Here is a 240,993-nt window from a genome sequence, read left to right on the forward strand (position 1 = left end):
AGGAAAATTGTCAATACAGGACTAAGATTGAATCGTACTACACCAGCTCCGACACTCGTCGGATGTGGCAGGGCCGACAAAATATTACAAACTACAAAGGGAAGCACAGCCGAGAGCTGCCCAGTGACACCAGACGAGCTAAATAACTTCTATGCTCGCTTCGAGGCAAGTAACACTGAAACATGCATGAGAGCATCAGCTGTTCCGGACGACAGTGTGAACACGCTCTCTGCAGCTGATGTGAGTAAGACCTTTAAACAGGTCAACATTCACAAGGCCACTGGGCCAGACAGACTACCAAGACGTGTACTCCAAGCATGCGCTGACCAACTGGCAAGTATCTTCACTGACATTTTAAACCTCTCCCTATCTGAGTCAGTAATACCAACATGTTTCAAGCAGACCGCCATAGTCCCTGTGCCCAAGAACACTAAATGCCTAAATGACTACAGACCCGTAGCACTCACATCTGCAGCCATGAAATGCTTTGAAATGCTGGTCATGTCTCACATCAACACCATTATCCAAGAAACCTTAGACCCACTCCAAATTGCAACAGATCCACAGATGATGCAATCTCTATTGCACTCCACACTTCCCTTTCCCACCTGAACAAAAGGAACACCTATGTGAGAATGCTATTCATTGATTATAGCTCAGCGTTCAACACCATAGTGCCCTCAAAACTCATCACTAAGCTAAGGACCCTAGGACTAAACACCTCCCTCTGCAACTGGATCCTGGACTTCCTGACGGGCCGCCCCCAGGTGGTGAGAGTAGGTAACAACACATCCGCCACGCTGTTCCTCAACACGGGGCCCCTCAGGGGTGCGTGCTCAGTCCCCTCCTGTACTCCCTGTTCACTCATGACTGCACGGCCAGGCATGTCTCCAACATCATCATTAAGTTTGCTGATGACACAATAGTGTCATCGAAAACGATGAGACAGCCTATAGCGAGGAGGTCAGAGACCTGACCGTGTGGTGCAAGGACAATAACCTCTCCCTCAACGTCCCTCAATGTGATCAAGACAAAGGAGATGATTGTGGTCTACAGGAAAAGGAGGACCGAGCACACCCCCATTCTCATCGACAGGGGCTGTAGTGGAGCAGGTTGAGAGCTTCGAGTTCCTTGGTGTCCAACAAACTAACATGGTCCAAGCCCACCAAGACCGACGTGAAGAGGGCACGACAAAACGTATCCCCCCTCAGGAGTGAAAATATTTGGCATGGGTCCTCAGATCCTCAAAAGGTTTTACAGCTACACGATTGAGAGCATCCTGATGGGTTGCATCACTGCCTGGTATGTCAACTGCTCGGCCTCCAACCACAAGGCACTACAGAGGGTAATGCGTACGGCCCAGTACATCGCCGGAGACAGGCTTCCTGCCATTCAGGACCTCTATACCAGGCGGTGTCAGAGGAAGGACCAAAACATGGCCAAAGACTCCAGCCACCCAAGTCATAGACTGTTCTCTCTGCCTCCGCACGGCAAGCGGTACCGGAGCACCAAGTCTAGGAAGCTGTTTGGAGACTTCTAAACAGCTTCTACCCCCAAGCCATAATACTCCTGAACAGTTAATCAAATGGCTACCCATACTATTTGCATTGCCCCCCCCACACACACACACACACACTGCTGCTACTCTCTGTTATTATCTATGCATAGCCACTTTAATAACTCTACCTACATGTACATAATTACCTCAATTACCTCGACACCGGTGTCCCCTCACGTTGACACATTGACTCTGTACCGGTATCCCCTGTTATTTACTGCTGCTCTTTAAATATTTGTTATTCTTATCTCTTACTTTTTGGGGGGGATTTTCTCAAAACTGCATTGTTGGTTAAGGTCTTGTAAGTAAGCATTTCACTGTAAGGTTATATTCGGCAAATGTGACAATTACAATACAATTAGATTTGATTTGATTTGGTTACGGGCTTGTAAGTAAGAGTTTCACGCTAAGGTCTACACTTGTACATGTGACAAATAATGTTTACTTTGATTTGGTTTCAAACAATAATCCCTTCCACTGTTTTGCTAAAAAGCTGAGGGATGAGGCTGGAGAAATGTAAATACTCTCAAATTCATAGACTATGGGTGCAAGGATTGACCATCCATGATCTCAAAATGATCGTATTAAGCATTTTTTGAGGCTAAACAGAGTTTGTTTACATTTGCTTTGTTCACAAACATTGGAATAAAACAGGTTTATATGTTGGGTTCTGATTGCATACAAAAGTTGAACTAAGCTCATGAGAGATTTATCAGGTGTTTTCCCCCCAAATCAATGGGTACTTATCATTCACGTATTAAGTCTAAAAATGGATGGACAGCGCATTCGGAAAGTATTCAGACATCTTGACTTTTTCTACATTTTGTTACGTTACAGCCTTATTCTAACATGTATTGAATCATTTTTTCCCCATCATCAATCTAAACACAATACCCCATAATGACAAAGCAAAAACATGTTTTTGACAATTTAGAAAATGTATTAAAAATAAAAAACTGAAATATGACATTTACATAACTATTCCAACCCTTTACTCAGTACTTTGTTGAAGCACCTTTGGCAGCGATTACAGCCTCAAGTCTTCTTGGGTATGACGCTACAAGCTTGGCACACCTGTATTTGGGGAGTTTCTGTGTGGAAGGTGTACTGTTGGAAGGTGAACCTTCACCTCAGTCTAAGGTCCTGGGCGCTCAGGAAAAGGTTTTCATCAACGATCTCTCTGTACTTTTCTGTTTATCTTTCCCTCAATCCTGACTAGTCTCCCAGTCCCTGCCACTGAAAAGCATCCCCACAGCATCCCCACAGCATGATGCTGCATGTCCTTCTGTAGCTCAGTTGGTAGAGCATGGCGCTTGTAACGCCAGGGTAGTGGGTTCGATCCCCGGGACCACCCATACGTAGAATGTATGCACACATGACTGTAAGTCGCTTTGGATAAAAGCGTCTGATAAATGGCATATATTATTATTATTATATGCTGGCACCACCATGCTTCACTGTAGGGATGGTGCCAGGTTTCCTCCAGACGTGACGCTTGGCATTCAGGCCAAAGAGTTCAATCTTGGTTTCATAAGACCAGAGAATCTTGTTTCTCATGGTATGAGAGTCCTTTAGGTGCCTTCTGGCAAACTCCAAGCGGGCTGTCATGTGCCTTTTACTGAGGACTGGCTTCTGTGTGGCCACTCTACCATAAAGGCCTGATTGGTGGAGTGCTGCAGGCATGGTTGTCCTTCTGGAAGGTTCTCCCATCTCCACAGAGGAACTCTGGAGCTCTGTCAGAATAACCATTGGTTTCTTGGTCACCTCCCTGACCAAGGCCCTTCTCTCCCGATTGTTCAGTATGGACGGGCAGCCAGCTCTAGGAAGAGTCTTGGTGGTTCCAAACTTCTTCCATTTAAGAATGATGGAGGCCACTGTGTTCTTGGGGACCTTCAATGCTGCAAAAAAAACGGGTACCCTTCCCCAGATCTGTGCCTCGACACAGTCCTGTCTTGGAGCTCAAACGACAATTCCTTCGATATCTTGGATTGTTTTTTTGCTCTGACATGCACTGTCAACTGTGGGACCTTATATAGACAGGTGTGTGCCTTTATTTATTTTTATTTGTAGACATTTCAAAAAAACTGTTTTCGCTTTGTCATAATGGGGTATTGTGTTTAGATTGATGAGGAAAATAATTAATTTAATACATTTTGGAATAAGGTTGTAACGTAACAAATGTGGGAAAAGGGAAGGGGTCTGAATACTTTCCGAATTCACTGTAGCAACTGCAGATTGCCATTTTAAGATGATATATGAACTGACTGTAACATAAGTCTTTTGTGTTCCTTTATTAACAATGTTGCTGTGCCACAGTTTTTTTTAAACAACGTTTCAAGATTGCTTATTTCACCGAAACAGGTATTCCCACCATGTCTTAAGTTTATGCATTTTACCAATGTTGGCAAGACCGGCTTCATGGAAGGAGTGGGTCCACTTTCCTTTCTCCCGGAGGGAACTCAGCGTGCCCGGGCGCTTTGCTGCACAGTCCCAATGGAGCCGGGTCAGAGAGCTTTTGCCTAACAGAAATAAACAGGCTGATGGTTGAACGGATGCGTTTGGCCGTTGCTACACAATACCTTCCTTACCTAACGACGGCAGCTATTGGCATCAGAGCCATTATGTGGTTAGGGTGCAAAATGGGTAGCTATTCAAACCCTGTTCAGAGGTGTGCAGGCAGTTCCCAATAGTCCCAACGCCCTCCCCTGTCTGTCACAACCAGTGGCTTATTTGAAGTGTATGCGCCTAGGACATTGGTGCATTACTGCATTACAATGATCGGAGGAATGGTTGAATGCCTGATCGTTGGAGAGTGCATGAGAAACTATAGGTATCTCTTTTAGTATACCATAACTTCATTTACATTACATTTGAGTCATTTCGCAGATGCTCTTATCCAGAGCGACTTACAGTTTGTGTATTCATCTTAAGATAGCTAGGTGGGCTAACCACATTACACAGTCATAGTAAGTACATTTTTCCACAATAAAGTAGATATCAGCAGAGCTAGTAAATCAGCTTAACCTATTTTAGGCTTAGCTACTAACACAATTTTAACCCCAAACCCTACATTCAACTTGCCAATGGCCTAGTTTTTCATAGAAAGGATGGGATCTTTTGCCATCAACATTCCCTTTATTTGAGATATGCATGGTTGAGAAATTGCTATTTAAATGGATATCATGTAGCCCTCTGTAGACCGTTATCCTCTCAGTTGCCCTATTTCAGTTGACTGTCTGTATGGTAATTAATCGTGATTTTTTTCCCTCAAGAAATCAATTGAATATCACGGAATCATAATCCCATTTTTGTTTCATAATGCCATTTTTCACACGGCATTCATTTGAAGAAACTTGAACATGCAGATATTTGTTATATTTTATATTTTGATTTAGATGCACTATTGTAAAGTGGCTGTTCCACTGGATGTCATAAGGTGAATGCACCAATTTGTAAGTCGCTCTGGATAAGAGCGTCTGCTAAATGACTTAAATGTAAATGTAAATATTTGGTTGATTATGAACAAAACATTTGTAGCTATTTAATTTCAATAAAATTGTTCGGTCCACACACAGAAGAAACAGATGTTATGTGATTCTCTATAAAGTTTGCTCATTTCAAATAAACCTCTCCATTTTCGGAGGATGCCGCTTTTAAAACACTCTGTTCTTTTGAGCTTTGATTCCGAGTCTTTACCTGACAAAGTAATGTTAGTATATACAGTGGGCTCCAAAATTATTGCCGACCCTGACAGGCAATGCACAAACATTACTTAAAAAAATATAAACAATATAATTATAGAGAGAAATACCAATATGTGAGAAATACTGTACCTTATTAATATTTCAATGGAACCCACCAAAATCATAAAATTATTTAATACAAAATACATTTCACCAAAATCAAGGTTTCATAATTATTGGCACTCCTCATTTAGTACTCCTCATTTAGTACTTAGTGCCACCACCTCTGGCAAGGATAACAGCATTGTCTTTTCCTGTAATGTTTGACAAGGTTAAGGAACACATTTGGAAGCATTTTGGACCATTTCTCCATGCAGATCCTTTCAAGATCCTTCACATTCTTGGGTTTGTGCTTATCAACAGCCCTCTTCCATTCAGCCCACAGGTTTTCCATTGGATTTAGGTCCAGTGACTGAGATGGCCATGGCAGAACATTGATTTTGTTGTCACGGAACCATTTCTGTGTGGATCTTGAGGTATGTTTTGGGTCATTGTCTTGTTGGAGAGTCCACATACGGCCAAGTCCCAGCCTTCTGACAGAGGCAACCAGATTGTCAGCCAAAATTGCCTGGTACTTGGTGGAATTCATTATGCCATCAATCTTAACCAGTGCCTATGGATCTCTGGAATTAAAACAGCCCCAAAACATCACTGACCCACCACCATATTTCACCGTGAGTATGAGGTGCCTCTTCTTGTATGCATCTCTGTTTCAACGCCAATCATGCCGGTGCTGTATCTGACCAAAATGTTCAATTTTGGTCTCATCTGACCAGAGCACCTTCTTCCAATCATAATTTAAATGACCTTTGGCAAACTCCAATCGCTTGCATCTGTGTCTTGGGGTCATTAAGGGCTTTCTTCTGGCAACCCTTCCAAAGAACCTGTGGATGTGGAGGTGGCGTCTGATGGTGCTTTTTGAAACCTGGTGACCCCAAGACGCCACCAAGGCCTGCAAATCTTTCACAGTGATTATTTGGGATTTTGTTGCTTCTCTAACGATCCTCCTCCCTATGCTGGGGGGCAAAATGAATTTGTGTTCTCCACCCGTGAGGTTTTCAACTGTTTTCAACATATCTTTTGAATTTTTAAAATAATTGCCCTGACAGTGCTCAGTGGTATCATTTGTGGATCTTCTTGTAGCCATTACCAGATTAATTTTGAACTGCCAGTTCTTCTCTTCATGGATATTGTTACCTAATTGTTATACCCTAGTGAAAAAGGAAGTGATGTAATGGCTCAATATAGTTCCTTAACACTTAAATAATAACATCTAATTTTGGTAGATGTTATTTACAATAATATTTAAGGGTGCCATTCATTGTGAAACCCTGATTTGGAGGACATTGATTGATTGATTTTTTTACCCCTTTTTACCCCTCTTTTTTTTACTCCCTTTGTTAGTGGTCTTGTCTCATCGCTACAACTCCCGTACGGGCTCGGGAGAGACGAAGGTCGAGAGCCATGAGTCCTCCGAAACTCAACCCAACCAAGCCGCACTGCTTCTTAACACAGCGCGCATCCAACCCGGTCAGCGTGCACTGTGCCCGGCCCACTATAGAAGTCACTGTGCACGATGAGACAAGGATATCCCTACCGGCCAAACCTGGACGACGCTAGGCCAATTATGCGTCGCCCCATGGAACCCAGAGTCTCTGGTGGCACAGCTAGCACTGCAATGCAGTGCCTTAGACCACTGCGCCACCCAAGAGGCCCCGGACATTGATTTTCAATTAAATCAATAAATGATTTTGTGGGGTTCCATTGAAACATTAATAAAGTACAGTATTTTTCACATGTTGGTATTTTGAGTTTATCTCTATAATTATATGGTTTATATTTTTTAAAGTATTGTTTGTGCATTGCCAGTCAGGGGCGCCTGTAATTTTGGAGCCCACTGTATGAGTTATGCTGTTATAGAGCTTTTGCGCCGAATACACTGCGGTGTTAAAGATGTCACGTTTATGGGCATGTTGCAGCAGTGTGTAGGAGGGAGAATCCAAAATGTGGGAAGTGTGCAGGAGGACATAGGACAGAGGAATGTGTAGTTTTGGTGGAAAAATGTGTGTGTGTGTCAACTGTAGTGGTGCCCATGTTGTTGGGGATCAGAGGTGTCCTGTGTGAGAGAGGTAGCTTGAGGTGGCCATGGTCAGAGTAGTGCAGAAGATGTCATATGCTGAGGCAGTGAAGAAAGTAGAGGAGGGTGGATCATGAGTGAGGGATTCTGAGAGGATCCCTGTGAATAGTAGATCTGTGCCAGAGCAGATGGATAGGCCAATAAGTGATATATGTTAAAGTAAGGTTAGCTTCTTAGCGCTCATGAATGGTTTTTTAACTGTTTCACGGAGATGGAACGTATGTCACAGAAAATAGATTTTGTGGTGGCAGCTGCAGAGAAGTACTTGGGGGTACGAGATTTGAATTCAGAAGAATTACATGGTGTATATTATATTGTGTGTTGAGTGGTAGTGCCCTGTGTTGGCAGGGGGTAAGATCTGATAGGGTGTGGAATAAGGTGTTGGGATTTATTGAGTGTAGGTTTAGTTGGTAGGGTAATATTCGTATTTTTATGACATTTTTCCCTATGCCCGTTTTGTAACACAAACTGTAATGGATGTATACTATAGTTCAGTTGGGGGCGATAATGCAACACATTGGATGCAAACCGCGATTAAACCTCACCGAAGAAGAAGAAGAAGAAGAAGAAGAAGAACAAGAACAAGAACAGAACAAGAACAAGCTGTAACTTTCAAAAACTTGGCCTTTATTGGTTGACCTGTCACGATCTATTGCCTATTTGTTTTTTTCTCATGAAATTATTAGGATTATTATAATAACGTAAATTGAGAATTAAATAGAAACGACATTATCCAACGTCCAGTGAGGAATGACGTGTCACATTTTCCCGCACATTGAGCACTTTTGCATTGTGATTGGTTAAGCGCTATGCCAAAAAATGAATTCGAGAGTTGATTGGCTGACTTCCTCCATGCAAAGTCCCGGATCAAGCTCCCCTTCATAAATGCATGGCAATCTGATGCGGAACTAGTTGTTCAAACTAGACAAGTGCTCGCCGAGGATCTGTGCAGCTGCAAATAGCCAGGACATCATATAAAATGGTATATATATTTTTTTAAACTCTTCGATGCTAAATCCATCACTTTATTCAACGGGTTTACCGTGAGAATTAGCACGTATTTGTGTTAGCTAGCAAAGGTAATATTATTTAGCTAACGTTGGCTAGCTAGCTGACATTAGCTATTTGAATCCCTTGGCATTGGCTGGTTATAATCAAAACGCCAACACGCGCTGTAGAATAAACAGGCTAATTACACACACTGCTGTCTTGCAGCAATTGTTTAATACATAAAATAACCCATACCTTAAAACTGTATATTTCAGGCTGGTGGGAAGGCAGGAAAAGACTCCGGAAAGACGAAGACAAAGGCCATTTCGCGCTCACAGAGGGCGGGTTTGCAGGTGAGTGCGTTCATTTATTGCTTGCTAGCGCCAATGATAAAACGTGTGGTAATGCAGGCGAAATGTGTTAATTTGTAAACGATTTAACCATCTAACTAATATCGTGGCGGTGAATCTATAACCATTCACAATTACACCATTTTCGAAAGATTACAGAATGTTCGTAACCTGTTAACAAACTGCCAAGTAGGGTGGGGAGTCGCGCACGCCTTCAGTGTAATTGGCTCGCAACTTACTGATGGCTAGGTGGGTAAATAAATGCTTAACGTTTCCCGTCCTGTTTTTCAGTTCCCAGTGGGTCGTATTCACAGACATCTGAAATCCAGAACAACGAGCCATGGTCGAGTTGGCGCGACTGCAGCTGTCTACAGCGCGGCTATTCTTGAATACCTAACTGCTGAGGTAACGCATGTTCAAAACACTCACTTTCATTCTGTTGCGGTTTATGTATGGCACACAACCATGCAGTACCATGTATGCAATCGCAGTTCACTCGAGTCAGTGATATTGACCTGCAAGCTCTTGAACTTCAGGTTCTGGAGCTGGCAGGAAACGCTTCAAAGGATCTGAAGGTCAAGCGTATCACTCCACGTCACTTGCAACTGGCCATTAGAGGCGATGAGGAGTTGGATTCTCTCATCAAAGCAACCATTGCTGGTGGTGGTAAGTGCAGCAGTTATTGTTTCCCACTGGTATTGCTATTGTACCATTTCCCTGTTTTATATTTCATGTTTGAATCCGCTGATTATTTCCCTCTTTCAGGTGTCATCCCTCATATCCATAAGTCACTGATTGGAAAGAAGGGACAGCAGAAGACTGTATAACCCAGCAAACAGTGGCATGGGGTCATCTCAGGACATTCTGCTTCAATGTTTTGCTTGGTAGAACTTTAAGACTTTTTAAATGTATTAACTTGCATCTACTCATCTGAGGAAAAGTGGCTTCAGAGAAGCTGGTTTTGATTTTTGGCTTTGTTGATGTGTGCTGTTTTTATTGTGTACATTTTGGCATACCAGTGGCATTTCCATGTTTGAAGTTGTATTTGAATAAAGCGCCACGGTATTGTGCATCTGTTCCTTGTTTGTCTTTTAGTGAGAATTTGTGCCCTATAAATCTGGTGTAGTCTACATGTCCCTAACTTGCAATGTGGGAAATACTATGATTGCATCACCAACCATGTTTATTTCATGTATGTTAACTTTTCCAGCTCCTTTGTAGGTGACTATGACCAGGATTGTGTGGACAGATGCATGTTTGTGTGCTGGCACAACCTTGAGTAACATCAAATGCCATGATTTTTTTGCTCAAGTGCACCCCCTGAGGTAAGTTTCATAGCCCATTGGTGGGCAATGGGCTACTTGTGGCTTGGATCTGAGCCCATGCCATTCTTCAATGTCTGAATCTTGATGGGACCATTTATAAATTAGATATACTTTGTCTAAACTTCTGTTTCTGGCCTGCAAATTGCTTTTGACAAACGGTGGTAAATCTGCAGCCCTTCAATGAATATTTAAACCTTGTGGCCCTCTAGCTGACATAATTCCCATCCTGATGTAGCCTCTGTCCAGGTGTTCCTAAGGGAGAAATTGTATGGGTGTGAGATTGGCATGCTTCAGACAGTTGGAGCCTGTCGCTGCATCAGAGACGATCAAAGGTACCTTGCGGGAAATACTTTCTTGGTGGGCCTTCACACAGTAGAAATATTGCTGCTGTGAATGGCAAATGCGTAAAAGGAGCTTTCACTTTGAATATAAAACTCGTCAGTGGGATTTTAGTCTTTAACATGACTCCCTAATAAAATGACAGCACATTTGTGCCCCTGTCTACATACTTTTGTTCTGCTTTTGATACATTGCATCAAACGATCTACATGTTTTCTCAGTGGGTGTGTATCTAATTGTAAATGTTTAACTGAAAAGGTTCAGGTAAATTATGCTCAATGTCTTCTATTTTGTCCACAAGGGGTCACTTGCACCATGGAATATGTGACAGCACTACCAACATTCAGCCGCCGGATGAATTTTTTTCTTAATCCTTTGAGGAGTAACACTTTATTAATGACTATAGATTTTCAGTAGGTTATGACAGGGCTGAGAGTGGTAACTAGACCGGTGTGCGTGCGGTATGACAAAGGCAGGCGTTTGGCTTGAGTGCCGACATTTCTCACCAAGTTACTCGCCTGAGATACTGTTTGGAGATATGTTGGCAGAAGGGAATACGGTTGTTAATAATTGTTAGATTGGTTATAAACATGCACAATTTTAAAGTTCCAATTAGACTACTTCATAATGGATTATACAATTTATATAGATATATGGTGGCACCTCTCCATACACTGTCAAGAACTATATAAACTAAATCATATTGACCACCGACCTCTTTCACCAACATGGATTGTAATTACTAGGAACCAAACAGAAGCAAATTTAATGAAACGGGGAGGGACCTACTCAATAGAAATCTGTTTTTCGTTGCTACGATATTGACTAATGAATAAACCCGGCTAATTTGAGAGTGGTTACAGCAATGTCCATTGGCATTCTTTCTGTTCTTGATTGATAAGAAACTTGGTTAACTTGAACATGCTCAAACAAGGAGATCATTTGTAGGGTCCATCTCATTGCACCTGTTGGCAGGGTTGGTAAGGTTACTTTATAAATGTAATTAGTTAGGTACTAGTCACCGTTCAAATGTAATGTAACTTTTGGTTTACACATACTCAGTAACATAATCGTATTCCTTTCCTTTACTCTTGGATTACTTTCCCTTTAAGAGGCAGTAAATGAAGACAAAACGGATCCATCACATTTGGGGTGTCATCATAGTGGTCTCTGACTTGTGGTCAGACTCGCTCAGCTGGAACAAACACTTTTTTTCGATGCTGATTTTGTCATTGAGAAAACAAAGGTGTCAATGTATTTTTTAACCTTTCCGAATTTAAAAGTAATCCTAGAAGTAATGATCTATTTTTTTCAAAATAATTAATCTAATTACAATATTATTACAGTTACTGTTTAAAAAAAATCTGATTACAAAAAAACTCCCCAGCCCTGCCTGCCGAGCCGTTGATGGTATGGCAGCTCCTCTCATAGACACATCAGTGTGCCCTCCAGCACCCTGCACTTCAGGAAGGATTGCCTACAATCCTCCAGGTCTCAGAGTTTCAACTGATTCATTAACAGCAATGAGTACAGACAGGCACCCTCATTTCTTTAAGGGCAAGCCAGGCAGCCTGGAAACAGCCGGGATCACTAGCGATATGATCATATATTTTCTTCTGTCAAGGCAGGAATAAGAAGAGTATGAGTTGGAGAGCTGTTTGTCAGCCTGTGGGCATGACAGCATGGCCTGTTGGCCCCATTATTCAGCCTGGTGAGATTGGTGAGGGTATAGATGAGGTGTTGATTGTCTAGTCTTACTAGTGGAGGCTGGTGGAGGCAGAAATAGGAAGGACAGGCTGATTAGCTTTACATATTTGCTGTTGAATAAAATGGCCAGATCAAAAGGTTAGTTCACAATCTCCCTGGGTCATCGAAGACCAAGTCCCATACTACACCTACACTGAGTAAGAAACATTTTACTGTGGTAAGTTAACGTTAGACCACTATAAGAACATTAAAGTATATTTACTCTTTTAAATAGATAATCCTCAATTGTCGTCTGATTGTCCTATTGATTGTTTATTTTGTATCCGTGATGAAAACTTGTTGGCTAATGAGTCTTTTCCCCGATCAAGACCATTCCAGTCCACACAGTTCACAAACCGAGAACCGGGCCAACAAAGCACCGTAGCACTGAACCATTAAGTCAATTCAGATGAGAAAGAAAGGGGTCTCTGCGTTCATTTGTTTTCAATTAGTGTCACTGTATTCCCTATATGGTGCACTACATTCCACCAGGGTCCATACAAAAAATTGTGCACCGAATATGGAATAGGGTGCCATTTGGGAGACACCTATTATGTTTCCCTACGCCCTGCTGGAAACTATCCCCCACATCTTGGGCCTTCAGAGAGGGACAGGGAGTATTTCAGGTTCATGACGCTTTCATGGAACATGCATATCAGCATGTCATCATGAGATTATGGGAATTTACTACTGACAATGGAGGAAAATGTTGCTGTGCAAGACAAAGTGTTTTCCTTTGAACTCTTATGAACCTTTGAATCCAGTATTACAGAACTGATATTAAATTATACTATATATTATATAGAATGTATTTATATAGTATATACAACATATTATACATTTTTAAACAGGAGTAATTGAATAGGTTAAGTAGACTTGCATTAGAGTTGAATAACCTTTTGTATTTTATTTTTTACATGTACTGTATGTTAGGCCGTTAATGTTTAAACTTCCTTACGCCATTACAGTTTTGTGACTACTTATCCTGGTGTTAAAGCTCATTGTTAATATTTTATAACTGACAAGATAATGCCACATAAACTGAATATATTTACTATCCACATGATTTTTTTTTTGCCTGCATAAATACCATATTATAAAATCTCCTTCCACATCACATCTTGAGGGAGCTATGTTTACCGGTTAGTAAAAAGCTATGTGTCGTTTGACAACAGTTGGGAAAGACAGTCAACAGGCATACTGAATTCACAATTTGTTTTTCTCTTCCTCTTTCATGTTCAACTCTTTGGTCTGTGTGGTGGCAGGTGGCTGGCTGGTAGCATTTGAATGCTGAGCAGGTCAGGTTCTACTGGTTTCAGTCTCCCTGGTACCACCAGCAGACTACACACTAAATCCAACTCACCAGAACAGACATACAGCAGTATTAGACAGCAGATCTGTAATCTGTTTTCAGAGGACAAGATTCCATTGAAAGTTGGAGTTCAATAGATTTGTCTAGTTTTTTCCCCTGTGTGTGTCTCTCCCTCCTTTCCTGTGGGGTTTTGTGGCAGGGCATTGTGTGTGTGTGTACATGTGTGTTTGTGAGGGAGAGTGTCTGCGGGCTCACACAGACTGGGGTGGGCTGCCAGGGGTCACGGCTCACTGGTCCTCCTAGAGAGAGAAAGAGAGACAGTGCCAAACCCCACCGAAATCAAAGACCAGGTCTAGGATTGGGACTCGTTCCAAAAATGCTGAACTCATTTGAAGGGATGGAGCAAGGTCTGGGGTTGGAAGAAGGTGGGAGGTGCCAGGAGGGGAGGGGGGAATAGAAACAATAATCAAACCCGGGGCGTCTGGGGACCCAGACGTTTGGGAACCCTTTATGCGTCCCTCGCCTGGTCCCCGTCTGTATGGAGACCTAGGGGGATCCCCCCTACCCCCTGCTGCGCTCCCCTGTTCTCCCCATCCTCTTTGATGTCTGCTTGCTTTTGTTCTTTACATAACTTGATCTGATTTTTGAAAAGCTAATTTGTATGCCGCTTTCGGGGCGACAGAGCAGCCACCCAGAATTCTACAGGAGAGCTGACAGCAAGGTCAACAAGATTGGCCACACAGAGAAAAAGAGCCGGGACACAACTAAGCTAAAGCATATGATAAATGCTTTTGAATTATTGTCACTGGGGGCAAATTTGATGACAATGGCAGATTAGTCTGGGTGGATGAAATCTCTTGGCAAATGGGAGGCGGGGATGCTTCGGTGGTCGCCATTCACTATCAATTTCCTCCCAGAAAATAGAAAGTGCATACTGGAATTACCTTTGACGTGGATTAGGTTCAACTATTTTTTAGTTTTTGCTTTGCATAAAAATGGATTTCATTCCCAAAGCACACAGTGCATAATTCCAAATAACCAATTGTAAGTCACTTTGTAAAACAGAAAACACAAATGAGCCTTCTCATTGGACACCTACAGGTAATCATCCTAAAAATGATTAGTCATTTCTTGTCACACCGAACGCAACTCTAGAGCCAGTGCAAACATGTGGATGCAAAGGAACACTTTTCTTTGTGATGTCAGCATTTAGGGGTCCTTTGTCGAGAACAGTCTGGAGCATGCCTTTGGGGAGAGAGGGAGGGAAGGGGGGGCTGAGACGGAGAGAAGGACGACAGGAGGGGGGAGACTTTTCATCAACCTTCAGCTTTAATGACTTCCTTTAGGTGCTTTTTGACTGCCTTCCAGAGGGGCAGCGGGAGGGAGGGAGCTTTCTCTCCAGACTTGGCCTCATGCCAAGATGACAATCAATGTCTCTGTGTGTCTACTGTGGGAGATTATTTCGGAGGTCTCTCCCCCACTGCCCCCCCCTCACCATTCCTCTCTTTTTTTATTGGAGGAAATGGTATTTGGAAGCTACAACAGGATGTCCCGTTGCTGGCTATGACTGAACTGTTTCAACCCCCCTCCGCATCCCTCGCTTCCTCATCCCTCCGTCCTCCCTCCATCCTCTCTCTTCTGTGGCTGGACATTGTGAAATGGCTTAAATTAATCCAGGATCCCTAAAGCAGAACCCCCCTCTTTCTCTCGCTCCTTTAGAATCCCAGTGAAATCAGACAAATGAGTAATGCTTCTCTTCATCCTCCTCTCGTCTCCACCGTCTCACTCCCTATCGCAGGATTATCATCTTGCCACCGGATGGTGTCGTTGCCGCGGACGACGCAATGGTGTTTCTGCCATAGAATTACAATACTAGACATGAACTTTCTGATGTGTTAAAGGTCAGGCATTTTGGTCATGGAGATGGTCAACCATGGCTTGCCAGTGCTGTGATAAAATAGTGTGAAATAATTAATTTGAAGAATTTATCTGCACGGTTTATTTTTTTGCTAGCCAGCTAGTTTTAGAAAAAAAGTATAGAATTATTCAAATTAACTGCCATTATACCAACATTCTATTCAAACAATGCAGTCAATCCACAGCCATACACTGGCTGAAACCAGTTGATAGGATTTTTACTGAAAAATATAAATGCAACATGCAACAATTTAAGATTTTACTGAGTTACAGTTCATGTAAAAGGAAATCAGTCAATTGAAGTAAATAAATGAAGCCCTAAATCTATGGATTACACATGAATGCGAACACATATGCAACTGTTGGTCACAGATACCTTAAAAAAAGGTGGGGGAGAGGATCAGAAAACCTGTCAGTATTTGGTGTGACCACCATTTGCCTCATGCAGCACAACACATCTCCTTCACATAGAGTTGATCAGGCTGAAGATTGTGGCCTGTGGAATGTTGTCCCACTCCTCTTCAAGGGCTGTGTAAAGTTGCTGGATAATTGGTGGGAACTAGAACATACTGTTGTACACGTTGATCCAGAGCATCCCAAATATGCAGTTGACATGTCTGGTGAGTATGCAAGCCATGGAAGAATTGGGACATTTTCAGCTTTCAGGAATTGTGTACAGATCCTTGCGACACGGGGCTGTGCATTTTCATGCTGAAACATGAGGTGATGGAGGCAGAGGAATGGCACGACAATGGGCCTCAGGCAATGTTCCCTAAAAAACATTCAGACGCTGAGCAAATTTCAGGTCTGCTGAGCGCAAACCTGAAAGTTGTGAAAATTCTGTGCAACTTCCAGCGCACGTTTACTGTGAACACTGAGGCTGTACCCGCTTTAAGTTTGTTTTAACAGGGGCCAATGTAGGTCTACCAGAGTCTACAATCAAAAACAAATGGAGAAAATGCATCCCATAACATTTGTAACATGGAAATAGCAGTTATATCATTCAGCCTACAGTAGCAGCCAATGTGTGGAGCTCAATGTAGGCCTACATTGAAGAAAAACATGGAGCTTGACGTTAACCTGTTAATCCACTTGTCCTTCAGATGAGGTGACTGAAAATGTGTTTGATGCAAGAAACTACTTTACAAAATAAAATGCATTATTTAGGGGGTCTGTGGTTGTGAGGCCGGTTAGACATACTGCTAAATTCTCTAAAATGACGGAGGTGGCTTATGGTAGAGAAATTGAAATTAAAATCTCCGGCAACAGCTCTGGACATTCCTGCAGTCAAGCATGCCAACTGCACGCTCCTGCAGAACTTGAGGCATCTGTGGCATTGTGTTGTGTGACAAAACTGTGCATTTTAGAGGGCCTTTCTATTGTCCCCAGCACAGGGTGCACCTGTGTAATGATCATGCTGTTTAATCAGCTTCTTGATATGCCACATGGATGGATTATCTTGGCAAAGGAGAAATGCCCACTAACAGGGATGTAAACAAATCTGTGCACAAAATTGGAGAGAAATAATATTTGTGTAAATTGAAAATTCAGGGCTCTTTTATTTAAACTCATGAAACCAACACTTTACATGTTGCGTTTACATTTTTGCTCAGTATAGATAAGTTGTAAATACAACAAGTACTGATATTGTATCATAATAGCACGCACAGCTTTACAAGAAAACAAAAGGGTTTACATTAAATATATTACATACATCCCCTGACTTTTATTTTCCTGCACAAGTAAAAACAGGATTATGCCTCTGCCATTCATTCCAAATAGACTGGTTTGGATTTCTCCCTGACCAATATGGCTGCCATTTTCACCCCATTCTGGAACGTTGAGGGATATGCCATTAGCCCTGCTACTTATTTCAAAACTAATTTTGTCACTTGCTTTGTAAAACAGTGAAATGCTTACTTCCCAAAAATGCAGAGAATTCTTTTGAAATAATAGATAAGGAATAAATGCACAATGAGTAACGATAACTTGGCTATATACACAGGGTATGGTGTCAGCTGCAGTGAATCACAATGAGTGTAGAGTTCAAGAGAAGAGCTTAAAAAACCATGGCTGAACCCCCAATCTAAAAACACACTGAGGAAAGGAGTGGGAAAACGATTGAAGGATCCAGCCATGCCCAAACCATAACGATCATCGTGCGACAAAAAGCAGCTGGACAAGCTCTGAGGATCAGGCCTGTTGCCTTGCAGCCTGCACCGTCATGGATATGTATACATACTGTATACTTAAACCAGACCATTGAAAAGCAGCTTAAGTGAAAGGCAGATATCTTTGAATTGTTGCAATTGGCAGCACTGCTCAGACCACAACCAAACAAGATCCTCTTCCTAAAATGGTGTGATACGATAGCAGTTTACTCCCTCTTAATAAATCACTGACAAACAGGTCTGCCAGCAAAACAAGTGTATCCATACACAACAGCTTGTGGAATTGTCTTTAAAAAGGGACTCCAGCAAAAACGAAATATTATAAATGATGATTATTTAAGCCATTTCAAATCTCTTTGTCATTAAGCAACTTCCTAAAGGCAAAAAAACTGCATATAAGAACTGATCATTTTTTTGCAACAATAGTGACTTTTGTAAATTACTTCTAGAACTAGAATGTCTCCTTAAGACTTCTGTTGGGATGACTCTTTCCCGCCGCTGCAAATAGTGTGAAAACAAACGGTCAATGGACAACTGGAGTAGCCTCTGGCTCTTACACAAGGTGGACTGGCAGAGTAAGGCGTATGATGGCGCCGTGTTAATGCGATTAGAATTGTAATCGCATTCTCAAAATACCTTGGCACCACCATCATCCAGCTGCTCCAATTCATTAAACAGCTGCTGAAAATGTGTTAAGTTGGCTGGCTTAGCATGTCCGTTCGTGGCCATGGCCAACACTATACCAGCGACCCCCTGGACGCATCGCAAATGGCACCCTATTCCCATTATAGTGCACTACATTGTTAATAGAAAGTAATTTGGGACACAGCAGAGTTGTCCTTACAGACAGGAAGGTCCTTACCGTGCAGGTTGTAGGGGGTACAGCTCAATAGTCTAAAGTGGCATCCTCCTCTCCCTACTCTCTCAACCACACAGATCAAAACGAACAGGAATATATTCAGTGTGTTGCAGATAGAAATGTAATGAAGAGCAGACAATTCCATATTCTACATGACAGAAAAATCATATCCGGTTGAGACACATTTATCTGCACACACTCCTGGACAGGGCCCAGGACAGCTAACCTTGGCAGCGAGCTCTGAACGAATCTGAGAGGATTTCAATTGGCGAGCAATACAGTGAACAAGAGCTATTTAAAAATGGTTATTTCCCTGATAAAAGGCTTGAGCATGATACTTCCCCATCCCTGCCACAAAATGGGGAGTCTGGATGCCTTCCAAGCATTTGTCCGACCACCTACATTGACAAACCTAAAAACCATGTGCTGCACAAATCGTGTCAGCTAATTAAAAGAGGGGATCAACATTCTGACCTGAGACCTGTGTTATGTATAAAAAGAAATGGTTCATGAACTTTTCCCCTTTCACAGTTGCTTTTGTGTCTCAGTGATAAACTAGGTTTCTGTTCAGGGAGTGTACTTCTCATGCTACAGAAACAGCACATACTGTGGGCTCCTCCCCCACGGCCTGGAAAAGGCTACCTATTTACTTTGTCTCGAAGATTCAGGATTCAAAACATCCTGAAACACTGGGCATTTGAAGATCCACTGAGAAATAAGTCAACACTTTGTTTAAAAGGAATAGTGGTGTTTATACAGTACTTAGTGGCTAGTTGAAGAAAACTAGGGTAATCAAATGATCACGTTGTCATTGGAATTCAGTGACATGAATGAAACCTTGAACGTGAAACCTTGAATCACACAAAACCAAATGTCCTCACAAAAATGAATTGCAACTCTTCATTTTATAGGAAATAGTCTGCAAGTTGAAAACACACAGTAAATGGGTCAGATCTGGTAGAACTGACAGCAGAGACAGACAATAAGTTCCACATTCAACCCAACACAGAACTGCACTACATTGCAACCTCATGTACCCCCCCATACATCTCAATAGGCAAGAGACGGGAGATTGAGATGACTGCTAGTGCTAGATATACAGATAATAACCGAGGGGGTGTATTCAATAGGGCGAAATGTTCCAAATGATGCAGATAGAAATGCAATGTATACTGTAGAGCAGAAATGACTGCCTATGCCTATTGTTCTGTAACGTTGCGCCATCCTGAACAGACACGTCCCTTTGAAAAAGGTTGGTATTGTATAACTATTCCCAGCACTCACTTCTCTCCAAATAGAAACATTCATATACATTAAGTCTACAAAAAATTAACACCTGCTCTTTCCATGAGACTGACCAGGTGAATCCTATGATCCCTAATTGATGTCACTTCAATTCGTGTAGAAAGGGGAGGAGACAAGTTAAAGGATTTTTAAGCCTTGAGAAATGGATTGTGTGTGTTATTCAGAGGGAGAATTGTCAAGACAAAATATTTGTGTTTGAACGAGGTATGGTAGTAGGTGCCAGGCGCACCGGTTTAGGTCAACACGGGCCAGCATCCCTGTGGAACGCTTGACACCTTGTAGAGTCCATGCCCTGACAAATTGAAGCTGTTCTGAGGGCAAAAGGGGGGTGCAACTCAATATTAGGAAGGTGTTCCTAATGTTTTGTGCACTCCGTGTATACAGGAAGTAATCGTGTTGCCCTCCCAAATTAGAAACATGGGGGGAGCAGTGTGGTCATTTAGTTATACAATTCAGATGGCAGACTAATTAGAAGATAGTCAAGAATAGTGATGAAATCAACCCCCCAAAAAATGTGCATGTTGTGGATCCACCAGAAGCCAGTTATAGCTTTGACTAAAACACATGATTGTAAGCTACCATTGTTTAAAATACCAAAATGTTATATTTTTCCAACCTTCCAAGAAATGAAAGATGACATTAATAATCACAACGTTTATATACAAATAAACAATATCCCAACCAAAACCAAAATCTTTGGGCTTCGACAAAAAAAAAAAAGGAAAAAAAAAGGAGAAATTACAAAATGTCATTGCAAAAAAGTCAAAACAAACAAAACATGTTACATTTACAGTGACTAACTATTTTTTACCACAGGCTGCACATGTTCTCATCTGTACAAAACACAGCATTTTTATTGTATGTCCTAAGAATACACAAACTCATAAGACTGACATTGGTCAAGAAAAAAATGCAACATATTCTGCCTTTGCGTGGCCCTGTGAGCAGCTACAACCACTGGTATTCCTGTTGAGGCATCGCTCTCAGCAGACAAAATGAACTTCAACTCCTCAGGTTAGCAAAAAGGACAAAGTTACAAAACAAAAAAAAATATCACTTCAGTTCTCAATTCTAATGCACAACTTTGATTTGGCAACGGAGGTCACCGTGAAATAAATAAGATTCAGTCTTACATACGTAAGAGTACAATTTTTCCTCCTAAAATTCCAGGATTCAAAATAGTTCCTTTTTAGCTCAGGCCTGCTTACAATACTGCCCAATCAAGCAAAAAAGGCAGTAACTGCTCATTTGGTTGAAAATTAGTTATTTTTGCAACATATACATGCTTAATCATGTGGACATGTATCCTGCATCTATTGTATTTTGTAGAAAATGGGGGTCATGTTAGCAGTAACTGCATGAAGTTACTTTGAAACCAAGGTAAATAAAAGCCATTTCTATCAGTTCCACACTGAGCAGTTAGTGCCTTTTTGCTTGGTATGGCAGAATAGATTGATCAAACACTAGGCTTGGTTTCAACTTGAGCAGCGGAATACAAGTGAGAGCTTGTAAAAACAACATGCAGCACACTTTGGAAATTTGCCTCGTCATTGTCCAATACATCAATTAAAGATTTGGTACCAAGAATGGAATATACAATTGTGTTCATTTCAACAATTTGAGTTCATGATTTGTCTTCAGCTCGTACCGGTGTGCACTGATAACAATTATTGTTTTGGAGGAGAGGGTAGAGTTGCAGTCTTTATATAGAGGGACGTTTGATTGCCATTCAAGTCATCCGTCACAAGATGATTTAAATCTTAACGTTGTGATGACAACGCGCTGCTCCACCGTCCTTCCAGAGCCAGAGAGATGCATGTTGTGAAGTGCTTGCACAAGACTAACTCAGTGTTGCTATTCTCACACACACACACACACACACACCACACACACACACGCACAACAAAACTCAATAAATAAAGGCCGACAAACGTGGTAAGGCAGTGTAGAACATGCACCATTCATCACAAAGAACGCCAGAAAATGCAATACATGGTAATATGCACATTAGTTTTAAAAGCAAGGTCACTGTTTCTTTACCACGTTTTTTTTGTCAACTGTGGAATTCTTCAAGGCTTTCTGGGTGATATTCCTGGTCGACAGGACTCATCTCCAGGGTGACACGACACGCCGATCCGGTCTGTGCTTACGGGCTACCCTGGTCACATGGAGAGACAGGAGCCAACAAGCATTGTGGAGCGACCAGAAGGCCAGGCACTAAGACCCGGGGCAGGGCCCGGCCGTGGCAGGTCATCTTTTTGCGTTGCAGTGAAAAGTACATTTTTGGGGTGTGGGGGGGGGAACAATAGAGGAAGATTCCTAAGTTCTTCCAACATTGTTCCTTGCAGCAGCCAGCAGCTCCAAGACCTCATGACGTTCCAGACGTTTCTAGGTAACTCTGGAGCTTCCGCACCGTAGTTTTGTCCAGGGAGCAGAGGTCAAAGTCAAAAGTGGTGTTTGTGATGTGGAAGTGTCCAGTCTCCTCGATGAGGTTCACTATCTGTGAGGGGAAAGAAGTCACAGATAGAAAGTCAACAAACCTTTAGACTACAGTCTGTAAACCCTAATCCTACCAAGTACGGAGGAATTGTACACATTTCCTTTGTTAAATCATCCACATTCAACATAATTAGGAAGTTGTCCTAATGTTTGGTATATTGACCAGCAGCAGTGTTTCCACCCTATACAGTCTCAGGGAGCAGCCTAGTCAGACAATGTTGGACCGCACACTATACAATAGACTAATTCAAAACAAATTTGTGGGAAGAGTCATGAAAGGTGGGTGGGCTAGTGTTGGTTTTTACTACAATGAATTTGGAATGGGGACCTCCCCTAATTCACTCCACTGTACTCCTTGCATGTGAACTCTATCAGAGAGCGAGAGGCCCGAATAGGAAATATGCTTTTTCCTTGGCTGGTGTCTTATTGGTTCCAGCTCTCCTCCGATAGGGAAGTGTGTGCGTGTGTATGCGTCTATCTTGCAGTGATTACTGGAACTCCGGTGTCTGAAGCCGTGGCAGTGTTGTAACGTAATGGGTGACCCTAGCCTGATCCGTTTCATACTACAAAGCCCCGGTTGGGCCTCCATGTGGAACGCATTTCTCCTCCCTCCCTCCCTGAGCGCCGGCCGGACCAGGAGTGCAGGGAGACTCGGCCAATTGTTATGACATGGAAGATAGAATTCAGATGCTTTCAAGCCGAGTCTCAACACACAGCCCTCCCCCCGTATCCGGGGAGAAGGAACCACACCAAGATTACCGGACCTGGTTTTGGTCAGGTAGGACAGCACTTTGGCAGATGCTACAGATTCATTTCTATTGAAAATAAACTGGCCACATTTTCTTGATTCTTCTTCTTCAAAAAAAATAAATGAAATGACTCCATTGCGGTTTTTCCAAAAAGAGGCAAAATAGCATTGGGAGGTTGGAAAGTTAATCATTCACATGTCTCATATTCAGAGGCTGTGAAACACTGCTATGACACGCTGAAGTCTCCAAGCGCTCTGAGGATTAGCTTGATTATGCCGCGAGTTAGCGCTCGGTTCGCTGATGTTGTGCGGGGAGGAGTTTTTCCACCGATGCTCAGAGCCAAACTTCTCATTAGGAGAGCGAGCCCGCTCCTTGGCAACGGCGGCTGGGAATCTCCATTAATGTGGTCATATGATAGGCCTTGTGAACAAGCAAGAGGACATGTACTTTTAGATGGAGTGGAGAAAAAAAGGTTAACCAAATCATTAATAATTGCCTGACACCTATACGAAGTCATCAATTATAATGTGCTGTGTAACAGATACAGCATGAAGCCCAAACAAAACGACCCTAGCAAGCGACATCTTCCATGCAAACATGAACCGGCAAACCAGGTTCATCCTCCGAGAACACATGTACAGCAAACCCACACAAACAAACACTATTGGACCTCACCTGTTGGAGTATGTGCCTCTCTCTCAGTGTCATCAGTCGTCTGTGTAGCTCCACCAGCTCATCCAGGTAAGCCTGAGAGAGAGATGGAAAGCACGGCCCATCAGCATGGGGGAGTTATACTAAACAATACTTTTAAAATATATTTTTTTAACTGGGTCAAATCCGAATGTCATGTACGTGAGCCGTGGTTTGATTTAAAATTTGCCTGGGACGACAACGGTGCCAACTGCGTTGTCGCAAAAGTGCAAACCAAAGCAAACCTCAAACTTTCCTGTGTGTATTTGAACCATGTCCGTTACCCATTTACACCTCTGGGACTATGACAGGGAGACTAACCGGGCCATGTTATGATTATCAGGAGGACTGTCTCCTGTCCATTTGCAAGCGCCTTGGTGACCGCAGACACTTCAGTTTAGGACTGCAAATGTCCTGGCGACAACAAATGTCCTGGCTACAATACCATTCAATTACACTGATATGACCTTATCTCTGTAAAACCCCAACCACAAGGAAGTTACTCACCTTGTCACAGTCAATGTTTTTATTCTTATCCTGCTTCGTTTGCTTAATGGGGCTCTTCACCTCCAGTATCTGCGAGACATCAGGGTTATATTCATCAGTACACAACGTAGCAATACGTTTGGTAATGAAAAACAAGCGTTTATTAGCCAAGTTCAGGTAGGCCCCTCCCAATTTTGACCCATTTCCTTTCATTTCGTTTTTAGTGAATACGACCCATATAAGGGATTATCATATGTACCCACTGGAAAACCACTGCTTTGTTTAAAATGTACACAACGGTCATTATTTACGAGTAGCATTGTGGCTGACACACGAGGGAAACGCATCCTGGGAATTATAGGATGCTAATAAGTCTGATTTTTCCATACAAGCAGTGTCTAAAACCAATAACAGCTGTGTTCAATTTCATAATGTTGATGATTTTATTGGTCTTACCTGGTTATTACTGGTGTTTATTAAAGGCGGGGGCTCGTGGCGAGAGTGGGGAGAGGGCGCTGAGCTGTTCTCACTCTCAGTGCCGTCACTCAAGCTGACCCTGCAGAAAAGGAGGATGACAACCATTGGAATACTATACAACTGTATTACTGATAATGGACCATTATTCAAATTGGAACATTTATTTTTGTGGTTGTTTTTCCATCCAATCGAACCACACACACAGAGCACAAGGTCAGAGCAGCATCCCTGAAGCTATTTTGAGCCTTGATTAAGGGCACAACGGTAGAGGTAGTACCGGAGATGGCATATAATACTAGTAACCTTTAAGTTGCCAGTTCATTAAAGCCCCATTGAAAACGACCCTGGGGGCCCCCCCCAAAGGGCCATGTTGCCATGACAATGGCCAGGCACTACCTACCGGCGGTGGCGGTGTGTCATGTGCGTGTGCATTGGTCGCTCCAGGTCAGAGTCCATGTCGTTGTCATCGTTGTCGTCCTCCTCCGAATCATCATCGTTGTCGTCGGAGTGCAGGTCGTGAATTATTGAACGAAGGGGACCCAACACTGTGTGTAGAGAGAGAGAGAGTGAACATTCGTAAAGAGGAAACAATTTGATAGTGACTAATCATGCCCAGTCTTGCAATTCCATCCATGGATTGTGTAGTCAGGTGTGAGGTTACCTGTGTGGGCTGTGGCAGGGACGGCCCCTACCTTCCTGCGGACGAATTCGGCCACTGTGTCCATGGAACAAAATCACAACATGGGAGTGAAGGGGAAGAAATGCAACATGTTATACCCCATTTGGGGTGGCCAAAAAATAAATAAAAATAGAATGATTGTCATTTCCAGGTGATCTGGAGAAAAGTGTGTATGCATAGGTTCTGGTGTTACCTTGGCGTTTGTGGCTGGCTGCAAATCCTGAACTGGAACTAGAGCTTGAACTGGCTGGACTGGGCTGCTCCGACTGGGAAGAGGAGAGGGGGAAAGAGCTCAGTGACCTAGACACGATCTACTACATGGCAAATGTCAGTGCTCACAGAGTGCAAAGCCCCTTGGGTAGGATGCAAACACTGGACACAAAACACTTGAGTCCGCAGCCCACGCTTCAAGTCTAGTTAGGGGGGCATAACATTTCCAGAGGGCCATGGTAGTGTGTGTGTCACGTAGAAATGCGTGTGTGTCACGTAGATTGGAGATCAGAAAAAAATGTAGTAGATAATTGGGACCATCTTCCATCCTAAAAAGGCATAACAGTGCTTGCTTCCACTGTAAATCTGGGCTTGTCAAACTCAAACACGGTAGACTTACAATGCTTCACAAGGTTGAAAGCAGTTTTCACCCCCCCCAACACACAAAACAGACAGTTGGGCAGGAAGGCAACCATTGAAAGGTAGACTGCAGCATGTCAATATAAAAAAGGGAATTTGGTTCAATTTTCACATACAAAAGACAACATTTCTGGAGCAAGCCAGAAAATCCCAGTTAAGTTCCCGCATACCGTTCACCAACTACTTCTCTGATAGAGTTCAGTGTGTCAAATCGGAGGGTCTGCTGTCCGGACCTCTGGCAGTCTCTATGGGGGTGCCACAGGGTTCAATTCTTGGACCGACTCTTCTCTGTATACATCAATGAGGTCGCTCTTGCTGCTGGTGAGTCCCTGATCCACCTCTACGCAGACGACACCATTCTGTATACTTCCGGCCCTTCTTTGGACACTGTGTTAACAACCCTCCAGGCAAGCTTCAATGCCATACAACTCTCCTTCCGTGGCCTCCAATTGCTCTTAAATACAAGTAAAACTAAATGCATCTTCTTCAACCGATCGCTACCTGCACCTACCCGCCTGTCCAACATCACTACTCTGGACGGCTCTGACTTAGAATACGTGGACAACTACAAATACTTAGGTGTCTGGTTAGACTGTAAACTCTCCTTCGAGACCCATATCAAACATCTCCAATCCAAAGTTAAATCTAGAATTGGCTTCCTATTTCGCAACAAAGCATCCTTCACTCATGCTGCCAAACATACCCTTGTAAAACTGACCATCCTACCAATCCTCGACTTTGGCGATGTCATTTACAAAATAGCCTCCAATACCCTACTCAACAAATTGGATGCAGTCTATCACAGTGCAATCCGTTTTGTCACCAAAGCCCCATATACTACCCACCATTGCGACCTGTACGCTCTCGTTGGCTGGCCCTCGCTTCATACTCGTCGCCAAACCCACTGGCTCCGTGTCATCTACAAGACCCTGCTAGGTAAAGTCCCCCCTTATCTCAGCTCGCTGGTCACCATAGCATCTCCCACCTGTAGCACACGCTCCAGCAGGTATATCTCTCTAGTCACCCCCAAAACCAATTCTTTCTTTGGCCGCCTCTCCTTCCAGTTCTCTGCTGCCAATGACTGGAACGAACTACAAAAATCTCTGAAACTGGAAACACTTATCTCCCTCACTAGCTTTAAGCACCAACTGTCAGAGCATCTTAGATTACTGCACCTGTACATAGCCCACCTATAATTTAGCCCAAACAACTACCTCTTTCCCAAATGTATTTAATTTATTTATTTATTTTGCTCCTTTGCACCCCATTATATTTATTTCTACTTTGCACATTCCTCCATTGCAAAACTACCATTCCAGTGTTTTACTTGCTATATTGTATTTACTTTGCCACCGTGGCCTTTTTTGACTTTACCTCCCTTCTCACCTAATTTGCTCACATTGTATATAGACTTGTTTATACTGTATTATTGACTGTATGTTTGTTTTACTCCATGTGTAACTCTGTGTCGTTGTATCTGTCAAACTGCTTTGCTTTATCTTGGCCAGGTCGCAATTGTAAATGAGAACTTGTTCTCAACTTGCCTACCTGGTTAAATAAAGGTGAAATAAAAAAAAATAAAAAAAATACCCATCCACATAATACATTCACACGGCTGCACACCCATATCAACTCAAGCAGTCTGGGGTGAATTTGGTCCTATTCAGAGCCATCATGCTGCCTAAGTTTCATACAAACAAATTCTAATGAGAAAAACGTATTGATCACTGGTCTCAACTGGGAAAGAAGTCTAACCTCAATGGAACTTCCTGGTTAAATAAAACCAGCAATTTATGAAGCCCTTCTTACATCAGCGGATGTCACAAAGTGCTGTACAGAAACCCAGCCTAACACCGCAAACAGCAAGCAATGGGGGTGTAGAAGCATCAAATACTTCCCAATTCTTGCAAGTCATGTGCATGTCCAGTATCAAATAATTTTAACAAATACATTTCAAATCAGAGATTGACAAAAAGTTAACACGACCCACCAAACCACGTTTCTTAACACCCGCCTGCACCAATGTGTTGGAGGAAAACTGTTCACCTGACGACTGAGGTCAGCCTGCAGGCACCCAGCCCTCCACATGGAGTCGCTAGAGTGTGATGAGCCACGTAAAGTCCCCCCCCGCCAAACCCTCCCCTAATGCGGACGACGCTGGGCTAATTGTGTGCCGCCCTGTGGGACTCCGGATCACGGCCGGTTGCGATGCGGCCCGGGATCAAACCCAGGTCTGTAGTGATGCCTCTAGCACTGCAGGAGGCATCTGCAACTCCTCTACTGGATATGTGGCTCTCCAACCATTTAATTTCTCCTTAGTACAGTTCCTACTGGGCTTATGGTTATAGGCTGCAATAATAGCTAATAAGAGTCCAGAAAGCCTATTAAGTGCATTAAATCCTTAGGAAGACAGGGCTCTGTAAGCAGGCGTGGCACCCCGGTGGCGTGAGTGGCAGTGATGAAATCCCTGGCATGGGCCAATAAGGAGAGAATGTGACAGGTTTACTGGCTGGGCTCCCAGGGGCTCCTGTATTTACAACGTACATGCACAACATTCTCTCCCGTCACTGTAGAAACACTAACATGTGTGGGTGAGCAATGGCTTGGTTCCAATACTTTGAAAATGCCTCCTTCCTTCATGTATGGGCTAATCACTAATTGATGGTAGTATGTTAACCAAGACAATTTGAGTGAACAAAAAGGAGAGGGGTATATGAATTAAGAGACTATATGAGGACATCATACATTATATCATGACACTCATAGTACCAGGGAGGAAGATGAGTGCCTAAATGTACCGATCTACTGTGCTCCAAATGACACCAGAAGTTCTGTTACCTATTACACCAACTTTCATATCCATGTCAGTCTAAAAAAAAGTTGTACATTTTTCCACTGTGTTTTAAGTTAGTGCAAAGGGGGTGATCGTTCCTTTCAGTAGAGAAAGAGATGAAAATCTGCAAGTTACCATTAAGTTAATCCTCCTTAGAAGGCTGCACAAAAGGAAATCTGAAGAAGCCATTAAAGTTAATCTGAATTAATTTGTTTACATTCCTCTCAGATGACCCCTTGGAAGAACCAGGCCTGGGTCTCCTGAACAATACCAAACTCACAGAAGTGTTCTAGCCCTCCAGCCAAGGCAGCACAAAGCAGTGATTTACAGACAGGGCTGTTACAAAATGTTTTCAGCTTATAAAATGCTTGATAGGGCAGTCTTATGAATACACCTGCTGCAACAAAGAAACGGTGGATTTAAAAATCGAATAGAGCCTGAATGGAGAGGACAAGCTATTTTCCTGAGGCAACAAAAATAATTAATTGAATTGGAATATTTCCAGGTGATGGATCTATGCCTGATATGGTGGGGCTTCGGTTTCCTGTCTGGCCTGTGAGGTGTGCTGCAAGGCTGTGTACAATTTCCATTCCAAATTGGGGAAGCGTCAACAAACTTCCATTTCCACACACACACAAAAAAAAACCTCCTCCTCCCCTCACTTCTACCAAGATCTGGGCTGAGTATTGATGCTGCCAAGTGTCTGGCTGGCAAGTGTAGGGGTAAGCCCATTAAAACCAAGCCCCCCTGTGGGGTCCCACAGAGTCATGAGGGAATCTTTGATGTTCTCACTCTCCCTTTCTTTTTGGAGCATTTTACAGCCTGTTTGTCTGTCTGGGTGTCTCACTGACATCAAATGCATGGTCAGAGGCCTCGTTGTAAATCAAGAGGCTTTTCTCAGTCTTTGGTTGTCCAGCCAAAAACAAGAAACTTGTAAAAAAAATAAAGGCATTTCAGAGCTTGTGGAGAGCACCACGTTAAAATCATCAGGTCTGGCATTTGTGCTGTGTCCCAGAGAGAGAGAAAGAGAGCGAGTGAAGGAGAGAGCTGGAGATTACCAAGGCCTATCCCTTACCCTTCACCCTGCCTTGATTAATAGCAAAGCTGTAACGGTATGGTACATTACTTTTTTAAAGCTAATGAAAAACTGACTTCAATCAGAACTGACAGACAGCAACTGCGGTGCAACAGAACTGAAAAGATGCAAGAACCAGCCACTAGCTAAACATAAAGACATAACAAAATAGCCACACTGCTTAAAATTCCCACTACCATTGTAAAAATAGTTAGGTGAAACAGCACAGAAATAAGAGTATTATTTGTCAGTGTTATATTTTAGCTGGCTCTTGAAGCACTGTGTGGGTTAAGCCAAACGTGACTAAGTCATCATTGGTTTCGTCCTCCATATCGCAAGAAATCAGCCACAACTCATCCCCTCAATATTTTTTTCAAATGTAAATAAGCAGGGAAGAACGACAGAAAAAGGAATTGAAGGGATAGTTCAGAAATTACACAAAGACAAATTGGTTTCCTTACCATATAAGTAGTCCATGGACACGGTATGACGGCAATCCGTGGCTTTGGTTTAGTTTGTCACTGTTTACACATGCTAATGTTTTAGAATGTGGAACAAATCCCATTCAAGTCATACACCGAGTCGATATTCCCCTCGACCACACACTCAGATTGAGTCAAACATTCTTTCCCATTCACCACTGTTGTAAGAGAGCCACCTTTGTCAATATTTTGTTATACAGAATTACCTAAACAGGTCGTGTTGTTCAATGTGCATGTAACCTGGTAAAAGTCCTAACCCACGGTTCGTAATGCTTCCACGTAGGGAAATAGAGCCTGTGAGAAGAGCCCTGTTACTTCGAGCTATTCGGTGGGGACCCAGTGTCAAAGTAGGCTACACGTAGTTATGTGTGGAAAACCTTTTATCACAGGTAAAACATGTAACTTGTTTAGTATATTGAATTTGTAACTCCACTCACTACTTGTAGCTTATAACGTTAGTCTGCGTCGTTAGTTTTGGCAAGTTTAACGTTCCGGTCGGTAGCTAGCATATTGCTGCTAGCACCGTTATAAGTAGTGAGAATGCTCTGGAGCAGGCAATTTTGAAAAGTAATTGTTTGACATGTACTTTTCTTAAATATAGTTTTGTAATTGACTAAAATGAGCAGACAAGAAAATTGCGTTTCAAAAGGATTCTGCTGTGAGCCAATGTGGTAACCAAATGTTGTTTTCCCCCACAGGCGGGCAGGGCCGCGTCATTCTAATACAGATGGGCGAAAAAAATGCTAATATCGGTCGGAAGTCGCGTGACTTCATTTTCGCATCTCCCAAGCTCAAGCCCTTGAGACAAGGTAGAAGTTGGTGAGAAAGTGGGAGGTAAACAAATAAATTGTATTTTGACATTTACATTTCACACCCAGCTAAAATATGTTTTTCACAGAACATACCAAAACTTATTTGTAGGGAGAAACAGCTGATGACTAAAAGCCAACACGGACTTCTTCCAATTCTCCAGCAGAGGTCTATGTACTGTAGTACTATGTCCTCTCCAGCCAATCATTAGCATTTGTTGATTAAGTATGAGCCAGGGAGAAATGGAAACTAGGAGTGCATCCCTGGGCTAAAGACTACAAAATACCACGAGAAAAACAATACAGTATCCAGCAGAAGAAATAGGTAATGACAGACAATGCATCAAAGTGTGTGTGACCACATGGTTGTGTAACAGAGCTTTAAACCTCATCCAAGTGGAAGACTAAGGGGAAAGGCACTTTGAAGCTAAATTACAGATCATTTTCTTGTCTGATCTGTGGCCCCGAGACACCACACAAAGTAAAGATACATCTACTCCTTCCCCGGCTATGGCATGCAACTTCCAGGATGTGTGTGTCTATGTCTGGTGACTGTAGAGGCTAAGGCCTAACCCTGGACAGCAACTCGAACCAAAGCGACTGACTTGCTTGCCTAGTATGGTTCAGCCCTGGGGAAAGCCTTCTGTAATTCGTTGTACTACACAGGAGAGCAAGGGGAATATGAGATGGAATTCCATTCAAATTCTAGAGGCGTGCGAGCAGCCACAAATCGCCTCCCTGGCTATGGGGATACAGCCTCTTAATCTACGAGCCCGGGCTGCCAAATAGAGCCCTCTCTAACCCTGGTCTCTGAAACCGTATACCCTTGTTACAGTTTATGAACTCCTCTCAGATCCAAAGACTTAGTCAATCAAGAGGGCCAAAGATTAGCCTTCATTCAGAATTATGAGGTCTTCTAAGTGTGCTGGAGTCAAAAACACAGACAGAAACCGAGTAAATGGACCTCACGTGGTCCGAGTAAGAAACCCACATCCCAGATGTACATTTTCATAGCACATAAGGCCATTAGCCTATTTTTAATACTGCAGACATTTGATTTGCACCTAAACCAGGAAACCCACACATGTCTTGGTTTAAATGTTACTTTTCAAAGTGATTGTGCAAAAGCTGCAGCAACGGAACATCGTTAATGTGACAAACTCTCGCATGGTGGCAGCAACTTTGTAGTCAACTAACAAATTAAATCAGGAAAATACATGTCTTAAATACAGTATGTCCCTAGTAGTGCAGTTATAGCCTCTTTGAAGCATATTTTCTTGACCTGTGATGCAGCGCAGGGAAACTTTCTATCAGCCCAACTGTAACAAGGATAAACTGGTTTTAACAACTTCTTCCCAATAGACAGTAGAAGGCCCCAAAGAAACATCCACCATTATTTTCGCGAGAGAGCACAGGCGCGAGAAGTGAGGACAAAAGGTAGGGAAACTTCAATAGCCGTCACCTCCGACAACAAACATGCAGCTGGTCTACTGGTTTATGGGCCAGGGCTTCTTCAGTACATCGTAAATCTCACAGCCATTCTGCTAAAGGGGCTTTTGTCTTGCCTTGCTCAAAGCCACCAAAGCAGACCTCTTATAGGACAATAAACGGGACTTTAGTATTAGGTTGCCCCCATCAATCTGCAGTCTCATCTCTTTCAGTCTACCGAAGCCACCAGTTATTTGCACCGGCTCTTGCACCGGTTCTATGCACACTCACTGGACTCTACCCACACATATTACACTAACGCGCCAACACACCACAAACAAGTTATTGACACTACAGACAGACACTTACACACGCTTCAAACATGCTGCTGCTAATCTGTTTATTATATATCCTGACTGCCAAGTCACTTTTACCCATACCTACATGTACATATTACCCTACCTCGTGCCCCTGCACATTGACTCGGTACCGCTACTCCTTGTATATAGTCTTGTTATTATATTGTGTTACCATTTCATTTTTGTGCAAATTTTTGGACATGTGACTAATACAATTTTATTTGAAGTGTGATACAAGTACAAGATGAACATTGCTGGACTGGGCCAAAACGTCAGTTAATTCACTCTCAATTCAGTGGAAGTTTGATCAAACAAGGTCGTATTGATGTGAATTAAGGTGCCGTGCGCTTTCAGTTTGGCCATGTAGTAGGTCAATCTAACAAAAATGACTGTTTAACTCATGGACATGTAGCACTTCACAAACATAAAACCAACCACAAACCACCCTATTGCGCTGAGAAAGAGTCAGGAAGGCATGCAACATGTGCAGTGTACACAGCCTACACATTTTGTATTGACGAGGGACCAACTTGTGTACTATTGCGCAATAGTAGGCCAATGCTTACAACGAAGGACAAATTCATGAAACAGCCTGCGTTTCCATTACATGACAGAAGTTAACCTAAAATACAATCTGTTCATTTGATCTACCCATGTGTAGTTGTGGGGCCTTCATTAGACTTTCTTCTTCTTGTTACTTTCTCCCTCCCCTTTGGTAGTTCCTTGGTTTCCCCCAGGCCTACACAGCGTGGCAGAAGCCCAGATCAAATGAAGGTTTGCGTTAGGCGTAAGCAGGGATAGCCAGGACTGGGCCACCAGAGTCGTCAAGGCAGCTTGTGGAGGACCGACCACCTGGTATTTGTCTCCACTCGCCCTGCACCCACCCCACTTCCCATTTATGACCATTCCTGTAGGGCAAATTCCTCCCCCCACCAACACCACACGCACACATTTGGCTTTGGGCTGCAATGGCTCTGCTGGTTCTGACGGGGAAATGGTTAAGGGAGATTAGCACCTGTGTGTGTAATGTATTTGTAGCGGGACTGGTGAACACACCATGGGCATGAAAGAAAATTTGAAAGCAAACGGAGAAAGATAACGAGATGCTTCTGACAAATGCAGAATGGTTGCCCGCCCCCTTTTTCCTCTTTTCTAAAAGGCAAAAGATTGAAGAAGAGCTCTTGGCTATTCCTGGCGTCCTTCTGCATTCTCCTTGGGTGCCGTAAAACCATAAATCTCCCAGCTTGCTTCTCTGCTAATAACAGTCCCCATTTTGTTAAGATCCTTCACTGAACGTGTGAGGAGCTGGCAACACTCTGAAAGGCCTACTGTTATCTCTCAAGGTCTAAATATGACTCCGTTATTCCCATCTTAACACTTAAAGGAACTAGACTGCGGTATGCAAAAATAATTTCCCAGATCTGTAATCATTTGCACAGAGTATCAGATTTAACTAAATTGTCAACTAAAAAAGTATTCAGAATGCAACAGTTGACCATGCAACCTGGATCTAGCAGAACATTCTAAACCTGCAAACATTGTTGCTTTGCATGGGTAGCTTTTTTGGCTATGTCAAAATGGGGCACTGGGAGGTAAATTCATGAAGGTGGGGTGGTGGTTTAGGAGGTATCCATTTCCTGTTTCCTTCTAAACAAAAGCAGCCCCTCTGCAGCTGCACACCAACCATGTTTATGAGCCACCCCCTTGGACTCGGTCATTAGATGTTTATTGCCTGGTCATGCGGAGGATGAGACTGACCAAAAGAACAGACCCACTTTTAAAACCAGAGGATTCAATAACCTTCTTCCTGCACCAGGCAGAAACTCCACTCTGCTACCTAATACTAAAAAGTCCAGTAGGCTCTATGGGCATACTCGTATGGTAATGTGTAAAAATGCTAAATGGAAAGATTGATTCCTATCGGTTGTTCCTGAATGTGAAGCCGTAATGGTGCAAACAAAATGGACACACCTTATTGCTGCAAAGGTACACCTGGTTTCACCACTCACTGATTTGAAGGGACAAAAACCAGCAGACACTGGTCACGAGTACCAGAATTGCTCATCCCTAAAGCAATTATTTAAAAAAAAAAAACTTAGGTTAACATTTGTTTTACAGCTAGAGTAGAGCCCAGAAGACATGAAAGTATAATTCAACTCTTCCAATGTGGTCAAGGCAGACGGCACAAACCTACCAAGCACAAAATACATATAGGCTCCACTCACATCTGATTTGGTGGACATATTGTCCTCCATGTCGGAGTCGTTGGCGTCCCTCAACTCCGAGAACGGAGGTAGCGTCGGCGCCTTCCTGCGCTCCCCCAGCGCCTCACCGCCGTCCACCCGCACTTTAGCGGGCCGCACCTGGGATTTGTCCTTCAGCAGTTTCTTTTCCGAGTAGTGGGATTGGGGGTACGGCAGCAACGAGCCCCCCGGCGGCTTTAATGTCAACTCCGAGAAACCCCTCTTGCGCTTTTTGGTCAGGTGGTCCTCGCTGTCAGTGATGGACAGTCGCTTGTTAGTCCCTGTCCCATTCCCAGCCCCGTGCGAGTAGCCCCCATCCTGCCGGTGCTCCTTGGACATGGCCTTGGGCTCCTTGAAGCCCATCTTGGGGATGGGGGGGTTGTCCCGAAGAGGCTGGTTCTCTTTGGGTTTCTTGGATGGATCTTTGGAGGCTTTGCTTGGTTCCCTGCTACAGTCTCTGAAGGCACTTTTGGGCTCTTTCAAAGGCTTGTCCTTGTAGTCCTTGGAGGGTTTGTGGAGCTTGGATGAGCTGGTGGTGGTGGTTGTGGTGAGGAGAGAGTCAGATCCTTTGAAGCCGTCCTGCAGCGAAAAGCACATAGATTAATTAGGTCTCAATTTATTTGGATAGTCTCCTATAGGATGGTCGATCAAGCTATCAACTTTAACTCTTCATGTGCAACAACAACCTCTAAGGTTAAGTTGGGTTTTGAGCTACCTTCAGGTTTAATGGATAGTTGAACAGTTTATTGATATGTTTCGCTAACTAAGTGATTATCTGAATAACAAGTTCTACGATTTGGATTAAGTACAGCCCGCACAAGCTACGTACATAATGAAAAAGGTTAGTTCAGCCCTAACTAACACTCAGAGGATTGCACACTGGCAAGAGGGAAGATGGAGAAATCCCGCCTCAGGGTCAGTGGACACGATGGGGCAAACACCTAATTAAGTTAGTTTGACCCACTTTGTTGCTAATCGTCAGCATGTCAATGAGCTCAGCTAATAACTCCCTTGATCCATGGGCCTAAAAGTACATTTTTGATCTCAAGGGCTTTTCAATATACACACACACACACCACTGAAATGAGTCTTGATCAACTGTTGACTAGATATCCAGGAAATGGTTAGGGATGATGCAATTTGAGGGTTGCCACTTCAGTGAGATTTGTTGGGGTCAAAACAATACTTAAAACACTACAGGGAATTATTTACTTGGCTTCCAGTGCTGAAGGCTTGATTACAATGCTCAAATCAATAAGCCCCAGACAAATAAATGAGCAAAGAAAAGGTTTGGTCTGGTCATGACATTTTAAAAGGAGTCTTAATACTGTGTGTTTATTTTGAGAAAGCCTTGCGCCACCCTGGGGTTCTGTACTGCTCGCTCAATAAAGAGCATGTCTATTCTAGAAAAAAAAGGGGTTACTTGAGAAAAGAGCTGGGAACTTGTTCTGTCCAGAATGTGGGGGAAGGGAGGGATGACTCAACAGCTGTAAGTGCGACCTTAAAGTGGCCCAACCAGTGCGCAAACCTGGAGATGGAAGGGACTAAAGCCAGTGCATTCTCTTTTCACTAACTGAACGACACAGGCTGTTTGTCCCGGGGTCACGCCTGCTGGCCCCCCGTCAATATTTCATCAATGCCATGAAGCCATTAAGCAAGTCTAGACGACAGGGGGCGGGGGTGTTACGACCTGCCCAAACTACCTCCAAAACCCTTTTATTTTGCTCCTGACCCTGGGACCTTCTGGACGTAAAGCTGCTAACCCACTCACACAAAACTACTCCCACCAACAAACACTCTGGCTGCCCAGGGCCAAAAACTTTAAAGGCCGTTTATAGCAAAGTTTTACTGGTCTGAAAGTGATGCGCTTCGCCAATAACAGCCTCAATACATTAACTGGCCACAAAAACAGCACCTGACCCCCCCGGTACTTGCCACTCCAGAGTATATGGATGTGTGCATCATCTACTTTACTGCAGTCTACTTGTTACAATCACCTGCTACTCAGTGCTATGTACAGAGAATATTGCTTTCAAAGCTGCTTATGCACCTTATAACTGTCAAGGCAACTGAGAAACTAACTGGTCCTTTACGCATTGTGCTGTTTTGTAGTTATGTGCAACAATTGAGTTTTGGTCGTTTAGCCTATAAAAATGCACTTATAGTCAAGTAAAACTTAGCAGACTGCCATTAGCAATCAGTAACACTTAGAAAAATGTAAAAAACTAGTCGGGTACAAGTGAACCGGAGGGAGAGGAGACCACAGTAGGTGGATTGCCATTGGACGTTAGTGGAAGATAATGGTAGAACTACTGTGCGCGTGTGACCCCTCTGCTCCATCAGTAATCCATCACACACGCACAGTCTGTTTAGATTGGAAACCGTTTCCATGTGCACTGGGCCTCTCGTAACCCAGTCCTGCCAGAGTGGGCTCTGCCCGGCCGCGGTAAATGATACCATTTAAAGGGCCTAAAAATAACAAGTAAATGGAAGCAACATGCCAGTTTATTGACATGTGTGATTTACAGCCATGACGGATAATACCACATATGCATCTAAAAGTTGGCTTTCTGAGACCGCTAGAGAACAATTGCATCACAATGAAACACTGATATGTACCAAGCTTTAAAACTAAAGTGACTTTTATATACTGCCTAATTAATGCAGTATGGCCGGTGCTATAACCGTCATTGGTAGCATAGGACCCCAGTGTGTCTGAAAGTTATTGGGAACAGGACCATGTGGTCTCACAGCAGCCAAGAAATGCCGAGTTGAACGTCCACAGAGTTTAAATACCCTCAACATCTTTGAACCTAGCCAAGTACACTGCGATTATTTATTTTTTTGATTATCTTTCTTTTATTTGGGGGGGGGACTTTGAAGTGGGAGTTCTTTGGGAAGAGTTTGAGAAGAGGGGGAGTCGGTCTAGCCCTGGTCTGTACCTGGAGACCGCTACTGACCTTCGACCCTGGGAAGGCCTTGCTTTTCTTAGCGTCTGAGAAGTTCAATGTCAGGGAGTTGCTGGGGAGGGTGGGCAGCTTGAGGTGCTGGCCAAACAGAGATGTGGAACCCTCCTGCATTACCATCACCTGGAAGTAAAACGGGGTCATTTAGCCAACGCCTTTATCCACAGTGACTTACAGATCAGTGACATATTTAACATATCATGTAGCCTGTGGGAATCAAATCTACAACAGAAGAAAAATTAAATAGTAATAATACAATGCAATAAAAAGGGCAGAGAAATTAACAATGATATTGTCCTGATGTGGAAAACAGTTTTCTATTGTATTGTATCTTGTGCCCAAATGGTCTGGGAATGAAGAGCTTAACCAATCTATTTGAATATCAAGGACCGCATGAATTGGACTGTTTCATTATTCCTGCTTATTATATATAGCTGCTTGTGTGTAAAACTAAAGACTGCTTGTTTGGATATTTTTGTAACATTTTATTTTTTAGGGAGGCTAACAGATTATCGTCGCGTTCTTGTCGATGCCAAGAGCAGCAAACCTCAAAAAAAGAATCTTGTCCACTTAACACTGCACGTTATTCCTGGAACTGCTCACAGACAGTCATTACATTGTATGGAATGACAGTGAGCACGCGCGAGCAAAGAAAAGACAACACAGCTGCTTCCTTGTGTGTCTAAATTTGAGGGTGCGTTTGTTTGTGGTGTCACTTCAACATAGCAGCCGAGGGAAGAATAAACACATTTCATGTCTTGCCCAGCAGCAAGATGTAAACAAAGGGTTAACACTTCACTGGGAACATGAGGTTTCTCGGAGGTTGAAATGATCTGCTGTGAGTCAGCACCAAAACTACTTGGTAAGCATTTCCTTTGATACAACTATCCTTTCCTTTGTCTTCCCATTACCCTCTCTCCAAATCAAACCAACAGATGTCAAACTCTTTTAGGAGGGGGATAACAGAGCTAAGCGGGGTGGGTTCCACCTTTACAATGGTAGGGGAAACACTTGGTCAACAACATGGGGAAAGTCTCAGAAATAATAGAAGCTTGCCCACAACTGTGCATATTGGATACAGTTCTTGGATATACAAGCCTATATTGTCAAAGCCAATCGTTGTCAATGTCAATGTGAGTGGACCGATAGCATTGAAGCTTCAGTACCAACACATTCTTGTGTGTAAACATCTCAATTGGAAGAATGTTGCAGTACACATGATAAGTCTTACTTGAGAGTCGTCCGAACTTCTTTTGTGAGGATCCCGTTGCTGTGGAGGACACACATAAAGCATGTTAGTGCACACTCACACACCAATCAGCTCTATTGGAGAAAGCCTCAAAACATCCGGAGTAAGCGGAATAAATGTTGCTATGGCACACCAGTCCTTTCTTAATTAAACCATGTCACAGTCAGCGTTGACTTTTTCCAATCTTATTTGTTTCCTCTGAAAAGGCCTGTAGACATTAAGGTGTATGATGTCATACACAAAGACAAAAAACATTGGTGTGTTACTGGAATGAGCATGGAGAGGGGCCTGCTAAAAATAAAAAAATAAAACACTCATGACCTTACAAATTACATATGTTCCTGAAGCGATTGTCCACAAAAATGTTTTGGGGACATTCCTGTGGGCACACACAAGGTTTTCAGGAGGGCGGTGGGAAGAAAAACAAAACAAAATAAAAAAGCATACGTCCATTTGCCTACCAATGGCTGGCCTGATAAGCCCATTTGCCTACCAATGGCTGGTCTGATATGCAACCGACATGGTTCATATCTCGTGGCCAGCAAAGTTCTTATGTCATCTGGATGTTTTTAAAGTGCTAGTCATTGCGTTAAATTCCCTTCAACTTCTGATTTGTCATTTAATAATTTACCTCTCCAGGGGTTGACCATACTGGATATGAAGGCCTATTCTCAAGCCCTGCTCTCACAGCTGAATCAGGTGTTCAAGCAAGGCTGGAGCAAAAGCCTACCTATCCAGTATGGCCACCCATGCTTATGGCTATTAAGATAAACACCAGCTATTGAGATGCACCCCTAGTCAAATTTCCATCTCCCACCCCCCAGGCCTATCATCTCGTACCCCGCCGGCTTTAAGCAGCTTCCTGCGGAACTCCTCCGTGGGATTGTTGAAGGTGAGCTTCTCGCAGCGTAGGTGATTGACAGGCGGGTGGCCGTCCAAGTGTAGAAACAGGTCGTAGTCGAAGCGCACTTTCTTAGGTTCTTCCTGAGAGGTGCAGTGGGACATCCGTAGGAACAAAAGAAAGGAGAGAAGTCAGTTGCGTACCAAAGTCCAAATGGTAAAATGTATATTGATAGTCCTCTTTCGTACAAAGGCAAAGAAAGTGTTAACTATCATATTCTGTATAAAGAACTATGCAAATGCATGTGGATATAAAAATATATACATGTTTTGCCATTACCCACAATTCAAATGCTACTTTTAGATTATTAAAAGGTCCTAATGTGGGATGATCATGGTCTCCTATATATCAGGCTAAGCCAAATGTTTACAGGTTGGAATCTTTAGTAAGCAACGCAGGTCAAAACCTTGTTAAATGTACCTTATTTCTGAAGTACACTTCAATGGGCAAGATGAAGCCTGCGTATCCAGACTCCTCCACTTTATAGGGTGGATCCTTGCACACTGAAATATAGAGAGGGAGGGGGGTGCTTTTCACTCAATGCTGTGTGTTCACTTGTAAATACGTTATCCTTAGTCCTCTGAAACAATGATACGAGTCCTGTGTGCTCCCCGTGTCTCACCGCTCAGTGTTTCTAATGTGTGTGTCACTAAAGCCTTAAATTTAAATAAATAATATATATATATACATACTAAAAACGTGGGTGAGGCGACAAGCTCCTTGAAAAATGTTTTTTAAAAGACGTAAACGTGATTTGTTTTCTAATCTAATTCCAAGCAACAGCAAAGTCTCAAGGTACCAAATATATTCCTCTTAACATTAAAAAAATAAAGTATTTAAACCTACATAATTGTCAAGGTTACCTTCAGATTACAGAAGGTCTTTAATGTGTGTATGAGACATTGGCACTAATGGGAATTGGAATGTCTCTTGCTGCCAGCCACACTTGCTCACAACTTCACACTGCCAAGGTACTACCTGAAAGCGCTCCCTCTACTGGGATCTCATTATAAACATGAAGACCATTTCCGCCACCAATCTGATGCAACACGGATACCAAAAACTCTGGGCTAATATTAGATATAAATACATCTCAAATCCTGGCAACCCACAACATGAACCGCTGGGTTCCCGTCAAGCTCTTCAGGACAAACAACCTGCGCTCCAGGTCAGATGACCCCCTCGGACACACCTGTTTGTCATTCTCTATGTCCCAGGGGGCTTTGTAGCAAGACTGCCAATTAGTCTGCATGTTCAAGGCAAATTTAAGAGAATCTACAAGCTCCCGTTCAACATCTTTTATCTTTTGTTCGTCTTTACGGAGTAGTATGTGCAGCATAACCATAATTGTACAGTTTGTACATTGATAAAGCGCTAAGTAATATACAAGGTGCTCCTTAGCTCATTTGGAGGAGTGGTATAGTATAAATGCAGTCATTCTAACTCTGTCAGACAGTCTTTTAAAAAGGCAGTAAAAGCAAGGAATGGCAGGGCACAGCATGACAGACAGCCAACAGGGATTAACAAAACATTCAGAGAAAAATAGGTTTTTAAATGACTGCGTTCTCCACCAGTGTATGCCAACCGTTCAAACTAGCCAAATCGGACAGAAATTGAGAAACGGTTCTCGAAACGTAAAAAAAAAAAAAAAAAAAAAAAGTGTCGGAATGGTCAAAAAGTACTCGTTCCCTACAGAGTCCTGGCTGGCAGTAACCTAGTACAAAGAGAGTAAAATCCAAGGAGCAAGACTGCAACAGACAGGAAGTCAGATGTTCACATTACACCAGCTCTAAGCGCCACCACCTTCAGGGTGACTGACGGCTCGGATGGCTAGACCAGAGTCAACCTCACTGCTGGTGTATGCTCTGCCCCAGAATCCAATAACGCTGAGCAAATATTGTGGGTCGTGATTAATTGCGTGATCGGGTCAGGTTCAATTACATATGGCTAAAAGGTTCCATTCACCGTAGCCTGCCGAACCTATTTATGTAGAACCTGGAAAATATGGGTTGAGAATGAGATGAGTTGCACCACCCAGAAACATAGGGTGGGATAGTCTGGGCTCTGTCTGAGCAGTTCTCTTTCACATATTTAAGCCTCCAGCATTTTTCACCCCATGTGGCGGTGACGCAGGTTTGTCGACCTAAGAGACTGTCTGGAAGGTGTTTTCCGAGGGTTAGCTAGCATCAACACCTGGTCTCCCAGGTATGCTGTTACCTCCCACTGTGTCTCCTACCTGTTGCCCAGGAAAGAGCACCCCCATCATTTAACACAGCAAAGCGCAACAACCCATTCACCACATGACCTTATATAGGCCTTTTCTCATTTAGATTTGCTCAACTCAAGAGGGGAGGGCAGTCTTCTGCTTGCCTACTAACAAAGACACTTATCAGTTTCCGGGTCACGGAGGAGAGGGGATGGACTTTTGACCAAAAAAACCCACCATGGTCTTGATAGCCCCCAAAGTCATTAGGGGCTGTAATGTACATTTTTGGGATTCGTCAACCAATGAAGAACACAGCCATTTCATTGTAGCAGTTGTGGTTTCTTACATATCGAATCAAATGGTTCACTCTGTAGACTTTGTTAAAATGCCACAATCTCAATGTCTTAACTCTTCAATCAAGTAATTTATAACATTCCCCACTCGAATTCAGACACTGCGACGTGTGGGCGGCCGCGCTTGGCCATCCCATCGCTTGCTGTACTTGGCCAGTCGATGTTATGGTGCATTTCCTCTCTTAGCCTAAACCACTATTTCAATGCAGGATCCCTGCTGCATTGTAAATCTCATGTGGCAACAAAACTGGATAAGCAACCAGTGAAGAGTAGATCACCATTAGAAGCACACTGCTTGTAATCTACACATCATTGTAACAAGTGACCCTAGAATGGAACTCATTAAATTGATGAGAAAAGATTTACCAAGCCAACACATTGGCTATGTTACCATCTCTGTGTGCGTCACAGGTAGGAAAGGGGAAGCAGGAAAGCAAATTAAATGACTGAGCTTTGAGCTGTGGGAGGAGTTTGGCTTGGCAGTACCATCTTGGCTATGGTTCCCTATTCGAAATTGAAAAGGTCACTGTACATGTGAAGGAGCAACTGGAAGGCAGGTTAGCGTTTTTCGTAATGAATCTTAATATAATAATAATAAATGCCATTTAGCTGACGCTTTTATCCAAAGCGACTTACAGTCATGTGTGCATACATTCTACGTATGGGTGGTCCCGGGAATCGAACCCACTACCCTGGCGTTACAAGCGCCATGCTCTACCAACTGAGCCACAGAAGCTCTGCAGAAGCTCTGCAGAGTAGTCACAAATTGGCACAGCCCAAAAGGTATAAAAATCTGATAAACCTAATGACTAACCTTGACCTTAAACAAAAATTTGAATTTGTCTTAATTTATAACAATTTTGACTTTGCAGCAGGCACATCTAGCGGAAATCACAGTTCTGCCTACAGGACAAGACTCGTCCCATAAATAACCTGCAACTGGAAAAGCGAGGTACGCAATACACTCATTGACCTGTCAACAGGAACTTTGCCAACGATTAGAGTAAAGTTTGGAAGGGAGACAGAGGGCCAGCCTATTTATTGAGCAAGCCCGAGGTACTCACTTTTTCTCCCCGTGGATCAAGCCGAGATGTCAATCATAGAACAATGCCAGTCAAAATGCATTTGCCCTTTCCCCAGAGACTGGTTTGTAATGAGCCAAAAGTTGGACATAGAACTGCACAGTGAAAAAAAAGAAGGTGAAGTAGCTGCAAGATGTCTTCAACTAACAGCTCCTTCCGCTCATGAAATCAGATGTTCCCTCTTTCCCCTTGCCCGCCCTCATCTCAAATGGCGAATGTTTAACTTAACCTTTACGGGATCGGTGCCTCCCCCCCACAGGACAGTTGAGCTAACGGTGCATTAATGTGATTAGCATGACGTTTTAAGTAACACATTTCCCAGGACAGACATCAGATATTGCCAACAAGCTTAAATTCTTGTTAATCTAATAGCACTGTCCGATTTACAGTTGCTATTACAGTGAAATAATATCATGCTATTGTTTGAGGAGAGTGCACAGTTATATACTTGAAAATGTATCAAACCAATTAGGGTACATTTGGGCAAACTTGATACAACATTTTGAACAGTAATGCAATGGTTCATTGGATCAGTCTAAAACATTGCACATACACTGCTGCCATCTAGTGGTCAAAATCTAAATTGCACCTAAAATGCAATATTACATTGTGGCATTTCAAAGATAATACAAAGAAAAAAAACATTTAAATCTTTGACCAGATCTAATGTGTTAGTCTCCTACATTAATTTCACATTTCCACAAACTTCAAAGTGTTTCCTTTCAAATGGTATCAAGAATATGCATATCCTTGCTTCAGGTTCTGAGTTACAGGCATTTTTAACATGCCTTTACTGCATTGTGCTTAGGATTAAGTGGCATCATCACATTGAGTTGCATAGCGGTTAAGAGTGTTGGGCCAAGTAGCCGAAAGGTCCCTGGTTTCAAATCCCAGAGCCAGCAAGGTGGAAAGATCTGCTGTTCTGCCCTTAAGCAAGGCAGTTAAATGGTTAACTGCTCACCGGGTGCCTGATGACGTGGGTTAAGGTGTCCCCTCGCAACTCTTGGATTCAGAGGGGTTGGATTAAATGTGGAAGACACATTTTGGTTGGGATGCAGTCAGTTGTGCAACGGACTGTGTATCCCCTTTCCCTATAGGTTTAATTACGGAACGCTTTCCCTTCCCTAACAGATGCACTTAACGTCTGTAAAGTAACTGTTAGAATACAGATTATCCACTTGCACTTCGAAACTTCTACCCCAAAGCACTTTCAAGAGAAAATAACTACGTCTGTCAAGTTGATCCGTCAAAGTGGCTGAATAAAAAGCTTTCGCAGAGGACATGCTGTCATACTCCATATTGTAACTCATATGGTAGAGAGCTTGCAGCTCAGAAAGAGCCTCCGTCTGCCTATGGAACAGAAACATTGATGGAACAGGTATATACTGGTAACTAGTCAAATATTGACACCATTACAAATGAGTTATATTTCAAGCTCTATTCAACAGCGCTCATACTTGCAGTTTTTAAAAAATCAAGTAATTTGAAAGCTAGTCTTTAGTCTGACTATTTCTATTGGTCGACATTTGGTCCATGACTCAGCTGAAACACCATTATTCATGAATCCGCAGCCTTACTGTTCCTGTTGTTCCGTAGGCAGACGGTGCACTAACTGTTGCATCATTTAATTGGAACATCTAGAGATTCTAGTGTTTAAGGGAATCAAGCCACAGTGAATCACTTCCCATTTTTAATCCAACGTCCCAGCTGTGAGATCTTGAATGGCAGGCCGTGCAGAAAGGTCAAGCGTCTTCCCAACAGGAAGGATAGCACAGAAAATATTAAGAGGTGCTTTCAAATCCATTTTAAGGTCCAACTTTAAAAGAAACAACAATTACAACTGTTGACAAAAGCAGTTTAATGTGGCTACAAATTATGCTTCACTTAAAGGATCTAAATGTTCATATGCCAAATCGTGATCTCCCAGACTCTACAGAATCAAATTAAGTTGTGATAAGGAACAATAATTATCCTGAAACAAACTTCTGCACAGCGAGTCTTCTTACATCGAGACTAGTTAAGTGGCGTGAGCTGCTCAATCTATGGAGAGTAATGATTAGATGCTCCGCAAAGGTGAGTCCTCAGTCCGCTGCGGAACATCTTCCCTCACCCTCCCCCAAACCATTGTGGTTACCATGCTCCACACACGGGCCAGTGTACAACCGAGGAGGTCACCTGCTCCCATTTGGACTAATCGAGTTAGCAAGGGACTTAAGATGCAGGGGGCCAGTTGCGAAGCTCTTAGGAAAAAGCCAATGCCGCAAAAAAAGGTGTCCCAGGATATCCCCTGGTCAAGCAAGTGCCAAACAACGGAATGTGGCAGGTTATGGCCTTAAAGGAGTTGACTGAAGAGTTCGAGACAGTATTGCACAATGCTCATGTAAAGGGGGGGGGGGTGGAGTGTAGACCATGCTGTGGCCTTCATCAAATCTGCTCATTCACTTGGCCAAGCAGCGGCCGACCTGAAATAACAAACCATTTGCAGAATTAAAATTGGTTTGCCGATAATTGGTCCCAGGCATGGGCTTAATTACCACAGGCTCGACGCTCTCCTCTCCCCATTTTACCTCCCCCTCAAGCTTTTTTCTTCTGCACTGTTGACCTATATGACTGGCTGCAGACTGATGTACAAGCCCATGAGCAGCCCTCAGCCCTAGACTGATTACAGAAAAATGCTAATCTAAGCATTTTCAGTAGGACCTCAATGCCACAACATAGGTGTCAGTCTGTCCAATCAAAAAGGGGAAGGAAGTAGAATGCCACAACTGTGATCTGAAGAGAACCGCCACTAACAATCTATGGCTATGGGGAGTTCATTTATCCTCATTTATCCTCATTCTCTATCATTGTATCAAATAAGGCTAATTCCTCAAGCCGGCTGCTACACAAATACCTGAAAGTCATCAGCAACAAAACGTTCCTTATAGTTGGAAGACTGTTTAGTGTAGTTTTGACCACTACTGTAGCAACAGGAACCAACCTGACCTGGCAACTCATGCGCTAATCAAAGACATACAGCCCGTTTCCTGCCAGGGCCCAGCTCTTGTTCATATAGGCAATTTGCTCCCTTTTGCCAATGCAGAGTGGAAGTTTGAATTAGTGGAGAGAGATGATCTAATGCTCAGACAAAAACAACCATGCATCGACGAAAGGAAAACGAGAAAAGAAAAAGACAGGGAGAACCAGGGATGAAAGCGCTTCCCCAAAGTACATCTTGCCATATGGGGGGGGGGGCGACAAAGGCGACTCAAAAAAAGGTGTGATTCTGCACCTACCATATTGGAAGACACCAAAGGCAGGGAGGGGGTTGTGTGTCACTGAAGCTACAGGGTGTCATGGTAGCAGCGCACAGACATACACAAAACACTCAGTGGGATTTCTCCTAGACTGACACGGGTCCTGAGAGAGAGAAGGGGGGAGACCTCCGGGGGAGTACATGAACAATACCAACCTCGTAACCAAATCATAAACATCTGTCACTCGGATACAGTGGACCACTTCCTCAAGCTTCCCTTACGATGTCACACAAGTCACTCTTACAATTCTATTCTGATTATAGTATGGGCACTACCAGTGTGGGAAAAACACTCTTAGGGGCATGATGGTTGGATCTCATGAGAATAGTATGGCCTACTCCATGACTACAGCATAACGTTTATTTTTTTTAAAGTTCCCTCTAGTGCCTTTCGGTTTCCCCATGGTTCCTACACATATACCCCACACCCTCTTCTTCAGAAATAGACAACCACAGATCTCGAGGGTGCAACTTCCTGTCCCATACACCCCTTTACACTACTGATCCAAAACAGCTGAATGTGAGCGTACTGAATGGTGAGTCAGCGGGCAGGCCGACGCCGATATAAAGGGGTGAACAGTGAACACGTGTTGGCAATATCCTCATTCACCAACCACAGCTGAGCACAGAGGGAAAAACACTAAACACCAAGCTTAACAGTCCATGGTGGACCTCAAAGTAAACCCCAAACGAGAGCATTCATTTTATAGTCTTAGAAAACACTACTCATAACAAGACTTTGTTTTTAATTACAATGATCATTAATTAAAGTCATTCAATGCAAGACCAAGCATTTATAGTGAGCACAAAAAAAAGACACCGGCACGCTCTCAACAGCATTAAGTCGTTATGCGAACAATGGCATGATACCGGCCAAACAGATTGGGTTAGGTCAGTCTGCATAAGACCTTGACTGAACTGGGTATAGTTTTCCCACCCAGTCCCCTCTTAGATTTGTAGTGTCTCCATGATGCCAGCTATCCCCTGTAATTGACCATTAGGGGCCAAGATGGTAAGGGGATACATTCCTTCAGCCCAAAACCCCACCCCAGCTCACCACACCCCCCCTATCCAATCAACGAACGAGGGCACGAGGTTTACTAGAAAACAGGGCGCTCACATGCCGTAATTGGCACCATAACAGGACGATCGGTTGCCGGGTAGAATTCCATTTTGGTTCTAATTAAAAGGCCATTAATGGTGGCTGCGGCGACCAATTTCACTCCCTCGCAATACGATTTCATTTCCTGTACAGTATAGTTTTCAGCGTACCTTGCTGAGCTCCCTGGCTTTTAAAAGGCTTAAGAACGCCAAATCCCCCCCGCCATATTTTACCCAGGGAGCCTTGCTGTCAGCACAACGGCTAGCCATCGGTCAACAAGGCCATTGGTGGTCCATCTATCACTCCCGATGTTCAAGCTACTCCCCCAGCCTTCAAAAGCACTCTCCCAGACCAGCACCGCACCAGGTTTTCATTTGATTCTTCGTCCTGTGTAATGCCACTGTAATAGTGGAGGCGTGATGGGAGACGACATAAATATACAGTACCAGTCAAAAGTTTTAGAACACCTACTCATTCAAGGCCCCCCATACTATTATTTCATAGTTTTGATGTCTTCACTATTATTCTACAATGTTGAAAATAGTAATAAAGAAAAACCATGGAATGAGTAGCTGTGTCCAAACTTGACTGGTACTGTATATCTTTTACATTAAACCATTTCTTATAAAATCTGTGCTTTTGAAACTAACAATTTCCTCTAATAGGATATAGTCATCTAGTACTTCTACACATTTCTCTACTGGCTTTTTTTAAAAGGGAAAAACTGGCATTGCAGTTAAAGCTGCATTACATGGAAGGACAACAAAGCTATCAGGAAACGCAGGCAGTTGCCATCACTGCCAACCAGCTCGCCCACCCAGGCACAGAGCGTGTGAAACGGAACAAAGCTGGTGTTGCATCACCCGTTTGTCATCACTGCCTCCATGCAGTCGGATTACCCCCAAGCTCCTCTGTACTAGGAAGTATTTCCCTCTGCTTCAACTCCTTGTGCTGCAGGTGGGGAAGACGAGTACTGCACAAGTCATACATATGGGGGATGGGACGGTTTTCGTTTAGACAAACTGCAAGGGTGTCATCCTCACGATAGACCTAGTCGAACAATGCCTAAAATATATGGTCAAATCTTTCCAATAAACCCTTTTGTAGACACCTTTGTAGAAAAGGTCTCCCTTGAGATTAAGGGTCCACTCATCATTTACAAATTGCTTTATAGATTAGGCACAATGTTGCTGTGTGAATGCACTTATGACCGAGGCAACTTGTCAATTTCTCATATTTTAAAAGAATTTCCAACCATTCTGAATCAAATACTTGGACAAAATATTACTTTTACTTAAACTAAAATAAATGTATTTCTTCCCTGATTCCTTACTGTGCTCACCACATCAGGTCCCTCACCCCTCTTATCCATCTATAGCATTTAGACACGTGAAATAATTTTTGGGAGTGACGTAAGAGGCATCTTCGTCTGCTTGAGGCCATTTGCCCGTATGTCTGAAACCGATGTGTTGATGCTGCCCATCTTAGTCAAGGTCTCTGTTGTAAAATTGATTCTCAACAAGACTAACCTGGTAAAAATATTTTAGACAATCTGACATGGCCTAAATGCAACATAAAGGAAAACAATTGGAATCTGATCGAAACCAGGAGTCGCGAAACGGAGCCAAAGTGGTTTCCATATCGTGAAGCCACATTTAACTTTCATGAACACGGAATCAGTTTAGTACATCAAGACAGTGCCCAAGAATAACTAATATGCATGACAGTATGGCAGGGGTGTGTAAACCTCAAGCAAAGCCAAACACCTTGCCATTTGGCTCATTAAATGAGGCCCTCACACAGTGCAGCAAGTCTTGACTAAAATGTTAGGTGCTGTAAAGTTTAAAAATATATATTTATACAAATAAAATAAATGTTATGGCGAGCGTGAGATCAGGAGAGAAAGACCTGTCAACAGACAGCCCTTATAGACAATGCATCAATAAAGCACTTCCTCCACCCTCCTTTCATTGACAAAACTAGGGGAGAGTGAGCATTTAAGGCTCAGTTCCTGTTTTTCAGCGGTTGCCCCCCCCCCCTTCCATCTCTACCTCTTTCCCACTCCTTTCATGCCAGCAGCAGTGGCGGCAGGCAGCCTGCCGTTTCACGGTCCAGGCCCTTTGTGCTCCACCTATACAAGTAGGTATGATTTCTGCCGAGTCGTAAAACAATTACTGGCAAATTCCTGCAGCTCTTTGATTTCTGGCCAGAAGCTGGGGGGAGGCACATCCAGTGGCTGATGGTACCTCTGCTCTCCAGTAAGGGGTGGGGGGGGGAAGTAGAGGCAGAGGGGGCTTTGTCCAGTGCTGGGGACATCAAGGAACACTGGAGATTTGTGACAGTGCACATCCTGTGGTCTTTAGGAAACAGTAGAATGAACTGAAGGACCCAAGGTGCGCACACACACATGGCATAACTAGTGACTAGCAACTGCTAATCTCTAAACGCCCTGTGCTATTGACAGACTCCCTGTCTCTCCATGATAAGAATAACACCTCAACTACGAAACTTTCCTGAGAATTGTAAAAATGTATACACCCTCTTTAAAAAGTAAAAAAAAGGGGTTGAATGCCAAAAAAAGGCATCAAAAGGCCTATATCCAGCTGGCTGGCAGGAGAGGAGAATAGATGTAATGCTGGCATGACTTGTCTTGGGGTGACAGAGGTAAAGCAGCAGTCAGAGGGCAGCAGGAGGAGAAGTGAGGGAAACTAAACCAAAATGAGCTTCTGGCAGAGGAGTGTTTCTGACAGACCTCCCAAATCATGAGGGGGAAATCAGGGGAGAGGAATGAGTCACACTCTGCACATCTCCGATGGGCAATAATCAGTTTGAAGGCAGGGATGACATGTCAAGCCCCAGGGCTGGAGACAATTATCTCAGCAGAGGTGTGCGCGGATCTGGTGTCCGCAAGCAGGAGTCTATTCTGGGCTCCACAAATCAAACTCTTTGTTGGAAATCGACTTTGCGCTTACAACATTTATCATACCCACCAATTAATAATTAACGATGACAATGAGGGGGATACAAATACTGTAAATAAATAATAGCGTTCAAGTGAAGCTTGTACAACTGTTAGTAAACACTGGCAGGGTCACGCACACATGCACTTTCACTCCCAATATCCAGACAAATGTCTCAACATTCACTTTTGACTACAAAACGGAACCAAGCACATCTAGGCTAGCACATCTCCAAACCCGCACTCCTCTAAATGCATCAAAACGTACTACATTGCAGACAAAAACAATATCGCCATCAATATCAGAGCAAGACGAGATCACATTAGCGAAACCACAGCAAAGGGAGGAGAGGAACGCCACACTACATCCAAGACATGTTTAAGCCTGAGGAGATCGTCTAAGGGTACTCCAGTGACTTGACGTGTGGTATGTGCACAGCCCCAAAAATAATGATTAGGAAAGGCAGTGAGTTTAAGTAAAAAAAAATATATATATTTTTTTAAAGGCTTCATGCGACAACTCCAGGAGCCCAGGCGAGATCCAGGGGCCAACATACTGAGCCAATCATTACGCTAACCCACCGCTATGGAGGGAATAGGGAAGGCAGGAGCGTGCACACACACACACACACCTTATTTAAACTGGTTATCGTAGAGCTTCTTACAGAAAAATAAAGAGTCCTTCACTATCTCAACATAAAGATCCAGTAATGCTTCTCAACTCCCCCATTCCACCCCCGTAATGACAAAATGCCCTTCCATTAAAGGGACACGCTTTTCATGAAATATTACCCACACATCCTAAGAGGTACCATCTCAAAAACAGATTAAAACACACCAAATGGGGTGCTTAACAACACAAAGCAGCATGTGCCATAGGAGCTGATTGCAAAAAAATAGCCCATTCTCGGTTCCAGTCCAGAGCTAACTTCTTCAGGGTTGGTGCGCTCCGCCGAGACGACAGCGATGCCATTCGGCAGTGGCCGTCGCCACGGCAACACCTGAACGCCAGGGCCTAACTGCTGCCTATAATGAGGCGGCACTGTGACTTTACAGACTGTTGCATCATTAATTTTAATGTGTCGAGGAGAAGCAGTTTCCCCCTCCTGGACTGAAGCTGGAAATCAGTGCAGCTGTGGGGGAACGCAAAAGCAGAGTTACCGCTAAGTCTCCAGTTCACTTCCTATGCCCCACAACATTTTCTCTATCGCTTTTGAAAAGAGATATACGGTGGCCAGGTAAGTTAAAGCAACATGGAGTAAGGGTAGTTGAAACCCCCCAAACAATTAGAAAATTAAAAGCACTGTTACACAAATAAATAGGAATAGAGGATTAGATTTAAGATTTGAAACAGCGCTTTGAGCCCGTTTTGCCCAATACCTTAGTTCACACTGGCAGAGACGTGAACATCAGTTTGCCGATCGTCAGCATCTTTTCACAGGGAAATATATTTTGCGAGTGACACAAATGTGATCTGCTCAGCTCCGTAAAAATCAATAGCTTCAAACTTCCCATAAAGCCAATGGTCATGATTTATTACTATCATGCCATAAAATGTTCGCTGAGGTTTTGAATTACGATTATGACTGTGGAGTCAAGGGAACAGGCCAGCTATTCCCACTGGCTTCGAGGCAGGTGTGAGAGCATCCTTACAGCACAGAGAATACACTGCATATGATGAGCAAGTGCTCATTTCAGAACCCGAAATGACCGAAAAAAAAAAAAAAAAAAAAAAAAAAAAATGTATTGAATAGGGAGTCATAACAGGCGACATTACTAACACATCTGTAAAATAGGGAAATCACGTTCAGAGAACAATACGATGACGGAAATCAAGTCAGTCCCCCTAAAAAATTAAAATAAGAGGGGTGTATTGGTTAAGCTTTGACAGGCCCAAAGTAAAAATGTCTGACTAAACCATGTTCCAGTCCATTTATTTTGGGATGGGGGTCGGTCTCACCACCTCCTTTTCCTCCAGTCCTCCTCACAGGACTAAATATCATGTTTCCAAGGCTACACAGCATGGCAGCCAATCATAACCATTTTCTGCAGGTCTGTTTAAATTTCTTGCTGGCCATAAAACTACAAAATCGGAAGCTTTAAAATCGAGACAGCGCAGAATAGTGCAGAATGGGGACGGCAACTGACCACTCCTGTTGTGACAAATGTTGTCGTCATTTTATGGTCTTCATAATTAATATATAGCCTGCTTTTTCTAGATTTGTACACATTTAGGATGGATTAAAAAAAAAAGTAAACCATCCACAAGACATTTTTCTAAGCAAAAATTCCCTGTCAAGTGAAGAGAGGGCATCGGTATGATCCACAACAGCTGCAGGATGGCTATATTAAAACAGTAAAGCCGGCATTTAGCCGCCTCACAAGAAAAGAGGGAAGTGAGAAAGGGAATAAGGGGGACCTTCAGAGCTACATATCCTTGGAAGGCGTGTGTGTGTGTACACACCCCTCTCCCTTTCTGCAGGGGGTAGCTGTGCCCTTTCAAGACCAGTATTAAAACAGTCAAACATGCTTGTCTATGCTAGGTTTGCCCTCAACTTTTGGGTTCGCCCATCAGAGGCCGAATGCTGATCAAAGGTACCAGAGAGGGGTAGGGTTAACCTCCCGTGATACAAAATAATAAGCCTGATTGTTTACCTGACAACGGCATCATACATTTCAGCCAAGCTGAAGACGACTGGTTGTGGAGGTATTTTGTACTCAACAGAAGAGCATTGATGCCACACTGCTCCTGAAGAGTCTTGGGGTTTGAGTCCGACAATTCCACAAATGTAAAATGTAGCCTACCATTTTAGGTGTACCATCAGAACACCAGTCATTTACCCGTTAGGGGAGACAACACCAAGTTTTAGAATAAAAACGTTTGAGGCAGTAGATTGCAAACCAGGATACAGCTTGAACTTGCTAAGATTTCAGGCTAAGAGGAGTGCCCAATTGGTCAAATTGAGCGATAAGCTGCAAATACATCATCCTTGCAAACAGGATCCAAGGCTGAAAGCATTTAAAGCCATTGCCTAGCCTGAAAACCATGACCTTGCCTAAAAACAGAACCCAATGTCACTGTTGGCAACACCACGTTTTGATGTCAGCGCACTCTCGAGGGTAACCTAGTAACGAACCACCATACCCAAAACAATTTCAACTACCTAAAAATATATGCATCCTAATTTATTGCGCCTACGGTTTTATACACAACCCTTCGAGCTCAGGAAGTACTTAGGCTGGCAATTTGTTACCATGTGAAAACACTGAAGTACCATACTACCGATGTTCCCTCTAAAGCTGTGTGTGTGCGTGGCGCGTCACGCAGAAGAAATATGAGCCTGTGCGCGATCGTAGAAAGTTGAGTGAAGTTCAGTTCCCCCATTTAGGTAACACTATCGACGTGTAGCTCTACTGTGGGAATTGTGATCGAATCAACACAATATTAGCCACTTTCAATGTAATATACCGAAACAAAATAAACTATGCAAGCTTTAGTATATAAAACTGAGAAAGATATTTTCTTATAGGCAGAGTGTATTGGGAGTAGGATTCTATTGCATTGACAGGCATGACTCAGGCCAGTACTCTACACAGACTGGTGGCCCATAACCAATCAGAGCTGCAGTAGGCCTGTATGCATTAGACCATTGCTATATACAGATCTGTGCCATTCACTTTGAACTGGACTGTGTTTTGGCTACAGCGGCCTCGAGTAGATGCACTTGCTTTGAGATCAAAGTGAGAGCTGCATGCAGCAACGTTTGCATATTTGTTCATATTCATTGCTAGTCAGTGAGTTTTTAGCCCAGGGAAGAGGTTGCGTCTTACAAGAGCACAAGATGTGTGCACTTCTAGCCATCTTTGAAAAGCGAGTCAGGTAGACCTTTTACGCCTTAAAGGGGCAGTGTTTTATTTTGAGACGGTCTTGAATAAACTAAGTAGCCAATAAAGCGTAGCATAATTTGTCTGACTCTCTCTAATATTGTTATGTTAATAATGAATTTGATTTTGTAAAGTGGTTTCTTGCAAACATCGTCAGCCACCTCGTCTGAAGGACCAGTGGATAAACAGGTTAAACCCAGGTTAAACCCTGCATGTTTGTTTTAAGTCTCATGGAACGTAGGTGTTGAACACCACACATTGGCTGATACTGTAAGGCTGAATGATAGAACAGCAATTACCATGTTAAAAATATTATGGGGATGCATTTCCTACGTCGTTTTTGATGTTAAAACTAAGCCAAATCAAGTAGACCCTCAGTGTTCACAGTAAACACACACCAGAATTAGAGGGAACATTGCATACTACCATCACCTCCTAGGGACTGGGGTAAGATCTCATGGCATGTGTCATATCAGGGGATTTAAACAAGGTTAAGTATCTTCCTGCTGGGGTTTTGGAACATTTTATTCTAGCCAAGCACACCATTTATCAAGAACGGGCACAGGGGGGGGTTGAACCCTAATTTTACTCACCGCTTGTCAAAAGGGCTTCTTCAGAACATACACTACATGGCCAGAAGTATGATGTCACCTGCTCATCAACATCTCATTCCAAAATCAGGGGGATTAATATGGAGTTGATCCCCCCCCCCCTTGCTGCTATAACAGCCTCCAATCTTCTGGGAAGGCTTTCCACTAGATGTTGGAATATTGCTTCAGGGACTAGCTTCCATTCAGCCACAAGAGCATTAGTGAGGTTGGGCAATTTGACTGCGAGCAATGCCTATGTTCCAATTCATCCCAAAAGTGTTAGATGAGTTTGAGGTCAGGGCTCTGAGCAGGACAGTCAAGTTCTTCCACACCGTTCGACAAACCATTTCTGTATGGACCTCGCTTTGTGCAAGGGGGCATCGTCATACTTGTCATAGGATACCACCTTTCCAACAACGGTTGCCACGTTGAAAGTCACTGAGCTCTTCAGTATGGGCCGTTCTACTTATTGCATGGCTGTATGCTCGATTTGATACACCTATCAGCAACGGACGTGGCCGAAATAGCCAAACCCATTAAATTTGATGGCGTCCACATACTTTTAGCGTACATCTCAAGCACACTAGTTTGATTTGTGTGTAATGTTATGGGGAAATAAAACATAGTGGGGGAGGATTTCACCACACTGTCACACAGACAGGCAGGCGCGCACACACCTCAGCTGTTCTCATGAGCACATCTTTAGATCTGTCATTTATGCCATGAATCAGAAATACTGGGTGATAAATGTAGTTTTGCTAACCACAAACTCTTGAGTCAGGTGTTCCCAAGAATAAAGAGATCCGTTCCAAATTCCCCAAGAATTCCCTGCACGCATTGACAACATGCGTGCAGCACTTTGGAACGTCAAGTACAAGCAACACTTTGTATAATGGCACTTGCCTTGACCACCTCTCCTCTATTTGCCTAACACAGTATAGATTTATGCTTGTTGAAATGGCTTGTTTACGCGCATGTAAACGGACAGATTTTCCAGTTTATTGAAAGAAGACTGAAATGCTCAATGACTCCGCAGTAAACCGATGGACAAGGTAGATTCATAACCAAATACATCATACTATGCAGTGCACTATACAGCCACTTCTATTTCACCCACTTGAATACTCACCACCATGTTCAAATGAAGCTCAAACTCAGATAGTGCTCAATTTAACAAATCAAACAGAACATAACATTGGTGTCATGAATAAAGAAATAAACTTTACATTTAACAGCAACTGTCTATTTTTTTAAATTTAAAACTCAAGTAGAAAGCAACGTACAATTCATTGTTTATGCATTTTTTTCTTGCAAGACCAAGAGGCTAGTTACTTTCTTATCAAAGCCACACTTGAGTCGTGATGATTTACAACATCCAATCCACTGAGTCAGGTTATAACATTTGCACCCGTAATCCAGCATTCAGAGACAGTATTCTCTCAGAAAGAGAGAACGCTTTTCTCTTGAACTGATCTCAACCTCAATCCCTGGCTCTAGTCTAGCAGGCGGTTTTGTCTCTTTGCAACAAAAGAGCAGACTCAAAAGCAGCCTTTGGTGGATTGCAGGGAGGGGGGTGTACAATCAACCATGTACGACAGACTGTAGCCTACCTGCACCAGTGAACAGGGACCAAGCATATGCAACACCAATGAAAACATCCTTATGGTGGCTGACTGGATCTATGGCCGTCTTGTGTTCAAGTCTGCCAGCATTTGAATGAATATCGTAATAGGCTGTTGTCATTCATTCAGTTCAAACTGAGAATACTAGTTGACATTTTGGAATAGGAGTCAAAATTAGAGCCCTGTAGGCTTCTACTATAGGTATTGGTAACATGAAAGCACACAATTACCTGCTGTCAATGGAAATATTTGAACACTTATAGGTGATGTTGGTAAATGGACAATGACCATGTTGTGAATTGTGCTAACACCCAGGACAAAGTAATAAGCATGTGAGGTGTATCAGAAGGCTGTCTAGTCCAACTGCCCATGCAACAAGTTTCCACTGTGTGTGAAACCAGAAGTCACTGGCAGGTCATATTTAACATACAAATGGCCACAGTCAAGTCAGTAATACCCAACAGACCAGAATATTTATATTATAAAGAGGTGAAAGCGCCAAAGTATAAGAACTTTAACAAAGAAAGTCCTACTCAAGACTTTATTTATATAGTAAAAGAGCCTACTGACCTACTGAGGTGCAACAGAACCCTAAACACATTTCTTCTATAAAAAGACCCATTCTGTACTTTGCCTAATGCATATTTTTCTTGATGAAATGACTATTCTTCATAAACATACTGTTGAGAGGAGTCCAGGGTATTAGTGTTAAAGGAGAGTAAATACTTTTTAATTAAAAAAAATAAAAAATGGGGGGGTTGAACTACTGCATGATTTTACAACTGTTCCCAATAAACGATGAATGTTCCCCGGCAATCTGAGTCGCGTGTAATTACAATATGACAGGGTCTCTCCAAGGCACCGACTTTGGCACGTTTCCCAGCACTTGTCATGCCGAAGAACACTCAAACACACCAGCAGGAAAGGGGGGGGGTAAAAATCCCAAACCAACAAATACTATAATTGATCCCTTCCAGCCGTGCCAGACACTTAACCACTATGCGCTCCACTGTTTGAACAAACCTTTTGTTTACCATCGCCAAATATAGTGGGTAGCGGTCACATTTTGCCTTTCTAGTTTAGGGTAACTTGGGGGAAACCGTCCGCCTTATGGGAAATGTATATTTTCTAAGAAAAAAGGCACATCTTTGGTAAGATTTAGATATGTACATGGCTATCCTTAGGCAAACACATTTTGAAGGGGTGGGGTTATTCAATAAATAAATACAATTGTGTAACTTACAGATGATTTGGATTGCCCTGGGGGCATTTTGGCCAAATCGAGCATTAAGTAATTGTACTACTTTATTATTAAAAACTGGTAAAAAATAATAATTAAAAAGTGCTAACCAAGTTGATTATTTATGTTTAGGCTCCCCTAATGGTATATTGTGCGTGTGAGATACAGACACTGAACAAAAGTTTAAAGCAGCATGTCAGGTGTTGGTCCCATGAGCTAAAATAAAAAAGGGTGTGGATCAGAAAACCAGTCAGTATCTGGCATGACCACCGTCGGTCTCATGCAGCACAACACATCTACTTCACATAGAGTTGATCAGGCTGTTGATTGTGGAATGTTGTCGCACTCTTCAATGGCTGTGCGAGGAAGCCGGATGTGGAGGTCCTGGGCTGGTGTGGTTACATGTGGTCTGCGGTTGTGAGGCTGGTTGACGTACTGCCAAATTCTCTAAAATGATGTTGGTGGCTTATGGTAGAGCAATGAACATTCAATTCACCGGCAATGGCTCTGGTGGACATTCCTGCAGTCAGCATGCCAATTGCACGCTCCCTCAACTTGAGACATGTGGCATTTTAGTGGCCATTTGCCCCTAGCACAAGGTACACTTGTATAGTGATCATGCTGTTGAATCATCTCTATGTCACACATGTCAGGTGGCTCTTGGCAAAGGCAAAATGCTAACTAACAGGGATGTTCAGAAATGTGTGCACAAAATTTGAGTGAAAAGCTCTTTTTCATATGGAAAATTTTGGACATCTTTTTTTTTTTTAAAAGGCATCTGTGAACCACAGGTGCATATCTGTATTCTCAGTCATGTGAAATCCATAGATTATGGCCCAATTTATTTATTTAAATTGACCAATTTCCGAATATGAACTTTAACTCCGTAAAATCTTTGACATTGTTGCCTTTATACACTGCTCAAAAAATAAAAGGAACACTTAAACAACACAATGTAACTCCAAGTCAATCACACTTCTGTGAAATCAAACTGTCCACTTAGGAAGAAACACTGATTGACAATAAATTTCACATGCTGTTGTGCAAATGGAATAGACAACAGGTGGAAATTATAGGCAAATAGCAAGACACCCCCAATAAAGGAGTGGTTCTGCAGGTGGTGACCACAGACCACTTCTCAGTTCCTATGCTTCCTGGCTGATGTTTTGGTCACTTTTGAATGCTGGCGGTGCTTTCCCTCTAGTGGTAGCATGAGACGGAGTCTACAACCCACACAAGTGGCTCAGGTAGTGCAGCTCATCCAGGATGGCACAACAATGCGAGCTGTGGCAAGAAGGTTTGCTGTCAGCGTAGTGTCCAGAGCATGGAGGCGCTACCAGGAGACAGGCCAGTACATCAGGAGACGTGGAGGAGGCCGTAGGAGGGCAACAACCCAGCACCAGGACCGCTACCTCCGCCTTTGTGCAAGGAGGAGCACTGCCAGAGCCCTGCAAAATGACCTCCAGCAGGCCACAAATGTGCATGTGTCTGCTCAAACGGTCAGAAACAGACTCCATGAGGGTGGTATGAGGGACAGATGTCCACAGGTGGGGGTTGTGCTTACAGCCCAACACCGTGCAGGACGTTTGGCATTTGCCAGAGAACACCAAGATTGGCAAATTCGCCACTGGCGCCCTGTGCTCTTCACAGATGAAAGCAGGTTCACACTGAGCACATGACTGTCACATCTGAGTCTGGAGACACCGTGGAGAACGTTCTACTGACTGCAACATCCTTCAGCATGACCGGTTTGGCAGTGGGTCAGTCTTGATGTGGGGTGGCATTTCTTTGGGGGGGCCGCACAACCATCCATGTGCTTGCCAGAGGTAGCCTGACTGCCAATAGGTACCGAGATGAGATCCTCAGACCCCTTGTGAGACCATATGCTGGTGCGTTTGGCCCTGGGTTCCTCCTAATGCAAGACAATGCTAGACCTCATGTGGCTGGAGTGTGTCAGCAGTTCCTGCAAGAGGAAGGCATTGATGCTATGGAATGGCCCGCCCGTTCCCCAGATTTGAATTCAATTGAGCACATCTGGGACATCATGTCTCGCTCCATCCACCAACGCCACGTTGCACCACAGACTGTCCAGGAGTTGGCGGATGCTTTAGTCCAGGTCTGGGAGGAGATCCCACAGGAGACCATCCGCTACCTCATCAGGAGCATGCCCAGGCATTGTAGGGAGGTCATACAGGCACGTGGAGGCCACACAGCCTCATTCTTACTTGTTTTAAGGACATTACATCAAAGTTGGATCAGCCTGTAGTGTGGTTTTCCGCTTTAAATTTTGAGTGTCACTCCAAATCCAGACCTCCATGGGTTGATACATTTGATTTCCATTGATAATTTGTGTGATTTTGTTGTCAGCACATTCAACTATGTAAAGAATAAAGTATTTAATAAGAATATTTCATTCAGATCTAGGATGTGTTATTTTAGTGTTCCCTTTATTTTACAGAGCAGTGTATTTTTGTTCATTATATAAGTACCAGTCAACTTGACAGACCTACTCATTCAAGGGTTTCTTTATTTGTACTATTTCTACATTTTCTGTAGAATAGTGAAGACATCAAAACAATAAATAACACATATGGAATCATGTAGTAAGTGTTAAAGTGTTAAACAATGCAAAATATATTTTAGATTCTTCAAAGTATCCACCCGTCGCCTTAATGACAGCTTTACACACCCGTGGCAGTCTCTCAACCAGCTTCATGAGGAATGCTTTTCCAGTAGTGTTGAAGGAGTTTCCACATATCCTGAGCATTCCATCACTCTCCTTGGTCAAACAGCCCTTACACAGCCTGGAAGTGTGAGGAGTCATTGTCCTGTTGAAAAACAAATGATAGTCCCACTAAGCACAAACCAGATGGGCTGGCGTGTCACTGCAGAATGCTGTAATAGCATGCTGGTTAAGAGCACCTTGAATTCGAAATCAATCACAGACAGTGTCATCAGCCCCCCCTTACACCATCACACCTCCTCCATGCTTCACGGTGGGAACCACAAATGCGGAGATCATCCGTTCACCTACTCTGTATCTCACAAAGACACAGCGGCTAGAAATATGAAAATCAAATTTGGACTCCACCGGTCTAATGTCCATTGCTAGTGTTTCTTGGCCCAAGCAAGTCTCTTAGTAGTGGTTTATTTGCAGCAATTCAACCATGAAGGCCCGATTCACAGTCTCCTCTGAACAGTTGATGTTGAGATGTGTATGTTACTTGAACTGTGAAGCAATCTGAGGTGCAGTTTACAAATGAATGTATCCTCTGCAGCAGAGGTAACTCTGGGTCTTCCTTTCCTGTGGCGGTCCTCACGAGAGCCAGTTTCATCATAGTGCTTGATGGTTTTTGCAACTGCACTTGAAGAAACTTTCAAAGTTCTTTACATTTTCTGGATTGACTGACCTTCACGTCTGAAAGTAACGGACTGTCATATCTCTTTGCATAGTGGAGTTGTTCTTGCCATAATATGGACTCTGCCTTTTACTAAATAGGGAAATCTTCTGTATACCACCTCTACCTTGTCACAACACAACTGATTGGCTCAAACGCATTGAGGAAAGAAATTCCACAAATTAACAAGGCACACCTGTTCATTGAAACGCATTTCAAGTGACTACCTCATGAAGCTGGTTGAGAGAATACCAAAAGTCTGCAAAGCGGTCATCAAGTCAAAGGGGGGGCTATTTTTAAGAATCTTTAATATAAAACATTTGGACTTGTTCAACATTTTTTGGTTACTACATGATTCCATATGTGTTATTTCATAGTTGTGAGGTCTTCACTCTTATTCTGTAATGTAGAAAATAGTAAAAATAAGGAAAAACCCTGGAGTGAGTAGGTGTGTCCAAACGTTGGCCTGGTACTGTATATTTTTGTAAATGACCTGAATATTTGACCAATGTACCTCAAAATCATTTTGTTGGAGTGATTTAAAAAAGTTACCAAAAGATACCATTTTTAGGGAAACTTTCCCAGGGAAAGTGTTGGGGGGGAATTGGCGACATAGTAGTTTCTGAGAATTACAGGAGGGGGGCATTTAAACCCAAGTTACCCTCCATGGATAAGCTATTAAAAACAAAGCCACCTTAGACACGTTATGGTTTGCAGAATACTCACATTCATTTGGGTTGCCCAATCATTCATAGCCTGCAGCAGGTGGGGCGGAATTTGCCTCTAATAAAAAAAAAATCATATTGCTTTCATCTAGCCTCAGGTTGTTTTAAACTCTAAAATGAAGCAATATGTTGGTGTTCAATTCTCCAATTGCGCATCCAATATATTACGTATGCGCTATAGGTGGGAATGTTCAAATGAATTAAGCAAGTTTTGGGGAGTAGAAATATCAATATTTTCAATTGACAAACTCTGCAAAATGATGGCTATAACAAAACAGCGTGGGGTTTTTCTACCAAGAAAGTTCGTGCACACAAATCAACCCATATAGGGTTTGCCCGGAGTTGTAGTGTTTGCTTTACAATCAAGCAGTCTATTCTTCTATGACAAAACTTTCCAAAACAATCTAATAAAAATTTGGATAAATTATAATCCTACCTCTTTTTGGTCTTGGGAAGCTTTCGTGCAGGTGAAAAACAACTTTTTCCACAAAGTGCTGAATGTTGCTGTGCTCTGGTCCTCGGACAAACACCATCCAGTCGTGCGTAAAGCCTTCCACCGTGGGTTTCTTTCTGACCTGGGCACGATGTCCAAGTTCTAGTTTCACCTGAACAGCACCCTGTAACATCCAAAATCATATCACATATTGTTGCCAAACGAAGGCTGGACTGGCACCATGGCAAAACGATGGTCTCAATAGGCACACACGCAATGCGTGGAATAAATCAATTAAAAAAACACTCACGTTGCAGAATAACACATTTCGATTTTATATAGGCCTACTCAAAATCCCATACACTCTATCCGGCATAGCATTTCAGCAAAGAAAGCATCGGGTCTATAGCCTGCCCTATATTGATGTTCATGAAGTAGCTTTGGCTACCGTGGTCTATACGCTACAAACTGCAAGTCATTTTGAACAACGCCGAAAGCCTATTAAAAGTCTAATTTGCCAGGTTGACTTTTTTCGTTATTTTACCATCCAAGCATCACTTTCGCACTAATGCTCCTATACACGATATATGCGGCATTCTATACGCGCTTCCCAGCTCAACTAGTTCTAACCGAGAGCAGCTATCTGTGTTTCTACTGTACTTCGATAGAAATATGGCTGGAAATCTTCTGCTCAGACGCGCCGGGCAATTCCGCCTTCTTCGAGCAAAGAAAACAATACCGTGCAACACACCCTTGCTAAGCATGGTCGCAAGCAGTGTACTCACCGATGTGGCCATTCTCGAGGCCGCGTTCTACCGCTATTTCATGGAGAATTTGTTTTAAATGAGAAGATAGAGAAGTGCATATGGCTGATGGCGGACATGGTCTCTCCTAATTGAACTCAACCCGGAGTTTCAAAGGCTGAGGAGCAAAATAAGACGCATGCGCTGTTTTGTGCACTGACAAGAGCCGCAGACGAGCAGGGGGAAAGCGAACCAATGAGACAGCGCACACGCGCAGACAACCAATGCATGGACTATAGTAAATCCACCTCACAATTTACCCACATAGGCAAGTGGCTTTCAAACCATTGATGAGTACACATAGTGACCCAGCATGAACAGTCAAAACATACATTTACTCTCTTACACCAGCTTGGACTGGAGCACTTGATACTGTAACATAACATTTTCCAATATATCAAACATAGCCTACACTCTGCTATTCGATATTTTTTAAATCCTCTATTAGCCTACAATTGGATGTCAATATACTCAAACAATATACTCAAAAATATACTTTCCGCAAATGGTCATTGAATCCACATAAAACATCCATATTGAAACAAAGAACATACTATGAGGCCCAAAATAGATAACTATTCATATGTTTTTTTATTCCAACATCTCATGTTCCTATAACATAGCCAGCCCATAATGACACCCAAGTATGCTTGATCTGGTAATGTGGTCCAGAGGCTCCATATGGCGGGTGTGACGCACTTGCGGAGCCTCGGTTGGCTTGCGGAGGCCAAATCAAACGCAGTACCACATCGCTGCGCCTCCCAACTTTTGTAACAATGTGGAGGGCTCCGTATAGCGGCATATAACTCCGTATTGACATGATTGGTTGACGGTTGGTTGGGGCGGTATGTCATGTATAAACACGAACACACTTTATTCACAACTTCCTTCACAACAGCTCTGGTCTCTGTTTCCCAAAAGCACGTTCATCATTACATCTTTCATAGGAGCAGTCGTTAAATCTCCCAACCATCGTTACTAAAGTTTCTCTTGAAAACGCTCGTGTTCAACTGATAAACATTTAAGTACGTCGTTAGAAGCTTTTTTGACCTTCCTCATTACTTTATACACAGGCGTTCTCTGCTAAACACAAAATCAATATTTTTACCCGTCTTTTTTGGACAGCCCGTAACGAATGGAACAGGTGACAACAAATACAAATGTGCCAATTTGAAAAGATTTTGCAAGGGAGAACACTGATCCAAGAGCAGTGCTTCCTTTCTTTCGATCCTATCAGTATGGACACATTTTTTTAAACAAACATTCTCTCTGTGTGGTGTTTTTGGAAACTTTTGTTACATCTTCAGCCATTGTAAGAAATATGCATGTTAAAACACACATAAACCTAAATGCCAATTTATGCTTGCTCTGTCAGTGCAATCCCGGGAGCTAAAACACTGAGGGTATGACGCAATTGCTGTGCCTCGGAAGGCTCCGCAAATGCATCACACCCTCAATACGAAGCATCCAACTACAACATCGTCCAACCACATAATTGGATCAAGCATAAATTGGCTTTAACAATGCAGGGGCTCTGCATAGTTCCGCATTTATGTGATTGGTTGGATGTAGGCTGCTCCACAAAGCATGAATGGACTGACTTCTGCAGAGGCGGCATAGCAGTAAATGCTGTACAGCCAATGCATATTCTGGAATGACCATAAATCAGCTTTAAACATCTTGATTTTGAACTATAGGCTAACTCCGAATACCAATTCTGATCATGTCTACATACATCCAGTGTGACGTGAATGAGCATTGAGATATCAATGCAAGGGCTCAGTTTCCACTTTCCATCAGTGGGCTAAGTCTTTGTTCTTACGTTGTGTCAGTATCACAAGAAAGAGAACCTAACAATATGCACTTAACAAGTGTTGGATTCGACAACTAACCAACTGTTCATCATTCCCCATTGAAAAATGTAATTGTTTTTACAGTCACATTTGGCACCTTGATGTCTACTTTAATCTCGGTTAGCCCAGAACTATAAAGTCTCACGTAATTGGTCAGCTGCTCGATTAATGTTGAGTTCATAACCAAGTGGGTACTTACGGCTTCACAACCGGTAAATTCCCAACATCAACTCGGTTAGGAAAGCAGCATAAATATTGTGTCCATAGGTGTTAAGCCCAGACACTACAACCACTAACTAGCTAAATCTGGTGCAATGGCATGTTGTACATGGTCCCTGACAAATAGAGCCCCACAGTGGAGGTGTCATAATACCCCTAAAACCTAGCAGTCAAACAAGGAACTGGTTCCAATTGTTTTTCCACCTTTCATTTTTCCCATAGGGGATTTTAGATATACTTAAAATAAAGCCTGTTTTTTTATGTAGGCCTGCCCTGGCGTGACATTTTGATAACCGTGTAAATCTTTTTAGGACAAAGTGACTTTCATCAATACATTCACCTGTATTTACCCCCTCCCGAAATGAAATGCTATTTAGCTGCTAATGTGGCTATCATAAAGAACTACAAATGCCATGATGATTTGGAAGAGACTGACGAATCGAGGCAAGAGTAAGAATCTCTGGATTAACTGTCTAATGTTCGCTACATTTAGTAACAAATAAATTGGCTACATTTCTTTAAACTGACCATTATTTTAATTGTCTTGTGCAAGTTTTAAATTGACACAATACTTGTTAGCAAAGGTGTTAGGGATTTGTAGGAGCTTGCAGGGATTTGTAATCAAAGGAGCTTGCAGGGATTTGTAGTCTTGCAATGATGTTTATTTTGATGCTCATTCGCGTTTTAGAGTCAGAGTAAATATAGCCAAATATATAGATAAATGTCACCTTGTCTGAGAGAGATTTACATGGTTATCAAAACATCACGCCAGGGTAAGCCTACAAGAAACATAACCCTTATTTTAAGTGTTTTTACTATGGGAAAAATGAATGTTGGAGAAACGATTGGAACCCTTTCCCTGTTTGACCGCTAGGTTTTATGGGTATTATGACACCTCCACTGTGGGGCTCTATAAATGAATTAATAAATAAACACCCTTGAGCGTTGCACACCTGGATTGTACAATATTTTACAATTATTATTTTTTAAATCCTTCAAGCTCTGCCAAGTTGATTGTTGATCATTGCTATACAGCCATTTTCAAACCTTGCCATAGATTTTCAAGCCGATTTAAGTCAAAACTGTAACTTGGCCACTCAGGAACATTCAATGTCTTCTTGGTAAGCAACACCAGTGTGATTTGGCCTTGTGATTTGTGGTCATTTCCTTAGTAGGTGATGTCAGAGGTCAGCATGTGGGAGCTCAGGATGATAGATGCGTTTCCACTAGTAATTACCAGTTGGAGGGGCGGTAAAGTGGATTGTTCCCAGTGGTATGTGGTAAATTACCCCTTCCCCCTTGGTTACGAATGTAGCTTATGGGTTGAATGTACCCTCCCCCTGCGAAATTTGAAAGATGCGCACCTGCGAAATCTTGATTTGTCCAAATAACCAGTGACAAAAAAGCAATGCACCGGAACTATTCCTGCTCATTAGCTATCGGTGCCAATAGTTTCAAGGAATATCTACTAATCTGACAGCTCATAATATCGGTAGAATGGAGGCAAGCACAAAAAGATGACCTATTGCAGAGGTGGTGATGCATGCAGTGCCAAACCAAAGCGCCATGACAGGATGGATTAGAATCGATTCCTCATCGGTCCGTTAAAACAGGAAGTCCAGAGAAATACCTAACCAAGCCAGTTTTGGCCATAGTCACTTACACAATAGACCAATCCAAATCACATCAAGTAAAATTAAATATTTGTATTGCACACAGACTGTTTCCTGAAGAAACACTATAGCCTTGATCACACCGATAGCATCATTGCGCAAAATAGTACACAGCATCATCTGGATATGTGTGCAACAAAAGTTCAACATTCACCTTCTGCTACCATTTCTGTCAAACCGTCAACGCATACAGTCAACGCATATGTTCAATAAATCCAACGTATGCACCACACAGAAAGTACTGCAACTGCCTCTGCAACACAATTCTGCAATGCAAACCCAGGGTTCCATTGGAAATTAATGTACTTCTGGTGTACCAAAATGCAATGACGCTGTCGGTGTGATCGAGCAAGCAAGCAAACCTGGGATGACAGTGGCTATGATTCAATTTAATTTTGGTATTATATCGTGTCCTTGACATTTAATGTAACACTAAGACCAATTATCACTGGTTCCACCTGTTGAGCCTACATACTCATCAACACCATCATGTCTGTGAGGACTGGTTTCGGCCATGCCACTCATCAAATCAAAGTTTATTGGTCGTGTACACAGTTTAGCAGATGGTATAGTGGGTGCAGAAAAATGTTCATGTTACTTGCTCCCAACAATGCAGTAAAATGTCAAACAAGTACACAAATAATAATAATAATAATAATTTCAAAAAAAGAACACAATAAATCCAGCACATTCACAGAGAAATTTCACTTGAGGTGTCAGAAACTCAAGGCAATCATCCTACGTTGTTCAAGGTCACAGCACAGTTAATTAAATAGAATAGAAACATTTCTTCACACTTTACCATTTCCTGGAAAACGATGTCCCAGTCTTATCAACGATGTTATTTGAAAAACGATTTCCTTTTATTAATGGTATACAGCAATTTACAGCTAAAAGACAATCTCAGTTATGATCTTGCATGCTGAAATGAAGGAAACAACCATAAAAAAACGTGCTAGTAAAATGTTGATCTAACATTACAGTAGGTTTCTTTTGGCAATTTGGTGTTTTATAGGATGCACAAGACCTATGTCCAGTGATTCCTCCTCCTCCTCATTATCAGTAGGCTATTACCAGATTAATGCAAGTTGAAATATATGTATGCTATAATAATCAATTCAAGAAAAATATGATTATTATTTATAAAAATATTACATCATTCTTTATTCAAATAAGTTTGAATGACATGTACGTTATGGAATTATTCAATTGCGTTTTCCATACTTGTTTGACGCTTACTGCACACCGTACTCCCATGTGTTTTTGCCAGTTCTGGACCAGAGGTACAGTTTGAAGTGTATTGCAATTACAGTTATTGGTTGATCATTTTTAGTTAGAGAGTTTAGGTCTGTATTACGGTCTGTAATGTAAAGGTGTAGACGTTGTTTAAAAAAGTGCATGTTTTATGTGGAATAAGATTTCGCGCCCTGCAATCTAACGTTATTGGCTATTCAGTGCAGTGGCCAGTTTAGGAGCCTACGTTAGCTCACCAAATTCATTAAACTTTGCAAGCTAGCCAGGTATAATTTCAACAGACGTTCTGTTAGTTTGTATCTAACTTACTGCCAACTGTAACTGTGTGTTTTATTTGCAAGTTATCAAGCCCTCAAAATGATTAAACTGAAAGTGACTTAGATGTACAGTAAAGTTAGCCGTAGCTTGATATCTAGCTTGCTACTGAACCAGTATATTTGCATTAGACACCTCTAACGCCCAGAAAGCTCAGACTCAGACTCCCATTCACTTGCTCTGCAAGCGTTATAATGTAAAAATACGTTAATTAATCACCAAATATGCAGTTTCGCTGATCAACTATCTTCATTTACTCTCGTTTCGGCCGGTATGTACTACCAAAAATGTCTACATTAAGAAAAGGCTATTTGGCACTTCCAAATGTGTGTTGAGCTGTTGTGGGCTTCCGACCTGTTCGTGATGAATTTGAGTTTGAATTGGAGCTTTCTGGGCGTTAGAGACGTCTCTAATGCACAGATGCTGTTTTAGCTTGCTACAGTGCATTTGTTTAACATTTGCAAGCGTCAGGGAACTTGGACTTGCAACTCAGTTCCAGGAAACTCATCATGATGGTATCGATATGTCTTCTGTCTCCAGGTACACCAGCAGCTAGACAGCCAGGCTGTTGGTAGAGTTTATGGTAGTCCTACCAAATGTATCCCATTGCATTAACAATGTAAACATAATGTGCTATCTATTTTGCCTGCCTGCCTTAACCAGTGCTCTACATCGTTTTGGAGGGCAAGCAACAAGCCATAGTCAATTCTGCTATCCACAAGCATTAGGACTGTCACTTTCAAAGGCACAGGAATGAGCATTTCAAACCATGTCACATTGTTACACTAACAATGCCGAGCCAGCAGTACAGGCCTGTTTACATTGTTAGTGAACAAGTTAAAGGCAGTCTAGAAAACCCTGAATAGTTTAATTTACATGTTTCACTGACTATTGTCCCTCTTTGAGGTTGGAAAATGTGCCATGCAGCACAGTGAAATAGCATCTATTTTTTTTAAAGACTATATCTGGGTGTCAAACCTCAGCATAGTCAGACTAGAGCGAGTTGAATATGTTTGAACATAGTCATGCAAATCCATAAACAATTTTATGCCATCTTGCTTATGCCTAATTCAACAACAGCAACTTTGTTTTTACACTCTCAAAGAATATAATTGTTAGTTTATTCCCTCAATTGTCTTTTATACACATTTAATAACGCTGCACAACAATTTTGGCCACATTTCAATCCCTTCACAACACAATGTCATTTTATGGAACCAAGCACCTTGTCCATAGCCAGCATTGACAGGTGGATTTGATCCTTTAATCCTAGTCAGTCACGTCACAAAGGCCTACGATAAGTTTCAACCATAAACACCAACTTGTAGAAGACAGTTGTCAGAAGTCTACTTTTAGCATTGAATGTGAGAGCCTTACCTCGCTATACGTTTGGGCTGCAGTAGTGTGGCTGTTTCTGTGGATGCTGTATTAAGGTCGTTGAGAGTGAATGTTATAGCTGCGTCAGGGGCTGTGAATGGGCTGTTGCACACTGTTGGCCTGTCACTTATCAGCTCTATAATAGAGGGGGAACGGGTGGGGCTGGAGTGTGGTGGGGGGGGGGCTACATTGTCTCCCATATTCCCCCTCTGTTCAGAGTCTCACACACAGCACATACAGATCTCCCTGGCTATTAGCCAGCCAGGCAGCCAGGGCCCTGACAATAACCATCTGGTAGTCAGTCCACTTCTCTCTTTCTCTGCCTCATTGTCATTCTTTAATGGAACAACAACCTGAGATGGTCCAAGTTTCAATGTATTCAATGTAGCGACTAGCAAACTGCTCGGTGGCCAGTCATCTGTCTGTATTCGGGAAGGTGTTCTCGTGAATAATGCAATCAATTCATGCAAAATTATGTCAGTGGCCAATGCCACCTGTCAGAGCTTTAGTTCACACTGCGGGGGTCGTCTTTCAAAGGGATGCAGGTACCTGCTTGGGGGCTGTTCTTCAATGTAGGTACACAGTGCATTAGGCTAGTTGTAGCCTATATAACACAGCAGATGGCTGGAGTTTGGGGAATCACTCTGTCTTAGGGCAGTTCAGCTCGTTTCTCGTAGGTTGTCATGTCAGTCCGCTGGGAGCTAGGACTAAAAATGTAACGTAAAATGTTTCTTTGAAACATGGCCAGAAAGTTTGATTTTCCAGGTATCCTCTTCAATAACCTTAGTTTTGTTGTGTGCTTTTGTTTTCAACAAGGAGAGCTCCGTTCTATTTAAGTAAATATTCCAGTTCTGTGCTCTCAATCCTAAGAATAGTCTTCTGGTTTTTCTCCCTCACTCACAGGCATGACCAGAGAAGATGAGTGAGAATTTGAAAAAGAGATTTGACTTTCCCAGCCCGCTCATACAGGCCCAGGTAAAGTGCTGACTGAGAGATTGTCTCTGGATTGGGGATGCAATGGGGGGTCATACTGTTCAGGTTATTGTGAGCCAGGATCCAACTCTGTAGTAAGCCTGTTGTCTATGTCTGCAGACGGTGAGGAGTCTGGTTGCGGCTGTGCTGAAAGAGAAGGGCCAGAATGAGAGGATCTGCCAGTCCTCCACCCAGGTAGGTGTCTGGCTTTCAAATTTGTGTCTGAGTATCATGTTTGAGTGTGAAGCTGTGCCTCAGGCTGTGACATTTGTTTTTGACTGACCCACTGTGTTTTTGATTGATGCAATTTGTTTATGACCACATCATGTGTCTCTGATGTGTCTGACGCCCGGCTGTGGAGGCCCTGTAGGAGCAGTCCTATAGTGGCTGTGCCTCTGCCTCTCCTGTGTCTTTGACTGTGTCTGACTGTGTTGCAGGGCCCAGCAATGGAGGCCCTGTGGGAGCAGTGCTGCAGTGACTGTGCTGCTGTGCGCTCAGCCTGCTGTGACGCCGTGGTGCTCCTGGTAGAGCAGGCCCACGCCGACCTGCACTACATACTCAACAGCGTCCTCAACCTCCTGCCCTCCGCCAGGTATTACACACACACGCTTGTCCACACACAAACCAGGGTTTCTGTTAAAATAAATTTAGCGCCGGACATTTGACCGGAAACAATTTTTTATTTTACTGGACATCTGAGAAATTTACCGGACCCATATGCATTGGGCACGTGATCTGATTAGGGCGTCCACCCACGGTGCTCAGAATAACAGAAATCACATTTAGAGGATGGTTAACAGAACATGCAAGTCGAGGATGTAATGACTTGTGGTCCTTCTTGAATTCTGATGCGCTCTTTGAAGATGTTAGAAGAACTGTCCACATTTACTTTTCCTCAGCCAGCAAGACGAGTAACGAACAGCAAAATCACTAGCCTGTCAGTCTACTATTCCCCATTGTAGAAAGTTGACCTATTTTATAGTCAGCTTGTCAGAAAAAAAATTAAAATAAAGCAATGAGTTTGATGCAACAGATCATAATGTGTAGCTTAAAATGTTGAGCAGCTATTATTTCATCACATTATAACCGCAGCAATGCGCACAAGGCAGTAGGCTGCGCTCAAATGTTTGTTCCATAATGCATTTTACGGGGGAAACACTGTTGTCAAAGAGCACTGCACATGCGAGCGGTTTCATGTGACAGAGATGGAAATATCCATTAGAAAGAGGGGAGATCTAATAGGATTGTGCCTTTTGGCTACTGGACAACGAAAGAAAGTTTACATAAAATAATTTGCCTCCACTGATATTTTGGCAAGGTAAGACATGCCTCATAATATGTAGTATAACGTTCAGGTTTCAAACAGTTAAGCATATGTTTTCAAAATGCATACGGCCTCTCGCCCATTGCAAAGTGGTGTGTGATGCGCTGATGAAGCCTGCCGTCCGTTGCCTGTGCATGCAGTTCGAGAGCCTGTGGCAGCAGCACATATCCCACGGAAAGTATCTGTATGCTGTACGCGTGTGATAAATAAGATGCATAACGAATATCCTGTAGAGTCAGACTCATAAAAATGGTCTTCTACCGCTGTTCTTCTTCTACGACAGCCTCCCCGCGCTCTGTTGAGGTCTTAACAGAGCTTAGCCATACTGTCAGACGTGAGCCCCTCCCCTATCTCTCTGTGGTTGAACACTTATCAGGGCATCCTGTTACACGGTATTGTCACACCAAACTGTAGAGCAGTTGATCGTGCTATATTAAAAGTCATGGAACTCATTTCGATAGTAGTTCTGTAGCATTGAAAATACACTGCACTCCATGTATAGGCCTAGAGATCATATCTGTGCAGAATGATAACCATGGCCACTATCATTCACTGTATGACATTGAGTCTGTTATTTTTTAAATTCCCTTTTTTGTTGTTGTTGTTGTTAACCAAATTCATTCAGGTCTGTTACAATGGTAAACACATTGAATGATGGTGGTGTATTGGAATCTGAACGCTCTGCCCTGTTGGCATTGACTTGTTCATAACACCTTGGGCCCTCTGCTCTCACTGTAATAAGATGGTAACAAAGTAATTTCACTGAGGAGGGGACACGCTGTCTTTGCCACTCGCCAGGCTGCTGCTACTGCTGACTTTGAGCTATTGATCGTGCTGAGCTAATGGCCAGCGCAGCAGGAAATGGAACGCCAAACAGCTTGTGACCTTTCCCATCTCTGATATTATCGCATGTGCCATCTAATATCATTGTACAAGTGTACAGTGTACTTCTCTTACTGCAGTGGTAACCAACCGGTTGATCCCGATCAACTAGTCAATCTTCAAGGCATTCATAGTCTATCGCCAAACATTTCTGTAGAAAAGCCAATGATAAAGCCTTTGAGCTCCAGTCTTTTTTTATTAGTCTTTCACTGTTAGGTACGTGCACTTGATTCAGAAGCCCTACGCTGGATAGGCAAAGTGTTCTCATTTTGAACTATTTTATTTGTCTGAAGAAACAAACTCTGCCTACCCGGTGGACCAGGAGAGCTAAATCAAGTGCTCCTACTGCGCTGGCCAATCGGATAGCTTAAATCTCTGACTACAGCTTTCACAACCCCACAGCAAAGTTTGTCTAGTATGAAGGAAGTTAGAGGAAGTTTTGTGAGCCAATGCTAACTAGTGTTGGCGCAATGGCTGGAAGTATCTACTTCCAGTCATTGCGCTACTTCCAGTCATTGCGCTAATGATAGTTAGCATTGGCTCACGAAACTACCTCTAACTTCCTTCATATTGGACACAGACATAAAAATGTTATCCACAAGTTCATCTGACTCTGGGGATGTATATACAGGGCGTCATTGTCAAAATCCCGAAGTATCCCTGTAAGGTCCTCTGCACAGTATAGTCCTAAGTTATCTGGGTTTTCTGTAAACTGCTAGTTATACTCCTGGCCTTATTGATTTTTTTTCTGCTTCTTATGAACAGGAATGTGCAGGGGTTGATAAAAGTGATAGGAAGGCTTCTCCAGGTGCAAGCGGACCAGCGAGACAAAGGAACGCCCTTCACTTGTCCCTACTCCATCAGGTTAGTCCACTTCACTTGTCCTCGCTCCATCAGGTTATTCCACTTCACTTGTCCTCGCTCCATCAGGTTATTCCACTTCACTTGTTCACTTCGCTCCATCAGGTTATTCCACTTCACTTGTTCTCGCTCCATCAGGTTATTCCACTTCACTTGTGCTCGCTCCATCAGGTTATTCCACTTCACTTGTCCCCGCTCCATCAGGTTATTCCACTTCACTTGTCCCCGCTCCATCAGGTTATTCCACTTCACTTGTTCTCGCTCCATCAGGTTATTCCACTTCACTTGTTCTCGCTCCATCAGGTTATTCCACTTCACTTGTCCCCGCTCCATCAGGTTATTCCACTTCACTTGTCCCCACTCCATCAGGTTAGTCCACCTCATTTGTCCCCACTCCATCAGGTTAATCCACTTTTTCTTTTTCTTTCCCGTGGTATGACTTTGCGGGCCAAATAGGACCATACACACCGCTCTATTTCTCAACTTTACTGTGACCACATGAGGAAAGATGTCTTGGCTACTTTTGATTCATAACATCAAGTTAGGTTCTGAGTGTGAGACTATTGATTGGAGTGGAGTGCGGGTCTTTGAGTCCACATCACTTGTCACTACTCCTTCAGGTAATTCCATGCTTGCCATGGCGTATAGTGGCAGCCTTGGTAGTTTACTCCTGCAAATGTATCCTTAGTTATTTGTAAGTGTTTTCTATGTGCATTGTTTTATCAACTTTTAGCTGATCAAGTATTGAACACAGAACTAAAAATGTTACCAACAACGTTAAATTAGTTAACATACTTTTGGTCATGTAGTGTATGTGGACGGACACCTGCTCATCGAACGGCTAATTTCAAAATCATGGGCACCCCTTGCTGCTATAATATCCTCCACTCTTCTGGAAAGGCTTTCCACTAGATGTTGGAACATTGTTGCGGGGACTTGCTTCCATTCAGCCACAAGAGTATTACTGATGTAGGGCGATTAGGCCTGGCTCGCAGTCGGTGTTCCAATTAATCTTAAAGGTGTTCGATGAGGTTCCACACCGATCTCGACAAACCATTTCTGTATGGACCTCGCTTTATCCTCAGGGACATTGTCATGCTGAAACAGGAAAGTGCCTTTTCCAAACTGTTGCCACAAAGTTGCAAGCACAGAATCGTCTAGAATGTCATTGTATGCTGTAGCATTGAGATTTCCCTTCACTGAAACTAAGGGGCCTAGCCCGAACCACGAAAAACAGCCCCAGACCATTATTCCTCCCCCACCAAACCTTACAGTTGGCACTATGAATTGGGGCAGGTAACGTTCTCCTGGGATCCACCTAACCCAGAAGCGTGATTCACCACTCCAGAGAACGCTTTTCCACTGCTCCAGAGTCCAACGGCAACAAGCTTTACACCACTCCAGCCGACACTTGGCATTGCGCATGGTGATCTTAGGCTTGTGTGAAGCTGGTCGGCCATGAAAGTCAATTTCATGAAGCTCCTGGCGAACAGTTCTGGTGCTGATGTTGTTTCCAGAGGCAGTTAGAACTCGGTAGTGAGTGTTACAACTGAGGACAGACTTTCTTTTCACGCTTCAGCACTTGGTGGTCCCGTTCTTTGAGCTTGTGTGGCCTACCACTTCGTGGCTGAGCCATTGTTGCACGTAGATGTTTGCACTTCACAAATAACAGCACTTCCAGTTGACCGGGGTGGCTCTAGCAGGGCAGAAATTTGATGAACTAACTTGCTGGAAAGGTGGCATCCTATGACGGTGCCACGTTGGAAGTCAGTGAGGCCATTCCATTCTTCAGTTAGGCTATTTTACTGCCAATGTTTGTCTATGAAGATGCATGGCTGTGTGCTCATTTTATACACTTGTCAGCAAAGGGTGTGGCTGAAATGGATGAATCCACACATACTTTTGTATATACAGTGGGGCAAAAAAGTATTTAGTCAGCACCAATTGTTCAAGTTCTCCCACTTAAAAAGATGAGAGGCCTGTAATTTTCATCATAGGTACACTTCAAATATGACAGACACAATTAGGGGGAAAAAGTCCAGAAAATCACATTGTAGGATTTTTTATGAATTTATTTGCAAATTATGGTGGAAAACAAGTATAGTTGAAGTGTACCTATGATGAAAATTACAGGCCTCTCATCTTTTTAAGTGGGAGAACTTTCACAATTGGTGGCTGCTCTAAATATTTTTTTTGCCCCACTGTGTGTGTATATATATATATATATGACTACTTCTCCAATCAACTTGCTCGTTGTTTGAATTCAGTAACCAGCTCAGATCATCCTTGATCCTCATCTCTTTTTTTATCTCATCTCCCATCTACTGGACCAAAGGCTGGGCCAAAAGATACAGAAATGGAAGCAACTATCACTCACTACACCCAAGATTTTCTCAGAAATGTTTAACATATTAAAACAACCCTGTGCAGGGAGCTGAGCAACAGCCTTAATTAAGCAAGACGGGATCTTGCGGAAACAATGCAGATGACGGGGCGGTAGGAGACTAACTAACAAACTTAAGTCTGTTGTACTGCTCGGATTACGAGTGCACACATCATGCACAACTGGGGCTTTTAAAGTCACGGTCCATAAACAACACAGGTTTACTACTGAATGGTATCATCACTGATAGAGGTCTAGACATTCTCTTTCTCACTGAGACTTGGCATCAGCCCAATGAGTACATATCCCTCCACCAATTCCCTCCATCTGGCAACACCTACCTGGACTGTCCTTGCACATCCAGACAGGGTGGTGGATTGGCTGTAATCTGCAGGACTGACAGCACTGTGATTTTACTGCAGTACCAGCTGTCCTGTTTTGAATGAATGCCTTTCAAGATCAATGGCTCTGTATCAGTACTGTCTGTGTTAATTGGTTGGCCTCCCTAACTTTCCTGCTGAACTATCTGAGCTACTAACATCCCTGAGCCCAAGCTATGCTAGAGCTTGGTGATTTCAACATGCATGTCGTCTCCCCTGACTGCTGTCTCTCTACCGGCCTGGCGGATGTCCAGGACAACTTTGGACACCAACAGCACGTGGACTTTGCCATCCACAAGAAAGGCTATAAACTGGACCTAGTCTCCACAGGCGTGGATCTCGCCAAATTGGAAGGAATTGTGTCAGGGCTGTCCGACCATAAACTTAATCACCTTCACCCTAGCTATTCCTCTACTCATTCGGCCCAAGAAACGCTGCATTCAGTTTAGAAGTCTGAAAACTGTAAACACTGGCCAGCTTACTAAATCGATCTCTACCTGCCAGTTACTGACTCTGGCTTAATACAACACTGCCTTGGCCTCCATACTAGATGAAGTTGCTCCTTTGAAAACATTTTATGGTGTCTTTCTCCAAATCGCCTCCCTGGTACACTGAAGAGCTACGCTCTTTCAAAGCAACTGGCCGTCGTCTAGAACAACCGTATAAGAAAACTAGGCTAACTATATATGCGCAGATGTAAACTCAGCAAAAAAAAAGAAATGTCTTCACTGTCAAATGCGTTTATTTTCAGCAAACTTAATATGTGTGTATGAACATAATAAGATTCAACAACTGAGACAACCTGAACAAGTTCCACAGACGTGACTAACAGAAATGGAATAATGTGTCCCTGAACAAAGCGGGGGTCAAAATCAAAAGAAACAGTCAGTATCTGGTGTGGCCACCAGCTGCATTAAGTACTACTGTGCATATCCTGGACTGCACCAGATTTGCCAGTTCTTGCTGTGAGATGTTACCCCACTCTTCCACCAAGGCACCTGCAAGTTCCCGGACATTTCTGGGGGGAATGGCCCTAGCCCTCACCCTCCGATCCAACAGGTCCCAGATGTGCTCAATGGGATTGAGATCCGGGCTCTTCGCTGGCCATGGCAGAACACTAACATTCCTGTCTTGCAGGAAATCACGCACAGAACGAGCAGTATGGCTGGTGGCATTGTCATGCTGGAGGGTCATGTCAGGATGAGCCTGCAGGAAGGGTACCACTTGAGGGAGGAGGATTTCTTCCCTGTAACACACAGCGTTGAGATTGCCTGCAATGACAACAAGCTCAGTCCGATGATATTGTGACACACCGCCCCAGTCCATGACGGACCCTCCACCTCCAAATCGATCCCGCTCCAGAGTACAGGCCTCGGTGTAACGCTCATTCCTTCGCCGATAAATGCAAATCTGACCATCACCCCTGGTGTGACAAAACCGCGACTTGTCAGTGAAGAGCAATTTTTGCCAGTCCTGCCTGGTTTGTGCCCATAGGTGACGTTGTTGCCGGTGATGTCTGGTGAGGACATGCCTTACAACAGGCCTACAAGCCCTCAGTCCAGCCTCTCTTAGCCTATTGCGTACAGTCTGAGCACTAATGGAGGGATTGTGCGTTCCTGGTGTAACTAGGTCAGTTGTTGTTGCCATCCTGTATAGAGGTCGACGGAATATGATTTTTCAACGACCGATACCGATTTATTGGAGGACCAAAAAAAGCCGTTTTTAAAAATGTATTTGTAATAATGACAATTACAATACTGAATGAACACTTTATTCTTTAAGTGAAATACGGAACCGTTCCGTATTTTGTGTAAGGGGTGGCATCCATTAGTCTAAATATTCCTGTTCCATTGCACAACCTTCAATGTTATGTCATAATTATGTAAATTCTGGCAAATTAGGCAGCCCAAACTGTTGCATATACACTGACTCTGCGTGCAATGAACGCAAGAGAAGTGACACAATTTCATCTGGTTAATATTGCCTGCTAACCTGGATTTCTTTTAGCTAAATATGCAGGTTTAAAAATATATACTTCTATGTATTGATTTTAAGAAAGGCATTGATGTTCATGGTTAGGTACACATTAGAGCAACGATACGCACCGCATCGATTATATGCAACGCAGGACACGCTAGATAAACTAGTAATATTTTTTTTAATACAAATCGGTATCCAAATATACAGATTTCCGATTGTTATGAAAACTTGAAATCGGCCCTAATTAATCGGTCGAACTCTAATCCTGTACCTGTCGTGCAGGTGTGATGTTCGGACGTAGCGATCCTGTGCAGGTGTTACACGTGGTCTGCCACTGCGAGGATGATCAGCTGTCCGTCCTGTCTCCCTGTTGCGTTGTCTTAGGAGTCTCACAGTACGGACATTGCAATTTATTATATGGCTTTCTTTTGGTGTTTTCAGAGTCAGTAGAAAGGCCTCTTTAGTGTCCTATGTTTTCATAACTGTGACCTTAATTGCCTACCGTCTGTAAGCTGTTAGTGTCTTAACGACCCTTCCACAGGTGCATGTTCATTCATTGTTTATGGTTCATTGAACAAGCATGGGAAACAGTGTTTATACCCTTTACAATGAAGATCTGTGAAGTTATTTGGATTTTTACAAATTATCTTTGAAAGGCAGGGTTCTGAAAACGGGACGTTTCTTTTTTTTTTTTGCTGAGTTTATGAGCAATATCAGCAAGAATACCAACACACCATAAATGCAGCTCGTACATCCTACTATTCTCAACTGATCAGCAACAGCAGTAGTAAGTCCCGGGTGCTGTTCTCTACTGTGAGCAAGCTCCTCCAACTAGGGCTGTGGCGGTCATGAAATGTTGTCAGCCGGTGATTGTCAAGCAAATAACTGCCGGTCTCTCGGTAATTGACCGTTAATTAACATAAACACAATTAGCATCCCCTGGCTTCCACTCATAGACTACAAGCCACTGATGCAGACCTTTGGAACATCTACATTTTAAAACATCTAATAAATCCATTTAATATAGCCTACACGATTATTCATTTTTAGACTACATTTGCTTCATATCATCTTTCTTTGGATCTAGTTCAGAAGAACAGAACAGCATACTATGTGTTGTCCTTATGTTAGGCCATTGTCTGGCTATGGCTGTGGGCTACACTTGTTCATTTAGCAGGCCAGATTTGCTTAGAATTCCATGGCATTATTTTATATTATTTCATAGTATGAAGAATACAACTTGAACATACCTGAATAAAATAGAAAGGATATTTTCTCAATGATTTGAGGGAGTGTGCACATGCATCTATTCTGTGTTGAGCAGTTAACAAAGAAACAGGTACTCCTATTTGCTTCATTTATAGTTATTTACGCACCTGTAGTTGTGATACAAATGTTAGGCTATATGTTTTGATTTTTAATACGTTCTAAGGCTAACAACTAAAAACTAATAACTTTTTCTTACACTGTAGGTATGAGGCCTTTTGACACTTTCCACCTCAAACACTATGCGACTGTAAAATTATGATTTGAAAAAAGTTGCATGAAAAGCACGAGCTCTGCTTTGTTGTTTTTTTGCGCAGGCTGCACACACTTCATCAGTCTCTCATCAATTTGACAAGCACTATGATAAAGCCTCGAATTTCCCAGCGGCATCTCCTTTGTGTAACCGTAATGCCCCCTAAACAAATCCATGCCTTTCCGGCCAGTGGCCGTTGTGTCCTTGGGCTGAATATAATCATTATTTCTCCCGGCTGCGTGCTCCGAAGCACCTCTCATTCACATGTCTCTCTCAGATATCTCAATTCTTATCAGAATTGACACATCGGGGACGCAACAGCGCGTGTCCTTATCGAATTCCGAGGCGCATATTGAAGATATTGGAAGAAATGTCCACATTTACTTTTTGTCATCCAAAAAGATGAGTAGGCCTAACGAACAGCAAAAGCACTAGCCTATGTCAATCTACTATCTGCCATAGTACAAAAGTTGACCTATTCTGTGTGAGAAATAAATATTCCAAACATAGTCTGCGATGGATCCCAAATTAATACAATCACTAGCTTAATTATTATTTTTTTAAACAGTGAAGCTGATGCAACAGATGAACATTTGGATTAAAATGGAGATGAACTATTTGGCTTTCTTCAATATTATAAGCGCAGCAATGCGCACACGGCAGTAGGCTGTGAGTACGAATGTTCCAAAATGCAATCAATTAGCGGGAAAACACAATTCTCAAAAGTGACCACGAATCTGATTATGCATGCATTTTTATGGTGAAAATCATCTTCCCCGAACTTGAAACTCCCACAATGTGTGTGTGCCAGTTAGGCTCTACACCCATTGTAAAGCAAATGAATGAGCTTCATTTTAAGAAGTAATTTGGCCACTATACACATCTGGGATAAGCTACATGTGCAACTATATTTTGAAAAAGTCTGGGGGGGGAAGGCATGCGCAGTTTCTTGCATTACTGCATTCAAGCTGGTGATAGGATATTCACAAGTGATAGGGTAATATTGTCACCAATCAGACTATTCTTGATTTGATGTTGTCTTTACATGTACTAAATAATATATGTGTGAATTTGTTTTTGATTTAGAATGGACCATTGTCACGCTACTGTCTCAAAACATGGTCAGGGAAAAACATACATGTCATCTATGCACTTAAATAGTGAATGGATGACGTCTCCTTGTTTTTTTTTACAAAATCATGTATAAAGGTTCCTTTTCGACATTGCCTGCTCCAGAGAGTTCATGCTACTTAGAAAAACACTATATTGTAGGGCTTCCCTCATTCCCCTTTTCATGAAGGTGCTAGCAGCCACATGAGTGAGTGCAAGCTAGCTAGCTACCAACTGGAACATTTAAGCTAGCCAAAACCAACGACACAAACTAACAAACTATACAGTTACAAGTAGTGAGTGGAGTTACACATGGGCTATACTAAACAAGTTAAATGTCTTACCTGTGATAAAATGTTTTCCACACACATAGCTAGGTGTAGCCTACTTGGACAAAGTCCCCACATTTCACTCTCCCACACCGAATAGCCTGAAGCCTCTTCTCACAGGATTTTTGACCTGGTTACATGTACATTGAACAACACAGCAGCTTTTTGGGGATGTTCTTTTCTCTCATTCTGTGTAACCCAAAAGATATTTTACCATTGGGGGTGAATGGGAAAGAATGGTTGTTTCCCCCAAGTTGTGGTTGAGGGGAATTTCTTATTACGTGAATATCAACTCTGAGTATGTCTTAGGCTTTTGTACAGCAGTAGAAATGCTGTGATGATATCATAGTAATACGGGAGTACTTTGCCTTCTACTGCAATTATGGGGCTGTAGATCATGACTCGGCGTTCCAAATGCCACCCTATTCCTTAGTGCACCACTTTTAACCAGGGCTGGTCAAAAGTAGTGCGCTATAGGGTTTAATTTGGGAAGCATAGAATTATTTCCCTGTGGAGAAATGCTAGGAAGTTAGTATACCGACCCCTTCCATAGGATTGTCCTCTGGATGAGCCATCCTGCTGATAATGATTAATATCTCATTTGGGTAACATCAACCCATGCCAATGGGCTGTTAAGGCCCAGCTCTGATTTAATTTCATAGTGGATTGATGAATCATGTATCATGACACCTCAGCAGTCACCTAAGGTGTCAGGAATGAGGTGCATGAGTTGGGGGGGGGATCGCGTCAAAGTACAAAAGGGCCAATATCTACTGCTACTAGATGCTTCAATAGTGATCTGAGCAGCCGTATAGTAGGCTGCACCTTGAGCCAGCTAGCCAGCACACAACTCTCCAAGATGGACATGGCTATTCCGGTTTTGATAATGAATGGGTGTCAACCGATAGGGTTGTGGGTTCGCTTCCCATGGGGGACCAGTATGAAGTAAAGTATAAATATGTATGCACTCACTACTCTTAAGTTTCTCTAAATAACACCGTCTGCTAGATGGCAAAAATGTCATTGTAAAATGTACACAACTCTTAGCTACTGTATATCCAGGGCAGAAATGGATGCTTTTCTCAAAGCCTATAGAGAGAATCCTCCCCCTCCCCTGTCCTCGTTTTCCATACCCCAGTCTTTGATGTGAACCTCTGCCAAGATCCTGGGGCCCCCCGAAATCAGTTAGAGTGGTGGGTAAAAAGACACAGATGCAAGCTAGGCCTATCTTTTCTCTCTTTCTTTCTCCATCCCTGTTGTTTTCTCTCACCATATGTGTATCTCTTTTTCTATACCTCCCCCCTTTCTCTATATTTCCCTCCATTTTATTGTTACCTTTTCCCCCTCCTTTACATCTCTTCTCCGTCTCACTCCCTGTCATTCCCTGGTGAGAAGATGAATGTGCCTGGGGCAGCAGGGTGGATCCGCCGGGCCGACAGCCTCGCTCCGCCATTGGTGGATGCGCCTGGCTCTGCTGGGCGATTGTAAATGCTGCGGGATTAATGAAGAATGCCCACGAGGTGCCCATTGTTGACCGTCTGCCCGCCGCTGCCCCGCTCAATCTTCCACAGAGACACTAAGCCACTTAACCACCCAGCGGGACCAGAAGGAGGGGGTGTTCAGGAGGTCCGGTGCGAAAACGAGCGCCATTCTCCCAGGATCACGTCCTGTATCTGTCTTGTCTGTCCCCATAACCGTGTCGGTCCCACCCAACCAGACAGGCTTCAGTTCAGCTGCATTTCCAGGGCGTCCGACGATTTCCGATTCCGACTTGGTGTGGCACTAAAGCTTGTATACATTTCTCCCGGTGAGGCCCTGTCGTGTCTCCCTCACCCCAACCACCACCCCCACCTCCTTTTGTGTGATCTGAGTTCATCTGGGAGTCAGCGTAACCTGCACACATTGCCAGACTGGTGGGTTCTTAAAAGGACACTTCAAAGTTAATTGGGCAGTTAAAGTTAGAGTCCTTAATTATAACAGTAACAAAGTGTTCTACCCATCCCTGTTTTGTAAAAAAAAAAACTAAGAGCTGGAGCTGGAGAAATGTAACTGCTCTCAAATTCATAGACAAAGCTATGGATGCAAGGACTGACCATCCATTATATCAACATTGTAGTTTGAACCATGTTTTGAGGCTATACAGTGTTTGTTTACAAACTTTGGAGTAAAACAAAAGTATATTTTGGGTTCTGATAGGATACAACAGTTGAACTAAACTCATAAGACAAGTGTATTTTACGCTACTGCTACTCTCTGTTCATCATATATGCAGAGTCACTTTAACCATATCTACATGTACATACTACCTCAATCAGCCCGACCAACCGGTGCCAGTATCTAGCCCCGCTACTGTATGTAGCCCTGCTACTGTTATTTTTCACTATTTCTTTACTTACTTATTGTTCACCTTTTTTGCACTGTTGGTTAGAGCCTGTAAGTAAGCAGACTTGTTGTATTTGGCGCACGTGACAAACTTCGATTTGATTTATTCTTCAAGAATAAATGGGTATTTATCATTCATTTCTATTTTTCTTTTATATAGAAAATGCTGTATTTAAGAATTCTAGCTGTAAAGGGACACTTAAAATTAGTCTGACAATTTCAGACCTCAACTCGGGTGTCAAACTGATTCCACGGAGGGCCGATTGTCTGTGGGTTTTTGGACATAGACAACCTGGTCAGGGGAGTTCCTTACTAATTAATGACTTTATTAATCTATCAAGTACAATGGTGGAGTGAAAACCCGCAGACACTGCCCTCTGTGGAAAAGTTTGACACGTGTCCTAACTGGTCTAATGGGGGAGGTGTGTTCATGTTGCACGCCATCTGTTATGTGGGCTAGATCCAGCTGTTTGCCTCAATCACAAATGAATGGAAAAGATAAACACTATCTAATTTCCAAATCTTTTCCATTCATTATAACTTCAGCCATATAGCCGGGTATAGTGTATCTACACAACCAATGGTGTGGGATGTGCATTTCAGACCACTTTTAAAATCTGAAGATGAGAAACTTTGATTTTAAAGCCCCGCTACCCTCCAACCCAGCGCCCTTTATTCTGCCACTGCCAATGAACTTGCAGTTCAACAATGGCAAGGTAGCAAGGTCAGTCTTGTCAGCTTCCTGCTCCCTCCATTGTCTGGCTGTGAAAGCAGGTAATGGTGGGTCTGTCTGGTCTGTCTGGAGAGAAAGAAGGCCTGATGGATAGGCCGCATTGAACTGGAGGTTGAGACGAACCACGGGGAACCTGAGGAGCGGGATAGAGAGATAGTCAGACAGATTACGCCATGGGATGTGGAGGGAAAGGGGATGCTTTGTTCCGCAAGAGACTATGGCAGGCAAGCTGGTCAGTCACACGAGAGAGAGAAAGAGGGAGGGAGAGCGAGAGACGTCCTTCCTCCGGTGTTGGAGGCACTCAGTGGCGCATGCAATGATTGACGTGGGGCAGTGGTCACAATCACGCCTGTCTGTCTGCAGGCAATGTCCCCCTGCCACAAGTGTGTTGTTTTAACCTGGGCCTTTGTCTTGTTCAAAGGCCATGTCAAATCTCTCTTAAAAGGTAGACTTCAGGTTGGTTTACACATTCAGATTCTGAAGAGTGGAATGCTATATCCTCGTTATTGTAATCCATGAATCACTTTTCATAAAAGAGCCTTTGCCCTCTTCAGCTCCACCGGTGTTCAGAGTTTACCCACTTTTCTTTAACCACTAAGACAGTCAACCATTTCCCACTTACAACTACACTGCCAGAATCTGGACTGGAGCTCCTTTTCTGACCTAATTGAACGTCATTGTGGATTGTTGGGACCAGGAGCACCACAGCCCCTCTGTTCGCCAGTCGGCCGGTGGCCAGTTCTTAGGCTGGGCACGGTCTGCCTGACGCCAGCTCTGCCCCAACCCCCAGGTGGCAGGGGGAAGACTGGGATGAGGGGCGAGGGCAGGCATTAGCTTCTTTGGCTTTGGTAGTCGTCCTCGTAATGTTTTTGTGCCCCCTCTCTTTTGTTGTCCAGTCTGACAGTAGGTAAGGTCAGATCCTGTTACAATGACTGCCAGGCCATTTCAAGGCATTGCCAGGGACTTTGCTGGGTTGAGAGGTTTCCTATGTGAGCTGCTTTCTTGTCGGCCTGAGCTCCATTAGCCTTTGCTTGAGGCATAGGACTTGCCTACATCAACCTTTTTTTAAGCTTGGTGGTCAGAAGTGTATCCATTGTCCTGGTCAGAAGTGTATCCATTGTCCTGGAGGAATCTATGTACACTTTGGGCAGATCAGAAGAAGAACTCGTTTGCCAAGTTACACAGAGCTTTGTAGACCGAAGAAATTTGAAAGCCTCTGGTTATGCACATTTTTAAGGCTCAGCATGACAAAATTATATATGTTTAAGATGGACTAAAAGGTAATAGACCTATATTAAGACTATTTGGCTTGTTTCCAACTAAGACAGATTCTTAGATAATTAGTACATCTAAATGTGACTTTATATTGTTTGAGGGGTAGGTCACATCTCGGTGAAACAATTTTGTGACAAAAGATTAAGCTGCTGACTGATATCTGACCTAATTCAGAGTTCTGTGGTCATTTTAGGATGTTAGTTGTGTTTATGCAGCAGTCCAATTCCGATCTTTTGGCAATTATTTGCATATCTCATACCTATCTAAACTGTGTAAAATGTGTAAACATTTACAACAACAAAAAACCACATGGAATCTAATCTTTTGACCTCCAATATATACCACTTCCATATGTGGATCTCAATTCTGATACAAACCCTATCCTCCATATGCGGCCTCTGTCAGGGCACTCATATCAGATTTTTTTTTGCTCTGATGTGTTTCTTATTGCGCACAACCTGCCTTTACCATGACAACCACCAACTTTTTAAGGAACTGGGATGGGAAATGAGCATTGCATCTGCATGCTACTTCAAATGCTACATCAGTGTGAATGTGCAAATCTGATATGGGTCACATGTAAAACTGTGTGTGGAGGGTCAGAAAGAGATATCGGATATAGAAAGAAAATCTGATTTAGGGTGGCTGTGTAAACAGCCTTTGACCTCAACATCAAGTTATTCAGAAGAACATTTGCCTGAGAAACTCTTAGTCGATGAGGCCCAGATGCATCAGTCAGTCACACCCCTCTTCAAGGCCAGGCTTCTGCTGGACTCACACTCATTCAGGGAAAGACTATGAGCATGACGAACTGGCCATAATATCTGCACTATTACCCACTGGCCTGTAATATAATGAAATATCTACATAAGGGAACAGAATACATTAAACCAAATATCCAAATGTCTTTTTTCCTGTTTTTTATATATTCATGCGTATGTGTTGCATTAGCTTTCAAACTAAACTAAACTCCAGTACTTTTCACATGGACTTGAAACCGGAAACCTTGATTGCTTTGCGTTGGCCTTGTCAGCTAAATGAGATGAAGGAAGACGGATAAACAAATGGGATAATTGATTATGAATTATTGTTTATTTAAGTGTCTTTGCTGCCCAGACATATGGGCTTATAAGACACTATGGTTGCATCCCATATGCCACCCTATTATCGACATAGTGAACTTCATTTGACCAGGGCCCATAGTGTTCTGGTCAAAAGTAGTGAACCACATAAGGAATAGGTTGCCGCTTTGGGATGCACACTAATTTTACTGATTTATTTACAGCGTGTGAGCAAACAACTCATCTCCACACATCCATAGAGATTGCATACCTACCAGTAGCCCAAAGCAAAACCAAACAAATAAATTAATATGTTACAGGAGCAGCCCCCATCCATACATCATCGTCTTGGAGAACCGTCCTGACTGCTGGCCCGTTCTGCTGCTGGAGATTGACGACTTCATCCAGCGGGCCGCTGACAGGTTAGCTAAAGGGTTTCCTTCCCTGGCCAGCCCCGGGAACGAACTAGAGGTGAGGCCGAACTGCTCGGCCTTCAAACATGTCCAAGTCATCTGGTCGTTCAGCTGGAGTGTCCTCCATAACTCATGACATGACTGTCAGCTAGTTCACCTGTTTGATTTGTGTTCTTCTTTGAGGCGTGATATTATCTACTTTTAAATATGCTTTACAGTTACATTTTACTACATGGACATGCAAGTGTGTGTTTAACACAGATTTCTCGTGTGTGTGTGTGTGTGTGTGTGTGTGTGCGTGCATAACACGCAAACAACTCATCTCCACACATCCATTGCCACCAGTGCAAAACCAAACAAATAAATTAATATTTACAGGAGCAGCCCCCATCCATACATCATCGTGCAGAACACGTGTAGGGGTGAGTCTGCGTACGTGACCATGTTGGCCCCCTTCCTCCGCTACCTGTACTGTGAGCCCCAGCGGCTGCCAGAGTACGCTCTGCTCAGACACAGCCTCCTCAGGGTCCTACTGCCCCCCCAGCCGGGGGATCACAACCAAGAAAAGAAGAAAGACCAGGAAACTGAAGAGGACCCGGGACAGAGCCCTGTGGTATGCCACAGCCTGGTTCGCTGTCTCTACGAGCTAGTTCCTCACATGCAGGTGAGATGAGATTGATGTTCCTTTTTGTTTCTTTGAGGAAACACACCATTTACAGTGTAGACATGAACCTGTGAACCCACTATAGCACAACACAGCACATGTGAAAGACACAACATAGCAGGTATGGTATGATCATTGACGCGGCCTGTGTTATGTCTCCATCTTCAGGTGGACAGTGTGGAGGCAGTGTTGGAGCTGCGGGGCCTCGTGGAGGCCATGATCCCGGCTCTGGAGTTGGCCGACTGGGGGAGTGAGAGGGCCCAGCTGGCCCTGCAGCTGCTGTGTGCCTGTCAGCTAAGTCTGAAGCTTAGCGGAGACTGCAGACCACTACTCCAACTACTGCACCAGCTCCTCCCCACCCGCACAGAGGTGAGCCAGCCGGACAAGCCAAAATAGTTTAAAATGGCTTCCTCACCTTGTCTTCATCTCCTTCATCTGCACAGATCAGTAAACAGTTTTTGTGGGTTCTAATGAGATCAGTCTCTTGCTTCACGCTCTTTCAGACGTTGCCGCTGTTTATGGTTATGTTATATTTCTGAGAAGGAAGAACCCCCAGCAAACCGTTTCCCCACAGACGGACACAAAGCACAGCAGCTCTTTAGCTTGTTTGTCTGCCTGTGGCTGTGGAGGTTTGTTAGGATTCTGTCGACAGCTCCCGCTCAATGTATCCAGATCCGCCTCGCGGTGCGATCCTAATCTCCTCAAAGCATTGGTTTGGGAGCATATACAGCTCCAAAGATTCCTCCGGGGGTCGAAGACTGAGAGGGAATCTTTGGAGCTCAGTGTGCTGCGCTTACGATCCCTGCGTTTTCAAGACCCCTCGGGGGTGGGATGTGTGTGTTTGTGTTGGGGGGGGTAGGAGGGGGTTGTCAGTTTGTATTCTCACTTCCTCGAAAGTGCGTGCGTGTGACTGTGCATGTGTGTGTTTTTCCAGGAGTTCCCTGTGGAGGACATGATGGTGGGCTTGGCTCTGCTCCTTCTCGAGGCCTCAGCGTCCCAGCAGACCGGGCTGCTTACATTGGGTATCAACTCTCTCTCAGCTTCCTCTCCTTACACAGACTGGTCCCTCTCTCTTCTCCTCTAAAATCACCTCTCTCGCTCTTTCCTTTTGCCTCTTTCTCTACTACTCTCACCTGTCTCACTCTTCCACACTCTTTCCCTCCCCCACACTTGCCTCTCTTTTCTCTACCTTCCCTACATGCACCTCTCTGTCTCTGTCCACTATACTTGCCTCTGGCTATCCACACACTCACCTCTCCCTCTCTCTCCATCCCTACACCCCAACTCTCTTAATGATGATATCTTTACCCCCTGCAGCCCTAAGTCTGGCCCCCCCAGAGTGTGAGCGACCCCCCTGGGGTACCCCGGTGCTGGTGCTGCCTCTCCTGCAGGTCCTCTCCTGCTCATCCCTCATGGAGCCCCTGACGGACTCCCGCACACACACACGCAACCAGAGCCTGGCCCAGAGTCTCCTACAGAATGCGCAGAGAGAGTCCTCCAAGCCTGCTGAGGTAAACAAATGCACTTCTTAGGGTTAATTTCTATAAAGGCCTACTCACAAAAAAACTTGAAGCGGGATTTACCTCCAGATTGTCCTTTATTTATGACGTGCATGAGAGGAGCAATGATTAATGCCAAGCAATGAAATATGCCAAGTTAACAGTACGTGTGTCATACTGTAAATATTATGCCCTGCATTCTTGTTAGCATATGGTCTTTATACCCATAGTTCTGCCAACCCCCCTCCAACCTTCATCTCCCCCTTATCCCCACTCTCTTTCCTACTCTTTACCAGAAGGTGTCCCAGTTAGCCTTACCCCTCAGCCCGTGGTCCAGTGAGTTGCTGGTGGCCACCCAGGTCCTACGCCAGGTGACAGGGGACCCGGTGGCGGCTAGCGAGTGGCTCTTGACGGTGACCTCGGCCCTGCCCCTGAGCCAGCGCGTCCCGTCTCCCCTCACCCTTACTGTGGCTCACCTGGTGGTCACCGGTCAGCAAGACGTCTGCAGACTGGCCCTGAAAACCGCAGCTGCCATCGCCCAGGCAGACCCCGCACAGGTAGCTACTGGAAACCGCATGCTGAAGCCACATATTTATTCAAGTTAATGTTGACCACATGCAGGACCACATTCATATATAACTGTAAGTTATATAAAGTTAAACTCTAGGAATTACAGAACTGTCATACTTTTTTGGGGTGAACAATAGTTTTTATTGAATCACTTAAAGATGCGTAAAAAGGTTTTGTATAATTTCAGCCAGTAGTTTTGAAAGTAGAGCTCACGAGCCAAAACGGGTCCCCAAAAATTGTGCACAACGTCATCCTGCAAAAAAAATACAAAAATGTTACGGATATATTTTTTGGCCTGCCCTGTTGTTCAGAACGGTAAACTGGGGCAAATCGCTTTGAAACTGAAAACAAAAATGTGCATTCTTATTCTCTGTTTCACTCTGCTTCCAAACAATTTCTCCCTACTGAACACAACCCTGTTTGTTGCTATCACTACAGTGCATATGGAAAGTATTCAGACCCTTTGCTATGAGATTTGAAATTGAGCTCAGGTGCATCCTGTTTCCATTGATCATCCTTGAGATGTTTCTACAACTTGATTGGAGTCAACCTGTGGTAAATTCAATTGATTGGACATTACTTGGGAAGGCACACACCTGTCTATTAAGCTCCCACAGTTGACAGTATGTCAGAGCAAAAACCAAGCCATGAGGTTGAAGAAATTGTCCGTAGAGCTCCGAGACAGGATTGGGTTGAGGAACAGATCTGGGGAATGATACCGAACCATTTCTGCAGCATTGAAGGTCCCCACGTTTGGAACCACCAACACTCTACCTACAACTGGCCACACATCCAAACTGAGCAACCGGGGGAGAAGGGCCTTGGTCAGTGAGGTGACCAAGAACCCGGCCATCTCTGCAGCCCTCCACCAATCAGGCCTTTATGGTAGAGTCGCCAGACGGAAGCTAGTCCTCACTAAAAGGCACATGGCAGCCCACTTGGGAGTTTGCCAAAAGGCACCTAAAGGACTCTCAGACCATGAGAAACAAGATTCTCTGGTATGATGAAACCAATATAGAACTCTATAGCCTGAATGCCAAGCGTAACGTTTAGAGCAGGGGTGTCAAAGTCAAATGGACGGAGGGCCAAATAAAAATTTAGCTACAAGCCGAGGGCCGGACTGTTCGAATGTTCATTGAAAAATTTTTAAATGACGCATATAGTCTAGTGAACCTAATTGAACCTACTGAAAACCTAACAAATATATTCCAATATGATCAGATAAATAAAGCAATATTTTCTTATGGCTCTGTCAGTAATCTTTAATTTTCAACAGACACAAAAGACAAATTTCCTTTATATAAAAATCCCCATAACATGAACATTAAATGAAAGAAACCGGTATTCAAGGCACCATCAGTAGCCTATATTTTCTATTTTAGCAAAAGTGGGCTAAATTTACTTCAAAGAAAAAAACAATAATAGCAATTTTCTATCATCCACTCAACTGAAATATTTTTAAAATATAATTGGATTGAAATACAATAAAATAAAGTGCAAAAATCTATTAATCAAAAACAACACTTTGTTTAAGGAGAAGTAACATGCAGTGAAAACAAATATTAAACTTTAACTTTTAAACTTGAACTGAGTAAAAACTCTAAATATGTGATTGCACAGTAATGTTCACTTGTTTGAGGTTGAGGGTGATACTTGGTGGTGTCCCATCTTTTCCACAAGTTCATCAATGTTCGGGGTAAGGCTCTGAGCTGAGGAAATCCTCAGAATTGAGTGGAGGTGTTCAGCAGTAAGTCGACTTCTGTGTGATGTTTTGTTCAAGTTCATCAAAGAAAACAGTTGTTCACACAGGTATGTGCTGCCAAACATAGACAACGTTTGAGCAGCCTGGATGCGCAGCTGGGGCATTGTGTCGGGAGGAAACGGGCGAACTCCGCAGCACCCACTGCCGCATATTTTGCCCTCAGTGCATCATTGCATTGGAGGTCAATCAACTCCATTTGGAGGTTTGGTGGTGAGCTTTCCACGTCAACAGCAAATGGGTTACCGAGCAGTTCCAACCTGCTTTTTGTGCTTCAAAGTCAGCAAATCGGCGTCGAAAGTCAGCGGCAAGCATACCTATTTTATCAGCCAACTGTGCGCTCGGGAACGCACTGGTAGAGAGCTTCTCTTTCATGGTCTGGCAGCTGGGAAAGTGGCTCAAATTTTCTTTCCGCATCTGCGTCTCCCACAGAGTCAGTTTGGTTTTAAATGCCTTCACTGTACTGTACATATCAGAGATGACACGATCCCGACCCTGCAGCTGCAAGTTCATTGCATTCAGATGACTCGTAATGTCACACAGAAAAGCCATTTCACACAGAAACATTTCGTCTCGGAGTTGTGTTGTGTCTTTCCCTTTGCTGTCCAAGAACAGACAAATCTCCTCACGAAGCTCGAAACATCTTTGAAGCACCTTTCCCTGGCTTAGCCATCACACCTCTGTGTGATAAGGCAAATCACCATGCTCCGTTTCTAACTCCGTCAGAAATGCCTTGAACTGGCGGTGATTCAAACCTTTGGCTCTGATAAAGTTAACTGTGCGCGTGATGATGCTCATTACATGCTCCATTTTCAAGGCTTTACCGCACAACGCTTCCTGGTGTATGATACAATGATAAGCTGTCAGCTCACCTGTCGCGTTTTCCTCTTGCATCTTTTCCCGTATCTTCGCCACCAGTCCGCTCCTGTGTCCACACATCGCAGGTGCTCCGTCGGTTGTCAAACCCACGAGTTTTTCCCAAGGCAGCTCCATCTCATTTACACATCTTGACACCTCTTCATACAAATCATGCCCCGTAGTTGTGCCATGCATAGGATGTAAAGCCAAAAACTCCTCTGTCACGCTTAGGCTGGAGTCCACTCCGCGGATGAAAATTGACAACTGGGCAATGTCAGAAATGTCGGTGCTCTCATCCACAGCCAAGGAATATGCAATGAAATCTTTTCCCTTTTTCACAAGCTGCTCTTTTAGATTGATGGACAACTGGTCTACTCTCTCGGCAATGGTGTTTCTGCTCAGACTCACATTTAAAAAGAGTTGCCTTTTTTCTGGGCAAACTTCGTCACAAACTTTAATCATGCAGTTTTTGATGAAATCCCCCTCCGTAAATGGCCGGGCTGATTTAGCGATCTCTTCTGCCAAAATAAAACTGGCCTTGACAGCAGCCTGGCCTTGTGATTTGGCTTTTTTGAACAGAGCCTGTCGAGATTTGAGGCCTCGTTTTAATTCCTCTGCCTTTTGTAGCCTTTGTTCCATGTCCATATTCTTGTTTTTGTCCGCGTGTTTCGTTTCATAATGTCGTCTCAGATTATACTCTTTCAGTACCGCCACACTTTCTCCACACAGAAGACACACAGGTTTTCCAGCTACCTCCGTGAACAAATACTCCGACTCCCACCTTGTTTGAAACCCCGGTTCTCAGTGTCCACCTTCCGTTTTGCCATTTTTGATGGGTATCTGAAAGTTAATTTTACTGTGATGCTGACAACTGCTGTGCCAATAAATATTGAAATGAAGCAGCCTACTGCTCGGTGCGTCACCGTTGCATTGTGGGAAATGTAGTATTGGTGCGTGTAAAAGATCTGCGGGCTGCCGGCTTGCTGCGGTCTGCGGGCCGGTTCTAATAATAAATCAAGATCATCCCAGGGGCCGTAAAAAACCTTCTCTCGGGCCGGATGTGGCCCGCGGGCCTTGACTCTGACATATGTGGTTTAGAGGAAGCCAGGCACTGCTCTTCACCTGGCAATACCATCCCTCCGGCTTAAGCATGGTGGTGGTAGCTTCATGTGGCAGGGACTGAGACTAATCAGGATCGAGGGAAAGATGAACGGAACAAAGTACAGAGATCCTTGATTGAAACCTGCTCTAGAGGTTCACCTTCCAACAGGACAACGACCCTAAACACACAGCCAAGACAACGTAGGAGTGGCTTCGGGACAAGTCTCTGAATGTCCTTGAGTGGTCCAGCCAGATCCCTGGACTTGAACCCAATCGAACATCTCTGGAGAGACCTGAAAATAGTTGTGCAGCGACACTCCCCATCCAACCAGACAGAGAGGATCCAGACCTGAGAGGATCTACAGAGAGGAATGGGAAAAACTCCCCAAATACAGATGTGCCAAGCTTGTAGCGTCATACCTAAGAAGACTCGAGGCTGCCAAAGGTGCTTCAACAAAGTACTGAGTAAAGGGTCTCAGTACTTATGTAAATGCGAAATTTCAGTTTTTATTTGCAATACTTTTACAGACCTTTCTAAAAACCTGTTTTTGCTTTGTCATTATGGGGTATTGTGTGTAGATTGATGAGGGGAAAATAAAACGATTGAATCCATTTTAGAATAAGGCGTAATGTAACAAAATGTGGAAAAAGTGAAGGGGTTGAAATACTTTCCGGATGCACTATATACCGCCGGTTGAAAGGCAAAGGATTAAAACCGTCAGACACTGTGACCCCGGAGGACTATCACCTGCTATAGACAATAAAGAAATGTCACATTGTATATCACCCTTATTTGCAGCGCTCATTAGATGGCTTAGTGCACACCTTTTGATTCTGTAATTGCTCCCTGAGCGCCTGTTGTTCTGCTAGTTAAGTGGGGAGCAGTAAGTTATTGGTGCCTTTTATACCCATGGTATTTCCGTGTGTGTGCGTGTGTGTGTGTGTACAGTATGAAGCATGTTTGTGTCGTTACAGTGTGTGTGTGTGTGTCGACACCCCATATACAGTTTTTATGGGCTGATTAATTTCTCCTTTACACCATTGGCTTGTGGGCTAATTCCCCCCGACCTCCATGTCTCTCAGTAACTAGGAGGCTAAATCACAACACCACCACTGCGGCTGCCGCAGCCTGCAGGCACTAGGGTGCTGCAAACACGAGATTTACAAGCCACAAATAGAAACACGCTAGGCTACTATCTACAGTATTATTCATGTTTTCTACTTACGGTCTTGTCACTACAATGCTAACTTGTAGAGTCTTCAGGCACTGCAGTGCAACAACGGAAGGAAGGACCTAGTCTTTAACCAAGAAGAACAGACAACGCAATTACCAACACAATAATCAACCATTCAATCACCATCTAAACTCTGTAGTTACACTCAATGCACTGTTGAGTGGCTGTTTCAAGCTTCTCAGAGTAGGAGTGCTGATCTAGGATCAGGTTCCCCCTGTTTAAGTAATCTTACTGACTGAAATGTGAAAGTCAAAACTAATCCTACTCTAGTAGTTTGACACCATATGGCCCCAGATTTTTACAACAGTGCATTTAATGTAATTGCAGAGGTGGTTGGTTATTGTATTGGGGAACACAGGTGGCCGTTCCCTCGAGAAGGCACACAAAAAAAAACGGGAAGGGAGAGAACCCCCCCCCGCCCCATGATAAGCCATGCAGATGTTGGGGTTGCTAGGCAACAGGGCAAGGTGTGGGCGAACGGGGAGCGATAAGCGCGTTATGCTAATTAAGGCATAGCAGTGGCAGAGGCATCGCCGACAGGGGACTGAGGGTCAGAGAAGGACACCTTTCTCTCAGTCTTTTACTCCCGGAAGGAAGGAAAGAAGGAAGCAAGGTATGGAGTAGTGGCTTTAACCTCTGCTCTGACACGACCGTTTGGGGCGCCCATTGGGGCATTTCAGAGGATTCCCTCAAAATGTAATTGGATTTTTAAGAACTGAAAATAGCTCTTTCACGGCGCACTTAGCTTCAAAGGCCAGGGACTTAAGTTAACGTTTTTGGATGAAACCAATTGCACACAATTTCAACCCAAACCAGGGGGCAACAGAGTTAGGTGGAGACATGGAAACGTATAGTAGTGATGAAAGTAGAGAATGGTAGGCACACTGACAGTGACGTGGAATTCTATCAATCCAAACGCATCCAATGTTTGCGCTAACTGGTAAGGGACATTCCTGATCTCACCTTGGTGTCCATAAGATCATGGATATTGGCCAAGTCATGAATGGTCCAAGAGAGGGAGGCCTGCTATCCATGTGGAGGGGCCAGAGGCTACGTCCCTGTTATTGGGGGGGGGGGGGCACAGGGAGTTAATCCCGCGCCGTCTCAGTTTACACTGTTTGGGGTAGGAGGGGCTATATGATTTTAGGAGGGAACCACTGAGCATTCCCATTCCGGAGGTTGTTATTAAGCCTTACAGTGCCTTCAGAAAGAATTCATACCTGTTGACTTATTCCACGTTTTGTAGTGTTACAACCTGAATTCAAAATGAAGAGAAAAAAAGGTAAAACCTCACCCATCTATCTACACATAATACCCCATAATAATAAAGTGAAAACATGTTTTTAGAAATTCTTGCTAATTTGTTGAAAATGAAATACTAAAATATCTTATTTACATAGGTATTCACAGTCAATACCTTGTTAGAAGCAGCTTTGTGGTTACAGTTGTCATTATTTCTGGCTAAGTCTTTAAGAGCTTTCCACTCCTGGATTGTGCAACATTTGCCCATTTTTTTATTTTCAAAATGATTTAAGCTCTGTGAAATTCATTCACTGTCTTCTTGGTAAACAACTCCAGTGTAGATTTAGCCTTGTGTTTTAGGTTATTGTCCTTCTGAAAGGGAACTTAATTCTGCAGACTGAACAAGGTTTTCCTCTAGGATTTTGCATGGGCTTAGCTTAATTTATGTTTTATCCATAAAAACTCCCCAGTCCTTAAAGATGACAAGCATAACCATAACATGATGCAGCCACCACTATGCTTGAAAATATGAGTGGTACTCAGTAATGTGTTGAAGGCACTGCATCTATACCTTATGTACTTAACGCAAGAACACAAGGCTGTTCCACTTTCTTGCGTAGCAAAAACAAGCAAACAAATGCAGCATATTTTTGCCTGTGTACCTATCTGGCCACAGTTTTCTATTTGGCCAATGGGTCTGCTGTTTGGCACCCCTTCACTATACTGTATGGAGGGCTGGCTGTATATTGGACGTGTGTGCATTACCTAATTTGTCCTTATTGCTTTCTATAATAACAGATTAATTTTCTCTCAGTTCCCTTTCCATATTCTCTCGTCTTGGCCTGGGATGATCATGATGCTACCTCCACTAGAACTGACACTAATTTGGCTGGGGTTGTCTGTTTGTTCTGCCCCCAAGGCTCTATATGTTTGTCAGGGTTTGTGGGAGAGAGAGGAAGCATACTTAGGTGTCTTGGAATGGCAAAAGCCTCTGGGACAAGACTGCTTTTGTACAACAGTGTGTCAGCTGTGGGGGGTTGGAAAGAAGGAAGGCGAGAGAGTGGGAGTGAAAAGCGAGAGACAGAAGTAAGTTATTAAGAAAGGAAGAAATTAAGGAATGAGGAGCTCCTTGAGAGTGGGGGAGGGAGTGGGGGGGAACACCAGCGCAGGAACGCGACTTTCAAAGTTCAAAGCCCGACGATTCCTTTGCCTCTTCCTTGCGCTGTGTGGCGGCGGGGGTGGCGGTGGCGGGTGAGATGGATCGGTTGTGACAGTGTGCAGCTTAGCGCGGCCTGTAATGATGTGGGTGAGAAGAACTCGGGCAAGAATGTAGAATATTACCCCCCTTACTCCCACTCTCCCCTATACAAGAAGAAAAGTGCTTCAAGTAAACATGCTTCAACTAGTGTTCCCCCCGTCTGTCCTGTCCGTCTGTCACTCACTCACTCACTCACTCACTCACTTTCTCCCCCCTCTCTCTCTCTCTCTCTCTCTCTCTCTCTCTCTCTCTCTCTCTCTCTCTCTCTCTCTCTCTCTCTCTCTCTCTCTCTCTCTCTCTCTCTCTCTCTCTCCTCTCTCTCTCTCTCTCTCTCTCTCTCTCACCCTCTCTCTCTCTCTCTCTCTCTCTCACCCCTCCCTGTCTTTCCCTCCCTCGCTCTCTCTCTCTGCAGGTCCCATCCCTTCTTCATGTTCTGTTGTTTAAGCTGGGGAAGGAGTGTGACCCAGACTTGTCCCACGCTGTGCTGTACTCGCTGCCAAACTTTGGGACCCATAAGGTACTTACTGCACTGCACACGGCTGGCCTGTTTGAAAGGCTGAGTCATATCCCCAAACAGTGGAAAAATGCTATACTTTTAGCTGCTATAACTAGTAGGAGTTTTAACGTCAAAGGAGAAGTTTTAGAGAAGACTTTGCATCTCATCGCCTCACATTGAATATGGTCAAGATAGACTTAACGCAAAGCCTTCCAAGAAAGCTTCCTGTGTACCAATTTATGCATGAGTGTCATTGAATAGTGTATTGGCTCAAACTTAACATCATACTTTATGTTGACGTGTGTCTGTGTGTGTGGCTTCCCCTCTCTGACATGTGTTGTGTGGTTGTCAGTTGTGTCTTCCCCAGGTGCTCCACACTCTCCAGATGCTGGGCAGCGCCCCCAAGCTGAGGGCCGTGGCACTGCGCCTCATGACCGCTCTGTGGGAGAAACAGGTTAGTGATGGGAGAGCAATAGTCTAAGTCATACTTTTTTCTATTTGAATATATACATACAGTGCATTTGGAAAGTATTCAGGCCCATTGACTTTTTCCACATTTTGTTACATTAAAGCCTTATTCTAAAAATGGATTGCCTTTAAAAAACATCCTCATCAATTTACACACAAGACCCGATAATGACAAAGCAAAAATACCTTATTTACGTAAGTATTCAGACCCTTTGCTATAAGATTTGAAATTGAGCTCAGGTGCATCTTTTCCATTGATCATCCTTGATGTTTCTACATGTCCACCTGTGGATTGGACATGATTTGGAAAGGCACACACCTGGGGCGTAGGTTCACCTTCCAACAGGACAACGACCCTAAGCACATAGTCAAGGCAAAGCAGGAGTGTCTTCTGGACAAGACTCTGAATGTTCTCGAGTGGGCCAGCCAGGGCCCAAACTTGAACCCGAGCAAAGATCTCTAGAGAGACCAGAAAATAGCTGTGTAGCGACACTCCCCATCCAACCTGACAGAGCTTGAGAGGATCTGCAGAGAAGAATGGGAGAAACTCCTCAAATACAGATGTGCCAAGCTTGTAGCGTCATACCCAAGAAGACTCGATGCTGTAATCACTGCCAAAGGTTTTCAAAAACCTGTTTTTGCTTTGTCATTATCGGATATTGTGTGTAGATTGATGAGGAATTATTTTTTTTAGTCGATTTTAGAATAAGGCTGCAACGTAACAAAATATGGTAAAAGTCAGGGGTCTGAATACTTTCTGAGTTGTGTGTGTGTGTGTGTGTGTGTGTGTGTGTGTGTGTGTGTGTGTGTGTGTGTGTGTGTGTGTGTGTGTGTGTGTGTGTGTGTGTGTGTGTGTGTGTGTGTGTGTGTGTGTGTGTGTGTGTGTGTGTGTGTGTGTGTGTGTGCGTGTGCGCACAGTTGAAGTCAGAGGTTTACATACACCTTAGCCAAGTACATTTATACTCAGTTTTTCACAATTCCTGAAATGTAATCCTAGTAAGAAATCCCTGTCTTAGGTCAGTTAGGATCACTACTTCATTTTACGAATGTGAAATGTCAGAATAATAGTAGAGAGAATGATTTATTTCAGTTTTTATTTATTTCATCACATTCCTAGTGGGTCAGAAGTTTACATACACTCAATTAGTATTTGGTAGCATTGCCTTTAAATTGTTTTGGGTAGCCTTCCACAAGCTTCCCACAATAAGTTGGGTGAATTTTGGCCTATTCCTCCTGACAGAGCTGGTATAATTGAGTCAGGCCTCCTTGCTCGCACACGCTTTTTCATTTCTGCCCACAAATGTTCTATAGGATTCAGTTCAGGGCTTTGTGATGGCCACTCCAATACCTTGACTTTGTTGTCCTTAAGCCATTTTGCCACAACTTTGGAAGTATGCTTGGGGTCATTGTCCATTTGGAAGACCCATTTGCGACCAAGCTTTAACCTCTCTGGGGTATGTGGAACGCTAGCGTCAGGGAAAATGGAGAGCGCCAAATTCAAATAAATTACTATAAAAATCAAACTTTCATTAAATCACACATGCAAGATAGCAAATTAAAGCTACACTTGTTGTGAATCCAGCCAACATGTCAGATTTCAAAAAGGCTTTTCGGCGAAAGCAAACGATGCTATTATCTGAGGATAGCACCTCCGTAAACAAAGAGACAGGCGCGACACAAAACGCAGAAAACGCAGAATTCATGCCTTACCTTTGACGAGCTTCTTTTGTTGGCACGCCAATATGTCCCATAAACATCACAAATGGTCCTTTTGTTCGATTAATTCTGTCGATATATATCCAAAATGTCAATTTATTTGGCACGTTTGATCCAGAAAAACACTGGTTCCAACTTGCGCAACGTAACTACAAAATATCTCAATAGTTACCTGTAAACTTTGCCAAAACATTTCAAACTACTTTTGTAATACAACTTTAGGTATTTTTTAACGTAAATAATCAATAAAATTGAAGACTGGATGATCTGTGTTCAATACAGGAGGAAAACAAACTGTAGCATGCTTTCTGGACACGCGCCTCTATCTAACAGTACACTTCAAGTGACCCTTGTTCAAGATGGCCGTACTTCTTCATTACACAAAGGAACAACCTCAACCAATTTCTAAAGATTGTTGACATCCAGTGGAAGCGATAGGAACTGCAATAAGGTCCCTTAGAAATCTGGATTCCCAATGAAAACTTATTGAAAAGAGTGTGACCTCAAAAAAAAAAAAAATCTTAATGGTTTGTCCTCGGGGTTTCGCCTGCTAAATAAGTTCTCTTATACTCACAGACATGATTCAAACCGTTTTAGAAACGTCAGGGTGTTTTCTATCCAAATCTACTAATAATATGCATATCTTATCTTCTGGGGATGAGTAGCAGGCAGTTGAATTTGGGCATGCATTTCATCCGGACGTGAAAATACTGCCCCCTGTCACCAAGAAGTTAACTTCCTGACTGATGTCTTGAGATGTTGCTTCAATATATCCACATAGTTTTCCATCCTCGGGATGCCATCTATATTGTGAAGTGCACCAGTCCCTCCTGCAGCAAAGCACCCCCAAAAATGATGCTGCCACCCCCGTTTTACTGTGGATATAGATACTTTTGTACGTGTTTCCTCCAGCGTCTTCACAAGGTCCTTTGCATTGATTTGCACTTTTTGCACCAAAGTACGTTCATCTCTAGGAGACAGAACGCATCTTCTTCCTGAGCGGTATGACGGCTACATGGTCCCATGGTGTTTATACTTGCATACTATTGTTTGTACAGATGAACGTGGTACCTTCAGACATTTGGAAATTGCTCCCAATTTCCAAACGGAGGTCTACAATTTTTTTTCTGAGGTCTTGGCTGATATCTTTTGACTTTCCAATGATGTCAAGCGAAGAGGCACTGAGTTTGAATGTAAGCCTTGAAATACATCCACAGGTACACCTCCAATTGACTCAAATTATGTCAATTAGCCTATCAGAAGAATCATTTTCTGGAATTTTCCAAGCTTTTTAAAGGCGCAGTCAACTTAGTGTATGTAAACTTTTGTCCCACTGGAATTGTGATACAGTGAATTATAAGTTAAATACTCTGTCAAAACAATTGTTGGAAAAATGACAAACTATATTTTGTTAACAAGTAATTTGTGAAGTGGTTGAAAAACAAGTTGTAATAACTCCAACCTAAGTGTATGTAAACTGTATATACTGAACAAAAATATAAACGCAACATGTAAAGTGTTGGTCCTGTGTTTTATGAGCTGAAATAAAAGATCCCAGAAAATGTCCATACGCACAAAAGCTTATTCCTCTCAAATTTGGTGCACACATTTCTTTACATCCCTGTAAGTGAGCATTTCACTTTTGCCAAGACAATCCATCCACCTGACGTGTGGCGTATCAAGAATATGATTACAGCCCGGTTTTATTGCTTCTTTAATCATAACAACAGTTTTCATTGCAAAAGGGTTTTCTAATGATCAACTAGCCTTTTAAAATTATAAACCTGGATTAGCTAACACTACGTGCCATTGGAACACAGGAGTGATGGTTGCTGATAATGGGCCTCTGTACACCTATGTAGATATTCCATTAAAAAAGCAGCCGTTTCCAGCTACAATAGTCATTTACAACATTAACAATGTCAACACTGTATTGCTGATCAATTTAATGTTATTTTAATGGACAAAAGATGTGCTTTTCTTTCAAAAACAAGGTCTAAGTGACCCTAAACTTTTGAACGGTAGTGTAGATATATAGATGTGAATATCTATTCAATATAAAGTTGTATTACGTTTTCTTGTTTTTCAGATCACAAAGACAACACAATACTTTTTTACATCCAAATAACAATACAATATATGATGCCAGCTGATTGTCCACACTGCACTTTCAGAAGGGTGTTTAATTTGCAATGCATTGTTTCCTAGGTGGCGGGAGTTGACACATTGGCAGTCTTGGTTTCAGATTAAGTGTCTCTTTCTCTCTTGGCTGTAGGACCGTGTGTACCCTGACCTCCAGAGGCTGATCTCCCAGTTCGAGAAGTCTGTGCTCCTAGGGAAGGAGGCCCAGTGGGAACAGATTCTAGCCAGGGCTGCCTGTGTCAGAGACATTTGCAGAGAGAGGTGGGCTCCAACACTCCCCTGAGACTTATACGGTCTGTCCTCTTAGGGTTCTTCCTAAGCCCCTTGCTTTCCCTATACCAAGTGTGTCCAACCCTCCTGGGGAGCTACTGGCTGTGTAGTCTTTTGCTCCGTCCCTGCTCTAACATACCTGATTCAACTGACCAGCTGCTCATCGGGACCTAGATTAGCTGAATAAGTTGTGTTGGAGCAGGGCTGGCGCAAAAGCCTGCTCACTCAGTAGCACTCCGGGAGGAGGGTTGGCCACCCCTACCCTTCCACAATTCTTCTGCACCTTACACCCTTCGATCCATATTAGATATGCGCTTGTTCAATCTTTTGAAAGTTTCAGAGCTACAAAAGTGCCTTGGAGATAAGGATTTTGAATTTGCTTCCAGAAAGAGGTTTTAATGACTCGTCTGTCACAGGCCCTACCAGCACGGAGGGGACATGCTGGCTGCCATCACACACACTCTGGCCCAGTGTTCCAGACCAGACCAGGCTGCCCCTGCTGCCTTGGCCCTGCAAGGTCTACACGAGCTCTGCCGCACCGAGGTGAGAGTACACGTGCGTGCCCGGGTTTCTGTTAGTCGGTAATTGCTGGCTTAATGACCGGATATTTTTTTGAAACGGCAATAAAATAAAATGTGGTCTGAAAAATTGACCAGGAGAAAAACCAACGCAGGCTATCAACGCGTCACCCACCACTTTACAATGTGAGCGTGAGGCCGTATGCATTTTGAAAACATACTTAATTGTTTGACACCTGAATGTTTTACTTCATGTTATGAGGCATGTCTTCACGTTCTTGAAAATCCGACCATAGAAAGATGGAGGCAATTATTTCATAACCTCATAGGGGGTGCGTGAAGTATACAATTTATCCTACCATTTCTACCAATCTGCCTGTCAGTTAGGGTTTTCATATAAGTGTTTTTTGGATTAGTTTCATTTCAATAATGTTTTTGTTTCTCAAAATTGTTGTCATGTGGAAATCATACAAATCTTTAGTTAAAATAATACAAAATATTAAAGTTTAAATTCAACTAATGCGAGAGCACCAGCCTCTGCCATATGGACACATTACCGTAATCATTGGCTGCGCAATATCATAAATGAGCGCATGGAACTCAGAGATGACCAATGCAGCCGTTGGCAATAACCTCCATTGTCAACCAATTCAAAATAGATAAAGCCGACAAATAAAAACAGTAGAAAATATAGCCTACTGATAAAAAATTATGGTTCTTTCAATCACATTTATCTCTCTACTTTGCCTGTCTGCCTCCCTTATCTGTCTTGACTTTTGCTAGTGAAGTGCAAAATTCTATCAAATCCTCACTGGATTCTGCCCAAAGCTGTAGCTAGCAAACCTGCAATATTGTATCAACTAGCCTATTCTGGGCTCTCAGAGTTTCCCCCAGTGAGCTCGGACAAACAGCTGTTTTTGCACAAGAGAAAGGTAGGCTATTTTATGAAGTTTCCACTGGATATATGGGATGATCCGATTATGATATTTTGCTCTTTCACATGGAGGCTTGGTGATTACCGAGGGGTAGATTGTTTGAGGAACTCTTAAGTTATCATTCGCAATGGATGTTTAAAAAAAACGACTTTGTTGACTTAAGGTGAGCTTCTCAGTAATGTATTAGTGGTGGTTGTGGTGACTAAGACAATCAGAAAGAAAACATCCCCAAATGGGCACTCCTACAAGGTAGGCCCGTTGTGTGCGTGCTGAGGCAGGCGTGCTCCCTTATCATTAACAGGACAGAGAGACCAAACAAAAGACAATGGGACAAAGAAAAAAAAGACAATGGAAAAAATAAATGATAGTTATAAAATAAAACTCAAACTTGTTTCTCACAAGTGTAGCAGGTTGTGAACTCTACAAATGACAGTTCCACTCCGAAAATGAGAATGCAAAATAACTGTAGGCCTAATAATATAAATGCGTTAACATAAATGAATGTACCCAAATGACAGGGATTAACAGTACATTTGCTATTGGTGACAGATGTAATGGGGAATTGCTAAAAAGAAACAGTCAAAGGGCCATAAATTCACATAGAACAATGAATGCGCAAGTATTGGTGGGAGACAGCGGAGTGGATTCTGGAGATTTGAGCACGTACATTTTGGAGAGCGAGACACACCTACAGGTTATCTTTGCCACACACCCCACTTCTTGTCTCATTGTTTAAAATTATACTCAAGGCGCATTCTCTTCACACACTTTAGATGCTTTTCACTGACCGCAACAGCTCAATAATCAGCTAGGCCTTTTGCCACACAGCTGCCTATGAAGGACTTCCTCATATGCCATTTCATACCTGTTCTATTGGTTTTCAGATCAACTTTCTTTCGCCCTCTTTCTAATTTTCTAATGGAGATCTGTCATATACCTCTCGCATCAGGTGTGCTGTTTACATTTTGTCATTTAGCCGACGCTCTTATCCAGAGCGACTTACAGTTAGTGCATTCATCTCTAAAATAGCTAGGTGGGACAACCACATATCACAGGCGTAGAAAGGACATTTTTCCTCAACGTAGCTCTCAGATTCAGAGCTAGAAAGGGGGTTCCGCTGGTGGTGTTACGGGGGTCAAGTGCAAGTGCTGATTTAAGTGTTTATTTTCCCCATTTTTCCTGTGAATTGCATTTTGGCAACTGTTTGAAAAGGATGTTTTATTGCCTGCTTCATTACAGGAGTTGCATGTTTTGTTAAGATTCTGAACACCGTGAGTGAACGCCCTAAAGCATATCTGTCCGGTAAATTTCTCAAATGGCTGGTAAAATTAAGATATTCCCGTCGCGTTGTCCGGTGCCACATTTGCCGAACGGAAACCCTGACGCACACACACACACACACGCATGCACACACACACACGCACTGCCACTAAATTCTGAATATGAATACTGCCTTACTTGGTATGTGCTTGTTACAATAAGCATAATTCAATAAACCCCCTAAGTTAACGTTGTCTTCAGGTGGTAAACATTGATGTTTTTCCAGGTGGTGGATGTGGGCTCCACATGGACAGCTTTGGGCCCTATGCTGAGCTGTGACTCTAGACCTCTGGTGGTCAAGGCCATAGCAGAGCTCCTGGCTCTGCTGCCACAGCTCACTGTCAAGACAGAGGAGTACGAGGTACAATACAATACCTGTCCTCCAAATCTGTGGACTATGTATAACACACCTGGGGCCCATATTTTAACAATGGCAATTTTAACAATTTCTTTTTTTTTTGTGCAGCATTTCATTTTGATGTGATTTGAGGCCTTTTCGCCCTTAACTATGGCTTGTTCTCCTTCAGAAACTCAAAGAGCAGGTTGTCAGCTTTCTCTGGGGCTACGCTCTCAACAAGGTTGGTGGAGAAATCAGCCTGCTTCCCAGACTAGCTTTTCCCAGATCTCTGTGCATGTTTTTGTTTTGATGGGTTTGTGTGTTCCAGGAACCTGAGGTGGCCAGTTGTGGATACAAGGCTCTGTCAGAGTTCTCAGAGGCAGCGCACACGCTCCTTCACCTCCCCGAGCAGGTGAGAGTACCACTGGATAGACGACGCTCTCCCAATGTTCCTACAACCACCTATCAACGTTATGTAGTAGTAATTAATCGCTGGAGCGGCAGGTAGCCTAGCGGTAAGAGAGGCAGGCCAGCAACGGGAGGGTTGCCTGTTTGAATCCTAGATGACATTGTCTGCCGTTGTGCCCTTGAGCAAGACACTTAACCCGCCACAGCAACCGCTCCCCGGGCACCCAGTGTGGTAGCCCCCCGCACCTCTCCAAAAACCTGTATATGTATCGGCAGGGTTGGGTTGAAAGTGGAAGTCAAAATTTGTATGGACCTTTGTGTGCAATCGATGAAAAGTTGAAGTCAAAATTTGTATGGACCTTTGTGTGCAATCGATGAAAAGTTATCTTAATCTGTTTTTAATCCATTATACTCATAATTAATCAAATTGTTGTTTATCATTGTTGTGTAATGCAATCAGTCAGCCAATCATGTCTTTGGTATGCTGGTTTGTCTTCCTGATAGGTCAGGCCAGTCGCAAAACTTCCTGAAAGTGTGGAGGAGGAACAGGTAAAGGAGAAAGATGAGGAGGAGGAGGAGGAAGATTTGTCCATTCCAGGTCCATCCTATGTGAAGCTCCTAGGTCTCACATCCATCTCAGTCCTGCCAGGTAGAAGCTGCTCATATCTAATATACCCCACTTCTCTAACTACCTTGGTTCTTTCCTTTTCTGTCCTTTTTATAACTACTGTACTGTTAGACACATATACTCACACACACACATGTGCTCTCTCTCTCTCTCTCACTACAACTCTTTAGATTCACAGCAGTACTGAGCACCATGCCAACTTTTGAGGATGGGACTAAATGTTTTCGGATCTTGATTTAATAGTGTATTCGATTTAATGCAGCGTTTAAATTGTTTTGTGCGAAACTATTCAGCAATACCCCCCGAGGACTGTCTCTACATGCTGAAACGCAGCACCACAGAGCAGTTGACTCAAATAAATCAGAAATTCTCCCCCAATCCCTCGACAGCCTCTTTCGACCAAACTCTACCCCACTCCAGTTTCCAGCTCCAATGTAATTTAATGAAGCGTGTCAGTTATATTAAACGATGAGGAATTCTGAAAAGTAAACCGACACTCAATGTCCTTTTGTCGACGTGCTTTGTTCCCAGATGCCCCGGGACACTCCTTTCCTTCTCTGCCTCGTAAAAATAAACTGTGTGTTTATACCATAGTCTCCCATTGTGTGTGAAACTGTGAATACTCTTCTCTGCTCTTACACGGGTTGGGGACATCCATCATGGCATCCATTATATACAGTATGTTTGCCCAAATTCAAATAGTATTTGTTTTTATTTCAAATAGTGTTTCATTTAGCCTTCCTGAGTGCCAGATGGGTGCGGTTTGCACTTTTGACACTTCTATTTTGTTCCATTGCAGACTTCAACAACAGAATTCAAATATGCCACTATCGCCTCTTTTCCAATTTCTTTCTCTTTCTCTCCCCACCCCCCTCTGTTCAGCATTTGAGCTCTTCCTGACCTCACTGGTGAGGCAGGAGATGAGCCAGATGCCCCGTGGGGTGTACCACTCTGCCCTGAAAAGGGGGAGCCTCCGGTCAGACCAGGGGAAAACGGTGGCAGGGATCCCAGGCTTCATGCTGAAAACCTATGAGAAGAGCAAACAGCCTGGTCTCAAACCTGGCCTGGCAGGTAGGTACCAACACACACCATCAATAAGAAAAATTCAATAACAGGGAGTCCGCTGGTCCTTAAAAAAAATCTTAAATTACTTTATTTAAGGCCTTAATAAGTCTGCTAAATTGTTGACATCCCCTGTATTGAAATATAAGGATAAATTAATAAAATCAGGAATTGGCTAGTCAGTTAAAGGTATGCAAAATGAATAATTCTTGACTGCATGAGTTACTATGCATTTAGTCGACTGTTCATGAAAATAAAGGTTACATTTCTCAAATTAATATTTATAATTTATTTGACTAGGACCAGGTTAGCCAGGTTTTCCAAATGTAAGTTTTATGTGATATAATGTTTGTGTTTTACAGCTGGCCTCCTTCTCTCCTTTGACTTGCCCGTCCAGACCGACCGAGATGGACGACCAATCAACCGCTTCCTCCTCAGCAGGGGGCGGAGCTACCAGCAGATGTTAGCCACTCTCATTCACGAGGTGACCTCCCCTATCTCTCTCTGGCTGAATCCCAAATCACCCCATTCCCCTCGGCCCTCCATTTGTGCATTCACATGCACCTCTGCTATTTGCACAAGTGTCCCAAAGCTGAGGGAGTGAAATTTATTGAGGGTGTAGGGGTTAATTAGACCCTCGGATAGCAACTTTGGACGAGCCAGCAAAGCTGCCGGCTTCAGATTTGCACTTATAGCTTACAGCGGTGTGTGCATTGCTGCGCTTATAATGTGAACAAATAACCTAATAGTTTATCAACATTTTAAGCTAAATGTTCTCATCTGTTGCGCCAAGCTCGTTGCTTAAAACATGTTTTTTGATGCTAGTGATTGTATTAATTTGGGATCCATCGCATCCTACATCTGTCTCAGACTATGTTTGGAATATTTATTTCTCACACAGAATAGAATAGGTCCTTTTGTACTATGTGGGATAGTAGATTGACATAGGCTAGTGCTTTTGCTGTTCGGTAGGCCTACTCATCTTGTTGGCTGATGGAAAAGTAAATGTGGACAGTTCTTCCAACATCTTCAATATGTGCCTCGGAATTGGAAAAGTATGTGCGCAATTTGCATCCCCAATGTGTCTGTCTTCTGCCTGTGAGAAAGACCCGATCATGTGACTGAGCACCATGTGAGTAAGAGGTGCTTCGGCACATAGCCGGGAGAAGGGAATTTTAATTATTATATTCAGCCCAAGGGCACAACGGCCACTGGCCGCAAAAAGGCATGTATTTTTTAGGGGGCATTACGGCCACACAAAGGGCATGCAGCCGGGAAATTCGAGGCGTTATCAAGTGCTTGTCAAATTGTGAATGAGAGACTGATGAAGTGTGTACAGCCTGCACAAATCATCATTAGAGTTGCATCATGCAGCCTTAGAATGTATTAAAAATCTAAACGTTATGGCCCAACATTTGTGTCACAACTAAAGTTGCATAAATAACTATAAATGAAGAAAGTAGGAGGACGTGTTTCTTTGTTAACCGCTCAACACAGAATAGACGCTTGGAGAAAATGTCCTTTCTGTTTTATTCAGCTAAGTTCGATTGCATTCTTCACAATATAAAGTAATGCCACAGAATTCTAAGCAAATCTTGTCTGCTAAACTAACTAGTGTAACCCACTGCCATATGGCTTAGCCATATCAGGGCCATGAGACCAGCAGTTGTTTGCTTGACAATCACCGGCTGACAGCCCTAGTTGTACGCTCCATTGACAGTTTAAGGCATCCTCATCATACTACACAAACGGTTTATTTTAGCAGTCCTCTCATCAACCTTCCCTCTCAAGTGTTTTGTTTATGAGTTGCTAGATATGTTTGTGTACACTCAGGCTTACTCCCACTAGACAGGAAAAATGCTTTCTATGAATACTCCACACCAAGGTGTGTGATGATCTTTGGAAACATGTACAGTTCTTTTTATATAAACGTGTTTAAAGATGGATGACCTACGTCACCATTTTCTGTTTATTTGTACACATACTGTTCTGAAACAGATACATTACCGTCCATGTCCTTGTATTTGAAAGAAAAACACGTTTTTTTGTCCATTACAATAACATTAAATTGGTCAGAAATACAGGGTAGACATTGTTAATGTTGTAAATGACTATTGAAATAACATCAAATCGATCAGAAACACAGTGTAGACATTGTTAATGTTATAAATGACTATCGTAGCTGGAAACGGCTGATTCTTTATGGAATATCTACATAGGCGTACAGAGGCTCATTATCAGCAACCATCACTCCTGTGTTCCAATGGCACGTTGTGTTAGCTAATCCAAGTTTATCATTTTGAAAAGGCTAATTGATCATTAGAAAACCCTTTTGCAATTATGTTAGCACAGCTGAAAACTGTTGTCTGATTAAAGAAGCAATACAACTGGGCTTCTTTACACTAGTTGAGTATCTGGAGCATAAGCATTTATGGGTTCGATTACAGGCTCAAAATGGCCAGAAACAAAGACCTTTCTGCTGAAACTCGTCAGTCTATTCTTGTTCTGAGAAATGAAGGCTATTCCATGCGAGAAATTGCCACTGTGTTTCTGATCGATTTGATGTTATTTTAATTGGCTTCTCTTTCAAGAACAAGGACATTTCTAAGTACCCTAAACTTTTGAACGGTAGTGTGCATGTATGAATGTGCATACATACTCAGTGTTTCTCTTCTCTGTGGTCAGGTGAACATTCAGCCATCAGAGTGGCATCGGGCCCTCCTCCTACCCCAGGCCTGGCGAGGGTTCATGAGCCGAGCGTACCATGCCGTCCTACAGGTGTGCGCGTGCCCTATGAATAGAGCATGTCTTTCTGTTTATCTCTATTGAGTTTCCTGGTCAATTTATGGTCATGGTTGCCATATGAATGCGGTTGATTTGCGACCATGGTTGCTGTACCGGTATCGTGTATGTGGTTGCTGTGTGGTCATGGTTGCTGTGGTCATTAGGGCCGTCGGGCAGAGCTGGAGATGCAGCAGAAGCAAGGCAAGGAGAGTCCAGAGGAGCTGCAGTACAAACAGCACTGTGCCTGGCTCTGGTGAGAACACACACACACCTGTCTTTAAAAATGCTGTTCTATTCCACCATAATCCAGCACATTCCATTGGTCCCTGTAGCCGACAGTATGACATTTTTTAAGACTATGGAACAACAGGACATGGTTGACCTTTGCGGAGATGGTCATTTTCTGAATTACTTCCTCTGTGGCATCCACCATAAAGCCCTGTCATTTTGACTCCTCTCCCTATAATCAAAAACATCTCAGCTCTTAACACAGATTACTCTGCCCTTTACCATTGGGTAAAAGATGCAGAATTAGGCAACATTCCTGAATAAATCTAGTTAGTTTCTGTCACTGACTTACACTGGAATTACATTACAAGATTGACAATAGTGTTAATAGTTTTTTTCTAATTTGGATGCCAGTCTAGTAATGTAATTCCAGTGTATCTCAGTGACAAACTACTAATTAGATGTATTAACTTCCTAAAACAGCTCTCTTCTCAAATGAGGGGATCATTTGAAGGCTAATCTGCCAGGAATATGGGCTACATATCAATAGTCTAAAATAGTTTCCTCTCCTCGTCACAATATTCTGGTATCTAATTATTTAAAAATATATATATATGCACTTTAGCAAACACTATCCAAAGGGACTAATAGTCATGCACACATACATATTTCGTATGGTTTGCCCCAGTGGGAATCGAAACCCACAATCCTGGCTTTTCAAGCGCCGTGCTCTACCAACACCGCCAAATAGGACCACTTTTCTACTATTAATGGCTGACAGTGATATGAGGGAAATGTGCACAGCAGATTCTTCCAAAAGGTTAACTGAAGATTCCAGGCATACTGGATTAAAACAACTGGTCCATCCATCACCTCAACAGAGATCACTATACCAGTCCTTCATGAGGTAGTCACCTGGAATACATTAAGGTGTGCCTTCTTAAATGTTAATTTGTAGAATTTCTTTCCTTAATGCATTTGAGCCAATCAGTTGTGTTGTGACAAGGTAGGGGTGGTACACAGAAGATGGCCCTATTTGGTAAAATACCAAGTCCATATTATGCCAAGAACAGCTCAAATAAGCAAAGAGAAACGACAGTCCATCATTACTTTAAGACATGAAGGTCAATCAATCTGGTACATTTCAACAGCTTTGAAAGTTAATTCAAGCACAGTCGCAAAAAAACATCATGCGCTATGATGAAACTGGGTCTCATGAGGACCGCCACAGGAATGGAAGACCCAGAGTTACCTATGCTGCAGAGGATAAGTTCATTCGTGTTACCAGCCTCAGAAATTGCAGGCCAAATACAGTTGAAGTCAGAGGTTTACATACACTGAGGTTGGAGTCATTTAAAAATGTTTTTTCAGCCATGCCACAAATGTCTTGTATGTTACTATAGTTTTGCCAAGTGGGTTAGGACATCAACTTTGTGCAAGTAATTTTTTCAACAATTATTTACAGACAGATTATTTCACTTATAATTCACTGTATCACAATTCCAGTGGGTCAGAAGTTTACATACACTAAGTTGACTGTGGAAAATTCCAGAAAATTATGTCATGGCTTCTGATAGGCTAATTGACATCATTTGAGTCATTCAAACTCAAACTTGACATCATGGGAAAATCAAAAGAAATCAGAGAAAAAAAATTGTAGACATCGTCTGGTTCATCGTTGGGAGCAATTTCCAAACGCCTGAAGGTACCACATTCATCTGTACAACATTTTTTTTTTGGGGGGGGGGGATTTTACCCCTTTTTCTCCCCAATTCCGTGGTATCCAATTGTTGTAGTCGCTACTATCTTGTCTCATCGCTACAACTCCCGTACGGGCTCGGGAGAGACGAAGGTCCTCCGATACACAACCCAACCAGCCGTACTGCTTCTTAACACAGCGCGCATCAGAGGGTACACCGTGCACCTGGCAACCTTGGTTAGCGCGCACTGCGCTCGGCCCACCACAGGAGTCGCTGGTGCGCGCTGAGACAAGGACATCCCTACCGACCAAGCCCTTCCTAACCCGGACGACGCTAGGCCAATTGTGCGTCGCCCCACGGACCTCCCTGCCGCGGCCGGTTACGACAGAGCCTGGGCGCGAACCTAGCACAGCTGGCGCTGCAGTACAGCGCCCTTAACCACTGCGCCACCCGGGAGGCCTATCTGTACAAACAATTGTACGCAAGTATAAACACCATTGGACCACGCAGCCGTCATACCGCTCAGGAAAGAGACGCATTCTGTCTCCTAGAGATGAACGTACTTTGTTGCGAAAAGTGCAAATCAATCTCAGAACAACAACAAAGGACCTTGTGAAGACGCTGAAGGAAACAGGTCCAAAAGTATCTATATCCACAGTAAAACGAGTCCTATATCGACCTAACCTGAAAGGCTGCTCAGGAGGATTGGGCCATAATTCACCCAAATTATTGTGGGAAGCTTGTGGAAGGCTACCTGAAATGTGTGACCCAAGTTAAACAATTTAAAGGCAATGTTACCAAATACTAATTGAGTGTATGTTGACTTCTGACCCACTGGGAATGTGCTGAAAGAAATAAAAGCTGAAATAAATCATTCTCTCTACTATTATTCTGACATTTCACATTCTTAAAATAAAGTGGTGATCCTAACTGACCTAAAACATGGAATTTTTACTTGGATTAAATGTCAGGAATTGTGAAAAACTGAAAAAATGTGGGTATGGTGTATGTAAACTTCCGACTGTAACTCCACACGTACACCAGCGGGAACATCGGTGTCAATGCATGTTCTCAATGGGACAGACATCCACCATGTGAGTGATGTGCTACGCTCAGATGAAAAGAGACTGTGTGCGTGCGTAATCGTAAATCAAGACATGAGAAGATGAAACATTCATCCCCTCGTCCAGCGATAGACTCTAAATCATCCTCCTTGTCTTCCTCTCCCCTTCTCTCCCTCTACACAGGGTCAGGGACCAGCTGACTGATGTTGTCAAATCTGCAGCAAAGTAAGTCTGTCTCTGCATTGACATTGAATTTCCCACCGTGTCAAGTGTATGCATTAACAATGTAACTTGTCGCAATTATATTGCATTTATAATTATGGTAAGGGCTTTTACCGATTTGTTTGTCTGTTGATAGCTTTGGTCTCAACAAAACAGTGGAACTATTCTAGACTAGGTCAGTGCCATCATTCAAACCCTTGAAGCAGGTGGGTTTGTACTGGACTGGAACAAAATCCCGTACGCACTTAAAGCCCCCCAACACCAGGATCGAGGAGCAGTGGCCTGTAGCCACACTGTTTGGTTGACGATGGCGGTGAGTCCTGCTACTGTTGTCATGGTAACCCTGTGTTACACCTGTGTCTCCGTGGCGATAGGGACAGTCCGGTGGTGCAGGGGAACTCCATCTTGGCTCTGAGCGGTCTGGCTTCGGTCCTGGCCAAATACGAGAGCAACATGCCCGCTGACACGGAGGGAGGACTTGGGGTAAGAGCAGACTCCACACGTTATGGGAGCATTGTATTTTATAGCACTGGTACTTACCTGGTATTAACTAGGAAATGATGTAGTGTCAAGGGATACTAGTACCCTGGTGCCTAGTAGTGTTTGTTATAATGAATCTGAAGAGAAAACAACAAATAATGCATGCTAAGGTTGTTACTGTATAATTACAATTTTACCATGTTATTTCTTATTATAAACTGGGTGGTTCAAGCCCTGAATGCTGATTGGCTGACAGCCGTGCTATATCAGCCACGGGTATGACAAAACATTTATTTTTACTGCTCTAATTACGTTTGTAACCAGTTTATAATAGTAATAAGGCACATCGGGAGTTGTGGTATATGGCCAATATACCACAGCAAAGGGCTGTATCCAGACACTTTGCGTTGCGTTATCCCTAAGACCAGCCCTTAGCTGTGGGTATATTGGCCATATTACCACACCCCCTCGTTGCCTCATTGCTTAAGTAAATAGCTGGTCATTTCTGGACCATAAAATAAGAAAGGAGTGTCTCTGAAAGTATCCCATTGTTTTACCAGATAAATGTCCTAATAAATATGAACTGAAGAAGGACCACAGTCATCTAAAGCTTTTACCATTTGGGTGGTGCTGTAACTCTCCCCTCCATGTTTGTTGTGGTATATGCTGTAGGTGGGCCCCGAGATCCTGTCCACATCCACCTGGCTGGCCATGGTCCTGGACACTCTCCTCAGCATCGTCAGCAGCAGCTACAAGCCCAGAGGACAAGTCTTCCCCTGGTTCCTACACGTCAGTACACCAACCAAGCACAACAACTAGAATTATCACTGAATTATGCTGGCATCTAAATCATGCTATATTGATGCTACATCATAAAAAGAAATGGAAACCTGTACACTGTTGTTGAATGTTTCTACAATACCATTCAACAGTATGGGTAGGCTTATATTTTTTGATTGTTTAATTAGTATTTTCTTCAACTTACTGATCCTACTTAGCGGTCCTACTCGGGAGAGAACACGGCCAGTGCCATCGCCCGCTCCTGTGCCGCCCTGGCCCTGTCCCTGGTGGTGCCCGTGCTAGTTGCCTGGCACAAGGACAGCGTGCCACAGGTCCTAGCCACCCTGAGGGCGGGGCTTCCCGGCTCGCCCACCGCAGACGACTCCCAGGCCGTCCAGTTCCACTCTGGCCTGGCCCTGGGCATGCTGCTGTCCTGCCTGCACCAGGAGAGGCTCAGGTAGGAGGCTTGCCATGGGGGTAGAGATGGGGTGGTGTGTGTGTGAGAATTGACTCTTGAGGTGTGTGTGCGTGCGTGTTTGTATTGTGACATTGGATGTCATCGGGTGTTATTGTGTTTCTGTGTTTTTCCAAAGCATTCCCTCTGTTCCTTCCTTCTATCTCTCTGGTTCAGTGATGTGTCAGGTCAGAAGATCACAGAGCTGTTGATGAGTTCTCTAGACACTCTGGAAGCCTGCTGCTTTGACAGCAACCTGGAGTACAAGTGAGTGTGTCTGAATTGCATCTAAAAAAGTGTTCAATAAATATAAGATATGAGAATGGCTGGATTGACACTGCCCTACTATCTTATACAGTGTATTCGGAAAGTATTCAGACCCCTTGACTTTTTCTACGTTTAGTTAACGTTACAGCCTTATTCTAAAATTGATTAAATTCATCAAAATAAAAACAATCAATCTACAAACAATTCCCCAAAATAACAAAATGAAAACAGGTTTTTAGAAATGTTGGCTAATTATTTTTTTTTTTTTAAACATTTTTTAAACATACCTTATTTACAAAAGTATTCAGACCCTGCTATGAGATTTGAAATTGAGCTTAGGTACATCCTGTTTCCATTGATAATCCTTGAGATGTTTCTATAACTTGATTGGAGTCCACCTGTGGTGTATTCTATTGATTAGACATGAGTTGGAAAGCTGTCTTATATTGACACAGCTGTCAATATAAGGTCCCACAGTTGACAGTGCATGTTAGAGCAAAAACCAATCCATGAGGTCGAAGGAATTGTCCATAGATCTCCGAGACAGAATTGTGTCGAGGCACAGGGGGGGGGGACCAAAACATTTCTGCAGCATTGAAGGTCCTCAAGAACACAGCGGCCTGAATCATTCTTAAATGGAAGAAGTTTGGAACCACCAAGACTCTTCTTAAAACTGTCCGTCCGGCCAAACAGAGCAATCGAGAGAGGGGAGAAGGGCCTTTGTCAGGGGGATGACCAAGTATATATTGTCACTCTGACAGAGCTTCAGTTCCTCTGTGGAGATGGGAGAACCTTCCAGAAGGACACTCCACCAATCAGGCTTTTATGGTGGGTGGCCAGACAGAAGCCACTCCTCAATAAAAAGCACATGACAGCCCACTTGGAGTTTTCCAAAAGGCACCTAAAGGACTCTGACCATAAGAAACAAGATTCTCTGGTCTAATGAAACCAAGATTGGCCTGAATGCCAAGCGTCATTTCTGGGGGAAATCTGCCACCATCCCTACGGTGAAGCATGGTGGTGGCAGAATCATGCTGTAGGGATGTCTTTCATCGTCAGAGACTGGGAGACTAGTCAGGATCAAGGGAAAGATGAACGGAGCAAATTACAGAGAGATCCTTGATGAAAACCTGCTCCAGAGCTCTCAGGACCTCAGACTGGGGCAAAGGTTAACCTTCCAACAGGACAACGACCCTAAGCACACAACCAACACAACACAGGAGTGGCTTTGGGACAGATCTAAATGTCCTTGAGTGGCCATGACAGAGCCTGGAATTGAACCCGATCGAGGATTTCTGGTGAGACCATAAAATAACTGTGCAGAGACGCTGCCCATCCAACCTGACAGACCTTGAAAGGATCTGCAGAGATGAATGGGAGAAACTGCCCAAATACAGGTGTCCCAAGCTTGTAGCATCATACCCAAAAAGACTCGAGCCTGTAATCGCTGCCAATGATTCTGAATATTTACTGTACCAGTCAAATGTTTCGACACACTTACTTATTCTTTTTACTATTTTCTACATTGTAGAATAATAGTGAAGACAACAACTATGAAATAATACACATGGAATCATGTAGTAACCAAACAAGTGTTGAACAAATCAAAATATATTTGAGATTCTTCAAATAGCCACCCTTTGCCATGATGACAGCTTTGCACACGCTTGGCATTCTCTCAACCAGCTTCATGAGGTAGTCACTTGGAATGCATTTCAATTAACAGGTGTGCTTTGTTAATTTGTGGAATTTATTTCCTTCAATGCGTCTTTCCTCAAGCCGATCAGTTATGTTTTGACATGGTAGGGGTGGTTTACAGAAGATAGCCCTATTTAGTAAAATACCAAGTCCATATTATGACAAGAACCGCTCAAATAAGCAAAGAGAAACCATCATTACTTTATGACATTAAAGTCAGTCAATCCAGAAAATGTCAAGAACATTGAAAGTTTCTTCAAGTGCAGTCTCAAAAGCCATCAAGTGCTATGATGAAACTGGCTCTCATGAGGACCTCCACAGGAATGGAAGGCCCTGAGTTACCTCTGCTGCAAAGGATAAGTTCATTAGAGTTACCAGCCTCAGAAATTGCAGTCCAAATAAATGCTTCAGAGTTCAAGTAACAGACACATCTCAACATCAACTGCTCAGAGGAGACTGTGTGAATCAGGCGTTCATGATTGAATTGCTGCAAAGAAACCACTACTAAAGGACACCAATAAGAAGAAGAGACTTGCTTGGGCCAAGAAACACAAGCATTTGTCATTTTGCTCTGATGAGTCCAAATTTGAGATTTTTGGTGAGACGCAGAAGACTGATGATCTCAGTGAACGGATGATCTCCACATGTGTGGGTCCCACCGTGAAGCATGGAGGAAGAGTTGTGGGGGTGCTTTGCTGGTGACACTGTCTTGATATATTTAGAATTCATGGCACACTTTAACCAGCATGGCTACCACAGCATTCTGTAGCGATACACCATCCCATCTGGTTTGTGCTTAGTGGGACTATCGTTTGTTTTTCAACAGGACAATGACCCAAAACAGACCTCCAGGCTGCGTACGGGCTATTTTACCAAGAAGGAGAGTGATGGAGTGCTACGTCAGATGACCTGGCTTCCACAATCACCCGACCTCAACCCAATTGATATGGTTTGGGATGAGTTGGACTGCAGAGCGAAGGAAAAGCAGCCAACAAGTACTCAGTATATGTGGGAACTCATTCAAGACTGTTGGAAAAGCATTCCAGTTGAAGCTGGTTGAGAGAATGCCAAGAGTGTGTAAAGCTGTCATCAAGGCAAAGGGTGGCTATTTGAAGAATCTCAAATATATATTTTTATATGTATGTATTTATTTATTTAATAGTTTTAATGTCTTCAATATTATTCTACAATGTAGAAAATATTAAAAATAAAGGAAAACCCTTGAAGGAGTGGGTGTGTCCAAACTTTTGACTGGTACTGTATGTAAATGTGATATTTCAGTTTAATTGTAATACATTTGCAAAAATGTAAGAAAATGTTAAGTTAAGGGGTCTGAATATTTTCCAAACGTGCTGTATGTGCGCATGCGTGCGAATGAGGTGGCAAGCTTTCAGTTTGTGCAACAATGTACTCCCCTACTATCGTCCGTTTTCCACTACCTCTCCTTTCTCCAGTGCGGGCTGTGTGCTGGGACTAGGCCTGGTGCTGGGGGCCCTTAGTGGCAGTGGACAGACAGAACACCGGGCCCGTGTGGGCCTCACCCTGGACAAGCTGCTGGAGGCCCTACAGGGGGACAGCAGCAGTCAGGGTCGCATGCTGCAGGAGGTATGGCCCAAATCTTCATTTTAGTTTATATCTCATTCACTGCTGTTTTACTCTGTAGGGTCAGATTTGACACCTGAAACAGGATTCATAACGATGTCTTCCCTTAAATAAATAATTTAGAAGGTTATTAACGGATAATAGTTATAGTGTGCTCGCTCAGCTTTTATGAATCATTATTTTAAAACATTTAAATGTCCATATGCTATCTCCTTCCCTCATTCCTTTCCTCCCTCCCTCCCAAGGTGTTGGCCTACTCTGTAGCAGGTGTGGGGGTGGCAGCCTTCAGTGGAGGGGTAGTTGATGCCCTTAAATCAGAGGAGATCATGAGCACTCTCCGTAGCATGACAGAGGAGAGCCAGCAGGTGAGATGGTACATTTTCATGAGTGTGCGAGGTTTGTGTGTGTAATGTTGTTAATCTACAACTATACGTCTTTCCTGTGTTGTTCAGACTCCAGGTTTCTCATTGGCTCTTGGCCTGGTTGTTCATGGTCTGTCATCCTGCGGCCACGGCAAGGCAGAGGACATCCAACCCCGCCTTCTGGATGCCTGGATCAAGATCCTACTGGCTGAGGTACTGGAGCGACAACCAGGGCAGAGCAAACGTTTACCTATGTTCCAAACAAGCTATCTTAAACAATGGGCCTGGCATCGCAAGTGATTCATGCCAATGAACAGTGTGAGTCCGGCTGTTATTCATTGAGTGGGCTCTCCTCCTCTGTGTTGCAGGGCTGTCCCACCATGCAGAGGCTGGCTGCTGTCAACGGCCTGGTGGCTCTGGTGGGATCAGAGACTGGCATCCTTCAGGTGAGTCTTCCTACATTTGGGATGGGGTTAGTGGAATCGAACTTAAAAGTGCAGTGCTGTACTGTACAAATACAAAAGGTAATCCTCCCAAATGAACAGTTCAAAAACTTCCCCCTAGATAGATGGAGCCAAACACCTATTTATGGCTTTACATGTGCAATGGTAGAGTGTGTTCTAAGTGAATATAAGCAAAGAGTATGGATATACTGACAAGATGTCTCCCCGGCCCTAACAATGGGAGTCGTCATCCACAAAGCAGCATGGCAGGCTGTCTAGCTCCCACCTATCCTTTCTTTGGATTGGCGGATACATCTCATTATTGTAATCCTTTTTTGAATATTCAATGAAAGTTGTTGAAGTCAACTGCCTGAATTCAATGGAGAGAGATGCTGTGCTACTAACCTCATGTCATGAATATGCATGGCCATCTCGAAACAACTCCGATTTAAAGTATTTTTTCTCAAAGTTGCCAGGATGTCACGTGTCCTACTTATATCAGTACACTCGTAACAACTTAAGCATTACAAATCTTCTATTAGATCCATTAAACCTCACTTAGCAAATAAGCCATATATTTTTGGGGGGACCAAATTCGACACACTCATTGACTTCCATACAAAACTCCTTGCTTGGCGAAACAACGTCACCTGCTGGTGGGAGACTGATTTTATGCCCAAGTGGGCCTCTCTCTTTCTCTTCCTCTCTGTAAAAAGTGACAATGTGTGTCTGTTCTCTCCCTTCTAGCTGAAGAATGAATCTGAGCAGTCCTCCCAGCAGCAGAGCAGAATGAACGAGGTCATACGGGCCATCACACAGGTAAGAACGTTGATTGATTGAGGACGTTTACTGTCCTTCAAGAGGATGTTGTTTTAACAGCTCACAAGGGACATGCATAAAGCAAGAAACAAGCAACAAACAAACACTGCTCCTGTCTTTCACCTGTAGATCATCACATTCTCAGGGGCCATTGGGCTGCAGTCTAACAGTGCCTGTCTGGTGGGGCACCTCCACCTGGCCCACATGTCCACCAGCCACAGCCGCACAGCAGGTAAGGACCACACAACAACATGCCTCAGACCTAACATACCTAGAGATTTGTGGCTTCATAGAGATCCAATCATTTAGTGGTTCTATACCAGTGGTCACCAACCTTTTCTGAGTCAAGATCACTTTCTGAATCAAAATGCATGCCGAGATCTACCGCTCTGATTTTTTTCATTAACATGACTTAAAACATGTAAGCCTATGCAACATTAACCAATTAAAAACAGTACTGTAGAAATGAGGTTTGTGCAGTAAGCTATCGGCCCAATACACCATCACCACATACTGGCTTTGCTTGAATTGACCTGCCAATGCATTGCTGTTCGGGACATTAAAACTATATTTCAAAATTTGAGGTAGGCTATATAATCATACCGGTAATAGAGCCATTGGTGTAGTACTTGTGAGGCACAGCTGAGTGAGCATACATTTAAATAATTATATTTTTATTTTACTGGGCTGGTGCCTGCATCTGATGGTCAGTCTCAGCGGAGGGAGAGAGCAGCAGACTGAGGGTCCGTCTATCAACATCCCTCCACTCTCCCTTTCCTCCACTGACACTGACCAAAAAAGGGACACTGTCTTCCAGCTGATGGCGAAACTTGAGTCACACCGCATTATTTCTGCCTCATGTACAAATTCATGTTGTTACTCCTATAAACAGAGAAAGTGAAATATTCCTTGATATTAAAAAAGACCCAAGTCGCTAATAACAACAACGACGCAAGCCTATACAGTCGTGGCCAAAAGTTGAGAATGACACGAATATACATTTTCACAAAGTCTGCTGCCTCAGTTTGTATGATGGCAATTTGCATATACTCGAGAAAGTTTTGAAGAGTGATCAGATGAATTGCAATTAACTGCAAAGTCCTTCTTTGCCATGCAAATGAACTGAATCCCAAAAAACATTTCCACTGCATTTCAGCCCTGTCACAAAAGGACCAGCTGACATCATGTCAGTGATTCTCTCATTAACACAGGTGTGAGTGTTGACGAGGACAAAGCTGGGGATCTCTCTGTCATGCTGATTGAGTTCGAATAACAGACTGGAAGCTTCAAAAGAAGGGTGGTGCTTGGAATCATTGTTCTTCCTCTGTCAATCATGGTTACCTGCAAGGAAACACATGCCGTCATCATTGCTTTGCACAAAAAGGGCTTCACAGGCAAGGATATTGCTGCCAGTAAGATTGCACCTAAATCAACCATTTATCGGATCATCAAGAACTTAAAGGAGAGCGGTTCAATTGTTGTGAAGAAGGCTTCAGGGCGCCCAAGAAAGTCCAGCAAGCGCCAGGACCGTCTCCTAAAGTTGATTCAGCTGCGGGATCGGGGCACCACCAGTACAGAGCTTGCTCAGGAATGGCAACAGGCAGGTGTGAGGCGAAGACTTTTGGAGGATGGCCTGGTGTCAAGAAGGGCAGCAAAGAAGTCACTTCTCTCCAGGAAAAACATCAGGGACAGGCTGATATTCTGCAAAGGGTACAGAGATTGGACTGCTGAGGACTGGGGTAAAGTCATTATCTCTGATGAATCCCCTTTCCGATTGTTTGAGGCATCCAGAAAAAAGGTTGTCTGGAGAAGACAAGGTGAGCACTACCATCAGTCCTGTGTCATGCCAACAGTAAAGCATCCTGAGACCATTCATGTGTGGGGTTGCTTCTCAGCCAAGGGAATGGGCTCACTCACAATTTTGCCTTAGAACACATCCATGAATAAAGAATGGTACCAACACATCCTCCGAGAGCAACTTTTCCCAACCATCCAGGAACAGTTTGGTGGCGAACAATGTCATTCCCAGCATGATGGAGCACCTTGTCATAAAGCAAAAGTGATAACTAAGTGGCTCGGGGAACAAAACATTGATATTTTGGGTCCATGGCCAGGAAACTCCCCAGACCTTAATCCCATTGACAACTTGTGGTCAATCCTCAAGAGGCGGGTAGACAAACAAAATCGCACAAATTCTGACAAACTCCAAGCATTGATTATGCAAGAATGGGCTGCCATCAGTCAGGATGTGGCCCAGAAGTTCATTGACAGCATGCCAGGGCGGATTGCAGAGGTCTTGAAAAAGAAGGGTCAACACTGCAAATATTGACTCTTTGCATCAACTTCATGTAATTGTCAATAAAAGCCTTTGACACTTATGAAATGCTTGTAATTATACTTCAGTATTCCATAGTAATATCTAAAGACACTGAAGCAGCAAACTTTGTGGAAATTAATATTTGTATCATTCTCAAAACTTTTGGCCACGACTGTAGATACACTTTCCTTCTCATTCAGTACTGCTGCACTGCTTGTTGTAGCGCTGAGTGATAATAGGAAGAACAGGAATTTTATGGATTATAGAAGTGTTGAATACAAAGTGTTGACAGTGCTGAGTAAGAACACTCATAAAAAACAGCAGCTCTTTGCTGTATTCGTTGACCGTCTCTCTCTAGTGATGCTTTTAAACGTTTTGAAATCTCACAGTATCAATTTTGGCGTAGCTTTCTTTTGTCTGCTACATTATTGCAGACTCGGTCATCTGAGCAATCTGATTGGCCAGCTGGAACATAGTGCACTTGATTTCCCCTCCAGGCCCACCGGGAAGGCAGAGTTTGTACCTTTAGACATAGGAAATGGCAACAGTTTGCCTACCCGGCGCGCAAGGCATCTGAAATGGCTGCACCTACAACCAACAGCCCGAGACAAATAAAACATAAATATAGAAACACAAGGCTTTATCGTTGGGTTTTTTACAGAAATGTTTGCCGATCGACTAGAACTGTTTGGAGATCGACAAGTCGATCGCGAACAACCGGTTGGTGACCACTGTTCAATACAGTTGTGGCCAAAAATATTGGCAACATTGCACTTTTTTCAAATAATGCACCATTCCTGTTGATTTTTTTATTTTATTTTATTGGTATTCACATATGCATGTCTTTGGTTTGCAGTTGAACAAAACAAAAGAAATCTGAATGCTTAAGTAGTTAGAAATAATTAGATTTCAAGCAGGTCATTTTTCTTTACTTTGGAATTGAACTCACCTGTGGTGAGTTGCAGGTGTCTGCAGTATAAAAATCACTCATTCAACCAGTTTGAATAGAGAAAAGGACTCATTCTCCTGTTATGTGTCACTGTGTTTACCGCAATGAGCATGGAGAAAAGAAAGAAAACCAGAGAATTAGCTGAGGAGGTCAAGACACAAGATTGTAGCCAAGCGTTGACAATCTCAAGGCTACAAGTCCATCTCCAGAGACCTCGATGTTCCTGTTTCCACCGTACGTAATGTTATCATGAAGGTTAGGGCCCATGCCACTGTAGCCAGCCTCACTGGACGTGGCCGCAAGATAACTTGATGGAAGATCCTAAATCCCATTGAAAACTTGTGGAGAGATCTGAAAACAGTAGTTGGGAGAAGGCACCCTTCAAATCTGGGAGAACTGAAGCAGTTCTCAGAAGAGGAGTGGGCCAAACTGCCAGTACAAAGGTGCAGGAAGCTCATTGATGGCTATAGGAAGCGCTTGATTGCAGTAATTGCGACTAAAGGCTGTGCTACCAAATATTAAGTCTAGGGTATCAATAATGCCATTTGTTTATTTTCTGATTTAAATGGATATATTAAGTTCTGAATGAAAAACAAACATTCTGTAATATTAATAATTAAATAAATTGTGGAGACCAAACGCTTTGGTCAATTTCAACTTATTTTTAGTGAAAATTGTGAGTGACTTGAAAAAAAGTGCAAGGGTGCCAATATTTTTGGCCATGACTGTATGTACTTCTATGCATGACTCAGTATTTTCTTTTAAATACTTTAGGTAGACTTAGCTTGCCCCGTGTAACACAACTAATGGAGTCGTGCTAAACGTGTAAATCCTGCCCCTTCCAATGCATGGAAAAAAGCTTAGTCAAGCGCCTCTCTCTCTCTCTCTCTCTCTCAGTGCCCCAGGACTTCAGTTACCTCCCAGAGAAGAGTGTGATCAGGTCTGCTGTGGACTTCCTCACCGAGGCAGGAAAGAAAGGTCCAGAGTTTGCCCACCCTAGCCTGGTGAAGACAGCCCTGGCCTCCCTGGCCACAGTGGGAGGGAGTTACCAGTACCCCCCTGTCAACTGGAGCGCCATCCTGTCCCCTCTCATGAGGCTCAATTTTGGTACCGTGATACCTTCCCCAAGTATCTGTTCCACATAGTCATACACTTCACAAACACGCAGATAAATGATATGGCCTCCTTGTAAAAGAGATGTTCATCTCAGTAGGAAAGGATAAATATGTACACACAGTGAAAGCAATCATGGATTAGCAAAATACATGTTATTTTCCCAACAGGTGAGGTGGTCCAACACCAATGTATAGAGCTGGCATCCAACCAAGCCCAGTCTTCCCAGAGTGCATCTCTCTTCCTGGGGGTGTGGCTGAGCCCTCCCCTGGTTCACAGTCTTAGTGTGAGTCCTCCATAACCCTGTTTGTAATCCTCTATGAATATGCCAGTCAGGGATTTTCAATTCTGAATGTCAGTGGATGGTCAAAGTACTATGGGTTTCATTTTCTCCCTAGAAGTTTATTGGTCAATTATTGTTTGGCCAGACATTACAGCTTGTAATAACCCCCCCTCTGGGAACGAAGTGAAGAGTGCGAGCCCTCCATTCATTCTTCCTCCACGGTTCTCTTCCCCCTAGATGTGGACGCGAGGTCACCTGTACGACAATCTCTCTGTATGGATGAAGCACGTGTCGGAGGACAAGCTTCAGGTTTACGTGGAGACCCTGGGTGTGCAGCAGTTCCAGCAGCACGTCCGGCCCCAGCGCCTGGCCATCTGTTTGTCCCTCCTCCGGGGCCTGGCACAGGCCATGGCCCTCCCCAACCCGCCCAACACCGTCTGGGCCGTCCTGTGTACTACTATAGAGAAGATCTTCAACGTACTCCCCAACCACATACAGGCAGGGAAATCTTTCTTTTTTTTAGACAAGTACACCTGTCACTTATTCTTCTTAGTCAATCACACGACAAGAAATGGCTGTGTGTGCAAGACTAGTGATCACTAAGCATTATTGAATATCGACCATGCACTGAGATGTATGTCCATGGTTTATTGTAGGACCAAGAGGTGCACCTGTACGTGGGAGTCTCCAAATGTCTGTCCGAGTTGGCTGACACAGAGATCGACCGCATCGCCCAAGTCACAGAGGTACTGATTGTCGCCTCACCCCATGTGTTATTAAAATCAACCTTCCCCAAAACCAATGTTGTCTTCCTGCTGCGTTTCTATTTTGTCCGATATCAATCACATCCCTTCTTTGCGTGATGTGTTGCTCTCTTGCCTCCTCTACAGGAACAGATGGAGAAGACCAGCTTCATCCTGGCTCACCTCACCTCTCAGGGCCGAGTGCCACTCCTGGGCCTCAACGATGTCATCGCGGCCGTGCTCCGGGGTTGGTCCAGCCACAAGGTGGGCTGGCTCCTCCTGCAGACTTTCTACCAATGCCGTCTGGCCGCCAGCCCCAACACAGGTCAGCCCAGCAACCAATCAGCTTTCAGGGCTGGCGGATTTCAATGTTGTGCTTGAACTGATCTGACCTTTTAGATCTATAGAAGTGCCAAGGGGGGTCAGGGGTATTTGCAAAGTGTTTGTAATATACTGCATTGATCGTTTATTGGTCATTGAAGTACTCCTAAAGTGTTTGTAATATACTGCATTGATCGTTTATTGGTCATTGAAGTACTCCTAAAGTGTTTGTAATATACTGCATTGATCGTTTATTGGTCATTGAAGTACTCCTAAAGTGTTTGTAATATACTGCATTGATCGTTTATTGGTCATTGAAGTACTCCTAAAGTGTTTGTAATATACTGCATTGATCGTTTATTGGTCATTGAAGTACTCCTAAAGTGTTTGTAATATACTGCATTGATCGTTTATTGGTCATTGAAGTACTCCTAAAGTGTTTTCGTTCTAGCTGCAAAAGCACACATGACTTGAAATACTTTGCGAATCCATTCTCTTTATTAGTTGGATCGCATGTGCTTGTGCAGGTTTAGAAGGAAACCCTGGTTTATAACAAGTACACTTTCTAGGTGTGTCCAAACGAATGGAGTGGCTTTTGGAGCTGATGGGACTCATAAGAAATGTTGCTTACGGAGTGACCGCTGTCAAGTGTGGAGACACCAGGCAGGTCAGTAAAGTATATTAACACTATTCTCAGAAGCACATACACAGGTGCTGTGTGTGTGTGTGTGTGTGTGTGTGTGCGTGTGTGTGTGTGTGTGTGCACATGTGTGTGAATTGATACATGGGACAGCTGGTATGTTTAGAGTTCACGTGCAGGTGTGATATTGGTACAGTGAGCTCAAAGTATTGGGACAGTAACTTTCTCACTCATCATTATTCACGGTTCATTCAGGATTATCCGTAATCATGGTTGCATTCACATTAATGTAGAAGTGTTTAGAAATATATTCTATTCTGATTTACAATAAAAGTAACTCCAAAAAGACACACTATTTACCATTTATTTCGATTGGGTATAAAAATCTGAAACACAACCAAAACAAACAGCAAATGAATCCACCAAATTTGTAGTCACAAGCTTGATGTAGTCATTGAGTGCTATGAATATGGGACCAAATACTTAATGTTTGACTACTTTAATACACATACGGTGCAATAATTCAGACCCCTGCCCCTTTTCCACATTTTGTTAAGTTAACAGCCATATTCTAAAATGGATTCAATTATTTAAAACTAATCCTCATCTACACACTAACCCATAAATGACAATGAGAAAACAGGTTTTTAGATATTTTTGCAAATGTATTAAAAATATAAAACTGATATCTTATTTGCATAAATATTCAGACCATTTGCTATGAGACTTGAAATTGAGCTCAGGTGCATCCTGTTTCCATTGATCATCCTTGAGATGTTTCTACAACTTTATTGGAGTCCACCTGTGGTAAAATCAATTGATTGGACATGATTTAGAAAGGCACACAGCTGTCTATATAAGGTCCCACAGCTGACAGTGCATGTCAGAGCAAAAACCAAGCCATGATCTGGTGAAGGGTACCAAAAAATGTATACAGTATTGAAGGTCCCCAAGAACACAGTGGCCTCCATCATTCTTAATTGGAAGATATTTGTAACCACCAACACTCTTCCTAGAGCTGGCCGACCAGCCAATATAAGCAATCGGGGGAGAAGGACCTTGCTCAGGGAGGTGACCAAGAACCCATTAGTCACTCTGACAGAGCTCCAGGCTGTGTTCCTCTGTGGCGATGGGAGAACATTCCAGAAGGACAACCATCTCTGCAGCACTCCACCAATCAGTCATTTCTGGTAGAGTGGCCTTACGGAAGCCACTCCTCAGTAAAAGGCACATGACCGCCCACTTGGAGTTTGCCAAAAGGGACCTAAAGGACTCTGACCATGAGAAACAAGTTCTCTGGTCTGATGAAACCAAGATTGAACTCTTTGGCCTGAATGCCAAGCGTCACATCTGGAGGAAACCTGGCACCAATCCCCCACGGTAAAACATGGTAGTGGCAGCATCATGCTGTGGGGATGTTTTTCAGCAGCAGGGACTGAGAGACTAGTCAGGATCAAGGGAAAGATGAACGGAGCAAATTACAGAGAGGTCCTTGATGAAAACCTGCTCCAGAGTGCTCCAGAGGACCTCAGACTGGGGTGAAGGTTCACCTTCCAACAGGACAAGGACCCTAAGCACACAGCCAAGACAACGCAGGAGTGGCTTAGGGACAAGTCTTCAAATGTCCTTGAATGGCCATGACAGAGCCCGGACTTGAACCCGATTTAATATCTCTGGAGAGCCTTGAAAATAGCTGTGCAGCAACGCTCCCCATCAAACCTGACAGAGCTTGAGGATCCTCAGAGAAGAATGGGAGAAACTCCCCAAATAATCTCGCTGCCAAAGGTGTAACAAAGTACTGACCAAAGGGTCTGAATACTTGTGTAAATGTGATATTTCAGTTTTTTATTTTAAATACATTTTCTAACATTTCTAAAAAACAGTTTTTGCTTTGTCATTATTAGGTATTGTGTGTAAAACAATTTAATACATTTTAGAATAAGGCTGTAAAGTAACAATGTGGGGAAAGTTAAGGGGTCTGAATACTTTCTGAATGCACTGTATATACTTTCGGTCCCCTAAAATGGGGGGGACTGTGTACAAAAGGTGCTGTAAATTCTAAATGGTACACCTGATATGGATGAAAATACCCTCAAATTAAAGCTGACCGTCTGCATGTTAACCTCACTGTCATTGTATATTTTCAATTCCAAAGTGCTGGAGTAGATAGCCAAAACAACAACAACATTTGTCACTGTCCCAATACTTTTGGAGGTCGCTGTATGTGCTGCAGGTCTGTGGTTGAATGGCTATCATTCAGGAATTACTTTGGAATGTCGACCCTCGTGAAGTTGTAGCTGTGGTATTTCAAGGAATGGTATGATTTCTGACTTCTATTTGTTAGCATTGGTATGCTTTTATAGTCGTTTAATTGCCAAGTGCACAGTGTGTAGTCTTTAAATCAGGTAGTCTATTGTGTGTTGCATATACTTGGGCTGAATAACCTGGACTCCATTACCCCATCATCCTGTGCAGGCCACTGACTTCCTGCTCCAGGTATTCGCTGCGGCGGTGATCTCCTGGGGCGACCACACCATGCCCCTCCTTCTGGGCGTTAGGACCCAGTGGTTTCCATGGCAGCAGGGATCAGAGCCGCCCGGTCTACCTCACGCTCTCTACGGTGACGCCGTGCTGGCCGAGCAGTCAGTCTCGCTATGCCTGTTGGGATTGCCCCACAGCCTGAGGCAGCTATTGGCTAAAGAGCCCTGGAGGGAACAGTCACAGAAGGTAGGTCCCCAACCTCCACACATTGATCATTTTGTTTGTGTGATGACAATGAGGTTCACTATGTTGAAACAGATCACAAAAGACACTACTACGCACTGCTCTAAACAAAATAAGAGATGAATAATGTCAGTGAATTGGTAGCAGACGGTGTTTACCTATGAGAAAACTATTTTTGTGTGGTTCTTAGTTCATAGATTGGCTTTTCAGCATCACCGAAGGTCCGGAAACTGGTCTGTCAGAGACTTCCATCAACACTGCCAAAGGTGAGACACAGCGCCACAAAGCTCAATGTCCAATTCATAATATGGTCATTTAGCAGACACTTTTATATGGAAAAATAGGAAGTACATGCAGTATTTCAAGACCAAAGGGCTTTTTGATTTTGACCACTGGTTTCTCACACCCCACTGATATTTCTCTCGCCTTTCTGTACAGCTGCCTTGCTGGCTCTGAAGTCCTCCACGGATTTCAAGAAAAAAGCGGTGTGGACGCGAGCGTACGGTTGGTGACCTGGACCAACTTCCTGCTTTCCTCTAGGCTCACAGGAAGTGACATCACAGCCATTCTGCCCAGCCTGACCTTCTTCAGCTTTGACGCTTCAAACACTCACTGCCTTGGTCTGCATGTAGCAGTATATTGTGGGCAGTATCCCAGGGTAGCAGCCGCAGAGGTGACTTGGGGGTTAGGGATGGAATTTGAGAGGGAGGAGAAGAATAATTCCCCCACTCTGAGGTGTCCTGCTTAAAGCTAGAATCCTTGATTGTTTTGGTAAAAAGCTGAGGGATGGGCCTGAAGAAATGTAACCGCTCACAAATTCATAGACCGAGCTATGGATGTAAGGACTGACCATCCATTATATCAACATTTATAGTTTGAACTATGTTTTGAGGCTATACAGTGTTTGGATAATTTATTTTTTACATTGGAGTAGATTTTGGGTTCTGATAAAGTACAACAATTGAACAAAACTCATGAGGCAAGTTAGTCTTCAAGAATCAATGGGTATATATAAAATATGGATGAAGCAACTAAGGAATCTAGCCTTGTGGAGATAGCCTAGACACCCCTGTGCCTGCCCTGGCTTTAAGGTGGGGCTTTCAACAGTGAGATGGTTTGGTCATGAAACAATCTATTTTCCCCCATGACAAGGTGTGTGTGTGTGTGTGTGTGTGTGTGTGTGTGTGTGTGTGTGTGTGTGTGTGTGTGTGTGTGTGTGTGTGTGTGTGTGTGTGTGTGTGTGTGTGTGTGTGTGTGTGTGTGTGTACTGTGCAATTGTTTACTTTACTAACATTACTGAGAAAAAGACTTGTTGTGCAACACTGAGTTCCTCATTAAAGCACTTGAGATGTTAACACAAACTGATTTTCTGATGCTTTGTTCATTTTAGACTAAGTAGTGCTTAGATTGGACATCAAGCCTTGGAAGAAGAGACCAGCAAGTTTCTCAACTGAACACGTTTATAAACATTTTGCTTATCCAACTATTCCCGAAAGTGTGACCTCATCAAAGCGATGTTGTGCAAAGAAGGCTTCTTAGGAAGATGTTCTCATTTGCTGTTGGGTCATAACGTCTTCATGTCTTATTAAGTAACTCCCGAAGTGATATATCCTGCAAAAAGAAATCCACCTCATTTCCTTTTAATCTTCTTATTCCACTTGTCAAGACGCAGTTCTCTCGCCCTCAGCGAATGCCACACTGTTACACAAGCCCCTAGAAAGACAAAAGGTTGTCACAGTTAACAGGTTTGTTAATGGGCAGGGCAAGTAGTTGAATATAAAATATTCCATACGGGAGCTGTGAAAGTGCTGTGAAAAAGTATTTGCTTACTTTCTGATGTTCTCTATTTTTTTTTTTGGCATATTTCTGACACTGAATGTTATCAGATCTTCAACCAAATCCTAATATTAGATAAAGGGAACCTGAGTGAACAAATGACTAAATGTTGATACTTATTTCATTTATTTAATTAACAAGGTTATGCAACACCCAATGCCTCTGTGTGAAAAAAGTAATTGCCCCCTTACACTCAGTAACTGTTTGTGCCACCTTTAGCTGCAATGTCGATCAGTCTCTATCACATCCCTGTTGAGGAATTTTGGCCCACACTTCCATGCGGAACTGCTTTAACTCAATGATATTTGTGGGTTTTCGACCATGAACTGCTAGTTTCAGGTCCTGCCACAACATCTCAATTGGGTTTTGGTAGTGGCCACTAGGCTAGTGGTTCCCAAACTAGGGGTCGCAACCCCATGTGGGGTCACCTAATATGAAAATTGGGTAACAGGAGAATTTCCAAAATCCTGAGAAAAAAATATATACTTACAAAGACTATTATTTTTTATCTCAAAATCATTGTAATGTGGTTAATCTTAAAAATGTAAGTGAAAATTATTAAAATCTAAAAGAACCAGAGCGACCTTTAAATAGTGGGAAAAGGCAGCACTTGACCATTGCACATAAATCATTCCCATGGTGAAAAGCTTGGCATTTGATTTGGTGGAAACAATGAGTGGGGAGGCAGAGGCACAGAAACTCGCTTCATACCATTGTTATATAAGACTGTTCAATGAAGAATTTATGATATTGCTAGCAATCAAGAGAGAACTGAAGCTGGACTCAACTCCCCAGGTTATGCTCTCCAAATGGACGTTAGCTGTGAGGGCCGAGATGCCCATGTATTGACTTTTTGTTCGCTATACACGTCGGCAGATGCGATGATGATGCGTCTCATGATTCCCGAGCATGAAAGGGTACATGGGATATTTAGTTTGCTGTGTGCCTCTATTGATAAACAGATTCCAGGGTTTCGAATGGTGGGCTTTTGCACAGATTGGGCTCCATCTACAGCGGAACGGCGGGCAGGCCTCTACACGCTAGTTATGAATGTGTCTCACTCTGCCATATGGACGCATTGTATGATACACCCACTGAGCTATAGTGGATACACCGAGAGCAACTGGCGGAAAAAGACCTGAGAACAGAACTCGGATGTGTACTGCAGCAGGTAACTTCGATTGTAAAACTACATCAAACCACAATCCACTGCGCGCACGCCAGTTCGCAACACTATGTGGAGATATGGGATCCGAGGATGACAATGATCTATTTCATACCCATGCTTGGCGGTTATCAAGGTGGAGTGTTTGAAAGATTTTTCGCATTGAGAGGAACCGTTGTCATTTACAATGGATGTGTTAAAAAATGTAATTTTAAAAAGACTAACGAAAATAAAATGTATCCTTGCCTATGTAACAGACACTTGTGAAACTGAATGAACTGAACGCAAGCATGCAGGGGAAATACATTTGAAAAAACAGTCTACAGATGAGTGACTGAATCGGTGGATTCATATGAAAGAATTCTTATTTGAGAGTCTTTCAAAAGCGAACCATGCCCCCTTCCCTCGGCTCACACGAGTGATGACTGCTCACCTCCCAACACTTGGAAGTTTCACTGTGATCCTGGCTCAGTTGACATGCCCGTAAGTAAAATCGAACAGCTGATCGAGCTGTCATGTGACCGAATGCATTCACAGGTCTCTAAGAACGAGTTTTGTTTCTCTGTTCCTGGAGAGCTACTGTCCTGTAAGTTTTCACCCCACCTCTCATCTAGCACACCTGATTCTAATAATTAGCTTTTTTTGTATTTAGTTCATTGTTGACATAATTCCTAAATATTTTGCTTGTAAGCAATGAACTTTTCAAGATTTGTAACTTTCAAAATACAGAAATCATCACTGTTCAAAACAACTCAAGAAATCTCTGATATTCACTGCATTCAAGACAACTGGGAACTCAGAAATCTCTGACATCTGACTTCACTGCATTCAAAACAACTGGGAACTCTGGGGGAAAAATGAGCTCGGAGAGGAAAAAATCTATCCAACTTGGAATTCCAACTCGGGAACTCTGGCCTCTTTTTAGAGCTCCGACTTCCCGACTTGAAGATCACTAAGCGTCATGATTTGACCTTGTATCCTAGTTGTCTTGAAAGCAGCACAAAACTCATGGTACCCTTCGCCAGCTCATATCTGTGTGAAGCTGTATTCAGCGCAATCATCTGCATTAAAACCAAATGTCGATCCAGGTTGGATGTGACAGCGGAGATGAGGAGTGCAGTGTCGACCACGCCCCCTGACTTTGAGAAGCTCCGACGGCGACATGCATTAAGCACACCCATCTCATTAGTGGTGGTGAGATAAGATACATTGTCAGACTAATTTCCAATTGACTGAGAAGACAATTGACCGAATGTTTTTCAATTGACCGCCATGGCCCCAAATAAAAAAAGTAAACATTGGCTGTCATGTACAGATTTTTTTTCACATGGTTGTGAGGATTTTCAGATATCAAAATGGGGTCGTGGGACAAAAAAGTCTAGGACCCCCTGGACTAGGCCATTCCAGAACTTGGAATGCGTTGCTTTTGAGCTATTCTGATGTAGACTTGCTTGTGTGTTTTGGATGATTGTCTTTGCTGCATGAACCATCTGCGATTCAGCTTCAGCTCACGGACAGATGGCCTGACATTCTCCTTTGGAATTCTCTGATACAGAGCAGAATTCATGGTTCCTTCAATGATGGCAAGTCATCCAGGTCCTGAGGCTGCAAAGCATCCCCAAACCATCACACTACCACCACCATGCTTAAACATTGGTATGAGGTTCTTCCTGTGGAATGCAGTGCTTTGTTTCCGTCAGACATAGTGGAACTCATTTAAGGAATTCATTACAGAAACGTTCCATTTTTGTAAATGGCTCGTCCAGTTTCATTCAGCTTGCGCCTTTAGGATCTGCTAAGGAAGCTAAATCTGTTAACTTACCAACAGCCAGTAAAGGTAAGTATGCCTTCAGGAGGATAGGGAAGTAAATGCCTGCAGACACCGGCAGGCTGAGCTGGAATGAGTATGTTCCCAATGACTCAAAGTAAGGCAGTGATTGGTGAATGGTAATGCCTGGAAAAGACCAAAGCAGAATGATTCTTCGCACACACTCTTCGATACACAAAATAGACCAAGTGGAAGGTAAAATTGCAAAAATGTCTATGGTCTACTGTTAAAACACAGAAGTTGTTTAGGCAAAATGCATGTACTCTGTACTGTCTAAAAAAACACACACAGGCGCCTAAAGAAGTTGGAATGTGTCCCATTTCCTGTCTTTAATATCTTGGTCAGCCTGCTGTGCCAACTCACTTCCTGTCTGCTCTAAATATTATTTCCTCACAACATGCAACGCCTGACTAATGCGCCTGACACATCATCACCGACTGTAATAGGATAAAACAAGACGCTGAGTGGAGATTAAAACACACCAAGTGAAAGTGTACTATTACATTTCTCTATCTTCTCTCCCCTCAAAAAAAGAACTTAGAAATGCCTCATGAGCTTAGTTCAACCGTCGTACCCCATCAGAACCCAACATATAATCTTGTTTTACTACAATGTTTGTAAACAACATAAATGTAAACAAATGCTGTATAGCCTCAAAACATGGTTTTGATAACATCAGTTATTTTATCCATAGCTCTGTCTATACATTTGAGAGTGGTTACATTTCTCAAACTCTATCCCTCATATCTCTTTACTAAAAGAGTGATGGGGTCGAAGCTTTGTTATTGTTTCAACTGCAGATTGGCCCTTTAAAGGGGCATTCCGTAAGCTGCAACGAGCCCTGAGTCTGTAGTTAGTCTAATGAATCTGTTGGTCAGGAACTAAATTCTGTGAGAGAAAAATAACATTCCAAGCAACCTATAAAACCACTGTTTAATGTTTACTGTCAAAGCATCTGTCTCAAACCCCCACTGTATAAAAACAGCAAGTTCATTCGGATATTGTCTTTTTTGTAACCATATTCACATCCCTGCAAGAATCTAGTTAAAAAACCAGGAGGTGTATTTTAATAGTTGAAATAATCACTGAGCTGTGGTAATGAAATCTTACTGAGTGCGCCTTATGTAAAATAATAGTAACATATGAACCTTCTGTGATGACTGAGACTATGTAGATGGGGATGGATAGGGTGTATCGAGCCCACAGCATGCCAAAGGAATCCGTGCCCATCAAACACAGGAGAACATGGGGGTACCTGCAAATGCCAGACAGAACCAAAAGTCAACCCTTTAGCAACCATTGGAGTGGTGCACATTTTTGTTCCATCTTAACACTCGTTTCAAGTGTTAATGTCACATGCACAAGAACAGTGAAATGCCTTTCATGCAAGCTCAAAACCCAACCATGCAGTAACCAATATCAATGTAGCACTAAAAATGACATAAGGTAGAACAAAAACACACAAGAAATAAGAAAGAGAAAGTGAGAAGCTACAGTGCTTGCAGAAAGTATTCACACCCCTTGACATTTTACACATTCTGTTAGAGCCTGAATGTAAAATTGATTAAATGTTTGTGTCACTGGCCTACACACATTACCCCATAATGTCAAAGTGGAATTATATGTTTCAAATGAACTACAAATGAAACGCTGAAATGTCTTGTGTCAATAAGTATTCAACCCCTTTGTTATGGCAAGACTAAATAAGTTCACGAGTAAAAATGTGCTTAACAAATCATATAAGTTGCATGGACTCACTCACTGTGTGCAATAATAGTGTTTAACATGGTTTTTGAATGACTACCTCATCTCTGTACCCCACACATACAATTATCAGTTGAGCAGTGCATTTCAAACACAGAATCAACCACAAAGACCAGGGAGGTTTTCCAATGCTTTGCAAAGAAGGGCACCTATTGGTAGATGGGTAAAAAAAAAGCTGACATTGAATATCCCTTTAAGCACGGTGAAGTTATTAATCACACATTGCATGGTGTATCAATACACCCAGTCACTACACAGATACAGGCGTTCTTCCTAACTCAGTTGCCGGAGAGGAAGGAATCCACTCAGGGATTTCACCATGAGGCCAACGGTGACTTTAAAACAGTTACAGAGTTTAATGGCTGTGATAGATGAAAACCGAGGATAGATCAACAACATTTGAGTTACTCCACAATACTAACCTAACGGAAAATAAGTCAGTAAAGAAGTAAGCCTTGCAAAATAGAAAATATTCCAAAACATGCATCTTGTTGCAACAAGGCAACAAGATTTACAGTTTACAGTTATACTGTAAAAAAATTGGCAAAGCAATTAACTTTTTTTTCCTGAAAACAAATTGTTATGTTTTGGGCAAATCCAATCCAACACATTAATGAGTACCACTCTCTATATTTTCAAGCATAGTGGAGGCTGCATCATGTTATGGGTATGCTTGTAATCATTAAGGACTGGGGAGTTTTGAGGATAAAAAATACACTGAATGGAGCTAAGCACAGGCAAAATCCTAGAGGAAAACCTGGTTCAGTCTGCTTTCCATCAGACACTAGGAGATGAAAATGTATGTAAATGTAATGAATTTACCTTTCAGCAGGACAATAACCAAAAACACAAGGCCAAATCTACACTGGAGTTGCTCACCAAGAAGACAGTGAATGTTTCTGAGTGGCCGAGTTACAGTTTTGACATAAATCTGCTTGAAAATCTATGGCAAGACCTGAAAATGGTTGTCCAGCAATGATCTACAATCAATTTGACAGAGCTTGAAGAATTTTGAAAAGAGTAATTGAAATGTTGTACAATCGAGGTGTGAAAAGCTGTTAAAGACATATTAACCAGAAAGACTCACAGCTGCAATCACTACCAAAGGTGATTCTAACACACGGATTTAGGGGGTTGAAGACTCATCTAATCAAGATATATTCATTTTATTTTTCATTCATCTTTTACAAATGTTAGAAGTTTTATTCCACTTTGACATTACAGAGTATTTTGTGTAGATTGTGAACAAAAAAATACAGTTAAATCCATTTGAATCCCACTTTGTCACACAACAAAATGTGGAAAAAGTCAAGGGGTGTGAACACTTTCTGAACTTTCTGAAGGATACTGTGTCACGCCTTGGTCTTAGTATTTTGTGTTTTCTTTAATTATTTGTTCAGGCCAGGGTGTGACATGGGTTTATTGTGTTGTCGTATTGGGTTTTTTGTAGGCATTGGGATTGTGGTTGATTAGGGGTGTGTCTAGCATAGGCTTGGCTGCCTGAGGCGGTTCTCAATCAGAGTCAGGTGATTCTCGTTGTCTCTGATTGGGAACCATATTTAGGTAGCCTGGGTTTCACTGTGTATTTTGTGGGTGATTGTTCCTGTCTCTGTGTAGTGTTCACCAGATAGGCTGTGATAGGTTTTCTCGTTCCGTTTGTTGTTTTGTATTTCTATAGTTATTTCATGTATCGTCAAAGTTTCATTAAAGAACATGAGTAACCACCACGCTGCATTTTGGTCCGACTCTCCTTCAACAGACGAACGCCGTTACATACTGTACTGGAGTGATAAAGGTATATATGTATAGAGCTAAGGTGACTAGGCATACAGATATATGATCAACAGAGTAACAGAAGTGTAAATTATGATTATATGTGTGCGCGTATGTAGAGTCAGTATTAATGTGTGCATTGTGTGTGTTGGCATGTCAGTGAGCGAGAATGTGTCGAGTCCTGTGAGTGTGCATAGAGACAGTGCAAAAATAAAATACAAGGGTCAACTCAGACAGTGCGTGAAGCCATTCTGTTAGCTATTTAAAAGTCTTATCGCTTGGGGATAGAAGCTGTTCGGGAGACTGTTGGTGTCAGACTTGATGCACCGGTACCGCTTGCCATGCGGAAGCAGAGAGAACAGTCTACGGCTTCACGACTGTGCCTATAGTCCACGATCATCTCCTTGGTTTTACTGAGGTTGAGGGAAAGGTTGTTGTCACGGCACCATACTGCCAGGTCAACACACCTGTTCCAGCCTAACTAATCAAGGGCTAGGTGAATAGTTGAATCGGATGTTAGTGCTACGTTAGGACAAAAATGTGCAACCCAAAACCTTTTAATGTCTTTGTTCCGATTAAATATACATACCTTAACAGATCTAGAATATTCCAAAGGTAAAACTGTGCAGACACAACCGGTTTACTCTGGATCTCCTCTTGACTGACTATCACCATAAACAGTAGGAAGTTTCTGGTCATAACCTGGACAAGAAAACGTTGGCATTAGACTACTTTTGAGGTCTTTGATATTGTCGTGAACTACTACCACAGAAGTCGTTGCAGACATACTATGCTTTCCAAAATGACATAGTGCATCACTTATCTCCATTTGTTGCTTGCACAGTCACGTACAGTCGTGTACACACCAAACAGGACCACTAATCAGAGATGAATTGCTCTAACCGGTCCTATTTTGTCTGATCGGTGAAGTGAAAAATCTCAATGAATGGATGAAGGGTACACTTTGTAGTATTTGAACAGGGCCCAGACTCCAAAGAGACAGAACACAGTGTTAAGCTTGGCAGTGGCACACACTTGAACAAACCGTGGCAGAAGGCGTGCCTTCTCGATCCCATCAGCGATGTGGAAGAGCTCCAGCACGGACAACAGCTGGCATAGACTCATCACAACCCCCACAGCATAGAAGGTGTCAGCAAGCGCGTCTGGAAAACAAGAACATTCGGTTCGGGTTCATACGTTACCTTTACTCATACTGCATTATACAGTCTCGTAAAGCATTTATGAATAGGCTCTTGAGTCAGGACAAGGGATTGGCAACTAATGGCAGCAGTTTTCCTCGTTATGTAAGTCACTGACTGTCACCCAAACACTTTTAGATTCGGTCTCCACTCTTGTAAAAAAAAAGTGATAAGTATAACCATATAGGGTTCTTCGGTTTGTCCCCATAGGGGAACCCTTTGGCAAAATGTGTAGAGTTGCATGAAATCTGTTATAAAATGCTAAATCTTCTCTCCTCTCCATGGCAAAATGTGTAGAAATGCAGCAAACTCGCTTTAAAATTGCAAAAGCGAAAACAATTTCTCTCAGCTGTCAAGAGGGGGATGCGAAAATGTTTTCAAAATTATGACAAAAGGCTAAGGCCGGCTCTGACTGCATGTGCGTAATGAATGAAGGAACATAAAGATGTGATCTGAGTAATAGCGCAGTAACGCGTAGCCTACTTGAAGTATAGGCTTTACCGACATTTAAAGCACGCTTCCGGGTTTTCCGACCACGAGTATCAAGCATGATAAAACTTACGAATAACAGTAGTAACGAGATCAGCACACCGGTAGCAGACCCCTGCAGCGCCTCGTTATGAGTTCAGTGGAAGTTGCCCATCCCTGGTCTAGACTATCCAGTTCTGCTGTTTTGACTCTGATCTCTACAACTTACCTCCACCAAATGTGAGAAACCTGGCTGTCATGTTTGCAAATATCCATGTGTGCCCACAGAACTGAAGCAGGTTATACAGGAAAAGGTAAGCAAGTCGAATGCTGAGCCTAGAAAAGAAAATAATACACACTAATACAAGATTTATAAACAATTATGATATGCATACCTTCCACAAGAAGGCATCTTTTACAGTATTTAACATCATAATAGCTCATGACAATACAACATAAATTATCATTATTTGAATACAACAATTATAAGAATAATATATATGTATTTGTTTGGCAATAAAACAAATCCTTATACAGCCTACTACGCGACTCAATTCTTAACTTTGTCTTATGTTTTCCTAAAACTCCTCAACAAGTCTTGACAAATCCTGTTGTGGTTAATGGCTTGTTGGAATAAATGAGCATAATAGGCTTAGGCTACTGAAAAGAATGTTAACAGTCACGCAATGTTCAGCCACATAAAGCCCCTCGACTAACCATTTGGTGATTTTCTATGCAGTTCTGTGATAAGGGGAAGTTTCCTACATAAACATAACCTAAAGTATGTCCAAGTAGAGGTCTCTGCGGCAAAATTCTTATTTCATTCCGAAATTGGGCAAGACAAAGCTTTGTGTCCTTACCTCATTTCACCTGGAAACGACGGACGAAAAAGTAAATGATGTACTTAAGTTGTTTCCTGTGCTTTTGGAAATCTCAAATTCGAGGAAGTAGACATCTCTCTCATACAAGGGCAACTATCTGACGTCAAGGAGGTTGGTCGGATATTCAGTGATGTTTGGTGCTTTTTCCTCCTAAAAATATTATGATGATGCGGATTCTGTATGCGCACTATGGCGCGTGCTTGCATATATTACGTTATCTATTCCTCTACCTAAAATATTATATAAATCAAAGGTCCATAAATATGATAAATAAAACAAACAATAGATCAAATTTGGTATGAATATGAATTATACTCGAATTCAATCATACCTGCAGTGCTTTGTTACAATGCTGCATGGATAAACATAAATCCGGGTATTCAGAGGCAGACAGTGGTGTTATTGTATTCAGAGTCAGACCACCACCAAGTTCACTACACTGATGTCAGAAGTGGGAAGACACTGCACGGCCGAAGAGTGAGCAGACCCATGAAGGGTTTTGAGAGAATGTTGAGGTGTGGGAATGCACTAGACTACCTAAGAGAACCTGGCACCCTTGTTATGCATCTTTCCCCAGTTGTTTAAGTTGCTGATTTCTGACCATCTGTCAGATATGGGGGTTAATGCCCTCTAGTGGTTGATTTTGAACAAGGGAATTCAAACTCAGTCCTTGAAGTCTTCACATCACTGGTTTTCTTACTCCATAATCTGTTTTTAAACCATACCCTGTAAACCAACCTAATCTAACTTGATGTAAAACGTTAAACAACCTTGGTCATTTGTTTGGTATTACAGGACTAGGTCATCCAGACATTTCCACAAAGTCAACTTTTGGCTAATATAGTGTATGGGAATGAATCCATGTGACCTCCATGTTGTGCTTCCCCAATGCCGGCATAACAGAAGCCATGCAGCGGGACATGGGGTCTGGCTTATAGCTGCAGCCTGCCACTCTGACACCTCAGGATTCGGGTGCGAACTGCACCCACAGGGTCCAACCCAATCAAATCTCATTTGATTTGTCACATGCTGAGTAAACGACAGTTGTAGGCTAACAGTAAAATGCTTACTTATGGGCCCTTCCCAACAATGCATAGAGAAAGAATATAAAAGTAATAACAAGTAATAATAAAGGTAACAATACATACACAATGAGTACGTGGCTATATACTGTACACGGGATACCATTACCGAGTTGATGTGCAGGGGCACGAGGTAATTGAGGTAGATATGTAAATATAACTAGGAATAAAGTGACTAGGTAACAGGATAGATAATAAACAGTAGCTGCAGTGTATGTGATGAGTCAAAAAAGTTATGCAGATTGTCCGGGTAGATATTTGGTTAACTATTTAACTAACTCCTATGGCTTGGGGGTAGAAGCTGTTCAGGGTCCTGTTGGTTCCAAACTTGGTGCATCGGTACTGCTTGCCGTGCGGTAGCAGAGAGAACAGTCTATGGCTTGGGTGGCTGGAGTCTTTGACAATTATTTGGGCCTCCCTCTGACACTGCCTGGTATAGAGGTCCTGGATGGCAGGAAGCTCGGCCTTGGTGATGTAATGGGCCGTACACACTACTCTCTTTCGTGCCTTGCGGTCTCTGACCTCCTTATAGGCTAGGCTGTCTCATTGGCGTCAGTGATCAGGCCTACCACCGTCAAGTCATCAGAAAACTTAATGATGGTGTTGGAGTTGTGCCAAGCAGTCGTGGGTGAACAGAGACTACAAGAGGGGACTAAGCAGGCACCCCTCAGGACACCCATGTTGAGGATCAGCGAGGCGTATGTGTTGTTGCCTACCCTCACCACATGGGGGGCGGCCCGTCAGGAAGTCCAGGATCCAGTTGTAGAAGGAGATGTTCAATCCCAGAGTCCTTTTGCTTAGTGATGAGCTTGGAGGACACCATGATGTTGAATGCTGAGCTGTAGTCATTGAACAGCATTCTCACACATGTGTTCCTCTTGTCCAGGTGGGAGAGGGCAGGTTGGAGATTGCATCATCTGTGAATCTGATGGGGAGGTATGCAAATTGGGGTGGGTCCAGGGTGTCTGGGATAATGGTGTTGATGCGAGCCATGACCAGCCTTTCAAAGCATTTCATGGCTACAGATGTGAGTGCTACGTGGGGTGATAGTCATTTAGACAGGTTACTTTAGCATTCTTGGTCACAGGAACTATGGTGGTTTGCTTGAAACATGTAGGTATTACAGACGGGGTCAGATTGAGGTTGAACATGTCAGTGAAAACACTTGCCAGCTGGTCAGCGCATGCTCTGACTACGCATTCTGGTAATCCGTCTGGCCCTGCGGCCTTGTGAATGTTAACCTGTTTAAAGGTCTTACTCACATCGCTACGAAGAGCATGATCACACAGTCATCCACGTCAAGGCACTTATTAATGAAGCCGGTGACTGATGTGGTAAACTCCGCAATGCCATCGGATGTGCTAGCGATACAGTCTTGTAGCTTTACCATCCACTTCATCGCACCACTTCCGTATTAAGCGCATCACTGGTCATTCCTGTTTAAGTTTTTGCTTGTGTAAGCAGGAATCAAGAGGATAGAGTTATGGTCAGATTTGACAGATGGATGGCAAGGGAGAGCTTTGTATGCGTTTCTGTGTGTGGAGGAAAGGTCATCTAGAGTTTTGTCGCCTCTAGCTGCACAGGTGACATGTTGGTAGAAATGAGGTAAGACGGAGTTCAGTTTCCCTGCAATAAAATCACTGTCCCCTAGGAGTGCCACCTCTGGATGAGCATTTCCTTGTTTACTTATGGCCCTATGCAGCTCATTGAGTGTGGTCTTAGTGCCAGCATCGGTTTGTAAATAGATATCTATTAGACACCAGGATGGGGTAGTGGTGGTGATGGTGGGGGTTCGGGTTAATGGTGTGTGGTAGAAAATAAACAATGGAGCTTGCAAGGAGCGACCCTGCATGCCGGGCATGGTTAAGAGTATTGATGACAGCTCACTTTTGCTCGCATTGAATGTCTTAAAGACACAGGCCCTCTATTACTGCAGAAAAGTAGCACCCAACGATTTCTGTTTTTCAGATCACACAAATGTCTCATTGACAGGGCTTTAGTAAAGTAAGACTGTCTGTCGGGACTGGGTAGAGGTTCCCACCATATAGGAAGGTCAGAGTGACACCGGAGAAGTACTCAAGGCCATTCCAAGTTTGCAGTTTTTAGATGCCTGTGTCTCTGCTGGCTCTACCACAGTGCACGGTTGAAGAAATGCCTTGTTGAAGGGGGGACGTTAGGACGCTCTCCACACAATTCCAAACCAAACGGCTTCATGCCAATATGGCTGCCTACAATGTGATTGATTATCTTACACTTTACTATTTACCTGGTGTTTACTTTGAGAAAAGAGGTAAGATTGTTATTACACAATAAGTATCTAGTATTTACTATTATGTTTGTTAAGTAATATTTAGTACCATTTGGTAGCAGGTATATAGCTACCAACTGTCTAGAATTCCTTAAAGTAGGATACTATATGTATCTCAACTGGCTGTTTAGTTTATGACCTTACAGAGACAGTATACAGTATGAACACATGCCTGTATTGCAGTTGTCACAAATCCATAAAACGTGACTCCAGAGTCTAAGGTCACCCAACCATCATATTCTTAGAAAAAAAACAATACTAATCCAAATGGATTTCTAGACGGACCAAGCGAGAATCATGTTTCTGTGAAAACATATTCTGTTTTCAGGGCCCCATTACAACCACAAGGCACCAGCCCTTAATATAGTTCTCTGTAGGCAACCAAAGGAGCCTGTTTGCTAACGGGCAGCCCTTCAACAGACCTGGTGTCCCAAGGAGGCCGGGTTAAATACAACCCAACGAGCTCCTTGTTGTCAGGGCAGGTGACTAAAGAGAGGCCCAGTGTCTGCTCAGATTTGTCAGCCAACCAAACCGCTATCAATGTTCTTCATTGCTCCCCAACTCAATCCTAGACCTATAGGTATGTGCAATGGGTCAATCCGAGGCAATTCATGAAATTCGCCACAGTTACAGCATGTATAAAAGGTGCAGGGAAATGTTTGCATTACAATAATGAATATCCATCATTGAAAAAAAGTCAAATATCAAGTTATTAGAAGAAGGTCGTATGCAAAGTAATAAACTGATATGTACATAATAGGATGTACAGAATAGATACTGCATGTGCTATGTCAAGTATAACTGTATTTACAAATATAAAGTGGGTGTAGTGTCTTGGTAGTGCAGTTAAATCAACAGTATATACTAGGTAAGCAGCGTTGAATATCAGTGTGTCAAATAGGGGATGCTTATATTTGTCCCGTTTCACTGCATGTACAAGTGAGAGGTGGAAATTTGTTTTTGTTTTTTCATATCCCAACCCCCCCCGGAGACACCCTCGGAGAGTGGGGTCATAGCCAGAGATCAGCTGGCGACCTTGGAGCAATCACGGTTAAGCGCCTTGCTCAAGGGCAGATCAACAGATGTTTCACTTTGTCGGCTCAAGGATTCAAACTAGCAACCGTTCGGTTACTGGCCCAACGCTCACAATGCAAATAGTCCTGCTTTCATACCTCATACATGCAATCTTTGGAAAATAAAACCGATGACCTACGCGGAAGATGAAACGGTACTGTAGCTTAGCATCTGCTAACCCATGGTTAGACGTGTACGTTTTGGATGTGGGGCGAGTCAGTACAAGTATTCTCTAGGTGTAGATAGTCTTTAAAGACGGAATCTGCAGTAGGGGGGGACAGCGTCACTGGCTACCCCACAGCGTTGTTAGTGCAGTACATATTGTTCTCTTTTATCGCGTGTGCAATAATGTGCATTTGTTTGTTGTTTGCAGCAAGTTCTTTGTTGTCGTGATATGGCAAACGGACGTGGCAGCTTTAAAGGGCAACCCCGCCACTTTTCAACCTCATTTTCAGTATCTCCAGCACAATACCAGTGTAAAAAACATATGTGAAAACGGCGCAATTCTAAGATTTGTCGAAACAAATTTAAAGTTGCAACGTTTTACCCGGATGACATCTTCAAAAGTGAAAACATTTTCAAACAGTGATTTTCAAACACTATGAGATTCTCGGTGGCGTGGGGAGCAGGAAAATACCCTCCCTCTGGATAGAAACTCATTGTAAGTTTTGAAAATCACTGTTTTCTACTTTTAAGCATAGCCTGCGATGCCACAGGGAAGCATTTTTTTAGGACGGTTCATTTCTTTTTTAACAACAGATCATAGAAATGCTCTGTCTTCACATATTTAGACACTGGTTTGGCGCCGGAGATGATGAATATGAGGTTGAAAAGTGGTGGAATTGTCCTTTAAGGTGCAAATAGTCTCAGTTGTGCATCTGAGCAAGTAGACAGCTAGGGTTAGCTGGTGCTAGAAATTAGTTGAAATTCCAATTCAAGAATGGAGAAGTGCCTTGTCAAAATTGATGATTGAAGTAACTGTCATGAGAGAAATGGGGAGTGTTCTGTTGTTCTTTTTGAGAGTAAGGTGGGCAAAGTGAAATTGAACAAAAAACAAAGGTTGGATTTGATTTCTTGAATTAAACAAGTATACAAAAATGATTATACAAACACTATACAAGTAGCAATTGTCATGCAAATGTCCTGTAACATTACGCTTACCACCCACACAATACAGGCTCCAGTACCAGGTCCCATACAAACATACCAGGATCCATATCAGATAACCTTTACACCTAGTATCTACCCTCCCTTTGGAAATCCCCTGTCCAGCTCCAGCCTTGACCCCATTGGCTGACTAGCTGATAAATGCAATTGTGACAGATGGTAAAGCCGGTCGGACTCATCATGCCTGTTCACCAGGCTTCCTCTGGAGCCTCGCAGGGTGTCAGGCTCCCACCGGCCCGTTCTGATGTTACAGGTACAGGGTTCGGAGGCCATCCGTCAGCTACCCAACACCTCCATGCCTGTACAACCCTCCGATCCCTGTTATGTTCTCTCCTATGTGTGTGAAGTGTGAACCCACAGCCACTGCTAACATGACCCAGTAGAGAAAAGCTCCAGGATCAGTGGAATCTGCTGAGGGGAGGACGACTCATAATAATGACTGGAATGGCATCAAACGCATAGAAACCATGTGTTTGATACTATTCCACGTATTCCGCTCTAGCCATTACCACGAGCCCAGCCTCCCTAATTAAGGTGCCACCAACCCCCTGTATCCAGGATCCATTTATTTATTTTATTTATACTTTATTTAGCGAAGTCAGTTAACAACAAATTCTTATTTACAATGACGGCCTACCCAGGCCAAACCCTAACCCGGAGAACACTGGGCCCCCGGACAACGCTGGGCCAATTGTGTGCCGCCCTATCAAACTCCTAATCACAGCCGGTTGTGATACTGCCTGAAATTGAACCAGGGTCTGTAGTGACGCCTCTAGCACTGAGATGCTGTGCCTTAGACCGCTGCCCCACTCCGCAGCCCCATGTGTTGGGTTGTTATCTTTGTTCTAGACCTTTTTTGTATTTTAGCTTACAGCTGTTTCACTTTCTCTATCTGTCTGTCTCTCGCTCTCTCATTGCATACAAAAAAATGCCACAGGCATAACATGAACCATCAGGCTTTTTTGTGGATTTGAATACAGTCCCATATACTGTATGTGTGCCTTGCCTATGAATTGAGATGAGAGATATGGCCCATCTAGGAAGCCTCGTGTCTGGATGAGTTATTGGCTGCTAAAGAAGATGTCTTGCCTTGCCTCCCGATAGCTGATAGCTTTTACAGGGATTTTCACAAGACATCTTAGAACCTGTACTTGCCCATAGCAGAGTATGACCTATGAGCTCTAACTAAATTCACTGGGGGAATACAGTGCTGTGTTGAATACCTTGAGATATTAGGCAATGGCTATAATTATCACCTTGGAAATGTATATAGTGAAGCTGTACACAGTGAAGACCCATTGTACGGTTAAAATACACTGAAGCAGTGTTTGTATCTAGACATATTGTGTTTTGAGAGGTTTTGTGAGAAGAAAAATGAGAAAAATGATCAATCATGACAAATCATTGATCCAGTGAAAGTCTGCACTGTGTGTATTGGTGTGTGTGTGTGTGCGTGCGTGCATGCGTGAATTCTAGGGTACCAGTTCCTTGTTAACCACCCGCAGAGGACTTGAAACCATTTACGATTAACGGCCAACATGATTTACCACCTGCTGTTTTAACAAGCTGACTCCAAAAGTAACTGTATCTACTCTCCAAGACTTGCACAGACCAGCCCGCCTGTCTAAAATAGCCCTCTAAATTTACCCTGTTTCAGTGGGGGAAGGAAGGTTTAGCCTTGGTCACAGCACAGAATGGCGTTTTTTAATGGAGTGAGGTCCGCATAGGAGAGACGGTCAGGTAAATATACTTGGTCCTAGACAGCCGAGGCAAACAAGTGACAGATATACAGACAGGCAGATGGGCAGACAGACAGAAATATACAGACGGTAGAAATCATTTGGATTATGCAGCAGAGGCCGGAGTTATTCAGACGCAGAGCTGACATAACTGGGGCTTCGCCCACTTTCCTTCTCTTCCCTGGCGGCTGGGTACCTCTCTGGTTACCTAGATACCCAGTGTACATTACACGGTTGGCCACCATTGCCCTGCAGAGCCATGGAGATTCTACAACTGTGCTTCTTTGTTGGATGCCCACCCTGACTCCTCAAAGGCAGCTTTGCCCTGATCGCTCGTGGGCCTTATCAATTTATTCCTTCCTTCCTTCCTCTCTTCCTGGCTTAGGATTCAATCAGATATGCATTAGCCGACAACTGCATAGCTGAGGGTGTCAGATGTGACACTGCTTTAGAGCCGTCAAATCCACATACCTAAAGCAGACATTGCCATTGCATGAAGACAAATCCCATGCAGCCTTTATTTACGAGTTTGAACACTGGATTGTGAGATGTAATCTACACCTTGACCAGGCTGATTAAATCCTCATGATTTCGTTTAATGATTTTCAATTCGATTTATTTCTATAAACGTTACACTATTTTGTTTCGGGGACTTCTAACGCGAGTGGGACGGGCGTGGCTTCGTGACAATGATCACAAGAGCAGCTGCTCAACCATTTGAGAGCTCCAATGTAGTTCCACCTCCGACACCACCAAAACATCTGTTATGCCGCTTGATCTGATTGGATCTATGCCTTACTTACCTTAAGCTTATCACTGATCAAACAGGAGTTTGCAACCAGGAGGGCACGTTTCAGTCAATTTTTGCATTAAATCTGTCATCCAGATATCAGATATAACATACGATGGCTTGTAACAAACGAGATCAATGAGATTTGTGTAATACTGAGGAGGGCCACCCTCTGGCCGTGACATGACCAGTGCTGTGACTCTTGGCAGGGATGAGTACGCAATATGAGTATGCAGCTGTTGAATCTCGGAATGGAGTGTTGATCATGTCTGGTCGTCAACACTGACACACACACACACACACACACTATTCAATTTAAACCGGTGCTGTGATCAAACTATTTATGAAGCAAATCTACAAACTGACCCACTGGTTCAATTTATAGAGTTACATAATTTAAGAAAATAATCATTAATATTACTGTAAAAAAAAATGATTCTGTCACCTGTCACAAACATGGCACATTATCTCAAAACCATATGAATCATGTTAGCTTATTGTCTAATAGTTTTTTTTTCAATCACTTTGGTGCAATTTTCACAAGTACATGGTACATTTTCACAACTCTAAGCACAAAAATCTAAACAGATAATCAAAATTGCTCATGTTTCAAAACTCTGCGCATTTTCATTTTTTTCATATAAATCTTTCTATTTGGATACATATTCAATCTAAGTATCTGCTTTTCAAAATGCAATATTCACTTTACTTTTGATATAATTGTCTTGTTATTTGTTAAAATTATCACTTAATCAAAGTGCTGAAAACTGATACTGAACCAAAATTATGTAGTGCGTTCGGAAAAAAATGTAAGACCCCTTGACTTAATCCACATTTTTTTATGTTACAGCCTTATTCTAAAATTGATTAAATCATTTTTCCCTTCATCAATCTACACACAATATTCCATAATGACAAAGTAAAAACAGGTTTAGACATTTTTTTAAATCTATTACAAATAGAAAACTGCAATATCACATTTACATAAGTAGTCAGACCCTTTACTCAGTACTTTGTTAAAGCACCTTTGGCAGCGATTACAGCCTGGAGTCTTTTTGAGTATGACGCTACAAGCTTGGCACATCTGTATTTGGGGAGTTTCTCCCATTCTTCTCTGCAGATCCTCTCAAGCTCTCTCAGGTTTGATGGGGAGCGTTGCTGCACAGCTATTTTCAGGTCTCTCCAGAGATGTTCGATCGGGCTCAAGTCTGGCTCTGGCTGGGCCACTCAAGGACATTCAGAGACTTGCCCCAAAGTCACTCCTGCATATTCTTAGTTGTATGTTTAGGGTCGTTGTCCTGTTGGAAGGTGAATATTCACCCCGCTCTGGAGCAGGTTTTCATCAAGGATCTCTCTGTACTTTGCTACCACCATGTTTCACCGTAGGATGGTGCCAGGTTCCTGGAGCTCTGTCAGAGTGACCAAGGCCCTTCTCCCAACATTGTTCAGTTTGGCCGGACGGCAAGCTCTAGGAAGAGTCGTGGTGCTTCCAAACTTCTTCCATTTAAGAATGATGGATGCCACTGTGTTCTTGGGGACCTTCAATGCTGCAGAAATATTTTGGTACCCTTCACCCAGATCTGTGCCTCGTCACAATCCTGTCTCGGAGCTCTATGGACAATTCCTTCAACCTCATGGCTTGGTTTTTGCTCTGACATGCACTGTCAACTGTGGGACCTTATATAGACAGGTGTGTGCCTTTCCAAATCATGTCCATTCAATTGAATTTACCACAGATGGACTCCAATCAAGTTGTAGAAACATCTCAAGGTTGATCAATGGAAACAGGATGCACCTGAGTTCCTAATTGTCCCTAGAATTTCTAAGCAAACAGCTGCAGGCAGGGCTTTCTCCTATAGAGCTCCATTTTTATGGAACGGTCTGCCTACCCATGTCAGAGACGCAAACTCTGTCTCAACCTTTAAGTCTTTACTGAAGACTCATCTCTTCAGTGGGTCATATGATTGAGTGTAGTCTGGCCCAGGAGTGGGAAGGTGAACGGAAAGGCTCTGGAGCAACGAACCGCCCTTGCTGTCTCTGCCTAGCCGGTTCCCCTCTTTCCACTGGGATTCTCTGCCTCTAACCCTATTACAGGGGCTGAGTCACTGGCTTACTGGGGCTCTCTCATACCGTCCCTGGGAGGGGTGCGTCACCTGAGTGGGTTGAGTCACTGATGTGATCATCCTGTCTGGGTTGGCGCCCCCCCTTGGGTTGTGCCGCAGCGGAGATCTTTGTGTGCTATACTCAGCCTTGTCTCAGGATGGTAAGTTGGTGGTTGAAGATATCCCTCTAGTGGTGTGGGGGCTGTGCTTTAGCAAAGTGGGTGGGGTTATATCCTTCCTGTTTGGCCCTGTCTGGGGGTTTCCTCGGATGGGGCCACAGTGTCTCCTGACCCCTCCTGTCTCAGCCTCCAGTATTTATGCTGCAGTAGTTTATGTGTCGGGGTGCTAGGGTCAGTTTGTTATATCTGGAGTGCTTCTCCTGTCCTATTCGGTGTCCTGTGTGAATTTAAGTGTGCTCTCTCTAATTCTCTCTTTCTCTCTTTCTTTCTCTCTCTCGGAGGACCTAAGCCCTAGGACCATGCCTCAGGACTACCTGACATGATGACTCCTTGCTGTCCCCAGTCCACCTGGCCGTGCTGCTGCTCCAGTTTCAACTGTTCTGCCTTATTATTATTCGACCATGCTGGTCATTTATGAACATTTGAACATCTTGGCCATGTTCTGTTATAATCTCCACCCGGCACAGCCAGAAGAGGACTGGCCACCCCACATAGCCTGGTTCCTCTCTAGGTTTCTTCCTAGGTTTTGGCCTTTCTAGGGAGTTTTTCCTAGCCATTGTGCTTCTACACCTGCATTGCTTGCTGTTTGGGGTTTTAGGCTGGGTTTCTGTACAGCACTTTGAGATATCAGCTGATGTACGAAGGGCTATATAAATAAATAAATTTGATTTGATTTGATTTTGAATTTCGAGGTTCTAAACAAAGCGTTTGAATACCTATGTAAATAAGTTTTTTTTTTTTTAATATACATTTGCTAAAATGTCTCAAAACCTTTTTTCGCTTTGTCATTATGGGGTATTGTGTGTACATTGATGAAGATAAAAATGTATGTAATACATTTTACAATAAGCTTGTAACGTAAGAAAATGTGAAAAAATACAAGACGTCTGAATACTTTCTGAATGCACTGTGTATAGTTTGATAACTGCTGAACACTGTACATATGTATATTTTCACCACATAAATGTATCAATCTGACATCAATTTACACTACATGACCAGAAGTATGTGGACACCTGCTCGTTGAACATCTCATTCCAAAATCATGGGCATTAATATGGAGTTGGTCACGCCTTTGCTGCAATAACAGTCTCCACTTTTCTGGGAAGGCTTTCCATTAGACGTTGGAATATTGCTGCTGGGACATGCTTCCATTCAGTCACAAGAGGATTAGTGACGTTGGGCACTGATGTTGGGCAATTAGGCCTGGCTCGCAGTCGGCGTTCCAATTCAAAGGTGTTCAATGGGGTTGAGGTCAGGGCTCTGTGCAGGCTAGTCATGTTTTTCCACACGATCTCGACAAACCATTTCTGTATGGACCTGCTTTGTGCACAGGGGCATTGTCATACTGAAACAGGAAAGGGCCTTCCCCAAACTGTTGCCACAAAGATGGAAGCACAGAATCGTCTGGAATGCCATTGTATTCTGTAGTGTTAATGTTTCCCTTTACTGGAACTAAGGGGCCTAGCCCAAACCATGAAAAACAGCCCCAGACCATTATTCCTCCTCCACCAAACTTTACAGTTGGCACTATTTATTGGGGCAGTTAGCATTTTCCTGGCATCCCGCAAAACCAGATTTGTCTGTCGGACTGCCAGATGGTGAAACGTTATTCATCACTCTAGAGAACGTGTTTCCACTGCAGGTGGCATCTTATGACGGTGTCACGTTGAAAGTCACTAAGCTCTTCAGTAAGGCCATTGAGCTGATTGCATGGCTGTATGCTTGATTCTAAACACCTGTCTGCAATGGGTGTGGATGAAATAGACGAATCCACTTGAAGGGGTGTCCACATACTTTTGTATATGTAGTGTATGCTGGAAGGTAAAAACAAATCATATGGATGTGGCTGTAAATACTACACCCTTCTCCATCAGCCAGTGGACTTCAATAGGACAAAGTGGAAAGAGTCACTACTCTATTTTTGAATTATAGAGTAGTGTACAATGCACTGCTGAAATCCCTGGCTTGTATATAACAATATATATTCCAGTCATTATGTAGTATGCTACAGAAGGCTACTGTATATTACCGTGTTTTCACCTTAGGCCATATACTTGCACTATCCATTCAAATTGACTGAACATCACATTTCCATAAGTTCTATCCCAGTTTTAGTGGGTGGAATTTAAACACATGATCGATGTATGTGTCATAGAAGAGTGTAAGTGTCTTTAGGACGGCTGTTTTTAGTCCAGACTTGCGTTGTGTTTAACGTAATATGTCATCGTTGGACTGTATGTGTGTTTTAATAGTTCTGTTTAATGTTGTGTTAGTGTATGTAAGTTGTTTTGTCTGAAACATTGTTATCTCTGCTGCTGTTGGACCAGGTCTCTCTTGGATAAATAAAGGTCTAATCAAATCAAATGTAAAAAGGTGTGATCATTGAAGACCCTCTTTCGCAATGTAATCAAATGAAAGAAAAGAAAGAAACATAACGATTAGCAGGCACTAGTTTGCATCAAGTATGTCTTGAGCCTTTGGACATACTTTAGGTGCTCATAGAAATTCGTAGTAAATATCGTCATTGTTCATGAATCTGGGGAAAAGCATTTTGGCATTTGGCGAAATCAAGCCTGACATACTGTAGGTCAGGAACGATGTCATCACATGCCTCATCCGTGGCCTGAAGGAGGATGGTACGCTCATGGGTCTGGCAACCAGACATCTTCCACCTGTATTGTAATCGTCTACTGTATTTTACAGTATTGTATAGTACTTACAGTATGTGTTGTAGTGGTCCTGTATGTGGCTCACTTTACAAGAGCATGGCACTAGCAATACCACAGTTGTGGGTTCGATTCCCACTGGGGTCACATACCAAAATGTGTGGACAGTTGTGTTATGGGATTTTGATAAATAATGACTAAATGATGTATACATTTAACTTAAAACCATAACTAAACAGAATACTACTATGTTACTGTATGGATGTATGAATCTTATTATAGACATAATACTGAATATAATGTGTGTAATTTTAGTCAATAATTAGAACAAGGAATTTCTGTTCCTGTTCCGTTAGAAACGAATGGAGCTATCGTCAGACCGGGTGGAATGCTGTGTTCCTTACAGGACATTCTGTCCCTACCCAGGGAGGGGAGAAACCTTGGGCGAGGAGTAGATTGTTTAACAGGTGGCAGACAATGTGGGAAGGCTTGTGAACTATATTGCCATTGTATCTGAGTGGAGGAGAGACATTTATGACAAAATATGAGGTATAAAAATTAATGTACATGATTTTATATGTAGTACTCCTCTTGGGGCAGCAGGGTAGCCTAGTGGTTAGAGCATTGAACTAGTAACTGAAAGGTTGCAAGTTCAAATCCCCGAGCTGACAAGGTACAAAATCTGTCGTTCTGCCCCTGAACAGGCAGTTAACCCACTGTTCCTAGGTCGTCATTGAAAATAAGAATTTGTTCTTAACTGACTTGCCTAGTAAAATATAGGTACTTTTTTTTTAATGGCTGTGCGAAGAAGCTGGATGTGGTGGTCCTGGGCTGGTGTGGCGACACGTGGTCTGCGGTTGTGAGGCCAGTTGGATGTACTGCCAAATTCTCTAAAACAACAACAGTGGAGGTGGCTTATGGTAGAGAAATTAACTTAAATGATCTGGAAACAGCTCTAGTGCCAATAGCATGCTCCTTCAAAACTTGAAATATCTGTGGCATTGTATTGTGTAACAAAACTGCACATTTTAGAGTTGCCCTTTATTGTCCCCAGCACAAGGAACACTTGTGTAATGATCATGTTGTTTAATCACCTTCTTGGTATTCCACACCTGTCTTGGCAAAGGAGAAATGCTCATTAACAAATGTGCTTTTGGTGTGTATGGAACATTTATGGGATCTTTTGTTTCAGTTCATGAGAAATGGGACCAACACTTTTCATGTTGTGTTTATTAATTTTTTCAGTGTATACCATACTTTTTATATTTCTACTTCAGACACACATTGAGTGTACAAAACATTAGGAACACCTTCCTAATATTGAGTTGCACCCTCTTTTGCCCTCATAACAGGCTCAATTCGTCGGTGCATGGACTCTACAAGGTTGCGAAAGGGTTCCACAGGGATACTGGCCCATGTTGACTGCAATGTTTCCCATAGTTGTGTCAAGTTGGCTGGATGCCCTTTGGGTGGTGGACCATTTTTTGATACACACTGGAAACTGTTGAGTGTGAAACCCTTGACACACTCAAACCGGTGCGCCTGGCACCGACAACCATACCCCGTTCAAAGGCACTTCAATCTTTGGTCTTGCCCATTCACCCTCTGAATGGCACACATACACAATCCATGTCTTAATTGTCTCAAGGCCTAAAAATCCTTATTCAACCTGTCTCCTCCCCTTCATCTACACTGATGTAAGTGGATTTACCAAGTGACATCAATAAATGATCATAGCCTTTCACCTGGATTCACCTGGTCAGTCTATGTCATGGAAAGAGCAGGTGTTCCTAATTTTTTGTGCACTCAGTGTACATTTTCATTATGTAGTTCTCAAAATATGTGGTAGACAAACCAGTTTAAATGTAAAACGTATCTGTTTACTAAAAGTTTAAGTGATCGTAAATGAAGTAATAGTAAAATGGATTTTAAGAGAAGAGAATCATATCTAAGGCATTGTGAAAGTAAATGACTTTATATGAACATGTATTGCAATGTGAAACATATATTTCTAGATAAAACGCTCATTAAGTTTGGGGAACAATTGACTATGATTTGGGGTGTTGTACTAGAGTTTTGAAACAACTGCCTTTTTGAATATTCTGTTCAGAGTTTTGTACGAAGAGTTGTGAAAATGTACCACATACTTGTGAAGATTGCACCAAAACGCTAAAAAAAACTATAATGAAACTGACATATTTCTCAACATGCTCACAACATGCCATATTACTTGTGAAGTTAGAGTCAAATACTGTACGGAAAATTAGATTTACCGTCTACTGTTCTTTCTATTCAGCATTCAAAAAGAACAGTTTAGAAATGTGTATCTTGTATTTTAAATGGCAGTTGAAATTTACTAAATGATGAGCCTATCATTCATTATCTGATGTATTGGTGACTAAACAAAATGTGCTCATATTTCACAGAAAACATTGATTTTGCATGAATGACTCAGTGGTGAAATATGTGTGAAATCCCAACAAATGCACAATCAACAGTTCTGAACATAAGATAGGGGGTATTACAAGAGTTATGTTTGGGGTTTTAGGCTGGGTTTCTGTATAGCACTTTGTGACATCTGTTACATTTGCTGATGTTAAAAGGGCTTTATAAATACATTTGATTGATCGATTATCCGTTTAGAGTTTTGTTCTTAGAATTTTTGAAAATATACCACTTACATCTGAACATGTTTGGTTTCGATCTTTACCTAGCTCTCAGATACGGTGTCCATATTAGGACAGCCTCAATCTCAGCAACATGGACACCGTACTAGGATCATTACTCAGTTATGATAGTCATCTGAACTCAATGGCTCCCATGCCCCCATGCGTAACTGGGCAGAGTCTGCAGGGGCTCCTACTCTGATCCTGGAAAGCCCCTGGGTGTTCAGCCCTGCGGTAACACACCCGATCCAGCCATCATGGTGTAGATAGAAGATCATGATTAGTTGATTATTTAAATCAGGTGTGTTAGTGATGGTCTGGAACAAATGCTGGCACATCCAGTAGCTCTCCAGGATAGGAGAGGACGTCAAGGCCTACCTTCAAACTGAGGGCCTCTTTGCTTGACATCATAGAATTTCCAAACGTCTGAAGGTACCACGTTCATCTGCACAAACAATAGTACGCAAGTATAAACACAGCCGTCATACCATTCCTTAGCCGCCATACCGCTAAGGAAGGAGACACGTTCTCCTAAACATGAACGTACTTTGGTGCGAAAAGTGCAAATCAATCCCAGAACAACAGCAAAGGACCTTGTGAAGATGCTGAAGGAAACAGTTACAAAAGTATCTATATCCACGGTAAAACGAGTCATATATAGACATAACCTGAAAGGCCACTGTTTCAAAACCACCATAAAAAAATCCAGACTGCGGTTTGCAACTGCACATGGGGACAAAGATCATACTTTTTGGAGAAATGTCCTCTGGTCTGATGAAACAAAAACAGAACCTTTTGGCCATAATGGCCATCGTTATGTTTGGAGGAAAAAGGGGGAAGCTTGCAGGACAAACAATACCATCCCAACCGTGAAGCACAGGGGTGGCAGCATCATGTTGTGGGGGTGCTTTGCTGCAGGAGGGACTGGTGCACTTCACAAAATAGATGGCATCATGAGGACGGAAAATGATGTGGATATATTGGAGCAACATCTCAAGACATCAGTTAGGAAAAAGCTTAGTCGCAAATTGGTCTTCCAAATGGACAATGACCCCAAGCATACTTCCAGAGTTGTGGCAAAATGGCTTAAAGGACAACAAAGTCAAGGTATTGGAGTGGCCATCACAAAGCCCTGACCTCAATCCTATAGAACATTTGTGGGCAGAACTGAAAAAGCTTGTGCGAGCAAGGAGGCCTACAAACCTGACTCTGCCAGGAGGAATGTGCCAAAATTCACCCAACTTATTGTGGGAAGCTTGTGGAAGGCTACCTGAAAAGTTTGACCCAAGTTAAAACATTTAAAGGCAATGCTACCAAATACTAATTAAGTGTGTATGAATTATGACATACTGGGAATGTGATGAAATAAATAAAAGCTTAAATAAATCATTCTCTCTACTATTATTCTGACATTTCACATTCTTAAAATACAGTGGTGATCCTAACTGACCCAAGACAGGGAATTTTTACTTGGATTAAATGTCAGGAATTGTGAAAAACTGAGTTTAAATGTATTTGGCTAAGGTGTATGTAAACTTCCGACTTCAACTGTATACATACAAAAGTATCTGGACACCCCTTCAAATTAGTGGATTCAGCTATTTCAGCCACAATCGTTGCTGACAGTTGTATCAAATCGAGCACACAGCCATGCAATCTCCATAGAGAAACATTGCCAGTAGAATGGCCTTACTAAAGATCGCAGTGACTTTCAACGTGGCACCATCATCGGACGGACCTTTCTAACAAGTCAGTTCATCAGATTTCTGCCCTGCTCGAGCTGCCTCGGTCAACTATAAGTGCTGTTTTGTCAAATGGAAACATCTAGGAGCAACAATGGCTCAGCCACGAAGTGGTAGGCCACACAAGCTCACAAAATGGGAACGGCGAGTGCTGAAGCACGTAAAGGGTAAAAATCATCAGTCCTCGGTTGCAACACTCTCTACAAAGTTACAAACAGCCTCTGGAAGCAACTTCAGTTGCAATAACTGTTTTTGGGAGCTTCATGAAATGGGTTTCCATGGCCGAGCAGCTGCACACAAGCCTAAGATCACCATGCGCAATGCCAAGTGTCGGCTGGAGTGGTGTAAAGCTCGCCGCCATTGGACTCTGGAGAAGTGGAAACGTGTTCTCTGGTGTGATCAATCACGCTTCATCATCTGATGAATCTGGGTTTGACGGATGCCAGGAGGAGGAGAACATTACCTGCCTGAATGTATTGTGCCAACTGTAAAGTTTGGTGGAGGAGGAATAACGGTCTGGGGCTGTTTTTCATGGTTTCGGCTCGGCCCCTTAGTTCCAGTGAAGGGAAATCTTAATGCTACAGCATACAATGACATTCTAGACAATGCTGTGCTTCCAACTTTGTGGCAACAGTTTGGGGAAGGCCCTTTCCTGTTTCAGTATGACAATGCCCCTGTGCACTAAGCGAGGTCCTTACAGAAATGGCCTTTGTCGAGTTCAGTGTGGCAGAACCTGACTAGCCTGCACAGAGCTCTGACCTCAACCCCATCAAACACTTTTGGGATGAATTGGAACGCTGACTGTGAGCCAGGCCTAATCGCCCAACATCATTGCCCAACCTTAGTGCCCGAATTCTCTTGTGGCTGAATGGAAGCAAGCTCTGCCATTTTCCAACATCTAATGGAAAGCCTTCCCAGAAGTGGAGGCTGTTATAGCAGCAAAGGGGGGACCAACACCATATTAATTCCCATGATATTGGAATGAGATGTTTGATGAGCAGGTGTCCACATACTCCCATTGTTAAGGGCGGGGACATAAGCATTTATTCATTATGTACAGATCTGGTTTCAGCCTCTTGCGAATTGGAAAGCAAAGTTGGCAGGAGCACAGTTTCAAGTCAAAAGTGTGTAGACCTATGCTATGCCTAGGTTGAGCTGATTGAGTTGCGGCTGTCAGTGAAAAGTGTCTAACATAGTTGAAGATAATGTGACTCGAGTATAACTTAAAACGCTGCTTCAAGAAGAATGCGAGGCGTGTGTGGCAAAGAGATGGCGCGTCTCTTTCCAGAATACATGCCTATGTAGAAAAGTGCCCATTTGGCAATGTCTGATTTTTGATTGTCTTAATTCATCACGTACACCACTCATCAGCTGAGCTTCTCAGTCATTTTTCGTTAACCTCACGCAAGTCAACGAAGTCTGTCTTTTGAACATCCATTGCGATTGATAGTTCCTCAGTATTTGTTCAATCTTTCCTACATGTTTCCTACACTCCCGGGCTCGATAATCACCGAGCCTCAGTGTGATAGAGCCAAATATCATGATCTGATTATCCCATATATCCAGTGGAAAAGTATTTTTTTTAAACAGTTGTCTGTCCCGAGCTTACTGGCACAGGAAACTCTGAGGGCATGGAATAGGCTAGTTGATACAATGTTGGAAGTTCGCAAGTGTCAGCTTCTGGCCAGACCCAGTGATGATTTGATACCAGCAATAGCCAAGTCAAGACAGATGGAAAGGGAGGGAGGCAGGCAGGGTGGAGAAATTAATGTTATTGAATGGACCAGAATTCTCATTAGGATATTTTATACTGTTTTTATTTTGTCGGGTTTAGGCCTATGTATCTCTGAGTTATATGCTCTAATTTCTTTTGCCGCCAATGGATCATAGTCTATCAATGTGTCCGTATGGCAGAGGCTGATGCTCTCACCATAGTTACATCTGAACTTTTAGATTGTATCATCTTACTTCAGATTTTTATGATTAACCACGTGACAATGATTTTGAGGAACGAAAATGTAAAAAAAGAACATGCCTGTGCATGTGTCTTTGCCCACATTCCCGTTAGCGGGATTTCTACCCTTCTCAGCGGTCTATCACAGCCTCCTGGTTTCCACCAATCAGAATGCCCGAATGCACATTTTAACTGTGGCCCCTCCAACTATCTCAGAGTTGCTATCGTTGTCGGCAGATGACACACACATAGAAGATCCTTGATGTCCTTCGTCTGCGTTATGGATTGACCTCATTCATTAAAAAAACACAAGTCCACTCCTATGTATCACAAAGATCACTCCTATGTGTACGTGTGTCCTAATGTGTGGTGGTGACCAAGAGACAATACAACTCTGGATATGGACAAGTCTGCCTTGTTCTTGTCGTACAGGCTTTAGCAAGTCAGAATGTTAACAATCAGCAATAAGTACAGTGGGGCAAAAAAGTATTTAGTCAGCCACCAATTGTGCAAGTTCTCCCACTTAAAAAGATGAGAGAGGCCTGTAATTTTCATCATAGGTACACTTCAACGATGACAGACAAAATGAGAAGAAAAAAATCCAGAAAATCACATTGTAGGATTTTTTATTTATTTATTTGCAAATTATGGTGGAAAATAAGTATTTGGTCACCTACAGACAAGGAAGATTTCTGGCTCTCACAGACCTGTAACTTCTTCTTTAAGAGGCTCCCCTGTCCTCCACTCGTTACCTGTATTAATGGCACCTGTTTGAACTTGTTATCAGTATAAAAGACACCTGTCCACAACCTCAAACAGTCACACTCCAAACTCCACTATGGCCAAGACCAAAGAGCTGTCAAAGGACACCAGAAACAAAATTGTAGGCTGGGAAGACTGAATCTGCAATAGGTAAACAGCTTGGTTTGAAGAAATCAACTGTGGGAGCAATTATTAGGAAATGGAATACATACAAGACCACTGTTAATCTCCCTCGATCTGGGGCTCCACGCAAGATCTCACCCCGTGGAGTCAAAATGATCACAAGAACGGTGAGCAAAAATCCCAGAACCACACGGGGGGACCTAGTGAATGACCTGCAGAGAGCTGGGACCAAAGTAACAAAGCCTACCATCAGTAACACACTACGCCGCCAGGGACTCAAATCCTGCAGTGCCAGACGTGTCCCCCTGCTTAAGCCAGTACATGTCCAGAACGTCTGAAGTTTGCTAGAGAGCATTTGGATGATCCAGAAGAAGATTGGGAGAATGTCATATGGTCAGATGAAACCAAAATATAACTTTTTGGTAAAAACTCAACTCGTCGTGTTTGGAGGACAAAGAATGCTGAGTTGCATCCAAAGAACACCATACCTACTATGAAGCATGGGGGTGGAAACATCATGCTTTGGGGCTGTTTTTAAAAAATCCTACAATGTGATTTTCTGGATTTTTTTCCCTCATTTTGTCTGTCATTGTTGAAGTGTACCTATGATGAAAATTACAGGCCTCTCATCTTTTAAGTGGGAGAACTTGCACAATTGGTGGCTGACTAAATACTTTTTTTGCCCCACTGTACTAGCAGGCGTTCTCAGCCGACCACTCAGATGAGCTACAGCTAGCCATTTTTTACAAAAAACGTTATTATTGAAATGAAACTGTTCCACAAAAATGCGCTTGTAAAAATATTCATAACTGTCCCGCAGATCAATAGAAATGGTACGATAAATTGTAAGCTTCCCCAATCTTTAAACTCACAAACTTTTTCAAGTGCACACATAGGTGCTCAAACGTGCTCGCCTATGGAAATCAAAGGCCCGTCCAGCTGATTCATTCAGGTGCCAGCCCTGGGCTGAAGTTACCCCTAGGTACATATTTAGGATCAGCTTCCCCTCCGCCAATCTTAAACTTAACCATTAGTGAGGGAAATGCAAAACTGATCCAAGATCACAACGTCTAGGGGCAACTTCACCCTACTCCCCATCATGCACTTTTATGAGACAGTGATAACAGATAATCAGATTGAGATGAACAAGAGAAATGCACAAGTGTTTCGAGAGGCTAGTCGGTAGCACTGTACAATAACGCCACGTAATAAAGCATTAGTGAATCGTTTATGTATAATTTATTAATCATTACTCCCACAATTGTAAATGCAAGTAACCTAGTTATTCATACCTGTATAAAGCATCAGGTCTGGTACTACTGGAATGTCTACCAATGGCATATCAATCTTTTTGTGAGAAATTACACAGGTCACTCACAAACATTTATTAAGTAATTATAAAGTATAAATAGCCCACACTTTAGATGAGGCCACGAAAACAGACGGTGATGATTAATGATTAGGAAATGGTTTATAGAACCTAATTTACACATCTTATGAGTGTAGTAAGAGTTAGTAAATTATTAATAGTATTTACTAATCCATTATTTAAGTGATAATGCCAGAGAAGTCGATGTTTGAAGGATATATTGCCAGGGGTGTTGTTAGGCCCGAGAGGAAGTCCAGGGCAGGAAAACAGTGCCAATATATCCTCCAAACACCCGGTTCAAGGGCATTATCACTTTTATACAACTGTTTACCAACATATTTAAATTAGGATTGACCTATTTCAATTAAAAACGTTATTTTGATATCCTTCCACAAGATGTAGTCCCGACACAAATCTAGGGTTGCTACCCATGTCACGACTTGGTCCCTCTCCTTGTTCGGGCGGCGTTCGGCGGTCGACTTCACCGGCTTTCTAGTCACCACCGATCCATGTTTCATTTTCGTTTTTTGTTCTGTCTTTATCATACACACCTGGTTTCCATTCCATTAATTATGTTCCTTATTTAACCCTCTGACTTCCCTCTCTGTTTTATGCGTTATTGTTTGTCATGGGGGTTTGTGTTGTTAGTGCTCTGGATTATTGTGTTTTTCCTGGTTGGAACTTTACTTATATTTTGAGTACATTTGGGCCTTTTACTCATATCTGTGTCCTGCGCCTGACTCTGCATTTTCCCATTCACCAACACCTTCACAACCCAAGCCAGCTGGATGTTGATTTTATCGGTTCGGTTGCCAGAGACGCAACCCAGTCTTTCAGTCTTTTTTTTCTGCATCTATGGACTCGACCCAGTCGTTTGTTCTAAATGGAAATGTCCCTTGCTTTGCTAGCTAGCCAACTATGGCTAACTTACAGCCATGCCAAAAAGTGAAGCCAGAAAAACAGCAAAGTAGCCGCATTTGCATTTCTTTAAGCTGTTTTCTGGTTACATTTGTTTGGATACATCCATTACAATGAGCTAATGAGGCGCGATTTTGCATGGCATTGAACAACAGTAAGCACATTTTCTGAGGAGCTAGCCAACAACACAGCTAACACAATCACTTCAAACTGAAGCTGAAAAGACTGCAAATTAGCTGCACTTCATTTCATTTGACCTTTTTTCAATGAACAATTATTTTGATATATTCATAAAAATTATGCCAGTGTGAGGATCGACGCTGGAGACGAGAAGCAAGTACAGGGAGTGAACATTTAATAAACCATGAAAACAGGAACAGTGTCTGGACAGGGGAAAAATAACGACATCAATGCTGATACAGGGAACAAACTGAGGAGCAGACAGATATAGAGGGGGTAATCAACAAAGTAATGGAGTCCAGGTGAGTCCAATATTGCGCAACTGCGCGTAATGATGGTGGCAGATGTGCGTAATGAAGGGCAGCCTGGTGCCCTCGAGCGCCATAGAGTGGGAGCGGGAGCAGACGTGACAGCCAGCTGGTTCAGACTTTTTTATAGTGGAGATCAAGTTTATAAGTTGACGAGCTGGGCTGATGAGGCGGCAGGTAGCCAAGTGGTTAGAGCGTTGGGCTAGTAACTGAAAGGTTGCTAGTTCGAATCCCCGAGCCAACAAGGTAAAAATCAGTTGTTCTGCCCCTGAACCAAGGCTGTCATTGTAAATAAGATGTTGTTCTTAACTGACTTGCCTAGTTAAATAAAGGATAACATTTTTTTAAATTAGATAGTGGATTGCACAGTTAGATGGAACAGAGTAAACTGGAATTTTATTGTCATAGATTTAGCTGGTGGTTACTTGTGCAATAGACACCGGTTGGAATGCGGTTTTACATCTGTTTTACACCTGTTTTACAATGAGATGTTATAAAGTTCTTAATGTCTAGTCTATACCATGGCCTGTGTGTACAGCCAGGAGCCCTGTCCGTAATTTGCCCTGTGAACAGCTGCTCAGCGACTGCCTATAGCTCATGCCTAGAGCCCTATAGACCAAGTGGGGGCAAAGTACAGCAGGCACTTCAATCTGGCCCGCGAGACATAAAAAATAAATATATATTTAAAAAATCAAATACATTTTTTTTTGTAACCCCTTTTATCTCCCCAATTCCATGATATCCAATTGGATGTTAGTCTTGTCTCATCACTGCGACTCCCGTATGGACTCGGGAGAGGCGAAGGTCGAGAGCCGTGCGTCCTCCGAAACACGACCCTGCCAAGCCGCACTGCTTCTTGACACACTGTTCACTTAACCTGGAAGCCAGCCGCACCAATGTGTTGGAGGAAACACTGTACACCTGGCGACCGTGTCAGGGTGCATGCGCCTGGCCCGCCACAGGAGTCGCTAGAGCGCGATGGGAAAAGGAAATCTCGGCCTGCCAAACTCTCTCCTAACCCGGACGACACTGGACCAATTGTGTGCTGCCTCATGGGTCTCCCAGTCACGGCCAGCTGTGACACAGCCTGGGATCGAACCCAGGTCTGTAGTGACGCATCAAGAATACCCCATAATGTCAAAGTGAAAACAGGTTTTTAGATATTTTTGCAAAAACAGAAATACCATATTTACATAAGTATCCAGACCCTTTTCTATGGCTCGAAATTGAGCTCAGGTGTATCCTGTTTCCATTGATTATCCTTGAGATGTTTCTACAACTTGATTGGAGTCCACCTGTGGTAAATTCAATTGATTAGACATGTTTTGAAAAGGCACACACCTGTTTATATAAGGTCCCAATAGTGGACAAGTACGTCAGAGCAAAAACCAAGCCATGAGGTCGAAGGAATTGTACATAGAGCTCCAAGACAGGATTGTGTCAAGGCACAGATCTGGGGAAGGGTAGCAAAATAATTCTGCAGCATTGAAGTTCCCCAAGAACACAGTGGCCTCCATCATTCTTAAATGGAAGAAGTTTGGAAGCACCAAGACTCTTCCAATAGCTTGCCGCCTGACCGAACTGAGCAATTGGGGGAGAAGGGCCTTTGTCAGGGATGTAACCAGAAACCCGATGGTCACTTTGACAGAGCTCCAGAGTTCCTCTGTGGAGATGGAAGAAACTTCCAGAAGGACAACCATATCTGCAGTACTCCACCAATCAGGCCTTTATGGTAGAGTGGCCAGACGGAAGCTACTGCTCAGTAAAAGCCACATGAAATCCCACTTGGAGTTTGCCAAAATGCACCTAATGACTCTCAGACCATGAGAAACAAGATTCTCTGGTCTGATGAAACCAATCCTGAACTCTTTGGCCTGAATGCCAAGCTTCACATCTGGGGGAAACCTGGCACCATCCCTATGGTGAAGAATGGTTGCAGCATCATGCTGTGGGGATGTTTTTCAGCGGCAGGGACTGGGAGACTAGTCAGGATCGAGGGAAAGATGAATGAAGCAAAGTACAGAGAGATCCTTGATGAAAACGGGACAACTCTCTGAATGGCCTTGAGTGGCCCAGACAGCGCGCGGATTTGAATCAAATTGAACATCTCTGGAGAGACCTGAAAATAGCTGTGCAGCGACACTCCCCATCAAACCTGACAGAGCTTGAGAGGATCTGCAGAGAAGATTGGGAGAAACTCCCCAAATACAGTTGTGTCAAGCTTGTACCCAAGAAGACTCGAGGCTGTAATTGCTGCCAAAGATGCTTCAATAAAGTACTGAGTAAAGTGTCTGAATACTTGTGTAAATGTATAATTTCAGTTTTTTGTGTTTAATACATTTGGTAACATTTCTAAAAACCTGTTTTTGCTTTGTCATTATGGGGTATTGTGTGTAGATTGATGAGGATTTTTTTATATTTTTAAATCAATTTTAGAAAAAGGTTGGAACCTAACAAAATGTGGAAAAAGTCAAGGGGTCTGAATACTTTCCGAATGCCCTGTATGTCGTTATTCGAACAGTAAAGTCTTTGTCATCGATACAGTTGCTACTATCTTTATTTCACTTGCTTAAAAAAACCCTTGCAAACCAGGAACATTCCCAGGACATTGGCTAACATTCACAATAAGTTCAAGTGGTAGTTTTATCTAACATAAGGATGATAACATCCCAAACATTCAAAGAATGTTTTTGACAACAAAATGTGTTTATTTTTTGGGAAAATATTTTAAATATCCTTGGAATGTTCTCCAAATGTTCAATTAAATGTGTGCACAACATCAGTAACAACCACCCCAAAACATTCCCCAAATGCTCTCTTTATGTTTCCAGGTAATGTAATAACACAATGTACTATAATAATAATAATAATAACTAGTAATGTTTTAAATCCCATTGCTGCAATAAAATGTGACAGCAATTATGTATGATACTACAAAAAAAATATTATAATAATTTAAATTATATGAGAGAAAAATAGTCCCATAACATCAAAGATCCACCATGGGCCTACAGAGTGGCGCAGTGGTCTAAGGCACTGCATCGCAGCAAGAGATTCCAAGCTCTGTCGTAGCCGGCCACGAGCGGGATACCCCATGGGGCTCGCGCACAATTGGCCCAGCGTTGTCCGGGCCAGGGGAGGGTTTGGCCGGCAGCGATGTCCTTGTCCCATCATGCACTAGGGACTCCTGTGGTGGGGCGGGCGCAGTGCACGCTGACATGGTCGCCAGGTGTACGGTGTTTCCTCTGACACATTGGTGTGGCTGGCTTCTGGGTTAAGTGGGCATTGCGCCAAGAAGCAGTGTGGCTTGGTTGGGTTGTGTTTTGGAGGACGGACGGCTCTCGACCTTCGCCACTCCCGAGTTCGTGCGGGAGTTGTAGCGATGAGACAAGACTGTAACTACCAAATGGATACCACAAAATTGGGGAGAAAATTGGGTAAAAAAAAAAAAAATAAACAGATCCACCATATTTTACAGTAGGTATGTGGTACTTTTCTGCATATTCCTCACCGCTGGTGTGCGTGGCCAGAGAACTGTATTTTCATGTCATCTGATCATAGCACCAGTTCAAATCCAAGTGCCAATGCTGTTTAGCAAACTCCAGGCAGTGCTATAGTCAGATGACATGGAAATAGAGCTCTTTGTCTATTTTGCTTCCACCGGGCCTGGGGCCCTTGTTAAGGTCAACGGCATCATGAAAGGTACCAAGTACCAGGTTGCTAGACTTCTGAAAACAGATCTGCCAATAATATTGACACCTATATTTTTTTTGTATTTATTTGTATTACTTGTTAAACAAAATCAATTTCTCTGAGCAATTGTGCTAGTATAAAATAAAAAATATATTTTTTTTTTGCATACAATATAGCTCAGTATTTGAATTGTTTATTTTATACAGTATTTTTTGCTCATCTTTATGAAGGGTGCCAATATATTTGCAGGTGACTGTATGCTTATCAGATTGAATTTACGGAGGCGGTCCTCAGGAGCTGTCCGGCGCTGAAATGGTTCTGAATCGGTCACTTTTGAGCAGAACACAGCAAAAAAAATGTTATACTGAAAATCACTAAGTTAAAATCTAGCTTTAATTTGATACATATTACATGTCAAGAGACATTTGTGTATTTGTGTACAAAATAAATTAAAAAATACGATATTGAGTGTTAATTTCATGATTTAATATATGGTATGTAATGACTGTCATTAGCCTAAACCATGTAATTATTTTTCAACACAAATAACTATTCATTGATACTGGAAGTAGAGAATAAAACAATTGAGTGGGTTCATTGAGATGCAACGGTGCATATTCACTATTGCCTGTGCGTATCAGCAAAACATTACTGTCCTATTGGCATATGCCTTCATGCAACGCTTACAACGTGACTATCCTATTCCCACCCAGTGACACGCATCTCACTTTTAGTCTTAAAATAATTATCATGTGGCTTAAAATGCCGTGCATAAAAGTGTGATAATACACTTAGGCGTTTACAAGCATTTACATTCAGTTCTAAATCCCTCCCAGTCATTCCCACTGGGCACACACTGGTTGAATCAACGTTGTTTCCACGTAATTTCAATTACGTTGAACCAAGGTGGAATAGACGTTGAATTGACGCCTGTGCCCGGTGGGTTGTTTGCACTTGGGTGGTATGTCTGTGAGACAGCCTTGTCTCCGGTGTGAAACAAAACACGCTGCACATAACCGAGGTTAAAAATAGCCGTTTTAACATTTCGTCACTATTTCTATATTTGTGTATTGTTACGACTATTTGCAACGGGTCCGTCCCATCACACAATGCCTATTCTGTTCATCTCCCAAGTTCAGACTTGGAGTTTGAGCAACTAAAATATCCATTATATAGTAGGCCTATAGCTTAATGTGTTAATTTTGTTCACGCCTGTGGAAGCGCGCACCGGTTCAGAAATAGCTAATCATTTTAGATGCTTTATGCTTCCAGTATGGAATGTCTGTAGTGCCGGCGTGTCCAATGGCATCCGAAGTGACAGTCCGGAGTGCCACTGTTGGCCAGAGGCGCCGCGCACAGCAATACCTCCACTAGGATCCTGTGGTTGATTCTCTGGACATCAGGGAGTGAAGTAGGGAATCCTGGGGACCTCTACCTCTATTGTTTCTTTTCTATCTTATGCCAAATGTAAAATAGACAGCATAAAAGGCGTGCATAATGCAATGGAAACGATGGACACGTCCGACAAAAATCGAATTTACCCAAAGTCCACCGTCGTGTTAAAAAAGCGCATGTCAGATATCACGGATACCACTGGGACGCAAGACGAATCGAAGTACGTTGAATTGAATGATTTACTTGACATAGATACAGACAACACGAACACTGTCACCGGTGAGGGGAGCCAAATGGCGATTGACGAGGGCAACCGTGGCTCGAGAGCAGAAGAGAAAACTTCTGGAGACGGAGACCAGATGAGTAAGGTGACTGATCATATCAACGGCGACAAATTAAAGGAGGATATTAACACAAAGGAGTGTGCCAAGGGCTATCTATCAGGGTTTATTGGAACTGTCTGCTTCTCTGAGGTTCCTAACCTGAATGAAAACATGATGGACTCTCCCGAATCCCCTAGATACGTTGGTAATAGGGAGGTCACCGCGGAGTGGATACCGGAAAAGGACGCGTTTGAGGATGTAGAAAATATGCCAATTGACAATGAAGATTTACAATACACTGACATGTTAAACGGGAAAAATGAGTCGGATGATGATGTGAGCTTGGTGCTGACCGGTGATTGTGAAGATTGCGTGCCTTGCAGTACCGTGGAGGATGAGCCTCATTACATAACCACGCACGAGATCCAGCTCTCCGAGCTTTCAGATCACGATGTCGATAATGATATCGGACAGGAGTGGGATGATAACCAGATCTACTCTTTCGTAGATTATGCTGCTTTTGACGGTGATGGAACGATGGCAGGAAGAGAGAAGAGGGTGAAAAGCAATCAGGGTCAGGCTAATAGCGGTGCGGCAGTCAGCACTAAGCTGGAAAGTGATCTCGGGGACAGGGACAAGTGCGCCATCTCAGATGAAAGTCTGTCAAAGAACCAAAATAATGTTATAGGACAGATCCACCTGTCAATCAAAACGACTTCTCGAGCTATAAATGAGCCTAGCGACGTCCAAGAAAATGAAAATATTACTTATCATGCCAAGCACGCCGGAGACATGAGTCGCTACGTTTTTAGAGGAGCTGGTGATGTAAATACGGAGAATGCCTGTGATAGCGCTAAGTGTTTCATAGCCGCCCCCGGTCGCTTGCACTTTGGCAAGAATTTAAAAGGCAAAGATGTTAACGACTATTCCAGCGGTGCGTCCAGCGCCGTCAGTGAACTTGACGATGCGGATAAGGAAGTGCGCAACTTGACTGCCAGAGCGTTCAAGAGTTTAGCATACCCATATTTTGATGCCATCAATTTCAGTACCTCCAGCGAGTCCTCCGCCTCCGAGCTGGGGTTGAACAGGTGGTCAACTTTTGTTGACCTTAAATATGGCAACATGAACATGTCTCAGGGACGCGAACCAAACACAGGGTCTCATAAAAGTTCCACGTCATCCTCTGAAATTGCTAAGAATAAAGACAATAAAGGATATAAGGGTTTGGCATTGGCTAGTACTAAACCGCCCCCGAACAAGCTCTTTGCATTGAATGGTGCACTTTCTGGTCCCTATAACGCATCTTCTGCAGCAAAGAAACTTGAGCTTATGGGAAAATTTGGGACGGGGCACGGTGGAGTTATCACGCTCACAGAAACATTCAATATTCGTTGTAATGTCAAATCAGGGCTGCCTGGGAGTGAAAGGCGCTCGAAATTTGCACAAAACGTAACAGGATCACGTTCCACAGATGAAGTTACCAGCACCTTGCCAAGCGGCCAGGGGAATGAGGCCAGCAAGCAACCCTGTAATGCAGGGGAAACCATGGAAGGCACACACAAGAAAGCAATATTCGCCTCGAGCCTTCTTAAAAATGTAATTTCTAAGAAAATGCAGTTTGAGCAAGAGCGCAAAATGGAGAGGGGGGAGATACGCGAGTCCTATCACGCTCCATCTCACTGCCTTCTCCGACAAGAGCCTGAAATTGCGCACATGGAGAGGGAGAGGGCTACACCGAAAGAGTCCAATGATTTCCAAAGGCAAAGCCCGAAATACTCAGAGGCGAGTTCTGACTTAACTATTGTTTGTGTCGATGAACTAGGGGACTTAGTGGACACTAGCTCGTGCGATGCCAAGGACGAATGTCGGAGACAAGACACTTTAACTCTTGCACCAGAAACGAATTTAGCGTCGACAAATAAAGTAGAATTCGATACTAAAAAAGGAGCATTCGAAGTGGCCAACAACACACTGCTACGCAGCCAAAATAGCGCATTCAGATCCTGGAGGGACGGTGAGCTAGAGTTTCAAAAGGAACATATCAACGATAAAACTCCGCAGGGGAAACCGTCTTCGTCCAACGACAACCAGGGGGAAACGGACTTGTACACCGATTCAGGCAACAGTGAGCTAACCAAAATGTTACATTTGTTTGTGCCAAGTATCCAACAACTGTCCAATGAGAGAGAAGTTTCAAAGCAGCTGCCGACTATGAATTATTCGACCCGCGCTGCCGCGGATCAAGGAGAGGGAGGAGGTATGAAATTACGCGCCAACAACACCCAATACGTCGCTGGTCCGAGGAGTGTGGTAACATCCAAATCACCCGAAATTAAAATCAGTTTACGGAGTGTAAAAGAAAACAAAAGCGACCCGTTCAACGTTGCAAAGCTGGTGCCTTCCAATATAGGCTGCAACTCAGTCAACCTGAAAAAGGCAGGCGACGAGTCCAGATGTCAAGCGCTCGCCGCAGCGTTGAAGGGTGAGTCCTCCGAAAAAGTACCACACTTCACGGTCAGAGACATACGAGACCACAGGGGCAAGCTGCAAACACATATACACCAAGTTAGAGACGTGCGTAAATTGGTTAAAAGTTCTTATCACTTTGTGTCGTTGGATAATAACGCCACCGCCGGCGACCTTAACTCAGATCAAAAGCTTTTCAAACAGGGGTCTTATCGAAACCCTGCGTCGCTTTCCCCCATAGTAATAAAGTGTCAGTCTGTGAATACCAATACCAATGGGAATGGGATGCAATCTGGAAATCTAATTGGGTATTCTAAATCTAGACTCAACGAGGATTTATTTGAAGTTGACAGGTCATCACCCCAGCAAGAGGGCACCAAAAGCGACTTCCACCAACCGACATGGAGAGCGCCATTATACAATACAAAACAACTGAAAGGTGATTCTTCTGAAGGCCCCATTGGACTTGTAATTGAAACCAGAACAGCTTCTAGAAGACAGGATAAAACACCTGACATTGGTGACAAGACAAAACCTGAGTGTAAAATGTCCAACGTGGGTGCCTTCGAGAAATTACAGGCTGCAGTCAAAACCATGGAGCAGTTGTATGTTTTTGATAGAAATGAGTGGAAGAGGAAATCAGAGCCACACTCCATATTATCAGACAGTCATCTGCTCTCTCTCATATCCAGCGAGGAGCATGGGCCAGAGGAGGAAGGAGTGAATGTGGCCAATACCATGACCGTGCCAACATTTAACATGGACAAGCTCATCCGGAGAGACTCATACCTTAACTCTGACAAATCCCTGCCTGCTACGACCGCCTTGCCCGTTTGCGAAAAGACACCACCCAAACGAGAGGAGAAAGAACCCCTGAAGACTTTTCACATTCCCATCAGCCAGGATGTGCCCAAATCCCTGGCTCAGCTCGGTGGAACACCAATGGGTACCAATAATGTGTTTAATGTCAGCTCCATGGCTTCAGGAAACCCCCCCACAAATAACAATAACAAGGCATCATCACAACCACATGCTGCATCACAATCACCTTACTGCAAAGGCTTCAGCCCAGTGTCTCCTAAACTTCCGGTGTCAGTGAAAATCTCCCAGCAGCTCAGAAAGGCAGAGGAGAGACAGAGAGTGAGACAGAGGGAGAGACAGAGGGAAACGGCCAACAGTATGAAGGCAGACATGCCCTTCCAGTTCAGCAGAGCTTCAGTCGAGCACGAAAACTATCTCACCATCCCCGTCAAGTCTCATGCCACCAGCGTCAAGCAAACCGCTGTGTCCGCTGGCGGTGGATGCGAGAAGACAGCAATTTACACCGTCCCCGCCACTGGCGCCAAGACCCAGATGGCCAGCCCACCCGGTTATTGTGGCGCCAGGAGGCAGGAAGAGACCCGACTTTCCCCACAGAAACGCTCCACCATCGTGATGGAGACGAGAGCCCAGGACACGCCAACTGCCACCATCTACCACATGCCCATGGCTCAGAGCATGGCGTCCACCCAACCACAGATGTACTGCTTTTCCCCAACCATGTCCCCACAAGCCATCCCCCAGATCGACCACTACCAGCGCACCCAGAGAAAGATGCTCTTTGACCCCAGTACAGGGAACTGCTACCTGGTGGACACCCCCGTCCAGCAGGCCACCCGCCGCCTCTTCGACCCCGAAACGGGCCAGTATGTGGACGTGCCCATGTCCCAGCAGCCCATGTCTCCCATGTCCATGTCCATGCCCCAAATGCCGCCCATGCCCATGCCCCAAATACCACCCATGCCCATGCCCATGCCCATCTCACCTTTAGCCCTGAGTCCCGGCTCCTATGGCCCCACCTACATGATCTACCCAGGCTTCATACCCGCCATGCCCAGCACGCCTACCCTGATCCCCACTAGAATGCAGTCGCAGCTCTCCATGCCGTTGGAGCAGGAAGACTCCGGAAACAAAGGCGGTTCCTCCCAGCCAGACTACATGGACATGGAGAGTCCTTACTACATGGCCACAGGGTCTGGGAAGTCTCCCTTGGCTGGAGGCTCCAGTATGGGCCACGTCCAGCAGCAGGGCAGGCCGGGGGTCCAGGGCTTCACCTCCCAGCAGGGACCACGCATCATCGCCCCGCCCTCTTTCGATGGGACCACCATGAGCTTTGTGGTGGAGCACAGGTAAACGGCAGGACCTGTCACATGATACGTAAGTGATTTTTTTGAGTTCTCTATCATATAGTATGGCTGCATTAAGACAGGCAGCCCTTGTTATATTTCTTTCTTCTCACTAATCAGCGTAATTTACATCCTAATTATGACAGTATAATTGACAATCTTAATAATTTGCACACCAATGTATCTTTCCCTACACTATAATGGAGTAAAACATCTATGGATATTGTTCCAGGTGATTGTTGGTGTCAAGTTTTAGGCTATTTTAAGGGAGGATTGATGGGTGACATTTCAGTCCCAAAAAACACAATAATGCTGTTTCAAATGAATAAGTCGGGATCATAGAATAGAAGAACATCTTAACTACAAAAATATGTGTCTAGGCCGAGACGTCTTGTACAAACCAGTTCCACTGTAAACACGTCCTTACGGTTCAAGAGGTACAGTATTTTCCCAGGTGGGAGCCCTTGAACCAGTTAATTAACATATACATTTTATTTATTTATTTATCCATTATTTTACCAGGTAAGTTGACTTAGAACACGTTCTCATTTGCAGCAACGACCTGGGGAATAGTTACAGGGGAGAGGAGGGGGATGAATGAGCCAATTGTAAACTGGGGATTATTAGGTGACCGTGATGGTTTGAGGGCCATCACTGCAGCTAATAACGTGTGTAGACAGGGACAGAAGGTGTTGCAGGTGACCTGAAGCCCAGTGTTTATGAGCCTGTTGGCATTCTGCAACAGTTATTTATTCCAGTAAAGGGAATAAAAAGGTGGTAACCCACACCTGAGTAACGCAACTCTAGCATGCACAACCTTTTGAACTTTAACCTCTTTCCAGACCTGGTATCAAAACAGCTCTGTTTAAAACAAGTGACATTAACCACCTGCTATTTTTAGGCATGCTGTTTGGGATGAAGGATATAGTTCTATTCGGCTAAGGAAAGCCCATTTCACCTGCAGACATGCCTCTCTTGCAGTGTTTCTCAACTCCGGTCCTAGGTTGCACACTTGTATGCTAGCTCTGCTCAAGCATGCCTGATTCAACCGCTGAACTCAACACCAGGCCCTTTATATGTTGAATCAGGTGTGCTTGAACTTGGCTGGAACATGTGCAACCTTGGGAGTGGGATGTTCAAGGGACAGAGTTAAGAAACACTGTTTACCCACATCTCAAAGTATACTAGCTGCTTCCAGTAACATAATTATGTGTCATATTAAAGCTATCGAGGATAATATCAGGGATAGGAGACCTGGGCTGGCCCAGAGGGGCATTGGTTGGTGTTTGCTGGGGAAGGGGAAGAGGCGTGGCCAGGCCAGCATAGCTAGGGGGCCGGGGGAGGGAGGGAAAGGTCAGTGCGATGCAAGGCACTTGTTGTGCTGATACAGGGGTAGGCCAGCTGCTGCTGGTAATCAAGGCTCTTGGCTGTGGCAACGCAGGGCTGCAACGGCGTCAACCTTTTTATAGGACACAGTCACGCAGAAGGGAAAAAGTGAGAAGTGGACCATCATCTCCGGCACTCAGCCATTACATAAACAAATCATGGGCACATACAGTACCAGCAGGGACGCAAGCACAGCAGACAATTAGATTGGGACTTCCCCTACCCAACTAAAAAGTTTTATACCAAGTACACTACATGGCCAAAGTACACTACATGGCCAGCCTTTCATATTAGGGGATTCGGCTATTTCAGCCAAACCCATTGCTGACATGTGTATAAAATCGAGCACACCACCATGCAATCTCCATAGACAAACATGGGCAGTAGACTGGCCGTACTGAAAAGCTCAGTGATTTTTAACGTGGCACCGTCATAGGATGCCACCGTTCCAACAAGTCAGTTCATCAAATTTCTGCCCTGCTGGAGCTGGCCCAGTCAACTGTAGTGCTGTTTGTGTAGTGGTCCTTCTGTGGCTCAGTTGGTAGAGCATGGTGCTTGTAACGCCAGGGTAGTGGGTTCGATTCCCGGGACCACCCATACGTAGAATGTATGCACACATGACTGTAAGTCGCTTTGGATAAAAGCGTCAGCTAAATGGCATATATTATTATTATTATTATTATAAGTGAAGTGGAAACTTCTTGGAGCAACAACGGCACAGACGCGAAGTGGTAGGCCACACAAGCTCACAGAATGGGACTGCCGAATGCTGAAGCAGGTAAAAATCGTCTGTCCTTGGTTGCAACACTCACTACCGAGTTTCAAACTGCCTTTGGAAGCAACGCCAGCACAAGAACTGTTCTTCGGGAGCTTCATGAAATGGGTTTCCATGGCCGAGCAGCCGCACAAGCCTAAGATCACCATGCGCAATGACAAGTGTCGACGGACGTGGTGTACAGCTCGCCGCCATTGGACTCTGGAGAAGTGGAAACGCCTTCTCTGGAGTGATCATCTGGCAGTCCGACTGACGAATCTGAGTTTGGCGGATGCCAGGAAAACGCTACCTGTCCCAATGCATAGTGCTAAATGTAAAGTTTTGTGGAGGAGGAATAATGGTCTGGGGCTGTTTTTCATGGTCCGGGCTAGGCCCCTTAGTTCCAGTGAAGGGAAATCTTAACGCTACAGCATACAATTACATTCTAGGCGATTCTGTGATTCCAACTTTGGCAACAGTTTGGGGAAGGCCCTTTCCTATTTTAGCATGAAATGCCCCCGGGCACAAAGTGAGGTCCATACTGAAATTGTCGAGATCGGTGTGGAACAACTTGACTGGCCTGCACAGAGCCATGACCTCAACACCACCGAACACCTTTGCGATGAATTGGAAAGCTGACTGCGAGCCAGGTCTAATCACCCAACATCAGTGCCCAACCTCACTAATTCTCTTGCAACTGAATGGAAACAAGTTCCCACAGCAATGTTCCAACATCTAGTGGAAAGCCTTCCCAACAGAGTGGAGGCTGTTATAGCAACGAAGGAGGGACCATCTCCATATTAATGCCCATGATTTTGGAATTAGATGTTCGACAAGCAGGTGTCCACATACCCCTTGGTTATGGTTATAATACAAGGGCTATTAATGTTAATTGCAGAAAAATGTTATGTTGTAATTCCTGCAGTTCATTGTTTTTTTGGGGGGAATACTTTATTTGAAGGATATTTATTTCCATACATGCCACATTAATTTGTAGCAGTAAATAAGCATGAATCTTTAGGTACACTCTTAAAAAAGGGTTCCAAAAGGGTTCTTTGGCTGTCCCCATAGGAGAACTCTTTTTAGTTCCAGGTAAAACCCTTTTGGGTTCCATGTAGAACCCACTGTGGAAAGGGTTTTACATGGAACCCAAAAGGATTCTACCTGGAACCAAAAATGGTTCTTCAAAGGGTTATCCTATGGGGACAGCTGAAGAACCCTTTTAGGTTCTAGATAGTACCTTTTTTTCTTCAACTAAAGTGTTAACATTTTATGTAGGAACCATGACAAGTTTCCAGTTTCCTAATCCTAATCTCCCATTGTCTTGTGTTCTGTTTCCCATAAAGGAGTGAATTTTGACCTGCCCTGACGTGTTCTGTTTCCCACATAGGAGTGACTTTTGACGTGTCCTGATGTGTTCTGGGCCCTCCAGTGCCACTAACCCTACCGTCTGGACTATTTGGTTCAGGGGCATCACGGTTCTTGGTCATCAATGCCGGTCGTCATGGTCATCACGGTTCTTGGTCATCAATGCCGGTCGTCATGGTCATCACGGTTCTTGGTCATCAATGCCGGTCGTCATGGTCATCACGGTTCTTGGTCATCTCAACCGACAGGATTGTTATTGCCTCACCTTTCTGAAGTAGGCTACCACTCTATCCCCCTTTCTTTTCTTAACAACTCTGTGTTACATTTGGGAGTTTGGCAGAAATGTTTACTAGTTAATGTAGTTTTTTACCATGTGCTGTATATTTTATTTACATGTTTGATTTTTGGGTCATTTTGATTTGGTATTGCAATACTCATGCAATGCAATATAACCTCATGCAATCGTTCTCACAGGCATTGTCATGATACATCATTTTAATCTGTACATTGAATGAATAATAGTAATCATGTATTTTCACATAAGAAGAGCATGATTGTCAAACCCACCCTCCATTGGTTATTAATAAGATTAGGCTCCAAATCCATTCTTGTGGGACCCCCAGCACTGCCCCTTTGATCTAGCCCAGCATTAACACACCTGTGCCAACAAATCAAGGGTTGAGGAGTTAAATCAGGTGTGTAAGTGCTGAGCTAAAAATAAGTGCTCTCTGAGAGGTTCCTAGGAATGGATTGGGAAACATGTTGTCGGCATTTTCTTTGTCGCATTCTCCACACTAGAGGTCTATGTTCTAAAATGCACAACTTCCGGAAGGGTGCAGGTTGTCCCATTTATTTCTTTAGCAAGTACATGAGGCATGACAGCACACTTGGACAGCACACTTGAACTAAAGTCCTCAGGAGAATGGAAGAGGGCTTATATCTCTCTTTGTATCTTTGTTGACCTTGATCTGATCCTGTACTTGGCTTCCTCCCTTCTCTCTGTTACGGTGCCACCTGCTGTTTGCTTTCTCCCTGTTGGTGAGTTCAGTTCAGTACAGTATAATCTTGTATTGTTTTAATTGGTTAAAAAAAACGATATGTTGCCAACAATATTAGCACTAAAAACAATTATGGTGGACATTCTATTTCCTTTCTGAACCTTGTTATTATTTCACTATTGAAAATCAAATCAAATCAAATTGTATTTGTCACATACACATGGTTAGCGGATGTTAATGCGAGTGTAGCGAAATGCTTGTGCTTCTAGTTCCGACAATGCAGTAATAACCAACAAGTAATCTAACTAACAATTCCTAAACTACTGTCTTATACGCAGTGTAAGGGGATAAAGAATATGTACATAAGGATATATGAATGAGTGATGGTACAGAGCAGCATAGGCAAGATACAGTAGATGGTATCGAGTACAGTATATACATATGAGATGAGTATGTAAACAAAGTGGCATAGTTAAAGTAATGAGCGCTTGTCTTGAATACACATTATGCAATATGTGGTTTGGTTTGATATACTTCTGCTAAAATTGGTATTTGTTGTTGCCTGTTTATCTTGGGTATTGTTATTACTGCAATGTCATTAAGTGTTGACAATTTTGCCCTGTCACATTTAGGTGCTCTTAATGCAGGTAGCAAGCACTGTGAGTAAGAGGTGACATGTTTAGACATTTCATAAGGTTTCATAAAAACACAACTGAAGATTTGCAGTGTGGAAAGTATTCTTGATGTTTTTATAGTAACATGGATACAGTAATCTCACATTTATGAGTTGAAGTCTGTTTTATGAGTTGATGGGGCTTTCGCTGTATTTGAAAAATATGTTTTCTTTCCAGACCCCCTATACAATATGTGCAAACATATTTGTTTTATATTGATGTGTACAGCAAACCACATGCTTTCGGAACTGCTGGCCAGTCCATCCATCTCCCTTCATAAGTATGTTTTGGGATTGATGTTTGATATTTTTAAAGGTCCAAAAATAAACAAAAATAGCTGCTTAGCAAAGAGCAATTTCTTAATAAATAATTTTGCTAGGACTGTCTGGGAGTGGTCTGAGTGGGGAGGGGAAAATTGAAAACTAGCTGTTATTGACAGAGAGGTTAGGAACTCTCTTTTTTATTTGTCTATTATTAACAGATTTACAGCCTGGTGACATCACCAGGCAGGCCATAACTCCATGCCACCAAAACAGGCTGACATTTCAGGCGGTCTTTTCAAACATCTCTTACACTAAAAGAGCACGATCATCATTTTCACAATTTCACAGTATTATTCAAAACCTAGTGTGGAAATATAGAAAATCACAGGCAAATCACATTTTTGCCTGCACTGGGCCTTTAAAGTAACTGTCTAGTGAAAATCAAATTGAATGACTATGTTTTGTTGTTGACTTATCCAATACTCGTATTTGTGGCCAAAGCTGCAATTGGAGAAAAAAACACTATAAACTTGTATCTCAAACATACCTTTTAAAGAGGAGGATGATGTCACCTTCCTGGGGAGAATGAGCTGTCCAATCTGCGGTCAACTCGCATTAATATTTTTAATGAGCGGTATATGACCACACCATTCTGTAGTTGGGGTACGCCCACACCATTCCAACACAGAAAAACATACTTAATTACCTTTTTTTTTTAATGGAAAACTATTTCACTCGTATTGTAATTCATAATTGGTCATATTTCATCGAAATTTGGAAACACTGGACAGTTACTTTAATGCAGGATAATACACTTACACTATTTACTTCCATAATTTCACCTGTTTTCATCAATCATACAGATCTTCGTGAAAAAAATATATTTGCAGCAGTGGGTTGTTTCAGGGTTGCTAGGGATGGAATTTTTGTAATCCACTACATTTGATGAGTATTGCTGCAGAATTTTTAAAAAAATCTTTGAGGCATCATTGTGAAAGGGGTATACTAAATATTGGACAGAAGGACTAAAGAATGTTGTGAGGGTATGAGCAAGTCTAAAAATAATGGTTGAAGGGAGGAAGAGAAAGCGAGTGAATGTCTTTTAGATATTGAGGTCTCTCCTTACCTCTGACAATATGGATGGACCTAACGGAAAAGAAAATATAGATGTTTTGTGAAACAGCAAAGGAATTTAATATGCCTCTACTGGCCACAGGAAGTGTAGAAAACTAGCAGTTGAAGGAAACAAACAGACTTCTTTATGGTGTAAAATATATTGCTACTGCGAATGAATGTGTTTTTGCAAGCAAATGTACATTGAGACTTGTTTAATAAATTTGAAATACTTTTCCAGAACTTGGTCTCCTTTTCTTATTTGTTCCAGTGGTGGAAAAGGTACCCAATTCCCATAATTGATGTCACGCTGATATAAAGGATTTGGAGACAGGCGCAGGAATACATCATCTGGGTTTTTAATACACCCAAAAAACAAACATGTCTACAAAACACTGGGATGTACCCAAACAAAAGAGCGAGAGTAAACTTCCTAGAACGACACCGGCGGAGACCCGTAATACACAACGCACAAAAACACGCACCACCGGCTGAAACAACGCATAGGTACTCACACGACCAACGGCCATGGGAACAATAATGGACAGCCGAATGGGGGAACAATAATGGACAGCCGAATGGGGAAACAATAATGGACAGCCGAATGGGGGAACAATAATGGACAGCCGAATGGGGGAACAATAATGGACAGCCGAATGGGGAAACAATAATGGACAGCTGAATGGGGGAACAATAATGGACAGCCGAATGGGGGAACAATAATGGACAGCCGAATGGGCGAACAATAATGGACAGCCGAATGGGGGAACAATAATTGACAGCCGAATGGGGGAACAATAATTGACAGCCGAATGGGGGAACAATAATGGACAGCCGAATGGGGAAACAATAATGGACAGCCGAATGGGGAAACAATAATGGACAGCCGAATGGGGGAACAATAATGGACAGCCGAATGGGGGAACAATAATGGACAGCCGAATGGGGAAACAATAATGGACAGCCGAATGGGGGAACAATAATGGACAGCCGAATGGGGGAACAATAATGGACAGCCGAATGGGCGAACAATAATGGACAGCCGAATGGGGGAACAATAATTGACAGCCGAATGGGGGAACAATAATTGACAGCCGAATGGGGGAACAATAATGGACAGCCGAATGGGGAAACAATAATTGACAGCCGAATGGGGGAACAATAATTGACAGCCGAATGGGGGAACAATAATGGACAGCCGAATGGGGGAACAATAATTGACAGCCGAATGGGGGAACAATAATGGACAGCCGAATGGGGGAACAATAATGGACAGCCGAATGGGGGAACAATAATGGACAGCCGAATGGGGGAACAATAATGGACAGCCGAATGGGGGAACAATAATGGACAGCCGAATGGGCGAACAATAATGGACAGCCGAATGGGGGAAACAAAGGGAACATAAAAACAATTACTAATCAAGGAAATGGGCACCAGGTGTGCATAACGACACAGTTTCGGAGGGATCCATGACACTTGATTAAAAGATAAGTTACCTTAACAGAAAATGACTCAAGTAAAAGTGAAAGTCTCCCCAAGAATTTGGTTTTAAATATGCTTAAGTATAAAAAGTAAAGTAAAAATCTTTTCAAATTCCTTATATTAAGCAAACCAATTTTCTTGTTTTTGTAATTTACGGATAGCCAGGGCACACTCCAACACTAAGACATCATTTACAAACTATGCATTTGTGTTTAGTGAGTCCGCCAAATGAGAGGCAGTAGGGATGACCAGGGATGTTCTCTTGATAAGTATGTGAATTGGACCATTTGTCAGGGAAAATGTATGGAGGAAAATGTATGGAGGTAAAAGTACATTATTTTCTTTAAGAATGTAGTGAAGAAAAAGTAAAAGTTGTCAAAAATAGTAAAGTAAAGTACAGATGCCCAACAAAAACTGCTTAAATTGTAATTTGTAGTTTTATACTTAGACCTCAGTAAATGGTATGTGTTCCTGTTATTCAGTATGTGTTTATGCGTTCTGGAAAGCCATTCACGAGAGAGTGAGTCAAGGTCCAGTAATGGGTGACTGATGAGGTGGACCTTGAACTTTAAGTGAAAGAGCATCATCATGTTAATCTGTGTATCTAGGTGTTCATTGAGAAAGATGATACTCTTTCTGGATTCATTTCAAAAGGCCACTAAAGCTAACAAGTTCACACTAGTGGTCCTATGTGGCTCATTTGGTACGAATGTGGCACTAGCAATGCCAGGGTTGAGGGTTTGATTCCTGCTGGGGTCACACATACAACCCTAAAATAAGGGCCAGCTTGCCCTATATGCAGACCACACACTATGCATAGGGCCCCTGATGAAAAACAAACAAAACAGTTTCAATGTTGAGAAAACACAAGGTGCACTTTTGAAATATTGTAGTGCATCAGCAGTTTTCCTTCTTATGTCAGTCACAGACAGACCGAGCCACGAAGCATAGAGATGAACTAACGTAATCGCGAGTCATGTTTTGGACCCATATGAAAATCTGCTTGTTGCATGGGTTGTGAGGTTGAGGGGGCCCAATAAAACCTCACTTGGCACCCCCGAACAGATAGAGCCGGACTAAAATGTATGCACTCAAGTCCCAAAACATCTGCTATATGGCATATATTATTGGGACTGGAAAACCCCCCCCACAGAGTTTTGCACTTATTCAAAGTGCACTTATCAGGAGTCGAATGTATATCATTACTTCACACAAAATTAAAACATGAATGAGCAGTGCTCAAACACAATGAATGAGAAATACTTTTGGACAAATGGAAGGAGAGTATTTTCTGGAAGGTATATTTTTAAAGTATCAACAACAGAAGTCAGACCATTCTCTCATTACCCTGAGAGACATTACAAAACAAACCAGGACTTCCTGTGTCTAAAACTGTGAAAACAACATACTTTGAACAGCAGACCTGCGAGTTTCCGACAATAATCTGCACCGTTTAATCATTACATCATCATTAAATCAAATCAAACTTTATTGACATAGAATGTTTTACAAACGTAAATGCATTACACATATTCATCTACAATCCACTGCAAGAATGATTCAGAGTTGCCTTGCTTTCCTAATAGTGTTGTCTACATCACATCCCTCCTTTTAATTCCCGATCCTCTGACAGAAGATCACCGTGGCTCCATTTTCTTAATTTTTTCCCTTTGTGGACGTTATCCACATGCTTCAGCAGAAGTGCCTTCTGTCTGAATCCTGTACCACAGACCAATCAGCCATACTCTCCTGTGTCGGTCCCAATATGTTCAGCTAGGTGTCCCTTCTCATAGATGCTATTCCCGCAGTCATCACAGCTCAACGGTTTCTCTCTTGTGTGAGTCAGTTCGTGCGTGGTTAGGTTCGACTTCACGTTGAAGCTTTCCCCGCAGTCCCCCACACCTAATTGGTTCTCTCCAGTGTGATCCTTCATGTGCTGGGTCAGATGTCTTTTGAGTTTAAAAGTCTTGCCGGAAGAGTTTCTCCACACGAGAGAGTCTGACATGGGTCTTCAGTTGACAGGTTGGAGTTGTAGCATTTTTTTTTGCAGAAGAGGCATGTGCTGGGTCTGTTCTTGGCGAGAGTCAAATGCTTTTGTAGGTCAGTTTTCAGAGCAAATGTTCCTCCACAGTCACAGCAGTAGTGAGTTTAAAAAAAATGTGTTGCTGGGTTTGCAATGGTGTTTCTCCATTGGTGGGTTGGGATCCAATGATAGGCTGCTGGTAAGTCCTACTTGGTTATTGCTTACAGCTGAGCTGTGGCTGGAAGCATTATTTTGATTACCTGGAGGGTTACATGACAAGTACATTAGAGTGTCTAGGTTGAGAAACAGACGCCTCACATGTCCTCAACTGGCAGCAATAGTACCCACAAAACACATCTCAACGTCAACAGTGAAGAGGTGACTCCGGGACGCTGGCCTTCTAGGCAGAGTTGCAAAGAAAAAGCCATATCTCAGACTGGCCAATAAAAAGAAAAGATTAAGATGGGCAAAAGAACAGACACTGGACAGAGGAACTCTGCCTAGAAGGACAGCATCTTCACTGTTGACGTTGTGACTGGCGTTTTGCGGGAACTATTTAATGAAGCTGACAGTTGAGGACTTATCCATTGTTGCTAAACTGTGTTCAGTCAAATTTAGAGTACAACTCTGTTACCAGAAACTATTATAAAAAAATGAAGTATTCTGCTATTAGAATTACAATAAAAAAATATTGCTCTTCAGTGAAGTGCTGCCAATTGTATTGTTGGAAACCATTATCCAGGAAACTTAGTTCAAAACTTTATGTAAATTGTAACATGTTTCTTGAACACCAGTGATTCTAATCGCAAGAATAACTGTGTTACCTGGACATGGCAAATCAATGAACTAATTAAACACTGTTATTGGCTAATATGCCTCTCAATTTCCAGTCGACCATGGCAAGGAAAAAGTTAATATGCAGTGTAGATATACCGACGGCTAGCAACTTGCTGTTTGGGGTTTTAGGCTGGGTTTCTGTACAGCACTTTGTGACATCAGCTGATGTAAGAAGGGCTTTATGAATACATCTGATTGATTGATCCGCCTGGATAATCTCCTGCATGCCTGTCATCGCCCATCCCGGGGGTTCGGGTCTCTCCCAGGAACCTCCAGCAAGACTGATTCCATGGAGGTGCGCACGACGCACCTTCCCCCAGAGGAACGTCAACGCAGCTGTCAACAGGGTTTCTGCTCTTACTGCTGGGAGTCGGACAACCCCTGGAACACCTGTCCCAAAAGGAGAACCAGACGAGGAAGCGACAGGCCCGATGAGCGCTCCTGTACCTTCCCAGGTAGGAGTGGACGTGGCTTGCTCCTCTCAGTCCTGCCCTAGTGGACTCAGGTTCTGCAGGCAATTTCCTAGACCGGTCAGTGGCCTTATCGTTACGCATTCCTCTAGGTCCTTTACAACCCCCTATCCAAGTCCATGCCCCAGACAACCGTACCCTAGGAACAGGACTAGTGTGCCAGACCACGATTCCCATTTCCCTCACAGTTGCTCACAACCACCATGAACGCACTTTCCTCATCTTAGACTCTCCTGCACACCCCGTAGATTTAGGTTCCCCCTGGTTACAGTTGCATAACCCCAGGATATCGTGGACAGAGAGGTGGTTGTTGGGTTGGTTGCAAGTGTATCAGTGGAGGTGTCTCTCTGTGTCTATCTGTGCCACCTCCGTGGAAAGTCCGGATCAGGCCACCAACGTCCCTATTCCGGTGGAATACCGGGACCTTCAGGTGGCTTTTTCGAAAACTCGTGCCACGTGCCTGACCCTTCATCGCCCATGGGACTGTACTATCGACCTACTGCCTGGTTCTACCCTCCCGCGGGGGCACATCTACCCTCTCTCGCATGCAGAGACCAAAGCCATGGAGGTCTACGTCCAGAAGGCGCTGGCCCAAGGATTCCTCAGTTCGTCCACCTCTCCTGCCGCCTCCAGCTTCTTTTTCATGAATAAGAAAGACAGAGGTCCCCAGCCCTGTATCGATTACCGGACACTGAATAAGGCAACTGTTCAATTAATTTATCCCCTGCCTCTCATACACACTGTGATCAAACAGATGCACGGTGCTCAGTACTTTACCAAATTGGATTTACACAGTGCCTACAACCTGGTGCGCATCAGAAAGGGGGATGAATGGAAGACCGCCTTCAGCACCAGCACCGGGCACTATGAATACAGGGTAATGCCCTACGGCCTGACAAATGCACCCTCTGTGTTTCAATCCCTCATTAACAAGGTATTTCGAGACATGTTGGGCCGCTGTGTAGTGGTGTAAATAGACAACATCTTGGTGTACTCCACTACATGCGAGCAGCATGACTCATGTCAGGTCTATGTTGAAGTGAAGGTGGAAGCCTCCGAGGTTGGAGTAGGGGCTGTTCTCTCCCAACACACTGGATCGTCGCCTAAACTCCATCCATGCGCCTATTACTCATGGAAGCTGTCTCTCGAGGAGTGGAATTATGACTTGGGGGATAAAGAGTTGCTGGCCGTCAAGAAGGCGCTGAAAACATGGCGGCACTGGCTGAAGGGTGCTCAACACCCATTCCTTATTTGGACGGCCCACCTGAACCTAGAGTACATTCGAGCAGCGAAGAGGCTGAACACGTGTCAGTCCAGGTGGGCCCTATTTTTCACCAGGTTTGACTTTACCCTCTCCTACCGACTGGGATCTAACAACGTCAAGGCCGATGCGTTGTTCCGGGTGCATGACACAAAGGATTGGAGGGAGAAAGTGACACCCATTATTCTCCTGTCCTGCATTGTGGCTCTTGTTGTGTGGAATGTGGACACGGACATCTGTTGAGCCCTGCGACAGGAGCTCTCACCTGCCCACTGTCTCGAGGGGCGTACCTCTTATGTTCGGGACCATGGGGACCTCGCCTGGACACACACAACACCTGTGTTGGGGCACCCGGGTATAGCCATTTCTATCGACTGTCTCTCCGTCAAGTAGTGGTGGCCCACCTTGGCCCAGGACTTCCGGGTTTATGTCACTTCCTGCTCCACCTGCGCATAGAGCAAGACACTGAGACACCTCCCCTATGGAAAACTCCACCTGCTGCCGGTTCCACAATGACCCTGGTCCCATCCCTCCGTGGACTTTGTCACAGACCTTCCCCCCTCGGAGGGGCACACCCCCATCCTGGTCGTTGTGGACCAGTTTTCCAATGCCTGTTGTTTGATTCCTCTGTCTGGTCTCCCTAAGGCCATGCAGACCGCAGAGGCATTACAGATCCCGGAGGACATCGTGTCTGACCGTGGTTCTCAGTTCACCTCCCGTGTCTGGAAGGCCTTCATGGAACGACTGGGGGTCACATTCAGCATCACCTCCTGGTACCATCCCCAATCAAATAGGCAGGTGGAAAGGGTAAATCAGGAACTGGGTAGGTACCTTCATAGTTACTGTCAGGACCAGCCGGGGGAGTGCCTTGGGCAGAATACGGACAAAACTCCCTCCGCCACTCCTTCACTAACCTCAAACCCTTTCAGTGTGTTCTAAGCTCTCAGCCGGCCCTGGCACCAGAGTCAGATCGAGGCTCCTGTGGTGGACGATTGGTTCCGGCGCCCCGAGGAGGTATGGAACATAGTGCACACCTGTCTCCAGCGTGTCGTCCTCCGGCAGAAGGTGCAGGCTGATCGTCACCGCAGTGTGGCCCCTGTCTTTCACCCCGGTGGCAGGGTCTGGCTTTCTACGAAGGACCTGTCCCTCCATCTGCCCTGCCGGAAGCTGAGCCCACGGTTTGTGGGGCCATTCAAAGTCCTGCGGAGAGTCAATGAGGTGATTGTACAGATTACAGCTGCTGGACCCCATGATGCACCTCCACCTCCCTTGGACGTCGAGGGGGCCCCGGTCTACTCTATCCACAGCCTGTTAGACTCACGGCATCGTGGGGGGTCTCTCCAGTGCCTTGTCGACTGGGAGGTGTACGGTCCCGAAGAGCGGTGCTGGGTTCCAGCGCGGGACGTCCTGGACCGTTCTCTCAGTCGGGACTTCCCCTGGCGTTTTCCCGACTGACCCGCACTGTGTCTCCGGGTGTCACGATCGTTGTCAAGGAAATGACCGGACCAAGGTGCAGCGTGGTAAGCGTACATTCTTTTATTTTAAATGTCGCCAACAAAACAATAAATAACAAAATGAACGCGAAGCTCTGTAAGGCTATACATGCCACTAACAAAGACAACAACCCATAAATGAGAAAAGGAAAAAGGCTGCCTAAGTATGATTCCCAATCAGAGACAACGATAGACAGCTGTCCCTGATTGAGAATCATACCCGGCCAAAAACAAAGAACCAGAAAGCATAGACTTTCCCACCCGAGTCACACCCTGACCAAACAAACATAGAGAATAAAAGGATCTCTACGGTCAGGGCGTGACACCGGGGTTGTCCCCAAGGTTGGCGGCACCCCGCTGCTGAAGCAAACGCCCACTCATCAACCCCGGACTTGTCTCGTCATCATTACACACACCTTGTTCCAATACCCACTCTATCACTGTATATATACTCCCTCTGTCATTTGTCTTTGTCGGTCATTGTAAATGTTGCCTGTTTTCCTGAGAGGAATCTCTCCTACTATTTCCTGAGTACTTTATTATTTTGCACTTTGGGTTTCGTCCCACTTTTATATAGTGCTTTAAAAACTCAGTAGTTCTATACCTGCGACTGCCTCCTGCCTACTCCTCTTTACACTTGTGACAGCATTCAAACCAAATCTAACTTTATTTACATAGAATGTTTCAATTATTTATTTTTCTGCTTCATCACACATCCATTCCATTCTGAAACCCACAGCATGAATGATCCAGAGTTGCTTTGCTTTCCTAAGAGCATTGTATCTAGAGTTGAAGCATTGCCTTCATCAGGCATGCATCCAGGCAAAAAGGCCACAAATACTGCACCACCTGTTGTGGTCCTGAATTTATCTACTGTCCTTTTATTGATGGAGCTTTAACATCAAACGTTTACAGTCCACCTGTCCTCACTGGTCAAAATGCAGTCAACAGTGGGCACAAGCCCAGCACAGAATGCCACATACTATATAAGCCCTATAAAGAAAATAAATAAACAAGGTATGCAAGCCACTCTGGATATGGAATGCTTGTCATCTAACGACAATGACTGTTTATGAAGCGGAACATTCCAGCTTTCACTAAGGAAGTAAGATTGTAAGATCAAAGAAACAGGTGATACCAAACCGGCCTCTTTTTTTTACTATTTCTAGACAGACATATTCAGAGAGAGTATAGCACACTGTAAAGGTCCAGACAAGTTGTGTAAGGGTATTGAGACTTGTCTATGAAATAATTGTCTATGAAAGCTATAGATGGCCGTTGAAGTGTGTTCAATTAGACCATGTTATGGTAGGTGACTTTTGTCATCTCATTTTATGCCCGACAGACCTGATCCAGCAGCATTTGTGTATCGCGGCTAATCCCAGGTGGAGGAAGGTCACAGACAGGGTTGTGGCCAGACTTCGGAAGGATCAAATTGATGTGGAAGAGACACTTTAATCCCAGTTGGCCAGCAACACATTCCAGACATACTGACAGAGGACATTTCCCTTCTCCCGAGGTCCCTCCCTCCAGTCTCCCTGTTTGGAAATGAAAATATTACTTTATGGATTTTACTTCTATTGCTACAATCTATAGTCTACATCAGATTATATAGGCTATACATGTATGTCTTCCAGATTAACAAAGACAGAAGCAAGTATAGCATAACTGTTTAAACAATGCACAATCCAGAAGCACTACAGAACATTTTAAATAAAAGCATTTGTTTAATACATTTTTTAAATAAAACATAGTACCACACACATTGTTTCCTCTGGAGAAATGTCTGGCATTTCCGCCCCAAAGCTTTCCCTGGTTGCCACTAATCTTGCTCAACTAAAATGTCATCACAATTTTTTAAGTCACTCTCAAAATGGTAGGGTTACGAGGTAGGGTTACGTTTTACCCCAAGTTACCCTACAATTGACCCGTGTTGGATATAGCTCCAATCTTCCATATGCACTAACAGCAAATTACAGAGCAGTAACATGCTTAACCATGAAGCTACTAAAAACTCTGGGTTTAAAATGGTACAGGCCACACATATGTAGGAGTTATAATAATGCTCTTGTGGATTTACAGACCTGGCAAGGAGACACTCTACAGGAATACATTGCGCACTCTGACTCCTCGGGGGAGGGCCGCAGCCCGACAAAGGCTGACAGAGAGTAGGTACCATCGTTGTTTTTATGGTGACTGTAGTAAGTGATATTCTCCAGCTACTCAGGCCATTGACCACTACTGGTCTCCTTGAATAGGTGGTCAAGAATACACGGGGAGGCTCTGAGGGTGAAACACGAAAGACGGGCAATATTATGGAGAGGTTAGTGAGGTATCATTTAATAGTGTCTGTCGTGTGATTATGTGAAGTTGTGAACCTTTACGTATACTTCTGCAAGTAAAGTATTGTACTCTTCCTGATTTGACTGAATTGAAAACTGAATTTACCCCAACACGGTGAGCTACACCCCTCACACCCCCAGAGGTCCCACCCATGACAAGCAGGGCAATGTCCAGGCTACCACTGAGTAGGGGTACGCGGATGGAACACACCTACGTCCCCTCACTGCTCACACTGGTAACGGACACAGTCAGGGAGGCATCACCCCTGGCAATGCCCTTTACTGCCACCCCGCTGCCCTCTGTCTGCCCTGAGCTGCTGGAGTAGCTGAACAGATTGGTTCGGTACCCGCCGTGCCGCTGTAGATGCCACTCCACTGTGAGGTGAGGGGCCTTGTGGTCCGTGTCAAACTGACAGTGCAGGGTCGGCTCCTTCTGCAGGCCCACCTACACAGACGGAGAGCGGTTCATATAAGCACCATAACAGCTACACAGAGACAGGGGCTACAGGGAGTGTGGGGAAGGTATTAGGCAAATGATTAGAATTTTAGCAACCAGGAAATGCCAGAGCGATTTCTGCATATTGCACCTTTAACTTGTAGATCTTTTTTGTTTGAAAACCCAGAGCCATATAATCATACTAACGGCTCTGGGTAAACCCTAATGCAAAAAAACACAGCGTGATAGGTAGGTAAACCCAATTCATGAAAAGAAAACTGGGTAAACTGAGTTTACCCTCCATTACTAAGCTATGTCTCCTGAGTTGCCAAACTGCACCACAGCATCTCTGTAGATGCCTTTAGTTTCAATGTGTCCCTCAGCATTTGTCCATACATTCTCATCCGTCAGTTGACAGGGCAGCAATTGAACCTGTAGGAATCCAGGCACATCTGGACATAAGGGTGTGAAAACAGACAGGGATGAAAGTTAACATTAATGGTGAAATAAAATAATAATAATAACAATAACAGAAAATATTTAAGTAATTTACCTGCATCTGGAATTAAACAGAGAGGAATAGGGAAGAGTTTCATGTTTCAGAAATGTCAGATATCACTTATATCTCATTTCAACTGAAACAAGTTCAACTTGTTTTATAAGTTGAAGAAGAACTGTCACTTTAATTTCTATGATCACAATTTTGTGATTGTGTAGATTGGCTGTAAAAAGTTGTGTGTGTCAACTGTAGGGGTGCCCATGTTGCTGGGGATCGGAAGTGTCTGGTGCGAGAGAGGCAGGCTAGGTGACCAGAATCAGAGTCATGCAGAAGGTGTCATATGCTGAGGTAGTGAGGAAAGTAGAGGAGGATGGGTCAAGGGTGAGGGATCCTGAGAGGATCCCTGTGAGAAGTAGATCTGTTCCAGCACAGAGGGATAGGCCAATGAGTGATATATGCATCAGTAAGGTTGGCTTCTTAGCATTCAGAGAAATGGAACTGCAGAAATGGAACTCAAATCACAGAAAATAGATGTTGTGGTGGCAGCTGCAGAGAAGTACTTGGGTGTATGAGATTTGACTTCAAAAGTTCCTGGCTGTGTTGAGTGGTGGTGTCTCATCTCCCCAGGCCATTGGCATGGTGCAGGAGAAGATGTGGTCCTTCTGTAGCTCAGTTGGTAGAGCATGGTGCTTGTAACGCCAGGGTAGTGGGTTCGATTCCCGGGACCACCCATACGTAGAATGTATGCACACATGACTGTAAGTCGCTTTGGATAAAAGTGTCTGCTAAATGGCATTTTTTAAAAACAATTATTTTTTTAAAAAGATATTGTCAAAGTAGTGGAACGAGGTAGTGTGTTTCTGATGAGTGTAGGGTTAGTTGGAAGGGTTTTTAAAATTTCCCCTTTTCCTATTTTGTATCACAAGGTATAATGGCTTTATACTATAGTCCAGTTGGGGGCGGTAATGCAACAAATTAGATGCCAACCTCCGTTAAACCCCACCTCAGAAGAATAAGGTGTTTGCTGATGACGACACACTGTGCGACAACGAAAAAGCTACATGTGGAATGGCCAGACTGACAGGGAATATTTTGCCAATTTGTTCGGTTCTTAGATGGTACTTTTCGATTAAAAACAATAGTTAGCTAATGTGTGTGTGAATTATTATATGCATGAGGTTGGTAAGCTTTACTTTTCCGTAGTACGTGCGTATATTTGAACACAAGCTAGCTAGTAGTTACAACCAGGCAGCTTGGTCGAAGACACTCAGCATTCAGTTTACAACAGAATAAAAAATACACATCAAATGTCCAGCGACACTGTCAAAGACTTGACACCGTCCCGGGAGAACAATGTTGACACGGAGAATAAGGATGAACATATCGGTAATAACGGAGGAACAGAGATTCTCTCAAAAAACCAGAGGAAGAAGCTTTTGAGGCATCAGAAATGGGAGGAGGAAAGGAACCGTCGCAAGTCAGTAACATTAGCTTGTTTGCCTGGAAACCCGACGTTGAATTGCATTGAAGTCTACGTCGGGCAGAATTTAGCTTTTGAATCAGAAAGGTTTCTTCTCACGACCTCTTTACAAGCCTTTAATACAATTAAATTGTTACTTTACCGGTTGTCTGTGCGGTTGATGCTTTTGCAGGTAGGAATGTACAATTAAATCAACTTTTCAAAGATTTCTCTCTCCGGAAGCATGACACAAGATTAAAATACAAATGCATGCACGCCACGCATTTATACCTCAGTGATGCATACTTGCTGAGCATCCTGCACATGTTTACATGGTTCTGCTTACGCTTTAGTGGATAGTCATCTGAATTCACTACCAGCGCTTTGATAAGGTGATTTTATTTATACTTTCCTGTGGATATATTGTCTCACATTCCTACTGTCAAAAGAACCAATAGTTGTAACAACTGGTAGAGTATGTTTTTATTTTAATTCAGCATACTGGCTTGTAGAGGTTGAGAGAGGAAAGTTTATTGATCCTGACACTTTGTGCCGACATAGAATTCAATGCAATTCAACATCTGGTTTCCAGGCAAGTAGCCAGTTAACTAGCAAGTTGTACCTTGAAGAATGCCCACATGTTAAATTGTAATGTTGTTGATATCCGAAAGCAGAAAGCACCATTTTGTGTATGATTATCATGTCGTGTATTGTCTTAACTTTTAATGTTCTGTTTGACTGTGTGCTTCACAGGCAGAAGCGGAAGGAGAAGAGGCAGAAGAGGAGCCTTGAGAGGAAGACCCAGGGGGAGGAGGGAGGGGAGTTTGTGGCTGGCCGGAAGCGTTTGAGGAAAGAGGTGAAGCCCAGCAGCCCCCTGAGACTGGTGATAGACTGCAGCTTCGACAACCTCATGATGTTTAAGGTAGCAAGACTGTCAGGGCCCCCGTGGTCAGTAGGGCACAACGTTGTGGAATGTTCAGATATAAATATACTGTGTAGAACAAACATTAATCTCAGACATGTAGAGTAACGAATCACGGCAGTTCTATTCATGGCATTTCTATCTGACTGCAACGTTCCGTGTACATAGAAGATGGCACAGTATTGAACCCTGTGTTTGGTGCTTTATGTATCGTTTCCCCTGTGAAGGATGTTAGGAAGCTCCATAAGCAAATCCAGAGATGCTATGCGGTGAACAGACGAGCGGTGCACCCTGTTCAGGTGAGTCTACCTGCCCCACAGGACCCCCTGCATCATCATCGGTTGCAGAATCATCCATCAACCACGACTGAACTCACGTGATTCAAGACTCATTCATCTTAGTGCTGTATTTTCTCTCTCTTCATCTCCCAGTTTTATCTAACCAGCCTTGGTGGACAGCTGAAGCAAAACATGGATAAGACCGATGAAGGATGGGTTAACTGGAAGGTGAGTGTACCCTGTCTGTTAGTTTGGATGCGCACTGCCAATGCATGTTGAAATGACTAATGGAAATAGTTAGGGGGGGTGTTTTTCAGAGAGGCACTGAGCGTGTTACACTTTGTTTGAGAAGATAGGAAATTACTTGAGGGGTATGCATACATATGGGGAGTAGTGTCTTGTGGGGGTTTCCATATTTAAAGCTCTGGTGAAAGGTAGGCAAGACTCTTGTCTGGTGGAACAAGACTGGTGCAACGGTCTACGCTACTGCATCTCAGTGCTAGAATCGTCACTACAGACCCTGGTTCGATTCCAGGTTGTATCACAACTGGCCATGATTGGGAGTCCCATAGGGTGGCACACAATTGGCCCAGCGTCGTTAGGGTTTGGCCCGGGTTAGGCCGTCATTGTAAATAAGAATTTGTTCTTAACTGACTTGCCAGGTTAAATGAAGGTTAAATCAAATAAAAAATAGATGTTTTGAGCTGGGTGCAAATGGATACATTAACAAGTCAACACCTCTCCCAAACACTTGCCAACACTTTCCATCAGATGCCAACCATATTACCCATTAAATATCCCACTACTTAGGGATGCAATCTGAGTGGTTCAAGACGGCTGCAAGTGAAGAAGGAAGAGTAATATGTCATTAAGCCGTGGGTGTTGTGTAGGTTAGGAGGTGGCAACTTACATTAACACCTGGTACCTTTTTGTTTGTATGTATGTGTGTGTGTCTGTCCTGGGCAGGATATAACGGTGAAAGCAGAGGCGTACCACGAGGTGGTGGCCAAGGAGCAGCTGGTTTACCTGACCTCTGACTCTCCCAACGTTCTGACGGAGCTGGACGATACCAAGGCCTACGTCATCGGAGGCCTGGTGGATCACAACCACCACAAGGTCAGGACTACAGAATGACCTAGAAGATTAATTTATGGTCTATTGAGTATTGTTTTTAACTCAACATGTTGGGTATGTTAAGCATCAAGTCAAGACAACCAATTCCAAATCCCCCCCCTACCCCTAGACACTTCACCTCAATCTGGGCCATTGAAATAAGAGCCCTCGTCAGGTCCCATTTATTTATGTCAGTCGTTGGTAAGCATTATGTTTGACCTTTTACCTTGTCCTGTAGGGTATCACCTTTGAGCGGGCTCAGGAGCTGGGGATCGACCACGCACAGCTCCCGCTGAACAGCTTCGTCAAGATGAACAGCCGCAAAGTGCTGGCGGTCAACCACGGTGAGGAACTATCCTAATGATTTACACCTCAAGATAGGAAACCACCTCCATTTACCGTAGCCTGTTCATGTAGTGTGTAGCATTGACAGACTTGTGAAATTTGAATAAAAACACGAGTGGTATGTGATAAGGGTTTTTAATATTCAATTCTTAATTTATTATTGTGTTTGTGTGTGCATGTTCCCTGCCACAGTGTTTGAGATCATGCTGGTGTACTTGGAGAAGAGGGATTGGCAGGAGGCCTTCTTCACTGTCCTGCCTCTAAGGAAAGGGGCCATTCCCCTGGGCCAAGAGGGAACAGCGACAGAAGAGAAGGAGGAAGAGGAGGATTCTGACAGAGACTCGGACACAGCAGAGACAGTCATACAGAACACACAGGACCAACAGGAGAAAGGACAGGGAGGACAGGACACACTGCAGTTGAAAGATGCTCCCAAAGAGCAGACTGCAGCATAGCCCCAGATGCTACCATGTTCTTCTGGGTCTTAATATGAATTGTTATCTGTTGCAAAATGGTTGATTTAGTGAATTGCGAGTTTGAGTTATTTTTGATTGCAGAATTATAGTAATTTTTAGTCCGTTTTTTATCAGATTTCTGTTGATTTATGCTTTTTTTATGGAAGATATTTGACTTGGAGTGCATATATTAAGTGAACAACTCACACACTTGCAGATCTATGTTATACCTTTTGACCTGTTATTGGTGCTCTGTAGCAAGTCTAATGCTTTTCATTAAATTAAACCAGTTTGATTGACTTACACAGACTGATATTACTGGTATAACATTGGGTCTCTGAATGAAAAATTAACCTACATACACCTATGTGCAAGTAAAGTTGCCTGGTAATTCATCCAAGCACTGGAGCACTGTAAATGTAATGGGTAATTCTGCAGGAGAATCCCTGCACTCGTATTCGACATTTGAACCTACCTCTTGTGGCCAAGGAAAGATCATACACCTAAAATAATTTTGTTGAAAGTTTCAGACGCCATGGAAACACATGACGCTGACCTGTGCTTGCTTCTGTTTGCTAAATGTACATGGCCTGATAAACTACATTAGCAGCTAGCTAACATCAAATGATTAGAAAAGCAATGAAAGTGGTAGTTTAATTACAGCTCAGGGCGGTAAGAACGTTTTGTTAATTCAACTAGCTAGCTAATGTACCTGCTTCACAGTAGTTTACTTTTGTGAGGAGCGTCGTTTACAGTGGTGTATTTAACGTTATCTACCTGGAAACTAGCCCATTCAACTAGCACGTCCATGTAGCACTAATGCCTTGGGTTCTCTCGAGCAACCAGGAAAATAAACTAAACTGTCTCTGTTCCAACACGTGCATATCTAGCAAGTTTGTACGTTTTCACGCAGGATATGCATAACAATAATGACATTGGTTATATACTTGTGGGATCCATCCACAGTGTTTGATTTTACCGGACTTCATCATTTTGATTTGCAGTAATTGTGTATCCTTGCTACTGCCGCTGCCATGAGGCCAGGGCTTTTATGGCACAGATGGTCATCATCATTGGAGAGTTGTGGTATAAGCCCCAATTTGGTTGGATCTTCCTTCTCAATTGCTACATTATCAATGAGGATCTTACATCCTAACTGTTTGCAAAGCCGATGTCATGACACCATAACCAGTTATTAAATATAATGATGCATTTCAGGCATCATGCCCTGGTGTGCATTTGCCAGCCAAGGATGACATCTACCTCAGTGGGTGCTTCATGGGCCAATACCACAAGTTGGAGTGTCTCCCCCATCTTCCCACTCCTGTTTCAAGAGAAGATGAGATTTGAGAAGGTGGATCAATGTGACACATCTCCTGATTATTCTAAACCAAGGGTGGCCAACCAACTCTTCTGGAGAGCCATCAGGTGTGCATGCTTTTGTTCCAGCCCAGCTCTTGCACAGTAGATACCAACTATACAGCTGTTCATCAGCAGGCTTGATTTGCTGACTCCGGTGGATTTGAGCAGGGCTGGAACAAAAGCCTGTACACCTTATAGCTCTAGCTCTCTTGGATGCCAGGAGGTATGGCACCATGCAGTTGTCCCATACACTGGTGACAGAGAAATCGTAGAATGTGTATGAACAAGATTTTCTAAATGAGATTTGTTCCGTTTCAGGTGTTCCACTATGCTGTTGGCCCGGGAGATGTTTCAGAGATGCTGGAGAGTAAAGTTCTATTTTATATACCTGTAGACAAGCCTATTTGATACTACAATGTTAAATATTGTATGCTCATATTCAACTACGATTTGTTTGCCTATTTTTCCTCGAGGTGAAACTGTCAAAGTTGAATTGGTACTGTGGTCCAACAATTAGCTAAGTAGTGTTTAACACGATAGCCTAATAGACAGTAAGCAAGTTGATCATGTGCCATTTACAAGCAACTTACTGTGAGTGCATACATTTTAGTATACTGTATGACCCCAGCGAGAATTGAACCCATGGCCCTTTCATTGTGAGCGCCAAGTTCCTACCGACTGAGCCACACAGGACCACAATGATTGACCACTGGATGCTTTGCTGCAGTGGGGAAGGCCTTGGCCTGCTTTGAGGAGGACACCAGAAGCTTCCTATTCTCAGAACCCAAACCTGCTTCCTTCCTTCTCTAGATTGGTCAGAAATGTTCTCATGACACGGTCCATTAGCGTCCCTGTAATTAGGAGCTTTTTACATCACAGAGATTACACCATCACTATGGAGATGTAGGCTATAGTCCTGCTACAGTGAGATGTGTGAGACAAAGATGTAGTAGGAAAATACAGAGACAGTGTACATGTACTGAGAGGACACAGTTTATGTTGGCGCATTAAACTGCGCTTCTAACTAGTGGATTGGGCCACTATCCATTCAAGTCGTCCACTCTGTCATCTTCCCTATAGGGTATTGCTCCAAGGTTAGAGGTTCTCCACCAGAACAACATCAGCGAGTGCTCTGCGGACGCCAAGGTCAACAACACCCATCTCAGTTCTCCAATGGTAATGTTTTCACTACATCATCAGCACTTCTATCACTCGACTTTATTGTCCCCTACCTTAGCACGAGGTGTCTCTGGTCCAAGGTAGGAGCTGTATGCCTATGGGCAGAATATAATTTCAACCACTTATTCCCATTGGACCAAGATTGGTGGGATGAGCTGTAGGAGGACAGGGTCATTGTAATGGCTGGAATAAATGGAATGGAGTCAAACATGTTGCTTCCATAATAGTTTGCTCTTCTCTTGTCTTCGTTCATTTGTTCACAGAGGACGGTGGTGCCAAAGGAACACACTACAAGGTCCCGTAATGGGTTTTGAGGAGGAGATTGGGACAGTGCCCGATGGGCACCAGCAATGCCCAGGTTGTGCTCCCTCTCCCCCGTACAAAGCCGGCCAGATGGACGGTTGTCATGGAAACATGGGTCGACTGGCACAGCTCAGTTTGGGTTCAAGCTGGGATATAGATGAGGAGTTTTGACCTTGCCATGTTCGTATATTTAACGTCTTGTGGTATGAGTTGTCATGGTGACAAATGAAAGTATGACTTTATACCAGCGAGCCAGTGACAAGTCAGTGGGCTCATGTGATATTTGTATTGATTTGTGTTCATGTTATTTTATTTGGTTTGTGTGTGCTTGTGGGTGGGTGGGTGTGCGCACATGCATTTTTGTGTTTGTGTGTGCGTGTGGCATTACAGCCAGCAGATGGCAGAGAATAGCTCACTGTTATTTGTAGTGATGAGGAATATTCCCATATGTGTTTTTATCCACGGCCCTGGTCTGTCATGTAGCAATGATTTCCTGTACTGGGCATAACACGCTTTTATTGAGATGATGACATTGTTGATAGAGGAAATAGGACATTGAACTCAACTAATAAGGTAAGATTAGATAGTACCTTATCCATCCCCTCAAGATTAATTTTTGATTGCACAAGCCAATACATACTACAACAACAATAATTAGACAATAACAACAAAGGATATGGAGACAGCAAAAGTAGCACATCATTAATTCATGTAAAAGACGAGTGTCTACCTTTGGACACCAGTTCCAAATAAAACAAAACTCTTCATTCCGTTTGGCAAATGATAGGGTTATTTCAGGCTTTGGACTCCCAACTCAATCAATTTGGTTCGTGCCTGTCATTTTATGTATACCCCTTCAAATGACGTGTTACCTCACTTTATTGTGTTCTTGCTGTGTTCTCCTCCTGAAGAGGGACCCTTGGCTCGGTACTGGCAACTCCCCCACACCTCATCTCTTCCCTGTCATGGCCAGACACACCCTGACCAATGGCTCCTCTCCTTGTCTCCCACGGTCCCCGTCTTCTGACACTGACACAGACAATCTCCTGGACTACCCCCCCCCAGGTCCAAGCCAGCAATGTTTCCTGGCTAACAAAGGGGGGTCTCCCACCCCTACACCCACACCCATCCCTTCCATGCTTTGGCGCGCCTACATGGAAAGCTTGAGCCATATAGGTATGTCTAGCCTATTCGACTTAACTTGACGTAAGCCCTTGACTCCTATAAGGAGCGTATGCCATTGACGAAGGTCCTCCATGTCACTTGGTGCGGGGCAAGTCTTTACCAGCAGGCCCAAATTGAGGCCTGGCCTGACCCTGTCCTGATTCTTATTTCGATTTCTATGGACAGGTTACGCCCAAGTTCCCAGGGCAGGTGGGAGGAGGTCCATCACCGCGTCTGAGGAATCCCTATCACCCCAAGAGCAGTGCACAGACTCTCCCACATGAGTAACACACACACCACTATCATCTGCAGTGGGTGGATAGGAATCCATAACAGTAATCACAACTGCAATTGACCCCAAATGTACTTTGAAAAGATTGTAACTTCAATTGACCCAGTTACATTCTCAACAGCTGAAACCTTTCGAGGCTACTTTTTCTTCTGTCAGCTTCATTGAGCTTGCCTGGCGCAATGGAACCAATAGCATAGTTGTAAACTGGCAAACCCCTGCCCATCTGGCACGCCGGGCAGGCTAGAACAAACGCTAAACGTATAGCCTAGTATTTGAACCCAGGTCTGCAGTCATGCCTGATCCCTGCACTTTGTTTGAAAGCCAATGTTTTGACAATGTCATTATGTCTGATCACATCACACACATTTTATTAAAAGTATTAGCAATTAGCCACCGTGGAGTTTGGTATGGACAGGAGGATACACCAGATAGAAATGCAGAATTGATGATGGGTGGACCTTGAACTCCAGCAGAAAGACAGAAATCCCCCTTCACCCTTTCCTTTTCTCTCCTCTTTCCCTTTATCTGTCTCTGTCTCTTCTTTCTCTCTGGCTGCTGTGTGATGTCATAGATCTGTTTTTGTACAAAGATTGACAATGACAAAGGTGTTAGCAAGATTGACAATGACATAGGTGTTGGCAAGATTGACAATGACAAAGGTGTTAGCAAGATTGACAATGACATAGGTGTTAGCAAGATTGACAATGACATAGGTGTTGGCAAGATTGACAATGACAAAGGTGTTAGCAAGATTGACAATGACATAGGTGTTGGCAAGATTGACAATGACATCGGTGTTGGCAAGATTGACAATGACATCGGTGTTGGCAAGATTGACAATGACAAGTGTTGGCAAGATAGCACAAACAGATATGGGATTAAGCTAGTGATGTGAACTCGGTGCTGATGTGTTGGTGACCACTGCCGATCGACCGGGTTGGCGACCAATGCATTATGATATATGTAATGTATTGTCATAAACAGTAACATTTTAATGATACCATTCTCCTACAGTAGGAACTCACTTGGTGAAGTCCACAGGACTGAACATGAACAAATTCAGCAACCATGTCTCTGTCACTAATAAATACAGTCATGGGTGGAACTCTGCTTCCAATTCTGAAGTCTTTATAAACGCTTACATAAGTGCATGTGGCAATAAAGACTTGTAAATAGTATTGTAATGTCCTTAACCCAACACTGAGTGACCCTGTCAAGAGATGCGGATGTCTTGGTGTAATGGTTAAATAAATGAGGCGCTATTACATAACACCGTTGGTGCAAACTACATACACTTTCTAGTGTTAAAAATACTATATGAGGTGTTATTGCATAACACTGAAAGTGTTCATTCCCTAACACTTACAAAGTGTAACGGCGTCTGCACTAAGCACAATGTCAATTTCACACTCAAAAGTGTGGACCTGTATAGACACTGGCCCGGTGTCAAATTGAACACTGTCAGTGTTGTTTTAACACTGGATCATTTGCTGTGTAGGGTAGGCTTTTATGATAATTGAATGATTTGAGTGCCCAAATTATGGCACACGTAGATTGTTGCTGGCCCTGCCATCAACTGATTTCTGCCTACACAACTGCAGCTAAGGTCACTTTTTTAAAAAGCATTTTGTAGAATAAAACAAAAAAGCACATAAAAAGCTTCATAATTCATAAAGGTCATGTTAACTGACTGATATTATCTCATAGAACAAAACGTATAAGATCTCCTAAGCCTGTGTTAACCTCACACCTTATTTTCTGCATTCATCCCAAAACCTTACTCTTACATTGGGATCTAGCTCTAGTCCATCACTGTACCTTTGTAGTGGGGTATTATTATTTGATATATGTATGTTATATTTACATCACATGCGACTCTGAATAAGACGAAGCAATTAGCCCATTAAATGAATTGTCTGACTCCATAAGATAAATAGCAATATGTAAGAACACTATAGCTGAGTTACGGTAATAGGCAATCAAGAAATGTCTCAGAAATGGAATTCTAAATACAAGTGTATTTAATTTCTTTGTTAAATTAATGGATTCACATACAAGGCATAAAGATGAAGTTATAAAGCATTAACAAGCATCACAAGGAATTATTCCAAGCATATAGATCCGAAGGTTACCTTACAAGGCATGAACAAAGAAATGCCTACTAGGCAAGAGGCCTAGAAGCCTAGGAAATGAGAATTGATCATACAACCTTCCTCCATGGATGGGATACAGGATAAGAGAGAGAACAAAGGCATTTCATTCCATTTATAACATCTGAACGTGTAACCTAGCCTATACTCTTTGAGAATTTACAATCAACAAAATAAAAGCTAGATAATCAGGCTCCTGTTCATTTTGCTATAACGTCTGAGCATAAGAACCTGGGTTGGGGAGTAACTGATTACAAAAAACGTTTACTGTTGTCAGTTACGTTACCAGCAAGAATATTGTAATCAGATTACAGATACTTTTGAAAAACTACATGATTACTTTTAAATTCAGAAAGGATGTTTGCCAAACAGCCATTATGACATCTTTCTACTTTCTCAATGACATTCAATTCAGCGTGAAAAAAGGTGCAAGTTTAAGTTTGTTCCACCTGAGCGAGTCTGAACACAAGCCAAAGACCACTTTGATGACACCCCAAATGTGTTTGATGAATGTTTGTCTTCTAATGCATCTTAAGGAGAATGTAATCTAAAAGTACTTTAAAGTAATCCGATTATGTTACTGAGTTTGGGTAATCCAAAAGTTACTAATTACAATTTTGGACAGGTAACTATTAACTTTCACGGATTACATTTAGAAAGTAACATTCTCAACCCTAAACACATCATTAGCCATGTCAAAATGCGTAGAATAGCTTAAAAACTGCTAAATGTACTCTCAGTTCCATGACAAAATGTATAGAATTGCAGGATATTGGTTTTAAATGTAGACTCAGCGATATGACGTAGATGCTGAAAGTTAACAGCATAGTGGGTCAATTTCTGCAACAACTAATAGTGTTCAAGCGCAAGGCTCAACTTCTCCGCTGTTTTGATTCCCTGGCTGCCACGCTATGAACAGCGTGAAGCGAACCCGTGCACATGCGCATACTGTGTGTGAGTGACTGAGAGCGAAGTCTTGCATCTCACCCATCTCAATATCTGTGGTGCTGCTCGTGGCGACGTCATTCGCCGTCGACCTTGAAAACTGCTAAATGTTCTGTCTCCTGCCAAGATTATATTTTTTTTATTATTCTTTGGTCTGTTTATGTTCGGACACGAAGCAAGAAAGTGTGCTAAGGCATTCTCATAGACGGTGCTTGACTTGGATTGAAATGTATTTATTTTTTTTACCTTTATTTAACTAGACAAGTCATTTAAGAACAAATTCTTATTTTCTATGAAGGCCTATGAACAGTGGGTTAACTGCCTGTTCAGGGGCAGTACCTTGTCAGCTCGGGGGTTTGAACTTGCAACCTTCCGGTTACTAATCCAACGCTCATATCACTAGGCTACGCTGCGGTACGGTTTATATTTGGGTGCAGGAGTTCCACAATACTTTTGAGAGTATATTCTATAAGAGGAACAGGAGCGCAAGCAGTAGAAAATGTGAGGTGATCTCCTGCCCAAGTCAAGCACTGCTCATAGATAATAAAAAAAAACGGTGTACAGTAACCCTTCTCAGTAGAAAAAGGAAAAATATGCACATTCAATAATCAGATGCCGGATACAAAAATAACAAGTAAATGAAAGAAGTAATGTCCACAACTCTGGAATAATCCATTCTCAACCATTTTTGAAACCCCTCCAAAAGAGAAACGCCCAAGTTATATTTGTCTTTATTAGCTTGCAGTTAGATACATCTAGTACATGTGGATTCATATACTGAGGTGATTTGTGAATGGTACACAATATAGCCATTTATTGATTTGTTGTTAATATCATCATGTGCTTTTGAAATGTACAGAAGAACCTGACTCACAAGCTTTTTTTTAGTCACATCTGATTAACCAAATGTTACAAATTGCCCTCAATTTGCTTTCCAGTACCCAATATCTTGCCAGCTTCAGAAATGTTATATATTAAAGTTGTCTACTATCTCAAATTAGGCCCTTATGCCACTGTGGTAGAACAAAAACAAGTCACAGAGGGTGGATTGCAATGAGCTGTAACATTGAGTGGCAGTTTTAATAATCCCATGCCTCAAGGGATGAAAAATGGAAATAAATTGGACATTATTATACAAAAAAAAAATGTAAACACCTTGATTGCAACTGACGTGAAGGCTGAGAAAGGGTCATATCGCTAAAGTAAGGCTACATAAAATAATTAATTTGTCGCACCACACAGTGATTACGTACATAATGCCTTTTTATGAGCTGTTTGGAGCTCATAATTCTGAGGTTTTCTAAAATCTCATTTAACTAAGGTTCCATGGTTAAAGTTGGAATTGCACCCAACTGCATTCCTGGATTCTACTGCCGGGTCTTCTGAAACATTGCTTCAGAGGCCCCACCATTTTCTATTGTTTCTCTGACAAACTATCATGAAGCTTTTATAGTTAGCGTTCGCTATCAGAAAGCCTTTGTCGCTAAGACCATCCTTAAATACTTAAGTCATCCATATAGCACCCCTTAACGAGGGCTAAGCGTTAACTCTTTAGCAATTCATTATGAAAATATTTCCAAATATTTAACAGTATTCAATTAAGTCTTACTTCCAAAGCCTCGTTATTGTGCCATCAACTCTATTGTCTTACTAAAGGCCATTTGTCACTTGAAAAATACATACTGTATAGCAAGTCTATGTTCATTACAAGTTTCACTGTATTTCTTTGCCATATTGCTTCATGCAATGAAAAAATGTGCATGGAATGATACAAAGTGAATGAATGAATATGATGTTTGGCACATGTTGTAAATCTACAGTTGGACACAGGAAGCTTAATAACATTAACAATACACACACAATTGTCAAGAATTTTGGCAAAAATTAAAAGACGTTTGTAAAGAGTAGTTATCTTCCGGAGGGCAAAACAAAGCGGAACACTGTAGTTTATGAAAGTCTGTTTGAATCTTTGCAATACACAGTATATTGAACGTCTGGAATATAGTTGTATTTCTTCTTCCATGCTCTTTTTTGCAATACATTTACACAGCTCAGCCCGGCGATATATTATTTACGTTTTCTCAGACACAAATACAAACAGACAAACGACCACCAGAACACACCCACGGTGGAGGTATGAATTTCAAAAGCTCTTGACTCCTCTTGTAGTCCCCATATCCTAGTTCCCTTTATGTAAAAACAATAACAAAAGTATTGATTTGTTCAAAAGTGACTGTGTTCATTATGTCAACATAACGATGGAAGCGCTTTTAGTAAAGGAGAGCATGGGACTGTCTGAAAGGGCACATTATTCCCTACATAGTGCACTACTTTTGACCAGTGTTATTTAGGGAATAGGGTGCCAATTCAGACACTTTCCAGCTCATTTGAAGGATTTCCGCTCGTGGTTAAAAAGCAGGATGATAGCTCTTAGAGAAAACACATGGTGGCGAATGTTGCAAACGTTCGAGCTTGAAAGTGTCTCATGTCATGTTTTTTTCCTCCCTTTTACAAGCGCTGGTTTTATGAATAGCTTCGAACCCCCCTCACATTTCTACCAAGTCTGGTCGTATACTGTATGTGCTATAGCCAGGGATGAAAGCAAGACGGTACGGTCCAGTATGGCGTCCCAGCAAAATAAATAGTGGGGTTATGCCGTACTGGTAAACATGAGCTTGTCACAATATTTCAAGAAAATAATTTCAAGAACCATTACACCATTATTTATCAATAGGCTACCGCATGTCAGAGGCATGAAAAATGAGCAAATGGACTTGAACGGGTGGGATAGCCTACGCTCCAAAAATGCGATGTGGCTCGACAAGAACACTGACATTTTCCCAAGGCAGAGTTGAATGGCCGACACCAAGACGCTAACGAACAGCAGTGGGCGCACAGATTCTGGCCTAATGACGATTGTCAAAATGTCATTACACTTTGTGGTGTTTTGTGTCTCTTTCCATTCACCACTGTTTGGAGGCTGGAAATATATTTTGAGTGTACGAGTAGACTAATAGGCTAAAGGAGCCCTTTTGAAGTGATTGTTGGACAAACAGATTAAAACATAATGTTGTGTTGTGTTTATGCCACATTTACATTTTTTAATGACAAAACATTATACCCCTTTTTCTGGTGATATCCAATTGGTAGTTACAGTCCCGTTCAGACTTGGGAGAGGCGAAAGTCGAGAGCCGCGCGTCTTCCGAAACATGACCCTGCCAAGCCGCACTGCTTCTTGACACACTGTTCGCTTAACCCTGAAGCCAGCCGCACCAATGTGTCGGAGGAAACACCGTCCAACTGGCGACCGTGTCAGCGTGCATGCGCCCGGCCTGCCACAGGAGTCGCTAGAGTGTGACGGGACAAGGACATCCCAGCCGGCCTAACTGTCCCCTAGCCTGGACGACACTGGGCCAATTGTGCGTCGCCTCACGGGTCTCCCGGTCGCAGCCGGCTGGGACACAGCCCGGGATTGAACCCAGATCTGTAGTGACATCTCAAGCACCGTAGTGCCTTAGACCGCTGCGCCACACAAATCTTTACGAATGAATAGGGATTCTATATGCAATTCTATGATGAAGTGCGTACACACATAGGCGGTCCCGTACTGGGAAGAAATTAAATTGACTTTCACCCCTGGCTATAGCCAACTCTTCTATCCTTGTCAAGCCGTACTACACTGTATACATGGCAATGAACGAACATAGACAGGAGTTGGCTAAATCACAAACAGACTAGCCTGGTACCAGGTCTGTTTGTGTTGTCTCGCCAACACCAATAGTCGTTGTCACGCCAATGACCATAGGGGTTGGCAAGACAGCACAAACAGATCTAGAAACATGCTTACAAACAGGATGGGACCACCAGGCTAACATCTAGCAGCAATGGCACTTCTTGGCTCCCCGCCCTCCTTCCTAAAACTGTGAAGTCTCGGTGAAGGAGATGGCGTCGGTCTTGTCGATGGTGAAGCCGCCGTTGACATAAGACTTTTTCTCACACTCCTCATCGTCCAGCGTGGTCTCCAGGACGAAGGGGTTGGTCACGTCCACGTCCGAGGTGATGTCCATCCTCTCCAGCTCCCGCCTGGACAGCTTCTGGACAATGCCAGCTCCGTAGGCATCCCCCAGCACGTTGATCATGGTGCGGAAGCGGTCTCTAAAACAGCCGGAGGGGGTATGGTGAGTGACTATTGTCTGTTGATTATGAGTTAGTTAAAGATACTGTTGACTTTGCAATATCACATCATCATACGTTGTTGGGCAACTCCCTGCTTACAGACATCAACAACAACAAAATGTATTCTGCCATTACTGGCCCTCTTGGGCATTGCTCAAGGGATGGCACAAATCGGGAAGAGAAAGTAGTGGCAGTCTTGAGAAATTGAAATTCTGTTTTCCCTTAAGAAGTCGCACCACTGCGTATGGTGATGTTATATTGCTGAGTCTACCTTTAACACCTCGCACTGTTGTATTCATCACTAAAATAATAATTGATCTTGACAATATTACGCTCAACAAGGTATTACTCACAGTAGCCAATCCACAGCAACAATTAAAGTGACATCATTTGCAGGTAGCCCAACGGCAGTCAGCACAATCACCATGGTGACAAGTCCAGCGTTAGGTACACCGGCAGCTCCGATGCTGGCTACTGTTGCTGTTATACTGAAATTGGAGTATGTTAACAGCTTTACAATTCCCTTACCCTGACATATTATTAGGTCAGATGCTTGATACCAACATAATGACACGACAGATGGTATAAATGGATGTGACAGCCGATTTCACCTGATTACAATTGAGTTTTTTCAGTTTTGTCAAGCTTCAAATATGTTTTTTTCTTTTCTTACATCACTGAGCTGCATACTCATTCAGAGCAGCTGAAGTCCAATGCCACCAAAGGCTATGGGTTCTGATCACAAGTATACGAAGACACTTTAACTTGCTCAAATTATGTACATAGAATATCAAATCTAATTTTGACGTAGGCTGTTGGTGATTTACCTGATGGTGACAATCTGACCCACATCCAGAGAGTAGTCGTTGAGCTGGGCAATGAAGATGGCAGCAACCGCCTCGTAGAGAGCCGTGCCATCCATGTTGATAGTGGCGCCCACAGGCAACACGAAGCGGGTGATCCTCTTGTCGATCCGGAGGTTCTCTTCGGCACAGCGGAAGGTGACCGGCAGGGTGGCAGAGCTACAGGTCGTATTTAAGTTGAATGCAGGATGGATGCACGGATAGATGGATGGGTGGATTGTATAGATAGATGGATGGATACATAGATAAGTCAGCCATTACATCTATGCTTTGCTATACACAACAGATTGTACAGTCGTGGCCAAAAGTTTTGAGAATGACACAAATATACATTTTAAAAGTTTGCTGCTTCAGTGTCTTTAGATATTACTCTGGAATACTGAAGTATAATTACAAGCATTTCATAAGTGTCAAAGACTTTTATTGACAATTACATGAAGTTGATGCAAAGAGTCAATATTTTCAGTGTTGACCCTTTTTCAAGACCTCTGCAATCTGCCCTGGCATGCTGTCAATTCACTTCTGGGCCACATCCTGACTGATGGCAGCCCATTCTTGCATAATCAATGCTTGGAGTTTGTCAGAATGTGTGGGTTTTTGTTTGTCCACCCGCCTCTTGAGGATTGACCACAAGTTCTCAATGGGATTAAGGTCTGGGGAGTTTCCTGGCCATGGACCCAAAATATTGATGTTTTGTTCCCCGAGACACTTAGTTATCACTTTTGCTTTATGACAAGGTGCTCCATCATGCTGGAAAAGGTATTGATCGTCACCAAACTGTTCCTGGATGTTTGGGAGAAGTTGCTCACAGAGAATGGTGTTGGAACCATTCTTTATTCATGGCTGTGTTCTTAGGCAAAATTGTTGAGTGAGCCCACTCCCTTGGCTGAGAAGCAACCCCACACATGAATGGTCTCAGGATGCTTTACTGTTGGCATGACACAGGACTGATGGTAGTGCTCACCTTGTCTTCTCTGGACAAGCTTTTTTCCGGATGCCCCAAACAATCGGAAAGGGGATTTATCAGAGAAAATTACTTTACCCCAGTCCTCAGCAGTCCAATCCCTGTACCTTTTGCAGAATATCAGTCTGTCCCTGATGTTTTTCCTGGAGAGAAGTGGCTTCTTTGCTGTTCTTCTTGACACCAGGCCATGCTCCAACCGTCTTCGCCTCACTGTGTGTGCAGATGCACTCACACCTGCCTGCTGCCATTCTTGAGCAAGCTCTGTACTGGTGGTGCCCCGATCCCGCAGCTGAATCAACTTTAGGAGACGGTCCTGGCGCTTGCTGGACTTTCTTTGGTGCCCTGAAGCCTTCTTCACAACAATTGAACCGCTCTCCTTGAAGTTCTTGATGATCCGATAAATGGTTGATTTAGGTGCAATCTTACTGGCAGCAATATCCTTGCCTGTGAAGCCCTTTTTGTGCAAAGCAATGATGACGGCATGTGTTTCCAAGCAGGTAACCATGATTGACAGAGGAAGAACAATGATTCCAAGCACCACCCTTCTTTTGAAGCTTCCAGTCTGTTATTCAAACTCAATCAGCATGACAGAGTGATCTCCAGCCTTGTCCTCGTCAACACTCACACCTGTGTTAACTCTTCATAACATTCTGGAGTATATGCAAATTGTCATCATACAAACTGAGGCAGCAGACTTTGAAAATTAAATATTTGTGTCATTCTCAAAACTTTTGGCCACGACTGTGTGATCCTGAATAGTGACTGAGGCTTACCTGGAAGAGATCATTAGAGCAGTGACCAGTGCCTGGGCCATCCCTAAGGTAAAGGTATACGGGTTCTTCCTCACAATGGCAAAGTAGATCAACGGCAGACAAATGGTGGAGTGGATAGCTAGGCTAAGGATAGAAATAAAACATTACATTGCCATGAAAAAAAAGTGTCTGATTAAAAAAATAGTGATGATCAAACAAGTTTTGACTCGTTGTAAGGAATAGCTGACTAACCCCTGGCGTTAACTGGGGACTAAAACTCTCCTCCTCCAGCTTATAATAACACAATGACCAGGGTTGCGTCCCAAATGGCATCCTTTTCCTTTTATAGTCTACTACTTTATGACCAGGGCCCATAGGTCTCTGGTCAAAAGTAGTGCACTATATAGCCATTTGGGACACACATGACTGAGTTCCCCCTCACTAAACTCCGTTTCCTTTTGCTGGACACCCAGAAGCATCATTCTGTCCGGTAAATTTACGGGTTGGACAGGCGTTCGCCAAAGGGCTCATTACCGCAACTGCAGGTTGAGCAGTTTTAAATGTCCTTGGTTCTTATCTGTGCCGGGGCAGAGCTGGGCTTTTACAGTATCTTTGCAGGAAACCTGGACCCTAATGCCAGCAATAAATCTAGCATTGTTGTGGCGAAGTATCAGATAGAGAAAGAGGGACTAAGATGGCTGGCTCAGACTCACCCACTCAGCACTGTCACCATGTACAGGCCCATCTTTCTGAAGATCTCCCAGTCTTCTACCTCAATGATCTTGGCAGCTATGAGGAAGAGTATCCCCACTGGCATGTAGCTGTAATTGCAACAATACACTCTTAGAAAAAACGTTTCTGAAAGGGTTCTTTGACTGTACCCATAGGAGAACCCGTTTTAGTTCCAGGTAGAATCATTTTTGGTTCCAGGTAGAACCCTCTGTGGAAAGGGTCTATACGGAACCTAACATGGTTCTACCTGGAACCAAGAAGGGTTCTTCAAAGGGTTCTCCTATAGGGACAGCCGAAGAACCCTTTTAGGTTCTAGATGACCACTTATTTTTTCTGAGTGTAGAGTTGTTAATGCCATTATTATGATCATCATCATCACTGTCATCATCACCACCACAGAAATGTTAGCATTACATCTACAATAGCATAGAAAACAGCTACCGTATGAATTCACCTAAACAGCTGTTGTGTACTGTAAGTGAGAGATGTATGTCGTGTAACAGGCTGTATCGTACCACATGATAATCTGGACTAGCCTCATGGTGGCCTCGTTTAAAGCGTCAAAGAATTCCAGCAGAATGCGTCCCCTTTCGCCCATCTTGCCGATGACAAGGCCGAACGCCACACAGAACACGATGAGGCCCAGCACGTTGATCCCATCAGAATATGACCCGACTATCTTATAGTCCTTGGTGATGTTCTGCAGAGGGGAAAAATAAGGAAGAATGTAGTTTAAATTCAAAATAGATTTTGGTCAAAAGATTCACTTGTGGGGCCTCCCAAGTGGTGCAGCAGTCTAAGGTATTGCATCTCAGTGCTAGAGGCGTCACTACAAAGCCAGCTGCGACCGAGAGACCCATGAGGCGGCGCACAATTGGCCCAGCACTGTCCGGGTTAGAGGAGGGTTTGGCCGGCCGGGATGTCCGCAGGAGTCACGCTCTATAGCGACTCCTGTGCATTCTGAAACGGTCGCCAGTTGGACAGTGATTCCTCCAACACATTGGTGCGGCTGGCTTCCGGGTTAAGCGAGCAGTGTGTCAAGAAGCAGTGCGGCTTGGCAGGGTCGTGTTTGGGAGGACGCATGGCTCTCGAACTTCGACTCTCCCGAGTTCGTACGGGAGTTACAGCGATGGGACAAGAATTCAACTACCAATTGGCTATCACAAAATTGGGGAGAAAAAGGGATTAAAAATTGTGTTACAATGGGCTGACATCCATGTCTGGAGCTTTTTCCTCAGATCACAACATAGTGACCCGTCTACATAGTGGCATCATAATGTAAGTTGATTTATGGTCATATCCATCACATTAGATGTGGGTGGTCAGGTGTAGATTCACAAAGGCTAAGTTGAAGACCCACATTTTCAACCCACAAAGACAAAAGATTGTGATTGGACAGATCGTCATCTGATTAACTTTAACCACATCTGATTAAATAATCAAGTTTAAAAAGTAAACCACATCTGATTAAAAGTAAACCAGGCTTAGCAGCTTTGATCCTATCAAATCACAGCTTTTGACACACAGGTGGATAAACACATGGAAACAGTGACACCTACCTCTGGGGGGAAAATGGTTGCCATGACAGCGGTAGAGAGAGGAGGGAACATTGTAATTGTAGTGTTCCCCTTCACTTTAGGTGGTTCCAGCTCTTTGCGCTTTGTCTTGTACTGGAATGATTGAATAGGTTGAATTGAAATAGTTACATTTGACACCGTTACATTTTTAATGTAGGATCATGTTTTCTCTTCAAAGTGCAGCGATTGTTTAGCCTGGCCCCAAATCGGTTTGTGCTGTGTTGTCAACTCTTATGAGAATTGGCAAGACAGCGCAAACACACCTGGTACCAGGCTAGTAACCGAAAGCTTTAATGTACAAATCAGACAATGACGGTTACCTGTTGGAAACAAGCCTGCAGTAGGTTTTCAGGAAACATGTTTCTGTGGATCAAGACATGTTGAGATGGCAAAAATGTCAGACAAATGTGGAAATGTTATACACACTGCACCTCCGACTGATGGAGAACGGACCTTTTGTAGAAATTCTACAAAACTATTCTTCTATATGATGGTATGAAGCGTAGCTGTCACCTGACAAGATCCAGTAGAGTGTCGACAGTGGTGACGTTTGGCGTGGTCCCTGTCCTGTCGATATGTTCGGCCTCCTGAGAGACACCAGGCTTGATGGTCATCACCAATACAATACCTGGAACACATGTTAACCATCAGTCAATATTCAGCTTTCAATGGTGACGTGTAAATAACAACATGTTACATAGTTAGTCTGTCACTCACTTAATCTGAAGCATGAGGCACCGAAACCTTCCACATTTTGTTCAGTGCGTCATGCTTCATAACAGACGGGGAGCAGCTGAAAGAGTATGAGACCAAGCCAGTCATCCTGTTAACTCACCCAGAATAACTGCGATGATGGTGGTGGAGAAGTAATACACCACAGCCCTCAAACCTATCTTTCCAGAAACTTCCGAATCCAGGGCGGCTACTCCTGTGACCACAAACAAGACAGAAAGACAATTAACCTGTTGTTCACCCAAAGGAGACATGTCTGTCAACAAGTCTCAATGACAATCACTATTTCATTTGTCCTTAATATCGAAGATATCTGGCGCAACAATGACCTGCCGCAGGTGTCTAGACGAAGAACTCAAGAAGATCCGCTTGCCATGGCCCGAGGCAAAGAAAGCTGCCCAAGTTCTTCTAGGAACTAAGAGGATTAATACTTAAGATATCTTAACCTTCTCTGATGGCCCTCTTCTTTAAACATAGCGCTGAGTGACTGAGATGCAATTCATCCCAAGTTACCTGTTATCATGCTGGAGATGATTAGGGGCAGGATGACCAGCTTGAGCATCCGCATCAGGATCTCTCCCGGGAAGCCAAAATACTGCTTATGAAGGTGGGAGAGGGAGGCATATTCCCTGACCACCACCCCAAGACCTATCCCTGAGGGAGAGAGGGAAGGAAGGAGAGAAGAGGAGGGAGAGTGGGAGAACGAAAGAGATAAATAAGACAGCCAATTCAAGAGGTTGGTTCACACAGGTTAGTTCAATGCGTGGCTATTTCGATACATCACACTGTATTATTGCAGACTGTGTCCCACGCTAGCCACACACTGAGTATGAGGCATTTTCACAGTGGAAATTTAAAGTGGGAGAACAGAGAGAGGGCGAGATAATGATGACAAAAAAGGAGCAATATTGATGTTTGACCTGCCTGCCACGTCAAATTAAAACGGAAACATCATTATCATTTCAGAGCTGCCCTGTAAGCTACCACAATATTATGCCCATGTCATTTTTTTGTTTTTAGTTTTACGGGCCAAGGTTGCTCTGGGTTTCATGACGCTGGCTCAAGGTTGTGACATTGAGGAAAACACTTCCTTTAGCCATAAGCTGCTAGAGTAGCATTGCTATTGCTGACCTGCGCAGCAACAACGACCTTGGAGAGCATTAGTTTATTGGCCAAGCGGGCTGCCTGTCTTGGCGTTTTTATAAGGCTCATTGCGCATCGCTGTGGGGGGTTTTCGCCCATAAATGCCACATACAGTGAGTTTCTCAAATCCACCACCCTGAGTGTGTTATCAACCATTACAGGCCACCATAAAATAACCTTGTGCAAGGTGATGACACAGCGAATCATAACTGAACAAGTTACATCATTGAAAAATAAGGCCTCTCATAATGAATACACTGTATAGTAGTGGTTTAGGGTTAATGGTGGTGGTAAGGTTAGAAACTGTTGTGGGGGCTACTGGATGGGTCATGTTGACATGCTGAGAACCAAATACGCCCAAATAGACATTGCACAAGCCTAGACGAATACTACTGAAACAAACAAGTGATTCATAAGTTATGTTGTAATTAGCATTTTGCCAGGCAATTTCTATGTAAATATCAGGCAATTTCTATGTAAATATCAGGCAATTTCTGTGGTAAAATAAAAAACCATGTGCTTCCAAAAATGACGAATCCCACTCTCCATGCTGTTTTCTGATCAGTTTTTATGGTTTAATTAAAAGGATGAGTCGGCACATCTCTTGAGATCTGGGTCGGTATTCAGAAAGCATCTTAGAGTATGTGTGCTACGATCAGTTTTGTATTTTAGATGCTAATAAATATGATTATATGGAGAAGGGGGACCTGATCCTAGATCAGCACTCCTACTCTGAGAATACAGGCCATGTGGAGATGGAAATCTTGCAGTATTTGCATTTTAGTCATTTAGCAGACACTCTTATCCAGAGCGACTTACAGTAAGTAGTGAGTGCATGCATTTTCGTACTGCCAGAACAGGACAGTTATTGGCAAAGCTAAATTACTTACTTATGAATGAAACATACATGATGACGGCCAACAATACCGCCCATGTAATTACTTAAGTACAGAACTGGCATGAAAGGGGCTGCCTTGCCATTAAAGAGTAGTGGTCAGCAACAGAGGCCACATGGTGGAGTAGTGAATTTTTGTCATCCAATGGTAGAACTCATTTTCTGTTTAAGGTGTTCCATGGCATCCAACCAAATTACAGGCTGACAAGAGTGCTCATCTCAGCATGTAATTCAAACGAGGTCCTGACTTCTCTGTTGTCACTCAAGATTCCATGTCACTTAATTAGGGGTGTTAATTAAAGGCGTATTTTGCCATTTCTCCAATGAAATTCACAAAAGATTAAGGCTCAATCAGAACACTCAAACTTAGGCCAGAATTCAAATGGGACACTACTATGGCCACCTAAAAGTCCACGGCTTCCTTATTTATATATATCATTTTTTATTTACCACTTTTTTCTCCCCAATTTCATTGTATCCAATTGGTAGTTACAGTCTTGTCTCATCGCTGCAACTCCCGTACGGATTGGGGAGAGGCGAAGGTCGAGAGCCATGCGTCCTCCGAAACACAACCTAGCCACACTGCACATCCAAACCGGAAGCCAGCCGCACCAATGTGTCGGAGGAAACACCGTTCACCTGTCGGCCTGGTCAGCGTGCACTGCGCCCGGCCCGCCACAGGAGTCGCTAGTACGCAATGAGACAAGGATTTCTCTGCCGGCCAAACCCTCCCTAACCTGGACGACACTGGGCCAATTGTGCGTCGCCCCATGGGCCTCCCGGTCGCGGTCGGCTGCGACAGAGCGTGGGCTTTAACCCAGAATCTCTGGTGGCACCACTGCGCCACCCGGGAGGCCTCACTGTTTATATATTTTAAAGATTTTATTGAATATATATTTTTAAACTACACAAAACATATTATACAAACAACAACGTACAGATGCACACAAACATCCACAACATCACCCCTGCCCAGACCCACCTGCTCCCACCCTCATCACTCCGCCATATGGCCTCAAACTGCACCATTTTCTTTCTCTCAGTCGCCCACGCACTTTCAACATTCAGATAATAAAGCATTTGACCTTTCCATTGTTTTAACGATGGAGGATTGGTTGATTTCCAGTTAAGGATATGTTTCCCCCCCCCCCCAAGATGATTGATGAGAAAAGTATCGTCCAACCCATCAGGTATCTCACTGCACCCTCATATGCCATGTCCCCGGGTTCCAATTGGCTCTTTTAACCCCCACTCCTCTCCACTGCAGCTCTTAAAATGTAAGAAAGATCAATACAAATAGGAATGGATTATCAATTTTGCCATCTGTGTTGGTCCAAATGCATGTTTATGTTGACATTGTAAAACTCTGCTTAAGCAGAGATGGTGTAATCCTTGTGGAGGACACTTCAAAGTCAGCATTTATCATTTAATTGGTCGAAAGCCTTTAAAACGCATTAGACACAATACCGCCACTGAGCCAAAGTCCATTTAGTTCAGAAAATTATAAATGTCCAACCATTAAGAAGCCAAGCAAGCACCAACAATAATTGTTGAAGGGTAGGACAATTCGGTGACAGGGGCCATACAAATCGGTGTGTAATTCTTTCTAAAAACAAGGGGTCGCAGGCAGCTTCAGAGGGGGGTTGGGAATAAATCTAAATAAATAATAGCCTTCTCTGCATAATAAAGTGATACGTTCCATAATTAACAATGCATTTTTAGATTAATTGTCCACCACCACCATTAGCCTTTCGCTGTGAGCTCATCCATTGCATTTTAGCACTTGAATGCTGAATGACAACAAAGGAGCATATTATAGTTTATTCCATGGCTAGACTGTGTCGTAGGTTATTTCCACAGGACTCCACAGCCCCCAGTTGATTATTCCTTATTTATTTTATATCTACTAAATAAATGTCATATGCAAGAAATGCTGTGGTGGGCTGGGCCATATCAGAGCCATATATGGCCCCTGAATCACACTACTTGCGAATCACATTGACAGGACCTTGCATGCAGAACAGCTGTACCGACTGACTGGACTGAAGGAGCCAGTGGAGTGTGCCGCTTCAGTCTAGTCACGTTCGACTGGGGCTGCGAGACAGGCTCTGGGAGGCAGCAAAGCTCAGCACAGGGAACCCTGTCTCCGTCGGAGACTGGGCAATGAATGGCGTAGCAGCAGCAGAAACTGCGAACGCATAATGATCAGTCACACACGTGCACAATTATGAACAGTCACACACACACAAACACACACAGATACACTCATGAACAGCCACAGTCACACACTGTTTGCATCCATCTTCGAACATCCTCACAGCATAAGCACACACACAGTTGCATGCACAGCCTGGTCTCATACACTAGATGTAACATAGTAAACGTAAATCCAGAACATCCAAATTAGTATGTTACGTTTGGTTTGCTTACATAAGACAGATGGTTACTTCAGGCAAAAATGCAAACGTCTTGCAACCCAAAGGTTGTGAGTTCAAATCTCATCATGGACAACATTTTAGCTCATTTGCACCTTTTCAACTACTTACTACTTTTTTGCTACTTTGCAACTAGCATGTTAGCTAACCTTTCCCCTAATTATTTTATCCAACTCTTGCCCTTACCTTAACCCTTTAACCTAACTCTTAACCGTAACCCCTAGCCTAGCTAATGTTAGCCACCTAGACAGAATTCGTAACATATCATATATTTTGAAAAATGTGTAACATATTGTACGTTTTGGAAATTTGTAACATAATACAAATTGTAATTCGGAATATATCATACGAAATTGGTGATTGGACATCCACAAATTACTACATACAAAACGCAACATATACTAAATGTAGTCTCTCGGATTTACATACAGAATCATACGAAAGGCTCTGAGACCAGGTTGGTATGCAGCATGCACAAGCCGACATTATGCACACAACACACACACATGCGTGCACATTGCTATTCTAATCAACCAGCCCCCAGCCCTACGCATCCAAGAGAGGCTGCTGGATGACTCCAAGCCTGGACTGCAGCAGGGGAATACATCAGGAGAGAAAGCAATGACAAAAAAAATGACAGAGGGAAGGGGAAATGGGTAGGATGCACCACCACTGACAGAGCAAGGAGAGAGTGGAGACAGACGGGCAGCCTCGCGGAAGGGTGACATCAAGCTAGGCTTCTTCACGTTAAGCAGAGCGCAGACATTATGGGGGCTTCGCTTTCACTTACCTAACAGCACCGACACAATGGTTGCAATAAGCAGCCAGTTCCTCTTCAGCAAGCCTTTGAAGTCCCAGCCCCTGCGTTCTTTCTTCCCCATCATGTCCATTGGTGTGGCTGTTGGTTGTTTCCTTTAGCCCCCGCAATAGAGAGCACAAATGGGAGTCGGGACTCTCGGGAGACACAAAAGGCTCCACGTATCAGGCGGCCAGCTGACAGATGCAGCAGACAATAGAGGCGGCTAGTAGCTGTCTGCGCTGCTGCTATAGCTACCAGAGGATGCAGCTAGCCTGCCTGGCTGTCAGTTGTTTCTGATGGAGAGCGACTGGAGAGAACCGCCTCCTGTGTGTGTCTCTGTGTTTGTGTGAGGCAGAAAGTGTGTGTGTGTGTGACGGAGAGAATGAGAGGGGGAGATACATCACCAGGTTTTTATCCATAGGGTCACCTCCAACCCCCTACCATTACACGCACACACCCACCCACCCACCTACACACCCCGAGAGCTGCTCAGTCTGGGGTCTTTCTCCTTCATTACATCTAGGAGATTAAAAATATATTCTCCAGAGACAGTCACTGAATGCAATAGCCTACTTTGCATGGGTAGTATCCTAACAGAGTTGGTATAATATGGAGAAATGGCACAATATTGTTTGGCTGGCTGCTGACTGCTGGATCATATGCGTACAGACAGTTAACCATTTCTGGGAGGGATTGGAAAGATTTGGCAGTGATGTGCAAGTGATGTTACAGACGGCCTATGAAAAACCCTTTTCAAAGGGCGTCATTGGTTTCACAACTGTAAAACATGCATGGATCATTCAAAGCATAAAGAAACATGTATGGATAATTATGGGTCTTTTGTGACAAGTACTATCAAATGATTAACTCCGTGTTCATAAGAGTCGTATGATTCATGGGAATACCTTTCCATGTTTTTTTTTTTGTGCATCAATTGTTCAAATGTCAAATGTTTGGATGAATGTAAGTAACTGTTTTGGACTCCAAACTGTTAGCCCTCCAAGACAGGATTGTGTGGAGGCACCAAATCTTATCTGAGATTTTATTGTATCGCCTTTTTGGCCTGGCAACAACAGCCCCGCACAGAGTCCATTCCTTAACTGTACTGCCACCTACTGTGCCTTAGACACCTGCACCTAATCTTTACACTAACACACAAAATGCATTGTATAAGAATATATGACACAAGATCCTTTAATAAAAATGCCCATTGATAGAAATACCATTCTAATTGAACATTGAGAAGATCTCATTTCTAAACATACATTCTGCTGTCCTTTTTTCTTCATAACATTGTTCAGTATGCAGCGCATTCAGACCCCTTGACTTTTTCCACATTTTGTTACATTACAGCCTTATTCCTTATCAATCTACACACAATAGCCCATAACGACAAAGCGAAAACAGGTTGTACATTTTTGCACGTTTATTAAAAATAAACCTTATTTAGATAAGTATTCAGACATTTTGCTATGAGACTCAAAATTGAGCTCATGTGTATCCTGTTTCCATTGATCAACCTTGAGATGTTTCGACAACTTGGAGTCCACCTGTGGTACATTCCATTGATTGGACAAGATTTTTTTAAAAGCACACACCTGTCTATATAAAAGGTCCCACAGTTGACAGTCCATGTCAGAGCAAAAACCAAGCCATGAGGTCGAAGGAATTGTCTGTGGAGCTCCAAGACAGGATTGTGTGGAGGCACCAAAATATGTCAAGCAGCATTGAAGGTCCCCAAGAACAAAATGGCCTCCATCATTATTACATGGAAGAAGTTTTGAACCACAAAGACTCTTCCTAGAGCTGTCCGCAGGGCCAAACTGAGCAATCAGGGGAGAAGGGCCTTGGTCAGGGAGGTGATCAAGAACCCGGTGGTCACTCTGACAGAGCTCCAGAGTTACTCTGTGGAGATGGGAGAACCTTCCAGAAGGACAACCATCTCTGCAGCACTCCACCAATCAGGCCTTTATGGTAGAGTGGCGAGGCGGAAGCCACTCTTCAGTATAAAGCACATGACCGCTTGCTTGGAGTTTGCCAAAAGCCACCTACAGACTCTCAGACAATAAGAAACAAGATTGAACTATTTGGCCTGAATGCCAAGCGTCTCGTCTAGAGGAAACCTTGCACCATTCCCTATGGTGAAGCATGGTGGTGGCAGCATTATGCTGTGGTGACGTTTTTCAGCGGCAGGGACTGGGAGGCTAGTCAGGATAGAGGGATAGATGAATGGAGCAAAGTATAGAGAGATCCTTGATGAAAACTGACTGGGGCAAAGGTTCACCTTCCAACAGGACAACGACCCTAAGCACACAGCCAAGACAACACAGGAGTGGCAAGTCTCTGAATGTCCTTGGGTGGCCCAGCCAGAGCCTGGACTTGAACTTGATCTAACATGACTTGAGAGACCTGAAAATAGCTGTGCAGCAACGCTCCCCCATCCAACCTGACAGAGCATGAGAGGATCTGCAAAGAATAATGGGAAAAACTCCCCAATTACAGGTGTGCCAAGCTTATAGCGTCATACCCAAGAAGACTCGGCTGTAATCGCTGCCAAAGGTGCTTCAAAAAAGTACTGAGTAAAGGGTCTGAATACTTATGTAAATGTAATATTTCCGTTTTTTATTATGAATACATTTGCAAAGAAATCTAAAAACCTGTTTTTGCTTTGTCATTATGGGGTATTGTGTGTAGATTGATGAGGGGAAAAAACAATATAATCCATTTTAGAATAAGGCTGTAACGTAACAAAATGTGGAAAAAGTCAAGGGGTCTGAATACTTGTTAGATTCATAATGTTTATTATCATCGTAAAACAATCCACTGAATAATTGTGAAGAATCGGTACTTGGAGTCATAGAATCGATATATCGTCGAGGATAGGCAGTGATAAGCTGTTAAATCTGTACACAAAACAGATTTAAAAAAAACATGGCATATGCATATATTAATATGGCGCCCATAACGAAGCGTTCCAACAGGGCTACGTAGCCTGTGGCTCAGTTGGTAGAGCATCGGGCTTGTGGGTTCTATTCCCACGGGGGAGAATGTATGCACTCACTCTGGATAGAAGCGTCTGCTAAAATTCTTAAACCTGGGTGTCAAGACAGTGTGGCTGTTGTGGAGTCTATTGCGTTCGCTCCCTGTGGTGCTATGGGAGGATCCGATGCCTTCAGAAGAGTGACTTTCTGAGGAGGCGTTAGGCGACTGGGGGTGAACTCAGATATCTTTTTTTTGTGGTAGGAGAATCAGAATTAGCTAAGACGTCTCATCTGCAGAATATGCTTACATGATTGAACTTTTGAACTCGTTATTAGAATGTTTCCTTTTGGAATCTGGTGTTGGCAGTGGCACTTCCTCATATGGCCTCAGTCACCTAGGGCCCAGAGAGGGGAGAAGTCAGGCTTATCTATCACATGTCCCTGTTGCTGTGCAGAATATCAGAAAGAGAATAGGGCAAAGGAGGTCAGAAGGGAACATTGTTTCCATATGTGAATGTGTCTTTACCAATTGCAAACCATGTGAAGGGATGGCGTGAGTAATGGGGAACCAATCGCCAATCACAATGTCTGTACGTCAGTCACCCCCTCCTTGCACCTTGGGGGAGATTATTCTCTCCCCCAGTTCCCTTTTTAGCAAGGTGGAGACTGAGAAATAACAAATGTCCTTTTAAGTTCTTAGAACTGAACAAAACTATCTCTATATTTGGGGCCAAGGTCTGGCACAGGATGTGTGGGGTTGGTGTCTGGAGCTATTGTACGTCATCGCTGATGTTGCACCTATGTAGTATACAACCAGAGGCTCACTCCACTCAATGGGCTCTCACTCTTTTCACTTTGTGGGTGGTGTGACCAGCTCTCTTATCAATACATTTTTTATAAAGTGAATATCCTGATTGGTGATTGTCCTTGTCTCTCCTCATTACTGGTAATTGAAAATATCCACTACATTATTAGTCCGAATATGCAGAATTAGGATCTCTAGTTCTCAGATGGAGATAATATAACTAACTTAACACCTTCATTTAAACAGGTAGGCTAGTTGACAACAAGTTCATATTTACAACTGCGACCTGGCCAAGATAAAGCAAAGCAGTGCGACACAAACAACAGAGTTACACATGGAATAAACAAACATACAGTCAATTATTACATAATAGAGAAAAATCCAACATACAGTGTGTGCAAATGACATAAGATAAGGGAGGTAGGCAATAAATAGGCCATAGTGGCAAAATAATTACAATTTAGCAATTAAACACTGGAGTGATAGATGTGCAAAAGATGAATGTGCAAGTAGAGATACTGGGGTGCGAAGGAGCAAAAAAAATAAATAATAATAAATAACAGTATGGGGATGAGGTAGTTGGATGGGCAATTTACAGATGGGCTATGTTCAGGTGCAGTGATATGTGAGCTGCTCTGACAGCTGGTGCTTAAAGTTAGTGAGGGAGATATGAGTCTCCAGCTTCAGTGATTTTTGCAATTCATTCTAGTCGTTGGCAGCAGAGAACTGCAAGGAAAGGCGGCCAAAGGAGGAATTGGCTTTGGGGGTGACCAGTGAAACATACCTGCTGGAGCGAGTGTTACGGGTGGGTGCTGCAATGGCGACCAGTGAGCTGAGGTAAGGCGGGGCTATACCTAGCAAAGACTTATAGATGACCTGGAGCCAGTAGGTTTGGCGACGATTGTGAAGCGAGGGCCAGCAGGTCGCAGTGGTGGGTAGTATATGGGGCTTTGGTGACAAAACAGATGGCACTGTGATAGACTGCATCCAATTTGCTGAGTAGAGTGTTGGAGAGTATTGGCTATTTTGTAAATGATATCGCCCGAAGTCCAGGATAGTCAGTTTTACGAGGGTATGTTTGGCAGCATGAGTGAAAGATGCTTTGTTGTGAAATAGGAAGCCGATTCTAGATTTAATTTTGGATTGGAAATGCTTAATGGGAGTCTGGAAGGAGAGTTTACAGTCTAACCAGACACCTAGGTATTTGTAGTTGTCCACATATTCAGAACCGTCAGAACCGTCCAGAGTAGTGATGCTGGGCAGGTGCGGGCAGCGATCAGTTGAAGAGCATGCATTTAGTTTTACAAGCGTTTAAGAGCAGTTGGAGGCCACAGAAGGAGTGTTGTATGGCATTGAAGCTCGTCTGGAGGTTAGTTAACACAGTGTCCAAAGAAGGGCCAGAAGTATACAGATTGGTGTCGTCTGCGTAGAGGTGGATCAGAGAATTACCAGCAGCAAGACTGACATCATTGGTGTATACAGAGAAAAGAGTCGGCCCGAGAATTGAACCCTGTGGCACCCACAGAGACTGCCAGAGGTCCGAATTGAGACACTGAACTCTGTCTGAGAAGTAGTTGGTGAACCAGGCTAGGCAGTCATTTAAGAAACCAAGCCTGTTGAGTCTGCCGATAAGAATGTGGTGATTGACAGAGTCAATCTCTTTGCACGCAAATACTGTTTTGAAGACAATGTCACCCCAGGTTTGTATTCAATAGGGCATGCAAAAAAATAAAATATCAATTATTTCTTATGTCCAGGTAGTCAATTAACATTGAATTGTTTTATTCCATTTGGAACCTAATGAATCCATGCCTAATGAACTACATCACTGTAACGGTTTTCTTCTGGTGAAAGAGAGGCGGACCAAAATGCAGCGTGGTTATTTTTGGACATCTTTGATAAAGATGAAAATACAACAATCTACAAAACAAGAACCGTGAAAAACCGAAACAGCCCTATCTGGTGCACACAAACACAGAGACAGGAACAATCACCCGCAAGAGACCTAAAGAATATGGCTGCCTAAATATGGTTCCCAATCAGAGACAACGATAAACACCTGCCTCTGATTGAGAACCACTCTAGGCAACCATAGACTTACCTAGAGTACTACTCTAACCACAATCCCATAACTACAAACAACCCTAGACAAAACAAACCACATAAATCCCCATGTCACACCCTGGCCTAATCAAAATAATAACGAAAACACAGAATACTAAGGCCAGGGCGTGACAATCACCTTGAGGGCTCTGACTACAGTGGTCACATCTCAGAGTCTTCCCCCGTCGCCAACTGAGCCATCCTCTGCAGTTCCTTCTTAGAGAGCATTGGCGTGGGGATAGCTTCTGTACTATCTCCCATGATGTTGATGGTCATGTCGCAACGATCCAGCAAGAGGCAAACATACAGTAGAAAGCAGGAAATTTGTAAAATGTCATTAATGGAAATATTAGCAGAGATATTTTAGGGGGAAAACACCATAACAAAAAGGCTTGTGATAGAACTGCGGAGAGCTTCAAATTCACACCATATTTTCCTGAAGCTTTGGAAAACCGCATGGATATTGGTTAACAGAGTGGATGACGACACAAGCCCTTGAAAACAGATTAGCGGGAAAAGCTGGTAAAGAAACTGTTAAAGTGCACCATTTGATTCAAGGGCACAATCTCAGCGTAACAAGACTCCTTAAATGTATGGTGAATGCACGCTGCTAATTGTATGCTCCATTTCTCCACAAAACTAAACGCTGGATAATATAGGGACGTACAGTCGTATGAAAAAGTTTGGGCACCCCTCTGAGGCTGCATAATAATTTACTCTGTCGTCACGGAAAATGATCACAGTGGCATGCCATTCATTTTATAATAAAAGCTGAGCACTGGGGTATTGTCCAGACAAATATTTTTAGTGTAGCAATATTAAGTTGTATGAAATTAAATCAGATGTGAAAAATAGGCTATGCAAAAATGTGGACACCCTTGCCATTCTGTTGATTTGAATACCTGTAACTACTTAGCACTTATTAATTGGAACACAACATTGGTTTGGTGAGCTCATTAAGCCTTGAACTTCATAGACAAGTGCATCCAATCATGAGAAAAGGTATTTAAGGCCAATTGCAAGTTGTTGTTCTCTTTGACTCTCCTCTGAAGAGTGGCAACATGGGGGCCTCAAAACAACTCTCAAAGGACCTGAAAGCAAAGATGTTTTCAAAAAAGATGTTCAACATTATGGTTTAGAGGAAGCCTACAAAAAGCTATCGCAGAGATTTAAGTTGTCAGTGTCCACTGTGAGGAACATAGTAAGGAAATGGAAGACCACAGGCACAGTTCTTGTTAAGGCCAGAAGTGGCAGGCCAAGTAAAATATCAGAGAGGCAAAGGATGGTGAGAACGGTCATAAACAGCCCACAGACCACCTCCAAAGACTTACAACATCATCTTGCTGCAGATGGTGTCACTGTGCATCGTTCAACAATTCAGCGCACTTTGCACAAGGAGAAGCTGTATGGGAGAGTGATGCGGAAGAAGCCTTTTCTGCACACACGCCACAAACAGAGTCGCTTGAGGTATGCAAACGCACGCTTCATTTTGGAATAAGGTGCTGTGTGGACTGATGAAATAAAGATTGAGTTATTTGGTCATAACAAGGGACGTTATGCATGGCGGCAAAAGAACACAGCGTTCCAAGAAAAACACTTGCTACCCACAGTAAAATTTGGTGGGGGTTCCATCATGCTGTGTGGCCAATAGCGGTACTGGGAATCTTGATAAAGTTGAGGGTCGCATGGATTCCACTCAATATCAGCAGATTCTTGGGAATAATGTTGAAGAATCAGTCACAAAGTTGAAGTTACGCCGGGGCTTGATATTTCAACAAGACAACAACCCAAAACACTGCTCAAAATCTACCCGGGCATTTATGCAGAGGAACACGTACAATGTTCTGGAATGGCCATCCCAGTCCCCAGACCTGAATATCATTGAGAATCTGTGGGATGATTTGAAGCGGGCTGTCCATGCTCGGCAAACATCAAACCTGGTCCAAAATACCTTCATCCAGAATCCAGACACTTATTAGAGGCTGTGGGAAGTGTCTAGAGGCTGTTATTTTAGCAAAAGGAGGCTCTACTAAATATTGATGTGATTTTTCTATTGAGGTGCCCAAATTTATGCACCTGTCTAATTTTGTTTTGATGCATATAGCACATTTTCTGTTAATCCAATAAACCTAATTTCACTACTGAAATATTACTGTGTCCATCAGTTATTTGATAGATCAAAATGAAATTGCTGATCCAAACACCCAATTATTTATGAATGGAAATCATGGAAATTGTCAGGGGTGCACAAACTTTTTCAAACGACTGTATGTACGAAGACTTGTCTTTCTTGCACTAACACTCACACAAATATTATAATGGCGCGAGAGGGGATGGCTGCTGTTTTACGGGCTCCTAACCAATTGTGGTATTTATTTTCTTGTTGTCGTTTGGCATCGTTTGTAACTCATTTTGTACATAATGTTGCTGCTACCATCTCTTATGACCGAAAATTGCTTCTGGACATCAAAACAGCGATTACTCACTTTGAACTGGACAAAATGCTCATCCAGAAGCGGCGCTCCAAGAGGCCTGGGACATTAATGCAGGCAAACTTAAATCCGTTTAAACTAATTTCTACCAGCATGTCACGTGTAACCAGATGGAAAAACAACTCTAGACAACCACATACTGGAAACACCTGCCCCATGGTCAAACCCTCAGAAAGCGTCTCACCGTGTACGCTGGCTGGCCATCGATGACACAGAGGGAGGGATGGGTCTGGAAACAGAAGACAAATGGCTGTGAGACAAGGGCTTAATCCTCGACACATGAAAAGTAGGGTGTATACAGCAGTGGGACAAAGGACTCGAGATGGGGAAAGGACCAATGAAAAAGGGGGGGGGGGGAGGTTTGCGGGATTCCACCAAGAGGGGAAGATCCCGTGTAGACAACCATACCCTCTGCCCGAGACGATAGCGGAGAGCCGGAGTCCGGTGGCGCCCCACTTGTTGACGATACCTGGAGGTGATCTTGAGAAGAGACGACCAAGCCCTTTTCCAGGTACGCCGACAGGGGCGTACGAACATCTGGGCTAAGGGTATGTTGACCTCTACTTCTTGCTCCGGGAAGAGCGGGGGCTGACACCCCACGGAGCACTCGAAGAGGGAAGAGTCCAGTGGCCGAGCAGGGTAGAGTGTTCCTAGAATACTCCACCCAGACTGGTTGCTGGCTCCAGGTAGTGGGGTTACTAGAGAAGAGATGCCGAAGTGTCGTTTCCATGTCTTGATTGGCTTGCTTCGACTGGCCGTTGGATTGGGGATGAAACCCGGGCGACAGACTGGCCGACGACTCGATAAGGGTGCAGAACGCCTTCCAGAATCGGGACGAGAACTGAGGACGCCAATCAGAGACAATGTCGACCGGGAGTCCATGGATTCGGAAGACGTGCTGCACCATGAGCTGCGCCGTTTCTTTGGCTGACAGTAACTTGGGGAGAGGTATGAAATGGGTGGCTTTGGAGAACCTATCCACCACCGTCAGGATAGTGGTGTTGCCATCTGACGGGGGAAGCCCAGTGACAAAATCCAGGGAAATATGGGACCAAGGGCGATGAGGAACAGGGAGGTGCTGAAGGAGGCCAGACAGAGCTTGCCGCAGAGTCTTATTTTGAGCACACACCATGCATGCGGCAACGAAGGCCGAGACATCAAGAGCCATGTTGGGCCACCAGAAGCATTGTCGGAGGAAAGCCAGGGCACGACGGGCACCAGGATGACAGGTATGCCTAGAGGAGTGAGCTCTTTCCAGGATCTGAGGTCGGGCCGAATCAGGGACAAACTTCCGGTTAGCCCGGGCCCCCCTCAACGTTGTTGCCTTGCGGACCAGGGCCTCAATACCCCAGACAACGAAAGCCGCCAGACATTAGGCAGGGAGGATGGTCTCTGATTCAGAGGGTGTGGCAGCAGAACTGTACAGGCGAGAGAGGGCGTCTGGCTTCACATTTTTGGACCCTGGGTGGTAGGAGATGGTGAAAAACAGGGCCCAACGGGCTTGCCTTGAGTTAAGGCGCTTGTTAGTGCGGGGGTATTCTAAATACTTCTGGTCAGTCCACACTAAAAATGGATGTTCCACCCCTTCCAGCAGGTGTCTCCACTTCTCCAGAGCCATCTTAGATGTCAGGAGTTCCTGGTTCCCAACATCATAGTTCCTTTCCACAGAGTTGAGATGATGGGACATGAAGGCACCGGGATGAAGCTTTTGGTCCTGTACAGATCGCTAGGGACGGCCCTACTCCCACGTTGGAAGCAGCAACCTCAAACTGACGGGTCGGGTCCGGATGGATGAGTATGGGGGCAGTAGTGAATTTCTGCTTTGGACCCACAAAAGCCCTGTCCGCTGCTGGGGACCATGTGAACAGTATTTTGGGAGAGGTAAGTGCAGAGAGGGGAGCCACCAGGGTGCTGTAGCCCCGAATTAAACGGCGGTAGAAATCTGCAAACCCAAGAAACCGTTGTAGCTGCACCCTGGACTTGGGTTCTGGCCAATCCACCACTGCGCTCACATTTTCTGGATCCACTGTCTGCTAAAAAAAAGGAGTCTCTGCTGACCTGGTTCGCATACTAATCCTCTGATGTCATTGAGAAAATTGAGAAAATTGATGCCTCCCCATGGGTTTCACCCATAGTGGTTACCAAAATGAAAAATGGGGATATCTGCATGTGTGAGGATTTGCGTGAGCCAAATAAAGCAGTGATCATTGACAGTTATCCACTTCCTCACATGGAAGATCTCTTCGCTGAGCTACAATGCACTATTGTGTTCTCAACCATTGATTTGGCTAGTGCCTACCATCAAGTCCTCCTTCACGTTTTGGCAGCGTTCATTAAGCACAACGGCCTTTTCAGATTCCGTCGGGCCCCCTTCGGTTTGGCCTCAGTCCCTGCTGGTTTTCAAAAGATGATGTCCTCCCTACTGCAGAACATACAAGGTGGAAAAGCCTACCTGGATTACATAATACACGGAAAAACGAAAGAGAGGCCTTAAAGAATAAGTTACAGGTCTGTGAGAGCCAGAAATTTTGCTTGCTTGTAAGTGACCAAATACTTATTTTCCACCATAATTTGCAAATAAATTCACTAAAAAATCCTACAATGTGATTTTCAGGATTTTTTTCTCTCATTTTGTCTGTCATAGTTGAAGTGTACCTATGATGAACATTACAGGCCTCTCTCGTCTTTTTAAGTGGGAGAACTTGCACAATTGGTGGCTGAATAAATACTTTTTTGCCCCACTGTATAAGCTGGAAGTTGTAGCCTAAGTATTGTTTATTCGTTTACTCCAATTGGGGGAGGGGTGGGAGGGTTTGTGGGGAATAATAATGGAAGGTATATTCTAAAAAGGTGTATATGTACACTTACTGTTCAAAAGTTTGAGCATCTTCTCATTCAAGGGTTTTTGTTTATTTGTACCATTTTCTACAATGTAGAATAATAGTGAAGACATCTAAACTATGAAATAACACATATCAAATCATGTAACTCAAAAAGTGTTATATTTGAGATTATTCTGGCACCTTCATTAAATAGTACCCGCACAACATCAGTCAAATCAAATGTTATTTGTCACATACACATGGTTAGCAGATGTTAATGCGAGTGTAGTGAAATGCTTGTGCTTCTAGTTCCGACAATGCAGTAATAACCAACAAGTAATCTAGCTAACAATTCTAAAACTACTACCTTATAGACACAAGTGTAAGGGGATAAAGAATATGTACATAAAGATATATGAATGAGTGATGGTACAGAGCGGCATAGGCAAGATACAGTAGATGGTATTGAGTACAGTATATACATATGAGTATGATGAGTATGTAAACAATGATGAGTATGTAAACAAAGTGGCATAGTTAAAGTGGCTAGTGATACATGTATTACATAAAGATGCAGTGTATTACATAAAGATGCAGTAGACGAGAGTACAGTATATACGTATACATATGAGATGAATAATGTAGGGTATGTAAACATTATATTAGGTAGCATTGTTTAAAGTGGCTTGTGATATAGTTTACATAATTTCCCATCAATTCCCATTAAAGTGGCTGGAGTTGAGTCAGTGTGTTGGCAGCAGCCACTCAATGCTAGTGGTGGCTGTTTAACAGTCTGATTGCCTTGAGATAGAAGCTGTTTTTTAGTCTCTCGGTCCCTGCTTTGATGCACCTGTACTGACCTCGCCTTCTGGATGATAGCGGGGTGAACAGGCAGTGGCTCAGGTGGTTGTTGTCCTTGATGATCTTTATGGCCTTCCTGTGACATCGGGTGGTGTAGGTGTCCTGGAGGGAAGGTAGTTTGCCCCCGGTGATGCGTTGTGCAGACCTCACTACCCTCTGGAGAGCCTTACGGTTGTGGGCGGAACAGTTGCCGTACCAGGCGGTGATACAGCCCGATAGGATGCTCTCGATTGTGCATCTGTAGAAGTTTGTGAGTGCTTTTGGTGACAAGCCACATTTTTTCAGCCTCCTGAGGTTGAAGAGGCGTTGGTGCGCCTTCTTTTTCACGATGCTGTCTGTGTGGGTGGACCAATTCAGTTTGTCTGTGATGTGTATGCGATGTGATGTGTATGCTGAGGAACTTAAAACTTACTACCCTCTTCACTACTGTTCTATCGATGTGGATAGGGGGATGTTCCCTCTGCTGTTTCCTGAAGTCTCCTTAGTTTTGTTGACGTTGAGTGTGAGGTTATTTTCCTGACACCACACTCCGAGGGCCCTCACCTCCTCCCTGTAGGCAGTCTCGTCGTTGTAGGTAATCAAGCCTACCACTGTCGTGTCGTCCGCAAACTTGATGATTGAGTTGGAGGCGTGCGTGGCCACACAGTCGGGGGTGAACAGGGAGTACAGGAGAGGGCTCAGAACGCACCCTTGTGGGGCCCCCGTGTTGAGGATCAGCGGGGAGGAGATGTTGTTGCCTACCCTCACCACCTGGGGCGGCCCGTCAGGAAGTCCAGTACCCAGTTGCACAGGGCGGGGTCGAGACCCAGGGTCTCGAGCTTGATGACGAGCTTGTAGGGCACTATGGTGTTAAATGCTGAGCTGTAGTCGATGAACAGCATTCTCACATAGGTATTCCTCTTGTCCAGATGGGTTAGGGCAGTGTGGTTGAGATTGCATCGTCTGTGGACCTATTTGGGCGGTAAGCAAATTGGAGTGGGTCTAGGGTGTCAGGTAGGGTGGAGGTGATATGGTCCTTGACTAGTCTCTCAAAGCACTTCATGATGACGGAAGTGAGTGTCGTTTAGCTCAGTTACCTTAGCTTTCTTGGGAACAGGAACAATGGTGGCCCTCTTGAAACATGTGGGAACAACAGACTGGGATAGGGATTGATTGAATATGTCCATAAACACACCAGCCAGCTGGTCTGCGCATGCTCTGAGGGCGCGGCTGGGGATGCCGTCTGGGCCCGCAGCCTTGCGAGGGTCTCAACTTCAACAGTGAAGAGTCGACTGTCTCCGACTCAGTCTCCTAGAGATGAACGTACTTTGATGCTAAAAGTGCAAATCAATCCCAGAACAACAACAAAAAGGACCTTGTGAAGATGCTGGAGGAAACAGGTGGGAAGTATCTGTATCCACAGTAAAACGAGCAGTAAAATGACCATCATTATGTTTGGAGGAAAAAGGGAGAGTCTTGCAAGCCGAATAACATCTTCCCAACTGTGAAGCACAGGGGTGGCCGCATCATGTTGTGGGGGTGCTTTGCTGCAGGAGGGACTAGTGATCTTCACAAAATAGATGGCATCATGAGGACGGAAAATTATATGGATATATTGAAGCAATATCTCAAGACATCAATCGGGAAGTTAAAGCTTGGTCGCAAATGAGTCTTCCAAATGGACAATGACCCCAAGCATACTTCCAAAGTTGTGGCAAAATGTCTTAAGGACAACAAAGTAAAGGTATTGGAGTGACCATCACAGAGCCCTGACCTCAATCCTATAGAAAATTTGTGGGCAGAACTGAAAAAGAGTGTGCGAGCAAGGAGGCCTAGAAACCTGACTCAGTTACACCAGTTCTGTCAGGAGGAATGTGCCAAAATTCACCCAACTTATTGTGGGAAGCTTGTGGAAGGCTACCTGAAACATTTGACCTAAGTTAAACAATTTAAAGGCAATGCTACCAAATACTAATTGAGTGTATGTAAACTTCTGACCCACAGGGAATGTGATAAAATAAATAAAAGCTTAAATAAATCATTCTCTCTACTATTATTCTGACATTTCACATTCTTAAAAAAAAGTGGTGATCCTAACTGACCTAAGACAGGGAATTTTTACTAGGATTAAATGTCAGGAATTGTGAAAAAATGAGTTTAAATGTATTTGACTTAGATGTATGTAATCTTCCGACTTCAACAGTGTTGTGTGTGTGTGTGTGTGTGTATGTGTGTGTGTGTGTATATATCTGATAAGAGACTTTCCAATCCCAATGATAACAATCAATCAATAGCTCTGACCAATTCCCGAGGTTTGTAAGACCATGGGTATAATAATAATAATAATAATAAGTCAAAGATTCAGCTTATACAAAAGGTTAGTACAGTTTATTCAGAGAACGTTCTAAAGTCAAGAATACAAAACAATTCATTTTATACTGACTTCTCACACCCACACAGCCATACGCATACACACACACACGCACGCACATACACCCATACCCCCACACACATGCACACAAACAGACGCACACACATGTCCTGCTACCCAGCCGCCAGAACTTTGTGACCTTGTTCTTGACAAGTACTCCCTGTTCTCTCCCAATCTCAAGTCAGGTCGGCACCAAGCTCAGACAGTCTGTTTATAATACCATAAAGACATACTGTCTTTACCCTAACTTCGACAACACATTTATTGATTATGATTTTATACATTCTAATCACTTCCATACAATTATACGTTTCAGGGTGGTATATTCTAATCGTTCAATTCACCGATAATTCTCACCTGACAATATCCATCCCCCCAAAATATATGGGGTTTTCAATCTATCCTCAATATTAAAACTGATTCAACTCCAGACAAAAAAAGCAAAAAAAACTACAATATCAACTCTGTCAGACATTGCTGAAGGCCCATGCAAAAACGTGGAATTGACATTGTTGGTCTGTTTGAAACTGCCCTAGCAGATTGTAGTTACGCGATCACCCTAGTGGATTACTACAGTAAATGGCCCGAGATTGCGTTTACCAGTAATGTAACTATCCAGACTGTCATTAAATTCTTAACAGATATGTTCAGTCGCAATGGAAATTGCTACGAAAGTGTAAGCGATAATGGTGCTCAATTCACTGAGAAGGAATGGACTTCGTTCCTCTATGACAGAGACATTAAACACTCCAAGGTGTGTACTACCCACGAGCAAATGGCACGGTGGAATGACTGTCTCCAAACCGCGATCTGAGAAGGAAACAATTCCTTATGCACTACAGGACGACAGCTCATGCCACTAAAGGAGCTGCACCCTATGTGCTGTTGAACAACAGAATGCTGCGCACAAAACTGGACATTCTCCCGCTACACAGTCCCTCCGTGTCCGACGATGCCGTGTGCCACACAAGAAAAAAATGCAATACTAAACGGACGCCAAACGGAAGGCGAAACGATCAAGCATCAGAGGGAGATCATGTGTGGATAAATCTTCCCTTTCATGTCAAAAAGGGTGCACCAAATTACAGTGCGCCATGCAAAGTTATCCAAAACGAAAAGACCAAACACATATGTCCTTGACAACGGAAAGACGTGTCCTGAGCAGGCCACACTATTAAACAGTGCTTGCTCACCCACCCCCAAGTTCCCTTGCAATCACAACAGACTATTCAAACAGAGAGATTCAGAGTCAGGCGAGAGTCAGAAGATGCCCGGCTTGGCTTAAGGACAATATTCAGTAAAATCTGAAAAATTGTGAGTACTGTGATTGACTGCTAAAGTGTCAATGTGATATTCTGATGTTACTCTCGTTATGGTTACGATGATGTGCTTTTTAACTGTTATTATTCTGTGCTTTGTATAAGAATAACTCTTCAATTCAAGAATTGTGGAATGCTTGAGTTGGGTTATGCTTAGAGTTTTACTTTCACAAGAGGTTAATATGTTGTGTTCTGCTGCACTACTCAAGTTTACCACTAGAGACATACAGGTATTTTATTCTACATATTCTGACACAGAACGGAAGTACATGGAGAACAGGATGTTTAGATGAGAAGAACTCAATGGCAATGAGGAGTATATCACCTCAGTCACCTTTTTCATCAATAAGTGCATTGACGACGTTGTCCCCACAGTGACTATACATATATTTCCCAACCACAAGCCATTACAGGCAACATCCGTACCGAGCCAAAAGGCTAGAGCTTCCACTTTCAAGAAGGGGGGCACTAATCTGGACGCTTATAAGAAATCCCGCTATGCCCTTAGACAAACCATCAAACAGGCAAAGTGTCAATACAGGACTAAGATTGAATCCTACTACAAAGGCTCTGACGCTCGTTGGATGTGGCAAGACGAGAGCACCAGCTGTTCCTGACGACTGTGTGATTACGCTCTCCGTAGCCGATGTGAGCAAGACCTTTGAACGTTAAACATTCACAAATCCACAGGGCCAGACGGATTACCAGGACGTGTATTCAAAGCATGAGCGGACCTGACCGAGTATTTAATACCAACATGTTTCAAACAGACCACCATAGTTCCTGTGCCCAAGATAGCAAAGATAACCTGCCTAAATTATTACTGCCCCGTAGCACTCACGTCGGTAGCCATGAAGTGCTTTGAAAGGCTGGTCATGGCACCATTTAACACCATCATGCCAGAAACCTTATGACCCACTCCAATTCGCATACCGCCCCAACAGATCCATAGATGACGCAATCTCAATAGCACTGCATACTGCCCTTTCCCACCTGGACAAATGGAACACCTGTGAGAATGATGTTCATTGACTACAGCTCAGCGTTCAACACCCTAGTGCCCACAAAGCTCATCAGTAAGCTAAGGACCCTGGGACTAAACACCCCCCTCTGCACTAGAGGTCGACCGATTATGATTTTTCAACACCGATACCGATTATTGGAGGACCAAAAAAAGCCGATACCAATTAATCTGCCAATTTTTTTATTTTATTTGTAATAATGACAATTACAACAATACTGAATGAACACTTATTTTAACTTAATATAATACATCAATAAAATCAATTTAGCCTCAAATAAATAATGAAACATGTTCAATTTGGTATAAATAATGCAAAAACAAAGTGTTGAAGAAAGTAAAAGTGCAACATGTGCCATGTAAGAAAGCTAACGTTTAAGTTCCTTGCTCAGAACATGAGAACATATGAAAGCTGGTGGTTCCTTTTAACACGAGTCTTCAATATTTCCAGGTAAGATGTTTTAGTAATTATAGGAATTATGGGACTATTTCTCTCTATACGATTTGTATTTCATATACCTTTGACTATTAGATGACCTTATAGGCACTTTAATATTGCCAGTGTAACGGTATAGCTTCCATCCCTCTCCTCGCCACTAAATGGTCTCGAACCAGGAACACATCGACAACAGCCACCCTCGAAGCAGCGTTACCCATGCAGAGCAAGGGGAACAACTACTCCAAGTCTTTGAAACGCTATTAGCGCGCACCCCGCTAACTAGCTAGCCTTTTCACATCGGTTACACCAGCCTCATCTCGGGAGTTGATAGGCTTGAAGCCATAAACAGCGCAATGCTTGAAGCATTGCAAAGAGCTGCTGGCAAAATGCACTAAAGTGCTGTTTGAATGAATGCTTATGAGCCTGCTGGTGCCTACCATCGCTCAGTCAGACTGCTCTATCAAATCATAGACTTAATTATAACATAATAACACACAGGAATACGAGACTTAGGTCATTAATATGGTAGAATCCGGAAACTATCATTTCGAAAACAAAACATTTATTCTTTCAGTGAAATACGGAACCGTTCTGTATTTTATCTAACGGATGGCATCCCTAAGTCCAAATATTGCTGTTACATTGCACAACCTTCAATGTTATGTCATAAGTCGCTCTGGATAAGAGCGTCTGCTAAATGACTTAAATGTAAATGTAAATAATTACGTAAAATTCTGGCAAATTAGTTCACAATGAGCCAGGCGGCCCAAACTGTTGCATATACCCTGACTCTGCCTGCAATGAGAAAGAGAAGTGACACAATTTCACCTGGTTAATATTGCCTGCTAACCTGGATTTCTTTTAGCTAAATATGCAGGTTTAGAAATATATACTTCTGTGTATTGATTTTAAGAAAGGCATTGATGTTTATGGTTAGGTACACATTGGAGCAACGACAGTCCTTTTTTGCGAATGCGCACTGCATCGATTATATGCAACGCAGGACACGCTAGATAAACTAGTAATATCATCAACCGTGTGTAGTTAACTAGTGATTATGATTGATTAAGTTTAATGCTAGCTAGCAACTTACCTTGGCTTCTTACTGCATTCCCGTAACAGGCAGGCTCCTCGTGAGGCAGGTGGTTAGAGCGTTGGACTAGTTAACCGTAAGGTTGCAAGATTGAATCCCTGAGCTGACAAGGTAAAAATCTGTTGTTCTGCCCCTGAACAAGGCAGTTAACCCACCGTTCCTAGGCCATCATTGAAAATAAGAATGTGTTCTTTACTGACCTGCCTAGTTAAATAAAAGTGTAAAAATTATATATATATTTTTTTTAATCGGCAAAATCAGCGTCCAAAAATAACGATTTCCGATTGTTATGAATACTTGAAATTGGCCCTAATTAATCGGTCAATCTCTACTCTGCACCTGGATCTTGGACTTCCTGATGGGCCGCCCCCAGGTGGTAAGGGTAGGCAACAACACATCTGCCACACTGATCCTCAACACTGGGGCCCATCAGGGGTGTGTGATTAGTCCCCTCCTGTACTCCCTGTTCACCCATGACTACGTGGCCAAGAACGACTCCAACACCATCATTACGTTTGATGACAACACAACGATGAGACAGCCTATAGGGAGGTGGTCAGAGACCTAGAAGTGTGGTGCCAGGACAACAACCTCTCAATGTGAGCAAGACAAAGGAGCTGATCGTGGACTACAGGAAAAGGAAGGCCGAACAGGCCCACATTAACATCAACGAGACTAAAGTGGAGCGGGTCGAGAGTTTCAAGTTCCTTGGTGTCCACATCAACAAACTATCATGGTCCAAACACACCAAGACAGTTGTGAAGAGGGCATGACAACACCGTTTCCCCCTCAGGAGACTGAAAAGATTTGGCATGGGTCCTCAGATCATCAAAAAGTTCTACAGCTGCACCATCGAGAGCACTGGTTGCATTGATGCCGGGTATGGCAACTACTCAGCATCTGACAGGAAGGCGCTACAGAGGGTACATCACTGGGGCCAAGCTTCCTGACATCCGTAACCTATATACTAGGCAGTGTCAGAGGAAGGCCCAAAGAATTTGTCAGACTCCAGTTACCCAAGTCATAGACTGTCCGCTCTGATACCACACGGCAAGCGGTACCGGGGTGTCAAGTCTAAGACCAAAAGGCCCCTTAACAGCTTCTACCCCCAAGCCATAAGACTACTGAACAACTAAACTAATCAAATGGCCACCCGGACTATTTACATTTGTTTTTACACTGCTGCTACTCACCGTTTATTATCTACACATAATCACTTTACAAAATACCTCAACCTGTACCTCCGCCATATAGCCTTGATATTGTCATTTACATTTCTTGTGATTAGATTTTTTTTCACTGTCGTATTCGGCGCATGTGACAAATAAAATTAGATTTTGAGTATGTGATGTATGCTGTGATGGAATGCTAAGCGTGCAGAGTAAACTTGCCCTTAATTATGCCCATCGCGTCCTCATGTTACTGAGCCTACTTCACAACAGATAAATCTCCTTATTGCAATCCTTTTTTGAATATTCGATGAGGGTAGTTGACGTGAATCACTTGCAGTCAATGGAGAGAGATGCTATGATACCAGCCTCAAGCCATAAATATGCATAGCCATCTGAAAGTTGCCGGGATGTTACATGTCCTACCTATAAACAGTACACTCGTAAAAATTTAAGCATTACAAAACTATGATTCGATCAAATAAACCTCTCGTAGCAAATAAACCATTCTTTTTTTTGTTGACCAAATTTGACACCCATAAAAAACCTCCTTGCTTTGAGGGCGAAACAATGCCACCTGCAGAGGGAGGCATATTTTCCTCTCTTCCTCTTTCAGTCAGTAGAACTTAGAGACTGTTTGAGGAGTTAGAGGTAACTTTGGTCAACCGAGTTCAACCTTTTAACCATGTACATTTCTATGGCAGCAAATCCTTTAGAATGAACCTACTCCAGGGCAGATTAACTCACATTTAACTCCATTTAGGATATTGAAACGCTATTAGCGCGCACTCCGCTAACTAGCTAGCCATTTCACACCGGTTACAAAAGCACGGACGGCATTAAAGTTAAGTAAAGACGGTACTTCTGAAAGCCTATTTCACACCGTAGCCTTCTGAATTTTCAAGACAACTTTTATTTTACGCACAAATGAAAATGTTGCACTGAGTTTCTCCTGGATTGATGTTTCAGCATTGCCTCAACACGTACGAAAAAAATGTATGCTGCAAATACTGCGTCCAAAATAACACAGTTTTTCTTTGCAGTTGAACTGAAATCATGCACTGCATGCCACAGTCGACTGCAGTTACAGCATTTTTAAGGCAAATTCAAAACTGCTATATTTTTTGATAAAGGGAATGAAGAGTTCTGAGTTCGACTATCCATATACAACATGCACTCAAAGTACCTGCTAGAGTTCGACAGGTGGACGAGCAATATCCACCGTCATAGTACGGATGAAGACTGAGCTGGAATGTGACGCTAACACGCTGTTGAGCTTCAGAAGTAGTTGTTGCTTGCTAAAAAAAAAAAAAAGTTGTTGCTTGCTTCCTAGGATACCCCTCTGCGGTCAGCCAGTCTACACTGAACCTGTCTTGATGGAAAACATTGGTCTGCGTGTTAATAAACACACCGCTAGATGGCAGTAACACATAGGGTAGTTTACATCAGGGGTGCATTCAGTTCACTTCAACGTTTGCTACGTTGCGTGACGGTTTTTACTGAACGGCACGTTTTCACCAAAACGGTGCGCATCGTTATATTATAATAGGCCCCATGGGACACCATATTATAATAGTCCCCCGGGACGCCATAATCACAACGTGTTTCAATTGGTCATTCAGTACCGTACCGTTTCTGTTGATTTCAACGTTGCACACCGTTCTGTTGTACTGAACGTTACGCAACCCATCTCCCATGTGTGGGTGGGAAGTTGGAAACTGGTATCGTCTGTGTGAGCGGTGAATTACATGTATAATGTAGTATTTCTGTGAATGTACATTTTCAAATCTGCAAAACAGTAATTTTATAATTATTAGATTTACTGTATAAATACAGTAGTAAGGGATGGGCCAGGTTTGCTATTTTAGCCGGAACAACACGCTCAAAACGACATGCTCAAAATTTTAATTCAATTTATTTACATAGGGGGAAATGTTGAAAGTACCAATCTACAGCTGTAAAAATACATATGGATACAAAACCTCTGCCCAGTAAAATTACATATGGATACATCTCTGTCCTTCTCAGGAGAATTGATTTTCAGACAGTTCCCGGTCATGGATTTTGGTAATCCAAAAGACAGCACATTCTAATTTCTATCAATTCTATTTATATGGTCCAATCCCTCCTAACCCAGATAGTCAAATGAAAAGAGTGCCTTAGTTTTCCAGTGAAGTAG

The 240,993-nt window shown here is 43.3% G+C and overlaps 6 protein-coding genes and 2 long non-coding RNA genes across 15 annotated transcripts; 4 read left to right on the forward strand and 4 right to left on the reverse strand.

Moving 5' to 3' along the window:
• Window positions 1–8,260: 8,260 nt before the first annotated feature.
• Window positions 8,261–9,848, forward strand: LOC118368753 (histone H2A.Z). Its single transcript, XM_035753118.2, has 5 exons — window positions 8,261–8,420; window positions 8,704–8,781; window positions 9,070–9,183; window positions 9,315–9,444; window positions 9,544–9,848. The coding sequence occupies exons 1-5, from the start codon at window positions 8,418–8,420 to the stop codon at window positions 9,603–9,605; spliced, it is 387 nt and encodes a 128-aa protein (XP_035609011.1). The 5' UTR covers window positions 8,261–8,417; the 3' UTR covers window positions 9,606–9,848.
• Window positions 9,849–19,333: 9,485 nt separating this feature from the next.
• mllt3 (MLLT3 super elongation complex subunit) lies at window positions 19,334–64,169 on the reverse strand. 4 transcript variants are annotated; one of them, XM_035753056.2, is made up of 14 exons: window positions 63,983–64,169; window positions 63,201–63,381; window positions 40,728–40,810; window positions 40,247–40,390; window positions 39,389–39,427; window positions 38,152–38,280; window positions 35,174–35,770; window positions 25,526–25,598; window positions 25,315–25,368; window positions 25,054–25,198; window positions 24,633–24,732; window positions 24,198–24,266; window positions 23,676–23,747; window positions 19,334–22,252 (listed from the first exon to the last, which is right to left on the reverse strand). In XM_035753056.2, the coding sequence occupies exons 1-14, from the start codon at window positions 63,992–63,994 to the stop codon at window positions 22,121–22,123; spliced, it is 1,830 nt and encodes a 609-aa protein (XP_035608949.1). In that variant the 5' UTR covers window positions 63,995–64,169; the 3' UTR covers window positions 19,334–22,120. The 4 variants fall into 4 exon arrangements, with proteins under 4 accessions (XP_035608949.1, XP_035608947.1, XP_052353149.1 ...); XM_035753054.2 differs by having other exon boundaries at window positions 40,247–40,411; XM_052497189.1 differs by lacking the exon at window positions 63,983–64,169 and adding an exon at window positions 63,508–63,828 and having other exon boundaries at window positions 40,247–40,411.
• A 4,793-nt stretch (window positions 64,170–68,962) lies between these two features.
• focad (focadhesin) lies at window positions 68,963–132,135 on the forward strand. 2 transcript variants are annotated; one of them, XM_035753029.2, is made up of 43 exons: window positions 68,963–69,028; window positions 71,595–71,666; window positions 71,784–71,858; window positions 72,101–72,255; window positions 74,635–74,733; window positions 88,203–88,304; window positions 88,716–88,959; window positions 89,128–89,328; window positions 89,894–89,981; window positions 90,277–90,470; window positions 90,755–91,015; window positions 98,894–98,998; window positions 99,330–99,431; window positions 103,437–103,564; window positions 103,990–104,116; window positions 106,573–106,707; window positions 106,874–106,924; window positions 107,012–107,095; window positions 107,596–107,740; window positions 108,602–108,790; window positions 109,144–109,265; window positions 111,467–111,559; window positions 111,730–111,818; window positions 114,741–114,782; window positions 115,154–115,262; window positions 115,932–116,048; window positions 116,258–116,496; window positions 116,671–116,760; window positions 119,913–120,063; window positions 120,306–120,425; window positions 120,513–120,635; window positions 120,791–120,868; window positions 121,613–121,684; window positions 121,814–121,916; window positions 125,848–126,057; window positions 126,234–126,349; window positions 126,584–126,844; window positions 127,003–127,092; window positions 127,237–127,414; window positions 127,980–128,077; window positions 130,526–130,777; window positions 130,965–131,040; window positions 131,213–132,135. In XM_035753029.2, exons 2-43 carry the CDS (start codon window positions 71,610–71,612, stop codon window positions 131,284–131,286), a joined length of 5,445 nt encoding a protein of 1,814 aa, XP_035608922.2. In that variant the 5' UTR covers window positions 68,963–69,028; window positions 71,595–71,609; the 3' UTR covers window positions 131,287–132,135. The 2 variants fall into 2 exon arrangements, with proteins under 2 accessions (XP_035608922.2, XP_035608924.2); XM_035753031.2 differs by having other exon boundaries at window positions 90,758–91,015.
• An 80-nt stretch (window positions 132,136–132,215) lies between these two features.
• hacd4 (3-hydroxyacyl-CoA dehydratase 4) lies at window positions 132,216–141,884 on the reverse strand. The gene is made up of 7 exons (XM_035753108.2): window positions 141,668–141,884; window positions 141,037–141,143; window positions 140,176–140,303; window positions 139,730–139,842; window positions 136,752–136,858; window positions 135,598–135,729; window positions 132,216–132,487 (listed from the first exon to the last, which is right to left on the reverse strand). The coding sequence occupies exons 1-7, from the start codon at window positions 141,670–141,672 to the stop codon at window positions 132,405–132,407; spliced, it is 675 nt and encodes a 224-aa protein (XP_035609001.1). The 5' UTR covers window positions 141,673–141,884; the 3' UTR covers window positions 132,216–132,404.
• A 27,629-nt stretch (window positions 141,885–169,513) lies between these two features.
• Window positions 169,514–197,139, forward strand: trmt10a (tRNA methyltransferase 10A). 3 transcript variants are annotated; one of them, XM_035753092.2, is made up of 7 exons: window positions 193,287–193,741; window positions 194,477–194,645; window positions 194,873–194,944; window positions 195,077–195,151; window positions 195,890–196,039; window positions 196,275–196,380; window positions 196,574–197,139. In XM_035753092.2, exons 1-7 carry the CDS (start codon window positions 193,572–193,574, stop codon window positions 196,834–196,836), a joined length of 1,005 nt encoding a protein of 334 aa, XP_035608985.1. In that variant the 5' UTR covers window positions 193,287–193,571; the 3' UTR covers window positions 196,837–197,139. The 3 variants fall into 3 exon arrangements, 1 of the variants encoding a protein (XP_035608985.1); XR_008093213.1 differs by lacking the exons at window positions 193,287–193,741; window positions 194,873–194,944; window positions 195,077–195,151; ... (1 more) ...; window positions 196,275–196,380; window positions 196,574–197,139 and adding exons at window positions 169,514–172,713; window positions 178,393–179,408 and having other exon boundaries at window positions 194,477–194,625; XR_008093212.1 differs by lacking the exons at window positions 193,287–193,741; window positions 194,873–194,944; window positions 195,077–195,151; ... (1 more) ...; window positions 196,275–196,380; window positions 196,574–197,139 and adding exons at window positions 169,527–174,893; window positions 178,393–179,408 and having other exon boundaries at window positions 194,477–194,625.
• Window positions 189,840–194,114, reverse strand: LOC127916022 (uncharacterized). Its single transcript, XR_008093215.1, has 3 exons — window positions 193,887–194,114; window positions 191,072–191,774; window positions 189,840–190,525 (listed from the first exon to the last, which is right to left on the reverse strand). It is a non-coding gene; the product is annotated as an uncharacterized LOC127916022 (long non-coding RNA).
• A 2,878-nt stretch (window positions 197,140–200,017) lies between the features above and the next one.
• On the forward strand, window positions 200,018–202,241 carry LOC118368757 (uncharacterized). Its single transcript, XR_008093214.1, has 2 exons — window positions 200,018–200,856; window positions 201,031–202,241. It is a non-coding gene; the product is annotated as an uncharacterized LOC118368757 (long non-coding RNA).
• A 2,675-nt stretch (window positions 202,242–204,916) lies between these two features.
• On the reverse strand, window positions 204,917–240,176 carry slc1a1 (solute carrier family 1 member 1). 2 transcript variants are annotated; one of them, XM_035753082.2, is made up of 12 exons: window positions 240,001–240,176; window positions 214,541–214,681; window positions 214,131–214,223; window positions 213,809–213,923; window positions 213,616–213,658; window positions 213,278–213,388; window positions 212,234–212,418; window positions 211,700–211,807; window positions 211,008–211,130; window positions 209,235–209,429; window positions 208,761–208,895; window positions 204,917–208,386 (listed from the first exon to the last, which is right to left on the reverse strand). In XM_035753082.2, the coding sequence occupies exons 2-12, from the start codon at window positions 214,593–214,595 to the stop codon at window positions 208,146–208,148; spliced, it is 1,404 nt and encodes a 467-aa protein (XP_035608975.1). In that variant the 5' UTR covers window positions 214,596–214,681; window positions 240,001–240,176; the 3' UTR covers window positions 204,917–208,145. The 2 variants fall into 2 exon arrangements, with proteins under 2 accessions (XP_035608975.1, XP_035608974.1); XM_035753081.2 differs by lacking the exon at window positions 240,001–240,176 and adding an exon at window positions 219,291–219,682.
• Window positions 240,177–240,993: the final 817 nt, after the last annotated feature.

The sequence above is a fragment of the Oncorhynchus keta genome, chromosome 35 (genome assembly GCF_023373465.1).
Source record: "Oncorhynchus keta strain PuntledgeMale-10-30-2019 chromosome 35, Oket_V2, whole genome shotgun sequence".
NCBI lineage: Eukaryota > Metazoa > Chordata > Actinopteri > Salmoniformes > Salmonidae > Oncorhynchus > Oncorhynchus keta.

Bases quoted from the DNA above. Each gene is read 5' to 3' on its own strand.
- trmt10a (XM_035753092.2), top strand. From the start codon at position 193,572: ATGTCCAGCGACACTGTCAAAGACTTGACACCGTCCCGGGAGAACAAT. The intron at 193,742-194,476 runs GTCAGTAACATT...TGTGCTTCACAG, and splicing joins GAGGAAAGGAACCGTCGCAA to GCAGAAGCGGAAGGAGAAGA. The intron at 196,040-196,274 runs GTCAGGACTACA...CTTGTCCTGTAG, and splicing joins TGGATCACAACCACCACAAG to GGTATCACCTTTGAGCGGGC.
- mllt3 (XM_035753054.2), bottom strand. The intron at 40,412-40,727 runs GTACATTTAACA...TTGTTCCTACGG, and splicing joins AAGTGTACTTCAGAAATAAG to ATGTCCCACTGCACCTCTCA. The intron at 24,733-25,053 runs GTAGGTAGTGCC...CCTTTTCTGCAG, and splicing joins ATGACACACCGCCACCGCCG to GGTCAGCTTGAGTGACGGCA.
- focad (XM_035753029.2), top strand. From the start codon at position 71,610: ATGAGTGAGAATTTGAAAAAGAGATTTGACTTTCCCAGCCCGCTCATA. The intron at 71,667-71,783 runs GTAAAGTGCTGA...CTATGTCTGCAG, and splicing joins GCCCGCTCATACAGGCCCAG to ACGGTGAGGAGTCTGGTTGC. The intron at 106,925-107,011 runs GTTGGTGGAGAA...TGTGTGTTCCAG, and splicing joins GGGGCTACGCTCTCAACAAG to GAACCTGAGGTGGCCAGTTG.
- slc1a1 (XM_035753081.2), bottom strand. From the start codon at position 219,390: ATGGACATGATGGGGAAGAAAGAACGCAGGGGCTGGGACTTCAAAGGC. The intron at 212,419-213,277 runs GTAGGTGTCACT...TCCCCTCTGCAG, and splicing joins CAACCATTTTCCCCCCAGAG to AACATCACCAAGGACTATAA. The intron at 211,131-211,699 runs GTGAGTCTGAGC...TTCTATCCTTAG, and splicing joins ATGGTGACAGTGCTGAGTGG to CCTAGCTATCCACTCCACCA.
- LOC118368753 (XM_035753118.2), top strand. The intron at 8,782-9,069 runs GTGAGTGCGTTC...CCTGTTTTTCAG, and splicing joins CACAGAGGGCGGGTTTGCAG to TTCCCAGTGGGTCGTATTCA. The intron at 9,445-9,543 runs GTAAGTGCAGCA...TCCCTCTTTCAG, and splicing joins AGCAACCATTGCTGGTGGTG to GTGTCATCCCTCATATCCAT.
- hacd4 (XM_035753108.2), bottom strand. The intron at 140,304-141,036 runs GTAAGTTGTAGA...CTTGTTTTCCAG, and splicing joins GTTTCTCACATTTGGTGGAG to ACGCGCTTGCTGACACCTTC. The intron at 135,730-136,751 runs GTTCATATGTTA...GGTCTTTTCCAG, and splicing joins AGTCTCAGTCATCACAGAAG to GCATTACCATTCACCAATCA.